We start from the raw sequence: 251,038 nt of genomic DNA on the forward strand, positions 1-251,038 counted from the left end.
AGGAAATGGCACAGTATCTGTCTTATATATCCTTGGACAGCTGAATGATGCCGTAAGGGAGGGGATAAAGGAGGGATGAAAGAAGGCGTCGTAGTGGAGGGCTCCAGAATAATTTCGAACACCTGGGGATCTTTAACGTGCACTGACATTGCACAGCACACGGGCGCCTCAGCGTTTTGTCTCCATAAAAGTGCAGCCGCCGCGGACGGGTTCGAACCCGAGAACTTCGGATAACTAGCTGAGCGCCCTAACCACTGTGCCACACCGGCGGGTTAAGCACGGAATGGTGAGCTACTTTTGCATTGAGTAGAGCTACCAATATAGAAAAGAAAATCACTTTGAAGAGACGCGGACTCGTATGACTCAGCCTTGTGTCCCGCATTCGCATAACACACAAATAAAAAATAAACAAAGCATTGTACTGAGGTAATTGCATTTCTGCGATATCTGGCGAAGATTTGAAGACATGGTGTGCTTATGTAAACGCAACCGCGTTACTCACGGCAGCTCTCGCAAGTACGGCACACTTCTTAAACCCTGCAAGATACAGTTTCACTGCTCTCATTACAGGGGTCTGTATTTTGTTTTTCTTTCAACTAGATTTTTAATGTAGTGGACAGAAATTAAATTACCGCGCAGTCCGTATATACACTGACGTCCGAACTCTTTGGAGCCACATGACTGTCAGTTGAATCTCGATGACAGAGTTCTTCTGAATGAAATCTAATTACACCACTACCATTACTCACGTTCTGCCACTTCCGACCGATTACGATAACATCAGTTACATATAGGCTGGCGATGCAGGCGGTGAAAATAAAAATGCAGTCATGGGTATAAAGTAATAGAATACTCGGAGAACATCAGAACGGGTTCAGAAGTGGTAGGCGCTTAGATGATTGCCTGTTCGTGCTTACCCAGTGCATAGAAATAGCTAAGGCGGAAAACAGACCTCTGTATTTAGCCTTCTTGGACATAAGCGGTGCATACAACAACGTGAACTGGGAACTTCTGTGGAACATATTAAAAGGTGAAGGTGTCAGTCATGAGGTAATTAATTTTCTACAGGAAATATATTGAGAGAATGAAGTTGAAATAACATGGGAAGGAATTAAGAGTACAACAACTGTCCCGATACACAAAGGATTAAGGCAAGGTTGTCCTCTATCACCGCTGCTGTTCATGCTTTATATGACAAGTATGGAAAAAAGGCTACAAGGAAGCAATCTAGGTTATGATCTGTCATACACATTTAGCGGAAAAGTTGTTGAGCAACGTCTACCGGGTTTAATGTATGCGGACGATATTGTACTGTTAGCAGATAGCCAGGAAGATTTACAAACTTTGGTGAATTGCTGTGGAGACGAAGGAGACAATCTATGTTTCAGGTTTAGCGCAACTAAGTCAGGTGTGATGGTCTTCAACAGCACTACTGATCAGGAGCTTACAATACAAGGCCATCAAATACCCCGAGTGGCCGAATACAAATATCTCGGGGTATGGGTAAACAACGGGCATATGTAGACGGAAAAGCACGAACAATCTCTCATAGCAAAAGGGCGAAGAGATGTCGGGATAATGAAACATAGGGCATTGTGGGGGTAGAACAGGTATGAAGTCCTCAGAGGTATTTGGAAAGGAATAATGGTGCCGGGGCTTACTTTCGGGAATGCGGTTCTGTGTTAAAGAGCAGTAGTTCAGTCGAGATTAGAAGTAAATCAGAGAGCTGTTGGAAGACTAGCACTAGGTTCGCACGGGAAAACCACAAACGAGGCAGTATAGGAGGATATGGGCTGGGCAACGTTCGAAGCACGGGAAGCTCAGAGTAAAGTACTATACGAAGAACACCTGAGGAAATTGGATGATAACAGGCGGGCAGCTACGGTATATAAATACCTGTACAGAAAGAGCTTTGACACACAGTGGCGGAAATGAACTGGAAAGCTGGCCAGTAAGTTTGCAAGAGATGAGGAAGGAGAAAGAAAGAGCATTAAACGAGAGGTTAAAAACGTCGAAGGTAAAAATTGGATAGATTCAATGGAAAAGATGCATAGTGTAGAACTATATCGATGCTGGAAAAGGCAGATCAGGAAGGAAACGTTTTATGATAACTCAAGAGGCAGTGCCCTCCTCTTTGAAGCTAGGTCAGGGTGTCTTAGAACGCGCAGCTACAGAAAAAAATTTAACGAAGATGATGACACATGTGCTGTGTGTGGTAAATCTGAAGAAAAAATAAAACACCTCATCCTAAAATGCGATGGTATCCATCCCGATGTCGATGCAGGCACAGACACTCTTCCTGAGGCCTTACGGTTTAGAAATAACAATAGCCATGTAAATAAATCTGCAGTGATAATTAGCAAAAAGAGATTAGAGGATTGGTGGCACAAAAGCAGAGAGGTGACATAAGTTTTAAAGTGTAGGAACACTTTTTTTTAAAGAAAACGGCGAATTGTATTAACAACTTACAGCAGAGTAAACAAAAATAAAGGAAAAAACTGAGCATAGTGGCAATAACCACTGCCCCGTTTCAAAGGGGACGCTCCTACCTTCTTTCCATCCATCCAGTGACTCAAGCTGGCGTCGACTCTTATTGGCTTGTTCTCACCGGCGTCATTTTTTTGCGTTTGCGATTAGGTTGACGCTTTGTCCTAGAAGTTATGACTTGTGGTTCGCGTACTGATTGACCGGCGAGTTGGAGTGCGTGATTTCGACTGACCAGTACGATCAACGCTCACGTTTGACACATCAAATGATTTTAAGTGTGTGTTTGGTGCTCTTCATAGCGTCTTTAAACCTAGTATTCGACTGTAACGCGTGGGGTGACATTTCCTTTCTACTTTCGGTAAAAAAACTCAAGTTACATTCGAGTAAATACGGTATTTGAAGCAGATAAGTGCGCAATGTGCACATGTACACACAAATACACAACTATTGCTGGTGCAGCCATTTCAAGTTTTTCAAAAATTTCTGGAGCAGAAAAATATCCATTTTGGAGCACCTTTGTATCCGAACTATAGACCTGAATCAACCTGGGAGCAGCGCGACGGAATAAAGGAGTAAAAAAGAGAGTTTGTTCCTAACGAGGTAAGGTTCAGCCATGTGTAGCTAGGAAGAAAAGAAACAAGAAAGTAGTTCATAGAAAACAGTGACAAATCATTTTATTAATGCCGACACTGTCTCTCACACAAGGTCTGCCAAACGTGCTTGACTAAATGTCCGAAGAACACGTTCACTGAAACTTTTTTGATGTTTGCTTTAGTATCCCAACGGTTCTTAGAATTTTTTACAAATTCATCAAGCTGGCGAAGTGTATCAGCAACGACGAAACTCCCATCTTCCAATAAAGCATGACCTCGTTGGACCTGCTCCAAGGTTTTATCCTTCAACTCAGAAGATACTTCTTCAGCCCTCTTCAGGGTTGAAAGACATGATGCAACCTTTTTATGCAACCAACATGATGCGGGAACATAGAGGAAGGAAGACTGCGGAGAGGCCCTCGCTATCAGAGCTTTACGCCATAAAGTGTGCTGTAAGTCACGCGCTTTTGCAACAACTATTGGCGCATCCAATAGTTTTTATAGGCGCAGCAACGTTGTCTGCTACAATGCCTGCTGCAAGCGCGATGAGATGGCGGCCAAGTAGGAAGGGAGCAGGGGGAGCTCGCTTCAAAAAAATGTGATGTACAGTCTCTCCTGAGTTCTTTCCCATACCTTCCAACCTCAAGGCTTTTAATTCGTAAAACCTTCGCCATGAGGTGGGGGAGTTGCAGCGAAGCCAGCACACAATTTTTTTCTTGTTGCGGCCAGTACAAGACGCGATAGCGCTGAATCTTTTTCACATATGGCGTCGCACGTGAAGACACGCAGAAATAGCGAACAGCATTTGTCGAGCGCGGAATTTCGGTGCGCTGAAAGAACTCAAGTATCACGCAGACTGAATCAAGGGCAGCGCGCATTTGTTTTAGAGCCTTGCCGCAGTGACAATTAAGACGTTTTCGATAAATAAACAAACAAAAAAATGGCCGTGACAACGCAATCATTGTTCTACACAGCGAGTAGCTTGACCGGCTGACTGATAAACGCAGTCGATAGCCGCCGCCGCTTCAGGCTGGCGACGAAGCTCCGAAAACGAAACTATGCAGCGAGACTATCGGCCTACCGCTGGAGGCCTGCTGATATTCAAAACACCTGCAGCTGCATGCATGTCGAAGGGGCACTGATAAGCAATGTGAGATGCAGTTCAGGCTTGGGGACAAATATCTGGGCATCGGTTAGTTCAGCATGCCATAGCTTGATGCGGCACCACTTTGGGAGCCGTTCGAATTGACTGATGCCAGTTCCTGGGCATCCGAATAAACGAGCTCCCGACGCCATAGTCTTAGACATTTGGCGGGACTGTGGCGGCAGTAAAGGTTATCTGAATTAACCCGGGTTGAGGAGCCGGAATAAACATTTATTTAGTTGGGTTGAATTAACGATTGTTTGCTGTGAAATGTTCCAGCTGCTGCTCCTAATTTCACAGAGAGTATACATCTCCCTCACTCTTGACGGTGCAAGGTTACCACCGGCATCGGTGTTTTTTTGCAGAATTTTAAACCGCAAATAAAATTTATTTTCCGAAATATTTTAAGCTTGATTCGTAAACTAGTAAGGCGGGTAAAAATTTATACATTTTACGGAAAAATCGGAAGAGTTGGCTCGCATGCTTTCCTTCTTCCATATGCGCAAATAAACTGGCTGCTATATTCCACCACGAGTTAGCCCACCAGCGCCCTAGGTTGTCAACTGCAGAAACGTTTAGTAGGTTGCCAACTGAATGCCTGAATGGTTCCAAAAATAATTGTTTTCCTGCACCTGGGGATCTTTAACGTGCACTGACATCGCACAGCAAACGGGCATCTTTGCGTTTCGCCTCCATCGAAATGCTGCCATCGCTTCGATGGAGGCAAAACGCAAAGGTGCCCCTGTGCTGTGCGATGCGAGTGCACGTTAAAGATCCCCAGGTGGCAGAAATTATTCCAGAGCCCTCCACTACGGCACCTCATTCTTCTTTCCCTCTCTCAGTCCCTCCTTTATCCCTTCTCTTACAGCGTGGTTCAGGTGTCCTCCGAGATGTGAGACAGATACTGCGTCATTTCTTCTCCCCAACAACCAATTTTCAATTTTCCAATTTTTCCGTCACTGCGTCTTCTTTTTGGCGGAGCTAAGGTGCAATAATGACCAATCTGCCACTTTTGGAGCTGACTGGCACATCAAAATGTAAATATATCAGAATGGCACAAATGGCGCAGCTGGAGCACCACTGCACAACATAACAGTGATCGTTACAGGGGCTATATACTTAAAAAACTAATTCGGCACTGATAAATTGCCTTTCTAGGGTAATAGAACAAAATCAAAACTGCCTTAACCCTTCGTTGGTTTTTACATTCATATACCGTGACCAATTTCTGTGCCCCAGCATTTTGCCATATGGGAACGGTTCCGACCTTGTGATTGAACTTTCATGCCCTAATGAATATACAAGCTTACTGGAGTGAACAAGTTCTCTCTCTACCTTAGTGGAGAACGAACAGATTTCGATCTTTCATGAGTCGAGTGGTTTGCGCTGATGCACTGTCGTGGTTTATATTTCTTCAAGTGGTAGTAACGAAGGCAGGCGAAAGATGATTTTTATCTTCATGGCATTTTCTTACAGAGGCTGGCGAAAGCTGGCTTCAATCTTTATTGGCGCTGCCTTTTATTTATTACTGACGCTCGTGGGGTATCATTCCTCTGCTGATTTAGAGAGTGTCCGAACCTCTGCTGAAGGCAGCCGCATGTGGCAAAGGTGCGTGTGCGCCAACAATCCTGTGCCCAAAGTGGACAGCAGACATGCGCTTTATGCGTGCGAACTGCAACAAGGCACTGTACGTAGATACATATTTCATGGAGTGCCATACTCTTAAATACAACTAAACATTTTGCAAGATCTCCAGCTCAGTCGAGGTGACTTTCTGAGCCTCATCAAGAAATAATGCTCAGAGCACAAAACAAAAGTTTCAGTTTGGAGTAATTAACTTAAGTGAGGCCTGAATCACTCAAAACACAAGCCTTGAAAAAGTCATTGTACCTCACGTGCCATTCAACTCTCATCTTTGTTATGCTGTCCAGTATCATAACGATAAGGCCAACCCGAAGCAGAAAATGGCAACATTATCACGAAATGTACCGTATATACTTACATAGGGGCCAATGTTTTCTTCGTTGTTTTGACATGGGACCTTACATGGGACCAGCATTTTTTCAAAAAAAGTTTTCGACTACAGTTGGGCCCCCCAATACGCGACCCATTTTATGCTGAGAAACACTTTTGGCGCATTAGCACAGCTCCAGCGAATGCTTCAAATACGCAATGCACTGAAGTATGGATGACAGGACGCATGCCTGACGGCCAGCACGAATTAACCGCCCGGAGTAAAACCGGTTGTTAGATCAGTTTACTAGGAAGCATCTTGTCAATATTAGTTCTTAACATCCTCGTAAAGACACGGTGCTTGAATGTCAGTAATGATGCCCTGGCCAACGGTTCGAGCGGAACTCCATGCGTGAAACACGCGGCAATCGGTGTAAGGTGACTTGCGCCTGGCCTGCTTTTCTGCACGCTTCACAGTCGAAGGCCTTGTGGAAATCAATTATATGTTCATTTTGATGCGAGATTATTGCAGCAAACTGGTAACAAGGTTAGGTCTTTTATCATAAACTTTGGCAAGATTCAGAGTACTTTCATTGTGGTTTCGAGGTGAAGCATGCTAGGCCTAGCGAAACCAACCAAACTGCGTAAAAAATGAAAATTGGTTTTAAGGAAAGGAAATGGTGCAGTGACTGTCTTGCATATCTCGTACACGGGAACCAAACAGCTGTAAAGGAAGGGATCAAGAATGGAATGAAAGAAGAAAGGAAGAAAGAGGTGCCGTAGTGAAGGTCTCCACAACAATTTCGATCACCTGGGGATCGTTAATGTGCACACACATTGCGCAGCACACGGGCGCCTTTTCTGTTTTGCATCCAGCAAATGCGGCCACCACGGTCGGGTTCAAACCCAGCTACTCCGGCTTGGTAGACAAGCGCCTGAACGACTGAGCCACCGTGGTTTGTAAACAAAGTGCGTGCTATTATGGCACGTATTCCGCCAGTGCCCGAGCCTCGCGGGTGGCGCATCGCCACTAGGAGATGCGGTGCTAGCGTGCGTGCACCCAATTCTGGCTTTTCCAGAGCATAATTCAACACCACAATCTGCATGATTTCGGCACTGAACACTGAGGAGGTGCACAGTTTTCTTTAGCTTCTCTTGAAGTAGACCCACACGACATAAGCATTTTTTAATGAACGGAGTCGTGCAGAGAGTGCCGTGCTGCACCGCTGAAACGAATGGCAAAGTGCAGCGGCTCGAGAGCAAGTACACGTAGTGCAAGTGAATCAAATGAAACTTGTATTCGAGATGGGGTTATGCTTATGTTATGTCCAATGTGCAGGTGTGACCGCACACCGCATGCTACCGAGACCATTTGCGCGGGCGGCCCACAGGTCATACCACGAACCATGTCACGAACGAATTCTGTGCTACTGTGCTGTAGCGCACGCTCCTTGCCACCTGGCTGTACATTCTCTGCAATGCTAGATTTCGGCATCCCCTCTCTCTTCCGCGAGTCGTGGACAGAGTTCAGAAGTGTTACTTTTTGTGCTAGTCGGTACTGTAGTTTTGACATATACGTAGACAACAGCACAAGGGCTTTAGGTCGAAGAAAATACACGGAAGGAAGGGTGGAAAGGACGAACGTAGCGCTGTGTTAGTACTTTCAGCCTTTCCTTCTGTGTATCTTTGTCCTAAAGCCGTTGCACTGTTGTCTGCGAATATGTCCAAACTACAGAGTTCATACCCAGGGCCACGGCGGCCTGGCCATGTTCACAGGACCAAGAGTAAACAAGCAGAAAGCTGACGGCTACAACAACCCTTCACCCCATTTCTCAACTCCTCGTTCTATATTGGTAGTGGCTTCCGAGCTGTAATGAATGTTCCCACAGTTGCGTTGTTGGCTCGACAGAGCACTATCTTTGTAGGCTGTATTGCTTGCGCTGCTGCTAGAAATACACAGGAATTAAAACAAAAGACTGCGTGTACCGCTGCCTCAAGTCGCAGCAATGAGGCACAGAAATTGCCATTTTACCTAAGCCATTGCACTGGCACATAGAATCCAGAATGGCACATTCTTTGTTGGAAAAGAGCTGGCTCGACAGTGGCAGCAGTGCTCGCTCGCGGCTTACTTATTTCGAATAATCGAAATTTGGGTTCTACAAGGTCCAAAATAAAGTACGGAATACCACTCAGGTTCGAACAGACAACATGCAAAACTACATGGTGGTCTGTCAACAACACGTCCACAGCTTCTGTTTTCCATTTGGATTCAGTCGGGTTCGTCGAGCTGGCGCAGCGTTTGCTATGCGTACTTTATTGATACCGGTGCAGCTGTCATGATTCTCAGAGTGCAATTCAAAGAGCCAAACTTTACCAGCTGCGCTGCTTGCACTGCTCATCTTTTATCAAATGTAGGGACTTTCAGGCAGCGCCAGCATACGCCTACTATGCCCTCAGCTTCGCTTAAGTTTGGTGCTGATGATGGCAAGAATCGGCAATGAAAATTAAGTTGGAAAGTCAATCCACTCTGTGCCATTGTTTTAATGCACGCATTTAAGCACCGGCTCAAGGGTCGTGCATTAACATCGCTATTTTCTTTTAAAGTGGTTGCAAACTCGTTTGGTAGGGTAGCGAGCAGTTATTTGCCGCTAAGTGCACAGATTTGTTGACCGGCGCAATAGGGATCAAACCCCACACTCTCCGCTTCACATGCGGGAGGTATGGGGTTCGATCCCCAGTGCCGCTGGGAAGCCACCAGTGATAGTATAATGGGTACAAGCCTTCCTCTTGCCTGGTGCTCGACTCATCTGGGGTAAAATGCTTGGAAACGGGTCTTTGACACCCCCCCCCCCTGAGTAGAAGAAACCTTATGCCATGGCGTTCTTTGGCCACGGATGCCGTTGTGCCATAAAAATCCATCATCATCACAGATGTGTTGACCAGCTTCGGTAGCAGTGTGAACCAAAAGTGGCAGTGTGCGTGCCGACGCTAGCAGATACGTCCGTTGCAATATACCGCATAACGCATGTAAAGGCCGCAACAGTGTATTGGCTGCACCCCGTTTTCTGACAAGAAATATTGAAGAAATAATATCCATGTAAAGGCCGCACCCAAACTTTTCAAGACCCACGCGAGGATAGCGTTCGAAATGCATGCGCTGTGGGCGCCGCGACCAACTCCGGCTAGCAGTCAACGTTAAAAAGAAGAAAATAGGCATATTTCCACACTGCTGACATTCTGCCGGCGCCACCTGGTAGCTGAACCTGTCTCTTAGTGCGTGGCAGAACGTCTTCTTTGTCTTTAATGAGCACGGTTGTTCGGAAAGCCTTGCTCCAGTAAACTGCTGTGCTTCCCGCGTCCCGCTACTTTTGTTGGTGACATTTGGTGGAGGCGCTGGGTGCCATCCCATGTACGCTGACCCCAACGATTTCCTTGACACTTGTCCACGACGCGCGGACGCCACACCTGTCCACAAAGCGAGCCATCGCCTGCGAGGCCTGCAATCCGAGTTTGAGCCACTGACAAGGCCTGTGCAAGATATGACCTCCACCACTGGCAGCCAGACAGGTCGGTACTCCGGCAGTGCCCCGCCGTACGGCGTTCTCACACCGCGGTCGCTACCATACTTCCATGGCGTCCGGTTCGAGGTTGTTGAAGATTGGTTGGCCTGTTTTGACCGTGCTGCTGCATTCAACCATTGGGATCACGAGCGGAAGCTGATTAATGTCTATTTCGCACTGCTAGACATGGCGAAAACGTGGTTCGAGAACCACCACGAGGCATCTTTTTCCAACTGGGCCGCTTTTCGCTGTGAGTTGCTCGCCATATTCAGCCCGAGCGAGCGAAAGGAAAATGCTGGAATTACCCTCCGCTGCAGGTCACAGCAGTCCAACAAGAGCGTGGCCATGTTTATTGAGGACATCACCCGCCTCTTCAATCGGGCCTGCCCGGCCATGCCAGAAGCTACAAAGGTGCGGTACCTTATGCGTGGGGGTAAAGGACCAGCCGTTTGCTGGCGTCATGCACGACCCTCTGAGAACCGTCGCTGCCTTCGCCAAGGAAGTTACGAGCATGGAACGCTCGGTTCAAGAACGGAGTCCCCAATACGGCCGTCAGGCAAATGTAGCGGCCGCTCACTACTGCACTTCCTTGCCAGCCCCCAGGGACGAGGTGTTGCGGGAGCTTGTGCGGAGCATTGTAAGCGAAGAACTGCGACACGTCCACTTGGATGCTCCGTCGGCAAGCATACCTTCTACAGGCAATGTGCTCTATGCTACTCACCTGAGTACCTGGCCACTCAGGTGCTGCCCCTGACCTCGCAGCGGCGCCAATCGCAATTGCCGTCCCCGAGGCGCTTTGCTTCGCCCAGTCGGCCCTCATCCTCTGGTCAGTTCAGAGGCACGTCCGCTCACTAGGAAAACTGAAAACGGCATCCTCTGGGGGTAGGACTGCCGCCACTGCACAGAGTAAACAGCCTGCACCCGACGATTCGACACAACGGCCCGAGCGGCGACGACCCGGTGTGACGACCTCACTGACGTGCTGCGAACGATCGGTTTCTGCTGAAATTTTAGTACAGTAGCTGACGTGTAATTCGGACTCCAATAATTTGGGCTGGTAGGATATTTCGGACCTCGATGAGAAACCGTCAGTTATCCCATTGAAGCACGTACACATTCGCGACGGATATTTGGGACTTCCAAAGTCCGAAAGTTCGATTTTTCGGACTAATTTCAGTCGCCTGCAAGCCAAAATCGGCCATCTTATCGGCTTTTCGCCGGCGCAAAAAGCGCCATCTTGGATTGAAGTGGATTTACGCTGCGCCGTTGTATGGCTTGACATGCTTTCTGTACCTCATTGTTCCCAGTAGAGGTCCCTGCGATCTCTGACATTTCGAGGTCACAGCCAGATTGTCATCGCCGTCAACTTGCTTTTGTCACCGACGTTGTCGCGGGCAGTTATCGCTTGTCGCATCCATTGAGAATTGGTTGTCGGGGGCAGGAAATTGTGCAGATGCTATCTTACATCTCGGTGGGAAGGGATAAAGGAGGGACTCAGAGAAGAAAGGAAGAAAGAGGTGCCGTAATGGAGGGCTCCGGAATATTTTCGACCACCTGCACAGCACACGGGCGCCTTTGTGTTCCGCCTAAATCGAAACGCGGCCACTGCGGCCGGGTTCCAACCCGGGTACTCCGGATCAGTAGCCGAGCGCCCTAACCACTGAGCCACAGCGGCGGGTCCCATACGTTCGCCATTCGCCGTTTCGTCACTTGGGTTTTTCTTACCGCGTCGACCGTGTGGCGCTCAGTCTTCACGAAGTTACATCCGTTCACTGTTTTGTGATTGTGACCGGCGGTTCCGCCGCTTTGAGCGAAAAGTTCCTTATCTTTGCGTGTGTTTGACGAGCGATGTGGTGCACACTCGGGTTGTGGACAACATGGCCCCGCTAGGTCCGTCAAAGAAGCCTGGGAAGTATTCCAACTAAATTCGGTGACCTGGCTGTCTAGCATGTACACTGAAAGCACAACTTTGGCGCAAATTGTCGCCAGCAAGAGAAACTTCCCGCGAAGTAAAATCAGTGACATTTTTAAGCCGATTTCATCTCAGTAAAGTGATTTTTTGTACTTCAAAGATTTTTGGGACTGTTCGATTACTCGGACCATTTTTCGGGTCCCTTCGATCCAAAAAATCGGTCGGCGACTAATTGCCGACTGTCATGAAGTGAACACACTCGTCGCTACCGGCGCTGATTTTTCTGTGATGAGCAGGCAGCTCGCCACAACTCTCTGTAAGGTACTGGCGCTTTGGTGTAGATCCGTGATCCGCACCGCCGGTGGCCTTGTAGTGCGGCGTCTGCACCTGTCGTAACCAGATCCGCGGTCTTACTTTCACTGGTTCTTTTACCGTATTACGTCACTGTTCAAAAGATCTCATTCTGGGCATGGATTTCCTTGAAGAGTATGGTGCAGCCATCCACCTTCGCGAGCTCATGGTATCTTTTTCCGCCCAGTGAGCCGTTGACACCAACACCGAGCCCAGCAGAGTAACGTTACGCGTATGTGACGACCACATAGCAATCCCTCCCTGAGCAAGCAAGTTCGTCACAGTCGAGTGTAATGACAGCACCGGCACTCCTGGCATCGCCGAAGCGGACATGTCGCCCCTCCTCGCTCGGCAAGTTTGTGTAGCTCGAGGCCTAGTAGAACTTGCCAACGGTTGAACCGTCATCTTAGTCACCAACTTTACCCGTGTGCCGCAGCATTTAACGAAGACAGAGGTCGTCGGTAATTTTGACGAGCTTTTAGAGTGTACCAAGCAGTGCTCTTTGTCCACCTCGTCAGACCTAGACGATGCAACGGCTACAGCCATTCCGACCGATGCAAACCCGCACCTCTTGGCCAGTCAGAAACGCTATGTAGAAAACCTCATCTATTCCTTCAGCGACTGTTTTGCATCAAATTCCAAGGTGCGACAGACGCCACTTACAAAGCACGGAATTATCGTTGCTGACGACCAAAGACCACAAACTATGTCAGCGCCCTTATCGGGTGTCTTCAAAATAACGTGACGCTATCCGCCGCCAAGTTACACAAATGCTCCAGGACGACGTCTTACAATCGTTCCCGAGTCCCTGGGCATCGCCTATTGTCCTTGTCACGAAGAAAGATGGCACTCTCTGGTTCTGCGTGGATGACAGACGCCTTAATAACGTCACGAAAAAGGATGTGCACCCACTGTCACGCATTGATGACTCCCTAGACCGCCTGCGCCATACCACCTAGTTATCGTCCCTTGACCTCCGCAGTGGGTATTGGCAAATAGAGGTCGACGAACGCGACTTAGAGAAGACCGCCTTTATTACTCCTGACAGTTTGTACGAGTTTAAGGTGCTCCCTTTTGGATTGTGCTTGGCGCATGCCACATTCCAACGAATGATGGACACCGCGCTGTCTGGCCTGAAGTGGCAGTCGTGCCTCGTATATCTCGACGATGTCATGATCTTCTCTGACACACACTGCCGGGCTGGGGTTGTCTATCAGATACCCCAAACGTGCGGTAGTGTGTGCATAGGCCAAACGGGAAGATGCTTTAATGTCAGGGCCAGGTAGCACTTCCTCAACGTAGAGGGTCTGGAGGTAATCTAGCATACCACTGCAACCAGCCTCGCCACAAATTTAAACCTATATTAGAGGATACATGCATATTAGAGGATACATGAATACATGGATTTTGCATGTTCGCCTGCCACTTCTCGTTTGCTCATCAAGTTTTCTTATGTCAGCCGGAGCGCATTCTTCTCCTCAGGCTTTTGGCGCGGCTCAATCGTGCACGGTAATCGTTCAAATTGTTTTTTACATGTAGTTTTTACCTCTTACCTTCTTGGTGTTGACAAGTTTTTTGCTCAATTTTAGGGTGTATTCGTTTGTTTTTAGTTTCTTGTGTCATCCGTAGGGTTGCATGACGTTTTATCTGATTTTAGATTTCTGACTCTGCTTTTGCTTCGCTTGCTGGGCCCTTTTAGGCTCGGTCGTTGTTGCTGTTAATGTGTTCTTGACACCGCCCTTTGGCCACGATGTTGCTTTGCACGTGTGTTTTCTTTGGTTTTGCTGGCTCAAGTGGTTTTTGATCGTTTCACTTCATAAAGTTTCACGCCCTTTTTCAATTTTTGGTGGTTTTCTTTCCTTCTGGTTCATACATGTGTTGGCCGCCCATTGATGACTGTGTATTAGGTTGTAATCTTTGGCCCCCTGATTGTCACGTGGTTTTTGGCATACATTATGCTGGGCTTTTCAAGAAATAAAGAGTTGTTAGCGCCCGTCCTGTCGTCAGTGTTTTTTTCTTCTCGTATCCCCGTCTGTTTCCGCGCCGGTCATTTCGAATAAATTATTACCCTGGAACCAAACTCCAAGAGCATCCAAATATCCCTGCAGAATCTGGTAAAGGGAATTGATATCCCTGGACGAGGCGAAAAAAGCTATGTGATCCGCATACACAAAAACTGCTATATCAGTATGAATGGGGATGCCACTGAGCAAAATATTAAAAGCAGCGGGGATAGCACCGATCCTTGCGGCGCACCTCTTCATTGATAATATGTTTTAGAACATAGGGTTTCCTCAGTGCAATAAAAGTATCTGTCCTTGAGAAATTCAAATATCCACGCATAAATGTAGGTTGGAGGATTTTACATAGCAAGTCTGTAAAGCAAAAAAGTATGTTCTACACTGTCATAGACCGTTGCTACATCAAGAGTGATCAAAGCTGAAACTTCCCTTCTGCGTAGCGAAAGCCGAATTCTGCTCTCTAGATCCACATGCGCGGACCATATAGAGCATCCGCGGCGAAGGTCAATTTGGGCTGAGCTGAGACCGTTGACGTCATGAACATGTTTTGTGAAGCGACTGTCTACAGTTATTTCTAATAATTTGACTACATTTGAAGTCAGCTCAATTGGCCCAATTTTATCTGAGACGTATCCTTATCCTGCATGTTTCATCAATAAAATAATTTTCACTGTCTTCCAAATGCTTGGAATCCAGCGCCTGTCTCGTGTCTTACTTTCCTGTGTGCTGTGTTTTTGTGCGCTTCATCTACTCAAGCTATGAACCAACTTGCCCAGGAATGTGTTCTACTGGAATCCATGCATTTTCCAACGAAGCATTGACCATATATAAGAGGTCGCTTGTAAAATATTGGGCTAAAATTCTAATAGTACCAACAGTGACACCATCAGGTCCAGGAGCTGCAGGATGCAACATTACCACGACTGAGAGGAGCTCTGATGCATCAACCTCGGTTTAATTCAAAGAGGGTGAGATTGAGCACAAAGGGACATTTTTCTGCGCCTGCAAGCGTAACGCCAATCTCTAAGCAATACGCTCCTTGGTTCCCTGAGCCTTTTTTGGTGATAAGACTGTCGAACTTGTGAGGAGAGAGACTGCAGGACTCTTATGTGCCATGAATCTATACAGGGTCTTTCGATTGCGAGGATTTCGAAGATATGTGTTTAAATTTTGGTTATACTCCTCGTTGGCTTTTGCAGTTGTTCTTTTGAAAGATGCCGAGAAGAATTTGTAATTTAACCAGTTCGCTGCACTCTGGTTGCAGGGTAGCCTCTTCCAGGCCGCTTTTCTGCGACGATAGGCCTTCTCAAATTCTTCTGTCCACTAAGAAGACGGCGTTTATTAGAGGCTGCTGCGGGTACAGAGAATATGGAGGGTTCTACTGCATTTTGCAAAAACGAAACCGTCTGCTGAGCTCTGTCTTTCCGGCTTGTACTAATTATGGAGGCAAATGAGGCGGACATCAAGTTTTTATAAATATTATGGTTGACAAATTTGTGCGTTACACAACTAGCTTTGAGCGGAGATAACCGGATAATGATTGTTATAGGAAGGTGATCACTAGATGTACCCGAATCTTCTGTCGACCAGTCAGTCACCTCTAGCCTACCTGCTGATACTGTTAAGTCAATGGCTGAGCGATCAACCCCTCGCATAAAGGTTATTTTTCTATAATTGCAGCAGCGTACAGAATTTACAGACAGCCACGACCAGAGAAGCTTGCCACAGGAATCAGTACAACTTCCCTGTCACTATGGTGAGAAACTCTGCGATGACTGCACTGCTTGTGCCAGTCACCAAGCTGTCTAAAGAGTCTGTCCTGTGTGCACCTAAAGGAAAATAGACGTTAGCAATTACAATATCGGCACAATGCGGAAATGAAATTTTGATCGCTAAAAGCTCACAGTCAGGGAGAAGAATTTTCTTCGAGATAGATGTCTGATGACAAAAATGTTTAGATAGCAAGGCTACCAATCCGTCTCCTCTGCCAACATTTCGATCTGACCTGAAAACTCGAAAGTTTCGCATTAAAATGATTTACAAGGTGATAACCAAATTTCTTGTAAAAGCACAATATCAGGTTTATGTTTGTGAATAAGTATTTCTAGATCTGGAAGATAAGACAATACGGATCGCCAATTCTATTGTAACACTTTGATACCTGCCATGCAAACTGACCAAATGAAGAGGCAGATACCGCCTCTTTAACGATATCAACGTGGGGAAGAAGTTTGGGTGGTCGTTTTTTAGCTTTCATCTGTGGAGAATTAGAAATAGATGGTGACGAGAAAACACGGCGCTTGTGCGTAGGGCACGGTATTTCAACATCCGTGGGCAGATGTTAATGCGACATGCACTGCTAGGAACAGAGATGTTAGGTGGGACCTGGGGAGCATCAGGAGTTGATGATGAGCAGCCAGCACTAGCTGCACAAGCTGAAACAGATGCAGACGTTGCTGGAAGGACGGATGTTGATGACGACGCAGATTGAACTGCAACACACTGAGCCAACGCCTCACAAAAAGTGTTTAGCATTCGCGCAACCATTTTATTAAGGGCCTTTTCCACTGTGGTCTTATTTGACGCATCAAGTTGGACTCAATGTCCCCAACAGAAGCGCGCACATGACTAGCGTATGAGACTTTTTCCTGTTAACAGCAGCGTAAGCATCGGCTCTTGAGCACCGCTTCTCTTTGATAATGTCCAGCAAGCTACGCTCTTCGCAACGTTTTGCACAGTCTACATCATTAGCTGAGTGAATTTTGCTGCAGAGGCAACAATGAGGGGTCTCTGAAGTGCAGTTATCAGCACAATGATCTTCTCCACATAAACGTTAGGTGGTCTCCGACTTGCATGCTTCGCCGCTATGCCGGAACCGACAGCAGTTGGTGCACTGAAGAGTGTGGAATTCTAGAGGGTCCACAAAGTAAACAATCGGCCAAATCTTTAGCTCAGCAGGGCAGGAAGAGTCAGCAAAAGTTGTAATTAGAGACTCAGCAGCAACACGCGATCCATTTACCTCTCTACTACAGCGATCGGTTGAAAGGACCCCAAGTCCTGAATCCTCAAATTCTTCAAGAATTTCTTGCGGGGATCGTGCTGGGTCAACCCCACGTACGATACCCTTGACGCATGCAAGCTGTTCGGGAATGAATGTTTTCAACGGAAATGAGCTGAAAATTTTGCACTGAAGCAAGTCAGCAACACAAGCGATGCCTTAGGACTTTCACACCATTCCTCAACGGCCAAATGGACGCATTTCCGAGATCTTCAGATATTGCGCTGTCAATGATCTTAGCTGTTGTTTAATTAGTTTTGGGGTTTTCAGTTTGTTTGCACCTTCACCGATTGGGACGAGAGCAACGGTAATTGCATCAATGCCATTTTTTTGGGAGGACTCAAGCGGCAGACTTTGGGCCGGCAAGCTGGCAAACAAAACTGTCAACCCTTCACCTGGGGATGTCAGCGACATCTCTCAGCAAAACGCACCATCAAGTTCACATGAACTGCGCCTTAACCTACGCCTTGGCCAAAACCCCCCAACGTAGTACGGGCTCACCAATGAACAATCCGGAACCACCAGGAGAACCAGAGAACAGCAGCTGCAAGCAAAACACGTCAGAAAAGCAAACTTCTTCCTCCTCCCCGTTTCCACGCACAACTCACAGTTCAGTGGTAGTACTTCAACCTTTTCCGTTGCTCCAGGTACGCTAAGAAGATTCGGGCAGTGCTGAAGTCGTACCGCCCGTAGGCTCTCTCCGGAGCTGTGTCCAAGCTCAACAGATATATGAGGGCGAACGACCCTAAGGACATAGCCATTGTGATCGAGAGCCAGGTCGAGCATGTGGTGCGCCGAACGCGCGAGGAGTTATTCTCTGAGCAGCTCGAGGAGGCTCACGAGAACCTTAAGGCCTCCGCCTGGTACCACGTGAGGCGTACAGCGCTTTCAATCTGGTATTCAGCTGTGCTGTCGTCAGTGCATATTGAGGGAAGCTGGGCGTTCGAACAAATGAGCAGAAAACAGATATGGCTCTTGAACGCAACGATAAAGGCTGCCGCTTTATTATCTTGGTAAACGTGTTGTAGTCGTGTCACTTTCCTTGTCCTTCGCATTGTTATTTAGCCGTATGTAGAACTTAATGGCCGAAATAACATATCAGGGAGGGATACTAGCTTCCGCAGATTTAACGCGGATGGTGAAGCGCGTGGCTTGGAGGACTGACCCCAGTGCCACGGAGCGTTGGACGTTACGTCCGAGACCATGTTGCACGGTGTGTTTGCGGTGGCTGACGATAACGGGTGGCCATAGGATGGCCTGCTGTCACTATCGTCATTAATTGTGCTGATGTCACTCGAAGCGACACGCTCGATAAATCGTGTTAAGCTTGCGGGCGGCGTCACAATTCAAGATAAGAGGCGATAGATCTCTATTACAAGTTAACTTTCATTTGCGGTTGAGTGTGCGTGTCTGCGTTTGCAAAAGGAGCGGCTGTCACGTCACGCCCTTAGAGGTGGAGGTTCAGTGTCCCCGCAAAATTTTCTGCGTTTTCTGAAGATATTTCACTGCGATGTATGTTTTGGAAAGGTCTATGGTCTCGCTTCGGCGTGTTTCGCTCGACGCGACTGCACACTCAACACCTTACGGCGACAATTTCAAGGCTAACACCTTGTGGAAGACAAACTGTAAAAAGTATTATGCGGGGTCGAGGAGCAGGGGACGTACGAGCTTCAGTCCTCCGAAGGTGGCAGCCCAAGCTTCCCCTGGGTGGTGTCCGATGTGCTCATGCGCATCGTGGTCAACTCGTCCTCTTGCCTCCTCGTGCCGGCATCGCGCAACACCTTCAGCCAACGACTCGGGCCACTGCTGCTTGGCGTGCCGCACTATGGTGGCGGCGACCAGGACGGCGCACAGCACGGCGACACGCAGGTGCTGACTAACCTGCTCAGGCTCATGTACGACTGGATCGACTACAGTCGCGAGTTACTCTTCGTCAAGGACACAGAGGAGTTATGCGCGAGGCCTGCGTCAAAGTGCGTGGCGTCAGCAAAAGAGCTACGTTGCGTGGATTTCCTGGGCTACGAGACCAAAGAGTAGACCTACAAGCTAGAGGGCTTGGCTCCTTTATGTGCTTCGTGCATAAGGCTCTTCTCTGCATCGCCGTTTGCTGGCTTGAGTTCACCATCCAACGGCCGTAAGAAGCGGGATAGAGGCAGCAATGTGGTTCGGCTGCTCGAACAAAACTCAGTCTGTTTTTTAAACAGACACGTAGCATACAGCTACATGTGGCAGCTTTGAAAGGAGGCGCCATGCGCTGTTTTATGGGAAGCTTGCGAAGTGCTGGCGTTTTGTCTCGTGTTTTGACCTCACAGCTGCGTCGTCGGTCTACCAGGATGATGATAACCTTGTAACTCGGCATAACCACCAATTTGTGTTGGTATGAATAGAAAGTTTTAACATAGCACCTACGTACTGCGCATGTACCGGATAAGCTGCCGGATAAGATACGAACCTGCATTAGACAACAGGTTGGTACGATCGCGACTGGGATAGTATGTCTCCGCTGTCATAACTGAGTAATAACAGTCATCCTACACTGACGATCTCTCCTGCCTTATGTTCGGCTTTTTATCAAACAAAGGGGACATGCACACGATCGGGCACTTAACCGAGATTGAGGTTTATTTTGTGAAATCCCGAAAGCTTAAGTAGGTTGAGCGTGCGAAATGTCTTGAAGGACATTTCGCACGCTCCCATTGCGAAGTGAAGGTGACTCTATGTGGTAACACAGTAAGGGAATATCATCGCTCTACCCAGAAAAACGTATTCATAGATAAATGCACTTAAACATTGTGTGCCATCCTCGGCGTGGGGGAGTTAGCGGCGGAGGCTCACTATTCACCTTCCTTAGCAGGTGTCCCGCTCCCTTTTGAGGGACATGCTGCCACACAGGCTGGTGATCCTGTGCCTGCGCTTTGCGTGCGCAGGGTGCCTCAAGATCTTCCAGGGCGGAAGGGATGGGGAGGTCATCTCCAAGGAGTGCCGGCGCCCCTACCGGCTGGGACACCTAACCCTGATCACGCTCAACCGGCTTTACATGTCCGGCAACCTGGCCTACCTGCGCAGGGCACCCGAGGGGCGCCCCTCCACAGAGCTGATCTGGTATATTTCACACCTTTCTTCGAAACTGGAGTGACGTCGCTTGAACAACTTAATGAATCCGGTAACGTCAAGGTACATTTGCCCCTAACGCTGTGACGTTACCGAACTCACCTGCGAAAACCTGTGACAACCAGTGTCTGGTGCTTGTCGGCGTTGCCGACATCATCAGGAGTGCATACGTCGGGGATGGCTGGGCAGTCCTGGCATCGAGGTGCACTTAAGCCTCAGACGGAGACCGAAACTGCCTGTACAAAATCGTTTGCAAATAATTATTGACCCTGCGCCCCGGTGTCTCAAGCTCGTTGTCAGGATTACTAGGCCTGCGGACCTCTTTCAAGGCAAAGAAACTGACACAGCATTTTTTCTGTTACCCTTTAAAGGTCAAAACACTCAAAATACGCAGCAGACAGCTTCTAAAGATTTCCAGGCAGCAAAGGAGGCATCGATGCCTGTTTTGAGCAAGGGTACCGCTGGGAATTCTGTACCAGTAATGCTCCTCTCTCCTATTGAGTCAAACCCGGAAATGATAATTAAACATTCGCGTCTCCTTTGTTTCGGGCTTCCGTTGTGCTCATGTTCTGCGTAACATTAACGTAGAACATCAATCACACAGGAAAGACGTCCGTGAGTCTGTGAACATTTTTCCGTGCGCACCGCTGCATGCTTCTGCAGTTCACAAGGAGTCTAAGGAGAGCAAAGGTGTAGGCCAATTGGTGAGGCCTAGTTGCGTGGGATTACACCGTACAGTCATCAGATATTGCATGAATCGGCGACAATCGTCACATATACATTACCCTCCTCAATGCCTTGCTTTCAGGCTTTCCTTGAGGTGTTTTCTAACGAAATGCTAACGAAGCGTGCCATGAACCACAATTGGCAGGTTGTTCCACTGCCATTTCTTACGTGTGTACGTTATCTGCATGCTCGGAGAAGTGCTATAAAATCAGCATACGCCGTCTTAGTGCCATGTTTTGAGGAAGTTATCAAAAACAGCCACTGCATGTTTCGCAAATCCAAGATGCGAATTTACAGCTTTTATAAAGCACCCTTACTCGCAGTGCATCGATACTTGTATGCACCGCAGTATCCTGAAATACGTTAGTTGTATTCCGCCAACCTGTTGGCTGTCCCCCAGGATTTACATCAACCGGGAAGACGAAGAATTCTTCCAAATCCTGCGCCGACACGAGAAAATCCTCACGGAGATTATGAAGGATTGGTCCGGCGTTCAGGACATCCAGTGCGACCTCAAGACGGACCGCATGAATGAGTGGTTTCTCCAGCTAATGGTCACCGGGAGCCGTTGGGCGCTGGAGCGCCCCAATGAGATCGTTGTCTACCCGTCTTCCCGTGAGGTGCTCTTGCTCGCGTTCGAGCAGGAGAAGAACGTCATCACCGGAACACTACAGTGATTACTTTGATGTTTTTACTTTAATTAATGCTTTTACTTTAAGCCGAGGCTTTGTACACGCAACAGAATTTTTCTGGAAGGTGTCTAGGTTGGCAGCCCCCTAGCTAGGGGGCTAGGAGAGGCTGTGGCCTGTTCGGGATGCTTCTGGAGGGCAGCTGACTTTCCCACTGTCTCTTTAGATTTGATTTTACTGTTGCATTTCTTTCTCTGCTGCTGCATGGGCTTCTGGTGTGTGGAGGCAGGCGGGTTGCTGATGGATGCATGGCTCTTGTGGAGGGTGAAGTAGGGAGGTCTTTGGAACTTCTCGAGGCTTCACATAGAGAAAATTTCTTCTCATCACACCGATAACGCTGCCCTTAGTACTATTGTAGCAAATTTTTTTTTTACTTGCCAATGCCAGCTTCCTGGAAACGTCAATAAATGGCTACAGCGACATGGCGTGTGTTCTTTCCACAGGCTCTTTGATAAATCAGAGCATAGCGACGGATTCATCGCGCGATTCAGTATCTTGCATCACCCACCGGTCACCCAAGATGCAATGAACGTGTTAAAGCATCACTTTGGGTGTTTTCTCAAATTCTCTTGCCAATATAATGGCACATAGAATTTATTTATTTCAATACCTCTCTCATATATATATATATATATATATATATATATATATATATATATATATATATATATATATAATCATAAGACAAGAATTGTAGCAATTTAGCGGGCGGTAATACAGGAATTGCGGTAAAACAGTGCCTATTTCATTTTAAGGTTATTTTATAGGTTGCAGTGACAAATATAATGTTTCTTGTGGTGCAGAATGAACTCCTTTTCTTTTTAGCGAAGATCCATCGCCGTCGGTGCTTTTTTTTCCAACACCTCCAGCAGCCTTGGGAAAGTGTGCAGCCGTCTTTGGAGTCAGTGCAGGGTTCTTGGCGATTTGTAGAGAAGTCTTGGGAATCTGGAACGACTCCAAAAACAAGCTCTGCTAGTTGCACTCTTTTTGGTTTCATCCAAAAAAGCTAAAAAGTGCAGCCTTTTCAATGTATGGCATTAGTGGGCTGCTGATGTGCCTTCCAAAGGAGAATGCCGAAGCATATTGCAATGAAATTGAGCAGCAGGAGGGATACCCAGCGTGGATCTTTGGGGATGTGGTTGAAGGAGAGCGGGTAGCAAGACTGACGGACTCTCCACGCATGCTCGAAGTGCCTTCAGCCGACAAGGAGTCCGAGCTGTGGTAACGGAAGCTTGGGACTAAGGGAACGGAAAAGAATTGGTTGTGAGGAAGGTTTCCAGCCTTGCAAAGAGTTTTTAAAGAGTGAGCTATGAAGCTTTTACTGATGCGATACCTTATGGCTGTCATATGCAACTACGAATGCCACATACACTTATGGCGACTGCTTTGCTCTTATGCTGCATGCCACTGAAATGAACGTGACCTAAATGGGCTCCAAACAAACATTTTCTGTTGTTTTTGTGATATTTTATGCACTTTATGAGCACACCGATGTTTTTGTCACTCAAAAATCAGTCTTCTGCATACGTTCGTTATGTAAAATATTTGCACCTTATTTCATATAGTGGTGTTGATGGTTTGTTCAGTTAAGAGTCTGGCTGTTCCCTGAAGAGAGCGTTATGAATCTGCGCTGAACAAGGATAACGGCGGTGTGGAGGATGGTTTGTCCCACGTGGGAATTTCCCACAGTCTGTCATTGCTTAAGCCTGTTCAGCCATTCGCCCTGCTTTGGGAATAAAATATTTTGCAAAAGTTCTAGCTCTTGTCTGTGCTGAGTAAGTGGATGGGCACACTTAAGCTTTATCAATGAGTATAATCATAAGGAGCAGAGGTAATTTAGCACCTTTAGGGACAAGCTGCCACATTCGCCTCTGTTATGTTGTAAAACGACTTAAAGTTGCACTGAAGAGGAATCTGAACTCATTTTTACCACGGTAACTATCTACACGTTCCGGGCATTCCTAGAAACTTCGATTTGTTGTCCTGTGCTGGCCATTACTCTAATTAAATCAGATTAAACGTACCAGCTCCCGCCTTTTTTTAACTCAACGCGGTAGGGAGGAGGGGTCAACCAACGCGTCAGCGAGTCCCGCGGCGGCTTGCCTCGCTGCCATCGGCGGAGTGCCAAAGACAATGTCAACAGATTTTCAAGAAGGCACCTTAGAACTCTACTGGTCTCTTTAGAGAAGTATGTCACAAAAATAGGGCAAAGCTGCGTATCCCTATTGTTACTTGCGTCCACAGCAATCAAAAATACCTGCTTTTTTAGGGCATCCAGCAAAGGAGTCTCTGCGTTCGAGGCCATTTCACGAAGAATAGCAGTCGTCTTCGTTCGACCACAGGCATAGCGTTTGGCTTCTTCGCCACAGGGGAACATTTTCCGGAAACGTTGTCCATCGTGATCACTGACACTTAGCGGCATGTTGAGTTCAACTAAAAACGCCGTAAAATGGCATTCTGCACGAATCATGCCGAGGTCGCTGTCACTGAGTACAAAACTTGTCAGGCTTGGCTGACTGTCCGCGGCTCACACGTATCCTTGGTGCATTTTCGAAGCTATGAGGACCTTGATGTCAAACTTGCCACCATGTGAAATGCTAAGATCACAGGCACACATGGCGATAAACCCGAACTTCTCTCCTTTATTAGACGGCACAAAGCTTGGAAATTCTGAAGTGCACGAGTTCAAAAATACTTGGAAGTACTGCCGCGGCTTTGAGCCCGTCATTGCACCGCTAACCACTAATGCTAAAGCACCAGAGTCGCACTGCGTCGGATTCGGCCGCAGGTCACACAAAAACAGCGGCCAACACCCAAGTCGTCCAAACATGTGAACACGAAAGAAGTTACGTTTGCAGCTGCTGATGATGTTATCACGAATATAAATCGCCCTCTCGTGGCGGCGAAGGGTGCCATAATAGTGTTAATAGCTGTACGCACCTTTTTTAAATAATATTTTCCATAAAATTTCATGCAAGATTTTTAAAATCATAAGACTGGTCAAAATTCGTACATTTTACGGAAAATTGGGAAGAGTTGGCAGGCATGCAGGTTGTGACTCTGAATATAAGGCTACAGAGTGGGCAGTTGCGCGGGCGAGTGTGCTTGTGCCAGGCCGTCTACCTTTAAACCATGCATTCACCATCCGCCGTCCTCCCGTCTTCATCAGCTTGCCGTCATGTAACAATATTGTGCAGAAATGAAGTTTGAAGTATACAGCAAAGTCCCGTTGATACGTTCTCGGTTGATAAGATTTTCCGGTTCGTCGGAAAATCGCGGACATTGAAATGTCCTCGAGTTACGCTCTATATTTCCCGGTTTATAAGTTTCCGGATAACATGATTTCCCGGATACTACCTTTAAAATTTGAACAAATTGTGGTCATATAACACATTTATTGACCAACCACTCATGTGCAACCATACAAGTGGGCTGAACTTGAAAGCACGCAACATGAAAAGCTGGAAAGTGGCAGCGGTGACCCGCCGTGATGGCTTCTCTGTAGTGGTTAGATGCAAGGATGCGATGCATTCCCCTACCACCGAGGGTCACTGGATAATGTAAATTATCAAGTGATTCTACCACCACCACCGCCGCCATCCACAACAACAAAAACTGCAAGCTAGCATTCAAGAGAGCCGTTTTTGCGGGGACACGATATGAACAGGAAAAATTCAGAGGTTTCTTCATGGTGCATAACGGCAAGTGGGTAAAGAATTCATGAACTGCAACATGCTTACGAACGGGCCTAGTGCAGAAACGCTGCATCAGACGCCGTGGTGGCTTCTCTTCAGTACTTAACTGCCGATGGCCGAAGCCCTTTAAAACCACGAGGCAGCGATTTTGGTCACTTTTGTCAATGTCATCGATAGACTGGATGAGTTATGAAATTACTTCACGCGCTTAAGAATGTGCAGACACGGATTGAATTCTGCCAGCACTAGAAAAGGAGCTGTTTAGATCTTGTGCCAAGGAATGCTAATCATTTTTATGAAGCAAACTTGTCGATGTCTTTGTAGCTCTCAAACAGCTACTTTTCTCAATAATAGGCGGTTTGGATCACACGTTTCCATGAATAATACATTTTCTGCAATTTTGTAAAAAAACGCATCAACGAGGTTTTACTATTTAGTACAACAAACATTTTCTGAGCTTAACGTTCACCTGTACATTCAGTTCATGAAAGATCTCAGGAGCAAATGACCCTCCCCCGACAGCCATTGTCACGCTGCTCCCGTTTTGCAAACCCTGCAATAAAATTGCTATTCACAACGCAAAAGCAGTTGAAATGTTTTTGTTTTCGCAAATTAAAATCAGTATAAAAACAAATTGCACCTATTCTGTTAAAAAAATGTAAAGATTTTAGTAAGAGAAGATTGGCAGGCTAGTTGATTAGAGACAAAGAATGAAACATTGAAAGAGACACACGGGCGCTCACTATCAACCAAATTCTTATTCCGAAGTACAGATAATATATAGCGTAGGAAAAAGGGAGCGGTATGTAGATAAGAGTGTTGATAAGTCACCGGAATTCAGAGAACAGTCACATCTGAGTAAAACTTGTATTTGTGAAAGACGTGGTGGTGAAAGGTGATAAATGGGGAAGGGAGAGTAGAGCAGAGGGCCCTCGCGCGAACAACGGTTAAACACTAATAGAAGGTGAAGTAAGAAGATTTGAAAAGCGGCTAAAGTCTATAAAAGTGCAAACCTGCAAGGCCCTCTACACCTCGTAGCTTTTTTAGGTTTTAGCCTCTATTTAACACCCGTCACTTCACTTTCTTTTAGTGTTTATCTCTTATTTGCACGGCAGGACACTACCCCCCTCTTCATTGCCTTTCAGCTCCAATTCTTTCACAAATACATGTTTTACTCAAGGCGTGACTATTCTCCAATTCCGGTGACCGAGCAACCCTATTATCGACATACCACATTTTCTCTTGGCTACATCTTCACTGTACTTCGAAATAAATATCCAAATACTCAGCACCCGCGTGCCTTTCAATGTTTCTTTCCTTGTGCCTTGTCCCTTGCACTGTTCCCATACCAGCCGGAAATATAAAAATAGGCTACTTTCACTCAAAATAGCCTACAAATAAAAAAGTACATATTTATTAAAGATTCACCAAAACAGAAAATTATGAAAACACAAAATAATTACATATTCATCTGGCTATATACAAGTGTGATGCAAGCTAGATGGATTCCCGCATCTCATCGATGATGGCTCGGAGCGCAACAACTTCATCGAAAACATCCTGCAGCATGGTCTGGATTTCCCCCTGCAAAAAGCATGAACAACAGAAAGATAACATGATTACTGAAGGTACTGCGCAGTATCAAACTCTTTCAAAGGGCGATATTTCAGCATTAATGCACACATGACGACTGAATTAAAGCTCCTCAGATGATTGTTTAGAGCAAGGCAAGTGCATAAGGCCTAAACAAGCGGCACCATTTTCCAGAAGAGCAAGGCCATTAGCTCAAGCAGTGCTGCTGCCACGGCTTGATGTAACTGCATTAACATATATGTGCGAATACCCCTGTAGCCAGAGGTGGGCATTCTCATGAGGGCGAGCCATTATGAAGGCGTCCTCACCCTCAGCTCATGAGGATCTGACTTGGTGAGATGAGGGAGGTTCGGCGCACGGAAATTCGTGAGGGTGAGGAAGGCAAGACGAAGTGAGGGCGATTGAGGGAAGACATGATGAGGTGAGGGCGAAGGAGGGCATGATGCATGGACTGAGTACGAGGGTGGGGCCCCAAACAGTACTCCCGGCTAACATTTCCTGCATCTGCAGGCCGTTATGGATTCCCGTTTAGAGTGCTAGTTTTTAAGGCGAAGGTTCCCGTCAGGAGGTACACGAGGCGAACACGAAAGGCGGGGAGCCGCACACCTTTTCTTCGTAGCGCTCGTGTTGTAAATAAAAAAACAAAGGAATCACGCACGAACAGCCACAGCTAGGTTTTGAAGGTCAAGGTAAAACGGCGAAGAAGCGGGAACAATAGTATTAAATAGTCGGCACACTTGGTGAATGAAGGCTTAAGGGGGGATGCGGGGCTAAAATTTTGATTTTCGGAAAAAATATGCGGTTTTTAAGTTTGTGTTGTTTTAGAGTGTTTAATGAAAAATATTCTCACGAATTTTCGTTATCTCAGTAGAAGGCGGTGGCAGGCTGTTGAAGGTGTCTATGAATGCTCTTCTCAAGACGCGGCCGCAGTGCGGGCAAAAAAACAAACGAGAAGTTAATGCCCACGTTAAAACGTTTGCTTTTCGTGATTTTTATTCACGGATGACTTTCCATCAAGAATGATTAAGGCTGCTAACGAAAAACTAAAAAAAGAAAGGCATGTGGCATATTTCTGGCCGCAGAAAGTGCAGAGTGGCTGGAAAACCGAAATAGGACCTCAGATTGCCGGAAATATACCACGCAACCATCCAGCGTTGTTTTTGCGCCATTCGAAATCGCCCCCGCTCTGGTCGTGTTCGACACGTCGTGTTCGACACTTGCAATCTGTTACCTGTTCTTCCATCTGTGAGTTTAATGCGAACAGCAGGTGGCCGGTGGTGTGACCGGATGATGCTCGCACCGAAGGCTTCAACACGGAGAAACTTTGGGAAGCGAGAACGCATCACTAAACATAGAAGCCTACACACTACTGGGCAACCACCAGCAAGTGGGCATATGCTTGTGCATTCGCCAGGCTTAAGCCTGCCAAGGGCGACTGAAGCGAACCTTTTAACCTCCGCTGTTGGTTCATCAGCTGAAGAACGCATTCGCATCACTAAGAACCGTGGAGATTACAGCAGCCGTCGCTGTACTAGAATCTAATGAGGATGCACATGGCATCAAGACGAGCGTTTGAAAAGCTTGAACTAGAAAATGGAGTCTAGACTATGAAGCACATCCAGTGAGCAACCCGTCAAAGTATTTCACGAGCAGAAAACATGGCTTGAAGCATTTCCCACAGAGCAGTGTCATGTTGAAGAGGAGGGCCCGACCTATGGAGGAGGGCACTTTAACATTTTTATATACTAAAAAAATAGCACGGTCTTCAATCTTTGAACTCATTTTTCACAGTTTGCACTTTTTCGAAAAACAGAACTGTTAGGAAATCTATCATTTCCAAACTGCATGTCCAAAAGCTGCTTTGAAGTAGTTTCTTGACTGAAACTTTCTTGACTGACACGTGGTTCTTGGTTTCGTGACTGAAACGCGTGAGTGGCCTTATCCTGCACTATAAACCGTCTAGAAGAAATAAGATCACAAACTATTAGTATATCTCACTTATTTTACAAATGATAGTTTTCCGAAGTTGACACACCTGAGCCGCCATTTTTGTTTTGATGTCCCGCACTGTTACTGCGGCAGCCGCCTGATGGGTGACCTGCAGTCATCCCGCAGCAAACGCATTCCGACAAATTCCCATGATTCTTGAGAAAAACAAGTGTTCGCCATTTGCAAGTCAGCGGTGTGCGTTGTGGTCTTGTGGGAGTATCAGTGCCATTTCACCAAGGGGAGATTACAAGTTTCATGGCCGTGTCCAAGGTCAAGGCTGTTGATGATGCGCTGGAGCATGGCAACTGTGCTGCGGCAGGCATTTCGGCGTTGACGAAATTCGAATATACTATTGGAAAATCATCGTGAGAAGCTAATGGCTACTAACAAGACTCGCTGGGCTTTCCGCAGACCCAAAACGGGCAAGTCTGTCACGTTGAGGAGGCGGTCATTTAATACACGAGGGCACTACGCAAAGATGGTTGTGCAGTATTCTTAGAAATGATACAAACAAAGGTAAACACAACTGCCAGGAAGCTGGGAATCAACACAACTGCCAGGAAGCTGGGAATCGCCGCAAAAGACTTCCGCGCTAGCTACATTTGGACGACCAGCTTCATGCGTCGAAACAGAATTTCACTGAAGCGGCGAACGTCACTGTGCCAGCAGCTCCCATCCGCATACGAAAACAAGGACATCGATTTTCATCGTTTCGTCACCAAGATCCGCGAAAAGAGCGGCTACCTCTTCTCACTAATATGGAACGCTGATCAAGCTCCGTTTACCTGCGACATGTCCTGAAACAACGGTCAATGTGAAGTGCGCTTGGAGTGTTCTCGTGACGACATCTGGTGCAGAAAACCAGTGATGCACTGTCATGCTTGCTGTGATGGCCGTTGGGCAGAAGCTGCCACCATATGCTACCGTATAAACCCGTGTAAGGGCTGCACCCAACCTTTGCACGACCCATGGGGGAATAGCCTTCGAAATGTACCCGCACGTGCACAGGAGCTTCCAGCTGCCACGAAAAAATTACGCGCGAGGCCTAGGCTCATCAACATCGTCAACTTTTTCCTCCGCCGCGAGCTCCCGCTATCCATATCGGCATTAGTATCGCCAGCTCCAGCTTTTCGCAGCCGTCAAAGGCACAGGGGTTGTGGTAGCGCGTTAGTTCACCGTAGTTGGATAGGTAGTTGTGGCTTTCGCATGCCGCCACCGAGCATAACTGTTTTAGCACGATGGGCAAGCACTTTAATAGTTACACCACAGGGAATTTGCTGTCGAACACAGCTACGTGTGGCGGTCAGGATGTTCGACGTGGCCGAGAAGTGCATCCGACGATGGTGCTACCAAAAGGATGCATTCAGGAACACAAGCTCCAAAAAACGCGCTTTCCGAGGCAAGCCGCGCAAGTTTTCCAAAATGGAAGAAAACACGGGAAGCATAGCGCGGGAGGGACGAAGATAAGACGGGTTAGTGCTTGTCCCGTCTCGTCTTCGTTCTTCCCACACTATGCTTCCAGTGTTGCAATGAATTACCAACCTCAAGGAAGAAGAGCTGTTCTGCTATGTGACGCAAGCGTGGAACAACGGCTAAACATCAACCGACATGCTGCTTGACTTCTTGTGGGATTAGCATGCACCAGAGCACAGCACCAGCTCGGAGTCTCCGCGAGTGATGACTGAACGTAGAATTAATGCCGCTCATCCCCCGATATGTGTGTTTTTGCTATAAATATTTTTTTTTCGAACATCACATGAATATTGCCGCCCCCCGAAAATTGGCCCTAGAATATGAAAAAACTACGGCCCTTACGCGCGTTTATATGGTATATTTAAATGGAAGACTGTTCCGAAGGGAAACGGTCTCCACAGAGCCCATATCCGCACTTATAAGAAAGGGTGGATGACTGCAGAACTGCTGGTCGACTGGATAACGACTGTTTGGGGAGGAACACCAGCAACGCTTCTGCTTTCCTCGCTTCTTGTTTTGGACAGCTTCAGAGGCCATCTTGTTAATAGCGTACGTGCTAAGCTTTAAGAGCTATGCACGAACATTGCAGTGATCTCGGGAGGTCTGAGTCGCTGCTACAGCCTATCGACGTGTCGCTGAACAAACTGTTCAAGGACAATATTTGAAGACTCTATAAGCAGAGTGGATGGCGGTGCGCCAACATGATTTGACGTCAAGCAGCAAAATGAGAAGACCGTCCGTGGAGGTGCCTTGCTCATGGACTGTCAAAGCATGGAGTGGTATCCCTGCGCAGGTAGTGGCCAGGAGCTTTAAGAAGACCGGCATATCCAACATGCTCGATGGAACAGAAGATGACTTTCTGTGGGACTGCGAAGATGCCCAGCGACGACTCTGCCATTTCCAACAATGAATCATGCAGCAGTGACAGTGACGATTCAGACTCTGAATAGAGTAATTATTGAATGAGAAAAATAAAAGGGCAACGCGCAGTTCACGTGATGCCTATGTAATGTGTGCGATTATTATAGGTAAGCCTTACTGAACTTATTTTTGGTTAGGATCGTGATAACTATTGTAAGAAGTCTGTAAATCGCATAGAACTTTTAGTTTATTGTGTGCCAACCTGAATGCAACGGTAGCGCAGGCAGCAGTGGTGCTATCTGATGTTAAAATGTGAAAATATTTGGCACATTTTTAGTAATTAGCCAAGGTTGTCCAAGTTGTGTCACGTAGATAGCCAGTTACATGGCCAGTTAAGTCGAGCCAGGGCCCAATTTCTTTTAGGTAACTTGACCAAGCAAATTTCTTGATAACGTGATGTTGAGTTCTTTCGGGCCCCTCTGCCTTCTGCCGAAACAACTACATTTGACATGGCTACGTTGGAGTAAAAATCCAGGTCAATTCAATCCACAGTCGGGAGTGTCTTGTTAGGGTTAAGAACTACGGAATCGTTACATATACGAAAATTGGGCAAGTTTATCCCGCATTCGTTATGCTCTCGAAGCGGGTGACATGGGTGCCGCCATCTTGACAACGCCATTTTTCCTAGCATAAGGAAGAGCACGCACGCTAAATTCGAAAAAAGCGTACGTAGCGCACACATACGTTAAACCTCGATTTGGAATAGAGTTTTGCGCATGCGCAGTACAGAGGACGCTATTTTTATAGCATTCGCTTTGCCTTTGCGTATGTCTGCGTACGGTTTTCTAAAAGTGTCTATTATGTGAGTAAATACGGTAATGCAAGCGTATTATAAGTAACCTCAACGACCCTTTTCAGGGACGCTTTAAAGGGGCCATGACATCCTATTTTCAAGCATACCCAGCCTATCGTCTTTAATCCCAACCGGTTAAATTACAATTCCCCGAATTTTCAGTTGATTCTGTGCGGTAAGTATCTTTAAAACGAATTTTTTTCGTTTCTTCTGCGAACTGCTTGCTGGTCTGGCAACTTCTCATCGCTGACGTCACGAGCGCATACACGCCAGGCATCGTCTGCTGCGAGCTGTTGAGGTGCTTGCATGCACACCGTAGATAGCGGTTGCTAGAAAAGTTTTTTTTTTTTAGCCTAGCGAAATAAAATTTATTTCCCGTGTTCTCTATTGGGAAGCATTCAACTTAGCACGCGAGCTGAGTGATCCTTGGGAAAGCGGACTTTCCCGTGGCGCCCGTTTTCCGATTGTTGAGGAAACAAATTGATGGACCCCTGCTTTATTATTTACGCTTAGAAGCATGCTGTTCGTATGTTATGAGTATGGTCTCTTTTGAGCAGTGAAGTGCTCCCGTATGTGAAAAGCGGCACGTGCCGTGCATGCCTTCGCCGATATGCGCCGTGAAAGCCGCGGCGTTTTGTTTATCTACTTGTCCGCTATTAATCGGCTCGATAATTAAACTCAAATTATGAAAAGGTTGCACTACAGTAACCTTGAGGCATGAAAGGAGCCGAGAAAAGTGCCGAGTGCGACTACTAACTCACTGCATGTACGCGTTAGTAAGTCGAACATACATTTCCTTCGAGAAATGTATCATCCCATTTGCAGGAACCAAAGCCGCTTGCAAAACCGTACGCGACTCAAATGCTTTCACTGCTCACACCGATGTATAGTCGCCGCCGTCTAAATGAGTGCTTCAAAATAATCGTACAGCATTTAGCATTTTGCTGTGCGTGCGCATTGTGCCCCAGGAGTGCGATGATTACAAGTGCAGTCCCGCGCTGAGGTAGTTTACATGGCTGTGCGCAAACAGTACTCCTCGTTCGCGTGGCATAAAACACCAGGTGGGCTATCGTTATCTTAAATATTGCGTACTCTTGCTCACAAATTGCACTTTTACTCATTCGCACACTATAATAACACTGCAATAAGCGTCGATGATGCTATATCACCTGCTTGGGAAACGCTTCGGGTAGGATGCCGGAGCTACCCGCTAATTGTATCTGCTTTCTCTTACGTCACCAAAATTTAATTTTAGATCGCTTTGGCTTGGAATACGTTCAGACATTACTTGAATTACTGAAAACAACCAGACTTGTTGTCCACAGTCGACGCCGACAGCTGCTGCCGGCTGCCTTCTGCACATGCTATGCAGACCGGGCGACATATTATATCGGCACTTCCCCCTTATTGTACTCGCGATCTGAGATGTATGCAGTCGTCGCATTGAGGGCACTGTAGCCAAAACTACTCTGGACAGCTATTTGCAGGCGCTAAAATTTGCGAATTCGCTCTCCGAAATCGCCGAAATCGCACATACAAATCCTGCGTACTCGCCAGTCCTCGTCACGAAAGAGCCGGCGGTCCACTGTTGACTGTAATTCAAGAATATGGCATGTTCCTCTGATTAGTAAGAAAGTGTGAATATGTGATATACAGCCGCTCGTTTCGATTTTTTCGATGCGGATATGGTACACAAGCGCAGTTGTTCCGGCCGTCGCCTAACCAGGCGTGAAGCTTTCGCTCGGCCGCACAAGCCCAGGCGACAGCGACGAGCGGTACCGTTGTGCGGCGTTTGCTGCCCGTGTCGCTTGCCTCGCCGATCGGTTCTATGCGCAGGCACCGATTGAAAGCACATCTTCGCTGGCCCAGGCACATCGCGTTTGTCGCCGTGGCTAGCATGAGGTCCACTAAGTTTTAAAATTCTTACGTTGATACAATCTAATACCAACTTGTACTCTACCACACTCTTCTGGTTCCCACTAAGCTAATTCTTACCTTTACTACGATACGCGCTTCTTGATCGTGCTGGCGTCGTCGTCGGTCTAGCGTGACAGACCAGTGCGTCAGTTAAGGCATTTGCATACCGAACAGCCCACCGACCTCGATCACCGTCGCATCGGCCTATAGTGTGACTGGACCCTACCTATACCGAAGAAAAACTGCGTTACTGTTATTGTCGCTTTTGCGGCACCAGTCAGTCATATATGGGGTACGACTGCTACTTCTATCGCCTGCGAAAGTACAGGGGGGAATGAGACCTCGCTGCGCATATTGCAGCAACGAGAGCAGACGACGTTGCTCCGTGCATGTGCTAGTGACGTCACAACAGCGTTCAATATGGCGGTCGCTGCCAGACCAGGGCAGCCAAATTTCGGAAACTGAATCATAAGGTCTGGTATTAATTACTGAAGAATAAAACTGCAATATTAAGAACAACCATGTCATGGCCCCTTTAAGTCCACCTTCTTGTGAAAGTGTCAACAGAATTCTACTCATGCTATCAAGGTTATCTCCTCGTCTACTGCTTTGTCTCTCATCATCTTCCGCACACATCTGGGCCCAGAGTCCGTTCAGATGTATGTACCTCTGCTCTGGGCTCAACGTGGGCACATAGAAGTAACTGCTGGCAACCCCTGCAGCCCGAGCATGGAGAGAAACAGACCCCTCCACATTCAATCTTGCAGGCACGGCCAGGGTTGAAGAGGCAGGGGGCACCCACCATGAACGTGCATTGTATGAGGCTCAGCTGAATGTGCACGTGTCGTAGGTGGGCGTCCAGGTGGCGAATCCGTTCATTGATCGTGTCCTCCAGCCGACGCACCAGGGCTTCCTGTACGGATCCACAAAAGCAGTCACAGGGTGCACAGCACTTTCCCCGCAGTGCTGCACCACTCTTCCTAGATTGCCACCTCAGCCACAAGGAAACAGTCTATTCTTGAAGTTTCCTTGTTACACAAGTAAAAAGCTCATCACAAGACGAAATCTGTGCTAGAGTTTTCATGCCTGTGACATGTATAAAAGCGTGAGGCATTAAAATGCTGTTTTTATTTACAGATAATGAGGTTGGTTACCCGAGTAATACAGGAACACCGTGGAGCATGGTGCACTGTTGAAACTATTTTTTTCTCTCTGTGATATCCTACAATTGAACCTTTATTATAGCGAACATTGTTTTATGGTATTTAATGTCCCAGAGCGACTCAGGCTATGAGAGATGCCATTGTCAACGGCTCCGCACAATTCCGACCACCTACGGTTGCTTAATGTGCACCGACATCAACAGTATACGGGCCTCTAGCATTCTCGCCTCCATTGAAATGCATCTGCAACGGCCGGGATCGAACCTGCTTCATTCGAGTCAACAGCCCAGCATGATAACCACTGAGCCACCAAGGCGGCCATTATAGCGAACGAGTGCTTTGCAAGCGCTTTGTGGCCTCTCACCGGCAGGTAGGCTCAGCAGCTCTCGCCAGGCGTCCATCAGACAGGCTTCGATTCTTAGTGGCCTTCTCGGGAGTCATAGGTGCAGAGCTGCTCGAAGCGGATTCCACCCTGACTGAGTGATGGCTCTGCGATGCTTCACTGCCGTTGACCACAAGAGGTGCCTCCAATGCAATGTCTGCCCGAGGGAGGAATGGGAGCACAGCATCAAGTCTAAGAGAAAATGCAGCATGCCCTCCTCACTGAGGGAAGAACTTTATAAACAAACTAATAAAACCGGGCTATGGACACAGGAGAGAATAACACATAGGACATTGTGTGTCCTTTTCTTCGCTGTCCTGTGCCCCTGTATAAACACCTGTAAAGGCCGCACCCGTGTATGGGCAGCACCTTGTTTTCCAGGAGGAAGTATTAAAAATGTCCATGTGAGGGCCGCACTCAGCTTTTCACAACCTACGTGGGAATAGCCTTCGAAATGCATGCGCTGTGGCCTCCGCAATCAGCTTCGGCTGCGAGCAACGGTTCGCTTTATCGCGGAGGCGATGCATACGCACAGGAGCTTCCAGGTGCCGCCCACGGATAGCACCTGAGGCCGCGTCATCATCAACTTTTTCCGCCGAAGCAAGCTCCCGCTATCCATATCGGCATCAGTATCACCAGCTCCAGCCTTTTGTGGCTGTCAAAGGATCGGAACTTATGGCAGCGTGTTAGTTAACCATAGTTATGGATTCGCATGCCACCACCGAGCATAACTGTTTAGCACGATGGGCAAGCACTAGTAACTACACCGCAGGGAATTTTCTGTCGAACACGGCAAGCGTGCGGCATGCAGGAATTCGACATGGCCGAGGAGTGCGCCCGACTATGCTGCAACCAAAAAGATGCATTGAGAAACAAAAGCTGCAAAAAGCGCGCTTTCCGAGGCAAGCCTTGCAAGTTTCCCGAACTGGAAGAAGAGCTGCTCTGCTAAGTGATGGAAGCGCGGAACAACGCCAGCGCGTTGACAGCAGACATGCTGAGAGACTTCTAGTGGGATGAGCATGCACAAGAGCACATCACTAGCTCGGAGTCCTAAGACTCTGCGAGTGACGACTCAATGTAGAATGAATGCCGTTCATCCCCCGCTTGGTGCCTTTTCAATTAAAACAAATTTTTCTTATGCGCAATGCCTGTATAGGACACACCCCGAAAATTGGCACTCAAATTCGAAAAAGAAAGTGAGGACATTACACATGTTTATATGGCAACAATGCAAACCTAACTCGCCCAATCTGCCGTTATTTATAAAAGAGTACCACTCAACCATCACAGGCAAACTGACTACAGTAAACGCTCATTAATTCTAACTCTATTAATTCGAACCGACGCCCGGGCCCCGGCACAGCCCTCTGTATTTCAATGGGGGAAAACTCCCGATAATTCGAACAAGGCGGCATTGCTTCGATTAATTCGTACTACAAGCCCCTGGCTGACACTGCTCCTTGTAGGAAGAAGTTGACCCATAGCAAGTACAACGCGCTGCAAATTTACTAGAGACCTAAAACAATGGAAAAAAAAAGCCGAGCGCACGAAGCTGGTGGAGCCCGTGCTCTGGCACATGCTGAAGCAGGTTTTCGCTGCCACACTCGCTTGCACCACCAATGCTTCGGCGCAAGCCGTTCCAGGTTTCATTGTGCTGCGATCGCTGGTCATGTGGTGTACACAACACAGTACGGCTATAGACAAGAGTCGCGGGCGTAGGCAAAAATGCAGATGCCTACACTGTGTCAAGCGACGCTGCCTTCGAAACCAACTTGCGTATGCTAATATTTCAAACCGTGCGCATCGCTTGTGGTTAGGAACATTTTTGTTGATGCTCAGAGAGTAGTTGTGTACTTTGTCAACCTGTTCTACAGATGGATTTAGACGGTGGAGCTCTGCATCGGGTGCTAATCCGCTCCTATTTAGAAAAAAGGGACGGCAGGCGAAAGTTCGAGTTATGGGGAGAAACTAATCGTCCGAATTCTCAACCTCTGCGCCGATACAGCACACCCAATTGCTAGTGGAAGATATGGGACGACATGATGCACGACGCGAAGGAGCATTTTTTACATAACGAACATTGTGATGTGCTTCCTATTTTCGCCGTGCCGCTTCACACCGGAGGCCGCGGCAAATGCAATCAGATAGCTGCACAAGTGAATGCACAGCCGTTTACCTCCACTTTTAAACAGAATTTACACTCGCTCTGCTAAGCTATAAACAATTTTGCTTCTCATTTTAGAATTTACACTCATATGTGCGCATTCCGCTTGATCATAGTTGCTTTCGGTGCAGTATTTGTTGTGTTTGCCAGGTTCTGATCGACCTACAGTGGAAAAATTCAAATAATTTGGGAAATAACATTTCACGAATTTACCGGGATCTTAGCTTCGTTGGACAAGTGTTGAAAAAACGCACTTGTTGAAGGTCGTGAAAATGAAAACAGCAAAACTGCACGTCGTGCCTGCTACAGGCCTGAGTCCGGTGCTGCTTCAAACGCTGTGAACGCTGCAGGCGACTGGCAGCAGCTTTTTACCTTCTTTTGCGCATCAGAATATAGCCCCTGCATCTGAAAATAGCCCCTTTCAGCATCTGAAAATAGCCCCTTGCGTTCAACTTACGGTTACAAGCACACGGAATATTGTGCCCAAACTTATGCTGAGAGCCCAATAGAATGAGGAAGAGTTGCAGGCGTTACTTGATCCATGCGCTGTTTGCAATCCAACGGAGAAGCAACAATGTGGACTGAGAGACACGAACCAAATGATTAGATTCCAACGTAGAAACGCGATGGTAGCCGCAAAGGCGATCAGTCGCCGAACTTACACTGCTCCTTGGCCCCTGCCCGTCGCTTTCGCGCCTATCTGACTGCAGTAACTTGTAGAAACGTATTCTGCTTCCTTTCTTGTGCATTACTGCTCAACGAACAGAGACACCATTTATCGGCACGCTGTGAATTTTGCCCAAAAACATGCAAGCGCGGCAAACCTAATGCGGCGGGCCAGCCCCGCCTTTTGCCTACACAACAAAAGTCACTGCTTACGCCAGTGCCTCCGCAGCTCCTTGATGTCACGTCCTGACGCTTGTCTATAGTTAATTGTAGTACGGCGGTTCGGGTGCCACCTTCGTGCTTTTTGTTGGTACCTCGAGCTTCGTGGACAGCAGTGCGGAGACATTGGAGCCCTTGAGTGATGCCGGTATAATTGAGGCTGCATGCTGTCAGCAGATGCCACAGGGCTCACGTGCGGTGAGCACAGCCGATAGTGATGAGTCCGACTGCGGCGACAAGCCACGCTTTCGCTGTGTGTAGCTTTTTTGTTTGGTTAGGCGCTCTACATGCGCCTCGCACCGCTGCTGCGACCAGAAATGTCGCAGGGCCTCATTGGGTGCTGCCACAGGGGAAGCACATGTGGCTTGTACAGATCAAACAAGTGAATAAACATCAATACAGACGTGAATGAATGAACCCCTTATAAGGCCCAAGTTAGATGCATGTCTCACATGCATACAAATGTTAAATTTGTACTCAGAATGACTTGAAATCGAAAATCAGTTTTAAGCAATTTTGACAAACGGTTTTGCAGAAAAAAAGGGGTACACATTTGTACCAATGACTTTGTAGAAATACCTGAAATGTCGTATATATTCATACCTCAGTCTTATCAACGGATAAGAAAGCTTGAAATAGAATCAAGAAGTATTATGAGGCAGATGACACATGGAAAAGGCTCAAAAGCTAAATAACTTCCAATTTTATTTTTCCTGCCAGTATGGGCCGCAGTACCATATACTGCCGATTATAAGTCTACCCCAACTTGTGACTCCCCCTGGGCAAAAAATGATTGCAGTTTAGCTCAGCTAAGCAGGGTTTAATGAAATCGTCCCGACAACGTAGACTGCTCCAGCTGACTCACTAAGTGCATAGCGAGAACTGCAATGCGAAAGGTGCGAGAGCGACGCCGGCTTTTCTTTCCAGCAAACGTCGAGTCAAGTGCGTTAGTCATGTTGCCACAGCTGCCAAGGCGGCGGTCAGCGAAGGCACGGCGCGCGCTTGGAGCTGCGGCGAGTGATGTGGCAAGTCACGTGGCTGCCGCACTTCCACCGCTCCTCTATTTGAAGGACGAAATGTGGCGCCAATGGCGTTGGCTTGACTAAGCCAGTAAAGCTTTCGCTTTTCAAAAAAGTGACTCCGAATATAGGTGTACACTGCCTCACCCTACAACCCTAGCTCGACAATAACTTTATTCAGAACACAAGGTCACGCAAGGAAACGTTTATATGCCCACGAGACATCTCTTACGACTTGTCACTGCTGGTGAGGACACAGTCGTGGCCATCGCCTTCCTGCGAGCGATTGGTGCTGGCTGTCAGAAGCGGCACAGAGATGCCGCATATTAAAAACGCTGCACAGACCATGTCGACTGACAGTCCGCAGCAAGCGCAGTTGACCCACTGTGCCGCTTCGCTCAAAAGAACACGCTTCAGCCGCCCTGTCGGTGTCTTAGGGTTTTCCTGTTGGACGCACCGATGCGGTCAGAGAATGATGACCAGGTCACATTCAGCGTCCGCTACCGCTTTTTTCAAACGTTTGATGGGTGATTAGCATTGCAACCGGATGCCTGCACCACACAAGGCGAAACCATTCGAGGAAAGTTTCGTCATTTAAAAAAAACATCAAACAGCATGATAACTTTAGGTGTAACTTTCGTTGGCCGGCATCATTTTCCTCTTGAACAGAAGAAAGGGCAGTAGCTTGTGCCTGTAAAGCCGCGCTTCACCGACGCATACTTTTTTATTCCTTTAACTTGCGGTCACTGCGGACCTCCGGCCTACGGGCAGAGCCCTCAGTGAAGCTCCGAGCGCCCCCCACTCGCGTGTCCCCCGCAAGCAGTGGCAAAGACGCAGGAGCCACTGTCTGCTTGACAGCACAGCTGTGATGGCCGAAGGCTCCTGGCTTTGTTAAGCGCACCAAGAAAGCATGCGAGACGCACACAATGAGCACGTGGCACTGCTTGGTATTAGGCAGCATTCCTACGGCAGCAGATCCCAATGCTGCGCGTCTGCGCAAACATTCGAACCGCCTCACGTTCCGCGATGGGATCTTTTTTTCTGCTGGCATTCTCTATGGCGCCGATGCGTTGCGGGCCTCCGCCATCTGACATTCCTGCGACGAGCCAGTGGGTTAGCAGTCCCGCCAATTAGCTGAAAAAAAAAATCTTTTCATCCTTCGAGAGGCGACACGCGGGTGCGGCAGCCAGTGATAAGGGCGAGAACTCCCATAGGGAGAGGGTTTTCAGAATGTTTTTGTTATGCGCTTATTTTTCTATTTAGCCAAGCCCTGGACTTGAAGTTCGGCCCAACCTTCAGGGGCGGTGGCTACCTTCATTGGTTACAGAAGCTTAGGGCGGGCCTCGAAATATGACCGCCCTAATTTCTTTGTGAAAGCTTTAAAACTGCATGTAAAATCATTGGAGAGCAGTCCTGTCTAGTTGAGCTAGAAGCTCCGTGGAGTGGCACGAAATTCTACAGGCCTAGACTTAAATCTCGTGTCGATGAGTAAGGTCTTGTCGAGTTTCTCTGTGTGAGATCTTTTAAGTTACAGTTAGTTTGTGTGACTGTGTGACTCAACTTGTAACGCAGTTTGCCCTTGTGCATCCTGTAGATATATTTTCTCTGTCTCCATCATCTGGCATCAATCATCGCGTGCTCCTTCAACATCATCGAATTCACCTTTGGAGGGGTCCTGTGCCCCTCCGAAGAAACGCAAATAACCATCTTGAATTTACTGTGCCCCTCTGCAGTGCAGCACAACATGACCACAAAACAGTTGTGCATGTTACCTGTGATCAGTAGGCGAACATGGAGCCCCCCTTCCCCGGGCACTGTCCTCTTACTGGGCATGCAACTAGCCCAGCTTTCCGCCTTTATGCAAATCAGACCAGGGTCTGGTCGACATTCCCGATTTCACGAAGGAGGAACAAATGTTTTGCCCTCACGTCACTCACGTAGCACAGAAACGTGTGTCGTTACCTTTCGTATGCTTCAAGCAACTTTCGGCATACGGTGAGCCTCAGGCTCAGGCCATTTCGTTCCATGAAACCTGTCACCCATTTCATGACACCTTAAACTCGAAACGTGGGATGCACATTTCCTCCGTGGCAGTGTGTGAATTCACTTCAATGTGGTCGCAGTAAACACTAACACTCCGTCGTGAACTCACTTTTGAACCACATCCTCAATAGCAGGGTATCATCCGAAATTCAATCCACTTAAAGAACGACGTGTAGCAGCACATGCAAAGATCTTGCTTCTTTGTTTTCTTCCCTCATGCACTTTCCTGACACATCAAACTTCTACCCTGCAGAGGCGTTGCTTTCCCACTCGGCATAGAGGATTGCTTGTCGCTGTAGCAATACAAAGCCACGCTATTATGTTGCAGAGGTTGAGGTGGCATCTTGGTGTCCGCCGGGCAGAGATGAGCCACGCACGACACAGCTAGTGACTGTCACCTCGGCGAAGTAAAGTGTACAAATGGCACAAAGGCATACAAACACGCAAGAAAACGCCTCCGCGTGCATGTGACTTGTCACATGGGTTACAGTATTTACTCACGTAATTTGCGCACCCCTAATTTATTTCCCGTGTTTATTAAAAAAGTACTCTTACGCGCACATTTTGCACTCCCGGCTGCGCCATACCACCAGCATGCATTTAGGTGTGCGCAAGGCAGGATTGGGAATACTGACACGGCCGCATCGCCGTGTACTTCAGGAAACCTCCAATGACAACAATCGAAACTACCGAACTACTGGTTGTTCTGTTTGCCACTAGTCAACCGGCCCTATACTAATGTGCCATTTTATTGCCTATTATCTCCATCTGACTCCGACTGCTGACTTTGCGCATTTGTTATTGCGAAATCATTAGATAGCTCACTTTTAAGGTCACGTCAGCAAAAAAGCGTCTGCAAGAAATGGCGCCATGCGACGTCACGAGCCGACGAGTCAACTGATGAAGATGATGACATCACATAATTAATGCTAATTACACACACCTAAATAATGTTAATGTATTTAGGTAGCACCAAAACTAATTAGTCATATAGTAATGACATATGAGTGTGACATCATAGCAAGTCACGTATGTGGCGATGTAAATCTGATGTAACACGAAGCCCCCACCCACCCCCAATACATGAAAACGTAGATGAAATCTCAGCGATGGCATCACTGCCTGACATAAATATGGTCACAGTTTTGCCGACTACATTCGCATCAAAATTTTTAGCAACTGTTTGTCGTACCATAAGGCGTCAGAACATTTTCCTTTGCCTATAGCTTACACCTTTTAATCAACTTGGAGGCTAGCTTGCAACACGGGTTCGAACCAATGACATATGCAGCTTCAGTTGTATGCTTTAAGCTACGCTTGAGGTGTCCACTGACATGTAGAGATCTGAGAACTACTGCACCCTTTCCTTTCCTCAAAAGCCTTTCCTTTCCACAGAACACATGCTTTCGCATTCCTCCACGTAAGCCGACTTAAGTGCCCTCAGAATTTTTGCTTTGAACTACGAATTTCTGCTCAAATTCCTGTTTTTTGAGCAAACTCAATTTCGCATCGCCTCTGAAACTTATTACGTAATTATGCAAGCACCGGGCAAGACAACCACGGCTCGATCAGCACTACATTTGACCTCGCACATGTGTCAATGCGTCAGCGTACAGGCAGACTCCAATTATAAATCTGCCCCCTACCTTAGGAGGGTCACTGTTCGAAAAAGTGTCGGCTTATATAATCGGCCATATACGGTAAAGCCTCGGACTTCCATGGAGTGAAAAATATCGTTCAAATTATCAGAATGTCAAATCGCATCCAAATGTCGTTCGCATGAAAATAAAATTTAGCTGGTGAAAACCACGGCAATGGTCATCTTTTAATACGACAACTGCTTGACAGCTGCAATTATTCGCGTTTCAGTCCAATGCTTTACTTCATGCATGCTATAGGGAGTGCCGGAACCAGAACTGCTTCATAATGGGAAGGCTATCCGCGGCTTCTTTCAGGGTGCGATGCGGTAGCGCTGGAGCTCCTTTGCATGTGGCACCACATAAGAGGGGGCTCCACTGCACCAACTGCAAACCGCACGTGTCAAGCGCGGAGTTTCGGTCCACTGGAAGAACGAAAACACCTCGCGACGAGTGGCCGCAAGGGAAGCGCCACTGGCACCGGAGTGGAAAGAAGTCTTCGAAAAACAAACAAAAGAAAAAGATCACCAACACTGCTGTCATTCTAAACGGTGAGCTTGACTGGCTAATTAGTACGCGCGACTGATAGTCATCTTCCCCGCATGCTGGCAGCAAAGATACAGAACTGAAACTGCGCCACCGGCCTCTCTTTCGGCCTATCGATGGGAGGCATGGAGATCGTCAACAAGCCCACCATCATGCACATATCAGAGGGGCACGGGTAACAATGTCTTATGCAGTGCAGGCCCGCAAACGAATATTTTGACGGTCGCTTGTCCAGCAGATCATTCCTAGAGCCCACAGAATTAGAATTAGAGCCTCGCCGATCGTACACTTTGGGAGCCCGTCTGTATTAACCGATACCAGCCTCAAGGCATCAAAATTAACGAGCCTCTGACACCATAGGCTTACATGGGCGTTTGACGCGAATCCGGCCGCAGTCAGATTCAACCGAATTTCCTAATTAAGACTGGTCCAACTAGCAGGGCCTTACTGGAAAAAATAACACTAAGGAGGCCTATCCGCGGGGAAGAAAAACACGCTGAATGGTTTGTCCGATTGTTTGGTAATACAGCATGCAAAAGTATCGCACTCATGGTGCACCTTTGTCAGTGGGCCAGCCCTTGAAGCAGGTGGGACAACAAAGGTCTCACTGTCCTACAAAGGACAGAAATTAAAAAGCAACCGATGGTGAATGCTGAGCGGGCACAGTGACAAGCAACGTACCTGCTTCTGCAGTTGCTGCTGAAGCTGCTGCTGCCCGAATGTCCTCCTCGCATGGTGACGCCATCGGCGACTTCCGAAAGTAGGGCCCCGTTGACAGGGGCAAGGAATAGTTTGCCAGCACCGGCATGAAGTCACTCAGCCCTATTGAACAGGGGGAAAAAAGAAAAGTAAGCCTCCATACTTCTGGCCCTGTGTATCTGATTTTTTACACCTGCGTGCACAAACAAATGCAGAAAAAAGACTCATTTTAAGAGCTCGCAGTTTTTTAAACGTTTTTAAAACCCGGCCGCTCTGAGCGGCTGAAATTTTGGCATGAAGGCAACTGGCAAGTGAACGCCGCTGTTGAGAGGGCTTCACTATCCATCAAACAATTCAACTGATACACCAATATATAAAAAAATACTGCAATGATCAGGTCGTTGCCAGAGAGTCGTTGTCAGAGCAAAGGTGGAATGTATTAAACCTCAATGCAACCAAGCATGCATTCTAGTTTTCGTAACTCCTGATTCATAGAACACCATGTATTTTTAGCGTCAATATAAAATATGGCATAAAATCTAGTACCTGACTTGAAACTAACGAGACGAAAATTTGTCTGTGGCCTCAGTTGGCTCAGCCGAGTGTAAACGTGAAAGTCGGCGCCGGCCAGCTAGAGGCTGTAGAGCACGTAAGCAGATTGAAATGTGACGATCATACTGGCAAGCACACCACCTGCCGCACTATATGGGGCAGTACGAGCAAAGCTTGCATGAGCATCAATACAGCCAGTAAAGGCAGCCTGAAGCTCTCGTTATCTAGCCCATAACTGGCACAGATTTTGGCCAAAATCTTGTCCAAAATTAGTGCTCCGTAATTATCACATTTAAAGACTCCCAAAGCTCGATAAAAGGACTGAAAGGGTCGGAGCCATCGGCACAACCATCATCTGTGAAGCCTGGCTCTCACTTCACATCCAACAACCTTGCTTCCCACTCTGACAACGCGTGCAAACACGCAATGACACACTCTCACTTACGGTGGAAAAGCTAGGCACAGGGCAGACTTAATTATATTTCATTGCTTGTTCATTGAAGGATACCAGATACCACGGCAGCAGGGGCCGTGGGAACACTGCTTGATCACGTCTACAGTATCGTTACAGCCACGTGTACTATCGAGGGAATCTACTCTCACCGATAGCCCAGTGCTAAGGGGTCATCAGAACGCCTCCACACCGAGAGGCTGCCGACGCATGCTCCGTTTTGGATGCAAGTCGCCGATCGCCACCGCAGGGGACCCAGAGCCGATTGTGACGAATGCTGCTCTTCCGTCGCTGGATATAAACCCCAGCGCAAGGCCGAAGACGACATTTTGGCGGAAGCAGTGCCGTGGGCGGAACACTGCTTGATCACGTCTACTGTACCGTTACAGGTTGGCGACAAATTCTTTCTCTTTAACCCGCTGTAAATTCCACGTTGCTACTGTTGCCCCTGCTGCTGCCAAGTGCCTTACCATGACTCCCACTGTTGAGTGTAGTGAATGTGAACTGCTCATAGCCGATCCCAATGTGTCTCTTGTATTATGTGTGAACCTGAGTACCATACAGGTAAATGTGCTCCCGTATCCGAATCAACTCTGAAATCGAAAGGCGAATCATATAGAAAAAATTGGAAGTGTACAAAGTGCAATTTTCTCAGTTCGGTTCAGCAACTGTGTCATTTGATGCGACATGTATTGAACCGAAATTTCAATTCCGTCAAATTTTTCTTTGTGTGGCATCAGAACATCGAGCTTCTCATTCATTGCTAGAAGCATCGCCCAGACAATTCGAAGGTTAGGCTCATTTTCAGGCTTATCAAGTTGTTGGGAACGAGATTTCACCCCTTTGGAGGGCACATCAGCAGTAAACTCGAGAAAGGGAAAACACAACTCACTATAATGCCATATATTTCAACAGTATAAGCTGTCACTTCAACCTATGAAATAAACTTGAAATGAAATAGCCCCTGTTTTCCCGTAATTCCTGTATGGCCGCTAAATTGCTGCAATTCCTGTGTTATGATTATATATATATATATATATATATATATATATATATATATATATATATATATATATATATATATATATATATTTGAATCCGCTTACCCTAGTCGCTTTGTCCACAATATTCAGAAGCGGATCTTGCAGCCGGAAACACAAAGCAACAAGACATTCCAGGCGCGTGCTGCCATTCCTTACGTGCAGAGAATCAGCGAAGCACTATCCCGCGTGTTTTCAAAATATGACATGCGCATTGCCCACATCCCGACCAGCAAGCTCCGTAACCAGCTCGTGAACGTGAAAGATAAACTGCCGATTGAAGCATTTCCAGGTGTCATCTACCAGATCCCATGTGCTGATTGCCCCCAGGTTTACGTTGGCGAAACAGGAAAGTTCTCCAGAAGGCTTAACGACCACAAACGTGACGTCAGAAATAATAATCACACGACGAACGCCATTGCCGAGCATGTGCAAGAGCATACTCATACGATTGACAGGGACCACGCCACTGTCATCGCGAAGGAAAGGATCGTGTCATCTCGGCGGCTGATGGTATCTCTAATCATACAATCGACACCAGCTACCATGAACCGGGTGCAAGGAACCATGCCACCCATCTACGCACGCTCCTTGCGCCACGTGTTACGTATATATGTCGCGACAATTTCTTGTACCGCTCAGTGATCAAGGAACCCGTACGAGGATCCGAAACGTCTTTGAATTTCTTGACATGGTCAGTGACCGCATTCCTTTTTTTTTGTTATAATGGAGTAATCGCTCATAGACATCCACCCGAGTGCAGCCATAGGGCTACAAAGGAAAGCTAAACAGCTTTCTCAGAAACTTCGTAGTTAAAGAAAAATTCGTCTTGGTACGGTCTACTCCACCTTGGGGGATTCCCCTATAACATTTGGTCGACACAGTTCCCCCTTCGAGTTATTGATAAATTCGCTCTCGCCCTACCATACGTTTGCCGTCCCGGTTAGCTCAATTGGTAGAGCGACTGCTCGGCTGAAGTGGTGGTCCCGGGTTCGAACCCCGGACCAGGACGAATTTTTCTTTAACTACGAAGTCCCTGAGAAAGCTGTTTAGCTTTCCTTTGTATCCTTATGGCGGCGATCGAGTGAATGTCAATTGGTGAGTACTCCCTTCTGCAAATCTGCTCCACCTTGGAGGATTCCCCTAAAACATTTGACACACTTTCATGTGTTTCCTCGGATATAACGAACTTTCCTGTGTCAACCTCGGATATGGTGAACGTTTGGCTGCAAACGCGTTCAAATTATCCGCTGAGTATCGCCTAAAAGTTTCTCTTGTTAGGCATTAGTAGGAGCTGTAACTGTCTCCATTTGCCATGGTTGACAATAGCACACTTTCCACTGACGTGCCGTCATCTATTTCGTCTCATCATACCGCACACACTTGCCTGCAGCACGCGGACGGAGCACCGTCCTGTGCGCTATATAATTTACGAGTGGCCTATGGATCGCAAAAGTATCCTATCATGCCTTCGCTTTAGTACGGCCTACTGTTCATGCCTCCAATGATTTGTCTAGACCGCTCGCTGACGATAAAACGTCCCAGTTTCCCACCGGAGTGCTGTTTGAGCGCTTCGTAAAGTGTGTGGAGCAGTGCGCACATTGAACTGAGAGCGCAAGCTTCAATCAGCTTTGTTCTCGACGCCATGTCGGCACTCTCAGTCACGGATGCCGACACAGGACCGCCGGAAAGTGCTGAGAGCGCATTTCGCGTATTCTAGTGTACTACACACCTGGCAATGCTATGCCGAAAAAACTGTTCTTCTAAATCGGAAAGCCTATTTTTAAAAATTGTGTAAAATCGTAGCTGAGGCACCCTGTACGTCGGCGCTATGCAACCTTGTCTCAGAATATGCTCAAGACGCTGCTCGCGCGTTGCGAGTGTAATGTTGACCGTTATATCGGACGCCTTTAGCACACCGTGTACCGTTTTACCGTTGCCGTTCTCACACTCTAAACATCAAATGAGAAAAAACGGACTAAAGTGTGCCCTAGCTCACTCCCATTACGGGGCAGGGTATGCTGTCCAAGCCGTGGGGTAGATTTATGTCACTAAATATAGGAAACATTTACGGTTGGAAACGGAAACATATTTCCTCTTCCAAACATGTGCGAAGTTCTAGCAGTTAGAAAGATTTTAACCTAGGTTTTAACCTCACGTATTCGCTACTTAGAAGACCCCCGGTTCCGCGTTTAAAAGGCTGCTCCTGTTGCTGCGTCAAGTTACTACGCTTTGCAGTGGGAATATGGGGAACCTGCGCTGTCAAGGTGGCACTGCAATTGTTCCATTCGGCGACTCAAAATTGCTTTTCTCAGCCGCTTGGGCCTCTGCAAACGCGAGAACACATTCTGCGCTCATATATATCGTCGGACACCTGAACCGCGCCGTAAGGGAAGGGATAAAGGAGGAAGTGAAAGAAGAAAGGAATAAAGGGGTACCTCCACTACGGCACCCCTTTCTTCCTTTCTTCTTTAACTCCCTTCTTTATCCCTTCCCTTACGGCGCGGTTCAGGTGTCCAACGATATATATGAGACAGATACTGCGCCATTTCCTTTCCCCAAAAAACCAATTACAATTATAATTATAATAATAATAAGATACCCGCGTTTGGCTGACAGCATTTATTGCCTAGCTTCTCTCGGCGTAGACCAGATAGCTGACGCACGGCACGTGCGCCTTCGACAGAGCGCGGAGGCTCACGATAATAAGCGCCTGAAGGTGGCACGGAAAAGTACTAATAGTACTATCCAAAACTGTTTGCTCTTCTCGCTAGGCAGTGTGTTATGGTGATGCAATCGGCACCGCAAACTTCAGCGCATGTTCCCCTTACCTCCATTGCCAGCAGTAAACATGCCGTGTAATTAGTGATCGAAACCTGCTCCCGAAGTTGGGCAGCATGCCCTGCCCCTAAAAAGGGGTGCACTAGGGGACAGCTTGCTCCCGTTTTACTGCCATATAGGCGTATTCGTGTTTAGAGTGCGCAGTATCGGGAGCCCGCCTACCGCCAGTGCGCATGCGCTTGTCGCCTTGAGCACACTGCAGGTACCCGCCAGCTGCGCCCACTCCTGCCGCATCGGAGCCAATCAGCGCCTGCGCATTCGCGGTGGGCGGGCTCCTGGTGCTCCGGTAATGGTAACGGTAATACGGTACATGGTACGCACGTCCTTCCGCATGCGATGCCCCGTCGCAAAGTGTAAAAAGCATAGCTGGTCTTATGCTTTGTCATGGAGCTCTACCGTGCTGGCGGACAGGAAACATGCCGGCGGCCACGTCTTGCATTGCCAGCCAGAATCAAGTGCACATTTGAACATTTCAAACCGAACTTCAGGACGCATTGTTTCGCCATTCTGATTTGTGCTTGCAATTAAAGGCGCGTGCGAAGTCACGTTCATCAAGCGGTAATGCGCCAATGCCGTAATAAACACACGCGTAATATCGGCTGAATGGTGCTCCTATTTGAATTAATTCGGCCCGGTAGTACCCCTCTTCTAGACCGAAAGAAAGGCCTGTTCTTGCTCTGGTACTGGCCTTAGGAATATTTTTGAGGTCATGCACGTATAAAATCACAGCATATATAAAATCACAAAGTGAAAAAGGGAGGGAAAACCTCAGCATACTTTGCCAACGTTTCGACACGAGGACTTGCCTTCCTCTGGGCAAAGCGTTCATCACTGGCGGGTTTTAAATAGAATCATCCCTCCGAGGAGGAAGGCCCGGTGAGGGAGAGGAGGTTGTGAAGTGAGAAGGATGTTAGGATGGGGAGGGTGAATCTTAAACAGGCATGATGGCTGTTAAACATTATTGACCGGTTGACCTGCAAAGCTGAAAAAAAAGGCCAGCTCAGAAGAAAATCTATCTGCTGAGCTCTCCACGCTCCACACCCCCGGATTCCTTTCTGGTGAGCTGGCCTTTTTTTTCAGAGATTTGCAGGTCAACCGGTTAACCACCTTTAGTAGCCATCACGCCTGTACACTCCCCCTCCTAACACCTTTCCCACTTCACACCCTCCTCTCCCCCTAACCGGGCCTTCCTCCTCGGTGGAATGACCCTACTTAAGCCCCGCCAATGATGAACGCTTTGCCCAGAGGAAGGCAAGCCCCTTTGTCCAAGCGTTGGCAAGCACCCAGAGGTTTTCCCCTCCCTTGTTCACTCTGTGATGATCAAAAACCAACTGACCAACCTCTCTCTACCATGGACTGCATGTATAAAATATATTTTTCTCAGCTTTTTCCTCACTTTCCGCCTACCGATAATTCTGGAGCTCAACATTTACAAAGCCTCGTAAATTTATTCCGGCATCGCCTTGAGGTAGCCTTCGTCGATAAACATTCCGATACGTGACGCTGTTATGTGCAGGTAGAAGCATGCATGAAAGGAAAGACGCGAGGCCATGGCGATGAGGGCTAATCGCGCATGTTTGCGGCTGTTCCAACATCTGAAGGCACACCCGGTCGCAAGCGCGATGACACATGCCTCAAATTTTAGCGCAAAGAAAATATGAGCTAGGCTTTCAGTTCTGAAATCCGCATACGCAAAAAAAAAACGAGTACTCTGGCGTGCATAACTGTCACACTGATTTCTAAAGCAGTCGTTGAGCACGGACCCCAGGGCGGCCTCGATTATTTATAACAGCCACAGGCCACAAATCAACACGTATTGCCATAGAAAAGCGTGTTCCCTGTCATATTGCTTGTACCTGCACTATAAGCAAAAAAAACTAGTGGCGTCTTGTGGGGTCGACATCATGAAGCCACCATTCCACATCCTTCAAATCGGCAAAATCTAAGGGCAGACAGCTTTTGCTTGTTCGCGTTCTTTACTTCCGGCGTTCTTGAAGTGATGCTCTGAATCAAGGTAACTTTTTGAGCATCGTCAAGGGGCTGTTTCGAGAATTCTGAGCCAAGTTATGGATGGGCGCTCCTTGTGGCGCGAAGCTGGCGTCACTGAAAGGTGCAGTCTTTTTTTGCGTTATGTATTCCTGCTGCACAAAGGTGGTGGAACCCAAGAACTCACGCGAAGAGAAGCATTCCGTTACAATGGGCACGAGACATGGTACACAACTAGCAAGCGACACTGCTGACAAGTTGCCCTAGCTGGCCTGAAAGTGTCTCCAGAAACAGGGAGAAGTAGCTTCAACAGCATAGTATATCAAGGCGACGGGGCAAAACAGCCTTGTACATCCCAGGAGCCGTCTTTGCGTGTGAAAAAAAGGCAAACTTTTATGAAAGTGTGCTGAGATTTCGGCGAAAGGTAAAAAACAAGGAGTGGCCGAAACAAATCAGAAACCCGGAGCCTCAAAGCGCAACGGCATTCGTATGGCACCCGGTCCACCAAGGTGGATCAGTGGGCACTGCGCTGCTGCTGAGAACAAGGTAGCGGTTCCGCTCCTGGCCGCAGCGGCCGGCCACATTTCGATGAAGGCTAAATAAAAATTTACGCGCGCTGAGATTTCAGTCCACGCGACATAACCTCGGAGAATCAGGATTCGGGGCCGTCCACTGCAGCGTAACATCTTTCTCCTAGGATCTGCCTTGGCACGAAAAATTCACTGTTTTTTTTTTAAAAGGCTTATTCTAAATTGCGTTTGACCACGAATGCTCGTGAATAGGCGACGACGCCACCTGCAGAAGGCGTTTAAAGGCGACATACCCTACGAACAAACGCCAATGTCTCGGATTCGGCATCCGCGTGTTAGACACACAAATGCCTAGTAACGAAACGAAATTGGCGCCCGGCAAACACGCCTTCCCCATTTCCGCGTGAGGCAATGACCACTGACGCGGTGCCCAAAGTGACTGGGGCTCTCAGTCGGGCTTGCGCCCAAATTCGTCGCAGCGGGCTCACAAATTCTAACAAACAAATTTAGAGCTAAGGAGCCTCTGTGCCGAATAGGCGGTCGTCGTGGCACAAGAGCAATAGCAGACGCGAAGGCCTGGGGAAAATTCCACGGCCGCCCGCTGGTCATCGAAGAGGCGCGCGCCACGTAGGCCTAACCGTGGGCGGGCGGTGCCCGGCAAACCCATCTCTCGGGAAACGAATCCGACGCCAACCGTGACGTATGCGGCCTGCGTGAGTAGGGAAAGGCGGGAGGCCCTACCTGAGGACAGCTGACGAGAGGGAGCCAGCAGGGGCAGCCAGGCGAGCCGTGTGGACCGAGGGAGCGGAGGCAGCCCAGGAGCGTGCGGGATGACAGCGAAGCTCGGTCTGCCGATGATCGCGTCCTTTTCTTTCCTTTACGCCTCGGGTGCTGCGCTCGTGCTCCCCTTGCCACGCGAGCAGGTCCAACTGAATGTTAATTTAACGCCGCAAACTACAATAAACCTGCGGATTCTTTCTTGCCAATTACAGAGATGAGAAAATAACACTATTTCGTACCTTTTCTCGCTTCCAGTGGCAAAGGCAACGCGGAGTATATAGCTGAGACACTTAAAGCGCAATTTCTCGTGCAGTACTGATGTATGCAGTACTGCAGTACCGCTATTCCTCACGCAAAGCACTGCTCTCAGTCCGTTGTGCTGCTTACTTTTCGCCCTACTTACAAACAACTACTCAAGAACGCCCTGAATTTGCTCGGTAAGTTAGGCAGCGAGGAAAAAGAAGAAATCAGAATTTGGCAGCCAGGGCCAACTTTGTTTTCTTCTTCCCCAAAGCGATTTTTAGTGTTTTTTGTGTTCAGACGTGTGTTAATGGCGCGCTGACTCCTACTTTGCGTACATTCAAATGTACTGAGGAATATCCGCTGTTTTTCATTCTTCTCGATTAAACTTTTATCATAACTTATAGGAGCTTTGTGGACGAAAGCCGAAGCGGGCAAGCGAATGGACTTTCACCGCTTTGTATGTACTGCACTCAACAAATGAATTGTGAACAAGGAAACTGAAGTTTCAACACAAAAACACGGATGTGTTAGCTATAGGAAAGGAAACAGAAGCGACGTCGATTAGCACTTTTAAAGGAGAAAGGGAGACAAAAAAACTTTTATGAGCAAAGCTAAGGAAGGAGGCGCTTTTAAAGGAGCATATTCATGCCTACGAAGTGAAATCGACCTGCGCTAGTATGAGAGCAATAGTCGGCCTAACGCCCTGTTCGCTAAAAATGCCGAAGCATATTGCACAGAAATTGAGCAGCAGGTGGGAAATCCAGCGTGGATCATTGGGGATGTGGTTGAAGGAGAGCGGGTAGCAAGACTGACGGACTCTCCACGCATGCTCCACGCAAGTGCCTTCAGCCGACAAGGAGTCCGAGCTGTGGTAACGGAAGCTTGGGACTAAGGGGACGGAAAAGAATTGGTTGTGAGGAAGGTTTCCAGCCTTGCAAGGAGTTTTTAAAGAGTGAGCTATGAAGCTTTTACTGATGCGATACCTTATGGCTGTCATTTGCAACTACGAATACCACATACACTTATGGCGACCGCTTTGCTCTTATGCTGCATGCCACTGAAATGAACGTGACCTAAATGGGCTCCAAACAAACATTTTCTGTTGTGTTTGTGATATTTTATGCACTTTATGAGCACACCGATAATTTTGTTAGTCATGAAACATAGTCCTCTACATACGTTTCTTATGTAAAATATTTGCCCCTTATTTTATATAGTGGTGTTGATGGTTTGTTCAGTTAAGAGTGTGGCTGTTCCCTGAAGAGACCGTTATGAATCTGCACTGAACAAAGATAACGGTGGTGTGGAGGATGGTTTGTCCCACGTGGGCATCTCCCACAGTCTGTCATTGCTTGAGACTGTTCAGTCATTCGCCATTTATTGGGAATAAAAATATTTTGCAAACGTTCTGACTCTTGTCTGTGCTGAGAAATTATGTGGACACATTCAAGCTTTTTTTCATGAGTATCATCATAAAGAGCATAGATTACCTAGCACCTTTAGGGACAAGTTGCCCCATTCGCCTCTGTTACGTTGTAAAACGACTTAAAAGTTGCACTGAAGAGGAATCTGAACTCATCCTTTTACCGCGAGAACTCTATCTACACGTTCCGGACATTCTTAGAAACTTCGATATATTGTCCTGTGCTGCAGATTGCCCTACTTAAATCGGATAAAACATATCGGCTCCCGCCTTTTTTTTTTAACTCAACGCGGTAGGGAGGAGTCAACCAACGCGTCAGCGAGTCCCGCGGTGGCTTGCCTGGATGCCATCGGCGGAGTGATACGTAAATCAGAGTCGAAGCGTATTTTTATTTCCGTGGCCCTAATTTGCGGCTATATTGTGTGTGGCTAAAACTGTTTATTCACAGAAACATAAAAACTAGATAAAAGCAAAAGCGAGCTGCTACTGGACTCACTCAAAGGCACTCCACACATTGGTTGACTGCGCATACCTAGCGCGCTCACTTCAAAAAAAGAGGGGAGCCGGGACGCTAATCCCGATCTAAGTTTCTAAGAAGGCCCGGGATGTGTTGATAGAGTTCCCGCGGTAAAAAGACGAGTTCAGATCCCTCTATAGTGCACCTTTAATTTCTGTGAAGGCCTAATTTTCTCGTTTTGTCGCGAATCACATAAACTGCACATTGCAAAAAATTGCTTCCGTGAATAATAAGGTAAAAAGGAGCACTAAAGGGCTTGTCACTTATCCTTTCCAAAATTTAGCACTCGCGAAATATTCCGGTATTGCGACTTTACCTGAATTCGTGAAATAAGCTTGAAAATAATGATTTGTTTACAGTATCTCATTTTCGAACACGAACATGGTGCTTAGTCTAGTGTCTACTTCGGGCACTGCGCATGTCAACAGTGCATATAGCGCTCCTGCACATTCCTGTGTGGTGGACGTAAATACTAAGCGATGCAACATGCTGTAACAAGGCTGATGCAAACCAACCTGCACATGATACTGCCGTCAGAGTATCAATGGCAACTTCTGTTGCAAGTAGAGTAAATACTGTTAGAGGTTCCCATGTATGATCATGGGTTTTTGTTGCTATAGTATCTGACCACTGCGGCACAGTTTGAGAGTTATATCCCAGCTGCAATAACCAAATTTCCAATGACGCAAAAATAAATTTTAAAACTGGGGGGAGGGTACTCAAGCCTCGCCTGAAGGGTATAATGCGCAAGGTAACGGGTCAATGCCCCATATTTACGGAACTTGGCGTCCTGTACTTAGCATTCATAGAAGCCTGGGAGTTCTCATACCACTCCTGGCGCAGTGGTGCAGCGGTTACGCAATGCGCCACTAACCTGCGAGGGCCGATGCTGCCACTGGTGAGACATTAATATAACTGCCACGGTGGGCAGTTTGCGCACAGTCCTGTGGGCACGTTATGATGCCGCCACAAGGTGGCATGACTTAGCTGGCCCACCCACCTTCTAGGTTACTTCTCTGGGGATTTTTCGCTTCCTGTGGCCGATGCCGATGTCGGATGTTCAGCCACATGAACTTCCTAAAGCTATCGCGTTAAAAGCACCTGTGTTCCTATATTTCCGTGCACACTGCAAAACCCCACACGGTCAAAAACAGTCTCGAGTACACCAATACAGCTGCCTCACAACCGACTGTCTATTTTGGGCGCATAAAAGGCAGTGGCCGGTAGCCTTCCTCCATCTGCTAGCAGACCCTTCTCGTCTGCCGTCAGTGCAGAAAAGTCCTCTTTATTATAATGTGCGGGGTGTAAAATCTCTTTGCTCATCTGCTCAGACAGCTTTCGCTGTATGAATCGTCTCTTGATACATTCAAACACGCCAGCATACTACAAAGACCAACATGCATCTTGGCTTCAATGAAAAACGTATATTTTACATCCACGTTGCATTCATTCAATCTGGAACCACGAAGTGAATCCCTGCGCAGAGTTTCGCGGTCGCTGAACCAAGCGATTGTCATGTGCCCTCTAGGCCTAGCCGGAATCATCTAGGTGCTCGCCGTAGCAACAGTCTTGCGGGACGCGGTGGTCGTTGACGACGACGCTGACTCAGGCAGGCTGTGGTTCGCCGATAGCCTCTTGATGGGCCTTTCCAGTTCGTTGAGCGCGTTGTGCAGCTGTCCCAGCAGCACATTGCGCTGGCCGCAGTCGCCGTTGAAGTCGTCGACGTCAACGGTCACCACGGCGATACCGCACAAACGCAATCGCTTGGCGAAAAGCACCTGCGCGGTATTCGTCGACCATTAACTGCCTAGCAGGCGTAAACACCACAAACCCGGAAGGCGTACCCGTCCGACGGCTCACTCAGTTTGGCCTCGGCTGCTGAACCCAAGGTTGTGATCTTGAATCCCGGCCGCATCGACCGCATTTAAATGAAGTTGTGAAACGCTAAACTAACTTTGTGGCAGCTGTTAGCCGCGTTTCGCGCATGTGGTGCTTCCGCGCAGTTTTACTGATCATGTGCAAAGTTTAGCTTCCGCTCCTTTTAGCGTTTTTATGGATAGCATAAGAGTCCCATGTCCCCGCGCTCACCAGTTGTATCACATCTTGCGACCAGCAAGGTAAAATGTTGCGCCTTAGCATATGCTAGAGCCACCAGCCAAGAACATGGAAGGGACAGGTGCGACCTGCCACCGTTAGCCGACGGCAGTGCAGAAATGAGCATCATCCTCGCCTCTCCTCTTCCAGGGGAGAGGAGAGAAAGTAAGCAAGGTGGCCGCTGTGGGAAGAACCTTGTCATATGCCGCGGCTGGGAGGTGCAAAGTAGTGAATAGCACCTCACAGTGAGTTTCTTAAGTTCTCGCATTGTTACAGCATATAATGATTAGGTATCAAAATTTTCGCACCTCATCAAAAACGGCATTTTTTTAAATGGTATATGCAATTAGTACAAGTTAGCGTGTGCATGAATTCTTCATTTGTCATGAAGTGTTTTTTACACCCCCACAGCTGCTTTCAATGCGCTGTCGATAGAACCGTGCGGTCACCTCGTGTTACATTAAAACCCGTTCGTCCGCTACGAACAGCACACCCCTGCAGTCGCTGTAATGATTGCTAATGTGTCGTGCCTGTTGCACTCCCATGTAGTGGCGACAGAGCTCTCCTTCTCGCTCCTATCTTCTGAAGTGCTTGTTCTTAACGCGCCGTTTCTCCTCTCCCGCAAACTTTCAAAGCGCGTCTCGCCAGCCGCGTCGAGCGCGGAAAGTGGTGTGCCTCTTTCTTCCGCAGTGCTGAACGGTGTGGACGGCGCACGACGCCATTTTTTTTGGTGGTCTTTTTAAGGACAGCTCTCGCTGGAAACCGTGTGCTGTGCGACTTGGGGCCGAGTTAAAGAACCCCAGCGTGCCTAAATTTATGGAGCACTCCACTGCAGTGTCCCTCGTAACAAAAAATGAGACGCAAACAAGACAGCTGAGCCACAAACAGTACTGTAGGAAGCTGTTAGTCATGTGAAGCTCAATACTGGCTCCTGTTATTAATTTCGAAGGTGCAAAGACTTTTTGTTGAAATCTTAATCAACCTCTATTGTATTTCCTCTCCAGGAGGTAATATGTTGGCTTTATTTGTGTTGCCACCTCAGTTTTCTTCTTATCGTTGCTGATAGTACAGATTTGGGACATTAAAGCTCATTTAACTCAGAAACGTACCTTCAAGCCGTGAACCCTGCACAGTCACTTGCGCTTTCAGTTATGTGATGTGGCATCAGCGTGTCAGCAATGCATTCGACATGTGGGAGACGACATGGCAATCTAACTCTGTCTGTATCCAGCTTAAGCCTATCGGATAAATGCGTGAGTGTAATTCTACTCCTGAACAGCTGCTCGAGCATACGTCCGCGAAAGATTTATGGCCCTAATTCTGCGTTGCGGAACTTCGGATGCTACAATAACAAGACACAGGTAAAGAGCACGGGGTATAGCTCACATAATGCAGGTGACGATAAGGGAAGAAGTGTGTAGGTTTTCGCTGCACACGTGGTCTCAAGCACGGCGGCCTCTACCTGTGACGTGAGTGCACACCACCACGCCGGAATGTGCTGATGCATGGGCCGCCCTGATTTTCGAGGCGTGCTTCACGGATATGTTTCACAGGCAAGCAGTAGATTAACTGAGTGCGACCCTTCGCAAATCAGAAACATTGCGAGCTAGGATACGCGCACCGACGTTGTTGAGAATGGTGGCCTTGTTGTCGTAGCCAATCCACTGTCCTTTGTCCCAGTTGACAGCGACCATGCAGTCGGCCTCCTAGTCGTACAGCGGCACCTACAGCCCGAAGCTGAATTCAAGGCAGATCTGCGCACGCTTGCACCGCATGCACGTGGTCAGTGGGCATCTTGTGTGCCTAGACATTGTGCAAAAGCGCCGTGAGTGTGTGTAACGGTAGCGCGTTTATTACGGTTTCTTCTGGTAATAGTGTTTAGCACCGCGCGCTTACGGTAAGCATGCTAACTACGGTAATTCCAAACGTACGGAAAATATGACTAAGCAAGCATGGCTGCGTTAGCAACGACAATGCTTTAACATATTCACCTCTCCTACGCTCTCTACAGAGGGAAGTGTCTTTGCCATAAGGCAGGCTAGATCAGTCCTAGAATTGTCAGTGCAAGGAAAACTACCGTTGGGCACGGATCTTAGCGGAATTATACACTGGACAAAACGAAACCCTCCCGGACAAAGATCCTCTACGGCCATTTAAGAAAGTGACAGTCGAACCTTGTTATGACGAAACGGTTTATAACGAAAAATTGAGCATAATTAAGCACTGGCGATTCTACTTGAAAGCTCGGTCAATATGAGCTATAAAGAACCACTTCGTTATAACGAGGTTCAGTTGTACATCTATCGATGATAAGTGCCGTTGGCGGCGGTATTGTGAAATGTGCGAAGAAGCGATTAGTGGCCATGGCGATGACCAGGATCGGTGGCTGCGTAGAAAAGACGCGACATAAGCACCCCGTAATATACGAGCAGCCCGCGCTCGTCGGTGAACGGACCCGGAGGCGCGGGTCCACGGACGCTGGCTCGCAGCTCGTTGCACCCACTGTTGCCTAGCCTATAGGCGTAGCCGAACAGCGAAAGGGCTACGCGCTGCAGGGAGCGTAGCTCGCCGAGGAACGCCTCGCACGCCTCCACCTGCGCGTCATGCATGCTACGGGGGATCAGTGCGTGGGTAATAATAATTGGTCTTTGGGGAAAGGAAATGACGCGGTATCTGTCTCATATATCTTTGGACACCTGAACCGCGCCTTAAGGGAAGGGATAAAGAAGGGAGTGAAAGAAGAAAGGAAGAGGTGCCGCAGTAGAGGGCTCTGGAATAATTAAGACCACCTGAGTATCTTTAACGTGCACCGAAATCGCACAGCACACGGGCGCCATTGCGTCTCACCTCCATCGGAACGCGGCCGCCGCGGACTGGTTCGAACCCGGGAAATCCGGCTCATTAGCCGGGCGCTCTATTCACTGAACCACCGGGGCTGGAAGTGCGTAGTTGCAAACCTGAAAACCTGCAATTGCGCATAATTTCTGTGCTAAGCGATGTGGCGGGTTGGCCACCTGCCACTTGCTATACAGACAGACATCGGTCGCCATTTTCGCTTGCAGTAACGCACTAATAACCCGTGTGAAAACGGAAATCAGGCATCAAGAGCTGAAACAAAATTTGTTCCTCGACTAATCGGTTCGTGTCGCTTGGAAGGTATGCAACGCGAACAAAAAACAGTTGACACCTATCCTGTCTTTCGCCTGTGGTGATTCTGGCACTGCAGTATGGATGGGCCACATTGGACTCCCAAAGATGCCTCTGACGCTGACTGTATTGTACAGTGGCTGCTTCGATTTCTTGCCGGCTGCTCGAGCGCACTATTGTAGCAGTGCTAGTGCCCCAGTTAAAACCTGTCGACAGACCCGAGCTCTTTCTTTCCTTCATATGATCTGAACAGGCTTTATGTGCAGACGAGCACTGCGCGCTGAATTTTTCTTCGAGACTGAAGTATGTCTCGACCAATAATTCCGCGAAAGGTGCTCTTCTTCCTATAGCTGCCTATACCGGCTGCTAGTCGATTGGCTCCAACTGGGCCACTATCCCTGCCACACCCTAAACACGAATAAACTTATATGGAAGTAAAAATTTACCTGGGTTTGAACCCGATCCCAGCGGATGCGTTTAGAAGGAAGCGAAACGCTCGAAAAATGAATTTGTTTTTTGGAGAAAGACCCGCCGCGGTGGCTCAGTGGTTAGAGAGCTCGGCTACTGATCCGCAGTTCTCGGGTTCGAACCCTACCGCGGCGGCTGCTTTTTTATGGAGGGAAAATGCTAAGGCGACCGTGTGCTGCGCGATGTCAGTGCACGTTAAAGATGCCCAGGTGGTCAAAATTATTCCGGAGCCCTCCACTGCGGCATCTCCTTCTTCCTTTCTTCTTTCACTCCCTCCTTTATCCGCGGTTCAGTTGTCCGCCGATATATGAGTCAGATACTGCGCCATTTACTTTCCCCAAAAACCGATTGGGAAAAAGAAATGGTGCAGTACTTGTCTCACATATGGGCGGACACCTCAACCGCACTGTAAGGGAAGGAATAAAGGAGGGAGTGAAAGAAGAAAGGAAGAGGTGCCGTAGTGGAGGGCTCTGAAATAATTTTGACCACCTGGGGATCTTTAACGTGCACTGAAATCGCACAGCACACGGGCGCCTTTGCGTCTCGCCTCCATCGAAACGCGGCCGTCGCGGTCGGAATCGGACCTGAGAACTGCGGATCAGTATCCAAGCGCTCTAACCACTGAAACATAGCGGCGGGGCAAGCGCGATGTCAGTGCGCGTTAAAAATCCCAGGTGGTCGAAAATATTCCGGAGCAATCCACTACGACACCTTTTCCTTCTTTTCCTCGGTTAGCCCCTCCTTTCACGTTGAAAATTCCCAGGTGGTCGTAATTATTCCGGAGCCCTCCACTACGGCACCTCTCTCTTCCTTTCTTCTGTCAGTCCCTCCTTTATCGCTTTTCTTGCGGCGAGGTTCAGGCAAGGTAACTGCCGGTCCTTAAGGATAACAGTGTGGATTCGACGAGAAAGTAAACGTAGCAGCAGGCGAAAGAAGGTTAGATGGGCGGACGAGTTTAAAAATTTTGCAGGCAAAGCGTGGATGCAGCTGGCAAAGGGCAGGGTTAATTGGAGATTCATGGGAGATGCCTTTGCCCTGCAGTGAGTGTAGTCAGGCTGATGATGATGATGAATAAATTGTTCCGCCTTTGCCTTCTGTAGGCTCCTGTCTGTCTGTCTGTCTGTCTGTCTGTCTGTCTGTCTGTCTGTCTGTCTGTCTGTCTGTCTGTTGTTGCCAAGAAGGAAGAAAAGGAAAGTGCACAGGCCTGCTCACTGGCTCTAGCCGAGCCACAATCGCTACCACTTGCAGATAGTAGGAGAGTTGAAAGATGGAATAGAAAGGCAGGATAGTAAAGACGCGCTAAAGACAAGGCCGATCCCGGAGGTAGTGCAATACCGGGCCCACCGATGGCGGGAGTGAAGCATCCTTCAAACTCTGCCACATTTCCAAAAATAAGTCCAATTGGACCAGTAACAGATACTCTACTGTAGGCTCCTTGCTGTCAGCTTGATGACATTTAGTCTGGCGCTCATTGATTGCCCGGTTTACCCGATATATTGTTTCGAAGAAGAGGAGCATCGAAACATGTCAATAACCTTAGACGGTGCGCAGTTAAAGCTTGCCTTTATATCGAACCTGAAGTCGCCTGTCGCACCTCTAACTGCATTGCCGCTTTTTCAATGATTTCATATGCCTTGCTATGAGGACACTTCAATATGCCACGAAACGAGAAAATTGGCACTAAAAGCTATTGCTGCCAAATAGCATTCTGAGCCCCTTTGCACAAGCACTCATCTATCAATACAAGTCATCGTGATCCACCAGTACTGTTATCTTCATGATATTTATTGACAATAATAACCATTGTAATCATCCACATCATCGCTTTGTCTGCTTCCCGGAAAAGCTGCTCCCGGTAGCTCGCGGCGTGTGGCAAAGGCGGGACACTTGTTTCTCTTGTCCTCTCCGTGTCTCCTCCCTTGGCTGTGTTCGGCATGAGCTTATAACGAATGTTACGGACAAACACCACGCATTAAGTATGTAAGAGACTACACTTGGTTCCTACAGGGGGGGGCTAGGGCAGCGGGGCTCTAGCCGAATAAGGCGAACGCCAGGTTTGAAATGTACTCCATCTAAACGGCGAATGGCAGCAGAAACCGGCGCGGGCGCGTGCAAGCGGCGGAGGGGTATTGGTGGCGATGTGGCGCCGATGCCGGTACAGCCTTTGTTCAAATTTTAGAGCACATGGGGTACAGGAGCTTTTGTAGCGTCTGTGTAAGTCCGAATTTTAAGAAGAGGTCTAGAATTCATATTCTCTCCACGAGGCCTACTGATTTATAACAATACACACTTCGTGCGTCAAAAGAGAGCTTCCTTAGCTGTAAACAGCGCACCGAGGGTATATTTTATCTCTGAAATTTACATCGTTGCAGCTAGATCCAATTGACGCCATTTACGCTCCACATTTTTGTGTCTCGACCGCAGCCACTTGAAAGATGACTGGTGCAAACGTTACCATTACTTATGTCTTAAGGTGTGCATGGTTTTTGAGTTTCCCAGATATTGTGGCGCTCCAATTTTCAATACTTTTTTTCCGTCAAACGATCACAGGGTAGACACAGGTGCCCGCGATTTAAACGGCTTGCCTCCGTTCGTAACCTCCTCTCCTCAGGAAAACCCTTACCCTGGTGCTGTCGTCTTCGTTGCGGGAACTGTAATGTGCGCTCGTGTCCTTTAAAGCATTGCGTCGTGCATGGCAATATATGCGCACAGGCATGTTCCTTGCGAGCAATGCTGCATTTGCTTTGATATTCAATAGAGACTCCCGCTCGCAGTCAACCCTGCTTCACTGCAGCAGCGTCGCTTCACTGTTGACTGAGAAGCTGTAGCTGCCAGGAAGCATTGGCACGGCTTGTTATTAGGGCCGCATTCGGCTAATTTTTATTTGTAACGTTAGAAAATACTTAATCTCTTGTGCAACATTTATCAATGCCCTTCCTTTTCTATTGCTTTTGTTGGCAGAAATGACCACCGAAGAATGCTATCGCTGGAAGCCTGCATACTTCTCGGACGAAACATGGCGTAAACTCCCGGATGACATCAAGAAGTGCTACAGGAACGTCGACAAAGATGGATCAATAAAGTAAAAGAAAGGTAAGGTTGTACTCGTTTTAAAAGTTAAAACATGTTTATTATAATTTCGCATCGCTGCTAGAACCTTAGTTGTGTTAGCGTGCGACTGATTTGTCAAGAGCTGTATTAGCATTGTAAGATTTGTAAAATCAGGCGTGCAGTGCAAGCATCATTTTTATTGTGGGGTAGCTGAATAGCATAGAATTTCTAGCACGCCAAACAAACTAGAGAACAGTTGGCTGCGTTTATACTTCTCGAAATGACTGCTTTTTGGTTTTGTATACTTTTGCCGAAAGGAAGCCTATGTTGTGGCGCTCGGCTTGGAGATGGTCTGTGACCAGGCATTGTATGCTCCGAAAACTTCTTATGCCATAAAAGAGTGCAATGAGATCTGGCGACTTGAGTTGCAGACGCTGGCTGTGGCTCGGTGGCTCGGCATCTAGTCTGCTAAGGTTGCAAAGAGGAGGAAACGTTTCTCCGTTATCACTTCTGCCAGCCAGGAGTAGCGGTGCAGTAGGAAGAACTGGGTTGTTGTTGAAACATTTATTGAAAAAAATAAAAGACAACCATGAAAGGTTGCAGAACGGGTGGTGTCCTCATTTCAGGACCCCAGTGGCTGTCGCTGCCACCCGGGCTTGCTTGATCAGCTTTTGCTGAATGGCAAGGTCCGAGCTGAGCAGAGTGGCCTCCCACTGCTCCTTCGTTCTAGGGAATTTTAGTTGTAGTGGTTTTGGTCCGACGCATCCACTTGTAATGTGGCATGTTGTGGGACGTTCTTCGCACCACGGCCAGGAGCCTTTGTAACGGCCCGGGAAAATAATGTGGTACTTATAAGAGTTAGGAAAGGTGTCGGTCTTGAGTTGTTCATTAGCGCGCCTCCTGAGCATTTAGCCTTTAATGCGGGTGGGGGGGGGGGGTATTGCTGGCGAAGCATCCTAAAGTATTGGAGCCGGGCACTGTATGCAGTGGGGATTTAGGGTGTGGTGTGCGGGTCGGGGGTGTCTGTCGCTCAGTTGGGGTGCCCTCGAGCTGACAGGTCCGCGACCTCGTTTCCCTCGAGCCCCGAGTGCCCCGGAGCCCACGTGATTTCGTGTTGGAGTTCGTAATTGTGTACAGGGGAGGTTGTTGCAAATCTGGATAACTTTTTAAGGATTGTTCCTGCGAGAAGCCGAAATGCCGCCTGGGAGTCCGACACAATCTGTACTTCTTTGTCGTGGGTATCTCTGCACTGGACGGCGAGCACTATCGCAGCCGTTTCAGCTTCGGTGTCCGTGCAATGCCTGAGGTAAACGCTGGCCACTTCTTGGAATGTCGAGTCCACCACCACTGCCGTGGCGCGCGTTGCGTCTCTGTGTATGGCGGCGTCTACATATAGAGTCTTGGAGCTGCGGGCGGCTGTGCGCTTTAGGTAGTCGTTCCGAGCGTTGCGTCGGCCCTCGTTGTGCGAGCGTGACATGTTCTTGGGCAGTGGATTGACATGAACCCTATTGCGGCATTTAGGTGAAATATTTTCCACCGACACGATGAGTTGGAGATCGGCCGGGAAGCCGATTCTACTCATTATCTGCCGGCCGGTTCTCGTGCGGAGGAGTCGCTCTCGTTGTGCGAGGAGGAGAGAGTCTCTGATTTCGTCGAAGGTGTTGTGAAGTCCCAGTGCTTTGAGTTTGGCGTTGGTCGCATACAGGGGAAGTCCGAAGGCTTGTTTGTATGCCGTACGGATCAACGCGCCCGCTTTCTTGAAGTCTTGTCTGAGAAGTGTGTGATACGAAAGACCGTAAAAGATGCGACTGAGGACACGCGCCTGCCCCAATCTTATTGCGTCTTCTTCTCGCATGCCCTTTCTGTTCCTGGCCACCCCGCGTATCACTCGGGCGATTTTCTGGGTGGCGTGGGACAGGAGCTTGAAGGTGTGTGTGGGTTTGCGGTCGCTTTTTATCCAGAGACCTAGTATGCGGACTAGAGGGTTTTCCTTGACCTGGGTGCCGTCAAGTAGGACGTTGATCAGGGTGTCTTGGGATTTGCAAGCAAATCCCTTGACTCTGAATATTTTTGATTTCTCAAGGGTGGTGGTGGTGGTGTAAACTTTATTACATACAGGGGAGTTTAGGACGCACAGGTCTTTGGGCCCCCGCACGCCCACTGCACTCAAACGTTCATGTCCCGGAGGCTCTTGACGCTGGCAGCCCGGCCTGTGGCGATGGCTTGCTTGGCCGGGTACTCGAAGCGCAGTAGGGTCTCCCAAACCTCCCAAGTGGTAAGGTGCTCCAGGCCCCGCGGGGGAGGATCCGCCAGGCAGAGGAAAAGGATATGATCGAGACTGGCTTTGGGATGGTGGCAGAGGGTACAGGAGGGGTTTGTGTGGACTTCGTGATAGCGCGACCGTATATAAGGGGAAGGTGGTGCGTGTTTGGAGCCGCCTCCAAAGTGCTGATGATAATTGCCGAGGGAGGGATGGGGTGGGGGGTAAAGCCGACGCTCCGCTTTGCAGGCCTGCGTCAGTTCCCTGAAGGAGTGCATGCGCTCCCGTGAGAACCCCAGATCGGTGGCCGCCGCTTCCCGGTTGAGAGAACCTCGGGTTAAAGCGTTGGCAGCCTCGTTTCCGAGATTCCCGGAGTGGGCAGGCACCCATATGAGCTCCATGTGGCGGGGCGGGTGTGCGGCGAGGGAGTTCAATATGCGAAATACAGGGTTGTGAACTCTCCCGCGGGCGAAATTTAGTATGGCAGTTTTAGAGTCCGATAGTATATACCGGGCCTCCGTGCGCGTGGTGGCTAGAGCAATAGCAGCCTCTTCAGCCTCCACCGAAGTGGCAATGGGGGATATGTGAAGGGTAGCAATCGGTTGTAGGGAGGGGTTCTTGATGGCTACAACCGCGTCCTCGCCTGTGCATGCGGCATCCACCCAAACGGCATCCGGTTCCATGCCATAGTTTTTGTGGAGCGCCCGTGCGCGACCTTTGCGGCGGGGTTCGTGGTTGGTGGGGTGCATGTTTTTAGGGAGAGGTTTAATAAGTACTTCGCGGTTAATGTGGTGGGGGACCGGGAGCTGTGTGGGATCCGTGGCTGGTTTCCTGAAGCCGATGGTGTGTAGGATGTGTTTGCCGGTGGTGGTTCTCGCGAGACGTATGTATTGTGTCTGTCGGTGGGCCTCGATAAGCTCACCCTAACGTGTTGTGTAGGCCTAGCTGGAGAAGTTTTTCGGTTGAGGTATTTAGGGGTAGGTGTAGTGCTCTCTTAAGTGCTGTTCCGATCATGGCATCAATGGTGGAGATTGCTGTGGCCTGTAGTTTCAGGTAGGGGAGCGTGAAGAGAAAGCGGCTGACGACATATGTCATGCTCCTTCATGCCCCGGTGGTGTCCAGAAACTCGGCGGATTAGGTGGGATATCGACACCGCCGTCTACTTGAGTTTCTGGATGTGGAGTGTTTTCCCGTTGTTCTAGATGTGGAGAGCGTGTACCTCCGGGATGTACCGGTTTTCCAGTTTCACGGTTATGGGGGCTGTGGGGCAGTTTCGGGTTGTGGGGCTGAGTATGAGGAGCTCCGACTTCTCCGGAGAGCATGAGAGTCCGATACTCCGCGCATGTTTCGGTGAGGGTAGCTGCCGACTGCAGAGTATTCTCTATATCTCTATCACTGCCATGAGTGGTCGTCCATAGGGTGATATCATCAGCATAGAGTGTATGCCGAAGGTGAGGAATAGTTTGTAGTTTGCGGGCAAGGAGGATGAGTGTGACATTGAAGACGAAAGGGGAGAGGAGAGATCCCTGGGGGGGTGCCAACCCCACTAAGGGTGTATGGATGGGATGTGTGGGGACCGAAGTGAATTTCGGCAGTGCGGTTAGTAAGGAATGCTTGAATATAGGTGTACATACGTTCACCTATGTTCAAGGGGGAGAGCGCCGCCTTGATCGCTTTATGGTCTAGGCGATCAAAGGCCTTGGAGAGATCCAAGGCGAGGACCGCTTTTGTGTGGCCCGGTATGAGGAGTCAAAAATATCCTGTGTGAGCTGGAGCATGGCGTCCTGGGCCGACAGGTGGGGACGGAAGCCCGCCATGCTGTGCGGATAGAGGTCTCGCTCCGTCATGTGTTGGGTGAGTCGGGCGAGTGCGACATGCTCCAAAAGCTTGCCCAGACATGATGTTAGCGGGATGGGACGAAGATTTGCAGGTGTAAGGGGTTTGTGGGGCTTCGGTATGAATAAGATTTTGGCGTGACGCCAGGATTGCGGAAGGGTGCCCTCCTGCCAGCATGTGTTAAAGTACCCCGTGAGCTGGGCAATCGACTGATCGTCCAAAATTCGGAGCATGCTATATGAAATACGGCCAACTCTTGGAGTGGAGTTAGAGCGGAGAGTCACGAGGGGCGCTCTGACATCTGCTTCCGTAATCTCCGCGTCGAGATTGGCATTCGGGGTGCTGGCATAGGGGAGCAGGGGGTTTGAGGTACCGGGAGATGTATGTGTGTTCCTAAGTATGTCGATGAGTGCGTCGGGAGAAAGGTCGGTCCTGTGTATAAGGCGTGTGACGTGGTGTTGTGTGGCTGTTTTGGATTGCGTGGGGTCAATTAAGTGACGGAGGAGTTGCCAACTGCGTTTGGAGGACATATTGCCAGCCATACTTTCGCAAATCTGTCCCCAGTTGGATCGGCAGAGCTCCTCAGAGTGCTGAGTAATTTGTGTTTGCAGTGCGGCTAGCCGCTATTTAAGGGTCCGATTGAGCTTTTGACCTTTCCAGCGCTCTAGGATGCTATGGTGGACCTCCCATAGGTGGGCCATGCGAGTGTCGAGGGTGGGCGTATCTGGTGTGGTGTCAAGCGTTCGAGTATGTGCGGAGACATCGTTCATGAGTGATGCCACCCACAGGTCGATGTCTGTAATGGGGGCGTCAGGAAGGGCCGCACGGGCGGCGAGGAGCGCATCCCAGTTGGTGAGTTTGTGTGTTAGGTGAAGGGTCGTTCTTAGCTTGTATGGTACTGTAACGGAGAGGATATAATGATCGCTTTCTAATGTGTGATGTGTTGTGTTCCAAGTAATACCCGCAAGGTTGCGGCTCAGTGTCAAGTCCGGGCTGGTGACCGCGCTGACACTGTTGCCAATTTTCGTGGGAGTTAAACTTTTTGTGTATTGTGAGGCGGAGTTTTTGTACCAAGGACCAGAGTCGCCTTCCTCGTTCCGTGGTAAACATCGCAGGCCGCGGCATATCACTTCTCTTTCGACGCATGTCGCCGCCACTTGTAGCGCTTTTTCCTTGGCCGCCGAAGGGCCTTTGGTGGTCCAGATGGTGATATCGTCTGCATACAGAGGGAATCTGATGTCGGGGACTTCTTGCAGGGCCTTTGCCACTCCAATTATGGCGATTCTAAATAGGAGCGGAGAGATTATGTATCCCTGTGGCGAGCCCCTGTTGGGCATGCTCTTGACGTCTGAGCGTGTTTCGCCTATGCCAATCGTGGCCTTGTGGTTCGAGAGGAAATTCTTCACGTATTTGAATACCCGTTCACCGCAGTGGAGGTTATTCAGTTCGCTCAGGATGGCGTCATGCGAGGCGTTGTCGAAAGCTTCCTTGAGATCGAGAGCCATGATGACGTGCTCGCATTATCTCGGGGTGGTGAGGATGGCGCAAGGACAGCTTGGTCATGGGTAACGAGTGCTTGCTCTGCCCAAGATGGGATCAAAATAACATTTTCTCAAACATTTCACCGCAGAGAAGCCGTGTACCAGGCCGAGCTGTCGACGACGGCCGGCGTATTTTATTGATCAGGTGTTGCTCCGATACGTTATAACGTCCTTCCAGACATCTCTGAATGTTGGTCAGTAAAGATCGAGGGCGCAAAGCAGAGAAAGTAAAACTTTCTGGGCGCTGCCTCGCGCCTTCAACGGCCGCTGTAAAGTCAATGGTCCTCATGTAAGCTATGAAAATGCTTGTGTTGGTGTTTATCGTCCACATTTTACTTCAGATGGGGGCCGCGTGAACCACAGGGTAAAACCACAGTAGACTTTGAAGCATCCACATAAAACTCGGCACAGTTGAACTACAACTGCGTGAACATGAAGTGCTGTCGATAGCCTCGAGGGGCACCATCTCGCCTATTTAAGAAAGGATAACTTCATGAAAGCACTCCAAAGCACAGGATACCTGAGCTGCTCTTCGAAACATCGTATATAACAAGTGACACTTCAGACCACAGATACGTAGAAAACTTAAGTTTCAATTACCGGATGTGTAGAATAAGCTACAGATAATTAACTGCATACTACCAAACAGCATATAGCTAGAAACACAATCGAAAAGAAACGTTTCAAGTGTGAGGTCTGCTTGTCTGTGCTTCCCGCCCCGCTGAAGTGTCCTGCATTAGAAAACACCAGAAAGCGATGTTTCCCTGTATTGAACACAAACCGGATTCCAGCGCCCCCACATTCTTATGTGATCGTCCTGTGCTTAGCTTAATCGCGTTTTAACCTTCTTTAGCTGAGTCTGCGGCTGTGGCTAGTGGTTATGGTGTTGGGCTGCTGGCCCGAAAGACGCGGGTTAGATCCCGGCCGCGGTGGTCGAATTTCGATGGAGGCGAAATTCTAGAGGCCCGCGTACTGTGCGATGTCAGTGCACGTTAAAGAACTCCAAGTAGTTGAAATTTGCGAAGCCCTTCACTACGGCGTCCCTCTTAACTTTATTTGCTTTGGGACGTTAAACCCATATAAACCATATAAACCAAACCTTTCCAGCTGAGGCAAAGTTTTAAAATAGTACCGTTACCAGCAGTGACCATTTTTATTCACATATAACACACATATCTTACCATACAATAACATAAGTGTGTCCCTCAGTGGTGGGGGCATTATTGAGCCCAGGTGGCTACTGAGCCTTCTTGCGAAAATAAGGGGTATGCAGAGAAGCCTCCCGGAAAAGTGTCACGAACCGTTTTCACCGCTTTTTGCACCAGTCTTCGCTAATTACCCGTATTTATGACCATTGTTACCCTCATCACCCTGTGAATAGTCTTGCAGGAAACATAGTCACTGTGTTCAGAATGAATCCTAGACGCGCGATTTTCAGCACACTTTGGCCTCACCTTCGTTTTGCATTTTCAGAGACATGAGCTCACCATTTAACCTCGCTCTTTGGCCTGAGTTACTCTTGTGCCACTAAAATCGAACGTCATCATTAGCTTCATGTCCTCATGGTCAGAGCAAACTTGAGAGGCACGAGTGGCGGGTGCCTTCGAGCCTTGTGCGTGATGAGCGAAAGGCAAGGCCGGTGTTCCAACTTAACCGTTTCGCGCTTCTAGAGTTTGGTCATTAAAACGACCGAATAATATATGAAGGGGAAGGTAGCGAGCGCGTCTGCGGCAGAGGCCACGAATAAAGGCGTGGCTGCTTCTCGCGTAACTTCATCAAGCCTAGCCCCACCACATGCGATGAACGTTTCCAATAAGTTCTCCCTGGTCACTGGGTGAAGGCAGATCGGCATATGTGAACCCTTGCCACTGACATGCCCAGACAACCAATGTGCTGGATTGAAGTGTGAGTTGCCAGCATTAGTTGTTGCCAGTGCATGGTTTGCAGAAATGTGAGAAGTTTGTAGGTTTACTGATGAATATATTAACACCGTGAAACCGACGCTAGTCAGTAAGGCTAGTTTCGAGAAGGATAGATAAGAACAATAAATAGAAGTGATAAAATGTTCGCATATATTTGGATATATACAACAACAGCAGTAAAATTGCTCATGTAGTAGTTCGACCGTTGAAATTTAATTTTTCGCCACAAGAGTTAGCTTTGAGTGACCTTACACGCAGAATGCCTGGAAGCTCAGTTTGAACCCTGGAAGCTCAGTTTGATTCTGTTTTGAGAAATGTGGTTGGCAGTGTCTAATTCAATACTACGTTTCAAGCAGGAACGAAAACACGATATTATGCGGCTATTGGAGAAGTATCAAAGCGCCTTTACGACATGAGAAATGTGCCATGAATGATAACGGTCAATACCTGACATTCATCTAGAGTGCCGCTCCAGCGGAATACTTTCCGGCAGTGTAATATTAGGCTAATCCCTCCAGTAGCCCGCAGAAGCCCAACCCTTCCCTCTAACAAAGTTCAGCGGCTCGCGAAAGAGCCCCGAGGAGATGAACGGAAGCAAGAGCACGGAGTACCGTCGGACGAGGCTCGGAATTATTCTCGTGGTATTTTACACAATTTCACTGTTGCATGATTTGGGATAATGTGTTCAATATACGACGGGGTTTCAAGATTATTAAGCAGTAATGTGGCTGTTAATCGAGGAGCTCTCACCATCCCCCGGAATGTTTCAGCTACGAGCCAGAGCTGTTCCCGGGCCTGGTGTACCGGATGGTGCAGCCCAGTATCTTACTGCTTGTCTTCGTCTCTGGAAAGGTGGTGCTCACCGGTGAGGACTCTGCAGCCCGCAGGGGGCACCCCACGTATGCCCATAGCGCTCGAGAGCATGTGATGGCTCTGTGATGATGTTTCACGGGTCCGCACTGATGAATTGCAGTGGATGGTTGCCTTCGTAAAGCACCTGTTGTTATTGCAATGAACGGGTCTGCAATGATGATTCTCGAGACGTTAAAACCGTTTGTCACCGGCATTTTTTTTTTGCTACAGGAACTCGGCAGATGAGCACGAAGTGCACTATGAAATGAAAGAAAATGAAAGAAGCGTTAGAGTGCACGTGTGCCCATGATGAGAACGCAGTGCAGAGAGGCAACAGAGAAAGGGAAGAAAACGACGGCACAATAGCTTGCACCGCGTCGTTGTCATCTCATAATATGTTGTCCCTTGGCACTGTGCTTTCACCACCTGCCTGAGCCAATTCTCGCCCTGCTATCCGCTGCGCTTTGTTACTAGGAGCTGCCAAAAAAAAAGAAGTTTGCTCAAATGCTGAGCTCAAGACAACATGTCATCATCATCAGCCACAGAGCTACGTCCACTGGGAGGCCTCTCCCATATCCCCCCAGCTATATCTGTCCTGCGCCACAACATGCAAATGAAATTAAACGGATTAGAAATATTTTATGAGGTGCAAAGAAGTCTCAACAGCAGCTATAAGCGAGGGCGCATCCAGGCCACATGTTCGCGTCACTCGATCGCGTGACCACAGACGGCAGTCAGACACGTTGGTCATATCCGCTGCTCAACAGGACCGCGTGATTCCGAAATGGTGAGATTTTCTGTGGCATGCATACACTGCCACTACCATTATGAGGAAGACATACCCTGATCCAGCGGTCACTATAAAAAAATTGATACGTGGAAACTCGGGCTACAAAGCTGCACGTAACAACTACAGTTGAACGGCAAATAATTACGCGCAAGTTCACAAATTTAAATAGAAACGTTATTACCTTATAGGCTGCTCTCTTGCCCTCGTGGATCACTTTGTGACCCAAGAAATTTTTGCAAAGGAAGACAATCAGTAAGATTCACTGTGGTCAACAGGGCAGCCCTTTGCGACAGTCCTCATTAGCCGAGCCAACTACCCGGTGCTGGTTGGTTGCATCCTGAAGCAGCCCCTTGATTCAGGAGCATTCCCGACTTAATATTTTGGAAACCAACATTTTAACAAGCCTCACGTTGTTGTAAAACTGCGCTGACTGCAGAGATACATTCGTTTTAAGCAGAATTTCGCAAACTAGACAATTATTCACTAGCGACGCTTGCTGTTCTAATTGGTGCATAGCTCCTGAAAAAGACTAGCGCTATATAATACGAAAGACAATGTGAGAGACGCGAACAGCACTAGAGCTAGCGAAAGTAATTTTATTTATTTATTTATTTAATCATGCGGAGGCGCTTGACTCCAACTGTATCGCACACCGCTTCATTTGCAACAGATACAAACGAACAGATAGTGTAACAACTATGTTCAATTCTATTGGCCTAGAATCTCTCCAGACAAGGCGCACTGAAGGTATGTTGAAATTTCTGTGCCTGATATATAATAATCTGATTAAAATAAACACTCATGGTTAAATTACACATGTTTCGCGAGCAATTACGCGTTATAACCATAGAAAAATGCGACACGAATTTCGTGCATATTTTAATACAGCTAAACACTCATTTTTTGTCAAATCGATTACGGAGTGCAATGAATTGCCGAAGTGTGTAGAGAAAAGCCCGAATGCAGAAATTTTTCTTGATAATTTGAGAGCCTTTTGTTTATGTGAAACCCTTGTTTTTTGTTTCTTTTTTTCGCATCATCTGTTTGCTTTTGTATGACGTTCGTCTATATCTAGTCTATTTTTACTGGTATCTGTGCTCAGCCCTACGATCATGAGCTGATTCCCGCGTTTAGGAGGTTTTTGCTGACAATTTCTCACTCATTGCCTTCAATGGTTTGACACTCCCGCAGGAGCCAAGGGCCGGGAGCACATCTACCAGGCTTTCGACAACATCTACCCCATATTGCAAAACTACCGGTCGGTGTGAAACGACCTGCGCAGCCAAGCTTTCTCGCAATAAAGGCCCATGGAGAGAGTGGAGTGTCGCTGTATCCTCTGACATGTCAAAGAATTTTAGCCATCAACATTATACGTGGCACAAACTCGAGGATTCCGATACGGGATGGGTCCATCACAATGGTCACTGGTGCGCCATCCGCCTGAAGGATTCGACTCTGGCACAAGAGATGGTGGCGCGCTGCACACACCGCACACCTCTCTCCATGGTACTGAACGCGTTAATGCTCAGCCCGAGAGATCGCCGACCGATATTAGAGAAATAGCAGGAGATACTCCCCCTCCCTCACTCTCCTCCTTGACCTCTTCCCTCATACCGAGAAGCGAGGAGGGTGACGGATCGGGCTAATTGGTGCATATGTCATATTAAGAAGCGCTGCCAAACACGGACACAGAGAGAGACAGATTCAAGTGAGTTAATTGTAGAAAAACCGCATGTGCTTTACGCGCTTCCTGAAGCACTGGAATGACAGCAGCAGCAATCATATTGCTACGGTTGTGCTTGTGCTTGGAACGCTCGCGCTTGGTGCGCTCGCGCTTGGAACGCGAAGAGGACGAAGTGCGTTTCTGCGGCTGGGCTTCGCGTGCCCGGTTGTTCGGCTGCGTGGCTGTAAGCTGTTTCCCTGTAAATATATTTTTCCCTTTTGGTGTGCACATCTTCACGTTACATTATTGGTGTGAGGTGCGGGGTACAGCCACAGCAAGCACGGAACTCCGCAGCGGTCGTCAGCTCGCCGGCTCTTCAACCATGACCAGCGAAGGGGCCGCTCCGTCGGCGTCCGCCAACCCGGCGTTCATCATTGCCCATCCGAGAGATCCTGGGACCTTCAACGGAACGGACGGCGTCGACGTGGAGGACTGGCTCGCAATGTACGAGCGCGTGAGCACACACAACAGGTGGGACCCGACCCTAAAGTTGGCCAACGTCATCTTCTACCTGACGGGCACTGCCAGGGTATGGTTCGAGACCCACGAGGATGAACTCACCAGCTGGGATCTCTGCAAGCGCAAGCTTTGTGACCTGTTTGGTAAGCCATTCGGGCGTCAGCTCGCTGCGAAGAAGGAGCTCGCATGCCGTGCACAAACGTCCACAGAGTCCTATGTATCATACATTCAGGACATATTAGCTCTCTGCATGAAAGTCGACGCCACTATGTCAGAGTGCGACAAAGTAGGTCACGTGCTCAAAGGCATCGCAGATGACGCCTTTAACCTTCTTGTATACAAGGACTGCGGAACGGTTGACGCAATCATCAAGGAATGCCGCCGGTTCGAACAAGCGAAGAGCCGCCGAATTTCTCCGCAGTTCACGCGGTTGCCGAATACGACTGCGACGTCGTCCTGTGTAGACTCGACTCCACCGAGCCGTCTGCCGACATCTGAGAGCCTGACACGACTTGTGCGCCAAGAAGTAGAGGCAATGTCCCCCGTTGCGTTTCATCCACCCGCAACAGACAGTACTCCAGCAGTATCCCTTATACAGGCTGTCGTTCGCAAAGAATTTGCCAATCTTGGGATTCAACCTGTTTGCTCAGTTAATGCCCCATATGCTCGCCGCATGTCCCCGGAGCTCGGTTCTGAACGTGCATACCACCCTCGACGCAGCCGCAATCCAGATGAATGGAGAACACCTGATGACAGGCCCATCTGCTTTAACTGCTCCCGAGTTGGCCACATATCTCGACACTGCCGAAGCCGTCCGTCCTCGACCTACAGCCGCTACCCGCCGGGTTCTGCATATTCCCGCCGCTCTCCTTCGCCCTCGGAAACGACCTCTTCTGGCCACCACGCTCAGACCCCGCTTACCAACCGTTCGTCGTCACCTCAGCGCCGTCGATCTCCATCGCCCCGACCTCGCCGCCCTTCGTCGCCGGCCCCATATGCCCGCTCCCGGTCGGAAAACTGATGGCTGCAGCGTCTGGGGGTGATGCTGCTCTGACGACCCGACCAGAAAACCCTCCTTTAACTCTTCATGCTCATCGGAACATCCTTAACGTCGACGTGGACGGGGTCCCTGTTACCGCTCTGATCGACACTGGAGCGCACGTCTCAGTCATGAATGCTCGTCTTCGCCGTCGCCTAAGGAAAGTGCTCACTCCTGCCCCCTCAACTGTGGTCCGTGTTGCAGATGGCGGTATGTCTATTGTCGTCGGAATGTGTACTGCTCGTGTTTCAATAGCCGGCCGCCATACTTCTGTGCTCTTCACTGTCCTCGAACACTGCCCTCATGACATCATTCTCGGCCTTGACTTTCTCACCGACCATTCCGCCCTTATAGATTGCGCCACAAGCATCGTTCAACTCGCTCTACCTGTTCCTTCAGAGCCACCGGATCCAATTGTTCACCGACTGTGCACCGCCGACTTTGTCCGCCTGGACCCCGATGCCGCCACTTATGTCCGTTTCTCCTCTGTCCCGCCAGTTCCCGATGGTGACTACATCATTACTCCGGTTCCTGATGTGCCCTTTACACGCAGTGTTGCCCTTGCGCATACAGTTGTCACCATGTCGGCAAATCAAGCGTCCCTTCCGGTTCTCAACTTTGCCTCTTACGTTCAGCCGCTCCCACAAGGTATGTCGCTCGCCACGCTGTGCCCTGCTGCCGAATGCGTCGTATCGGCGGTGAGAAGCGTCCCACCCTCGTCGAACTGCCGCGACTCTGACGTCCCACCACCTGATGAATATGCAAAAATGATTGCTGCTGACCTCTTACCAGGGCAAGCTCACGACCTTCGGTATCTTCTGTCGTCTTTTCGCGACATCTTTGACTTCGATGACCGCCCTTTGGCTCGAACATCTGTGGTCACGCATCGCATCAACACCGGTGACGCAGCTCCTATTCACAGACGACCCTACAGAGTGTCCAGTACAGAACGCACCATCATACAGCAAGAGGTGGACAAGATGCTCAGTAAAGACATCATAGAGCCCTCGTCGAGCCCTTGGGCCTCACCAGTTGTGCTGGTTAAAAAGAAGGACGGCAGCTGGCGCTTTTGTGTTGATTACCGGCACCTAAACAACATAACAAAAAAAGACGTCTATCCACTCCCAAGAATAGACGATGCTTTGGACTGCCTTCACGGAGCCAAATTTTTCTCTTCAATTGACCTTCGGTCCGGGTATTGGCAAATCTCTGTTGATGACAATGACCGCGAAAAGACGGCATTCGTCACACCGGACGGCTTATATCAGTTTAAAGTTATGCCATTCGGTCTCTGTAATGCGCCAGCTACCTTCGAAAGAATGATGGACTCCTTGCTTCGCGGCTTTAAATGGTCCACATGTCTATGTTACCTCGACGATGTTGTGGTTTTTTCGCCCACGTTTACCACGCACCTCGAAAGACTGGCGAGCATTCTTTCTGTCTTCCGTAGAGCCGGGCTACAGCTCAATTCGTCGAAATGTCAATTCGGTCGCCGCCAACTCACCATTCTCGGACATCTAGTCGACGCTTCTGGTGTCCGCCCGGATCCTGTTAAAGTTAAAGCCGTCAAGGACTTCCCTATTCCCCAGTCGTCTACGGATGTGCGCAGCTTCGTCGGCCTCTGCTCGTACTTCCGCCGTTTCATCAAAAATTTTGCCGGCACCGCTCGCCCCCTGACCGACCTTCTAAAGAAAGACACCCCTTTTACCTGGGGCCCTGCCCAAGAGGAGGCCTTTTCTTCGCTAGTCGACTTACTCACCTCCCCACCTATTCTGGCCCATTTTGATCCGTCGGCTCCGACTGAAGTTCGCACAGACGCCTGCGGTTATGGGATTGGCGCCGTGCTAGCCCAACGTCACCAAGGGCAAGAACGCGTTATTGCATATGCCAGCCGCCTCCTTTCTACAGCTGAGCAAAATTACTCAATTACAGAGCGCGAGTGTCTAGCTCTTGTTTGGGCTGTAGCTAAGTTCCGACCGTACCTGTTTGGCCGTCCATTCTCCGTAGTGACCGATCACCACGCCCTTTGTTGGCTGTCTTCACTGAAAGACCCCACAGGCCGGCTCGGACGTTGGACGTTGCGCCTCCAAGAGTATTCTTACACTGTTCATTACAAGTCAGGGCGTCTCCATCAAGACGCCGACTGCCTGTCTCGGCACCCTGTAGAGCCGCCTGATCCTGGAGACAACGACCTCGGCCCGTGCCTCTTCGCTATCTCCGATCTGGTTAACATCGCGGACGAGCAGCGACAAGACTCTTCCTTGCGTATTCTCATTGATCGCCTCAACTGTGCCAGCCGAGATCCTTCATTGCAACTGTTCGTCATTCAGGATGGCGTCCTATACCGCCGCAACCTTCGTCCTGACGGACCTCCGCTCCTGCTAGTCGTTCCCCACCGTCTCCGTTCATCTGTCCTAGCGGAACTACACGACCTACCGACCGCAGGCCACCTCGGCGTCTCCCGCACATACGATCGGGTCCGACGCCGCTTCTTTTGGCCTGGTCTGTACCGCTCTGTTCGGCGTTACGTTGCCTCCTGCGATCTCTGTCAACGCAGGAAGAGACCATCAACGTTGCCTGCTGGCCTTCTACAGCCTTTTGACGTACCTCTCGAACCATTCTACCGTGTTGGACTCGACCTTCTCGGACCTTTCCGACGTCCTGCTCCGGCAACCGTTGGATTGCTGTCGCGACCGACTATGCGACCCGGTACGCTATCACGCGTGCGTTACCAACAAGTTGCGCAACCGATGTCGCCGACTTCCTATTGCAGAACGTAATCCTTCACCACGGCGCTCCACACCAATTGCTGACGGACCACGGCCGCTACTTTTTGTCCCGAGTAGTTGACGATATCCTCCGGTCCTGTGGCACGCAGCATAAGCTCACTACAGCTTACCATCCCCAGACGAACGGGCTTACCGAGCGCCTCAACAGGACTCTGACCGATATGCTATCCATGTATGTCTCGCCCGACCACCGCGATTGGGACGTTGCCTTGCCTTATGTAACATTTGCTTATAATTCGTCGTGGCATGATACCACCGGCTATTCTCCTTTCTACCTTCTGTTTGGTCGGCATCCTGCGCTGCCATTGGATACATTACTACCGAGGTCTACTGCCTCGACCTCAGAGTATGCACGTGACGCCATCTCCCGAGCAACTATGGCCCGTGAAATCGCCCGAGACCGGCTCACCGCATCTCAGACCTACCAGAAGTCAGTTTACGACCGCCGGCATCGCCCAGTACACTATCCGCCGGGCTCACTCGTCCTCCTTTGGTCTCCTTCTCGCCGTGTAGGTCTCTCTGAGAAACTTCTACGTCAGTACAGTGGCACTTATCGAGTTCTCCGTCAGGTGACCGACGTGACCTACGAGATTACACCTCTTCATGCTCCGACGTCGTCCACTAGCCCTTTGACTGACGTCGTTCATGTAGTCCGTCTCAAACCGTACCACACGCCTGCTACATCATCCCCTTAGCACCGGGACGGTGCTTTTTCCGCCGGGAGTTATGCTACGGTTGTGCTTGTGCTTGGAACGCTCGTGCTTGGTGCGCTCGCGCTTGGAACGCGAAGAGGACGAAGTGCGTTTCTGCGGCTGGGCTTCGCGTGCCCGGTTGTTCGGCTGCGTGGCTGTAAGCTGTTTCCCTGTAAATATATTTTTCCCTTTTGGTGTGCACATCTTCACGTTACAATATGTGTAAATTATTTCAAAGAAAGGCAATCTCTTATCTTTGTAATGAAAATGACTGTGAACTGACTCAGGTACTCCGAAGTGAAGCTATTTCTTTTGTGTGATGCGGTGATATCTCGAGTTAGACGACGTCGACTTCTTCGAATGATGCGGCACTGATTTATGAACAGAACATAGTCGCGGCACTTTCTGCAGCGAATGCCCGAGAATCCACCGGACGAATTTCTTATATTATTGTTGAGCTCGCGCCGCCGGTCGTTGAGACAGCGCCCAGACTGTCCCACATTCTTCTTGCCACAAGGCAGCGGGAAGCAGTAACTCAATCTTCGCACTCAAAGTATGCTGTGTGATGTTTTATACCACATTGGTGTTTGAAGGAAGCGTAGGGCTTCTTGAGCTTGCAGAGTTTAAGCTTGTGGGGAACAGTGAACAGGATTTTCACGTCACCTTTTGTCACAATTTTCTTTAGGTTGTCTGAAACGCTAAGAACATAAGAAAGCACAACCACTCCTTTCTTTCCACTGCTCGTCTGAGAGCTTTTCCTTAATGAGCGCGAAGGCTCGTCAGAATGCGTTCTGCTACCGAAACTAGTAGTTAAAAAAATTGGCGATGGTTTAGCTCCGATTAAAGCTGGTGTGACGCAATAGCTGCACCTGGCCAAGAGGAATTTGCTCAGTTGAATTGCAAAGTCAGTCTTTCGCCGCTTTGTTTCGCTGGGCGTTCCATCTTCATCTTCGTCCCACTTGACACGGCGCATGCGCAGAGCCGTGGCAGCTCGGTTTCGCCGGCACGCCGCGCCGCCTGCAGCAGCAACTGCTCCACACCACGTGGCTTATCACGTGACCAGCCAGATTATGAACCATGTGATCAGCCACGGCTCCGCGCCGCAGGCATAGGAATATGGTTTGGTTTATGGGGGTTTAACGTCCCAAAGCGACTCAGGCTATCAGGTACGCCGTAGTGAAGGGCTTAGGAAATTTCGACCACCTGGGGTTCTTTAACGTGCACTGACATCGCACAGTACACGGGCCTCTAGAATTTCGCCTCCATCGAAATTCGACCGCCGCGGCCGGGATCGAACCCGCGTCTTTCGGACTAGCAGCCGAGTGCCATAACCAGCACAAAACTTTTGGCATAGGAACATCGAAATAAATAAAAAAGGACACAGGGTACATAACACAAAAAATAAAATTAAAAAGCACATGGCGCGTTTACTGGTGTCAACAAAATTTGGAAAACAGATATACAAACAAAAAGAGGGAAAAAGTAATCGAAATGCTTAACAGGAAACGTAAAAGAGATTGCATCAACATGTTAAGATGGCTTCAGTGAAATGTGCTTCACAAGGATCATAACACCAGTAAACATGGTTTTTAGAGAAAAATGCATGTCTAGAAACCGGAACTTCTACGCTACAAGCGAAACTTTAAAACTTCCACAATTTAATCGGGAAAACACCTTTATAACCTGAAATGACAAGTCCTTACTACGAAAGAAAGTGATGTACTTTGGTTTGCTTTTTAGCGCCTGTTCTTAGTGGCCTTTTTTTAAGCCACCTAGAGAACCCTTCTGCGTCACTTAGCATGGTTCAAAGAATTTATCATTTTATATTCGTTCATTTTTAATGGGAAACATTATATTGCTTATCGGGAACGAAACCCAGCTTCGGCGTTGACCAACCGCAGTGGTTCTGAAAGTCCCAGATTATGTCAGCGTGGTATCAAAGGAAAATAAAGTTACTTGCGAAGGTGTGAGGAATTGAACCGAGGACTTTCCAGGCGAGCACTGAGTCTATAGGCCCATGAACCCATGAACTCAGGCGAGCACTGAACCCATAGGCCACAAGAAGTTTTTCTTTATTACCTGCTCAGGGTAAAAAAATAGACATCAGCAGCAGAGCAAAATAACAATACAATAATATTCAATGAGGCAGCCGCAAAAGAACCTGCCAAACCGCTTTGGTTCTTGGCAAAGAAAGGTGAACTTAGTATATGCGTTGTCTTACGACTGTGTGCCAAAGAGGTGTGTTATTAGAAAGGACGGTGAGAAAAATAAAATTAAAAATAAAAGAAAAAATTGCTTTCGCATTAAAAGTGCGTAAGTAGTCAAGTGCTTTCCGGTATTCATAGCCTCTGGCCCGAACTCTCTTCAACACGAAGCTAGCATGATTTTAGCTGCCTTTCACTATCACCTCTGTGCATTAATACTAACCATGCAGAGTCGTAACCAACGGGTCACAAGTAACTGATTACTTGTAATAAAATACATTACCTTGTAATTTTGCAATTAAACGATTTTTTTCACATAGTAACGTTCCAGTTAATTCAATTACTTTTTCTATGCTTTATTACTGATAATCGGTAACTCCTTTCCAGAAAAATGTTGTTATAGACTGTACAGCTTTGAGAACCTGAAATGACGGCCAGCACTTATGCCATAGCGATGACGTTTCCTTCGTGAAAGAGCGACAACGGACCGGCTACGGACAAGCATCGCTCGATTCTGTCCGGACCACAGTCAGGTCACCGCCGTCTTCTATGGCAGTTTTCGTCCATGACCTCCCCCCCCCCCCCCAACCTGTCAGATGGCGCCGCAACTTACCTGCCACTACCCCAACTCGGGGACTTCCACACAAACGGACACACCTTTTTAGAGCAAATATTCTTCCAAAAATTTCTGACGCTTAAAAAGTACACTTCAGGAGCCTCCCTTTGGCATTGTGAAAAAGAAACGTTAAATTGGTGCCGTCTTGTATTGAGGGCTCGCGCCTTATGTTCGTGCCACCAGAAACTTGTCCGAACTCTCACCCTTCTATCACATACAAAGGAAACCAACAGTCATCGAAACAAAGAAGTATAGGGGAGTGTTTGTATCTTTTTTAATTTGTGGTATTGATAAATCGGAAATGAGTGTAAATATTCTATCACTGTAAGATAATGGATTAGAAAGTAGTAGAAAGACAAACCGACCACATGCCACCGGTGCGATTCGAACCACGACCTCTGTGGGTTCCGAACCCAGCTGATCCATTAATTTGCTGCCTTCAACGAGAAAGTTGTTTGCGCACGCAGAGTGCCACCTCTCATCGTGTCCTGGCGCTCCACTTACGGTTTCTGGAAAGAAAAAAATAGAGGGGACACTGAAGCTCCGCTTTGAGGGTATAACGCGATAACTTTAATGGGTTAATGTTCATATATCGAGAATTGGTCATTCTCTCTTAGCCTTTATATATCGCTGCGAGTCCTTATACCACTCCTGGCGTAGCGGCACAGCGGTTAAGCAATGCGCCACTGCCTTGAGATGGCAGGTAAAGTTGCTGCCACCGGTGGGGCTTGTGCGACTCAAGTTGCTCTTCCCGAGCAACCTCTCGTGACCAGTCGTTAATTTCACTGCCACCTGCCACGGTGTCCAGTTTGCTCACAATCAGGTGGGCAGGTTGTGATGAAGCCACAAGTGTTACGTGAGCTATGAAGGCCACCTGCCTCGTAAGTTGCTTCTCTGGGTGTTTTTCGTGGATTTTTCGCTCACGGTTGACGACGCCGGATTTTATGCGACACGAGCTCCTTGACGCCATCATGTTAAAAATTGACCGCCGATTACACTTATCGGTAATGCGAAATCTGATGAGCACAACTGACGCGTTACTTGAACCGCAGGCCACTCCATACGGAACACGCAGTTTCGAGCGGAGGCGGCTCTGCCGTTCGGCTTGGGCAGCGCGCACAGCAATCTGCCGCCGCTGAGCCTCAAGCCCGTTTCACATGCAAGCGAACCGCTCGCGAACTCCGCCGCCGCGGCGCATACACCCTCTCTCAAGCGGCGGAGGAAACACCAGCGGCTGGAGCGGCAAGGTTCGGGCAAGTTGGAAATTTTCGCGGCGGCGACGCGGCAGCACCGCATCTCAGCCAATGGCGGCCCGGCGTTGCCACGCGAGTTTGTACGCCGCACGCACAAACTTTTGTTTGGGAAAGAAATTGTATAAAGTGCTGTTTAATGCTTAATACGCAATATTTATATTGATTTATATAAACTGTAAAAATAAATGACAAAATAATGCTTATATGGCACGCTTTCATTTTGTTTGCAGGCCACCAAAACCGGTTGAAGCCGCACATCTTTTGCAGCAACATTGGTTTTCGCAACATTGGTTTTCGCACGAAAGCTCGCGAACCGCTTCACAGCGCAGCGCCGCTGTTCGCTCTGTTCGCCAGTTCGCTTGCATGTGAACCACCTTTCACGGATGGTGGTCCGCGCAACTTGGCGCCGCGGGTCGCCGCCGAGGAACCTGTTTTACAGTCTAGCTCACATATAACGGCCGCAGTTATATTGAACGCTTGCTTATTACGAAAGAGGTCGGCGCTAACATCAAAAAGTGTATTGGGGCACTGACATCATCATCATCATCATCATCAGCTTGACAACGCCCACTACAGGACAAAGGCCTCTCCTGTATCTGTGCAGTTAAAGAGTCAATGGCACTGCCTTTCAGATACAAGAAACAACTGTGGCCCCGCGACTAGGGTAAACTCGTCCCCAATGTTGAAAGCCCCGTCTTGTTGCGGGTGCGCTGTCCGACGTGCGTTTCCCAGACCCGCAAGACCAGCGACAGCTGCTCTAGTGGGCCTGCAGGATCGCGGAGCCCTGCACTGAGGACTCCACTCAGGAAGACAAACAAGCACACTATACTTAAATGTGTTTCTTTCTCCTCCTCCGTGACACCGCCTTCCCCCTTTCATACGGAAAGAACACGGCGACCCAGGAAAGCAATAGAAAATAAGAGAGGGATGAAATCCCGACGAAACTTTGTATCATATGCGGCCGTCCAAAACGCATGCCTTGAAAGGCGACGCTTAGCTTTGGTGAAAGGTGCAGTAAGCTTCACTTTACCATGCTTTTGCGCTCGAGCATGGATGTCAGTGGCCGCAAACTGCCATTTTGTCATTGGCAAGACTCGCAGCGCACAGTGCTGCTACAGTTTCTTACGCACAGGCACGGCAAAAAGGTCTGGATGATGAGCAACATTTTTCCTTCAAATGCGACGATTGTGCCTCTAGTCATAAGTTTAAAGGGTGTTTGGGGATAACATTAACCGACTTGTTCGCTAAGTGGCCTGTTGATGCCGACCATAACATGGCGAAAAGAAAAAAAGCAAGGTCCCGCTCGCGCTCGACAACCGCGCGGCGCACCATGTGCTGCCTGCCCTGAATGCGCTGCTGACCATGCTCCTCTGCCACCGAACACGACGAGCAAGACCAGCCACTTGATCATTGGCTTAATTCGCGCACAAAGTGTCCTATCCGTGTCTCGCGACCATTGTCGGCGTCTTGTGATTGCGCAAATAAAGCTGGGGATTGCGTTGGTCAACCATCCAAACCGATGGGTGATGGTTGGATCGCGAGCGCTCCTCGCTTCCACTCCTGTGTGAACAAGTTGCGAGAAGTCCCTTCCCTTCTCTTTAAGGTTTATGCATTGTGCAGTATTATCGCTTTCTTTGTGAGTTTTGTGTATGTCACAGGTTCAACGCACGCTTGGCTGCGCACGGTTCCTTTGATAAGTGAGACTATATATGAAACATGCTGTCCCCAAGGGCGCGCTGCGATTGTTCCACTTAATGTCGCCTGCTGTAGTTCCTTCAGACTTTTACTGCCGATTGAATTTAACGACTTCGACATTTATTTCTGGAGCTTCTTGCTCGCATCGTGCTGCGGGACTAGACTGTATCAGATTTGTACTTAAATCCTCAAAAAGTCGGTTAACCTCGAGAATAGACTGATTGCCCCGGTGCGTCGTCACTATACACAGCGGAGATTCAGTTTGTTCCGTGCTCCATGTCGCCGCTTCCACGGCCTGCTCTTTCGCCACGGCTCTGTGGAACTCCAACAAAGCTTCTTTCAGCAGCGAGGTACAATCAAGAAGCAAGAAGACGTTAAGCAATGGCACTGAACCGCCAATAACTATACCAATAACTACTGTCGGACATTAAAATGCCAGAAGCGAATGAATACAATTTGGTGGTTGGATTCTTTATGTTTTAAAATTATGTAAACGCGCGCAAAGAAGACAAGGACGAACGAGGAACACAAATGACGTGTACAGAGCGCAGCTTCCAACCGTTTTATTTCTCAGAAAGCAGCCAAAATTTGTAACAGCGAGAGCGATCAGAGAAGGCCGAAAAGACGATATGAAAACAAAACAGAGCAAAAAGGAAAACAATACACGCTCGGGATTCAAATCATCAACACCGCCGCCAAGCATGATGGGCAGCCAAGATTCACCAATAAAGCAAAACAGCAGCAGTGTTCCTATAAATACAAAGAGTAAGCGTAGTAATAAGTGCGTGACAACGGATGGCGATAACGTCTGGTCGTAGCAAAAGCATTGTAAAGAAGTCAGAATCGAAACAATAGAAAAACATTTTAACAAACGGCCGGTCAACAGGATAAAAGGCGTCTTAGCAAAGCAGAGTCAAAGATCAAAACTACACGAGGCGAACGCAGCGTCAGTAATGTACGCTGAGGTAATCCAAGCTAGTTGTACAACGAAATCGCACTTGTCTGTTTGAGAAGGCTAATTCTTAGTTCACAAGAAAAACTGAAGAAGTGTTAACACATTTGCCACCGGACTCTGTGACATGAAACGCCTTGATTATTTCTCTCTGAGCCTTTGTTTTGGCACGTGCCAGAATTGTAGCCCCTCTATACGAAGACTTTCTTTTACGACTTGCAGCGTGCTCTGGAAGGCGGCCTCTTCCACTGTCGGTCGCTGACGTCTTGTGTTCGCGAAGTCTGTCAATTACGCACCTCCCCGTTTGTCCAATGTGTAGGCGAACGCATGTAAGAGGCAGGTGTACGTAGACAACGTTGACATAGCTGTCGCTGCTTGGACGGGACTTCTCCTATGCTAGACAGCCTTCTACGTGCTGCGAAACGCGCATTCGCATGATATTTTCCTGCGCCGTAATACTAAGCGGTTTCCTTCAGCAGTTGAAACGGTATTGTAAACAACATATATTAGGTCCATACTTGATTACTCCTGTAACGAAACACATGGCTCAAAAATAACATTCAATGAATAGAACGAGTGCAAAATTTAGCGCTTCGATAGATTCTCGGAAATTACACGAGGCATTTCAGTGTAGCATGTGCTAAGGAGAGCCTTGGCTGGATTTCATTTCAGAAACGCAAGAAGATACCAAGGCTGAAATTTCTTCATAACCTTTTTATTCTCGGACAGCCACACGGTGTGTTAAGTTACTTCCTCCCGATTATATGTCGTTACGACGAGACACAAAATTAGAGAACTATAAGGTGTAAAACTGTAGTGTTTAACATGTATTTTTTTTCCCTGCACAATCTCGGACTGGTATCAGACCGTGATGCGACCATCGCTACTGGAAACAGCTTTTTTCATTGATGCTGTAGTGTTTTTTTTTTCTGTGGAATGTAGTTAGGCAAAAAATGATTTTTTTTTTTGGGGGGGGGACGGAATGCAAGGAATGTTCTTCTATAATTGCTAGACCCATGATGTCTTTTTATGGTACAATTATTGCTCTGTATTCTTATGGTTCTTAGTTCCTAGCGTCCTTTAAATGTTATCACAGATTATTTGTTCACATGACATATCACATCTGTTTTCATGCGTAAGCATTACTAGTCCCATTACGAGAAATGCCGGCGGCGTGTTAGTGTGTGCATTCGCAGATGGTACAGAGAATCCCAGCGACGGCAACAAAAGTAGGGTGACGTTATCAAGCGGCCGTAGGATGCAGGGAGCAAGCCGAGCACCGCAATTTCAGACAGTCATATACATGTCGTTCTGTATATACCCACCAATGGCTGAGCTAAAAGTGTCGCCAGTTTTCTCGACTACATTCGTACCAAAATTGTGACGCAACCGTTCGTTTTTCATACAGTGTTCCTGGTGGTGTCATACTATTTCTCTTGGAATACAGCTTACATGTGCTGGTCAATTTAGAGGTTAGCTTGCGAAAAGGATTCGCACCGACGACATATGCACCTTTAGTTGTGTGCCTACCCAGACTTGGGCTCTTCACTCTGAAGGCGCGGTAGTGGTATCCATCGAGATGTGAGACAGTTACTAAGTCATTTCCTTTCCTCAAAAACCAATTTTCGAATCAAAATTCTGACTCAACCGTTCGTCGTACACCGTTGCGGGTGGTGTCATACGATTTCCAATTGCACACGTCTCTTAGCAAGGTTGGAGGCTAGCTGACGACAGGTATTCAAACCGAGTGTTCGACTGTTTCGGAATTTCCCATTGCGCAACCTGCGTCAAGGTCGAACGCTCATGTTGACACACTAATGCTTTAGCCTTCACAGCACGTAGGCGGTCTTAAGTGCACTCTGAATGTTAAGGCGAAAGCCTTTATAGACTCATGACTCGCCAGCGGGGATGTTCGCAGAAAAGTGTCACACTATAGCTGTCGACCAAGCGTGGTTAAGGTGTCCACTGAGATTTCGAGATATGAGAGCTAGAGCGACCTTTCCTCGAAAACCTTTCCTTTCCTCAAAACACATGCTTTCGCATTCGTCCATTTAAGCAGTCAAGTGCCCTCACAGTAAAATATTAATCAGTATTCAATGAAACAGCAACAAGTAAGAAGTTAATTAACAAGCAGTAAGAAGTTAATTAGTAATTAGTTGATTTGTGAGTGTTTAATTTACGCTTTGTTAACTTGTAAATCAGTAATTAGCTAATTAGTAATACTAGGGTTGGTGTAGTATGATGTAAAAGGGAACTCAGTATACTATAAGGCACTGCGCATGCCCAAGGCGCCAGCAGATAATGCACCTGCGCTTCAGCCTACTGCGCATGCGTGTGACGTCACTCACCGGCGCCACCATCGTTCGAGAGGAGCGCTCACTGATCTCCACTAGCGGGCTGGATGCCGCCTCGGGCGACCGAAAGCGAAGCCACCGGAATTTGGGTGGCATGTCCCGGAATCGAGCCTTTGGAAGTGCATGAAATCGGACCTCGGCACGGTTTTTAATAATAATAATTGGTTTTGGGTGGAAAGGAAATGGCGCAGTATCTGTCTCATATATCGTTGGACACCTGAACCGCGCCGTAAGGGAATGGATAGAGGAGGGAGTGAAAGAAGAGAGAAATAGGTGCCGTAGTGGAGGGCTCCGGAATAATTTCGACCACCTGGGGAGTTTTAGTTTTCGTTTTACACTTAGCATTTTGTCTTCTCGACGTTCTCGTCTTTTTTTCATGACAATGCCTACCTGTTGCGCCGTCAGCTGCATGAGGAGAGCAGCAGTGTGCTCGGGAAAGGCGTTTGAAAAATAAGGGTCCATTGCAACGTAATTGGACGACACTAGCAGACGACTAGGACGTCGCTACACACAGCATGTAAGGAGCTTCGTCTGCTCAGCTCTGTGTCGTCCCGTTGCGCTAGCGTCGCCAGCTCTGCTCTTTGTTGTGATGCACATTGTCGCGCTTTAAGCCTAAGTTATACCATCAATGGGGGATAAACTTAAGAAAGAATAGGTGGTAACCTTCACCAGACAGCCGACTTCGCAGTGACCGTCTTACCGAGTTATGTTTAGACCAAAATCTGGTGAGGTGCCGACGGTGTTCTGCTGGTTCATATTGGCGCCTTCAAAAGGTATGTCACTGCTTTTTCTACGGAGTGTATCATGTACTGTTTCCTAATGCATCAAATTATGCCTGAATGGGCTTTTATTCGTGATGCTTGGTGCAGTTGACTTCTATAACAGCGCTTGTCACGTGCACTGCAGCACTCGTCTTTCTTGTCAGTCGTTTGTCTTTGTCTCGTGCTGTGCAGCTGAAACGTGGCTGTGCTATGGAGTTAGATTAGAAGCATGTACGGAAGGTAAATGACACTCTAAAGCGACAAACATCACCTCATCGATACATGAGAAGAGACATCGTCCGCCACCAACTAACCAAGCTGTATAACGAGTGGCTCTTCGAGCGTCAGGATTTCCGCGCCAACGTTCGCCTGTTCTTGCTACACGAAAATTCGGTTTTGAGATGGCCTAGCCTCATCGTCATTCCACTACTTGTCCTAATTACGCTCTGAAGACAAGAACCAGATCACAAAATAGTGTTTAATGCGCGTGCCCCTTTTCCGCGGCATGGCGAGATCTGCATGCCTGTTTTCTTCGATTTCTCTGAAATTACAGGGTTCCCCATGCAATGCACATATTTCTAGCGTTGAGCTTGCTTATTCCTTTGGTATTACAGTAGACGTTACACGAAAACAACTCGAAAAACTGAGGACGGAAAGGCGAAAGGCGCGACTTTTTGCATTGAAACACACAGGAGACACCGAACTTTCGGGACATGCCTCCGAACTTCCGGTGGCTTCACTTGCGCCCACTTTGGAAAGCGGGAATGCGGCATCCAGCCACCCAGAGGAGATCAATGGGAGCGCTCCCTAGGCAATCTTGTCAGACGCCTCTTGAACGCCGATCTGGAAGGATGCCGCCTAAACGCTCTCGTGTGTCTCCAGCAAGCAAGCGTGCGCGCGCTAATGAACAACAGCGAAAGTGTCGTGAAGCGAACAGTTGTGTAGTCTTTAATCAACATCTTCACCGCACATTAGCGACACAAGCAGCAACACGGCGCTAAAGGCTTTCGCCTCACCGCACTTTAGGTCAACAATTAGGTACGTATCTTAATTCCACTTTTGTAATGTGCGGCGATGACCTGTTTTTGAAGATACAAGGAATATGTAGAGGGTCTAGCGTTGCTCCTTTGTTAAATGACCTATTTTTAGCTGAATGGGACAGAAGGCTTTTTGCTTGCCTTGAAGATGTAGGGGTGTTAATAGTTTTTCGTTTTGTGGATGATTTTTTAATCTTTTTAGACACCACTGCAATCGCCCTCGATGAAGTGGTAGGAAGCGTTTTAGATCATTTTAAGCATAGCTTATCTCCACTTGTCGTCACGCATGAACTTCCTGAGAACGGTAGCATACGCTTTCTCGACATCAAGTTAACTTTTTTAAAAGACAACACTTGCTGGATTTATCATCCCCGGGATGGAAAAATGCCCTTACCTTTCAATTCCGCGCATTCAAAGCTCATAAAAAGAAACATAGCTCGTTTAGGGTTTGTCAACTGCATAAAAAAAGTCATGCGAACATGCAATTGAAGAAAGCCTTTTCCTGCAGTCCAACAAGTTGCAGGAAGTGGGTTATCCGTTGCACGTGCTGGTTTCTGTGGTGGAAGGACTTATCGAAAAGGAAAAATGGGAAGCCAAGTCTCAGGAAGAGCCGGAAAAGACAAAAGTCGATAAGAAATTTGCAGTCATTCCTTATAAACATAAGCTTTCGCACAGTCTTAGAAAAATTGTCAACAGGGTAAACGTTGGCGTGTTGTTCTCTGCCCTAAATGAGCTGAGTTCACTATGCAAGCTTAGCACATCGAAAAGCCCAGGAAAAACTGGTTGCAGATCAGGCATCAAAAGCCGCTCGCGAGATGTACGAAACGTGTTGTCTACAAAGTGCCATTATCCTGTGGTAAATATTATATAGGAAAAAACGGGAAGATGCATAAATGAGCGATTGGGTGAGCACGACTATGATGTGAACAATAAAAAAGGGGGGCACATGAGCATTCATTGCCTAAAATGCAAAAGCAAAAGAAAAGAAGGAAAAGAGGGTTGTCGTCCTCTTTATCACAAGTGCAATATCCTTTACGGGAACAAATGTCAAATTACGCGCGAAATTGTTGAGGCGTTGGAGATAGCGCGAGCTGGGGATGACTGTGTAAGTGCTCCGTCAATTCTGCTCTCACAAAAAGAGATGTCCTATCTTTTATCATTCAAGTGTGACGCTCGATGACTGTCTTCTATCTTTCACCACTCGATGGTAATGTCTTGCAGGCATTATCGAGAGTATAAAAATCTGTTTCTTGGATGTAATAAAGATCAGTTGGAAGTGAGCGCTCGTGTTGTGTGTCTTATTCTACGTCCTTGTTTTTTGCGCTTTTACGTTCAGCGTTATATAAGCGTAGGCTTTGCCTACGCTTAGGTATCGGTTAGTCATAAGCGTCCGGGTGGTGTCACATGCGGACGCGCGCGTGTTTGTGTGTGTGTGTGTGGGGGGGGGTGTCAAAGCACTAAGAGACAGTAATGCTGTTGCATTCCCACACGTAAGCAGTCCTAAGTGTATCTGCCGGATTTTTTTCCAGGTCACAATGCATCTTGGATACAGATTATATATCATAAGGGCGTGAACATAGGCTAAAAATAAGGGCAATGAGTGGGAGACCTGACGTATTTAAACATTTTTTGCAAGGAAAATTGTCGATTAGAATGCACTTCCCAGTACACTGTCTGAAACATAGAACGCAGCGCATCACGATAAACTGCTTGACTTCAGGTTTGCTTGCGTATCCGCCTGTTATTTCAAGCACCTTGTGCTTGTTCTTTTCGCCACTCTCTGCTTTTGACGGTGTATATTGTCACGGCTTGACGTAGAGGCACGCGGCGAGAACAGGTGAAAGAAGGAGACGAGATCGGGCACATCCGCCAACAGCAACGTCGCTGTCGGCACGCAGCGAACGTTCTTCGCCTTTGTCTCTTTCAGTCGCCACACTGCCTACCTTTTCAAAGAAGCATCGTCCCGATGCTTAACTGATAGCAAAAAGAAAACAACACACGGCGCAAAGCAAACTCGGCCCGGCACGTCCTGCTGACCGATAGAAAAGGCAGTAGGAAATGAAGGGCTAATGCGATCATCGCGCGTAATACGCCTTAAGCCGGACTGCGTGCACAGGTTCAGTGCGGGCTGAATGGCGGGATGACTGCCGCGTTCCGTCGAGCAGTACCTCGTTGATAAGTTCACCGACGCGAATAATCATGTATGGGCTGAAGTATCGCTTCTTGAGTTTTTTCCAGAGGCCTCGCACCCAGACCATGGCCGCAGGTTGAAAATGGATGTCACACCGATGAAGATTGTACAGATGAGCGTCGGTACGGTATTGTATGCGGGGTCTAGCTAGTTTCCTAGTTTCCTCAACGCGCAGACTAGGCATCATAGCGGCAAGCATCGTGGTGACCTGTCTGCCATGCACCACCTGGTAGGGGGATATACTTTTTTTTCATTTATTTGCCCTAAAGGCCATGTGGTCATTACATAGGGGAGAAGAGGGGGACATCACACAAGAAATACGAACACACTACAATAGTAATAAAACAACACTTAAAGACCATGCAGGAATACACCATAAAAAGGTTTAAGCAGTCAACAATAAGAAATACAATATGCCTGAATTAAAATAAGCAAGCATAGAATACAAATTACTCAAAAAGTTGAAGAAAGGAAAACAAAACACAAAAGCGTCAAAAATGCAAAACAAACCGGTCGAAAGATAAATCTTACACACCTACTATGTCCCACTATTTTTAGTACTGAAAGAAATTAGTCGCGATCAATAGTGTTAACTACAGATTGGGGTAGGGCAATCCATTCTCTTATCGCCAGGAGAAGAAACGAAAATCTGACTGCATCTGTTCGCGCAAACGGAGGCTAGATTTTTTTATTCTGTACAAGTCGATGAAATGTGCGCATGGCAGGCCTAATTAGCGCTACGGAGTAGGGTGTGGGGTCAAAATATAATTTATGAAAAAAGGCAAGGCGTGATGTCTTACGTCTGCTTTCCAACATGGGGAGGTTAAGGTTCTCTTTCATTACGGTGACGCTTGAGGAACGCGAGTACTGACGCGCGTTGAATCAACTGGCCCTGTTTTGCAGTTTCTCTAATTTGTTAATAAGGTATTGTTGATGAGGACACCAAATGAATGACGCCTATTCAAACTTCGGTCTGACCAACATGGTATAAGCGATTAGTCGTGTATCTCTGTTAGCTTTACAAATTGGCCAACGAATAAAACCTAAAACTTTATATGTGTCAGTCAGAACGTGATTGATATGAGCGCTCCAGGACAGATTAGGAGTTAAGTACACTCCTAAATATTTGAAATATTTAACAGATTCTATTTCAGTATTACTGATGGTGTAGGTGTTTGCCAAAACGTGACAGCGGGTACTAAAACGCCTTAAGTTTATTTTTTGTTAATGGTGATTTGTCATTCAGAGCACCATCTATCTAATTTAGACAAGTCGTTCTGTAACATAACACAGTGAGATTACAGATTGAACGGTAAATTACACAAGCATCGGTGAACAATCTGATTGATGATGTACTGCTGGATGCAATATCATTTATGTATACTAAAAATAATGTTGGTCCAAGCAAAGATCCTTGGGGGACACCAGGTTTTACAGACATAAGGAGAGGATTTCACATCGTTAGTAATGACTGATTGAAATCTGTCGTTGAGGTACTCTTCTATCCATTTCATAACTTTATTATTTATCTTAATACTGTTCATTTCATATATCTGGCGATCATGGGGCACACGATCATATGCCTATGCAGAATCGATGAAAATGGCATCAGTGTGTTCTAAATTGCAGTGAAGGTCTGCAGCCAGTTCAAACAGTTGGGATTCACAAGAACGCCCGCGCTGAAATCCATGTTGGTTAGGAAAAAGGATATGATTCTCAGTGATATATTTCATTATGTGTGATGATATAACATGTTCTAATAATTTACAAACAACTGATGTCAAAGATATTGGCCTATAGTTACTCAGGTTACATTCCTTCCCTCCTTTAAATATGGGTAACACATGAGCAAGCTTCCAATCATCAGGAATCTCGGCCATATCAAGTGATTGCTTAAAGATGTGTACCAGGATACGTGATGTGTATGTTTTTGTAACTTTTAAAACTTTTGTGCTGATTTCATCGGGGCCTGAGCTCGAAACAGTAGGCAAACGTTCAATAGCCCTCTCTACGCCCTCGGAATGTATTTTTATACAGGGCGTTGTGCATTCAGTGCTAGATACATGTCCTACATTGGACAAAGGCTTTTCTTGTTAAAAATGCAGCAGAAAAATGAGTTAAAATGATCGCACATGTCAGCTTTGTCTATTGAGGTACCGTCTGCAGAAACAAAGTGCGGGAGTTCCTTTTTTGTAGCAGGAGAAATCACTGTCAAAAACTTTTTGGGGCTTTTCTTCAAGAAGTTCGGCATGTCATAATTAAAGAATTTATCTTTCGTTTCTTCAATTTTTTGCTTGAATGTCTTTGCAAAGCACAGGTACGCGATCGAGTCTACGAGAGCTTCAGTGCGCACAGATTTCGCATACGGGCGTTTCTTTTTTTTTAGACATCGTTTGATATCTCTCGTGAACCATTCAATTTTCCCTGGCGTTAAAAGCCACCTTTTATGAACGTATTTCTCCTGCAAATTTTTCAACATATCACGCAAGAGTACCCAGTTTTGAGAAATATTTTCATTAGAATATGTAGACTAGAAGGAATAACAGTAGGTATCAAGGTCATTATTAATGCGGTTCAAGTCTGCTTTAGCAAAATCATAAATAGTTTTTTTAGATACAGATACTTTCGGAATGGCTGACTGGAACACACAGTGAACAACACGGTGGCCACTGATACATTCAAGTACAGTTACAGAGCCACGTTCGGGGTTAGTTTTAAAGACTAAAGCAAGTATGGCGTCAGCCCTTGTCGTTGAAGAAACACGCCGCGTCAGTTGAAAAAAACGCAACAAACCGAGAAAATCAGCAGACCCACGGGCTTGACTAGAATCAGCATTTGAAACACATGACCAACTGATGCATGGGAAGTTAAGGTCTCCGGCCAGGATAATAGGCGAGTTCATGTACTTGTTCTGAACAGGCGTTAAAACATCGTTTAAATCTGCAGCAAAGTCAGTGGAATAATCCGGCGGCCTGTAACATGCGCCGATTTCTACCGTAAAGTACGGCAAAGAGCGAGACCCACAAAATTTCAAGTGCACTATCTACAGTGATAAGTGTTGTATGTATGTCTTTTCGCACAGCTATCATGACACCACCGCCTCTTTTATCTGCACTGTCTTTACGAAAGATAGGAAACGAGTTCGAAATCTGAAGTTCTGAGCTATCAATTTCAGGAATTAACCACGTTTCTGTTCCAACAATGGCGTCAGCAGCGCAAGTATAGATGAAGGAGGAAAGCTGGTATTGGTTATTTATAATGCTTCTAAAATTTGCTACAATGAAAGAAAATGGGGCTGTTTTAGTAGCCTGCGTGTTGCCGCGCCGTAGCTTGTCATGGTTGGCTGCTTTGGTTGACGACGGTTGGTGATATTGCGGTGCGCATAAACAGACCTTGTCGCTCACGGCGTCATATTGGTACTGCTTCTGCGAGAGAATAAGTTTGTCAAAAGAATATCTGGCTTTTTCGTTTGGTTCACAGTTTACGCGGGCGAAATCTCGAAGTTTTTTCCGGGAAAGTTGGATTCGAGGTGAAAATTCTTCTTCAATATAAACCTTGGGGCCAGTAACGTCTTTGAGCTGAGATGCATTATCAAGAATCATGCGTTTAGTTTTGTATTTGAGGAATTTAACAATTATGGGGCGAGTGTGATCTTCCACTTCGAGCACCCATGCGATAGGTGTGCTCAATGTCATTATTCTGTACATCAAGATGCTTACTGCAAAAGTCTCCTGGACAGCAGTATTATAGAATTATAGAATAACGTAACATAGGGCTGCAGCCCTTCGCAGTTTCTATGGGCTACATGTACTTGCGTACATCATTATCATTCCGGCCATCGATCGTCTTATTCAGCCTCTCCTTAAGACCATTGCTTTCCGTATGGTACGCAGTAACTTGGCAGTGGCTGGTGCAGCTTATAAACGGAGGATCTCCTGTGTGAGCTGTGCCAGAAATGCAGCACCACGGTCAGTGATCAAAATAGCAGATGCACAGGGATTCAATACAAAAGATCGCTGGTGGTTTAGCACTGCTAGGCAAGAAATTATGGCGAATGTATGGTAGGCTACCCAAATTTTGGGGGGTGGGCCAAACCCATTCTGGCAGTGTCCCAGGTCGGTGCAGAAAGTGGGTCAACTCAACATTCAAATTTCTTGGACTGGACCAACCCCTCTTTCGGAGGTGGGCCAATTCTATTTTGACACTAGATCAAGTCTGTCTTCCATCCGAGAACACCCAGATTCACCCGCATTGAAATTCGACCCAGGTCATTCCAAGGGTAAATTTCGGGCGGTCCATGCCACATTTGGGCATGGGTCACATTGGGACCGCGCGATACCGCCTCTCAAGAGCCCACCATTCAATTTTCGTCGATTTCGTCCAGGTTACTTCGAGGTCAAATTTCGGGAGGTCATGCCATATTTGGGCATGGACCGCAGCGTATGCCATAATCACATCCCCAACCTTCAGGAGCAGTGCCAAATCAATTCGCAGCTGTTATTATAGCCGATGCAAATTGAGTCCCTTGACCCGCCAGGAGGCTTCACTCCTCCCACGTGTTTGGCGCACAGTGAAGCTATAAGTGCTTTCGCCCTAAAATATGGCTGCTTTAGCAGCCGTCGCCGAATGAAGTGCGCGAGACTCCGCGTATCGCATGAGGTAGTCGTTGCTATGGTGATGTATCTGTTGGCCTATACTTCGACGTTGGAAATGTGCCGAGAAAATCATTCCGAACGGAGCAGTCGGTGGTTCAACTGGCTGGAGAAAACCATCCTGTCATGTGGGGCAGTGGGTTTCGCCTTTGGCACTCTCGAAGAGTTCTTCTGTAGTAACGGACGTACTTAGCAAGTTTCGGCCACTAGTGTCGTGCTCGAATACGTAAAATTGTTCGGCTGCGACCAAGATGACCACCTTTAGTATCGCCGTGACAAGCTTCGGCGACCTCGCTGCACAAGGCTTCTGGCATAACTAGGTGCCACTTGTGGCTGCTGTCCAAGTTCTGCTTGTACATTACGCCGTGCCTAATCCTGAACGTAGGCAGAATACGCAGGAAAACGCGGGGTACCGCATCTTTGTGGATTTATTAGGTGTGCCATCAGCTCACCAATCTGCGTATCATGGCATTGCCGAGCAGCCATATCCGCCGTGACCAGTGCCCCAAGGAAGCCGACCTCGTCGTCAGTGTCGCCTCCTGGCGCCGGCTCCACGGGGGCTCGAGACAAGCAGTCAGCATCATGATGTTTGCTGCCGGACTAGTGTATGATGGGGACATTGTACTCCTGGAACCGAAGCCTCCTCCGAACAAGGCGGCCTGAGGAAAACTTGAGATTGGCGAGCCAGCACAGCTAATAATGGTCCGTCACTGCACGAAAAGGGCGATCGTACAAATAGGACCGGAAGTTTCTGATGACCCAGAGGACGACAAGGTACTATTTTTCAATGGTTGAGTAACTGTCCTCCGCCTTCCAATGAGTTCAGCTAGCGTACTTAGTAACCCTCTCAGTGCCGTCCTGGAATCGCGCAAGCGCTGCCTTCAGTGCTTTGTTGCTGGCGTCCGTGTGGAGTTCAGTTTCGGCATCCTGAACAAATGGCCTAGTATAGGTAGTGCTTCATAATCTTGTTTTAGTAGGCGGAATGCTATTGTTGCTCCTCAGCCCTCTCAAAGGCAACGCTATCCTTCGCAAGGCGTGTTATGACGGGACATCAACCTCAAGCCTCAGTGGATTAGCGCGCGTGCTCTTCCGGGGCTAATGATGAGTAAGGAAAGGCATCGTCGCGCGTTCGACTCCCGGCGTAGCCATTTTGGGCGGCGACAGCAGAAAACATCCTTTCTCCTTGCTGCGGGAAAAAAGGGGACATGCCCCACCTCGACGGCAAGCGAATTGCGGTGGCACGCCCACAATGGTTCGGGGCTGTGCCAACTGGACGGTGCCTTGGAAGACAAATGCCCTATCTTTTCTGGACGGATAACGGCGACGGCGGGCCCAGCACACCGTCTTTTTCATCGCTACCTGCACTTCGAGGCGCACAAGATGGTCGGCGAATGTGCTTGAGAAGGTTACAACACTATCCAGATACACGAGGTATACATCGGCCACTTTAGCCCGTCGAGCCCAGTGTCCATGAGTCGTTGAAATGTCGCGGGCGTTGTACATAGGCCAACCGGCATCATCCTAATTAAGGTTATAGCGGTTATTCGATGTTATAATTGCGGTCTTGTCTCTGTCTCATGCGTCCACTTCGATCTGCCAGTATCCAAACCTGAAATCGACAGACGAAAAATAGCGGGCGTGACAGAGCCGGTCGAGGGTGTCGTCGGTTTGAGGTAGTGGATATATGCCCTCATTTGCCACCTTAATGAGTCGCATGTAGTCTACGCAGTCTACGCATCTGTGGTACCTGAACGGTACCATAGGTGCGGCGTACGGACTCTTGTATGGCTAAATGACGTCGTCGTTAATCATTTCGCGCACTTGTTTCTGTATTATTTCTGTAGCCTTCGAGGAAACTTGGAACGGTGGTTGGCGAAGCGGGTCCGTTGCGTCATCGACAATAATTCTGCGCTTGGCGAATGGCGTCTGGCGAACCCTCGATGCCTTCGCAACACAGTCGTGTTACCGATGTGAAAAAGCAGGCAGTTCGCGCGTTTGGGGCGACTTAAAGTTTAGATCGATGTCCAGTGGCAAGGTCGTAGCGTGTCGTGACGCGGGTGGGTGTTCTTCTCAGGAAACGCAACAGCCTCGCGAATGTCGCTATTTTCTTCCATATGGGCTATAGCTGCCCCTTTCGTCAGGTGCTGCGGCTCATTCCTTAAACTGGTCACGAAGGTGTTGGCACGCCCTCGTTGAACATTTGATATCCCTCTCGTAAGTAGCATCTGAACACTTCTTTCTAGAACCCCTTCGCCCCATCCAGCTGTTTCGCCTCTGACCGGCAGAAAAACTTTGGACAACGGGGGCAAATGCACCTCTTCGGCATCAACCTTCCGCGCAGCGCGCATCACCCGGGGAAATCGTGGCGATTAAGAACGTGCTCGGGGAGTCAACTTGCTCCGCCCTACGCCAATTACTGCGATATATTTAGAAAAAAGTATATTCCAAGAATAACATCCCTGGAGCAATTCTCTAATATCACATATTTGACGGGGCGCGTCTCTCCGTGAATCCCTATGCGGGCCAACAGGGTTTACGAGGTAGCCTCCAGCGGTCCGTATTGGCCGGCTCTCCTATTGGGTGGTGGTAACCTTTCTAAGGCGGCGAGAGAATTTCCCACTGAAGACTGAGTAATTGGCGCCGATGTCGACGTGCGCCGTAACGTCGCGACTGTCGATTACAGCATTTACATTGCTTACATTTATAGGGGCCAAACTTCACCTGATGCAACTTTTTCTTCCTCCTGATCGTTTTATTCGGCTAGCCAAGGCCGGTTTCCCTTGTGAAAGAGTGACGGCAGTGGCGGAATGCCTGATGAAAGTTATCAGGCCAGGCGGGCGCTCTGCCATGGGAGCCATAAAAGGCTGCAAAAGGTTGAGGCAAACAGCCATGCCGTACGTCCACCAGCTATCGCAGCGGCTGAAAAAAGTTGGAGGGAAGTGCGCTGTAAACGATTTGATCACAGCCCCCGAGAGAGAGAGAGAGAGAGAGAAACTCTATTTGGGTGCTTTCAACGGCTTGGCGTCTCGAGGCCTCCTTCGTCTTCACTGCGCTGGCGACTTGAGGCCTCTTCTTAAGCAATGTTGGGCCCATATTCCAGGGCTCCACTGAGCCTAACTACCTCACTTGCGTGCTGCACTAAAGCCCTTTGGGCCGTGAGCTCGCAGCCGGTGAGCCGACTCTCCCATTGCTCCGCACTCGGGTTATTGTGCTGGTGGAACGCTTGATTGCGTTTACATTCCCATGTGATGTGGTAGAGTGTGGGTGTGGCCCCGCACCAGGGGCAGGTATTTCTGTACTGCGTCGGGTACATTTTGTTTAGGGTGTATAAATTTGGGAAAGAGTTTGTTTGCAGTCTGCGCCAAAACGTTGCTTCCTCTTTCGTCAGGGCTTTATGCGGTGGGGGGGGGGGGGGGGGGGTATTTAGCTCTCGTCCCCCTGTGTAAGATTAGTATGTCTGTATATCCTCCCTCACACGCGTGTACGTGGGCGATACTCCGGGGCATGCGACTGCCCCGCTCGGAACGTGGTTTCTCGAGCTAGGCTGTCTGCCCTTTCGTTGCCCTCTATGACTGCATGGGCCGGAATTCAGATTAACTTGTGTGTAATCTCTCTTAGCGAGCTTGAGCCCGCCGAGGATTTTTAAGGCGGTTCTGCTTATCCTGCCCCTTGTGTAATTCCAGCACGCCTCCTTTGAGTCTGTCAGGTTGTTTAGAGGCCTGCCTGTTCTGTAACCTTCTGCTGCCGCCAGCGCCACGGCAATTTCCTCGGCCTCTGCAGTACTGGCGATTTTCGCCGTCGCGCATGTGATTAGGTTTCCTGTGCAATCTACCACCACCGCTGTGGCCGCGCGGTCCTCTCCTCGCGGGTATGTGGCGGCATCCGTGTATACCGTATTGCTTAGTCGCGCTAGTGTGTTTTCCACATGCTCAGCCCGCGCCTGTCTCCTGCGCTCGTGGAGGTTAGGGTCCGTGTTCTTGGGTAGCGGCCTGACGTTTATTGTTTTTTTTAGGTTGTCGGGTACGTCTGCGTATCTGTCTGCGTATCCGCTCGTATCCCTTCCCAACCTAGTGAGGAGCGCTCTCCCTGCAGCAGTGCTTCTGAGTCTTATCTTCTGCGTTTCGAGCAAGGCTTCCGCCAGTTCGCGTGAAGGTGTTGCTGATGCTCAGTTGGAGCAACTTCTCGTTCGACGTGTTTTTTGGCAGATGAGGGGCCGTCTTGTAGGCTTTCCTGAGTATCGTATCCGCCTGTTCCCTCTCTCCCTTGGTCATCGGGTGGTATGGTAGTGAGTAGATGACGGCTGACGATCAGGCTGCCGACGAGTTTGAGTGTATCTTCTTCTTTCATGCCGTATCATTTTTGGGAAACCCTGTTGATCATCCGGTCCACTTGCTCCGTCGCTTTGCTCAGCAGGCTGATGGTGTGGCTGCACTTCCTGCTGCCTTGTAGCCACATGCCCAGGATTCTGATCATGTTCTTTTCGGGAATGTTTTGACCTTCGAGTTTAACCCCCAGTGTTGCTTGGGTGGGGTGTCTTCCGACTCTCAGGAGTTCGGATTTCTCCGTAGAACAAATTAGTCCCCTTTATCTAGTGTATTTTTCGACGCAGCTCGCCGCCTCTTGGAGCCTCTCTTGCTTTTCTCCTAAAGATCCTCGGGTGGCCCATACCGTGACGTCGTCCGCGTATATCGCGTGTTCGATGCCCTGGATATCACCGAGTTTTTTGTCAGGCCGATCATCGCCACAATAAACAGAAGGGGGTATATTACGGAGCCTTTGGGTGTGCCTTTGCACTGGGTGGTGAAGCTGTCGCTTCTCAGCTCCCCCAGCCCTACCGTAGCCGTTCTATTGGTTACGAAGTCCTTGACGTAATCGTGTACTTTCCTTCAACAGTTGGTGTCGTTGAGGCCTTCCATTATGACATAAAGGCGCCTTCGACAACGTCAGCCATGCAGCCCCGAGAAGCTGGTGCGCATGTGCAAAGCCGTGAAAGACGGAAGGAAGCCAGCTTACACAACAAACCACGAATGCAAGTTTGCAAAATGCAAAACTGGCATCGTATGCCACATACCACTGTCCTGCGGGAAGTGCTATATCGGGCAGTCGGGGCACTGCCGAAACGACCGGCTACGAGAGCGGTTGATTCATTAGCGGGGTGCGGCTTTTTTGCCCAGCACTGCAAGCGTATTCATGGTTAACGAGCGCAAAAAGACGAAGATGGCAGAGAAGAAGACAGCACAACACAAGCGCTCACTTGCAACCACCAACTAGCCCAATCACGTGAACGCATTGCAAGCGTTGCGGGTGCGTGCCAGCATTTGATGTCCCGTGTGTGTTTGGTAGGGTTGGAATCATGGTTGCATCGGGAGATATGCCAGGCCTATCACATTAGCAGGGAAGGCGATGACTTTGTAAGCACGCCTTCTCATGGCTTGTCACAAAAAGAAAGGATGTACCTGAGAAACAGTTCGCCACGTGTGGAACCGTGATTCTTTACTTTGTTTTAATCCTGCGCGCCCATGTCCTACGGAACTGCGCTTATGTACCTTCTGCCGAAGTAAATGTTCAGTTGGTGTTTATCGCTCGTCCTGTCTGTTTCTACCCCTTGGTCTCAGTCTGTTGCGCTGGTATTTTTCATCAATCTAAGAGACAGGACGAAAGAGAAGTATGCAAAGGAAAGCGCCTGTGTCTGTGCTCCTCTCTTCCGTCCGCTCTGTTTGCGCTGCTCATTCGCTTCTGTCAACGGATGCACTCTTCTCACTCATTAGTTTTCGTTCACGTTTTTACTTTAACTAGCATCTCACTAATAAACACCACTCTAGTGCACTACAGTTAATATTTAGCACACCACTAAACTGCAGTTTCAAGGACACAGACTGTACGCGCGAATCCACTTTATTTGATTTAGTTTTTCTAATTAGTATTTGACTAATTAACACGTTTGCAGTCCACTCCAATCATGAGCATATCAGTGTAAGCTTCAATTAAGCAAACACCACTCACACATCACCCTTCTTGTGCCTACGTGGCCTGGTCGGTAGCGGAGTTTCACGACAGAACGCCGTCCGCGCCTCACAGCGTACACAGAGGGGTCAACGCCGTGTTTTCCGTTGAACGGGAGCCTAAAAGCTATATGGCGTAAACATGGCGACCGGCTCATCTGAGGGAAACGCCGGAGAGCGTCGTCCACTGAGCTCAAAAGGTCAAAATGTATAGAATGGTCCGTCGTTTCTGAAGCCGTGGGGGAGAAAGCCTTCGCCCTTGCGAGTTTGTATGAGCAGCTTATGTGTACGCTGTCGCCACCGGGTTGGCTGAGGCTGTCGTGGGCGCCAAAGAATCAGTGATCCTCTTTGAGTCCACGACGCAGCTGTTAGCAGGAGCTCGGAAAAAGATGGGAGACGCTAAGTAGGCGGCAATGTATTTGACCATTTTGTGCTCGCTAGCTCGCACTTCTGTCAGTATGCACGCACGAATGCGTCTGCTGCGGGGGAGTGCTTATCCGTTGGTATATATGCGAGACGGTAGTGCACGTGTCCATGGCATTTGCCCCTTCCCCTCCCACTCCGAGCCCTCCTCCATTTTCGTCCACGATGGTTTTGAACAACAAAGAAATGACGGTCGATTTTCGCAGTTTGGCCAAATGCGAATTAGCTGAGCTAGAGCTTCGGTTTTCACTTCGGTTCCGGTGTTCGGATCCATTGTTCACGAATGGAAGGTGTTCTGATAGCGATAACGGGTTAATGCCCATACATGCGAAATTGGTTATTTTGTACTTTACGTTCATAGATCCCTGGGAGTCCTCACACCCCTTCTCGTGCAGTGTTATAGCGGTTAAGCGAAAAATTACTGCCCTGCGATGGCAGGTAAAGGTGCTGCCACCAATGGGGCTTGCGAGACCCATGCAGGTTGCTTTTCCCGAGCAACCTCTCAACACCAGTGGGCAGTTTGGCAGCCTGCCACAATGCAACCTTCAGGCAGACAGACAACGGCTCAGTGCGGGGAATGCTCACTAAAAAACGATGGCTCGTCTAGAAATGACTTGGCTCCTTCCTCCTTCATCTGTTGTGCTGCTGCGGTGTCAGGTCATGTCGCTCCGCAGAATTGCAACCGGAAAGAGCGCCCTCTCTACTCCTTCATCTTTCTTCTTCGCGGTCTTGGAGTTGGCTCAATAAAAAACAAACGGATTTCATGGGAATAGGGCGCTGGCTGCATCATTTCGATCGAACCTGAGGAGAAGCTTGAAACGACTGCTCGTTTGAAAAAAAGCTCTTTACACGTAGGACAAAGCGAAACTTAGCCGTATTAGTCGTGTTTGCGTCATCAAATACCTTGCTCAAAGAAAAGAGGAATGTTAAAAACGAGAAGGGTGTAGTTTTTGTAGACTGAGCATGAACTACACGACTCAGATGCAAAGCCATCACGGTTATTTGAGGAAGTACGTAAAATCAAGCTTCTTTTCGAAGCGTCAAGTGCGACGAAAAAATAAAAGTTGGCCATTTGGAGGAGGTTTGAGGCAGCGAGTTTGATGGAACGTTACGGAACGATGCGCACATGTCGCTCAGGACATGCTATGGCATCCAAAGTATCTTAGACAAAAAAAAAAATCACGACATGATTGCGATACTCGGTAATGCGTATTGCAGCGCAGCTGTTGCGGGTGATATCTGAGATTTAATAGAGAAACTTTGTTACTAAGTAACATTTATGCTAATTTAAGCATTAAAATGTCGTAAACCGATGAGTCTTGTAGCAGGTGGCGTGTTTACGATCATGAAGTTGAAGTTAATAATAATAATAATTGGTTTTGGGGGGAAAGGAAATGGCGCAGTATCTGTCTCGTATATCGTTGGACACCTGAACCGCGCCGTAAGGGAAGGAATAAAGGAGGGAGTGAAAGCAGAAAGGAAGGAAGAGGTGCCGTAGTGGAGGGCTCCGGAATAATTTAGACCACCTGGGGATCTTTAACATCGCACAGCACACGGGCGCCTTAGCGTTTTTCCTCCATAAAAACGCAACCGCCGCGACCAGGTTCGAACCCGGGAACTCCGGATCAGTAGTCGAACGCCCTAACCACTGAGCCACCGCGGCGGGGGCGAAGTTGAAGTTGAAGTTTATTCTTTTCTTACAAAGGAGGAGCCGGGACTAAAAGCTGTGGCGACAGCTTGACAATGGTCCCGGCTCCTTTACATACCCGGCAGTACAGGAGGAAAAGCGACGGCTATACATACAACAAACATACATACATACAAAGCAAAAGTAAATAAATCAACACTTCGCAGGCCACTTATGCACATCATGCAAAAATGACAAAAGAAAATGCGATGCGATGAAAAGGTCATAGATAATCATACAAAGAATAGTGCATAATAATCAGAAAGATTGCATCTGAAATTCTCAAGGAAAAGAATTCTCCTGGCAGTATTCCCGAATTTCGTGTTTTGATTTTCGGGTTCTGTCAAAATTTTCTTCGTTTAATCTGTTCAGCAGAATTGGAAGGCTATAACATAAGGATTGATTCACATAATAGGCTCTTGGTGTTGGGGTAAACCAAATTTCTCTGTGTCTTGTGTCACGGCAGCTGGCGTTTTCTCTGAGTTGTGCAAGCAAAATGATTACCAAACAAAATGCTTACCGAGTACTGTGATCGGCATGCGAGTTCTTTTGCTTTTACTGTTACGGTGCAAAAAAACGCGTTACAAATAGTACCCTAACCATGCTAGCTTCACAGACTCCCAAATCCCTTGCTCCACGCTACTGTCTGCAGGTGTCCACCGACGCCCACAATGCGTCCTACGACCGCAATGCGTGAGGCTCGGCCTCCGTGTACCAGTGTTGCCGCATTCGCCAGCTGGTTTTTCCCAGTTGTCGGCTGAAAATTTCCCATTTTTTTCCCACAAATATTTTTGTTCAAACTAGAGTAATTTTAGAGTGGATAAAGCCAAGGTATAAATAAAGAATGAGTAAAGTAAAAAATACAAAGCCCATAAATAATGAACAACAGGGCTGGATTGTTCCTGATCGCGTCATCGACATTCATCACTTCGTTTTTATTAGTTTTTGCGTTTGGATTTTTGTATTAAACAGTATATTTTGCAATTGAAACAAGCAGTTTTGACGGGTACCCTGACTGAGTGAGCCTGCATATCTGGTTTGTGAAGCTTTCCTGCAATTTGTGGTCGCATGGCTTGTTCAAGGCTTTAATAAAGGCAGACTGAATGATACTTCGGTTCACCAGCTTCGAGTGAGCGGAGTAGGAAGGCAGGATGGCCTTTTTGCCCCTTGGTTCAAATGCCCAGCACACGTGATTGGGCGTAAAGGAAATCCTTAGCTCCAGGAAGCGCATGGAATCATTGTCCGGCAATTCTTGTGTTAGTTCGAGTGGAGCTAGGGTACCTAAAAAGACCAATACTTTGAGGCACTCCCTGAATAAAGGCTTCGTTGTCGCAGTCTAAAAGAACTAAGAAATCGTCCACGAAGTAGAAAATTTTTTTAACGCTTGACTGTTCGAAACGGTTCCTGAGAGCTCTGTCATAAATGGCAAGAAAAAGATCGCTGAGCACGGGGGCAATGCATGATCCTATGCAGACTCCTTGCTTTTGAATGAAGCGTGAACCATTCCATTCTGCAACTGTTGATTTTAGGTATACAGAGAGGAATTCCAAGAAACCATCCACCGAAACTCCACACTCATTCTGGAAGTATATGGCTCCGTGATTGTCCATAGCTTCGCGAACGCATTTCATGAGGTCATTTAGAGGGATAGAATAAAATAAGCCCTTAACGTCTATAGAAAATACGCGAAGGACTACCTCTATTCTGCCGCCGCGGTCGCTGAGTGGTTATGGCGCTCGGCTGCTGGCGGGAAAGACGCGGGTTCGCTCATAGCCGTGGCGGTCGAATTTCGGTGGAGGCGAAATTCTAGAGGTCCGTGTACTGTGCGATGTCAGTGCACGATAAAGAACCTCCGGTGGTCGAAATTTTCGGAGACCTTCAGTACGGCGTCTCTCATAGCCTGAGTTGCTTTGGGACGTTAAACCCACATAAACCAAACCAAACCAAACTTTACCTCTATACTCATTCAAAAACCTGCCGTGTGCTGGGCACGTGCTGGGAACGTGTGCTGGGCATTTGGACCAAGGGGCAAACGCCATCCTACCTTACGACTCCGCTCACTCGAAGCTGGTGAAAAGAGGAATCATTCATTCTGCGTTTAGTAATGCCTTTAACAAGTCATGCGAGCACAAATTGCAGGAAAGCTTCACAAACCAGATATGCAGGCTCACGCAGTCAGGGTACTCGTCACAACTGCTAATCTCTGCTGCAGAAAAAGCGATAAAAAGTATCAAACGCGAAAAAAGTGGGCAAAAGGTATACGCTTCTCCATGCTGGAAAAAGCTCTCGCGGTATGGTCACATGACGGTCGTACTGCCTGGACCAAGCACTAGTGTGCCAAGGCTTCTCCTTAATGCGACGCAGTCATGCGGCGCAGCATCTTGGCTTGTAAGGGGCATCAGGCGCTCATGGCGCCCGCTTCTCTCCAGTATAACAGGACCCGTACCACAATTGTTTACTGTTTACCACATGGGCAGTAAATGTGGGCATATGTAGCAGAACGATTAGGCGATCGAACGCAGCCATATTAACAAGCAACCAAGGTGGAGAGGATGATAGTATATAAGGGCACATTTATACGCAAAACGCACAATACAGAAAATGATGTGTTAATAAAGGGGCAGGAGGCCATGCTCTGGGATGTCCATACGTCGCTCGTTTAATTGTTACTTTTAGAAGTGAATTAGGGAGAGTTGTATATTATCGCAGCGCTGTGCTCGACCTCGAGGTAAGTACTCCTTATGGGACGGGGTCCAGCTCGGCTGCTTCCATTTCATTTCTAGCCTCTCCTGTATAGACCGTCGAGAGTTTTAGGAATTCCTTTACAGCAATTAGCATGCGTACATAGGGGATTGTGTGACAAGAGACCTTGGAGTGGTTTGGAGCAATTAATGGAAGGGTCACTGCCACTATAGCTGGAAGAAATCCAAGGACGCAGCACTCGAAGCCTGAATGAACCTGAATGGGCCACGACTCTGCATCCAAGGCTAGGCAGCAAATTAAAGAGAAACATCAAGACAAATTTCTTAATCTAGCGGCTCTAGTCAGGCCGTCAAGATAATAGCATTTTCCCTTCATCTCTGCACATTTTCCCGAGAAGACACATTTAGAACACCTTTAGCGAGGTCTTTAGCGAAACCAAATTTCCCGCATTTTCAATGGGTTATTAAAAAAAATTCCTCTTTCCCTCAGTGCGTGATTTTCCCCCGATATGGAAAATTTCCCACGATTCGGCACACTGCCGTGTACGGTGTGGTCACCCGACTGAGGGAAGAGCCACCCGTGACGGCGATGGAGCGAGCCACCCTCCCGAAGACGAAGCGCGTGCCGGCGGTGTCCACGTGATCTGTTACACCACCACCACCACCGAATTGGAAAACATGCATAAACCACTGCGCTGTGTTAGGTTACTGCTGCGCTGGCGCTCTTCTAATAGAGACAACAAATGGCTTCGTTTGAGTTTTGCCAAACGGACAGGCAACGGCGGCAGCGTTGAAGAAGTGTTTCCGCCAAATTTCCTGAGGCCGTGACAAGTCCAGGATCCATGGGCATGAATTTTAATTGTTAGGCAACTGTGGAATAGTGGAAGGAAGACACCGTTTGCAAATATTTTGAAGGCAATGGTCAATTCTTCCGATGCGTAGCAAAATCTTTCATTTAAAGTTTGGCTATCGCTTGCATCGATTAGTTAAGACTTCCACGAGGAAAGTTTTTGGTGATACCAAAAACATTATTAGCGATTAAATGCCAGTCTCCGTAGGGCAGATCTGCGGGTATATTGAGCGTTATAGTGTAATCTTGAGATATACGAAAATATTGCGTTTAATAACAACTCCCCGTTTAAAAATGCGCTTGTACTTTATTTCTGGGTATGAACGCGCGAGAAAACATGGTTCTTTGTATATCCTTTGCATTTTTTATTTTAAAAATACTGTTTTCCAGAGGATTTTACGCGATTACGCTTGTGCAACAGGCTGCCGTTGAAGTATATATATGCAATCAACTTGACCGACCAGACCTGGTTTATTCTTCAATTCTGGGTTACAGTTGTGTGATGACCGCCCATAATGCGCAGGTCCACACTGGACGGAGAGGAAAAGAGACACCATATGGCTCAGTTTAAACAAACAGATATATTCTATAATTACACATGATTAAGATTATACATCAGAGGCTGGGGCGTCCGAGCTTACGTGCCGACGACTTCATGGGGACGATGGAGGGGCTCCGGAGTTGAGCTCGAACGGTTGCTGGCAGAAGCTGCACGTCGTCGGGCTTCGGCGCTGAAGGCCCCCTTGGCGAACGATGTCGTCCTGAGCGTCCTCTTCGGTACTCCTTGTCGATTTTTATATCCTCTTATCCCCACACTCCCTAGGGTGAGGACGCCCACGCCGGAGTGGGGGGGGGGGGCTATGGCTTTCACTTGGGCGCACAAACACACCACCGCACTTATGGTCTCGCCCCCCTCACGTGTTGAGTCCGAGGGAAAGAAGGTCGTCGTCGAGGTAGCGCATAGCGTCGGCTGTGGTAAGGCGCGCTCTGGCCCGCTGACGGTTCCCGCGGGTCACCGGCCTCCGTTCTCCATCAAATGACACTCGCCCCTCAAGGCCGGAACGCGAGGTCACTAAAAGGCCGGGAAAGTGGTCCCTGGTCCTGGGACGTGCTCGGGAGGGTTGATTGATGATGCCCGCCGTCTTCTGGGTCGTCTCCGTGCGGTCCACGGCGGCAGGCCCAAAAGCAATCTCACTCAAGTTGCTTGCAGCCATATACAGTAGAAACATGAAAGGGGGTCCGGTTGTGCTTTCGCCGCCACTGGGGGCTCCGTCTACGCAGCGCCGTCGAACGCGGACCCTAGTAGCACACACAAGGAACGTCACACTCGCTCACCCTCCAGAAGAATGTTCTCCGAACATTTGAGTCCATGCAGCTCCCCTTGTCTTTCTGAATCGCCTCGCAAAGTGCGTCTGACAAAACACTTTTCGCTGCACTCAACACCACTGCACAACACCATATGCCTCCGCTGTCATAACTGGCGTCTCCAGGGGCAGCACTGATCTTCTTTTACAGATAAACATGAAACTCAGCACCCAAGCCTCTCCTTTCTAGTGCAAACTGGACGAAATAAATTTACCACAGTTACAAAGGAGCTCCCACTTCTAGCACGATCACGGCACAGACAAAAATATAGATAACGAAAGGAAGTAGGGCAGGCTCTGCATGAGCTCCGCATGCTCTCCTGTGAAGGTGTTACTTAATGACAGAAAGGTTTAACTACCAACTCCGATAACTTAACACATAAGCACATAGCAATTTTATGAGCTGCGGCATTACACAATTCTAACCAGTTCACAACTCCGCTCTGTTTACGCCATTAGTCCGACTTTGCTTTCCGATTTCGCAGCGGATATCGGCCTTCATGAGTCATACTAAGTAAGTCTGTGACCGTTTGTCTGCTTTGGGACTCGCGAGGGCTCGTGGCAGGAGCCTCTCCTGGCGTTATCTGCGCGGCAACCTCGCGCGCTTCTTCTTCTAGCAATGCATGAAGTAAATCCGGTGGCATTCCGGCCGTCACCTCTGGCGCCTGCCGAACAAATGCAGGAGAGGGCGTTTCTTGCGAACTATCTGCGCGCTCCGCTTCACTTCTGTCCCCATCAAAATCCGCGCTTTCCCTTTCCTCATTTCGTGAATACTGAACCGGTGCCGACTTGAGGCGATTTGCGTGTATCCTTATCAAGCGCCGGTTCACGTCTCGGACTCTGAAGTTTACCGGAGAAAGCTTCTCGACAACCTCGCACGGTCCTCTCCACTTCGTCTGGAACTTACGAGCTAGCCCAGTCTGCCTTTGGCAGTTTTCAATGTACACGATGTCCCCCACATCAAACGGCGCGTCTCTAGCACTGCGATCGTGCACCTCCTTCCTGCGCTTCGCCGCTTTCTTTAAGGCCTCCTTTGCGATGTCCCTCGCCACTTGCAAGCGCGATTCTAGCTCAACCTTATAGTCGTCCAGTGAAGCGTATGGGACACGACGGGGGCCCTCTGGCACTTCACTAGGCTGGTCCGGGTCTCGGCCGTAGAGAAGAAAAAATGGCGATTCGTGTGCTGCGGAATTGTAGGCAAACATTGCATAAGGGAGCCACAAGTCCCAGTCCCGCTGGTCGCGCGAAACAAAATGCGACAGGAACCCGGCCACGGTTTGGTTCAGTCGCTCCACCGCGCCGTTGCAAGCCGGATGGTACGGTGTTGTCTGCTTCTTAGCGATCTTAAGCAGCTCGCAAACTCTCCTCATTAGCTGCGACACGAAGTTCGTTCCCCGATCTGTCAAGAGTTGCCTCGGGGGTCCATGTCGGAGCACGATCTGTTCGACAAATGCTCTTGCAACCGTGTCTGCCTTCTGATCTGGGAGTGCTACCGCTTCCGCGTATTTTGAAAGGTGATCGACAAATACTAAAATGTACTTGCTTCCGGAAGTGGTCGTGGGCAATGGGCCCATTATGTCCATACCTGTCCGCTCGAAGGGAGCCGAAACATCAGGGAACGGCTGAATTGGAGCTGGTCTTCGTCCCTTGGGTGTTTTTCTTTCGAGACAGGAATGACACTTCGCACAGTAGTCTCTAACGTCCTGTCGCATGCCACTCCAAAAGTACAAACGCTCCACACGCCTGCGTGTCTTCGCTACGCCAAAATGACCGGCGCATGGCGCATCGTGAAACGCGCGAAGAACCCTTTCTGTCCACGACCGAGGTATGACGACTCTCTCCCAAGCGGTTTTCTCTGGTCTCCCTTTCCTGGTTGGCCTAGTGCGCCGACACAGGGTGCCGTCTTTGCCAATGAAATAACCTAGCTGTTCGGGGTGAGACGGTGCGCCCTCTAAGCTTTCGATTATTCGCTTCAGGTCAGGATCTTTGCACTGCTCTGTGCGTAATTCGGCGGGGTCGACTACGGGGACAAACTCATCTATAGCTGCCACGGCAGCTGTGCGGCTGAGTGCATCAGCATTCAGATGTGTCTTTCCTGACTTGTGCTCAACTTCAAAGCAGTATTCCTGCAGGTGTAGATTCCATCTAGCGAGTCGCGAGCTAGGGTCCCTGACACTCATACCCATTTCAGAGGATGGCAGTCTGTGACTAGCTTGAATTTGCGGCCGTAAAGGTAGCATCTGAAGTGCTTTACTGCCCAGACAACGGCGAGGCACTCCCTTTCCGTAGCTCCGTACTTTTGCTCTGTGGGGCTCAGCTGTCGGCTAGCAAAAGCAACGGGATGTTCTTTGCCCTCGATAACCTGAGATAGCACGGCACCAACTGCGAACTTTGACGCATCTGTGGCCATAACGAAGGGCAAATTAAAATCCGGGTGGCGCAACAGCGGTGCACTCATTAGCTTCCTTTTCAGGGCTCCAAAAGCATCCTCCGCGTTTTCGTCCCAGCGAAAGGCGACATTTTTGGCTGTTAAGGCGGTGAGCGGCTTAGCGAGCTTGGCGAACTCCTCTATGTGCCTTCGGTAGTAACCGATCAGGCCGAGAAACTGCCGGACCTGGCGGACGCTAGTCGGGGATGGAAAATCCGAGACACACCTTAGTTTCTCAGGATCCGGTCGCACGCCGTCAGCTGAAACAACGTGCCCGAGGTATTTCACCTCGTTTTTGAGGAATTGGCACTTAGAGGGCTTCAGCTTGAGACCCGCTCCTCTTAGTCGCACCAAAACCTGCTCAATATCGCGCAAATGGTTCTCAAAACTGTCACTGTATATGATTATGTCATCAATATACACGAAGCACAGCCTCCCCAGAAGACCTGCCAGGATAACATCAGCGGTTCTCTGCCAGACAGCAGGGCTGTTGGCCAGACCCATCGGCATTCTTTTCCATTCATAGTGCCCTGAGGGCGCGTTGAATGCCGTTTTCTCAGCATCTGCCGGATCCATTGCTATCTGCCAGAATCCCGCCGCCATGTCCACTACCGTGAAGTACCTGGCAGAGCCCAGCTGAGAAAGCGTCTCCTGTATATTGGGGGTGGGGTATGGATCGATGCGAGTTACGGCATTTAGTTTGCGGTAGTCCACTACCAATCGATACGAGCCATCTGGCTTTTCCACCAATAGTGCTGGTGCTCCCCAGGGTGACTTTGAGTGTTCGACAATGCCGCGATCAATCAGGTCCTGCACCTGCCGCTCCATCTCCTCACGTTGGGAGTAAGGAATCCTGTACGCACGCTGGTAAACGGGCGATGAATTTCCGGTTTCTATCCTGTGCTTTATAACGCCACAGCAGCCCAAATCCAGGTTGGACATGGCGAATACCTCCGAGTAGTCGATCAGCAAACCAGCCAGAGCCTCCCTCTCCCTGGATTTTACGTGAGAAAGATCGAACGACACCTTTGGAGCAGCCGAAGGACTAGCATGCTCTACAGTTGCGAGTACCGTATCGGTGGGCTCACGTTTCTCTATCGCAGAGGTGAAGAAAGCCAATGTTTTGTTCTTGGGAAGGCTCAGTGGCTGCTGGCTACAGTTAACCACCCGTAGGGGCACTCTGTGGGCGTCATTAACTGTCACGAGGCACGCGGCTGCCTTCAGGCCATTGCTGAGAGAGTCGACCGGCTCAAGCACTCCCACGGCGCCGCTCTCTACATCTGAAGGCACAAACGCGTACAAAATGTTCTCCGACCAAGGAAGGACGACCGCCTCATCGACCAGCCTGACGGCAACCCGCGAATATACCTTCTCCAATGATCCCACTGTTTGGCGGGTGTCAATATCGGTAATGCGAATCTCAGCCCCTCTCCTGTTCAAAAACGGATCTTTTGAGCCGCCCGCATTAACCTCTTCCTCAGAGAATGAGACTACTACCTTCCCTTTTCTCAAAAAATCCTGCCCTATTATACCTGACACTCCGTTTGGCAGAGACACCGTGTCAGGGCATACGTAGCAGGGGTGCTCCAATGCAATTCCGCCGAGAGAGAAGTGTAACCGGTAGAGTCCACTGATGCCAAGAGGATCCCCCGTTATGCCTACAAATTTGGTTGCCATACCCCCAGACGCTTCCAACACCTCGCGGTCCCCCTTCCTTTGAAGCGTGTTAAAACTGCTCTCCTTAAGCAATGTCACCTTTGACCCCGTATCTATCAACAATTCCATGCAACAACCATTTAACTTGCAACGCACAACAGGGCATGCCTCGTCGGCCACACAAACTGCCACCACCTCATCATCCACTGCTCCCTCCCCACGCTCCTCAGGATGGGGAGGACTATCTAGTTTTTTGTCTCGGTATCTGGAGCCCCGCTGTAGGCTTGCTTAGGGCGTGTCTCGCCTGCTTCTCTTTGTGGCTCCCCACGGCGCACCTTTTGGCAGAACCTGGCGATGTGTCCGCGACCCTGGCAAGCGAAGCATACGATTTCTTCAAAATCTCGCATACCGCGCCTGTAGCTTTGTGGCGGTCTCCGGTTTCCAGCGAATGGGCGCTGTTGAGCGCGCGCTTCAACCTGGCGTTCCACCTGCTGAGATAGCAGCTGTTCTAAGCGATCTAACCGCTCTGTCAAGAGAGCAACCTCAGGGTTGAGCACCGCTCTCTCTATGACGCGTACTCTCGCTGCGGCTGTCGTTAACGCCTCATTTCGTTCCTCATCCAATGCGGCCGCCACGGCTTGGTCGAAATTGCTCGGCTTGCGCGAGAGCACGAACCGGCGCACGGGGTCTTGCAGACCAGCCACGAACAAAGCGCTCATTTCCTCTTTAAATAGATCCTCCGCGTATTTCTTCCTTAGCTGGTCTCCTTCCTCCTCCCTGCTTAACGTATCGCGTGCTAGGCGCTGAAGCCGCGACGCAAACGTTCGCACGTCCTCCCCTACCATCTGTCCGGCGTCACGGAACCTCTGTACCCGCACGTGACGTGGTTCAGTGTCGAAATGCTCAAACGCGAGCTTCTTAAATTCCGCAAATGATTTTGTGGTTTTTACTTTTTCGTCTCGCCATGCAAAATCATGAGCAGCTCCTGCCATCTTACACCTCGCCATTCCCAGCATTTGAGCATCGAACCATCCCCCCATTTTCCCAATCTCTTCTAGCATGGAAAAGAAATCGCAGATTGGAACCCCTGTCTTATCTCCTGTAAACGTCGGAATGACGCTTCCTAATGCCAGCATGCTTGCTCCGAGCGACGGCTGTGGAGTGGGAGCTCCCTCAGATACAGACATTTTTTTTTCAAGCCCTCCGGTACCTCAAGCCTCTCAAATGGGGGTAAAAGTCCCACAATCAGTCCCGTGATTCCCTTTTGATTACAATTTTGAAGTCATGAATGTCGCAGCAATCAGAGGACATTTGCTTTTGAGACCCCACTTCTGACACCAGTGTGATGACCGCCCATAATGCGCAGGTCCACACGGGACGGAGAGGCAAAGAGACACCGTATGGCTCAGTTTAAACAAACAGATATATTCAATAATTACACATGATTAAGATTATACATCAAAGGCTGGGGCGTCCGAGCTTACGTGCCGACGACTTCATGGGGACGATGGAGGGGCTCCGGAGTTGAGCTCGAACGGTTGCTGGCAGAAGCTGCACGCCGTCGGGCTTCGGCGCTGAAGGCCCCCTTGGCGAACGATGTCGTCCTGAGCGTCCTCTTCGGTACTCCTTGTCGATTTTTATATCCTCTTATCCCCACACTCCCTAGGGTGAGGACGCCCACGCCGGATTGGGGGGGGGGCCTAGGGCTTTCACTTGGGCGCACAAAAACACCACCGCACTTATGGTCTCGCGCCCCTCACGTGTTGAGTCCGAGGGAAAGAAGGTTGTCGTCGAGGTAGCGCATAGCGTCGGCTGTGGTAAGGCGCGCTCTGGCCCGCAGACGGTTCCCGCGGGTCACCGGCCTCCGTTCTCCATCAAATGACACTCGCCCCTCAAGGCCGGAACGCGAGGTCACTAAAAGGCCGGGAAAGTGGTCCCTTGTCCTGGGACGTGCTCGGGAGGGTTGATTGATGATGCCCGCCGTCTTCTGGGTCGTCTCTGTGCGGTCCACGGCGGCAGGCCCAAAAGCAATCTCACTCAAGTTGCTTGCAGCCATATACAGTAGAAACATGAAAGGGGTTCCGGTTGTGCTTTCGCCGCCACTGGGGGCTCCGTCTACGCCGCGCCGTCGAACGCGGACCCTCGTAGCACACACAAGGAACGTCACAGTTGTGTGAGGATCCATATACCGACCGACGTTTGGGCCGCGTGTTCCTCGGTAGCTTTCATTTCGGCTGCTGCTAGATCACACCACTATCGCCAGAAATCACGGAGTCTGCGTTTACGTCACGTTCACGTCACTCCGGCCTCTGACATCGTAAGAGTTGCCGTGACGTCATAAGAGGGCGCCGAGTTTGAATTAAAGGCGGGAAAAACTAGTTCAACTTCGAATCCAAATTTCTCTGAAATAAATGCATCTTTCACTCCCGGACAAGCAGCAACAAAGCCATGAATTGCCGAACTATCAGATTTTCGTAACAAAAAAAAAATTGATAGAGTTCTCCTCACTGTCACTTTAAGAGGGCCTTCGGTAAGGACGGCCCAAGGCGAAATGTAAGAAAAGGCTAAAGTCCGCTTCAAAAACCAACCTTACGCGATTTTAAGGGCACCTTACGAAAAGGGCTCCTTTTCGTGATATGGGAGCGAGGCTACGCACGTTTTTATGTTTGAATCATCTTGATACGCACGTATAATTAATTTCTACGACAAAAAATGAATAAAAACGTACACTAACACTCTTACAAGTAAGTATAGGAGAAGTTAGGCAAACCTTTATTTCTAATTTATCATTTTTTTCTCTTCCGGTCAGCCACCATGCTGTGTAGCCGTCACAATAACGTGCTTGTTGACTTCATGTCGTCCACCTCTTTTGCGAGTGTTTGGTTTCGGCGTCGGTTCACACTTTTTTTCTTGTTAGGACTTTTACGATTTATTTTCACGTTTTGTTTTTTACGTTTGTTGCAGACAGAGTAAGGTGGTGTTTATGGGACCAGAAACAACGGAAGACGCCATCGAACACCCGCGTTACCACAAGAATGTGGATTTTCTGGTAACGCGTCGTTGGTGCAAATCTGGCAGGACTTGTTTCAGAGCCACGCATTGATTTAGCCTGAAGTACGAGCACTTCGTGACTGCCAGAAATTTCTTAAAGTTCTTAAAGTACCCTACACTGAGTGCAAGGTTGTGAACTATCAGTGTGTGCCCTGTGAACCCTGCAAGTAATGGCCAAAGGACATGTGGGAATGTGTTCATCTCCCTTATCTTTCTCCCCTTTCTATCTGTCCCTCCGTTCCCCTTCCCCCGTGTAGGATAGCATACCGGGCGTAGCCTAGTTAACCTCCCCGCCTTTCCGTTCGTCTTTCTCTCTCTCTGGCCAAGAGATTGACGGAGAAGGCCGATCTACGCCTGGTCGACGTCAGTGCTTTAGATGCGATTTAGTTATATCGCAACCCTAAAGCAGCTCATCGGCAGCAGGCTTCCGTCGGGCGCACATGACCACGCTGAAGAGCTAGGAAAGCAACTTTGAAGCTGTTATGAATAAGCATACGCACAATCCTCAGTTATTGAAGAAATAAACGCCGATTCTGTGTACCTTTGCATTTTTGGCTGCAATATGAGAAGTCCTCTTACTACGAACTTGGGATACAACGAACTCAATTCCCACGAACGTCAGTTTCGGTATAAGTGGGCTCGACTTATGTGTGTATGTATTTCTCCCAGAGTTTTTTCTCCTCCTAAAGTGCTCAAGCACAAAGGCGCTCGCAGTTCCTGGGCACTAAAAACTAACTGTGTGTGACTGATTGATAATATTATATAAATTATACGAATAACCGTTATAGATTGTCTTCTTGGGGCTCCGACAGCAATGGCACATGCTTTCAACATGCACTTTGTAAGAGCATCCCAAAATGCTCTCTCACCGCCCGCAAACATCAATCGTTAATGCAGACACCGCTACTACCATCAGACCCGCCGCGGTGGCTCTGTGGTTAGAGCTCTCGGCTACTGACCCGGAGTTCCCGGGTTCGAAACCGACCGCGGCGGCCGCGTTTCGATGAAGGCGAAGCGCCAAGGCGCCCGTGTGCTGTGCGAAGTCAGCGCACCTTAAAGATCCCCAGGTGGTCGAAGTTATTCCAAAGCCCTCCATTACGGCGCCTCTTTCTTCCTTCCTTCTCTCACTCCCTCTTTTATCCCTTCCCTTACGGCGCGGTGCAGGTGTCCAACGATATATGAGACAGATGCTGAGCCATTTCCTTTCCCCAAAAATCATTTATTATTATAGCAACCGAACGACGCAGTATACAACGACGTGGTCGTTGCCTAGCGCGTGGCACGCGTTCCTGACCGACACTGCCCTCGCCTCGCAGCTTTGGCTATGCTACGGTGCGGAGGACAGCGCACGCATTCTTTTGCAACGTTGCACAGAGCTCCCAAAAGTTGGCTTTAAAATCCCACGCGCCCGATGAATTGCCGTGACATTATGTGCAAGAAGCAAGGTTATTGCGAAGATATAGCGAACAGTACGAACTAGCTTTAAAGCATACCTGGTGCATCGATGCACGTCGGAGGCCATAGCATACCAGTAACAGCTACTGACACGACTGAACTCCTTATACCTTAGTCCGTCTGTCCGAATGTTGTGGCAATGTAACATCATTGAATAACGAAGGAAAAAGGCTGTTTAGCACGCACTAATTTAGGACTGCCGCTCATTGCATATCCCGAAGCAAGGCAATGGCCGCCGCATTTGTTCACACTGAAAGCGTTTACTGATTTGTGGACACTTTGTTGCCCACTCAGTGGTATAGCCCAGTTCCCGTTTTATTTACGTTTTCATGCATTTTGATCAAGTGCCTGACTCTGTTTTCAGTTGCGGGCATTCTGCTTTATGAGCGGCGACGCAACCACCTTGGTAAGAAGCGAGCCGGTGAGTATATGGACGCCGGCTGCTTGGCTATCGTTGGGAAAGAGTGGCCGGCGAATATATTCGCTGCGCTGTTGAGTGCGTCGGTGGTATGGCTCCCAGTATGCGTAAATAAATGAAATAAACAAAAAGTCTTCTGCATAGAATGCCTATGCCTCCCGCAGCTGTAATGCATATGCTTCCTGCACTGCACTGTGTAGAGAACATGAGCAGAAGAGGCTCCCGCTTGGGCGTTGCTCGCATTACTTTTGGCATAAACAGGCGGTTAGTTGTACGCTATCACTCGGGCATAACATGACCGCATTGCCTGTTACAAGCAGCGCGCAAGTTTAAGCGCTGTGAATACTTAGGCATGGAACTCAGCATGGCCACTGCCATTGCAGCTGCCGCGTAAGGAGAATATTTAGCTGCGCTTATTATGGGTGTCATATAATGTAATTCTCGGACGATAGTCTGCAGCCTGTGTATAGTCCGTGGAACTCAAATCGTGTAGATAATTTTTCTTCACTACATTGTCCGCACCCGGTATGGAGTTCGCAGGCGCCGCTATTATAAAAAATACCGGTATAAAGAATGCAATCCGTTACGGCTCCCTTTGTGCAGAAAATCTGGCGTCGTCGGCGGAGTTTTAAGCGGGAAAGCAGGTGCCTCACCTGCCACCTAGGTCATGTAACCTTGTGACGTCATCACAACCTACCCGCCGAGGCAGGTGGCAAACGCCTGTTCCTGCGTAGTAACCATATTCTCGGGTTTAACCAGATGCAAATTAAATTACATACGCCATTTTCTTTCTATATATATATATATATATATATATATATATATATATATATATATATATATATATATATATATATATATATATTGTCACGGAGTTCTCACGGAGAGACGCTTCAACAGCTGGAGTCGGCAAGAGGAGACGGTAATGGCGGCCGATCCGCGATAGCACGATCGCAACCTCATCGTCTTCGCGGACAGCTTGCGCCACCTGGCAACACTAGGTGGCATTATTCCCCCCTCCGAAAAAGAAGGGCATCGCAGTGGTGCCGCCAGCAGCGTAGGCGCGCTAAGGTTCAGAAGGGAAACAGAGAAGAACGCGAGGAAAACGGAGCACACACAGAGTCACAACGGAGGGCCGCTAAGCCGTTATCGGGCATAGTACGGCTTAAGCCGCACAACGTGCACAATGTCAGAGCTGTTGGGCTGTCGACGTCTCGGTTGCGCGGCACCGTCGGGAACCACTTCATAGGTAACATCACTGATACGCCGTAGCACTTTATAGGGGCCAAAGTACCGGCAGAGTAGTTTCTCGGACAAGCCCTGGCGGCGGACAGGTGTCCACACCCAAACTTGTTCACCGGGATTGTAGTCGACCTGTCGGTGTCGAAGGTTGTAACGGCGCGCATCAGTGCCCTGCTGCTGGCCGATGTGTACGCGGGCAAGCTGACGGGCTTCTTCAGCGCGTTGGGCAATTTCATGAACATCGGGTGCGAGTTGGTCGTCATCGAGGCATGGTAGCATCGCGTCAAGCATGCTCTGGACTTCACGTCCATATACAAGACGAAAGGGAGTAAAGCGTGTAGTCTCCTGGAGGGCCGTGTTGTACGCAAATGTGACGTACGGTAGCACCTCATCCCAAGTTTTGTGCTGAACGTCTACGTACATTGACAGCATGTCCGCAATGGTCTTGTTTAAGCGTTCGGTTAGCCCATTGCTCTGCGGATGATAAGCTGTGGTCTTGCGATGGCTAGTGCAGCTCAACGTAAATATATGGTCGATTAGCTGCGCTGTAAACGCTGTGCCTCTGTCGGTAATAACGCACGAAGGGGCTCCGTGCCGCAAGACGATGTTTTGCATGAAAAAGTCGGCGACCTCTGAAGCTGTGGCACAGGGTATCGCCTTGGTCTCGGCGTAGCGAGTCAAATAGTCAGTAGCGACTATGATCCACTTGTTTCCTGAGAGTGACAACGGAAAAGGACCGAGAAGGTCCATTCCTATTTGATCGAACGGAGAGCGGGGTGTAGTAACGGGCTTGAGAAAACCCGCCGGCTTAAGCGGTGGCGTCTTCCGGCGCTGGCATTCACGGCAGCTTTTTACGTACCTTTGGACATCGTCCGAGAGTCCGGGCCAGCAGTACATGTTGCGTATCCTGGCGAGCGTCCGGGAAAAACCCAGATGGCCTGAAGTGGGCTCGTCGTGGCATGCCAATAAAATGTCGGCGCGAAGATCGGCCGGAAGTACCAGAAGGTAAGCTCTTTCTTGGCCTCTCGAGTTCTTCTTGTATAAGATACCTTCGCGCAAACAGAAAGAGCCGAGACGTCGAGCGAAGTGTCGTGGTAGAGGCATGGCGTGACCTTCAAGGTTGTCAATCAGCGGTCGGAGGTCCGTGTCAGCCCGCTGCCGGGCTATTATGTCCGATGCATTAAGTATACCGAGGAAACCGCTGTCGTCGTCGATTTCGGGACCGGAAGAGTCGAGTGGTGCACGCGACAGCGTGTCGGCGTCTTCGTGTTTACGGCCCGACTTATATACGATGGTAATGTCGAATTCTTGGAGCCGTAAACTCCAGCGGGCCAATCGTCCAGACGGGTCTCGCAAATTAGCCAGCCAGCATAGGCAGTGGTGGTCGGTTACGACTTTGAATGCGCGGCCGTAAAGGTAAGGGCGAAATTTCATGGTGGCCCATACGACAGCAAGGCATTCCTTCTCTGACGTAGAGTAATTGCGTTCGGCGCGGGAGAGAGTACGGCTAGCATAGGCTATAACTCTCTCAATGCCCTCTTGGTGTTGGACAAGGACAGCTCCAAGACCGATATTGCTGGCGTCGGTGTGGATCTCGGTGTCGGCCTCTTCGTCGAAGTGTGCAAGAACGGGAGATGTCTGAAGGCGTTGGCGGAGCGAAGAGAAAGCCGTCTCTTGGTCTATTGTCCAAACGAAGGAGGTGTTGCTCCTGATGAGGCGCGTCAACGGCTCTGCAATCTTTGCGAAGTCCGCAATAAACCGTCGGTAATATGCACAGAGACCCAGAAAACGCTGGACAGCTTTCTTGTCAGTCGGAGTAGGAAAATTGGCGACGGCGGCTGTCTTGTCGGGGTCGGGTCGAACTCCGTCGGCGCTCACAACGTGACCGAGGAACCTGAGCTCTGTGTAACCGAAGTGGCACTTCTGGGGCTTCAGCGTAAGGTCAGCGGAATGGAGGGCTCTGAGGACAGTTCGCAGGCGCACGAGATGCTGTTCAAAAGTTTCTGAAAAAACGACAACGTCGTCCAGGTATACAAGACAACTTTGCCACTTGAGGCCGGTGAGGACAGTGTCCATCATCCGTTGAAACGTCGCTGGCGCAGAGCACAAGCCAAAAGGCAGCACTTTGAATTCATAGAGGCCATCTGGTGTAACGAAGGCAGTTTTTTCGCGGTCCCGTTCGTCCACTTCAATTTGCCAATAACCGCTCTTCAGGTCAATGGATGAAAAGTACTTAGCACGCCGTAATCTGTCCAGGGAGTCATCAATGCGGGGCAACGGGTAGACGTCCTTTTTAGTCACATTGTTTAATTTACGGTAGTCCACGCAGAATCGAAGTGTTCCATCCTTCTTTTTAACAAGGACAACAGGCGAAGACCACCGGCTTTGGGAAGGTTGAACTACACCGTCGTCAATCATCTCCTGAACTTGCTTTTGGATTACTTCCCGTTCTTTGGCGGAAACACGATAAGGCTGCTGGCGGATAGGGCGAGCGTCGTCATACGTAATGATCCGGTGTTGCGTTAGGGGCGTTTGACGAACTTTCGACGAAGAAGCGAAACACTGTTTATACTCCAATAGCAAGTGCTCTAAGGCCAGGCGCTTTCCTTCGGGGAGGTTGCAGTTGATGTCGACATTCGGAACAGATTGGTCGTCAGTGGCGCGCGATGATTGGTCGTCAGGGGCCGCTGCCGCGAACGCAAAGCAGACCGGAACATCCACAACCGCTTCAGCGGTAGCGATCGCAGTTCCAGAGAAAAGGTGCCGGTGCTCTGGAGAAAAATTTGTAACAAGGATCGCAGACCGGCCAGCGCGAATTGTTAGTAAGCTTCGAGCGGCGCAGATGCCTTGAGTCAGGAGGAGCGAATGATTAGCCTCGGCGACTGCTTCAGCGTCGTGCAACTCAGCACAGGCGACTTCAATCAAAACACTGCTACGGGGCGGAAGTGTGACGCTGTCGGCGAAAACGCGAAGTGCGGCACTGCGTTGGCAGGAGTTGTCGAGTTCGGCGGCTTGCTCTGTGAAAAACATGACGATTCGGTTGCGCAGATCGATAATTGCTCCATACTCCCGCAGAAAGTCGATGCCGAGGATTAGGTCCCGAGAACACTCGCCCAGGACGATGCAGCTGACGACGAACGTGGACTTGCTGATCTGAACGCGAGCAGTGCACATACCCTTGGGCGTAACCAGATGACCGCCGGCAGTTCGAAGGTGCGCGCCAGGCCAAGGGGTAATCACTTTTTTCAGAATGGTCGCCAGTTGTCCACTTAAGATCGAATAATCGGCCCCGGTATCAACTAATGCGCTTACTCTGCGACCATCGATAAGAACGGGTATTTCTAAAGAAACGCGGTTTTTTAACTCTGGTGATGGCGTCGGCGGGTTTTTGTCGGATTGTAGCGGCGACGACGGGAGGTCTTCAGCACAGCGCCCCCCAGCGACCTCGCCCCCGAAGGTCGCGGGTTTCAGTTTTCCCGACGAGGACTTAGCGATCGGCCCGGTGCCGCTCGCGAGAAGCCGGGAGGTGTCGGGGAAGAGCGCCTCGGTGAGGGTGAGCGCGACTGCCGCTGTGCTCGGGATGGATTGCGCTGGTCCGCAAGGAATTCTTCAATTTCAAGGGGTCGTTCACCTTGACGGGGTCTCGGTGAGACGGTGCGGAAGCCTTGGATGCCGATGCGTCGGTAATAACAATTTCGATAAAGATGACCTGGCTCTCCGCAGTGAAAACAGAGCGGTCGTCGGTTAGGTGTACGCCAAACGTCGGCCTTTCGGAGGGGTGCTCGACGATCCTCGAAGTACTGCACCGGTTGCACAGAGGGCCGCGGGGCTTGAGGCGTGGCGTGAATTGGTGGCGGCGAAGCGGGAGCCGGACGCCTTGCAACTTCGGCGTACGTCGGACGGTGGTAGTCCCCAGGCAGAGGTGGTACGTCGACCACAGGAACAGGGCCCCGGAACGCCTGTTGCACCTCCTCTCGTACAAGAGCGGAGATGGAACCGAGCGCAGGCTGCGACGGGCTACAAAATTTGTGAAGCTCCTCACGCACGATTGTGCGAATAAGTTCCCGCAAATCATCAGGATGCTGTCCGATGGTGGCAAACGATGATGTGACTGCAGCAGCATGCACGGGCCGGTCGTAACTGGCGCAACGCTGTTGCAGGACCTTCTCCATCGTTGTGGCTTCCGAAAGAAATGCAGCAACTGTAGATGGTGGGCTGCGCACGAGGCCTGCGAACAGCTGCTCTTTGACGCCTCTCATTAAGTGCCGAAGTTTCTTCTCTTCAGGCATGGCAGGATCAGCTCTCCTGAAGAGCCGCGTCATGTCCTCGACGTACATTTGTACGCTTTCGTTCGGTAGCTGGACGCGGGACTGGATTGCCCGCTCCGCTCTTTCGCGGCGATCCGCGCTGGTGTAGGCCTCCAGCAGGCGACGGCGAAACTCTCGCCAGGAAGTTAGAACTTCCTCACGGTTCTCAAACCACGTGCGGGCGCCATCCTCTAGGCTAAAGTAGACGTTTCTTAGTTTCGCGGCGTCGTCCCACTGGTTATAAGCAGCCACACGCTCGAAGTGAAGGAACCAGTCCTCCACGTCTTCGAAAAGGTCCCCGTGGAAGGCCTTGGGAACCCGCGGGGTCTGCAAGGTATAGTGGGCAGGTGTAGCACCGGCAGCTTGCGTGAGAATACCGGTGGCTGGTATCATGACTGTCGCGAGTGGTCCAAGCTCCGGTGAAAGTCCCTGCAGCCTCCGGCTGAAGCGGTGTACCGGGGTGTCAATCGGCGCAGGGCTGGCGGCACGGCTCCCTGGAGGGGTTTCTTGCATGGGATACTCGTACCCAGCACCCCCACCAAATTGTCACGGAGTTCTCACGGAGAGACGCTTCAACAGCTGGAGTCGGCAAGAGGAGACGGTAATGGCGGCCGATCCGCGATAGCACGATCACAACCTCATCGTCTTCGCGGACAGCTTGCGCCACCTGGCAACACTAGGTGGCAATATATATATATATATATATATATATATATATATATATATATATATATATATATATAACTTATAAGAAGAGGGCACAGGCGAAAAGCACTTTATTACTAACGTTTCGGCCGGGGTCCGGCCTATATACATATATATATATATATACATACATGCAACCTCATTTACTTTACCTTGTCTGCTAATAGCTTAACGAGGGTCTCGGTTCTGGCTGTCATGATGCCACAGGTTGCTTAAGAGGGCTCTCGCACAGTTTGCCGCCTCGCCATTAGATGACGTTCCACGTCACGCTCGCGGTATTACAGGACGTGCTACGTCCGCCGCTATGGTCGAGGGTGGCGCTGGTGAACACTCTCAAGATTCGCGTACACCAAATAATAAACATAAATACCCAAGAGAGCAGCAGATTGGACAGCCGTCACCGTAGCTCAGTTGGTAAGAGCACCGGACGCGATATTCGGAGGTCGTGGGTTCGGACCCCACCGGCGGCATGGTTGTTTTTTCTGCTGCTTTATAAGTAATTTTCTTTAAGCGATTTATTAATCTGAGTAATATTATCCCACTGATAAGCACAACACATTAAAAAAAATTATAAGTTTGTCAAACGGGCCCCTTATTTACTTTACCTTATCTGCTAATAGCTTAACGAGGGTCTCGGTTCTGGCTGTCTTGATGCCACAGGTTGCTTAAGAGGGCTCTCGCACAGTTTCCGGCCTCGCCGTTAGATGACGTTCCACGTCACGCTCGCGGTATTACAGGACGTGCTAAGTCAGCCGCTACGGACGAGGGTGGCGCTGGTGAACACTCTCATGATTCGCGTACCCCAAATAATAAACATAAATACCCAAGAGAGCAGCAGACTGGGCAGCCGTCGCCGTAGCTCAGCTGGTAAGAGCACCGGACGCGATATTCGGAGGTCGTGGGTTCGGATCCCACCGGCGGCATGGTTGTTTTTTCTGCTGCTTTATAAGTAATTTTCTTTAAGCGATAGATTACTATAAATATTATGATCCGACTGATCAGGACTACACATCATTAAAAAAAATTAAACATTCCCCTATGCACCTTGGTTTCGGTGACAGTTAGCTCTCTCTCTCTCTCTATCTATCTATATATATATATATATATATATATATATATATATATATATATATATATATATATATATATATATATATATATATATATATATATATATATAGCAGGCTTCAGACAGAGGCGAAATCGTTGATTGGGGAACTTACCGCCGTATTCACAAATACTCCTTTCCTTGACGCTTGAAAGGGACACTAAGGAGAAATGGAAGTTGGTTTCTATCGTTAGAATACCAGCTCCCGGTAAAAAAAACGCCACTCTTACTGAAAACAAAGCTCCTGTAAGGTAGAAAATAGCAAGAACCAAAATACAGGTATCGCCGCCACATGCCAATCTCGCAAGTACAAGCGTGATGACGTCATAGAATAAGAGATGAAACCTTGGAGGAAATTTCCTTAATCCATTGAGCTGTGAATCTCCGAGGCTGACAAATGAAGGTTGCGCGGTTCGATATTGGAGTAAGCTTTGTTTTGAAACCAATAGTGCACTTTTATCACACAAGAAAGGCATACTAAAGAGAACCTGAATGTTGGAAGCAAAGAAAATCGATGCTTGGTGGCGCCACAGACGGCCAGGAGAGTTTCGGTTTGTTATGGCGATTTACGTCTATGAGTTTTGCGTGCCCCGTGGTTTTGTTTTTGACGCGCCCCGATTTACAAGCGCCGAACAGCAGAGGAACTCCAAGTACCACTTGAAGTGCTAGTTAACCTTTGAAGGAGCGTGTTAAGGCTGGTCAGTCAACTTCGAACTACTTAACGAAAATCGTTTATTATGGATTGGAGACAAGATACAAGGCAGTTAAGAAAAAAATTGCTTATGGCCTAGCTCTGTTAGGCCAGGATATCCGTAGCGAAAGCGTGGACACTTCTGCTTCGGAAGAATGCGTTCCCTAGATGCGATTTTATTCACGCTTAATTGTTTAGCCGTAGTGGCGGTGTGGAAGCGTCCCCACCTCAAACGCCAAAGGTCCTGGTTCAATTCCGAGCCTCGCCACAGGCTTCTTTTTTTTCATTCAGTGAGTGCAGTGGCTCCCATAGATGCCGAAATCGAATACGTTGGTTAGCGGCTAAGCGCAGGCTCTGGTAAAGCGCGTGTTTATGCTCGGCGTAACGCTCGCGCGCGCGCTGCACGGCGACGTCACGCCGGCCAAAGCGAGACCCTCTATACTCCAACTGCGCTTGACCGCCGACGCGTTCGGCAACTTCGGCGCACTCTGACCGCATTGGCGGGGGCTTGGAGGATGTCTATTTCGCGCCGAGTGCTCCAGATGCCACCGTCCTGGCCAGACCGGTTCGGCTCCACGGCGAAGCGCGCGATGTGACGTAATGTGTCTCCTCGGAGCACCGCCACGGCGAAATGGCAAGTTCGCGCACAGTAAAGCTTTCGCTATAAAAGACATTTGGAACCTGCAAAGAGCGTGATTCCGCACTCCTCCAACTCGTTTGTTTGCGGCTCCATTCAATAGCTTCGGCAGTTAGGCAAAGCTGTTCTATTAAAGCTGTCGCCTAATTTAATCCATTCACAGTACACATCTGAAGGTACATGCAAGTGGGCTGGAGAACCCGATCCAGTGGACCGCGTACCTCTGCACACGTGCGGAACCTGTTGAAGCGTCGTGCGCCGATTTCACGTTAAAGCCGCCAATTTTAAACGCGAGCGCCCTTGAGCACCCACCCGTTTTCCGTGGCAAAAAAAAATTAATACCCTGGCCCTTGCAACCGTGAGAAACCTCCTCGACGCCGCCTGCTGGACCGTGAAACAGCGCCTTTCAAGGGTTCACAATCCATTGGCCCCAAAGCCTCGGCCAGCCTTCGATGGGCGCGACGTGCCGACCTTGTACTCACCCCTCGCGACACCCCGCACTGGGGTAAACATATTTAATTAGCAATGGCTGCTCACTGAGGAAGGGGGAAACGACCCGCCGGCGCCTAACCTAACCGTGCTCCCTCAAAAGCATCGCACGCTCTGTGGGGCTGAGGTCGCTGAAATGCAGGCGGGAGTTTTTGTGAGAACTTCGTTAGCGGGTTCGGGCACGGGATCCATCGTAACGCTGGCAAGACGCCGGTGCAAACGAAAACGAAGCGACCCCCGATAGATGCCTTCAATGTACGGCGGCGGTAGCTTTCATTTCAGCTGCTGCTAGACCACACGGCTATCGCCACATTTCAGGGAGTCTGCGCTTACGTAACATTTCACGTCACTTCGTCCTGTGACGTCATAAGAGTTGCCGTGACGTCATAAGAGTGTGCCGAGTTTGAATCAGAGGGCGGGAAAAACTTTTTCAACTTTTAATAAAAATTCCTTTGATATAAATGCATCTTTCTCTCCCGGACAACCGGCAACAAAGCCATGAATTGCCGAACTATCAGATTCTGGTGACGAAAAAAATTCATAGAGTTCTCCTCACGGTCCTTTTAACCTCGACTATGCTGACGCCTCCCTGCTTCCTCCTTGCCAAATGTTGGACTCAAATAGCTAAGGCTGCTTCTTATTTTCTAACCTGTAGTAGAGAGACCTGGCAGGTAGGTACTACTGAAATATCACGGGTGAGGAGAAAGCCAATCCTAAAGTTAAAAAAAACGTCTTTGTGCCGAAAGTCAATTTACTAAAAAAAAGGCTGAAGAGGCAGGGTGACGAGGAGTAAAAGGAAATGTAAGAACAGGATCTACCACCAGCAGCAGCCTCAGCAAAGGGCTAAAGGGGTGCATAGACTGTACTCCGAAGTTTTCCGATGCACGTGTCAATAGTAAGCATAAAGAAAAAGACACCAGAAAAATAGTTGAAGCCTTCCTAATCAAAAGAGCAGGGGAGGCATGTATGAGATCCCCCTCTGTATCTTTGACAAAATCAGAGCTTGTGTATAAGCCGAAAGTGTAAATTGATATCGACACCGTCATGTGTGTATTTCTCTTGGTTGCTTTTTCCTTGTACGTTGCTATAAAAGGCGAGCCAGTGCAATAAACTACGGTGGCGGTAAGCGCCTTGTCCGCGTTTGTTCTTCCTGTCTACTTTTGCGCCTTGTATCCTCGGAACTGGCTGGTCCTTTTACTGAAATCTTTTTCTTTTCTTCTTCTCTTCATCTCCTTCTTTTCATCTTGTTTCGTTCGGGAGTTTGAAAATGAAGATGCTTGAGTGGTTTCCTGGCTGCGGTATAGACCATTTTACTCAAGACAAGCTTCGGGGGAGGAAGTTAACCTCCAACCCCATGCACAGTGATGCATTGCTCGTCAAGAGCCAGTTCCGTGTCCGCTGGTCGGTCCATTGGTGCCAGTATTGAGTGAGCTCTGCAGTGGCGCGATTTATGCAAGGCGGATGTGCCTTTTTTTAAATATTTGTGTCACTTTATGAATGCCGGTTTCGCTGGGTAGGTCGTCGGAATAGCACCGTTTGATCGTGGACTGCACAAATAATCAAAGAAATCAGATGTTCGCCGAGAGCGCGTGCGGGAAGCATCCAAATGCTGTCCCAATACCGTTGCGACATGTTTTTGCTCCACCGCTTTCCCACTGACCTGGAATTAATTTGCCAGTAGACGTCATGCGCAAAGGAAAAAGTACCAATTAAGAACTCTTGTATATGTTCAATGCATTTCGTGGATGGTCGCACGAAAGAAAATCTGGTAGTTGATGCTGAACATAGGATACAAGCGCAGGACAGGTGATATTTTTACTTTTACGCGTCGCGCATTATTTAACAAGTTGTTTTGCGTTACCACGAAATTACTGAGGCCGTGTTGTAAGAGCGATGGTAAATTTATCCCCGTTTTATGTTAAATTTGACCTGGTTATCGTGGCATGATCGCGGTGCCCCACCAAGACTTAATGCATTGTGGCAGGTCTGCAAAAGCAAACTCGGTTTGTAAGTTACAATAGAAACATGGGCACAATCTGGGCATTGCAAATTTCTGGCCACTCCTTGAAGTTATCCACCAATTCGATGTCTACCAGCACGTGTGTATGATGAGCCAAGTGGAAAGAAGAAATTGTAAATAAGGAGGATCGTGGAGTGAATTCAGCAATAACTTTATAGACTGATATAACGAACGCAACATCTCGGCAATACAGTGATCGTTCCCACGGTACACTCAGACGTTCGTCAGCTGATTTCGGTACCCAATTCCAAAGCTCGTTTCTCACCAACGTACTTTAAATGGGTGGGAGACTTTCTGCGGCTGCCACTAAACGCGATGTACAGTTTTGATCTGGACGAGATGCAAAAATGCCCGTCAGCCCAGATCGAATACTCTGTAATGGACGAGTCAAAACAGCAGCTTAACGCTACGGCATAGCCCAGGAGGTAAAAGGCCCGACGTGTGATTTTACGTCCACCTGAATGGAAATGCACACCTCATAAACACCGGTAAACAATACGCATGTGACGTTACCTGCTTAACTTCAACTTTTTTTAATTCGATATGAAAATAGAACACTTTTAAGTGGTGACAGGCACCATCGGGAGATATATACATGAAGCAGGGCGCACTGCGGGGCGATTAGTGCCAGGTGAAGATGTGCTGCGGTGAGCCGTATAGTGCACCTGCATCGCGCAATAGGGAGCGACGCATGCGGTTCCTCCATTGTACGGTTGTGTACGCAGTTGCAATTAAAATTAGAGTTACAATTCATAGCTTGAAAAACTTGTTCCACAAAAGATAAAACAGAAGTCTTGGTAGCGAGCGGACCGCCGCCCTTCGCCATCGCGCTGGTCGCTGCTGACGCTATACTGCTGCTTGCAGCCACTTCCTCCATGCAGCACTGACGACACCTTATACTCGGATGATGCGGTTTGTTACCTCACACACAAACAGCCCTATATAATCTCAGCTTGGGAACACCATGAAACACCACGCTGCCGGACAGCGTTTGCAAGCGAAGAGCAGCAGCCGCTGCACGAAAGGCGTACCCACAGCCCAAGACGGCGCGGGCGTTTAGGTTTCGTTAATACGGGGCGCCACCAGCAAAGTAAGATGGCGGCGACCAGGCATCGAAACTAAAATAGTGTATAAAAGGACTATTTTCTTCTTAGGTCTTACCGGTAGCCGAGAATAGCATAGTGAAGTTAATGCGCTTGTCTTGACCAAAAAGTAGGTTGTTCTGTGTATTGGCTGATTTGGCCGAAAAATGGAGCAGTAACAAGAGCACCAGGCTGATAGTTAAACATTCCAATTACACACCTGTTCTCTGTCGGAAAGCAAATATTTCGCCTCGGTAAATCGGCCTGTATTTCTGAAGTGGTACGCTTTTTTAATGCGTTAGCACTAATCCGATGGGTATACCAGTCCTGAGCAAAATCGTCCGTTGTCTGTCCGCGTTGTCTGTTCGCCTAGCCTTCAATACGCCGGTGGTGCGCTCGGGTATAAATCCGAGACATTGCGAGGTTTTTTCTTCAGAACGGGCGATAAAGTTATTTTCTCTTTGACTGTCGAAAATCGTTCAATGATCGAAAGTAGTAGTCATCGCCTACTACGTTGGACGGCCTGTACGCGTCAAGGCTGGTTCATGTATGCACACGAGTGAACGTAGTGAGCGACTGAGCGGCGCGTCGCAGTGAGTGTTTTCCAAGTTGTTGGAACCTCGTCGCTCTGGCCGCTCGAGCCGCCGCGACGGCTCAAAGCAGGTTTTTGCGCCGCGGCGGCAGGAGTCTCTAGCGTTTTCGCTTGTATGTGAAGCAGGATTCAGTATATCTCATCGAAACCAGCCGGATCGCTTGCCTTGCGAAGTCTTTCTCGGTCGCGTCTTTCTGTCTGCATGACCCTTTTAGCGCGACAGCGTTAAGGAGCTCGCGTCACAGAAAATCCACCGTCACTGTCGGCGTTGTTGACCATGAGCGAAAAAATACACAAACATCCCCAGAGAAGCAACCTATAGGCGACCGGTGGTCCACTTAGGACGCGTAACCTTGAGGCGTCATCACAACCTGCCCACCGGGAGAAAACGGTGCACCGCGGCATAAGGCAGTTAAGATAATGATTAATTGCTAGAGGTTGCTCGGCAAAAGCAACCTGGGTCGCACAAACCCCATCGGTGGCAGCGCCTACAATGCAGGGCGGTGGCGCATCGCTTAACCACTGTGCCACTGCGACAGGAGGGGTATGAGGGCTCCCAGCGATCTATGAATGTAAACTAGAGAAAGACCAGTTCTGGGTACATGGGCATGAACCCATTAGGCTAACGCGTCATACCCTTCAGGCGGAGCTTAAATGTACCCTCCAATTTTTAAAACGTTGCCCCGAAAGCAATAGCTCTATGTCCTTCTCCCTTCGGAGGACATGCCTTCTTTGATTTGATTTGATTTATGGAGGCTTAACGTCCCAAAGCGACTCAGGCTATGAGGGACGCCGTAGTTAAGGGCTCCGGAGATTTCGACCACCTGGGGTTCTTTAACGTGCACTGACATCGCACAGCACACTGGCCTCTGGAATTTCGCCTCCACCGAAATTCGACCGCCGCGGCCGGGGTCGAACCCGCGTCTTTCGGGCCAGCAGCCAAGCGCCATAACAACTCAGCCACCACGGCGGCCCACATGCCTTCATTGGTAAATGATATACCGCGCAGCGACGTATCGAGACATAAAAATCTGCTTTCTTTGTAACAGTCTTATATTAAGAAGATTACGGGGATGACAGTTTTTTATCACTTTCGCTTCGCTGTGCACTAGTCGTTAGAATGGAGACCGAAAAGCGGATCTGTTTGTGAGGGCGCTCTTCTGCTTAGAGGACCACAGCCACTTTAGATGTAAAAAAAAACATTTTGCACCATCTACTGTTTCTTCCTACGCTGCGTGCACGTGATCTGTAATGATATGGGAACCTTCACCTCAGCAGTGCTTTATATCTTGCTTTTAAGCATTGAAGTCATAACACGTTTTTCTCATTTTATTTGTTTTTTTTCTGATCTATAATGCCGGCCCGTGCCCACCCGAAACAACCTTCAAGTTAACGGAGCGAAATGACGAGAGAAAGCAACACGAGGACCGAGTTGTGAGGGCAGAAGCGTGGCAGCGATAGATACATGTCTAGCATAAGGTGCGCGCAAACCCATACGTGGGAACAGAGGGCAGATGCGATAACAGAAAACACTTGAGACGTTTAGCACGGCAAATATCTCGGCGCTGGCAGGAAGCTGTGGATGGCTGGACAAATACCCTCGCGTTAGAGCCCCTGATCGGATGGCCCAAGAGAAAGACGAAAGGGCCAGGACAAACATTAGGAAAGTGGCGCCGAAAGGAGCCTCTGTCAGGCGCAGGAAATTCCACGTCAGGGCGAAAGGAAGCGACCTGTTGCATTCTGGTGGCCGAAGCAGGGCTGGCTAGGCATAAAGCAAGCTACAGGGCAAGTTTCTTGCGACTTTGGATCATTTCAGGTGAATTAAGTATTCTGGCCTTCCAGAAGCAGAGAAGTTGCAGAGGATTGGAAAAGTGCATTGTAGTTGGCTACTAGATGGCTGAAGAAAAAAAAAACGAAGCACGCTTACGATACTCGGTAATGCGGTTTTATGGCACCGCCTATTTTTGCGATTGAATAAAGAAGGCTTGTTAGAGATAGTTTACGCCATATGAAGCAACAAGCCTGCTTTCACAGCTGGATTTTGTCCACGTCATCGCTGCGCATCTGCTTCGGCAGCTTACACCCTTGGACATGCGCTGGCGGCGCCGGGCGACGCGTTTAAGATTACCTTCACCGAGTATCAAGATCGTCCCGTGAGTTTAAAACAGCTGCCCTGCATTTACGCATTAATACTGAGCATAGCAACCATACCCCTTCTTCCATCCTTCGCGATATTTTCCGGGTGTCCACCTGCTTTATGGCTGCTACCGCGCCTTGCGTTGGAGCTGTTTATATCTCTTGCACAGACGCGCACACAGCGTCCGAGAGGCGGCTCGAAGCGCTTGGCGGCGTGGTCACCTGATCGCGGGAAAGAGCTATCATACGCGTGGTCACAGAGGTCACGTGATCTGCTACAGCTGTATCGACGCCACTGAACCGGGGAAAGGGGTGGTAGCTGCGCTGTGAAAAAAAGCTGCTTCCGGAAGGTGCGCAAGTATCGCATTAGGAACTGCTTTGGGCGACATTGATGTATGCACACGACTCTGCAACTTGGTTCACTAAGGAACTCTCCTGTCGCGAGAGCGGCTGAAACTTACGTTAGCCAAGGAAGGGGAAGGCATACATGGAGGAAAAGGCTCACAGATTAGCCATCGATAACTAGACGAAATAAGCAAGGCGAAAAACGCCGGTCAGAGCACTGGTGCGCCCATAACAGCTTGTTCTTGCCTCGGCGGCACATTTGTAACAGACACAACATGCGCTGAGAATAGCTGCACTGGCACCACATACAAACACCTTAGGTGGGCGCCCACACCTATTCTCGTGTCCACACAGCGTGCGTTCTTAACAGCTGCACGGCACTGGATGCTGGAGTTTTCGGTTACGATATACCATACCGTCCATCCTTGCGCATTCAGTTGTAAAACTCGGAGACCGGAGCCCTGCACGTGTTTTTGCCAGCAGTCCAGGGTGAAATAAGAAAGCAGATGCAAATTGGGAGCATGCATTTCCCTGTCTTACGCGCGAAGCCACACGCCTTAGAGCGAAGAAAGTATTTAAAAGCATGCAGGAAGAGCAGCTAATGAAAGAGAGAGAGAGAGAGAAATGCTTTCGTAATTAAAGACAATAAATTAGGCCGGCTTTGAAACCACGCTGGCATGCTACTCTGCGGTGGGGAGTGGTTTCAAGATAGAAGTGCGGAAAGAGGAGGGTGCGGAAAGAGAAGGGTGCGGAAAGTACTAAATTAAAAAATAAAAAAGATTAAAGGCGGTTAATATACTTCTAAAATGAATGCAGAAAAGTTAACGCTCAAGCCCAATGTCCTGCAGATGCGGAATAAAAATATTCAGTGCACGTCGGTGACTTATCAATGGAGATACACGAAGGTTTAAACTTTGACAAAAAAAATGCTTGCTAAGGAATAAGTGCACACTTGGCCTCATTTGAACAGGAAGTTCAAACGAAGATACGAGGAGGTTTCTCTCTGGCGAAGGAGGCCAAAAATAAGCACTATTAAGCCACTTGGAAGAACAGCCATAGGCAGCGAGGGTTCCCAAATGCATGTTCTGGTGCGGCGTTAATTTTGCGTGCAGTTGTAAGCAGCTTACAATCAATGTTATGAGGCAATTCAAGGGGACACTTTCCGACATCGAGGCCAGATAATGAGAGGCTAATGGCGACACTCACGAATAACTCAGAGACACGCACAACGCAGCGCGCCTAGCAAGCTCAGCCCGAAGCTCGCGAGTATTTAGTGGGTCTGTAAAAAAAGAAAAAAAAAAACTAGTCGGCGTGCTTTAAATAGCTCTCCTCCTTCATGAAATGCGGAACCTGATGAAAAGATAGGCGGAACTTTGCCGCGGCCAACGGCGCTTTCTCGATGGCTTGTCACTGCCATGCGTCTTAAGTTGCGCTCATGCTCAGATGTCCGCCTCGTTCAGCCCTCTCACATGCAGTGAGGACGCTACTTTTCACGCACAGCCCCTGTTTGTCATCACAAACGGGGCATAATTTCAACCAACTCCACGAGTCAATAATTTTTACCTGCGGAAACAAAAACTTGATCTCCGTGCTGCATGTTTCTGCTGGAAGATTGGACACTGGCATGAAAGCAAGCTTTACCGTTCCGAAAACAGCCAGGTTTCGTACGGCAGCCGCTACCAGCTTGCTGAACGCAAGAAACACCCCGAGATTGTTTTAATCAACTCTAAAGATAGATCTCCATTTCCGCAGAGAGGCAGGTGTAACAAAGTAAGCTTTTGGTTTTAGCAAACATGACAGTTTTTATCTGCAGCATAGGAGCAGAAAGAGCCAGTAGATCGGTCGATCAATCAATCAATCAATCAATCAATCAATCAATAAAAAATAACAATTTATTGGACGTGCCGCCGCGGTGGCTCAGTGGTTATGGCGCACGGCTGCTCACCCGAAAGACGCGGGTGCGATACCGGCCACAGCAGTCGAATTTCGATGGAGGTGAAATTCTGAGGCCCGTGTGCTGTGCGATGTCACTGCACGTTAAAGAACCCCAGGTGGTCGAATTTTCCGGAGCCCTTCACTACAACCTCGCTAATAGCCTTAGTCACTTTGGGACGTTAAACCCCCATAAAAACCGAACAAATTTATTCTATGCTCAGTGAGAACCAGGTTTACAGAAATAAGTTATAAGTCACACTGCATTAAAACCTCCTGTAATAGTGACTACGAATGAATTTTTTTTTCTTTTTTGACATTTTTCGTTTTCATAGAAGACATGGAATGCAAAAACCGTTTCTTGGACCCATCGCCAAAGGCTAGTTGCAGGTCCAGTAAAATCATAGGTTCATTATGCTACATGCGTAACAATATAAATCAATGAAATACCTAACAAAGTAAACACATTTTGCAGTACAGGACACAACTAAGATTGCGGAGCATATTTTAAAGGAACGAATACACACCCGAATTCATAGTAAAATATATAATGGCACTACACGTGAGAGGACAGAATAGCAACAAACTACACAACACGGAAGACAAGAGGCGTTCGGTAAATATTATACATAAAACTCTTCAGTGCAGCAGTAAACTTGCTAAGTTTCTTGACATCTTTAGCAATTCGTTCCATATAATTGTTCTGCTAAATTGTAGTAACCTTTTGCCAAATAAGTTGTGGCATGCAGACAAGTTAAAGTTCTGATTTTGCGCTACCTGTTTCGTTCTGGTAATGTAAGCGTGTTTAACGAAAATGGTTCATTGGTTTATATAATGCTGTGAGTTAGTTGAGAAACCTTGAAGTTATATAAAGTTTCAATCGGTGGTGGAGTGCGAACTAACCAGAATAAGAAAGCGGTGGGCTGTGTACGAGTCGAGCTCGTCAAAGTCCGCAATGCGCGCTTCTGTAGCCGCATAAGGTGCCCAAACGTAAGTTGGATATGCATGCGCCAAGCCTCTGTGCAATAGTGCTGTGTTCTATTGGCTGTGCACTATTGGGATAATAGTGCTGTGCACTATTGGGAATATGGCTGTGCACGAACGAAAGATAACGAAAGATAAAGTATGCGTGAAGCCGCCACGGTGGCTCAGTGGTTATGGTGTTCGGCTGCTGCCCCAAAGGATGAGGGCTCGATTCCGACCGCGGCGGTCGCATTTCGATGGAGGTGAAATGCTAGAGGCCCGTGTACTGTGCGATGTCAGTGCGCGTAAAAGAACCCGAGATGGTCGAAACTATCCAGAGCCCTCCACTACGGCGTCCATCATAGTCTAAGTCGCTTTGGGACGTTAAACCCATAAAAACGATAAAAATCTCGGAGTGGAAAAAATCACGTGCTCTATATAAGTCATAGCATTCTCGTCCCAGTTTTAAGCACATTTGTGTAGTTCGAGTTTTCGAGTGCATATCAGGATAAAAATAAACTCCCAAGCATTTATAACATTGAACCTGTTCCATACTTGTGCAACTTAGTGAAATATGCAATTCATCCAGATTTAATACTTTTATTCTCATGTGAAAGACGGTATACTTTGTTTTGCTAAGATTCAAAGTTAATGGTTAGTAATGAACCATGTAGTAATACTGGCTAGTTCATGATTTTTGTAAACTTGCTTTATTTATAGATCATCTGAGAAAGACTAGGACGGTGTCGTCAGCATACATTAAAGCTGTAGAGTGCTTGAGTGCAGGAGGAAAATCATTCATACAGATGGAGAATAATATGGGCCCGAGGAGTGAGCCCTGCGGTACACCTGTTAAGGCTGTTAGGGGACTAGTTAGGAAGTCATTTAGAGTCACCAATTGCTTGCTACCAGACAGGTAACTTGTGAGCAGCTTAAATATTTTACCACTGAAACCGTATCTGTAGAGCTTGTTAAGAAGCAAAGTTTGGTTAACGATATCAAAAACCTTTTTGATACCCAAGTACAGCACTACGGCAACATTATTTTCAATAACAGCAGAACTGAGCACTTGTATTAGGCTGAGCACAGTGGACGATGTTGATTTGTTAGTAAACCATGTTGATTAGGGCACAGAATATTATTCTTTGCAATATGTAGCACGACAATGTGGAGGATAATACAGGGTACGAAGGAAGTAACTTAATTATCGGAAAAGGACGACATGAAGATTGCTAAGTTTGGTAAGACGTCGTTGAGAACTGGCAAGCTGTTCAAATGCCAGACTGAGGGTACTTACGAAAATGCGGATTTTCTTTGAATTCAAAGTGAACTGCCTAAACGCGTTACGAAGTAACTGCCTTCGAACTTAGTGCGAATTAACATTTGGCCCCTGTCCGTGAATTTAATCTAAATTTCCTTTCTTAGAACTTCTTCCCAGTGTTCTGTGAACCGAAAATTAGCCACTGCTCGCGAATTTAACCTCGGTGTCCTCTCTTTGAACTTCCGTTCAATTACCTCCCAATACCTTCGCAAAATAATCGGGTTAAAGAAATCACAACCGGAAAAAAAAAGCGGCAGTTATATCGGTTAATAAACAGCAAAAAAAGGAAAAAGCAGACGCCACCGCCCAAGATTCAAAGCAGTTTTCGTCGGACCCCTGGCCCGTCACGCTATTCTCTCCACCACGACACTTCTTTCTTATCTACCAGACTTCCAAAATACTTGTTGCAAAAGAATACAATGAAAATATTACTCGAGTGATCTGACGTGCACACACGCTTCTGTCGCAGTGATACAGCTTGACCTAGAGAACGCGGTTGAGTGTGCCCCAAATGTTCTTTTGTTCACGTTCCTCCATCATATCTATGTTGGTTTGGTCCTCAGAGAAGACATGGCCATGAAGTACCAGAACCGCTCCACGCAGCTGATTATCAAGTCATAGGGGGCCCCCTCATAGTGCAGCGTTCGGTGCGCCAGGACCGCCCCTACCCTACTTTTGTTTCGCATTTATATTGAAACAGTGTGTCTTTCCATCATAAAAAAAAAGACTTTTTTCACGAGCTTTAGGCGTATGCGAAAGCAGTGAAGTTTCTAGCTTATGCCGATGAAGATCAGGTGGGATGCATTCACCACGAAAGTATCACAGCAACTGTTTAAATGGTTAAACGTTTCAAGGACCTCACTGGAAGTTTAGTTAACTGAAGAAACCGCCTTGGGCTCTGGCACGGTGAGTGATCATCAAACCCAGGTAGTTTTTTTAATATGACTTGGGCGGCAGCCCCCACGAAGTATTTAGGTGTCCCCTTGGAATGTTACAAAAAAACTGATGATTTCAAGCTGCATTAGGTGCAAGAAACACGCGAAAAAGCTGAGAAGTGGAAGGGTGTCTGTCTTTCGCTCTATGCCTGAGCTACCGTGTATAATCTTTTTTTGTCAGTAATCTGCGGTATCTGATGCAAGTACTGCACGGTTCGCGGCTAAATGTGCAAAGGCTGCACAGGCTGCTTGCCGCTTTATTACGGGCACGCACTGGTGTGCGAGTTGGTTCGACATTGCTACGAAAAGGCGCCAAAGATAAACGCGAACGGTTATTTTTGGTGTCCTCTCGAGATAATAGGAAGGGCATCGCAGCGGGAAAGGTGCAGTCGAAAGAACTTATTCAGGCATGTGAAGGATGGGGGTCTGGGGCTTCGGCACCTTTTTTCACGGCAACTAGTATATCGGTTTCTGTTTTTCCACCGCGCAAGCGATCCATTTTTTCGCACAACGTTCCAGGTGAGGCTAAGCCGTGCGTTACCTGGTTATGTTTTGGTACAGAAGTTGTACCAGGGACTATTTTCAGTTTTCTTAGGGAGGTTGTTGCTAGCGAGCGTTTTTTTTCGGTTAGTTTCTCGTACATTGGCCCGTGAAAAGGAGCACACTATATACTCTGATGTGTGTGACGGCATTTTACCACTCCCTTTGCGCTCAGCCCTGCACGGTGGAGGCTGGAGCAAGGATGACCTGAAACGAAAGAAGGGACTTCACTTTCACTTCACTTTATTCACCTTAAAGACCCCCTTCAGGGGGTATTACATAAGGGGTGGGTTAATATGTTGATCAACAAGTACAAGTCATTTCTTTGAAATAATTGCTTAGCGTATCTGAAAATGCAGACAGGTGTGTGATGGCAGCGATATCGGTGGGGAGGCCATTCCAGTCCACAACAGTTCGGAGAAAAAATGAACCTGAAAAAGTTGCAGTACGCGACACAGGGCGGGCGATCTGAAACGGATGGGCAGTGCGGTGAGATATGCGGTTCGGATGAGTAATGTAGGGTGGTTGATTTAGAGAACTATGAAAAAACTTGTGGAGCAAATAGAGGCTGGCAATGCGGCGGCGATCTGCGAGGCTTTCAAGAGCGGAATTCTTCTTCAGAGCTGAAACGCTGGTGCTATATGAATATGCAGAGTGAATGAAACGAATGGCGCGGTTCTGAACTGATTCGAGTGCATTTGTTAGGTATGCATGGTGTGGGCTCCAGATGGGGCTGGCGTACTCAAGTTTGGGTCTGATGAGGGTTTTATAAGCGAGAAGCTTCACGTGTTGCGGCGCATGACGAAGATGACGTTTCATGAATCCTAGAGATCTGTTAGCAGATGATATGATTGTGGTAATGTGTGTTCGCCAAGAACGATCGCTGCAGAGGGTGACACCAAGATACCTAAACGATTGGACGCTTTCTATAAACGAGTTAGCAACTGCATAGGAAAAAATAAGAGGGTTGTGTTGTCGATGAAAGGAAATGAGTTTGCATTCCTTTTCTTTAAGCTACAAATGCCGTCACTCAAAACAATCTTAGAGCAACAGGAATTTTACATGCTATGGATGACCCATTACCTACATGTAAGCAACCAGAAGTTACAGATAACGTTTTCTTTAATTGCTGGGAGTGGGTGTATGTTTGGCATGTTCTCCAGAGAGCAATCAAAGATTTTCCGTCGGATCCATACAGTAATCGTTACTTGCTAATAGGAAATGACAACGAGCTTCCGTTTCTCCTCATTATGCTGACCGACCTGGACTGTTTACGGTAGTCTCTCATGGCCGGTTTTCATTGTGATGAGGAAGTGAGGCCCGCGATGCTGTATTTCCGAGAGTGTATCTTGTTTTGTTGAACAGCAGAAAAAACCAGTGTGCATTGCCTCAATGGCTGTCTAAGGTGAAACGCTTGAACTACATCAAAGAGTTTTAAATTGACAATGTGGGTCCAATAATGCGCAATGGTGGAACCAGCGACACAGACACAGGACAAGAACAAGCCCAGCAATTTACTCAACCGGGCCCATAAGAGCTATCAATGTACAGTACAGCACGGCACCTCTCGGCAGACTATCACTTGAAGGGCATGAGAACTGTTCCTCGGGTTCTCTGCTTTTGGGCTGTTTTCATCAATTTCGGAATTTCCAGCTCAAGTTGTGTTTGTCGCGAATCAGATATTGCAGCTTCTTTCTGTCTTTTTGAGAATGCCATCGACATTAAGATTTTTTGCAAATAGTGCACTAACCACCTCCTCCTGTGTTTTAGATTGGGGTTGGACTTTTCGGTTTAAACCGAAAAATATTATAAAAGGAAAAACACCAATCAAAGTGCGCCGAATTCATTTTCTGGAATTCTGTTTTAACCGAAAAAGGGCAGCATTTCTGGAATGCATATCGCAACTTCCTGGCTATTCAGCACTAATAACACGAAGTCACGGTAGAAAATTAAGTGCTACCGCAGGGGTGGCCTAGTGGTTTGAACGTCCACCTCACATGCGACAGGTGACGGGTTCGATCCCCAGTGCTTCCGGGTACCCACTAGTGATGCAATAGGCAAACGTTTTCCCCTGGCCTGTTGCTCGACTTTTTTAGGGCAAAATGCTTTGGAAATAAGTATTTAGAACAGGGAACTCAGTGAGGTAACTATCTTTGGAATTCAGTGTCATGCTTGTGAGTTTTAGGTATTCAACCGCGAACTGAGACTCGCCGTTGAAAATGGGGAGGCTCTCGTTCTTAGGTAAGCGCCATCTGCTCAGACTTATCATTGGCTTAGGGTCGACGCTTCGTCAAATAGACTTTTGAAATGTGTTTACAGGAAACTGACAACTTTTGGGCTTGTCATATTCTGGTTTCTGCGCCACCTGTGTGTTGATAACTGCTACTTATATAAGTTCCTTCTTAAAGAAGAAAAATGAGGCCAAGGTGAACTCTACGTCCTTTTTTACTGCACAGGGACAATATCAATTTCATCGAAAAAAAAGCAGAAAATCTTTAAGTAGCAAATAATATTTGCCAGTAAAAACCGAAAGTTGTTTGATATAAACACGAGCAAATGTCAACTGAATTTTCAAATATAAAAACCGAAAAGTACAACCCCTAGTTATAGCTTCTACGGCGCCAGCTGTTGGCCATGCTTTCCCAGCGATCGTAAGGCTTGCTATGCGTTTGGTTCCGCCGTTAAAACTCCTCGCATAATGCTACTAGAAGCTTCGATGATGATCAGTTAACTGCGCAATAATTCAGTAATTCATGCAATCAACTTCTTATCGGACACTTTGGAAATGTAGACATGCATAGCACGATCGACGCCTATACCATGCTGGTTGGTACGGAATGCAAGGAAAGCAAGGAAAAATAAAGGAACGCAGAAAAATTTGTGTGAAATGGGCACAGTTTTTTTTCTTTCTTTCACAAGGGGCCGCCGCGATGGCTCAGGGGTTATGGCACTCGGCTGTTGGCCCGGAAGAGGCGGGTTCGATCCTGGCTGCGGCGGTCGAATTTCGATGGAGGCAAACTTCTTGAGGCCCGTGTGCTGTGCGATGTCAGTGCGCATTATAGAACCCCAGGTGGCCCATATTTCCGGAGCCCGTCAATATAGACGGGGTCCCTCATAGCCTGAGTCACTTTGGAACATTGAACCCCCCCGTAAACTAATTCAAACCTTCCTTTCAGAAGTCGGTTTATTGCTTGTTCGCCACTTTTTTCTTCTCTGTGTATTTGTCGAAAGGAGGCCCACCATGTCGGCGCTAACAGGTTCCAAAGTAGATGAGGGCGCGCGGCAAAAAGCCGGGACAAGAAGAGCTAGACGCACAGTCGGATGCTATGCACCGCGAAGTGCTATAAGTGTGCCTTGTCTGAACGAATAAAAAATGCATGTTCAAAACAATTCGAAACGAATCGAGTACGTTGTGACGTTTTCGGATAACTGGCACAAAGCTCGAAGAGAGTGGACGTCGTAGTTTCCTTCGACGAGTGTTTCAAAAAAAAAAAAAGGCCCACTCGAGCACCGCAAAGAATGCTGCCTCGTTCAAACGACGATTAAGCGCCGCCAGGTGGCCCGTTTGTGTGGCGGCGTTCATGATGCTCACACTTTCAATACTGGGCAACGCAACCTGCAGATTCAGCGAGTTTCAGCAAAAGCTGCCTTGGCGCCCGATATCGGAGGCTATGGCTCGTGTCTATTTTTACTCTCGTAAACTTAGATGTGGAGCTCGTTTGTTCACCGTCGTCCGCCGTCGGCAGTAAAAGGTTATTCGCTTACACGCATGGCATGAAGGTCACACCGTTATAATACTGACTTCGTGTGTCCTGCGTCTCCCGTCTTTCGAAAGTTGTAGCTTTATCTCCATGAGCTGTATACCACCACTCCTAGCGCTTCACTGTACCGATTAATACAAATGTTTAGAAAAGTAGTGACTAATCAAAAGAATATTCGATTCGCATTCGATTCAGTTTCCATAAAGTGCTATTCGCACACCCGTAACACCCTAAAAGAAAGCCCTTACCAAATGGCACAGTTGCATAATGAAGCAGACGCGGGAAAAAAAACATTATGGGAACAAGAAGAGAGGAAATCGAACTTAAAATTCAAAGCAGGATTTTTCCGAAAACGACGCCCCATTAAGCGCGCCACTCACAATGCGCGGGATTTTTGGCGTTGCCTGTACAGCATGTTCACGGCGAGGGGCAACCAGCCAGTTGTCGTCACCCTCATCAGCAACGTCAGCCGAACTGCCTCCGCTGCAGGACAGGCGATGCCCACACCACGCGCCATGATTATGAACTGCATTCGAAATCGGGAAATAACGCTAATGCAAGCTCAATAGGCCGACTTCCTAGGTGACCCCTATCGATCCGCGTCCTTTAAATCCCTATACAGACTCCTCTGACGCTTCAGAACGCATTTGGTTTGGTTTGGTTTATGGGGTTTAACGTCCCAAAGCGACTCAGGCTATGAGAGGCGCCGTAGTGAAGGGCTCCGGGAATTTCGACCACCTGGTGTTCTTTAACGTGCACTGACATCGCACAGTACACGGGCCTCTACAATTTCGCCTCCATCGAAATTCGACCGCCGCGGCCGGGATCGAACCCGCGTCCTTCGGGCCAGCAGCCGAGCGCCATAACCACTCAGCCACTGCGGCGGCTACAACAACGCATTTGCCTTAGGCGTGGCGCCACTCTCATTTTTCTAGTTTATTTGGAATGCCCCATCCATGGGACCTTCTCCCACATACTCGCTCCAGTTCATTAACGCGCTCGTTATTAATTCCTTTCCTAATAACGTGAAAAGCACTCATTTGCAAGAGGCTCGGCCTTCCTCATTGCAAATATCGCAATTAACATGTCCGTTAACTCCGGAACCTCATTACCCGAGTCTTCCCTCGTAATCCCTCTGTGCCTCTCTACAGTAAAATCCACGCGCATATTTAGAGAGGCACCGTACACAATCGATGCAATGGGCAAAGCCGGCGGCGGGACGCCGGTGAATATTGTGAGCCTGCAGCTTTGAAGCAACAGCCCCAACTTATCGGTCTCTGTGGCCGCATTATAAGTGCTGGTATAACTCAAAAGAAAGCTGGAAACTTTCCTCCTTTTGCAACCATCGTTTGATAATGCCGCAAAGGATATTGGATACTATGAAAATAAACATTGGCTCAAGCACCTGGCATTTACCTGTTCTCATTATCTGTTATTACTAAAAAAGCGGTGCGCGAAAGAAATTCGATCCAAAAAGTGCATCCGATCCGATCTTCTCCCAAGGTGGAAAAAAATAAGGACACAGGCGCTATAGACGCAGGGCAAGGCTGCATTCAACTGCGCAGCTTATACGGAGGATGTTGCGTTATCGTTTTCCTAAAACAAGGATTAGCTGGCAAATTTATAACCGTAATAAAGGAGTGATTGCTCCTTAGCACCGACCCAAGGTCAGCCATAGGGCTGCAAGAGAAAACTTGGTTGCATGCTAATGCGTACACTTCCCTATTACAAATTTACTCCACCTGGGGGATTCGCCTAAACGCATAGGACTAAATTTATAACCTCCTGTACACAGCACTACGTAGGTCAGGCGCGAGAGATAATTGAGCAAAATGTCGTGTCTAGGGGTCGGGAAAAGAAAGAAAAGAAAACAATGTTGCAGAGAAAGATGACCGAAAGTTGAAGAGGGCACAGCATGCGATGCAACGACGCAACGTTGAGACAGTGACCCCGAAGGCTTAGGGAACGATCGTCACTTGGGGCAAATTAGGAGAAAGAACTGGCTCGAATAATGAAAGTCTAGATCTAGGCTGTGTTCTTTAAAATCTACCAGCTGCATACATTGCGGGGAAGTGAGCTCTAGCCCAGTGCTTTTGCGAACTGTATACTGTGGCACAATTTTAATGTGACGAAAAGTCACACCGAATTCTTCCATGCAAAATAGAACACAATGCTTTTTCATGCGAAAAACAACAGGAGGTCAGGGCATATGTGCATCAAGCTTAACTACGTTTTTTTTTTTGTTGGCTTTTAGTCGGTTCTCACGCTACGCCCCCTGCAAATTTTTATCTCCATGAACAAGTCCAGCTTTCTCGGAATAAAGTTTTGAAAAATTTTTCTTTTAAGACGCACTTATGAAAATAGTGAAGGTAATTGTCCATTATTCTGATATGTAGCAAAATCTTTCTTTTGAAGTGTTTCCATGGATTTCATCGAACAGTTAAGGCTTCCATAGGAAACCAATGGGGAACGCTTTGGACGATAGCAAGAACGTGAATAGAAAAAAAAAATACAAGACTGCTGTCGGGCGATCTGCGGATATATTGATCGCTACAGTGAAATCTTACATTTTATGAAAAAAAATGCGTTCATAAACGGTTTCCCGCTCAAAAATGCTTTTGTCCAGAAATTCTCGGTATGCGTTTTCCTGATTGCACGTTTTTTTCTAGGGCATTTGATGCAGATAAATTCCCCTGTACGAAACGAATAACTTTTTCACATAGCCACATGCACACATATTATCGGCAGCAAAAATGAACGGGGTGCGTGATCTCGGAAAAAGAAGTGTTGTAACGCTGCCTTGCGACTAAATCGTCGTGTATTGTTAACATCGGTGGAGCATGCATGTCCTCCCGTACATCCGTACAGTTCACGCAAGTCGGCTTACATTACTGCGCCGAGATAATTTTTTTTTCTTGTTCACCCGCATCCCGTCAACTTTTTCTACCAATGCTACCTCCCGCACAGTTAAGTTTTCGAGCATCCGTTCTCAACGAACAAAGCGTTCAGAGCACGCATGAGACGGGGCTGACAGGAAGAAACCCTTCTGGCTGATGCTTGCAATTCGTTCAGTTGCACCACCTTTGAGGTGGTGCAACTGAAATGGCCTACACGCACACACATGCTGTGGCTGTCGATGCATTTCGCATGTTTCTGGAGATAATTTTTCCGCTTCGAATAACTGTTACTTCAGCCAGCAATAATACAGAGTTAGTCGAACTATCTTGAGCCTCGATTAGTGGCGATATCTAGGCGCATTCCATGACTAAAGCGCAGCGAACGAGACATATAAGAAGGACACAGGACACCTTGTCGAACTTCATTCCTCGCACAAGAGGCTCTTTTGCGCAGCGCTGTGTTGTTTCCCTGCCTGTGTCCTTCTTCTATGTCTCGTTCCTTGCGCTGCAGTCTTGGAATGTTGAAACCAACTCGCCCAACAACTTACCTTGTCGATCTGAGGAGCGAAACGCTTTGCAGCTACTTGGCCGCAGATGCGTGTTTTGTGTACCAGGCCTTGCTGCCCCTGCCACCGGCGTATAGCAGAGAGGAGGAGCGGCTGTAGTTAGAGGCTATTTTCCTCCTCTCAGGTGAAGCGGTGTCTATGCCACTTAATCTTCTGTTATAAGAAGGAGAGCTCCACCACTAATTGTCTCCACGGAAATGCAAGGCACGCTTCTCTAGATGATTACTGCCGTTATCGCGTACGCCAATTTATGCAGAAATGCGTTTTCGTGTACTGGTCTATTGAATGCGCATCCACGATCGATGCTAAGTGAATTAACGGAAGCTCCTGGAATACAACCAATTCCAAAAGAATAATGCCAAATCATCGCAGTGTCATTAGGAAATGTAAAAGCAAAGAAAAAATTCACTGACGACTACAATATTCCCTAATGCGAAGGTTGAGCGCAGATCTTCTGGTATTTTATTTTGCGTTGCACTGAGGCAAGGATATCAGGAAGAGAAGGTTGTGTGTGGCGTGGCTGGGGCGGACAATCTCTCTAGTGCCGAACAGTTCACAACAGGCGCTGAAAACGGAGTGCCGCGACTGCCTGGCTAAAGGCCGCTGTACGATCGTTTTTAAGGCGCATGCGGGCGCGCCCTCGCGACTCTGCGCACGGCCGCGTGAGGGCGCGGGGATAGAGTTTGCTGCTTGCGACCGAGCGGGTGACTCCAGCGTTCTTATTTACGCGCCCGTCACTGCCTCCCGTGCGGCGGCAGAGGCATGTGTCGAAGCAAAACATGGATATCCTGCGGTACGAATACCCGCATTGACTGTGTCTCACTCGAGTCATCGAGGAATTTGAGCTATTGATTTGTCGTGGAAGGTAAAACCGCGATTGGCTGCCATAGCCATGGAGCTCGGCGCGGGCCACCCTGACGTCCGCGAACGAAGTCACGACAAACTTTGCAACAGCGCAGGCGAGCTTTATCTGAAACAGCATCGCGGGAAACGATTAATCTCTACGCTGTTTCTATTCCAGAAAGTGAAAAAGGGCATCACACCGCGATCGTGTGCACCTCGTTCGATCGTTACTCGGCTAGTCTCAGCTAAAAGCCGCCCATATATGCAACCGTTCTCACTGCGCTCTTGGATTTTTGCCCCCGATATTCGAACAGTGTTCCCATTAAAAGTTACGCTATCTCCAAACATGCAATAACCATATCAGAATGACGCCGCCATTCGCATCACGAATTATCGGAGCCGAGGACACGGGACTAGAACAAGTTTGGTCAGCAGTACATATTCAGCTGTTTGTAGTTACAACCGGGAAATTCACACTGATTTCTCAAATAGCTAAGATCTGGTACAGGTTAAATGATCAGTTATTCTAACGAGCACACTGCAGTCTTTTGTATCTGTTTCATTAATCCACGCAAAGGATTTGTCAGCTATAACGTTTGCTCTCACTGTAATGTTAGCAGACCTCCTTGCTGTCTCGCCGCTGAACTGTTACTGCAAAAGACATTTATTTATTGACATAAGAAGTTTGTGTGTCTTCTAAGGTTTCTGGCGACAGCCGGTGGTCTGATTCAGCTGCGTATTCGGCCAGGACACCTGCAGCCGGGGTCCCTGCACGGCGATAGGCATCTTGTTTCCCACGCTCGGTCCTCGCGAGGTTTATTGGATTCGAGACGGAGGATTCCACTGCCGTTTGTAAACCTTGTTCGCGGAAGATCGTGCGGCCCGGAGGCAGTTAGCGACCGTCAGAACCGAGCAGGGGGGGACTCACCCCTTCAACTGTGCCTGCTCGCCGGCGTCTCGCCCATTCGGACTTCCCGGAAGACGTGTCCGGCTGGAGCGTGAGAACTGTCGTTCGGAAGCGAAGACACCGCTCTCTCTGGTGGGGGCGATTGCCCAGCGGCACCCTCTTTCTCCGGCGAGGCATGTGACGGGGACGTGTCCCTATGTGAAGTGGTGTGTGTGTACGACAACGCAAGTTAGGCCACGCCCAACCTGGCGAATACTTCCTCGAACCTGGGGAATCCTAGGGACAAATCCTAGGGACCGGACCCTTTTTAAACCGGACGACGAGTGCCGTGAGGGGGAATCCTCGATCATCCTCAGATCTTCTCAGATCCTCCGACCTTCCCCCATCACCCTTCAATGGGTTCCAAAATCTTGTAAATAATGTAAAATAAACCCCCTGTACAGTTTCCTTCATAACCAAGTCCGACAACATCATTCGGAGAAGGGACCTGCGGCGCTGAAAGAGTCAAATCCGAATCCAAATACACGAGAAATTTATGACATTCCCAATAATTTGAAATCTGTAAGATCAGTTGTAACTGCAGCAGTTCGGCATTTCACAAAACAGTGACCACGCAACGATACTGATTTCTTTCTGTCATGTTTTTCAGTCCCTTAGAAAAGCCAATATAGAATTAGCACATTACGGTGACAATCAAAGGGGCCAAGCCATGTATCACTGCTAAAATGCAAGGCTTTGTTTTTGCACAGTGACAGCGGACCACCAGTTTTAATTTAGCAGTCATTCCTGAGCTCATATTGCAATAGCAGCAGTACAAACAAGCCTGGAGAGTTGTGTTGAGAGCCAATCAATGTTGACACATGCAGAAACAAGCTGGCATGTTGTCTGTACAAATCTAAACAGTTCTGAAAGTGTCCATGTGAATAGAAAACAAAGTGGTTTCTCAGTACTGCGTAAACGGCCATACATGCCGCCATCGTTATAAACATAACATGATGTGGAAGTTGGTAAACGGGCTTACAGCTCCTGAACGCCTCCCGCTTGAGGCCGGGAAACAACACTTCGTATATTCAGGGAAACAGGATACATTGACCATGTATAGTGGTTATCTCAAGCAGAATCTGTAGAAGTATATCTACAGAATAAAAGCTATTATGTCGTAAAATACAGTAAAATAAAATAAGCATTTAAGTGTGTGGGGGGCATACATGCATATGTCTTCTCGTATAGCTGTACAGTGATGTTTAGACTTTTTCAGACCAGAAAAAAAAAGAGGGATCGTAACAGTGATTCTGGTTCCCAAAGCAGCAGGTAAAATTGAGCATTCTGTACACAACTTGTTATATATAACATTTTGGAACGTGCTATCTGTTGCTTATAAGCAACAGCTTGAGCAAAATAAAGCTTACTTCATTGCCAGTTTGGTTTTCAAACTGCCAGTATTCGTTAGGCGTACCTTAGGTTAAAATGACTGTGGTTAGCCTAATTTGCTTGAAGATCTTTGCCAAGGCTATGTCGACTTTGCTGCTTCATACAAGGAGTCTATGTGAAATTAAACCGTTCTAGAATGGCTGCATTTAATTAAGCGGACAAATGTCTAGTTTTGTGGCCTCCTCTTAATGATTTGCGCATCAAAATGATAATCTACTTTAGGACCTTACATGAAAAAAACTCATGTTACGAATTTAAGGAAAACAGCAACCCCATGATTAAATTAGTATTTAGTGTCAGGTTTGTGCTTTTCTATGCGTTTCACACCCGTAAATGTAAGAAAATCAGTGCAGCTGCAATTTGACTCCAATCAGGACGACGGAACTGTATGTGCAATATACCCTCATTATAGAGGAGAAGAAAGAACTCTTTTAAAAACGCTGTGAATGCTAGCCCCGTAGCATATATCGGGCTAGCCATTTCAGATGAGGATAAGGATCAAAAGACACATGCTCACAAAAGCTGCATGCGTAAACATACGCACCTAGCATTATATGCACATCACATAATAGAAGTCTCTGCGTTGCTTCAGTTGCCACAGGGAAGGTGGAGACGAGCACAAAGGAAATACTGACACACATGGGCTCGTAATAGATGTCTAGCTATATATGAAGTGCAAGAATTTATCCTTACAGAGACAGCCTGTGCATAACATGCAAGTTAACCAAAACGCAACTGTTGTGTAAATCTGCTTTGATATTGCTTGAAATATATTATCAGGAAAATTCTCAATGGACATGTTATGCAGACAGGATTGTATCAGTTTGCCGTGGTGAGCAAAGGAATACGCACTTTATTAGGCCAATTTAATTTACTATTTATTTATCCTCAACAGCCCTAAATGACAATACTTGAGGGACAAGCTCTGGAATGGTGTACCAGGTAGGAGCTACGCGGTTCATCATTTACTGCGGCATTACTTCTGTCAAAGAAACATCGGCCGGATGCTTAAACAAAAAGTACGGTCAAACGCAGCAAAGACAATGCAAAAGAAACACTATAAAGCCCAAATAATGAGAGCGTAAAAAGCTTTTCACTGAGGTCGCGTCGTCCAATCGCCGTCCACACTCGATCGTACACGGTCACCTGGCTTGTATCGCGAGTGGCTATGGAGGAATACGCGGGATACGGAATAGATGGCCGGAGTGCCGAAGGGGAGGTGTGCCCAAGGTGGGCCAGAAGATGACTCACACTTATCCGTTCTGGCTAGGCAAAACAAGCACTGCTTCTAACTACAGGCTGTATACCCCACCCTACCATTGTAAATGTGTTTTCTTTTTTTTTTGCTGGGCCGGTCCCGGAGATAGTGCAGTGCCGGGTCGACCCGTGGCGGTGGTGGGGCAAGCCCCGAGCGCTCCGCCGCGCTCCAAAAATCAGTTTAACATCTTGGGTCCAATTAGGACCGCATATCAGATATTGCAAATGTATTTTCGCAGAAAATATGCTAGAGAGCTTAGGGGGGGACCCAAACCAGAAAACGTACTTTCCCTTGTGGCAGCTGAGTGGTGGGTTACTAGAGAAAGGTCCATTCTATGACCACCACCTCATGAGGCCGGTTATTCTTTTGTGCTTCCGTCTCCCAGCTTTGACAGGATATACACAGGAAGTTCTCGGCCCTACTTTTTGTTCGCGGAAGAACTAATACTTTCGTGGCACGGTCAAGGAGCTGTCGTGGTAGAATTTACAGACCTGGAGGGGAAATGGAAGTTGCCTCCGTTTTGTGGTACTTAAGTGCTGCCATCTATTGAGAGAAAAAGTTCAAATCTGAGCTGCCTCGTAGCTGGTGAGCCCTCTTAAGCCTAAGGACTCTCAGATTTTGACTCTATTCGGGCTGGTTTTTACTGGATTTCGGAGTGAATGACAAGCTTTTTTTGGCTCTTTGCAGGAACTCTGCTGAGACTTCGGTCCACCTACTTTTATCAGGGCGATCAGGTTATGAAGAATTAGAGGCCATATAGAGTATATGTGTTGTTCCGCTACAGTGCCACCTGCCCACCATGGAGCCCAACAAGGGAACAGGACAGGAAATTGAAAAAAAAAGCCCCGCCCACGCCAGTTGTACACTGCAACTATAGTCAAATATAACGTAACGCAGGGTGGTTAGCCACACAAGATTAGCCCTCGCCACCAGGAAGAAAGGAAAAATTCAAGAAGGGAGAAGGAGAGTTGTGAGAAAAGGACAGAAAAGTGAAAGAGGGGAGGACAGGAAAAAGCGACTCCTGATTTCCCCTGGTCGGGTCAGGCCAGAAGGTGGATAGTGCTCGGCTCGGTGGAGGTAGACGGTGTACGAATCTTGCTTAAATATCTGAGGGGGGTGCAGTAGTACTGCTTTTGCAGTAAAAATTGTCATTAGTACAGGCGGTGAAATCCCCCAAGGAAACTGTCGCAGAGTTGACACGCAGCTTTTTGAGTCATTTGCATGCGTTTGAGGGTTCTCAATTTGGTTGAAACAAAGAAACCGGAGTTGAGTAGAAGAGATTAAAAAATGTTACAAGTTCGCAGTGTACAAAGAAAGTTAGGAGCTTTGAAACAACTTTTTTAATTTTGAATCGCTCACCTAGAATATGATACAAAGAGTTCCCTGTTTTTAATTGGGCTCTTCGTCACAGGCAGTTAGGAAAAAAAATTTATGAATTAAGAATATTTATAGAACTGTATCACCCAAGATGCACTTTGCGCAGTGACGCTGCTTTTAGACTTTCCTCGGGACATATACATTGGGGAAAAAATCCATGAATTGAACGCATAAAATTTGTTGGATGGAAATCTAGGAAAACAATTATAGGTGTAATGTAACAGCCAGTAACAATGGCATCACCGCGCAGCTTTGCTCATCCCGAAGAAATTGATACCAACCTCATTTCAATTGCCACTGGCAAACCAGAGAAAAAGTCCATCGGGCAGAGACTGTATTTGTAAAATCCCGAACAGAAATCGAGAAATGAAGTCCGTACGCACTTTTGAGAATAGTCACATCTGAGAATAGTCACATCTGAGTAAAACATGTATTTGTGAAAGACGTGGTGGTGAAAGGTGATAAATGGAGAAGGGAGTGTAGAGTGGAGGGCTCTCGCGCGAACAACGGTTAAACACTAATGGAAGATGAAGTAAGAAGTGTTCAAAAGCGGCTAAAATCTATAAAAAAGGAAACTTGCAAGGCCCTCTACACCTCGCAGCTTTTCGTTTTTATAGGTTTTAGCCTCTATTTAACACCCGTCACTTCACTTTCTATTAGTGTGTTATTTGCACGGCAGGACACTACCCCCCCACCTCCCGTCCCCCTTCATTGCCTTTCAGCGCCACTTGTTTCACAAAAACATTTTTTACTCAAGACGTGACTATTCTCCAATTCCGGTGACCGAGCAACCATCTTATCGGCATACCGCCACATTTTCCCTTGGCTACATCTTCTCTGTACTTCGAAATAAAAATCCAAACATTCAGCACCCGTGTGTCTTTCAATGTTTCCTTGTGCCTTGTCCCTTGCACTGTTCTCTTACCAGCCGAAAATATAAAAACAGGCAACTTTCACTTAAAATAGCCTACAAATAAATAAGTACATATGTACTAAAGATTCACCAAAACACAAAATTATGAACACACAAAATTATTACAAATTCATCGGGCTATATACAAGTCTGATGCAAGCTAGACGGATTGCCGCATCTCATCGATGATGGCTCGGAGCGCATGAACTTTATCGAAAACATCCTGCAACATGGTCTGGATTTCCCCCTGCAAAAAGCATGAACAACAGAAAGATAATATGATTACTGAAGGTACTGCGCAGTATCAAACTCTTTCAAAGGGCGATATTTCAGCATTAATGCACACATGACAACTGAATTAGAGCTCCTCAGATGATTGTTTAGAGTAAGACAAGTGCATAAGGCCTAAACAAGCGGCACCATTTTCCTGAAGAGCAAGGCCATTAGCTAAAGCAGTGCTGCTGCCACGGTTTGATGTAACTGCATTAACATATTTGTACGAATACCCCTGTAGCCAGAGGTGGGCATTCTCATGACCGCGAGCCATTATGAAGGCGTCCTCACCCTCAGCTCATGAGGATCTGACTTGGTGAGGTGAGGAAGGATTGGCGCATGGAACTTCGTGAGGGTGAGGGAGACAAGACGAAGTGAGGGCGAAGGTGGGAAGACATGAGGTGAGGGCGAGATAGGGAAGACATAATGAGGTGAGGACGAAGGAGGGCAAGGTGCATGGTCTGAGGACGAGGGTGGGGCCCCAAACAGTACTCCCGGCTAACAATTCCATTATCTGCAGCCCGTTATGGATTTCCGTTTTGGAGCGCTAGTTCTTAAGGCCAAGGTTCCCGTGGAAGACTCCGTTTCGGCAGTCAGGAGGTACACGAAAGGCGGGGAGCCGCGCACCTTCTCCTCGTAGTGCTCGTGTTGTAAATACAACAAACAAAGGAAGCACGCACGAACAGCCACAGCTAGGATTTGAAGGTAAAGGTAAAACGGCGAAGAAGCGGGAACGAAAGTCATAAAATAGTCGGCACACTTGGTGAATGAACGCTTAAGGGGGGATGCGGGGCTAAAATATTGATTTTCGGAAAAAAATGCGGTTTTTAAGTTTGAGTTGTTTTAGATTGCTTGTTTAATGAAGAATATTCTCACAAATTTTTGTTGTTATCTGAGCAGAAGAAAATTAATTCTTCATGAGGCGGTGGTAGGCCGTTGAAGGAGTCTATGAATGCTCTTCTCAAGAAGCGGCCGCAGTGCGGGCAAAAAACGGAACGAGAAGTGAATGCCCATGTTGAAAAGATTGTTTTTCGTGCTTTTTAGTCACGGAAGACCTTCCATCAAGAATGAGCAAGGCTGCTAACGAAAAACTAAAAAAAGAAAAGCATATGGCATATTTCTGGCCGCAGCAACTGCAGAGTGGCTGGCAAACCGAAATAGGACCTCATATTGGCGGAAATATACCACGCAACCACCCAACGCTGTTCGAATTCGCTCCTGCTCTGGTCGTGTTCGACGCTTGCTATCTGTCACATTTTCTGCCTTGTGTGACTTTAGTGCGAACAACGGGTGGCCGGTGGTGTGACCGGAAGATGCTCGCACCGAAGGCTTCAACACGGAGAAGCTTCGGGAAGTGAGAACGCATCACGATACAGAGAAGCCTACACACTACTGGGCAACCGCCAGCAAGTGAGCGTGTGCTTGTGCATTCGCCAGGCTTAAGGCTTCTAACGGCGATTGAAGCGAACCCTTCAACCTCCGGTGATGGTTTATCAGCTGAAGACCGAATTCGCATCACTAAGAACCGTGGAGATTACAGCAGCCTTCGCTGTACTAGAATTTAATGAGGGTGCACATGGCATCAAGACGAGCGTTTCACAAGCTGGAACTAGAACATGCGAGTCCAGACGATGAAGCACATCCAGCGAGCAACCCATCAAAGTATTTGACGAGCAGAAAACAAGGCTTGAACCATTTGCCACAGAGCAGTGTCGTCTTGAAGAGGAGGGCCAGACCTATGGAGGAGGGCACTTTGATTAACTTTTTTTATCCCAAAATAAATCGCATGTTCTTCAATCTTTGAACTCATTTTTCACAGTTTGCACTTTTTTGGAAAACAAAACTGTTAGGAAAACTATCATTTCTAAACTACATCTCCAAAAGCTGCTTCGAAGTGGTTTCTTGACTGAAATTTTCTTGACTGACACGTGGTTCTTGGTTTCTTTACTGAAACGCGCGAATTGCCTTATCCTGCACTATAAACCATCTAGAAGATATCTAACCTTAAAATATTAGTATATCTCAATTATTTTTCAAATGATAGTTTTACGAAGTTGACACACCTGATTACTCAATATGACAGTTATAACTTTTTTCATTTTGAGCTAGGAAGCTGACATTTTAAATAGTGCAACGGGAAGCAGATACACCATCCCAGTAAACTTTATCGGGTTTGGTGCAGTAGTCCAAAAGTTGACTCTTCAGACTCGCATTCCCCCTTAAGGAGTCTGGAATAACCCAGCAAGCAGTATGCGCAACATTGAGTGAAGACGCGCGCCGACGCATGGCAGTGATTGCAACATCATAATACAAATTTGAACCAATGCGCTTAAGATTGAAATGAATCATTGTATGGCTGTGTCGACTTTGGCCCATCGCGGCATGGATGAAGCATCTCTCGTGATCATGTTCATGATCTCGTGATCAAGATCATGAAAGATCGTACCCCGAACTTGCCACTGCGATTTGTCGTGTGCCAAGTATAGCTGCTGATCATCATGCTTGCCATCTGTTGAATGCGACATTAGACTTGCTCTGTCAGCCGCCATTTTTGATGTCCCGCAATGTTACAGCGGCAGCCGCCTGTTGGGTGACCTGCAGTCATCCCGCAGCAAACGCATTGCGACGAGTTCCCATGATTCTTGATAAAAACAAGTGTTCGCCATTTGCAAGTCAGCGGTGTGTGTTATGGTCTTGTGGGAGTATCAGTGCCATTTCACCAAGGGGAGATCACGAGTTTCTTGGCCGCGTCCAAGCTCAAGGCTGTTGATTATGCGCTGGACCATGGCAACTGTGCTGCGGCAGGCATTTCGGCTTTGACGAAATCCGAATATGCCATTGGAAAATGCATCGTGAGAAGCTAATGACTACTAACAGGACTCGCTGGGCTTTCCGCAGACCCAAAACGGGCCAGTCTGTCACGTTGTGGAGGCTGTCATTGAATACACGAGAGACCTACGCAAAGATGGTTGTGCAGTATTATTAGAAATGATACAAACAAAGGTAAACACAACTGCCAGGAAGCTGGGTCATGGACTTTCACTGAAGTGGCGAACGTCACTGTGCCAGCAGCTCCCATCCGCATACGAAAACAAGGACATCTACTTTCATCGTTTAGTCACCAAGATCCGGGAAAAGATTGGCTACCTCTTCTCACTAATATGGAACGCCGATCAAGTTCCGTTGACCTGCGACATGTCCTGAAACAACGGTCAATGAGAAGGGCGCTTGGAGTGTTCTCGTGAAGACATCTGGTGCAGAAAACCAGTGATGAACAGTCATGCTTGCTGTGATGGCCGTTGGGCAGAAGCTGCCACCATATGCTACCGTATCAACACGTGTAAGGGATGTACCCAAACTTTGCACGACCCATGAGGGAATAGGCTTCGAAATGTACACGCTGTGGCCTCCACGATCAGCTCCGGCTATGAGCAAGGGTGCACTTGATCGCAGAGGCCACGCACACACCGAGCCAGTCTGGAGAGGAGCGCGCGCACGCCGCCTCCGCCGCTCCTTGAGGCCGACCGTGCACGTGCACAGGAGCTTCCAGCTGCCACCCACAAATGACGCGCGAGGCCGAGGCTCATCAACATCGTCAACTTTTTCCTCCGCCGCGAGCTCCCGCTATCGGCATTAGCATCGCCAGCTCCAGCTTTTCGCAGCCGTCAAAGGCACAGGGGTTGTGGTAGCGTGTTAGTTCACCGTTGTTGGATAGGTAGTTGTGGCTTTAGCATGCCGCCACCGAGCATAACTGTTTTAGCACGATGGGCAAGCACTTTAATAGTTACACCGCAGGGAATTTGCTGTCGAACACAGCAAGCGTGTGGCGGTCAGGAAGTTCGACGTGGCCGAGAAGTGCATCCGGCGATGGTGCAACCAAAAGGATGCATTGAGGAACACAACCGCAAAAAGCGCTCTTTCCGAGGCAAGCCGCGCAAGTCTTCCAAAATAAAAGACACGGGAAGCATAGCGAGGGAGGGACGAAGACAAGACGGGTTAGCGCTTGTACCGTCTCGTCTTCGTTCTTCCCACACTATGCTTCCAGTGCTGCAATGAATTACCAACCTCAAGGAGGAAGAGCTGTTCTGCTATGTGACGGAAGCGTGGAACAACGGCTACACATCGACAACGGACATGCTGTGTGACTTGTAGTGGGATCAGCATGCACCAGAGCAAAGCACCAGCTCGGAGTCTGAAGACTCCGCGAGTGACGACTGAACGTAGAATTAATGCCGCTCATCCCCAAATATGTGTTTTTTTTGCTATAAAAATTTTTTTCGAACATCGCATTAATGTTCCGCACCCCGAAAATTGGCCCTCTAATATGAAAAACTACGGCCCTTACGCGCGTTTATATGGTATATTTAAATGGAAGACTGTTCCGAAGGGAAACGGTCTCCACAGAGCCCATATCCGCACTTATATGAAAGGGTGGATGACTGCAGAACTGCTGGTCGACTGGATAACGACTGTTTGGGAACGAAGACCAGCAACGCTTCTGCTTCCCTCGCTTCTTGTTTTGGACAGCTTCAGAGACCGTCTTGTGGATAGCGTACGTGCTAAGCTTAAAGAGCTATGCACGGACACTGCAGTGAACCCGGGGGGTCTGAAGTCGCTACTACAGCCTCTCGACGTGTCGCTGAACAAACCGTTCAAGGACAATGTTCGAAGACTCTAAGCAGAGTGGATGGCGATGCACCAACATGATTTGACGTCAAGCAGCAAAATCAGAAGACCGTCCGCGGAGTTGCTTTGCTCATGGATTGTCAAATCATGGAGTAGCATCCCTGAGCAGGTAGTGGCCAAGAGCTTTAAGAAGACCGGCATATCCAACATGCTGTATGGAACACAAGATGACTTTCTGTGGGACTGCGAAGATGCCCAGCGACGACACTGCCATTTCCGACAATGAATCATGCAGCAGTGACAGTGACGATTCAGACTCTGAATAGAGTAATTATTGAATGAGAAAAATAAAAGGGCAACGCGCAGTTCACGTGATGCCTATGCAATGTGTGTGTTTATAATAGGTAAGCCTTACTCAACTTTTAATTTCATTTAGGACCGTGATAACTATTGTAAGAAGTCTGGAAATCGCATAGCACTTTTAGTTTATTGTATGCAAACCTGAATGCAACGGCAGCGCAGGCAGCAGTGGCGCCATCTGGTGTTAAAATGTGAAAATATTTTGTGACACATTTCCCGCATTTAGCCAAGGCTGTCCAAGTTGTGTCAGGTAGACAGCCAGTTACATGGCCAGTTAAGTCGAGCCAGGGCCCAAATTCTTTTAGGTAACTGAACCAAGCAATTTTCTTGATAACGTCATGTTGAGTTCTTTCGGGCCCTTTTGCCTACTACCGAAACAACTACATTTGGCAAGGCTACGCTGGAGTAAAAATCCAAATCAACGCAATCCACTGTCGGCAGTGTCTTGTTAAGGTAAAGAACTACGGAATCGATATATATTCGAAAATTGGGCAAGTTTATAACGCATTCGTTATGCTCTCCGAAGCGGGTGACGTGGGCGCCGCCTTCTTGACAACGCCATTTTTCCTAGCATAAGGAAGAGCACGCACGCTAAATTCGAAAAGCAGCGTACGTAACGCAGACATACGTTAAACCTCGATTTGGAATAGCGTTTGGCGCATGCGCAGTACGGAGGACGCAATTTTTATAGCATTCGCTATGCCTTTGCGTATGTCTGCGTACGCTTTACTAAAGGTGTGTATTATGCGAGTAAATACGGTAATGCAAGCATATTATAGGCATCCTCAAAAAACCCTTTTCAGGGACCCTTTAAAGGGGCCATGACAGCCTATTTTCAAGCATGCCCTGCTTATCGCCTTTAATTCCCAACAGGTTAAATTACAATCCCCGAATTTTCAGTTCATTCTGTGTGGTAAATATCTTTAAAACGATTTTTTTTTCGTTTCTTCTGCGAACTGCTTGCTGGTCTGGCAACTTCTGATCGCTGACGTCACGAGCGCGTACACGCCAGGCGTCGTCTGCTACGAGCTGTTGAGGTGCTTGCATGCACACCGTAGACAGCGGTCGCTAGAAAAGTTTTTTTTTATTTTAGCATAGCGAAAGAAAATGCTCAAGAAGTACTTTGGTTTGGGATAGTTGGTGCATAGCTTCTTGACGCCTGTCCTGTTGTGTTCGTGTGCCTCGTTGGTCCTTGTTGTTTTCGCGCCGTCCTGACATCATCAAAAAATAAACTGCATTTTCCGTGTTCTCTTTTGGGAAGCCTTCAACTTAGTACGCGAGCTGAGTGATCCTTGGGAAAGCGGACTTGCTCGTGGCGGCCGTTTTCTGATTGTTGAGAAAACAGAAATCGATGGACCCCTGCTTTATTATTTACGCTTAGAAACATGCTGTTCGTATGTTATGAGTGTGGTCTTTTTTGAGCAGTCAAATGCTCCCGTATGTGAAAAGCGGCACGTGCCGTGCATGCCTTCGCCGATATGCGCCGCGAAAGCCGCCGCGTTTTGTTTAGCTACTTGACCGCTATTAATCGGCTCCATAATTAAACTCAAATTATGAAAACGTGGCACTACAGTAATCTTGAGGCACGAAAGGAGCCGAGAAAAGTACCGAGTGCGACTGCTTCCCCACTGCATGTACGCGTTTGCAAGTCGAACATACATTTCCATCGAGAACCCTTTTGCAGGAACCAAGCCGCTTGCAAAACCCTACGCGACTCGAATGCTTTCACTGCCCACACCTATGAATAGTCGCCACCGTCTAAATGAGTGCTTGAAAATAATCGTACAGCATCAGGCATTATGCTGTGCGTGCGCATTGTGCCTAAGGAGTGCGACGATTACGACAACTGCAGCCCCGCGCTGAGGTAGTTTACACGGCTGTGCGCAAACAGTACTGCTCGTTTGCGTGGCATAAAACGCCAGGTGGGCTATCATTATCTTGAATATTACGTACTCTTGCTCACAAATTGCACTTTTACTCATTTGCACACCATGATAACACTGCAATAAGCGTCCATGATGCTATATCGCCTGCTTGGGAAACGCTTCGTGTAGGATACTGGAGCTTCCCGCTAATTGTATCTGCTTTCTCTTACGTCACCAAAATTTAATTTTAGATCACTTTGGATAAGAGTACGCTCAGACATTACTTGAATTACTGAAAACAACCAGATTTGTTGTCCACAGTCGACGCCGACGGCTGCTGCCGGCTGCCTTCTGCACATGCTATGCAGACCGGGCCACATATATCGGCACTTCCCCGTTATTGTACTCGCGTCCTGCGATGTAGGCAGTCGTCGCTTTGTGGGCACTGTAGCAAAAACTACGCTCGACAGCTATTTGCAGGCGCTAAAATTTGTGAATTCGCTCTCCGCAATCGCCGAAATCGCAAACACAAATCTTGCGTACTCGCTAGTCCTCGTCACGAAAGGCGCTGGCGGTCCACTGTCGACCGAAATTCAAGAATATGGCAAGTTTCTCACTGCTAAGTAAGAAAGTGTGAAGATATGATATGTAGCCGCTCGTTTCGCCCAAGCATGAACCGAGACAGACCCCTCCACATTCAATCTGGCAGGCACGGGCAGGGTTGGAGAGGCAGGGGGCACCCACTATGAACGTGCGTTGCATGAGGGTCAGCTGAATGTGCGCGTGTCGTAGGTGGTCGTCCAGGTGGCGAGTCCGATCATTGATCCTGTCCTCCAGCCGACGCACCAGGGCTTCCTGTGCGGATCCACAAAAGCAGTCAGTGGGTGCACAGCACTTTCTCCGCACCCTGCAGCCACAGTTTTTCCACGTAATGCTGCACCACTCTTCCTAGATTGCCTATTCAGCCACAAGGAAACAGTCTATTCTTGAAGTTTCCTAGTTACACAAGTAAAAAGCTCATCGCAAGACGCAATCTGTGCTAGATGTTTCATGCGTGTGACATATATGAAAGCGTGAGGCATTAAAATGCTGTTTTTAATTACTGATGATGAGGTTGGTTAGCCGAGTAATACAGGAATCCGTGGGGCATGGTGCACTGTTTCAACTATTTTTTCTCTATGTGGTATCCTACTACAATTGAACCTCATTATAGCGAACATGGTTTGATGGTGTTTAATGTCCCAGAGCGACTCAGGCTATGAGAGATGCCATAGTCAACGGCTCCGCACAATTTCGACCACCTAAGGTTCCTTAATGTGCACCGACATCAACAGTACACGGGCCTCTAGCATTTCGCCTCCATTGAAATGCATCCGCAACGGCCGGGATCTAACCTACATCTTTCAAGTCAGCAGGCCGGCACGATAACCACTGAGCCACCACAGAGGCCATTATAGCGAACGAGTGCTTGGCAATTGCTTTGTAGCCTCTCACTGGTACGTCAGGCTCAGCAGCTCTCGCCAGGCGTCCATCAGACAGGCTTCGATCCTTAGTGGCCTTCTCGGGAGTCATAGTTGCCGAGCTGCTCGGAGCGGATTCCACACTGACTGAGTCATCGCTCTGCGATGCTTCACTGCCGTTGGCCACCAGGGTTGCGTCCAATGACTCGTCTGCCCGAGGGAGAAATGGGAACACATTAGGCACAGCAGCAAGTCCAAGAGAAAATGCAGCATGCCCTCCTCACTGAGGGAAGAACTTTATAAACAAACTAATAAAACCGGGCTATGGACACAGGAGAGAATAACACATAGGGCATTGTGTGTCCTTTTCTTCGCTGTCCTGTGCCCCTGTATAAACACCTGTAAAGGCCGCACCCGTGTATGGGCAGCACCTTGTTTTCCAGGAGGAAATATTAAAAAGGTCCATGTGAGGGCCGCACTCAAACTTTCCACAACATACGTGGGAATAGCCTTCGAAATGCATGCGCTGTGGCCTCCGCAATCAGCTCCGGCTGCGAGAAATGGTTCGCTTTATCGCGGAGGCGATGCATACGCGCAGGAGCTTCCAGGTGCCGCCCACGGATAGCACGTGAGGCCGCGTCATCATCAACTTTTTCCGCCGAAGCAAGCTCCCGCTATCCATATCGGCATCAGTATCACGAGATCCGGCCTTTTGTGGCTGTCAAACGAACGGAAGTTGTGGTTGCGTGTTAGTTCACCATAGTTATGGCTTTCGCATGCCGCCACCGAGCAAAACTGTTTTAGCACGATGGGCAAGCACTAATAACTACACCGCAGGGAATTTGCTGTCGAGCGCGACAAGCGTGCGGCCGGCAGGAAATTCGACATGGCCGAGGAGTGCGCCCGACGATGCTGCAACCAAAAAGATTCATTGAGGAACACAAGCTGCAAAAAGCGTGCTCTCCGAGGCCAGCCGTGCAAGTTTCCCGAACTGGAAGAAGAGCTGCTCTGCTAAGTGATAGAAGCGCGGAACAACGGCTGCGCGTTGACAGCAGACATGCTGAGAGACTTCTAGTGGGATGAGCATGCACCAGAGCACACCACTAGCTCTGCGAGTGACGACTGAATAGGACACACCCCGAAAATTCGCCCTCAAATCCAGAAAAAAAAGTGCGCACCTTACACATATTCATATGGCAACTATGCAAAACTAACTCGCTCAATCTGTCGTTATTTATAAACGAGTACCACTCAATCATCACAGGCAAACTGACTACAGTAGAAGCACATTAATTCTAACTCTGTTAATTCGAACTGACGCCCGGGTCCCGGCACAGCCCTGTGTAATTCAATGGGGGAAAACTCCCGATAATTCGAACCGGCATTGCTTCGATTAATTCGTACTAGAAGCCCCTGGCTGACACTGCTCCTTGTAGAAAGAAGTTAACCCATTGCAAGTACAATGCGCTGCAAATTCACTAGAGATTTAAAACAATGGGGAAAAAAAGCCGAGCGCACGAGGCTGGTGCAGCCCATGCTCTGGCCCATGCTGAAGCAGGTTTTCGCTCCAACACTCTCTTGCACCACCAATGCTTCGACGCAATCCGTTCCAGGTTTCATTGTGCTGCGGTCGCTGGTCATGTGGTGTACACAACACAGTACTTCTATAGACAAGCGTCGCGGGTGTAGGCAAAAATGCAGATGCCTACACTGTGCCAAGCGACGCTGCCTTCGAAGCCCACTTGCATATGCTAATATTTCAAACCGTGCGCGTCGCTTGTGTTAGAAACATTTTGTTGATGCTCAGAGAGTAGGTACGCACTATTTCAAGCTATTCGCCAGATGGAATTAGTCGGTGGAGCTCTGCATCGGGTGCTCCTCCGCTCCTATTTAGAGACAAGGGACGGCGGGCGAAAGTTCGACTTATGGGGAGAAACTAATCGTCCACATTCTCAACCTCTGGGCCAATACAGCACATCCAATTGCTAGTGTAAGACATGGGACGACTTGATGCACGACGCGAAGCAGCTTTTTTAGATAACGAACATTGTGATGTGATTGCTATTTTCGCCGTGCCGCTTCACTCCGGAGGCCGCGGCAATCAATGAACACTTAAGTCATATAGCTGCTTTGAATAAGGCAAATGCGATCAGAGAGCTGCACAAGTGAATGCACAGCCATTTACCTCCAGTTCCAAACAGAGTTTACACTCACTCTGCCAAGCTATAAACAAAAAACGTTGCTTCTCATTTTAGAATATACACTCATATGTGCGCATTCCGCTTGATCAGAGTGGATTTTGGTGCAGTATTTGCTGTGTCTGCCAGGTTCTGATCGACCTACAGTGGAAAAATTAAAATAATTTGGGAAATAACAATGCATGAATTTACCGAGATCTTAGCTTCGTAGGACCAGTGTTGAAACGACGCACTTGTTGAAGGTCGTGAAAATGAAAACAGAAAAACCGCACGTCGTGCCTGCTACAGCCATGAGTCCGGTGCTGCTTCAAACGCTGTGAACGCTGAAGGCGACTGGAAGCAGCTTTTTGCCTTATTTTGCGCGTGAAGTGATGCTCAGGACGTTGCCCGAGTGATCAGCATCTGAAAGTAGCCCCTTGCGTTCAACTTACGATTACAAGCACACGGAATATTGTGCATAAACTTATGCTGAGAGCCCAATAGAATGAGAAAGAGTTGCAAGCGTTACTTGATCCATGCGCTGTTTGCAATCCAACGGAGAAGCAACAATATGGACTCAGAGACACGAACCAAATGATTAGATTCCAACGCAGAAATGCAATGGTAGCCGCAAAGCCAATCAGTCGCCGAACTTACCCTGCTCCTTGGCCCCTGCCCGTCGCTTTCGCCCCTATTTGACTGCAGCAACTTGTAGAAACGTATTCCGCTTCCTTTCTTGTGCATTACGGCTCAACGAACAGAGCCACAACTTATCTGCACGCCGTGAATTTTGCCCCAAAACACGCAAGCGCGGCAAACCTAATGCGGACGGCCCCACCTTTTGCCAACACAACAAAAGTCACTGGTGACGCCAGTGCCTCCGCAGCTCCTTGATGTCACGTCCTGACGCTTGTCTACAGTGAATTGCAGTACGGCGGTTCGGGTGCCACCGTCGTGCTTTTTGTTGGTACCTCGAGCTTCGTGGACAACAGTGCGGAGACATTGGAGCCCTTGAGTGATGCCGGTATAATTGAGGCTGCATGCTGTCAGCAGATGCCACAGGGCTCACGTTTGGCGAGCACAGCCGATAGTGATGAGTCCGACTGCGGCGACAAGCCACGCTTTCGCTGTGTGTAGCTTTTTTGTTTGCTTAGGCACTCTACTTGCGCCTCGCACCGCTGCTGCGACCAGAAATGTCGCAGGGCCTCATTGGGTGCTGCCACAGGGGAAGCACATGTGGCTTGTACAGATCAAACAAGTGAATAAACATCAATACAGACGTGAATGAATGAACCCCTTATAAGGCCCAAGTTAGATGCATGTCTCACATGCATACAAATGTTAAATTTGTACCCAGAATGACTTGAAATCGAAAATCAGTTTTAAGCAATTTTGACAAACGGTTTTGCAGAAAAAAAGGGGTACACATTTGTACCAATGACTTTGTAGAAATACCTGAAATGTCGTATATATTCACACCTCAGTCTTATCAATGGATAAGAAAGCTTGAAATAGAATCAAGAAGTATTATGAGGCAGATGACACATGGAAAAGGCTCAAAAGCTAAATAACTTCCAATTTTATTTTTCCTGCCAATATGGGCCGCAGTACCATATACTGCCGATTATAAGTCTACCCCAACTTGTGACTCCCCCTGGGCAAAAAATGATTGCAGTTTAGCTCAGCTAAGCAGGGTTTAACGAAATCGTCCCGACAACGTAGACTGCTCCAGCTGACTCACTCCGTGCATAACGAGAACTGCTATGCGAAAGGCGCGAGAGCGACGCCGGCTTTTCTTTCCAGCAAACGTCGAGTCAAGTGGGTTAGTCATGTTGCCACAGCTGCCAAGGCGGCGGTCAGCGAAGGCACGGCGCGCGCTTGCAGCTGCGGCGAGTGATGTGGCAAGTCACGTGGCTGCCGCACTTCCACCGCTCCTCTATTTTAAGGTGGCTAGATTTGAAAGGTGTGATGAGCGCGGCGCTTTCCATCGGCCGCGCGTGACCCCTGTGCGCACCGATTCCGTCAGGAGGAATGTGGCGCTGCTCCTAGCGGCGCGGTAAGCTCAGCCGCGTCGGCCTTGCGCACCCCGTAGCAGTTCAGTTCGTTTCGTCGCCTGTATTGGAGTGTCTGTAGCAGCGTTTTCTCATCTGAGGGCGATATGCCTTAAACAACAAAAAAGAAGACGGAGCGTTGGTGCTTTGCGCCTGGGTGTGGCACGGGATACAGAAAAACATAAAAAAAACTTTCTGTTCCGTGCCCCTGTCTGCCAGCTGAGAATGTTTGCCAAGTGGTCTCGAGTGATCCCAAGTGCCAAGGCCGTCAGTATCATTTTACAGTCTTGTCACCATCCTTGAAAACGAACTTGCGCATGCGTTCAGCCGAACGCGCTTGCATGTCGAAGCTGCGGAAGAGGTATTCTACAATCAATTAGTGATATGTGCCAAAAATTAGTCGTTTTTAGCATTCTGCTGCGCTGACAGCATCAGTTGTACGCTTTTATTGCCTCACAAGGATTTTTTTTCCCTTAAGGGTATAAATCAGGAGGATAGTGAGATGAAACGGAAAATACTGAAGCTTTGTGTGTTGCAGATCAAATTCTGAAAAAATTTCCCCATGACTTGTAAATAAACGATTTCATGGCCAGATGTGCTGCTTCATTGCTTACATGAGCGTCAAGATGGCATACATGCTACAGGTTCGCAAGCGGCAACAAAAACCGATTTGTGCGTTGGGGCGCCTGGTTTGTGCTTTGGGGCGCCTTCATTCTACCCGCCGCGGTGGCTACTAATGGTTATGGCGCTCGGCTACTGATCCGGAGTACCCGCGGGTTCGAACCCGACCGCGGCGGCCGCGTTTCGATGGAGGCGAAACGCTAAGGCGCCCATGTGCTGCGCGATGTCAGTGCACGTTAAAGGTACCCAGGTGGTCGAAATTATTCCGGAGCCCTCCACTACGCGTCCACTCTTTCTTCCTTTCTTCTCTTATACCCCTGTCACACGGGCACTTGTAAGGCCTTAGAAATTAAGGTCATTTGCCCCAAAGGCGCGTGACGCGCATCTACACGGCAAAGCGTCGAGACCTTTGCGATAAAGTTCCGTAGCAATAAAGGCGGCCGTCAGCGGCCTTAAAGTTGCTTAAAGGAGCAACCCAGACGGCAGCGCCAGCTAGCGAGCTCAAAGAATAAAAAATTGACACAATTTTTAGTTTTGAAACCGTAAAAAAATATCTAATTTATCTTATTCAATGGTTAATTTTGCGTTACAGTGCACTTAACCGTAGAGGAGGCTATGACTAAAGACATCCACACTGCTAAGAAAGGACTTGAACGGTTTTCAGCAGCCGCATCGACACACGTGCTTGCGCATCTCGCTTTGCTGTTTTTTCTTCGTTTACTCTTTGTTGTGTGCGTGTTTTGAGTTTGCTTGTGTGTACAAAGACACAAGCAACAAATCACGCTTCTCGAACACAACGAGGAGCCGAACGGAAAAATGCGCCTACCGTGGCCGGACCGAGAACGATGAAAAAAAAAAGAAACTTTGTTTCAAAATATCTCTTTCTCACCGTCAGAACGCTCGTTTATTATCGTGATAGCTACTTTTTCCAACACAAACGAAAGCACTCTTAGCTGAAGTGCTACCGTCTGCTTTAATTTCATAATGTCACTAGCGCCGCATCACACACAGCGGTGACTTTTGGCATTCAAGGAGGCCGCGTTCTAGCTCCTTTGGATTTGCCGTGTAGCAGCGTCGCTGCTCCTTTTCGGTTTTCCTCCTTTAGTGCAATAAGACAACTTTACGGCAAAGGCCGAGAAGAAGTCCCGTGTGACAGGGGTATAAGTCCCTCCTTCATAATTCCTTCCCTTACGGCGCGGCTCAGGCGTCCATCGATATATGTGAGGCAGATACTGCGATATTTCCTTTCCCTAAAAACGAGTTTTAATTTTCGCCTTCAGCCAATGCGACTGCAGTTTTGAGGTCCTACAGCACGCATTACAACCTGCTCTTCTCACCGTACGTACGTGTAGTGGCAGCGTTTCGGTGGCGGCGCAAAGCAGAGACTCAGTGCACGTTGAAACCCAGGTCATTTAAATTATTCCGCAACCTTCCGCTGCGGCATTAACAGCGTCCCTCACATCCTGGGCAGCGTCTCGAAATGTGCACGCACAAAACGCGCATCAGTTCAGCTATGCAATGCAAACTCGGCTTGTGAAGCAGCATATTTCAAGGGAATAATGATGCGAGCTGACGAAACACTATTTTGTGATAAAGATTCATTCTTTGACACTAGCAGAAAACGCGTGATAAGCAAAGCGGGCTCATTTTCGCTTCAGTGGTTAAATTTAGCCTACGCGATGCGCTCATTCTGGCTGCGCGCCTTACCGCGCCTCTGCCGTCAGCGCCGCCACACGGCATCGGCGCGCTGTGGGGCCATGTTTCCCCGGCCGGTTTTCACACCTTCCCAATCTAGCCACCCTATCTATTTGAAGGACGAATTGTGGCGCCAATGGCGTTGGCTTTTCAAAAAAGTGACTCCGAATATAGGTGTACACTGTCTCACCCTACAACCCTAGCTCGACAATAACTTTATTCAGAACACAGGGTCACGCAAGGAAACGTTTATATGCCCACGAGACATCTCTTACGACTTGTCACTGCTGGTGAGGACACAGTCGTGGCCATCGCCTTTCCTGCGAATGATTGGCGCTGGCTGTCAGAAGCGGTGCAGAGATGCCGCATGTGAAAAACGCTGCGCAGACAATGTCGACTGGCAGTCCACAGCAGGCACAGTTGACCACTGTGCCGCTTCGCTCAAAGGAACACGTTTCAGCCGCCCTGTCGGCGTCTTAGGGTTTTCCTGTTGGACGCAGCGATGCGGTCAGAGAATGATGACCAGGTCACATTGAGCGTCCGCTACCGCTTTTTTCACACGTTTGATGGGTGATTAGCATTGCAACCGGATGCCAGCACCACACGAGGCGAAACCATTCGAGGAAAGTTTCGTCATTTAAAAAAAAAACTCCATCAACCGGCATGAAAACTTTAGGCGGAACTTTCGTTGGCCAGCATCATTTTCCTCTTGAACAGAAGAAAGGGCAGTAGCTTGTGCCTGTAAAGCCGCGCTTCATGGACTCATACTTTTTATTCCTTTAGCTTGCGGCCACTGCGGACCTCCGGCCTACGGGCAGAGCCCTCAGTGAAGCTCCGAGCGCCCCCCACTCGCGTGTCCCCGGCAAGCAGTGGCAAAGAAGCAGGAGCCACTGTCTGCTTGACAGCACTGCTGTGATGGCAGAAGGCTCCTGGCTTTGTTAAGCGCACCAAGAAAGCATGCGAGACGCACCAATGAGCACGTGGCGCCGCTTGGTATTAGGCAGCATTCCTACGGCAGCAGATCCCAATGCTGCGCGTCTGCGCAAATATTGGAACCGCCTCACATTCTGCGATGGGCGTCTTTTTTGCTGGCATTCCCTAGGGCTCCGATGCGTCGCGGGCCTCCGCCAGCTGACATTCCTGCGACGAGCCAGTGGGTTAGCAGTCCCGCCAATTAGGTGAAAAATAAAAATCGTTTCATCCTCCAGGAGGCGACACGCGTGTGCCGCAGCCAGTGATAAGGGCGAGAACTCCCATGGGGAGAGGGTTTTCAGAATGTTTTTGTTATGTGTTTATTTTTCTATTTAGCCAAGCAATGGACGTGAAGTTGGGCCCAACCTTCAGGGGCTGTGGCTACCCTCATTGGTTACAGAAGCTCAGGGTGGGCCTGGAAATATGGCCGCCCTAATTTCTTTGTTTGCGAAAGCTTTCAAAATGCATGTGAAATTATTGGAGAGCAGTCCTGTCTAGTTGAGGTAGAGGCTTCGTGGAGTGGCACGTAATTCTACAGGCCTAGACTTTAACCTCGTGTCGATGAGTAACGTCTTGTCGAGTTTCTCTGTGTGAGATCTTTTAAGTTACAGTTAGTTTGTGTGACTGTGACTCAACTTGTAACGCAGTTTTCCCTTGTGTATCCTCTAGAAATATTTTCTTTGTCTCCATCATCTAGCATCAATCATCGCCTGCTCCTTCAACATAATCGAATTCACCTTTGGAGGGGTCCTGTGCCCCTCCGAAGAAACGCAAATAACCATCTTGAATTTACTGTGCCCCTCTGCAGTGCAGCAGAACATGACCATAAAACAGTTGTGCATGTTACCTGTGATCAGTAGGCGAACATGGAACCCCCTTCCCCGGACACTGTCGTCTTACTGGGCATGCAACTAGCCCAGCTTTCCGGCTTTATGGAAATCAGAACAGGGTCTGGTCGGCATTCCCGATTTCACGAAGGAGGAACAAAGGCTTTGCCTTCACGTCACTCACGTAGCACAGAAACGTGTGCCGTTTCTTTCCGTATGCTTCAAGCAACTTTCGGCATACGGTGGTGCGTCGCCTCAGGCCCAGGCCATTTCGTTCCATGAAACCTTTCACCTATTTCTTGACACCATAAAACTCGGCGCATGGGATGCACATCTCCTCCGTGGCAGCGTGTGAATTCACTTCAATGTCGTCGCACTAAACACTAACACTCCGTCGTGAACTCATTTTCGAACCACATCCTCAACAGCAGGGTATCATCCGAAATTCAATCCGCTTATGGAACGACGTTTAGCAGCACATGCAAAGATCTTGCTTCTTTGTTTTCTCCATGCCCTCACGCAGATTTCTGACACATCAAACTTCTACCCTGCAGAGGCATTGTTTTCCAACTCGGCATAGAGGACTGCTTGTCGCTGTAGCAATACAAAGCCACGCTATAATGTTGCAGAGGTTGAGGTGGCATCTTGGTGTCCGTCGGGTAGAGATAAGCCACGCGACACAGCTAGTGACTGTCACCAAGGCGAAGTAAAATGTACAAATGGCACAAAGGCATGTGACTGGTCACATGGTTTACTGTATTTACTCGCGTAATTAGCGCACCCCTATTTTATTTCCCGGGTTTATCAAAAAAACTCTTTTACGCGCACATTTTGCATTCCCTGCTGCGCCAGACCACCAGCATGCATTCAGGTGTGCGCAAGGCAGGATTGGGAATACTGACACGGCCGCCTCGCCGTGCACTTCAGGAAACCTCCAATGACAACAATCGAAACTACCGAACCACTGGTTGTTCTGCTTGCCACTAGACAACCGGCCCTATATACTAATGTGCCATTTTATTGCCTATTATCTCCATCTGACTCCGACTGCTGACTTTGCGCATTTGTTATTGCGAAATCATTAGATAGCTCACTTTTAAGGTCACGTAAGCAAAAAAGCGTCTGCAAGAAATGGCGCCATGTGACGTCACGAGCCGACGAGTCAACTGATGAAGATGATGACATCACATAATTAATGCTAATTACACACACCTATTACACACACCTAAACAATGTTAATGTATTTAGGTAACACGAAAAGGAATTAGTATTATAGTAATGACATATGAGTGTGACATCATAGCAGGTCACGTATGTGGCGATGTAAATCTAATGTCACACGAAGCCCCCACCCAACCCCAATGCATGAAAACGTAGATGAAAACCCAGCTATGGCATCCCTGGCTGACATAAATATGGTCACAGTTTTGCCGACTACATTAGCATCAAAATTTTGAGCAACTCTTCGTCGTACCAGGTGGCGTCAGAACATTTCCGTTTCCATATAGCTCACACGTTTTAGTCAACTTGGAGGCTAGCTTGCAACAGGGGTTCGGACCAATGACATATGCACCTTCAGTTGCATGCTTTAAGCTACGCTTGAGGTGTCCACTGAGATGTAGAGATGTGAGAGCTACTGCACCCTTTCCTTTCCTCAAAAACCTTTCCTGTCCACAGAACACAAGCTTTCGCATTCCTCCACGTAAGCCGACTTAAGTGCCCTCAGAATTTTTACTTTAAACTACAAATTTTCACAAATTCCTGTTTTTTGAGCAAATTCAATTTCGCATCGCCTCTGAAATTTATTACATAATTATGCAAGCACCGGGCAAGACATCCACGGCTCGGTCGACACTACTTTTGACCTCGCACATGTGTCAACTTAATGCGTCCGCGTAGAGGTAGACTCCAATAATAATTCTGCCCCCTACCTTAGGAGGGTCACTGTTCGAAAAAGTGTCGGCTTATATAATCGGGAATATACCGTAAAGCCTCGGACTTCCATGGAGTGAAAAATATCGTTCAAATTATCAGAATGTCAAATCGCATCCAAATGTCGTTCGCATGAAAATAAAATTTAGCTGGTGAAAACCACGGCAATGGTCATATTTTAATACGACACCTGCTTGACAGCTGCAATTATTCGCCTTTCAGTCCAATGCTTTACTTCATGCATGCTATAGGGAGTGCCGGAACCAGAACTGCTTCATAATGGGAAGGCTATCCGCGGCTTCTTTCAGGGTGCGATGCGGTAGCGCTGGAGCTCCTTTGCACGTGGCACCACATAAGAGGGGGCTCCACTGCACCAACTGCAAACCGCACGTGTCAAGCGCGGAGTTTCGGTCCACTGGAAGGACGAAAACACCTCGCGACGAGTGGCCGCAAGGGAAGCGCCACTGGCACCGGAGTGGAAAGAAGTATTCGAAAAACAAACAAAAGAAAAAGATCCCCAACACTGCTGTCATTCTAAACGGTGAGCTTGACTGGCTAATTAGTATGCGCGACTGATAGCCATCGTCGCCGCATGCTGGCAGCAAAGATGTAGAACTGAAACTGCGCCACCGGACTCTATTTCGGCCTATCGATGGGAGGCATAGAGATCGTCAACACGCCCTCTATCATGCACATATCAGAGGGACACGGGTAACAATGTCTTATGCAGTGCAGGCCCGAAAACGAATATTTTGACGGTTGCTTGTCCAGCAGATCATTCCTAGAGCCCACAGAATTAGAATTAGAGCCCCGCAGATCATGCACTTTGGGAGCCCGTCTGAATTAGCCGATGCCAGCCTCAGGGCATCGAAATTAACGAGCCTCTGACACCATAGGCTTACATGGGCGTTTGGCGCGAATCCGACCACAGTCAGATTCAACCGAATTTCCTAATTAAGAGTGGTCGAACTAGCAAGGCCTAAATGGAAAAAAAATAACACTAAGGAGGCTGTCCACGGGACAGAAAAACACGCTGAATGGTTTGTCCGATTGTTTGGTATTGCGGCATGCAAAAGTGTCGCACACATGGTGCACCTTTGTCAGTTTGCCAGCCCTTGAAGCAGGTGGGACAACAAGGGTCCCACTGTCCTACAAAGGACAAGAATTAAAAAGCAACCGATGGTAAATGCTGAACGGGCACAGTGACAAGCAACGTACCCGCTTCTGCAGCTGCTGCTGAAGCTGCTGCTGCCCGAATGTCCTCCTCGCATGGTGACGCCATCGGCGACTACCGAAAGGAGGGCCCCGTTGACCGGGACAAGGAAGAGTCTTCCAGCACCGGCATGAAGTCACTGAGCCCTATTGAAGAGGGGAAAAAAAGAAAAGTAAGCCTCCATTCTTCTGGCCCTCTGTATATGATTCTTTACACCTGCGTGCACAAACAAATGCAGAAAAAAAAGACTACCATTTTAAGAGCTCGCAGTTTTTTAGACGTTTTTAAAAGCCGGGCGCTCTGAGCGGCTTAAATTTTTGGCATGAAGGCAACTGGCAAGGGAACGCCGCTGCTGAGAGGGCTTCACCATCCATAAAACAGTTCAACTGATAGAGCAATATATAAAAAATACTGCAATGATCAGGTCGTTGCCAGAAGTCAGAGAAAAGGTGGAATGTATTAAACCTCAATGCAACCAAGCATGTATTCTAGTTTTCGTAACTCCAGATTCATAGAAAACCATGTATTTTCAGTGTCAATATAAATTATGGTATAAAATCTTGTACCTTACTTGACACTAACCAGATGAAAATTTGTCTGCGGCCTCAAGTGGCTCAGCAGAACGTAAACGTGAAAGTCGGCGCCGGCCAGCTAGAGACTGCGGAGCACGAAAGCAGATTGAAATGAGGCGATCATACTGGCGAGCACACTACCTGCCGCACCATCTGGGGCAATACGAGCAAAGCTAGCATGAGCATCAATAGAGCCAGTAAGGGCAGCCTGAAGCTCTCGATATCTAGGCCATAAGTGGCACAGGTTTTGGCCAAAATCTCGCCCAAAATTAGTGCTCCGTGATTATCACATTTAAAGACTCCCAAAGCTCGATAAAAGGACTGAAAGGGTCGGAGCCATCGGCACACCCATCAGCTGTGAAGCCTGGCTCTCACTTCACATCCAACAACCTTGCTTCCCACTCTGACAACGCGTGCAAACACGCAATGACACACTCACTTACGGTGGAAAAGCTAGGCACAGGGCAGACTTAATTATATTTCATTGCTTGTTCATTGAAAGATACAAGATACCACGGCAGCAGGGGCTATGAGGACACTGCTTGATCACGTCTACAGTATCGTTACGGCCACGTGTACTATCTACTCTCACCGATAGCCCAGTGTCAAGCGATCACGAGAACGCCTCCACACCGAGAGGCTGCAGACGCATGGTCCGTTTTAGATTCAAGTCGCCGATCGCCACCGCAGGGGACCCAGAGCCGATTGTGACGAATGCTGCTCTTCCTTCGCTGGATATAAACCCCAGCGCAAGGCCGAAGACGACATTTTGGCGGCAGCAGTGCCGTGGGCGGAACACTGCTTGATCACGTCTACTGTACCGTTACAGGTTGGCGACACACTCTTTCTCGTTAACCCGCTGTAATTCCACGCTGATGCTGTTGCCCCTGCTGCTTCCAAGTGCCTTACCATGTCTCCCACTGTTGAGTGTAGTGAATGTGAACTGCTCATAGCCGATCCCAATGTGTCTCTTGTAGTATGTGTGAATCTGAGTACCATAAAGGTAAATGTTCTGCCGTATCCGAATCACCTCTGAAATCGAAAGGCGAATCATGTAGAAAAAATTGGAAGTGTTAAAAGTGCAAAGGGGGAGAAATCTCGTTCCCAACAACTTGATTAGCCTCAAAATGAGCCTAACCTTCAAAATGTGTGGGCGATGCTTCTAGCAATGAATGAGAAGCTCGATGTTCTGATGCCACTCGAAGAAAATGTTGACAGAATTGAGCTGTCTGTTCAATACATGCCGGATCAAATGACAGAGTTGCTGAACCGAACCGAGAAAAATGAACTGGACATTGAGGAACTCAGGGCCAAATCAGAAAAACTTGAACCCGCTGAGAGTAAAACTGAGTCAATCGTGCATGAACTTGACAACCTTGAGTGGCGCAGCTGCGAAGCAAATCTGGAGATTCATGGAGTACCACAAGAAGAAAACGAAAATCTTTTGGATAAGTTGAACGCTTTTGCTGACAAAAGTAGCCGACCACTGCTTACTGATGCTGACGTGACGGCAATCCACCACTTGCCAGCCAGCCGAGATAGAATTCCTGGCTTTATCTGTCGCTTCACGAAAGTACACGTGCTCGAAAATCTGACTAAGCATAGCCGCTCTCTACTTGAAGTAGTGAAAGAATGGGCAAAAACTAAGGGCTACAAGAATGTCTGGCATTCTAATGGCAAAATCCTTACTCGGAAAATCGACGGCGTGCCGGCGATTGTCGTGTCGCGGTCAGCAAGCTTGACGAGCTTTCTTAGGTTTGCAAACGGCAGCTTTGCTTCTCTTGTTTTCCGTGCTTCCTAATAGCTAACTTTACCAATGCATCGATTGTTCATAATTTCAAGCCAGTTTGTAAGCTATCTAGGTGCAGAGTTCCGAAAACCGTTTAAGTGTATACATCTGAATGCCCAATCCGTTAGAAATAAGTATGCAAATTTAAATGCCTTCTTCGATAACACTGGTACGTCATTTGACATCATCATGATCAAAGAAACATGATGTACGAGCGAATTTGATGCTGTCCGCCTTCCAGAGTATCAGACATTCTATCTAAACCGTGATACTGGACGTGGTGGTGGTGTTTGCATGTTGGTCCGGAAAGAACGGCCGCCTGACCTACTACCGCTGTTTACAGAGTGTGCTCTTGACCACGAAGCGTTGTCCGGCCTCCACAGTCAAAAGTTGAAACGTTTTTTTAATTTCTAGGAATGTTTGTTTTCCTTTGCTTGTGATGAATGTCTGACACTTGTACTTGGAGGAGATCTAAATAATAATATGTTAAGTATGGACGCGACTAAGACAAATCTAGAATTGTTAATGAATTCAAATGGTTTTTCTAATTAATCCAACTACCAACGCGTATTACGCCTAGATCAACATCATTTCTTGACCTGTTTGTCACAAACATTGACCGTAATATGGCTAAATGCGGTGTCATTGTACATGACGTAAGTGACCACATGCCTGTATTCTTTTACTTTAGAAAACAATATGTGAAGCGCAACAACATAACATACCTTTTCCAAGCAATAACTGACAATAACTTATCTATGTTTAGGCATAAAATTGAAAACACCGGTTTTAAATCCATCTTTTCACTGAGCGACCCAAACAGAGCTTATGGCGAGTTCCTGCCCATTTTAAAGCCATTATACAAAGCTATTTTCCCTATTAAAACTGCGAAGCGGAATTGCTTTTTTCGCAAGCTTTGGCTAACCCCCGAACTTAATACGAAGATACGCTTCAAAAATAGGCTCTATCATAATTTTGCTAAAACAAGAAAAGCCAGTGACTTCAATACAATTAGGACATACCGGAACCGCCTTAACAAAGAACTCAAAAAGGCAAGAAATGAATATTATGCTACTGCATTTGCTTCAACTTATGGCAGCTCAGATCTCGTGTGGAAATAAATGAATAATTTATTAGCGTGGAACATTATTAAAATGCCATTTCTTCAATTAAAATAAACGATATTGAAATTTCTGAGCAGGATTTAGCAGAAACATTTCGTAAACACTTTGTTAGTGTCCCTAGCGCTGTTCTTGTTGAAAACGACCAAAGGGATGTGAATAGAGTTCCAAATTCTATATTTCTTAAACCTGTTTATGAAGCTGAAGTATTTACACTTTTCCATGTAATAAACTGCTCTACGGCTTGTGACGTCAACGGGATGCAAATGAAGCCTATCCGGTTCATTTTTGACCTTATTTTGCCTTGTGTTACGCATATTATGAATGTATGTATTTCAAATGCTGTATTTCCTAGAGGTATGCAGCGTGCACGTGTTTCTGTCCTCAACAAAAAAGGTGATAGAAATGAAATGAACAACTACAGGCCAATATCAATACTTCCTATATTTTCTAAATTACTTGTAAAAATTATCTATCAGCAATTTATTTCTTTTGAGTCTGATAACCATATATTTACGAGCTCTCAATATGGTTTTAGAAAATACTTATCCACAGAATGTGTTTTACTAGGCCAGAAAGAACACATTTTGAAGGAGCTGGAACAAAAGGGGTTAGTAATTGGAATCTTTATTGATTACACAAAAACTTTTGATCTCATTAATCACAAAGTGCTACTCTGTAAGTTAGAACTATGCGGCTTTTTCGAACACGCAGTCTAATAAAATCATATTAAGAATTTCGCAAACATGCAGTTACATTACAAGGTTTCACATCTGAAATGCAGCCCGCCTGCCCTGGCTTTCCCCAAGGAAGTATACTTGGTCCTTTTCTTTACGCACATTAATGACATTGTTTGTGCTGTGCGGCTCGTAAAATTCGTTGTTTATGTGGATGACACTAGTGTTTTCATATCTGGGGACAACATGAGTTGGTAGATATCTATAGCTGAGTTGAAGATAAAGCAAACCGCGTTTTAGAGCAACTAGATCAATAGGCGCTGAGAGATGCGTTAAAAATTAATATCACAAAGACGAAAGTTGTAATTTTCCGCTCTAAAAACAAACTAGTCCATTTGAGCAAAACTATATCTTTAAGGTCCTGTCCTTTAGAAGTAGTAGCAACGTTCGAAACATTAGGTGCTATATTTAATAGAAACATGTTTTGGGACGCCCACATATTACACATAACCACAAAATTATCTCAAATTCTTGGTTTTCTCTACCGTTATCGTCACGTACTGCCAAAATCTGCGATGCTCTTAATTTATCACTACCTTTTTAATTCTTGCCTTAATTATTGCGGCTTTGTCTGGGGTGCTACAACTCAGAAAAACCTGCAAAAGATACACGCACGGCAAAAAAGTTTTCTGCGCCTCCTTGAAAATGTTCCGTGGTCTTATCACACCGCCGAACTTTTCCCGAAGCATAACATAATTCCTATACCAAATATGTTTCCTTATCGTCTGTGTCGAGCCTTCAAACAAGAATTATCTAATCACACACGTTTCCTTCAAACACTAGCAGAATTAGACAATCACACTCCTGCGTATGACGCAAGAAGCAGGAACCAATTGAAAATAAAAACATATCAAACTAGCTACAGTCTACATACGATACTAAATAGGCTGCCATGAATACTGAACGAACTTCTAGAACAGAACATAAATTTGCGGGATATCTCACACAAACATTTAGAGGAACTATTCCTTTCTCACACCTAACTTTTCTTGCTTTTCTTCATGTTTTTGTTCTTCTTGAAACATATATTTTGTGACAGTGCTATTGGTTTTGCATGTTTACTCACCTCTCTGCAATATGAAAATAGTGTTCATGGTTGAGTGTGCTAATGTTTTGATAGTGTTTTTTTATTTCTTCTGATCGTGCAGTTTTTCACTTTGAAGTGCTATTTCGTGATTGCTTGCGTTGCCTTTCCTTCCATTGTAATGAGTTTTCATACCTACCTTCATTGCTGTTGCCAAAATGTAGGGGGACCAGGGCTCCGCCAAGCTGTCAATCGTCAATGGGCAGCTTTTACTCCGGGCTTCCTGTCATCATGTATCGCATGATGGTCGAATAAAGTATTATTATTATTATTATTATTATTATTATTATTATTATTATTATTATTATTATTATTATTATTATTATTTTATATTATTATTATTATTATTATTATTATTATTATTATTATTATTATTATTATTATTATTATTACACTTGCTGACATGTAGAAAAAGAGGGACAGCCAGCGTGGCCACCGCTAAGATGGCTACCGCCGTCAACCGCCTGCCTTCGTTTCCCTAACTCCTTCACACCTGGCCTCAGAGGCAGTGTGTTCGGGTACGAACAAGAGAATGACGATAACAGCAAACCTAAACTCAAGATGCTAACTTGCTCGAGTGGAGAGGGGAGCAAGCATGTCGAGGCATCAGCTCATTACCAGATTCTACCTTTCGAGAGAATTTGGACGATTATTTTATGCAGGTAAAAATCATTCCCTCATTCCTGCTGATGACCACAAACACACTCTCCCCAAAAAAGAGAATGCAGCTGCTAACACACAATTCAGCAAATCATTCCCTCATTCCTGCTGATGTCCACAAACACACTGTCCCCAAAAAAGAGAATGCGGCTGCTAACACACAATTCTTCAAATCATTCCCTCATTCCTTCTGATGTCCACAAACACACTGTCCCCAAAAAAGAGAATGCGGCTGCTAACACACAATTGTGCAAAAAAAATTTAAAATCTGCGATTTTTCGCGGCATCGCGGGATACACGTGGAGGGCGCCTTAGGTATGGGCAATGTTTGATAAAACAAAAAGAGAACACACGCATTTGAGAGTTAACCCAAGTTCATGGTAACGTAGCTGAAATCACAACCAGGAAATGAACTTGGAAAGAACAAGCAGTGAATGGAACAGAGAAGTGATGCCCCCATGTGTAACAAAGTAGATTCCAAGGGATGAAGAACGTGGCCACGATGGCTCAAAACAGGACTCGTTGGAGGTCAACCAGGGAGTCATTTGCCTTGCGGTATAACTGTTCCAGCTACTGCTGCTGATGATGATAACAATATTACACGGCAAAGAAGCAACTAACACAATAGCAGTAAGACATCCAAACTCGCTGGAGGCACTCACGGAATTGCTTTCGACGCCGAGCATTCCCTTCCGCAGATGCCCAGGAGGCGTTCATCAGGCTTCTGCTATCGCACGGCCCCTGCATGCGCCACACAGGAGAAATGAAATGGGACACTGGCTTTAAGAAAAATGAACTAAGTTGCATCCGCATTCTCGCACACAGAGGCAGCAGAAGCGCCAATGAGCAGTAGTGCACAAAACAATCACTGGACAAAGCAGGCATGCACAGCCCCTGTGCCATGTGTGCCTTCTCAGCCTGTTCAATGACTCACTCACACTGCAATCCATTGTTTTGGAACATTGACATGCCTCAACACTCATCTGCAACAGGAATGCAATAACAGAGCTCTGAAACTAGTGACAACTAAACTAAAAGCCCTGCTACAAATGCAAACAAATCCTGGCAAGTTCAGCTTTCAACACTTCTGTTCAGAGTGCACATGCCAGCCAGATGAGCATACCACTCTACAGGAGACTATGGGCATAGGAACATGTTTATAGTGCCCATCTAGCCACAAAGCAGAAATTCATCCCCGACAAAGGCCCCTTCACAGTGTCCACCCGAGGAACCAGCTCAGAACATTGGTGACAGCACCTAGTTTGTTTCATATCTGGGCCTGTTTTGCCGACTCAGCTTCCGTTTTTAACAAGATATTAACGGTAAAATAGGTGTCTCATTTGCGAGGTTTCCACATCAATTCAGCAAGATTTGGCATCACCTGAACTGCGAAGGACTCATCGACCTGTTTCGCCAAATGGCGTGGCCAACTGTAAGGCCTAAAGTGATTTTCTAGCAGGAAAAACTGTACAGATGTACTGATGCACAGCCAGTCATTCTGTACATTCCAAAGTTTATTTCTTAATACAAAAGTGCCCCGCAAATTGTTTGTCAAATTTCAACTAAAAAGCTTAATTTCGCGAAGTTTTATAAGACAAAACACTTGAACGAAGCTCTAATTATTAAAAATTGTTTTAACTGGCTTCATTATGATGCATTGTGTAAAGTGGGATTTATTTGGAGAAGCTTCGCAATGGTAGTAGGGCCAACAGCACTCAGAGATCAGCCAGTCCAGCCAGGAGCAAGCACTAGGTGATGGCCATGCGGCTCGCGCATGCATCCGTCTTCTTTTTTTACAATGGCCCCCAAGCAGAAGAGGTGCCATCCAGGCGACTTAAGAGGCGGGCAAGACAACGGGGTCATAGCAGGGCTAAAACCGCTGGACATGTACAGTCTCATGGCTGCGGCGTCGGAGATTGGGAGACAACGTTAGTGGCTCAACGATATAGTTCACAGCAGACCGTGTGGACTTCAGTCGGGGCCGCCGGGTCGAAATGGCGCAAGATGGCAGGTGCCGAGAGGAGATGACACAAGTTGTTGTAGGCACCATCACAGGCGGTTGACCAAGCCGAAAAATCGATTTGCTTCCGAGCAGCTGAGTCAAAGCAGCAGCATTTGATGCAACGTTGCGAATGAAACGCCTAAAATAAGAGCAGAGCCCTAGGAAGCTGCAGAGTTCCTTAGTGGTGGACGGTTTGGGAAACGCAGTCACGGCCCGAGGTTTGGTGGGGTGAGGGCGTACGCAGTCTTTCAAAACAACGTGACCTAAATTTGTGAGCTCACTGGCAGCAAAAGTGCATTTTTTAAGTTCAACTGCAGGCTGGCATTTGGGAGGCAAATCAAGACGTGCTTGAGGTGACATAGATGCGTCACAAAGTCGAGCGAAAAGATTACTTATTTGTCCAGGTAGCACAGGCACGTCTTCCACTTGCGGCCACGCAAAACTGCATCCATCATTCGCTTGAAAGTAGCAGGAGCGTTACATAGGCCGAAAGGCACGACTAAACTCTCAGAGGCCGTCAGGGGTCGCAAACGTGGTTTTGGCAGGCTCTGCAGCTGGCATTGGGACCTGCCAATAGCCACAGCGCAAATCAAGTGAAGAGATCCGTGCTTTGGAGACAGTCCAGAGCGTCATCAATGCGAGGCAGAGGGTAGACGTCTTAGCGCGTTATCTTAAGAGTGCGGCAGTAATCGACACAAAATCGAACGGACCCATCCTTCTTCACAAGGACAACCGGGGATGCCCATGACCTGAGAACGCCGAAACCAAAACTGGGTTTCTCCCAAAGTATGACGTCAAGACAGAAGCTTGTCGTCATGCATACTGTCACAGAACCTCCCGACGCGTTGACCGACTAAACTGGAGACTGTAAGCGACAGACCACTATTCGTGTGAAATAACCAAAAACAAAGGTCTCATTTTTTTTTTCTTGACCAAACTACGAGCAAATATCGAGGGGCAGGCAGCTGGCGACGTCAAACGTCCAAGGTCTAAAACAGAAATCGTCTCGATTGGGGCGACAAAATTGGAAAATTTTAATTATTCATGATGAAACAAACCGGCGCCCGGCGGCGAAGCACAGCACAAGGAACTACCGTGGAAATTTCGGCATTCGTGGTGGTTGGAAAGACGCCTCCGCCGCCCATTAACAGCGAAATATGAACATACAGGAATCTTTCTGTGATTTTGGAATGTGCAGACGCGTAATTTATAAGAATCAACAGCTACAGCCCAAGGAAATATTAGTTTGCCAGAGTGGATGGTTAAGCCCGACGGTGCAACATTTCACTTGGAGTAAAAGCGCATTTAACCCGTGAATAAAAAAGACGATACACTACCTGCGGTGGCTCAGTGGTTACGGCGCTCGGCTGCTGACCCGGTGTTCCCAGGTTTCTAAACGACCGCGGCGGATGCGTTTCGATGGAGGCGAAACGCTAAGGTGCCCGTGTGCTGTTCGATGTCAGTGCACGTTAAAGATCCCGAGGTGGTCGAAATTATTCCGCAGCCCTCCACTACGGCACTACTTCCTTTATTCTTTCACTCCCCCCCTCTGTCCCTTCCCTTACGGCGCGGTACGGGTGTCCGCCGATATGTGAGACAGGTACTGTGCCATTTCCTCCCTCCCTCCCCCCCCCAAAATAGTCGGATTAGCCCAATAATAATAATAATAATAATAATAATAATAATAATAATAATAATAATAATAATAATAATAATAATAATAATAATAATAATAATAATTTGTTTTCGGGGAAAGAAATGGCGCAGCATCTGTCTCATATATCGTTGGACACCTGAACCACGCCGTAAAGGAAGGACTAAAGGAGGGAGTGAAAGAAGAAAGGAAGAAAGAGGTGCCATAGTGGAGGGCTCACGAATAATTTCGACCACCTGGTGAACATTAACTTGTACTGGCATCGCACAGCACACGGGCGCCTTAGCGTTTTGAGTCTATAAAAAGGCAGCCGCCGCTGTCGGGTTCGAACCCGGGAACTCCGGATCAGTAGCCGAGCGCGCTAACCACTGAGCCACCGCGGTGGGTTGGATTAGCCGAGCTAATCCAAGATATACAAAGCGAAAGCGAGGTTGAGCTCTCCAGAGACGTACAGAGCCAGTTGTGCGCCTTTAGTTCCGTGAAAATGAGCGGTGTTTGCAAATTTGTCAACGCCAATGAACTCTATGAACGCCGTCGGCTCACTAGTTTTGTTTGGTCTTTGAGGAAAGGAAATGGCACAGTAACCATCTCACATATCTCGATGGACAACCGAACCGCGCCGTGAATGAAGGGATAAAGGAGGGAGAGAAAGAGGAAAGAGAAAACAAAACAGAAAGTTGGCTTTTGAGGAAAGGCGCGGGGCGCGCAGCGGCGGAACACATGTGGCTCGATGCTACTGGTGGCCCATGCGCAGTAGGGAGTAGGGAGCGAGAGAGAGAAATGCGCCGTGTGTCGTCACTGCTCCTCGTACATGCGCAGTACGGCTCTCCAGGAATCACGCGAAACTGCGCAACCTGCGGCCATTAAATCTTTCGCTTTAAAAACATTATTTCGCACGCTGCCAACACAACACTCGGCCGCGGCGTGTAAGTACTGAACCGAAAGCCTAAACCTGACGACGCATCAATTTCTTGAGCCACCCTTTATCCAGGCGACGACTGAAGCCCTGAACCTCACAGAAGAAACTGAAGATTAAAAATTGGTTTTCGGGGAAAGGAAATGGCGCTGTATCTTTCTCACATATTGGCGGACACATGAAACCCACCGTAAGGGAAGGGAAAAGGAGGGAGAGAAAGAAGAAAGGAAGAAAGAGGTGCCGCAGTGGAGGGCTCCGAAATAATTTCGACCACCTGGGAATCTTTAATGTACACTGACATCGCATAGCACACAGGTGCCTTAGCGCTTCGCCTCCATCGAAACACAGCCGCCGCGGTCGGGTTTGAACCACTCATTTAAATACGGTCGTTATGTCACAGACTTCGCTTTTACATTGCACCCACTAGCCTTGTCCTCCTAATTGTTGTCCAAGGAACCCGTAGCGGTTTCGAAACGTTGTTCTTGATCTAGAATTTGTCAGCGGCTAAATCTTACGTTTCACTTCCAGAGCACCCTATACGTCATGCACTACCACGACGCTTGCTACCCACAGCACTTTTCAGTAGCAGAAACTAAGCCCTGCATAGTCGGCTGCAACTCCAGAACGAAGCGACGGATGCCCCACAAAGGACGTCTTGCAGCCAACGGCGTCGGCCGATTCTCCGGACACCGGTGGCAATCTGATTAAACGGTGGTTCATCTCCTTTCATCTGCCAGTCCCTGAGATGTCACACAGGTCCGAGACGATTGACTAACCATGACGTCATGAGAACCAGTCGACGCCATTGGCTGGAAGTCCTCTTTCGAAAGGCACATGCCGCTTCGTTCTTGAGTTGTATTATAGCGGGGTTCGGTTCTCGTACTGCCCGTGTAAGTCGATGTTTAGGAGAGGTGAGATTTCCTCTTGCCTTGAAGCTAACAGTTTAACCTCTTTGTAACGAAGCGGTTTATAACGAAAAAACTGACATAACGAAGAAATTGTTATTGCTCGTGGAAGCTCAGGGGCTATAACGAAGCTACAGCTATAACGAAGTAATCGCCGAAACCTTCAACTTCGTTGTAAAGAGTTTTAACTGTATATGGACCGCTGGCATAAAGAGCTGCACAGCATGGTTTATAACGAAATAATAGATATAACGAAGGAATTACGATTCCCGTCGGAAGCTCGGTCAGTACTACATATAACGAAGTAACAGCCGGTAACGAACTTTCTACTTTGTTGTAACGAGCTTAAACGAGCTACATGGCATGGCTCAAAGTGAAGCCCTTTTCGGCAAACAGTACGCACCTTCACCGTGACATCGTCGCCGGGAGTGGCCTGGTCGCCAGCTTCAGGGGTTGGCTCTGTCACAGCACCGTGCGGCGTGCATGGCAGCGACTGTGGTAGGGCAGCTGCTGCCGGCTGACTGCCACTCACGGCGGCTTCGGCGGATGCAGGCCAGGGGCTGCTGGCAGCTACTTTGGCGGAACCTGCGGCGGCCCCGTAGCTGGGCCGGGAGCCGCTGGGCTGAGCGCTGGGCGCCGCGGTGTACTGAGCGCTGGACTGAGCTCTGGCCGCCGCGGCAGGGGTCGGGCCGCCGTTGACGGCGCGCGGCTGCGGGCTTGCCGCGACGCCCTGCTGCAGTGCTTGCGCGAACGAAACCCGCGACGGCCCGGCTGGCGGCGGAGCAGGAGCGGTGGCTTGGTTGCCACCGCTGGCCGAAGGCACCGCTGCGAGCCGAAAATGCCCATTTAACGTCGGCGCTTTTTTTTTCATATATATCGGGCGTAACGAATGCACCTTTCTTACCGCGGACAACACTTGCTGTCACGGAGAATGTCAGCACGTGCAGGTTGTGGGAAACGTTTCCCAAATTCCTTTCCTTTCCTCAAAATTGATGGAGTCCAGAACATCGTCAACGCCAATGATCACAATGAACGCGACGGTGGCGACTGAGTGACGTCATAGCTGTCACGTGGTTTCTCCTCGGTTCAAGGTCAAACTCGCGTACACGGCAAAGAAGCTACGGAGGGTAGTAGTAAAGCCTTCGCTTCACGGGGAGGGGACGATGAGATGGCTGCCTGGCCCTGCTGAGCTGCGATTTAGGGGCTCTCGAACACGTGGCGAGGGCTCCTTGTCACCGGTGGTACGTGTTGTAAACCGTCGTCGTCGCTTCAGATGACGCGGTTGTTGCAACGCGCGTCCTTCCTTCCAATCTTTTCTCTCATATCTCTTTTAACTCTCCTACTGTCTGCCCGTGGCAGCGATTATCTGCACGTGGCAGCGATTGTGGATCAGCTTGAGCCATTAGGCGGGCCCGTGAACTTTTCATTATTCCCTCAGACGCAACAACAACAACAAAACCCTGCCACTCATCGTTCCACACAGCGGGACGCCAAGCTATTAAGCCGGCTTGATTTCACCCGGCAGCCTCGTAGAGTGCACAGTCTTACATTGAGACAAAAGACACGCAGTCGCGATAAATAGCGACCACAATCCGGGGAAACAGACATTTGCTGAAAACTGAAAATTGGTTTTTGAGTTCCTGGGTTCGAACCCGACCGCGGCGGCTGTGTTTTTATGGAGGGAAAACGCTAAGGCGCCCGTGTGCTGTGCGATGTCAGTGCACGTTAAAGATACCCAGGTGGTCAAAATTATTCCGGAGCCCTCCAATACGGTAGCTCTTCCTTTCTTTTTTCACTCCCTTCTTTATCCCTTCCCTTACAGCACAATTCAGGTGTCCAACGATATATGAGACAAATACTGCGCCATTTCCTTTCCCCAAAAAACAATTGTTATATCTGGGTGGACACCTGAACCACGCCATAAGGGAAGGAATAAAGGAGGGGGTGAAAGAAGAAAGGAAGAAATAGGTGCCGTAGTGGAGGTCTCCGAAATAATTCTGACCACATAGGGATCTTTAACCTGCACTGACATCGCACAGCACACGGGCGCCTTTGCGTTTCGCCTCCACCGAAACGCGGCCGCCCCGATCGGGTTCGAACTCGGGTACTCCGGATCAGTAGCCGAGCGCCCTAATCACAGAGCCACCGTGGCGGGTAATGCGGATAGCTCAAGCCAAAAATGCGGCGGGAACAGTGTAAGGACGCTGAAACACGATGCCCGAAAGACGCGGGTTCGATCCCGGCCGCGGCGGTCGAATTTCGATGGAGGCGAAATTCAAGAGGCCCGTGTTCTGTGCGATGTCAGCGCACGTTAAATAACCCCCAGGTGGTCGAAATTTCCGGAGCCGTTCAATACGGCGTCCCTCATAGCCTAAGTCGCTTTGGGACTTTAAACCCAAATAAACCGTAAAGGAATCGTAAATGCGCTGAAGGGATTGGGGTGCGGAGGGGTTGCTGTGCACCAAGAAGAACGGGCTAAAACGAGACAGCAGTGCTCGAAACGTGCCGTGAATCAAGGCACTGACCAAGCGGAAGAGCGTTCCACAGCACCCGCCCCGTGTCAGGTCAGCAGCATGGCCGGCCGGACCACACAGGCGCACGGGCGACGCGTTCAGAAGCGCGTGCTCGAGGAGCGGCGAGACGCACAGCACGGATGCGCAGGGCGAAAGTTTGGCAAGGCATTCACGGCAGGAATGTGCCGCCGGTCACAAATGCGCGGATTGTCGGACCCCCTTTTATTGGTCCTCACAGAAAAAAAAAGTACATGACGTGAAGCGAAGCGATCCTTTGTATTGCATTATTCGTTTCGGTTAGGTATTTCACGTAACCTGTTAGCGCTGACGTTCGCAGCATCCCTGGAATTCAGTAATTGTGTCCATTTCGCATACATTCAGTCGTATAGCAATACTACCGCTAGATCGTATATTCCCGAGACTGCAGCATCAATGCAAAACGTTGGTGGTACTAACAAAAGAGACACGAATATTAATGATATCGAAAGAGTGCATTGTCCAGAAGCTTGCGCAAGCCGAAAGCTTCGCCATTTCACCAAGCGTGCGCGCTTTGTTCGAACAAGGCAAGGCTTTTTACAGCCCAAAGCAGAGCGCCCATTACCGGCGTTGCATAAGGCGACACTACGAAGCACGAGGACCGGAGACGCGCAAAGGGTCGCGCCAGCCCAAAGCTCGAGCCACGTACGAAGTCCAAAGGCCACTTTACATGCAAGCGAAAACGCTAGCGATTACTGCCGCCGCGGCGCACAAAGCCGTTTCGAGCCGTGGCGGCGGGTCAAGCGGCCAAAGTGAAGAGGTTCCAAAAATTTGCAAATTTTTCGCTGCAACGCGCCGCTCAATCGCTATATTCCCTCAATCGCTTGCACGAGAACCAACCTTAACACTATTTAAAGGCTGTCGAGGTCGCTTCGGCTCAACCAAACCAGGTTTTTTTTTCAAGTCACGGTCACTCACGCTCACATAAAAACGACGGTGCATAATAGAGAAGCAAACCGGCTGCCCAAGCTCATGTATTTATTGCATCCTTCTCGCAAAAATATAATGCTTTAGAACACAATCATCATAGCCTACTAGGTTAGGCCTAAAGCAGCCACCAAGTGATGTCAGATGAACGAAGAGAGCATCCAAACCGGACTGGGCGAAGGCCACACAACTGAAAGGAAATTCGCTACGCACCTGGACGCCTCCCAGCTGAGTCGCATTTTTTCTTGCCTTCTAGAATTCCTTTCTTCATCTAGCACACCTAGCTGGCAATCACATCAACAGACTACACTGCTTGCCGAGCCCCTAGAGAATGGGAGAAAGGCTGCGCTGTTGCTCTTTTATAGTGGCCTTGTCCGTTCTACGATTGGCTCATATGCGACGCGTGGTCAGTCGTCATTGGCTGCGCTTGGAGACGTCATGCGCGTGCCGGCGCTTCAAAGTGCCTACAAGAACGCATAAAAAAAACGTATAGAACCAAATGGAATTGTCGTATGATACCGCGTTACTGCTGCTCCTTATGGGAAAGCAAAGGCCCAACGCGTCTCGAGCACGTGCGCTGTGGAACTCGAATACTACAAGTGGAGCGTAACTCCAGCCAACGCTGACCCTACGGACACTTTGCCTGTTCTTAATAATACACTGGTTACGCGGCCGCAGAAGGAAAAATCGCGGAGGCACAGTTTGCCAGGGCCACGTGGATATTCTCTCGCGCCGACCGCAACACCGTTTCCGCAAGGGATAGCCCCCCCCCCCCCCCCAAATCTACAGCTGAAAACACCCACCACACCTGCGATCAAAAGAAAAACCAAAATGGGACAGCGTGGCATTCGAAGCTAGGGATGATGCGTAGAATTGAATCTGAACAGTGTCGCATCAACTGCGAGGCATTCGAACAAACGCACAGGTGAAAGTGGCTTACTGTAGGTTTCACCAGCCGGGGGACGGGAGACCTCTCGGGAGCGGACGCCCCGGACGAGGCGCCTTGCTCGCACGCGGAGATGACAAACTTTTATCGCGGGCTAAGTTGCACGTATCCCGCCCCTCACCCCGACCTGGACAGGGCGCAAGCCACGGCACTCAGACGCCCACTAACAAAGGCCATTCCTAGCCCCTACCGATTATGTGAACGGTGAATATGACACTGCATGCCCGCACTGCGGTGACGGGACGCATTCCACCCAAGACAATATTTTATGGGAATGCACTAGCAAAGCCTCTCCGGCGACACTCTTGCCAGCTCCCTCAGCGGAGGAATGGAAGAAAAAGCTCTTGGCCAGTTCAAGAAAAAACAAGGCAGCTGGCACTCAACATGCGAGTTCAAGAGGTCGCCTTCGACTGGAAGCCACACTGCCTCGCCCCAGCACCAACTAATCCCTTCCATTTTGTGGCAATAAAATTTGTAACCACCACCTTATTCTACTCGAACCCGACCGCGGCGGCTGCGTTTTTATCGAGGAAAAACGCTAAGACGCCCGTGTGCTGTGCGATGTCAGTGCACGTTAAAGATCCCCAGGTGGTCGAAATTATTCCGGAGCCCCCCACTACGGCACCTCTCTCTTCCTTTCTCCTTTCACTCCCTCCTTTACCCTTCCCTTACGGCGCGGTTAAGGTGTCCAACGATGTATGAGACAGATACTGCGCCATTTCCATTCCCCCCAAAAACCAATTAAAAAATTAAAATTATTCTACTCGGCGCAAATTTCCCTGAATTTGACAGCGAGGAGTAAAGACAGATTGCAGTCACACGTGGCCATCGTATAGGGGGGGGTACTGCAATAACTTCGAACACACAGGGTTCTTTAAAGAACTTCGCGCATACATCAAAACGGGGCCGTCGTCCAGGATTGGGTCCCACGTGCTGTGGCTAAGGCACCGGATGCCTAATTAGTAAGGAACGCGCGGCGCCTGCCTTACTCGAGTGCTGTGGCACGTGCTGTACGTTGCTCGCTTGCGAACGCCGCACCACTCACTATGCAAATAGCGCTCCACCAGAACACTGAAAATTGGTTTTGGGGGAAGGAAATGGCCCCGCCGCGGTGGCTCAGTGGTTAGGGCGCTCGACTACTGATCCGGAGTTCCCGGGTTCGAACCCGACCGCGGCGGCTGCGTTTTTATGGAGGAAAAACGCTAAGGCGCCCGTGTGCTGTGCGATGTCAGTGCACGTTAAAGATCCCAGGTGGTCGAAATTATTCCGGAGCCCTCCACTACGGCACCTCATTCTTCCTTTCTTCTTTCACTCCCTCCCTTATCCCTTCCCTTACGGCGCGGTTCAGGTGTCCAACGATATATGAGACAGATACTGCGCCATTTCCTTTCTCCAAAAACCAATTATCAATTATTATTATTAAGGAAATGGCACAGTATCTGTCTCACGGCCGCGTTTCGACGGAGGTGTGTTTAAAATTTTATAGTGACTCTCACTTCTCTCAAGAGCAATTCAAATATTCTCTCGTATTTCGATAAATTCTTAACCCCGCCCAGCTAGCTCCGGAGCTTTTCACCGCAGGGACATAAGCGAGTGGCGCTTTTATGCAGTGCTATGCTGATCAACACTACAGCCAAGGCTCAAGACAACAGAATTCCCGATCAAACTTTTTTGCAAGAAAAGATGTCTGGACCAGGATATCTTGTGAATATCGCGTACTGACGTTCGGCAGTGGAAAATCGAATGGATGTCGTGAGGATATCCGCAAATGATATTAGATATTATGGTCATTTGTGGACATCGTCTGAATATCAGTGGTTGTCTGGGTGCATGGCGCACAATTGACGGAAGCCGGAGACGTCGCGGTAACCTGCCTGGGGAGTCATTGGCCCGCAGGGGGCACACCCCTCGTATCTAATGTTCTTAGAACCTTGCGAAGCGCGCGTCTGTTACAATCTTCCTGCAGAGCATTGCGAGAGATGTTTCGATCGGGTGAAACAGATCTTTGAAGGCTCAGCCTGCGATGTTTCTGGTCATTTTTTCCGACGAGCTTTCACCGAACGGTACCCCCTTGAATAACGTTGACAAATTTCAAATAAACCCATGCCCCTCTTCTCTACTCTTTCCGCAAGAAACACAACTATATAGGTTCCTGTGTGATGCACACGCGCACAGAGACTTTGGGAGTAACACAGGTGTCCTGACTGGCCGGATTTCTCCAAATGACAAGAACGTGCGTTGACGAAATGACAACTGGAACAAGGGGCCCAGAGTATCAGACATGGCGAGCGACTTGTGAATGTTAAAAGAAAAAAAAATACTGCGCTTGAAGGCACAGACACGTGCGCCCTTACAAAGAAAAATGGCATGTGTCGGTGCGATGAAGGCGGCGGAAATCGTTTCTTACTGTAGTTTCAAGAATTTTCGGGCAAGAGATTTCTTGTTGTACATCTTCGCAACTGCGTTCTTGTCTGAAGGATAGCGGCCACAGGGAAGCATTACTGCATATTATCTGCAAGAAGTTAATTAAAACATTGCTATATGTCAGATGCTTGCAAGGTTTGTTAGCAACGGTTTAATTAACTTCTTGCATTAATATGCAGTAGTGCTTCCCTGTGGCCGCTTTCCCCGTTCTCACACGTCAGGATAGGCACACTCGAGATTTTACTCACACTGTTTGTAGAGCAAGCATGTGTCCAGTGGCCTTTGAAGATGCGTCCGGTCTTTGAGTATGATATCGACGGACTTCTTGAAACCCTGTAACACTCTTCGGAGCATCTGACGTCAAGTAAAAGAGTCCACCCTGACTTGGCGGGCAGTCAAACTGTCTACAGTAGCATTTCCTTGGCTGGAAATGCAAGCTACAAACTGCGGAATAATTTTATGTTGTTCTTGGCTGCCAGTTCTTTCTTCGAATTACCTTGTGCCGTCTTTCCCGGGCTTCTACGTCAGCAGGAATTTCATGGAACGAAACGCAGGGCTTCTGGTTTCGCTGACTGGACATGAAAAACGGAATGCAACAGCAATGCATTTTCGCTCGCCACTCCCTCCAGAAACTGCTGTCATCGACGCGTCACTTGTCAAACGGTAACACTAGACACATTTCACAAACAATATCAGACACAGCGCACCACAAGCCCTAGTTTTTGCTGCAACGGCAGTCACAACAAAATTCTGCGCTGCCTGTGTGTCATCTGCTAGAGGGTCATTTGACAGCGCCGCCATACGGCGGACACGCGCTCTACTGCGGGCAGAAAAACCCCTGACGCTTCAGGCATGTTCTTCAGGCGGCATTGGATAGAGACTGCCGCGATGGTGTGCGCGAGGTCTCGCTACCTAGCTGAAGATAAGCATGCAGTGAAGAACGTTCACTAACGTTCTTATTTTAACAGCACGAATTCACTGAAGAGCAGCGCACACTACATATTGACCACATCGAGCAGACGGCGTACACATGGCGATGATGATATGCTGAAACAATGTATCCAATAACATAGCAAGACAACAAGAGTAAAGTTTTATACAAAAAGTTAGACGACATAAACTACCGATATGATTTCGCGAGCTCCTGTTCTTGCGTGAGGGTCGTGCGTAAGCAAAGCATCTGAAAATTTCATCCAACAGAATCCAACCTCAATCGCCTCAATCCAACAGGGCGACTTCCACGGCAGCCATAGAGATTCTGATTATTGACGGCAGCGTTTGCGGCCTGCAGTGTTTCGGCGATTCCTGGAGGATGGTAATGGTTTGCGTGGATGCTGTTTCTGCACAGAACGCTGCCGAATTCCCGATGCAACACTTTCTTTACAGGTGACCGTAGATAAGTGTGTTTTATTGTCTTGAATTCAGTGCATTGTCTGTGTAGTGCAGCGCCCGTCTTCGGAGCATTTTCACAGGGTGCATACAGCAGTAAACGCATGTAGTTATCTGCGAAGCGGTTCGATAGGCTAATTTATTAGGGACTGAAGGAAGCGTTTGCAACGTACGCGTCATGACTCATGACTAAGTACAGAGGTGAGCATGCGTCTGTACAACGCTAAAGCGGGGTGCCGCGGTACATAACATGCAATCTTGGCGCAGCTGCTCTGTGGAGGGCACTTCGTTTGTGTTTTACAATTCCAGTACCTGTGCTGCTGCGCTTGACCGCAATTATTTCCTCTGGAAACTGCTACTTGCTTTGAAATTTTTCAGCTTTTGCACCGCCTTCCACATCTCGAACAAACTGGACCAGCCTGCTCACGTCTGAAAGTACGACATGAGGAAGGTGCGTTTACGACAAAAGGAGCCAGGATAACGTAGAATGGGCCGCTTTGTACCATTGTTCAACTTGAAGAATTTGAATATGTGTGGAAAGAATATTCCCTGTGACTGCAAGGCGCACCTTTACCATTTGCAGAATATATACACGTCTGAGTCAAAAAGAGCATACAGGCTTTCATGGTTACATGAACGAAAACACAAGAAATATGGTACTAAATCTGCCATTTTTAAATATAGTTGTATTTTTCAAAAATCAACGAAAAAGCATATCCATAATTTTTGTTCAAGTTACTCGAACGGGTCTCCAGGAGATGGAAAATAATGCGTAACATGTCACATTATTGTTGTGAAGTGACATGGAAGCTCACAGCTCTCACTTCTGAAGCATAGGAAATTTCTGCAAAATGAAGTTTTGAAAGCAGTGAATATGCCATCCGTTGCTCAAATGTTTCCTGAGTGTCAAATGACATTTCCTGTAACCTTGGTGGACAGTCCAAATGTGAAATATTTTTCAGAATACAAATCCAGAGTTATGACCGCCAAAAAAATATGACAGAAAACGAAACCGTGCACATAAGACTCCATTAGAAGACACAGACCTTTACATGAGTGATTTGTCCTTTCAAACAACTGGTGTAATAATTGCACCTGATTTGTATGCATGAGCACTTTCGAAATTTTGATTTTCTTCTCTTTTTCATAGCTGACAGTTAACACGTGTTGTGTGACATTAACTAACAAAGATTTGTTGCATTTTCTCTTGCTGCATAGGCAGGTATGCTTGAAAGTAATTTAATATGGTTTCATTTCTTTCAGTGTGGTTGCATACATTTAGGCTAGAGTCAAAACTTTATTGGCATCTGTCATACCTTATGCACGCAGCTACATACTCCATGAGTGCTCCTGTTACCGTTTGCAAGTCTTTCCGTTCTTTTTTTCTCCTGCAAGTTTTGAATATTATTTGCAGGTGTGGGACCACTTCTATGTTTTTTAGCCTTCCTCGAGAGATAGATGCGAAACCATTTCTTGTTTGAAATGTATTTTCTCTTCCCACTCCTGCGTGGGTCTAAATAATTTAAGGCCTGCAGCAATGTGAAACGAGTAAAGTAAATAAAACTTGAGATGCTGAGAATATCTTAGTCGTGATGTCTACACCCAGGTTCTTAAGGGATGCGTGGTGTTTTACAAATCCCTCTGTACTGTTCCAGGAGTTTTTCTCATGTGCTGTAGCAGAGAGCAGCTATGGTGTGCATGCGCAATTCTTGTGCACAGTGCATACAGTTTATAGCTATTCTTCAAATTACTTTTGGTTCCTGCCACTTACACGCGACGTGATTTTGGAGAGGAAGCTCTTGGTTTGGTCATGAATCTTGCCTATGCGAAGGATGCATGTAGTGCATCATGGGTCGTGCTATCTCTGATGACAGCAAAAATTTGCATTGAATTTTTTTGCAGTGAAAACACAGGTGGATATAGATGCCTGCTTTTTGAGCCAGTGAGACGATTGTACCTCATTGTGAATTATTGCAGTCCAGCATTCTGGAAAGCCAAAGGGCAACACGAGGCTTGCTTTTCGCATTGTTTTGCGTCATGCATAGCACAGGCTTCAACCTTGGAGATATATTTGTGGGAAATTGAATAGGTGATCAACCTGCACAGGTCTTGCACAAAGGCAGCCGACTGTGCAACCTTTTTGACAGTCTTCATCTTCTCATACCGCATACATGACCTTAATTTTTTTAGATGCTCCCAAGGTTGTGATGATAAACCGTATTTCTTTGGGCACTAGTTGCAGTCACCCAACCAGAATCTTGCTGGTGGGGAGCTGCATGGACATATTTTAATGCCATCAAGTATGTAGGCATCACCATCATCAGCCTTACTGCACCCATTGCAGGACAAAGGACTCTCCTCTATCTTTCCGATTAACCCTGTCCCTGTGTGCAGGCATCCCCTCTTAAACTATGCAGTGCGGAATCACGCAACATAGCATTGGTGCATTAAAGGCACAAACATGCTTCTTGCTGAGGTGCAAGCAAAACCCACCTCTGACGAAGAGACTCAATCTTCAAAACCCCCTTGGTAATGTCGGGATTATGCTTTGAATGAATGATATGGTTCTCTCACTGAACGCATCAATAAACCTCACTTCTGTGGATGTGCATAACATCTTTTTGTTCAAACTCTGTATACAGCAGCCGTACTCATCCTTGGTATAGTAGCCCAGAGCTGTTTGTAGCTCATCTGGGCTTAATATGGACCTTAATATGGGTTCATGGGCGACCATACATGGTGCTCGTCGCACCAACTTTTGAGATTTATAAATTATATACTTCATCTGATTAGGAAGGACAGCCTGAACTTTTCAAAGCTTGGGTAGCACTGGCAACAGAGTTAAAAGGGAGAGACGTTGCTGAAAGGACTGCGCCAAATTCTAATCCTGATTCATGTTGGCCACTCTGTGCAATCCATACATCTGTGTGCTCGGACACATTGCAAACATCACTGCCAGCAGTGAGAGAATTTAAATTCTTTTTTGTTGTGAATTATTTTCCACCGTCTTAAGCTTTCTGTTCACAGAACATTTCCCACGTCACAGATCTGTCGGCTGTGAAGCATCAGAAGGGTCACCTAACTGATCAAACTCTTCATTCTCAGGGATACTTTCATCGGCTCTTTCACCAGTGGGTGCATCACTAGCTGATAGCATTTGCCTAAACTCTCTAGAACAGTTCCGACACAGATGGTAATGACTACGGACTGGACCTGTACCTGGTTGAAAAATGTCAATATCAATCAGTTCAATATATTGAACTGGATAATCTTTTTGGAACAGAATGCTCTCGTCTATCTTAGCATAGTATGTGCAGACAACTCTATTGCCACTGCACTGCAAAGCAATGGAACCTCTTTGCCAGCTGCAAAAAGCTGAAAAAAGCACTACATTCATGCGTAACGGCTTCAAAGAAAACTTGTAGACAAAGCGGGGCCTGCAGTTCTCACCGCCATCTGTGTCAAGACTGGGTGCATGTGAATGGCTTAGATGATGTTTGAGCATAAAGTTCACATCTGCAATGCGGAGATTTGAGTGTGCAGTCTATGACTGAAAAATGCATAGACGCAACACGTTCACTCTTTGCAGGCAAATTTTGTTAGTTTCATATGCTACTGCAGTTGAAACATGAAAATTAGTTTGCTCAAATAGTGGCTGTGTGCACTCATTTATCACATATATCGTTGCATAGACCAACACTGCACTCACAGACATAAATAGCGCTCCCCAGAGTTGGCCGGCTATGAGCAGTTGTCGCACGCATGCAGTTGTAATTCCGACAGGGCCTGGACACTCCCATGCAAACTTGTTCACTTTTTGTTGTATATTTTTGTAAATGTGTATAGTGTATAAACAAACTCCTCCGTCTCCTTTCTAGCTATTGCTCCCTCTGTACTTCTCCTTGCTATCCTCTCCCTGCACATCTAATTTCCACTGCGGCTTGGGTGCTCAGCATATCACGTAGCAATTACCATGGCTGATATCTTTTCCTGCCTTTTTGTATTTTTTTTTAATAATAAACCACTGCTACTGCTAGGTGGTATGGGGGTATCAGCGATGCCATAGTATGCTATGGTGCACGTTTCATTCATTATCCCAATTACAAACTGCTTTCCATTCCCACTGTAGGCTATGTAGTGTGTACAACTTTATTTGCGAGCAAATAAGAATAATAAAGAATATGGCAGCACACCTGACTCGGTGAGAAGCTCCTCCAATTTGTAGCAGCACCTAGCTGGTTGACCACCTAAGGCATTGTGCGGTTATGTCCGAAATCCTAACGCATGTTTATTGAGCCATCTTAAATTGAATTTGGCATTTTGTATTTTTTTCTAGCTTAAACCAAAAAGTCCAACCCCTATTTTCAAAATAACCGAGGAATTTAAAAAGTGTTAAATATTTAGGCTGTTTGATGTCTCATAGGATTACCTGACCTTATTTAGACCACAGAATGAAATGGTACAGCCAATGGAAAATGTTATAGCATGGAATCTGAGTGGTTGGGCCACGAGACAAAAGCAGAAATTGAAGTTCATCCATAAAAAGCCGAGCAGTGCAAAAATCAAATAAGCAAAAAGAAATACATAAAAAGCAACAGGCTAACCATGGGCGTATACACATTACATGCTTAGGCATGTGGAACGAGTCCTTTCTGTCCAATCGCCTTCGTGCCTGAATCACTTTATTTGGTTGTTATAAATTGATCCTTATTTCCTGCTTTCAACTTGCTGCTGCACTAACTTAAGCAGCTCTGAAAGCAGCAAGTGTTCCTTAAAAACAGCAAAATGTTACCATAGCTGATGTCCAGAAGACAGAGGGCCATACATCACATGGTCTACATCATGACTACCGCGGAAGCCAGGACACTTCTTAATAAGGGTTGATATGGTTGTAAACATTGCCGCTGTTCTTACATGCAATTAAAAACTGTCTCTGGCAAAGTAACAGCCGTTGCAAACTATGCTATATTAGTAGACTAAGCTTGACAAGGATTTGGAGCCTAAGTCTGCACCACGATGTCTACAAGGTCATGGAGTATTGCCCAAAAATGTACAACAGCACTACTTAGTCTGACGATGCCACTGCTCTCCTGGCTGCAGCACTTTGCTGAGTGAAGCTCGTGTGCAGTAGCCAGCAGGCTATGAAGTACACCTCTAAAACGCTGAATTTTCTTGGTTGAACTGAATTTCACAAAATTAGTTTAGTATACTATTATTGCTTCTATTTGCAGTTTAAATTGAGGAGTGCAACCTCTAAATGCTTAGAAGAGCCATACAAGAGCTACCATAAAATGTGGAAGCATCTATCATAAAAAAACCTTTCTGCATGCATTCATTTCATATGCCTTGCGCCTTGCATGGGGCGGCTCTACACAGCAGTACACTACATCATGGCAGTAACCAAAACCCACACTAAACAAGTTGCATGCACGTACCATGACCAAGGGGTCTAATGCGGAAGGAATAAGAGCGTGTTCACAAGAGCAATATCAAAAAAAGGATTCAAGAAATAACCACTTGGCGTGAGACCACCTAGACACTGGGAGCATGAGCTGCATCTGAAATGTGTGCTGGCGCTCTACCTTTCAGCATGCCACAGATGACGAGAGGAAACGGTAAACCACTCATAACTGAAGCTTGTGGCTGCGGTTCTTGCTAATGAAAAGCCTTGAAGCAATTTTTTTTCTGTTCCTCAAGCACATATCTGTATATCATTTTTTTAATGCATCCACAGTGTCCCAGTAGAACAGCTTGCAGTGTTCTAATTGGGTGCAAGTGCCAAGTGGTCGGTTGGGTTGTATTAAGCATCCTTAACTACTGGCTACCCGCAAAAACTTGTCTTTACGTAGCCGCTGTTCCAAACATGGTTACATTGTGCTCCTGGCAGATAGTAAGTACTAACTGTTGGCAATGGCAATGTGTCCCCAACACTTGTATTGAATCTCAGCAAGCCATGTTTGCAACTCATTCTTCGCCCTCTTTTATTCCTGCTTCTTGTTCTCTCTTTATACATCACGTACTAATTCTGCGCATTCTTGAATTTCCACTTCCAAAAATTCACACCAGAATGGATGAGAGGTGCAATTTTATTGCTGAAAATAAAAAGCAGCAACAATTTTATGAATGAGTCTTTCATAGTTTCACGTGTGCAGTGCAGTATCGTTTTTATATGAGGGCATGTGAAGGATGTTGCAGTTCAGTAACATTACTGTTTTCTGAGCAGTAAGATTTTAGTTGGGTTTTTCTCTTCAGTAAGGTTGAAAAAAGGTACAAAATTTTTCAGCGCACACAGAAAAGTAGCTAACAAATAAAAATGTCAGAATACGCATGCCCCATAGCATCCTTGATTTGTGTTATGCACTACTCAGCCGTGCGTCCCAATACAACATTCTGAATACCTCTTCTGATATGCTGTGAATAAGAGCCATTTGTCATCTAACTTGTAGATTTTCGGAATTCAGAAGAACCAAGGACAATCACGGCTAACTTACCTTTATGAAACGAGGGAGTCGGTAGCTGTCTGACACACATGTCAATCATTTTCATGCTGGCCGCTGAACCAAGCGATGCCTTAGTTGCGCCCGCTGCATTGCCTGGCAGCGAAGGTATCTCGCATGTGTATAATGTGAAACGTTTTCTTTACTCAACGCACGTTTTCCTACAGTGCCTACCACTGGCCGTTGAAGGAAAAAGTGGCTAGGTTTCAGCCTCATCATTTTGGTGCGGCCCCTGCGGTTCTGCGCTTTTCCGCCACTATGATGTCGCCCTCCGCTGAAGCGAACGACGCCGTGGTTCCACCTGTTTCATTTTTCTACGGTCTTGCTGTTGGTTTTCTGCCGCTGCACTGTTTGTCCAAGCTGTGTTGTGGCCCTCGCGACTTTTCCGTCTCCCTTCCTTTGCGGGCACTCGCGCCTGCTCGCACGTCAAATCTCCGCCACCTTTCCATCTAACTAGTCACGTGACCAAACTCAACGTATCAGCCTAGGTTTATACATTTATTACATTTTTTTGTGCATGTAAAATGTCTCTGAAGAAAGTTTCTTATAGCAAGCATTTACTTTAATGCTTACTTGCAAATTGCAGCGGAAGTGACGTGTACATTACAGAGAGCCAGTGAGCAGTGGCCTGGCTGGGTTTGCGCTGAAAAAGAAATGCTACCAGGAGCCCACAAGCAGCCAATGCACATGTGAAATCTTCCTGACGGTGCCAGATGGCACCAGGTACCCGGTAGGCTATGCGCGGTCCTGCAGAATCTGGGCCAATCAGCGCATGCTCTCATGCGGTGGGTGGGCTTCTGGTACTTTGGTAACATTAACAGGGTACATGGTACGCTAACGGTGTCTCGATGGCCACAGAAACCGTTCGTGTAACAGCGCTCACTGGCCTTACAGTGGATGGACTGGTCGCTTCGAATGCCTTCGAAATGCCTATGTGACAGAACTGTCAGATTAGAACACAAGATACTGGCCCGTTTCCGGACACTTAAAATTAACGCCACATTTTTTTGTGTCTGTTGTTTCACATGAGTACAGTGGTGAAAAAATTTGGCGTGAGCGTTTAGATGGTTGAACCATTGCGTTGCGCAGGTGCGCCGATGTGGAGAGTTCTTCGTGGTAGACGGCCACCCACAAGAGCACAACCACTGGATGAACAACGTCAACTACTCGCCCAGCAAGCGCCGACAAAACATCGTGGCCTTGCTCTTCAATGGAGACATCTATCACCGAAAGAAGGTAAAGAGAAGCTAATCCTGCACTCCTTAGCTGGTAGATTGTAATCAGTTGATAGCGTGTGCAAGCTACGAACATGCCGGATTCATCATCATCGTCAGCCTGACTACACTCGCTGCAGGGCAGAGGCTTCTGCCATGTTTCTCCAATTAATCCTATCCTTTGCCAGCTGCGCTTACCCTATGCCTGCAAGCTTTTCAACCTCACCCGCCCACATAACCTTCTGCCGTCCACTACTATGCTTGCCTTCTCTTGGAATCAACTCCGTTACCCTTAAGGACCGGCAGTTATCTTGCCTTCGCATTACATGCCCTGCCCAAGCCCATTTCTTCCTCTTGACTTCGACTAGGATGTCATTAATGCGCGTTTGTTCCCTCACCCACTCTGCCCACTTTCGGTCTCTTAACGTTACACTTATCATTTTTCTTTCCATGGCTCGCTGCGTTGTCGTTAACTTAAGCTGAACCGTTTTCGTTAGCCGCCACGTGTCTGTCCCGTAGATGAGTACTGCTTAGATACAGCTGTTGTGCACTTTTCTCTTCAGGGATATTGGTTAACTGCCATTCACAGTATGAGAGAACCTGCCATATGCGCTCCACCCCATTTGTATCCTTCTAGTTATTCCCCTCTCGTGATCCGGATCAGCTGTCACTACCTGTCCTATGTGGACGTATTCTTTTACCACTTCCAGCACCTCGCTGCCAATTGTGAACTGCTGTTCTCCTGCTAGGCTGTTAGGCTTTTGAACATTACTTTGGTTTTCTGCATGTTAATTTTTCGACCCGCCGTTCTGCTCAGCCTGTCAAACTCATTGATCATGATTTGCAGTTCAGCTCCAGAGTGATTGGCTAGGCAAGGTCATCAGCGAATCGCAGATTATTTAGGTATTCTCCATGAACTCTTGTCCCCAACAGTTCATTCATTCATTCATTTTCATTTATTCATAATCTTGCCATACAAATTATCAAAACACTGTCGGAACCCATAGCCAGAGGCTAGTGTGGGGTTCTGAAAAAAATACATAATGGCAATGACACAGCACTTGTGTAAAATGAAAAGCAGAAAATCAATGGCGAATGACCAAAATACCACATACAATGAGAAGAAAACAAAATAATGTGCATTTTACAGCAGAATGAGTAAAGATCTATCAAGAACAACACTGTAGTGGAAATACAAACCGAAAACGACTACCACAGAGGTCAAATAAGGCTCATAAAATATGTTCCTAATGATTTATTTGTTTCATGGGACTGCTTTATTTCTGGGGGTAAAGGATCCAAAACCTTGGCTCCTGAAAACTGCACCAACTTTTTGCTGCAGATGTTATTATTCGGTGGCAGATTAAAGTTACTATGTGTAAGGTATCTTGTCAGTCGAGAAGGAGAGCGATCGCAACAGGGGTTACTATGTGTGAGGTATCTTGTCAGTAGAGAAGGAGAGCGATCGCAACAGGGAGGCATTGAAAGGTTGATTATATTTTACTATGTTGTTTACACACACCGCTGTCTTTAAAGTCCGCAAGAGGTCAAAAGGAAGGATATTGATTAACTGAAAAGTGGTGTACTTGGCTCGGTATACTTGCTTTGTGTTGCAATTCGGATAGCCCGTTTTTGTAATCGCTGGATAGGATCAAGGTAAGTGTTGTATGTCAACCTCCATGATTCTAAACAGTATATTAAATGACTGTTAATAAGGGCAAAATAAAGAGTACGCAGTGTATGTGTATCAAAAACAATCGCGGGCCTGCAATAAGGCATAACAGACAGAAGCCAACTTAGAACAGACGGCGCTAACCTGATTTTTCCAGTGAAGGTGTTCATCTAGAATGACACCAAGATACTTAAGTGAGTGTGTTCGTTCAAGTGAGTGGTCGTTAATGAAAATGTTAATTTGGTTGCTGCCAATGACTTTTGCTCATGAGCTAAATTCTATATATATGGTTTTGCTTGAATTAATTGTTAGCTTGTTATTAAAAACCACCTTGAAACTTTTTTCAGTTCAGCATTTGTTTTTGCTTATAAATCCTCATGGTTGTCAGCTGTAACTATGATCGCAGTGACATCTGCATACATTAAAGTATCAGAGCAACTTAGGGCCTTCGGCAAATCGTACAAGTATAACAAAAACAACATTAGCCCTAAAACGAATCCTTGAGGAACTCCGGTCTGTAAATATTGAAGTGATGTTGTAATGTTATTAATAACTACAGCTTGTTGACGGTTTTCGATGTAACTAGAAAATAAGCTGTAGACTTCACCGCTGAATCCATAATGGTTTAATTTGTGGACCATAATAGTGTGATTCATGGTATCAGATGCTTTCTTTAAATCAACAAATACAATGGCGGCCAGTTTGTTTTCATGTAATGCTGTGTTAATTGAGTCAAGCTTAGGACAGCAGATGCCGTTGAATGATGTTTTCGAAATCCATGTTGCTGTTGACAGAGTAAGTTATGCTTTTCTAAGAATTTGCAAATATTGTTGGCTAGAATGTTTTCGTAAATATTATTAATAGCACTTAGGACAGAAATGGGTCTGTAGCTTGACTGATTGGATCGGTCTCCATCTTTCTATACTGGGACAACTTTGGCAATCTTTAGTGCAGATGGGTACTTTGCACATTTTAATCAATGATTAAAATGTTTGCATAGGATGGGTACCGAGATATCACTATTTTCCTTAAATATACGTGGGTAAATTCCATCCAGTCCAGCAGATTTATTGCCTGTTAAGCTGAGAATAATGGATGTAATTTTTTCGGGTTCTATTTCAAACATTCCAAAAGTATTGAGAGCTGGATTGGATGCAGCATTTTGTTGTTGTGATTCATGGAGTTGAGCAGCTAAAGACGGGCCGATATTGGTGAAAAAGGAATTAAATCTTTCTGTAGTATCTATTCTCTCCTGGAGAGCACGGCGCAAACTGGCTTTGCCAGCGACTTCATTTATTATTTTCCAGACTTTATGCAAATTGCCGGAAGCCTGTTCAACGAGACGCGTATAATATTCTTTTTTCAGGCCCTCATCATTGTCACGGATCTGTTGCACAGGCTCTTAAATTGGTTTAGATAGTAAACATTATCTTTGTGTTGGGGGCTTCCATTTGCGGTACAATGAATGTTTTTCTTTTAAAACGGCGAGGATTGGCTCAGTCATCCAAGGGCATAGTGGTGCTACATAAGAGTGTACACTAATATTTCTGCTGCAGTTAGTAACCATTCACGAAAGCGTGTCTATTAGGTTATTAAACTCTGTATCGACGTCGTCATGCTATATTACACTGGGGTCGACGGCCAGTAAATTTTCACGCAGAAGGGCGTAATCTATTTTAGATAGGTACTTCTTGCTCTCACGCTCTGGTTGTATATCAATGTCAACAGCAACAAAAAGTGGGAGGTGATCGGAGATGGGTTCGCTGTAAAAAACCCCAGCGCATATCCCATTCGGTATATTTGTTAATGCATGATCAATAATAGATGAAGAGTAGGTAGTTACACGCGTGGATATGTTAATCATGTTTCAGAAATTGTACGATGTTAACAGGTTCACGTAATCCTTGTGGCATTCAGTACTTGTATCAATATTGAAATCGCCAACAATATTTATGCGTTTTAAGTGTGTAGCAAGCGTTTCAAAAATTCCTTCAAGTTTATCAAGAAAGGGCGAAAGGCGTGAATTTGGTGGACAATAAGTAACTCCAACAGTGAATGACCAGGGCAGTTTTATGGACAGTGTTTCTATGTCTGTATTACTAAGGGTGACTGGTGCCAAAAACGAGAAAGGCAAAATATTTTTTAGAAAAAAGCCAACACCACCACCACGGTTTTTTGACTCTCTCGGATCAGATAGCATAACATAGCTGGGAAGCATAACGTTCTCATCTTTTCTGCAGCCAGGTTTCTGTAAGTGCTACAATATCAAAAGATTGGGAATATCTCGTCAAATAAGCCACTAGAAGGTTTGGGTTCTTCCTTACACTGCAGATATTAGAGTAAAATATTGATGTATTTTTGTCTCTGCTTAACAGGTCATCTTCTTCTATGGCCAAAGGCATTGTAAGAGCAAACAGGTACAAAAACACAAGGCATTGGTAATAAGACAATTTTTTCCAGGTCATCTTCACAAGTTATGTGCATTACTTTCGAGCTTTCCGTTTTTCTCATCAAGATTTTGCCTTCAGACACCCATGCGAACTTCCAGCCTCTGTCACGCTTTACTCCAATAGCTTTGCCGAGCAAAACCTTTTTTTCCAGACACAAATGTTTGTTGACAAAAACGGGATCGTTCTCTGGGAAGCCAAGCACGGAAGTATTTAGCCTGTTCTTTTTCGCAGCTTGCAAGATTCTGTCATGTGGGGACCTTGACTTAAACTTAACAATTACATTGGAAGGTCCCTTCAACTTCGTTGGAACACGGTGTATCACGTCAATTTTCTCAGGAGAAAGCTCAACCTGTAGGTAGGAAGATACCTGTGTCATCATGCTACCAAGGTTCTCATTATCAGTTTCAGGGATTCCGTTCAATTCGATGTTATTCCTTCTGCTGTATTGCTTCACGTCAACCAATTGTGCCCTTAGCTCTTTCACTTCGTTCGTCAGCTTCTTGTTTACTTGCTGAATTTTCTGATTATTCTTTACTTCTGTGAGTTCAAGCCTAATAGTTTTAACTTCTGTTCTGAAGTCCTCAAAGGCAGTGTTCATGAAACCCATTGGTTCCTTCACTGCTGCTATTTCAGTCTGTACAGCATCGCTAGATGAGCTCAACTTGTTTGCTGTGACCTTGATTTCACTCACGGCCTCCATAAATTTTGAAGTCATCTCCATTAGAAGCTTAGTAACTTCTTTTATGCTTTTAGGAGCCTCATCTGCGAGTGTCTTGGCAAAGTTGTCAAGTTGCGTAGCCTCGTCGTCCCCCATTTTAACCAGTTTTCGACCAACGCGTCACAGACAACAAGAAAGAGGTACCAGAGCAGTGCAGCAACCGCAAAATGCAATGAAATAAACTTTCACACGAACGTGTGTGTGCCCACCCGCATGAGTACAGCAATACGGTTAGCAGTCGCATAGACGGCTGCCAGAACTGCTCTGATGTGTCCGTGGTTGTCGCTGGCTCCTTTTATCGGGTTGCTGGAGGGGCGTCGTAAGCCTTCCGTGCAGGCGCGAAATTCCTGGTTGATTGCTTGCATACAGATCACTCCACAGCCACATTCCTGAATGCAGCGTTGGTGCTGCATTGGGTAAGATAGTCGTGCGCCGTTCGATGGAACTGTGTCAAAATGCCTGCATGACAGTTAGCAGTCGCATAGACGGCTGCCAGAACTGCTCTGATGTGTCCGTGGTTGTCGCTGGCTGCTTTTATCGGGTTGCTGGAGGGGCGTCGTAAGCCTTCAGTGCAGGCGCGAAATTCCTGGTTGATTGCATGCACAGATCACTCTGCAGCTATGTTCTAGAATCCAGCGTTGGTGCTGCGTTGGGTAAGATGGTCCTGTGCCGGTTGATGGAACCATGTCAAAATGCCTGCATGAGTACAGCAATACGGTTAGCAGTCGCACAGACGGTTGCCAGCTCTGCTCTGATGATTCTCAATTCCTGCCTTGGAATACCTCCTGCAAACAGGCGGGGAATACTTTGGCGAGATCATGTCTTCCTTCCTTATTGGCATTTTCTTGCGGTAACATTAGGCAATGCGCAATTAAAGCTTGCCTTTATATCAAAGCTGAAGTCGCCTCTCACACCTCTAACAGTATTGCCGCTTTTTAAATGATTTTATATGTCTTGCTATGAGGACACTTCTACATGCCACGAAACAACGAGAGAATTGGCACTAAAAGCTATAGCTGCGAAATCGCATTCTGAGCCTCTTTGCACAGGTGCTCATCTATCAATACACGTCATGATCCAGCACTGCTGTTATCTTCATGATATTTATTAATATTAATAACAATTGTAATCATCGACATCATCGCTTTGTCTGTTTCCCGGAAAAGCTGCTCCCGGTAGCTCGCGGCGTGTGCCAAAGGCGGGGTACTTGTTTCTCTTCTCCTCTCCGTGTCTCCTCCCTTGGTTGTGTTTGGCACGAGCTTATAAGGAATGTTGCAGACATGCACCACGCACTAGGTATGCAAGAGACTACACTTGGTTCCTTTAGGCGGGGCTAAGACATCGGCGCTCGAGCCGAATAAGGCGAACACTAGGTTTGAACAGTATTTAATCTAAACGGAAAATTGCAGCAGAAACCGGCATGGGCGCGAGAAAGCGGCGGAGAGGTAATGGTGGCGATGTGGTGCCGATACCAGTACAGCCTTTGTCCATAATTTAGAGCACATGGGGTCTGCTTTTAATCTCTGTACAGGGGCTTTTGTAGCGTCCGTGGAAGTCCGAATTTTCAGAAGAGTGAGTTCTAGAATTACTATTCTTTTTACGAGGCCTGTTGATTTATAACAATCCACACTTCATGCATCAAAAGACAGCTTCCTTAGCTGTAAACAGTGCACAGAGGGTATACCTTATGTCTGAAATTTGCATCATTGCAGCTAGATCGAATTGACACCATTTACGCTCCACGTTTTTGTGTGTCGACAGCAGCCGCTTGAGAAGCCGCCGCGGTGGCTTAGTGGTTATGGGGCTCGGCTGCTGGCCCGAAAGACGCAAGTGCAATCCTGGCCGCGGCGGTCGAATTTTGATGCAAGCGAAATTCTAGAGGCCCGTTTACTGTGCAATGTCAGTGCACGTTAAAGAATCCCAGGCGGTCGAAATTTCCGGAGCCCTTCACTACGGCGTCCCTCATAGCCTGAGTCGCTTTGGGACGTTAAACCCCCATAAACCAAACCAGCAGCCACTTGAAAGATGACTGGTGCGAGCGTTACCAGGACATATGCCCTAAGGTGTCCAGGATTTTTGAGGTTCCCAGATATTGTGGCGCTCCAATTTTCAATACTTCTTTTTCCGTCAAATCTTCACAGTGTAGACGCAGGTGCCCGCGATTAAAACGGCTTGCCTCCATTCGTAATCTCCTCTCCTCAGGGAACCCCTTACCGTGCTGCTGTCGACTTCGTTGCGGAAAGTGTAATGTGCGCTCGTGTCCTTTAAAGCATTGTGTCTTGCATGGCAATATATGCACAAAGGTGTGTTCCTTGCGAGCAATGCTGCATTTGCTTCGATATTCAATAGAGGCTCCCGCTCGCAGTCTACCCTGCTTCACTGCAGCAGCGTCGCTTCACTGTTGACTGAGAAGCTGTAGCTGCCAGGAAGCATTGGCACGGCTTATTATTAGGGCCGCATTCGGCGCATTTTTATTTGTAATGTTAGAAAATACTTAATCTCTTGTGTAACATTTATCAATGCCATTCCTTTTCTTTTGATTTTGTTGGCAGAAATGGCCGTCGAAGAATGCTATCGCTGGAAGCCTGCATACTTCTCGGACGAAACATGGTGTAAACTCCCGGATGACATCAAGAAGTGCTACGGGAACGTCCACAAAGATAGATCAATAAAGGAAAGGAAAGGTAAGTTTGTACTCGTTTTAAAAGTTATAAGATGCTAATTATAATTTCGCATCGCTGTAGAGCTGTATCATCATAGTAAGATTTGTAAAATCAGGTGTGCAGTGCAAGCATCATTTTTATTGTGCGGTTGCTGAATAGCGTAGAATTTCTAGCACGCCAAAACAGAAACAGGAGAACAGTTGGCTGCGTTTATACTTCTTGAAATGCGTGCTTTTTGGTTTTGTATGCTTTTGCCGACAGGAAGCCTGGTTGTGGCACTCGGCTTGGAGATGCTCTGTGACCAGGCATTGTATGCTCCGAAAACTTCTTATGCCATAAAAGAGTGCGATGAGATCTGTCGACTTGAGTTGCAGACGCTAGCTGTGGCTCGGTGGCTCGGCATCTTTTCTGCTAAGGTTCTAAAAAGGAGGAAACATTTCTCCGTCATCACTTCTGCCAGCCAGGAGTAGCGGTGCAGTAGGAAGCTCTGGGGAAGGCCCGAAGCGGAGGCAGGAGCAAGAGGGGAACTGGAGTATTCGACTTGCTCGAAACGGGAGTAATAGAGTGACTTCTCCGCTTAAGCTGTGGTCCCGCGTTCGTACCTCGGACCAAGACGAATTTTTCTTTAACAGCGAAGTTTCTGAGGAAGCTGTATAGCTTTCCTTTGTAGTCGTATGGCTACGCATGGGTAAATGCCAGTGAGTAATGTACTCTTATTACAGATATACTCCACCTTGGGGTTTCCCCTAAACATCTGAGCAGGTATATGTGTACATTATTAATCGCTCTATGCTGGAAGTTTCGAATCGGAAGCATGCGTAGCGAACACGTCTATAACTGGCGCCTCCAGCGCTGGTGCGGATTTTGTGGTTTGGAACATCAGTATTTTCGCGACTGCGACATCCAAAGCTATCATTCTGCCTTGGTGCGTCCTTCCTAGTGACACTCACTCGTCACAGAATTCTTAGTAATTAGGAAACTGGCACCGCCGAATGGACCTTGTAGGTGTCACCACTTCGTGCACTTTTGAGTGCGCTCCCAGATACCCTTAGAGCGTGTGGGGGTAGCGGCCTCAGTCGCAGAGGAGATGCCCTCGACTTGGCGTGGCAAACTCAGCAGGAGACCAGCTACCAAGTGACAAGGGGTTAGTCGTTTGGTGCCGAGCTTTCGCCGGTCGCAAGCTAGAGAATGAGTCGGAGCCAAAGGTTCACAAAACAAAAGAAGGTTTATACAGCAAAGAGACGATACAAAGGATTGCACTATCACTCGTACGCGCACATACAAAGTGATTCTCAAATACCATGCAACGCGTGCAAAGTAACACCTGAGAGAGATAACAATTCATCAAAATCTTTGCTCCTAAAGTTCACTAACACATAGAGAGACAAATAGTGAAAACACAATTTGATCACCGGGCACTGCGACAGTCCGACGACTTGAGGAGCACGATGGGGCTGATCCGCAGACTGGCGCACGTTGTCTCGCTGGTCCGGGCTGGGCGAGTGGTGCTCTCCCGGGAGTCGAGCGGGCGCGCTTCTCGGAAGCTTGAACAGCGGCTCGGGCTAGAAAACGGCGGTTGCAGCCCCTCATTTATAGGTGCGGACCGCGTCTGTTTGTTCTTCGCGCCAAGGCAGGCGCGCACATACATGCAGCTTTAACCGCACAAACTCCTTCTCCTTCTTGCGCCGGGCGTGTGACCCCATTGGTCGAGCGTGGAAACCACCTTCTAGAACAATCTAGGTCATTCGCGGCACGCTGAGGCATTGGTGCCGGAGCGAGGGGGGGGGGGGGGGGGGGAGGGGGGGGGTATCCTTTGGTGCGAAAGGTTACCCCCTTTCCGTCGACAACAAGCAAAAACTTCTCCAACATTCGAGAAGAATCGACGCCGCGCGTGTCTATGTTTACTTTGGTGCCCCGACGGCGAGCTGAGTGAAAAGCACCGCGTGCTGCTGGGGGTTCTTCCCCGCTGTTTTTTTGTTTTACTTTACCGCGCATGGGCGTGATTGCTTAGGCGCTGCGCCGGTTTGTTTCGAGCATGCGCCGAAATTTGTGACAGTAGGCAATGTGGTAAAAAATTAGGGGGACACTTAAGCTATGCCTCAAGGGTGTGACGCCAAAGCGTTAATGGTTATATGCTCCAGTATTTCGTAATTAAGTCCTCTTTCTTATCACACATACTCATTAGCATACTTAAAGCAAGCACACCAGAACACGTGAAACACAAGGAGACAGTCGAAGTCTTTCCTTAACCAAGTCGAACGAAAGTGCCTCTTTGGCCTAGGGATAGCGTATCTGACTTGCAACCCATGGGTCATGGCTTTGATTTCCAGTATATTGTAGAAGTTTATTTAAAGCGTAATTAATTTACATTCTTACGTGTTATGATGACATTTCATGCGTGCTAAGACCTCAAAGTCAAATATAAATAGGGTTTTTGGTCGTTTTCATTCCAGAGGTGAACGTGTGACCTTCAGAATTCTGTGGACCAATTCTTAATTAGTGTGAAAACGCATGCGGCTTTTCTTCTGAACGTCTGCTCTGCATTGTCGCGTTATCTCTGATTTCCTTTGTTTCTACATTTGTCTCAGTGCCATTCAAAGTAACTTCGTGGTGTACAAACAGCGAGCCATTTGGCAAGTATAGCATAAAATGATGTGCTTATGAAGAGAAGGATATGAAGGAGAGCTAACAACAGGCAGTCTCTCCGCCTTAAAGACAGAAATGCGTTCATATTCAGTTTAGAAAGAAAGGAGCGTAACTCTCCGTCCAAAGTCGCTTGAAGAGAGAACTCACCTTTTGGGGCTGACTTAGCAACATCATTTTTGACTGGATGGGGTGCGAGAGGCGCTAATCTCAGCTTCGTGGTGTACGGTGATGGAAGGCAGCCTGCGGATTTGTTTACGTTGCCTGGTGTGTTTGCATACTCCAAGGCTCTTGAATATATCGCACCAGTGGGGTTGGCCTTTTAGTTAGCGACTCTCGAATTCTCAAAATCGGCTGGTTGATCCAAGTTGTCGGAATGCTCCACGAGAGCACAGTGAAAGAAATTCTGCATTAGTGCATGTCAGCAGAGGCTTGAATCTCCCGAGGTTTTAAAATTACGTGTGACAAACCTGCATTTCCTGCTCTTGTAACAGGCGCCCCGGCATTTCACTGCTGCCTTTGACATAAGGAACAGTGATGCGGCTTGGTTTGGAGGCCTGTATAGTTTGCTCTCTTTTCAGCATGCAGTTAAGGCGTCAGACACCCGTAGTCATAAGTTCATGTGGTCGTTGCGGCAGAGATCATCCAAGATGCTTTTTTTTCTAGCTTTGGTTCCATTTCTGAGTAGCAATTTTTTCTTAGCTTTCCTCAGCGGGATGAGGCCATGGTTTCTTTGCATGTTGTCGAATATTTTGATCGCAATTTTAGAAATCGCCCTGAATAAGTGGGTTTGCTTTAAACAGGGAATGCCAATTATGGTCCTGTTCACTGCAATTGCCTGTCAACAAAACAATCTGTTGCTTGCCCCATATCGCAGAGTGAACTTTGTGTCTGGTTTGTATAAGTTGTGGAGTTGATTTGGGGAGATGTATACGTTGTCCCCACTCAATCACGGCTGACACGGTTCAAAGCCGCCCGGACCCCACCTCGTGATCGGGTACGCTACCGAGCGCACGCCAACCACGGCGGGCCTTGCTCTGAGGGAACAAAGGAACGACACATTGGCTGACACAAACAGGCATTTATTGCTACAGCAACAATAACACCAGCTAGCAACAAGATATGCTAATGAATTGAGGTCGTCCGACTCACCAGCAAGGTTCCGAGCGAATGTTTGCTCGCGCTAGGGCAAGGGACACTCCGTACCCCTGAATGGGACGAGTACGGGAGCCAGTCTCCCCGCCGCTTCCTCGCCCCACCGGGGAAGAGCGGAGCCGTGAGCAACACGTCCGCTCGTGCCGACGATCCCAGCCGAAGAGCCCCGTGCCCCCTCTCCCGCGCGCGGGCTTCAAGCAGTCTTACGCGCAGTGACGCTGGTGACCTCCTTTGCCAGTTAATGTAACTGACAAGGGAATGTGTTCCTCCTCGAGGTAAGGCTGCTGCTGCACGGTGGCTCACGGGAAAGCAAACACAGGGGGCTGCAGGGCAGGTCCCCACAAAGTATACAAGAAGGTTTTCTCCTGTAGACTTCTTTAGGATGGCAAGACAGTCATACACGGTATAACATGGGTCGATTCATCAAAAACTTGGGGCTGGTTACTAGATCATCTTGTCGCATAGGCAGTGGTTGTTTGTGCCCCAGTCGCACTTAGCCAGTGAGAGAGTAGCTGTTGCGGTCGCTCAGGAGATGCCCTCAATTGGACGTGAGAAGCTCAGTGGAATCTAGCCACCAAATGGCAAAGGGGTTGCCCCTTTGGTGTACAGCCTTCGGCTGTCGGAACCCAGAGAATTGGCCGGAATCAAAGGTTCACAAACAAAACAAAGCTTTGTACAGCCAAGAGATGGTACCGGCGAATTACTCAGTACTCATAGAAAAATGAATGCAATGCATGCAGAGAACTAAACTGATGCTACAGTACAAAGAGAAATGTTTCACGAACAGTGATCCAATGCACTGGAGAGGCAGCAAAAGAAACAGTTTGTTCAGCGGGAACTATATCAGCCTGTCAACCAGAGGATCACGATGCAGCCGTCCAGAAAACTGCTGCGTGCTCCCTCGCCAGTTCGTAGCTGGGCGTCAGTGTTGTTTACCTGGAAGTTGTGCGGGAGCGCTTTGGAGTTAAACTTCTCCATCGGCTGGCCACTGCCGCCAGACGTCCATCAACTACAAGGCGCGCCGCGCCTGTAAATCTTCTGTAAATCTGCTTCCGAGTGATGGGAAGATGTCATCACTTAATACGAGCGAAGCCAGGCATCCATGAGTTTTTCTGCACAGTTATGGGTCCTTCTGCGGCATCAGGAACCCAGTTTTCGTTTGTGCCGCTCCAACTTATGAATGTGTACCGAATTTCCGGTGATACCTCCATCGTCTGCTTCGCAGCGGCCACCTATATCGCCTCTCACATCGCGGCGCGGTTGCAGCGGCTTGCCTGAAAAATTCTTTTTTAACGCAGAAGTTGGTCATCTACGCTGAGTCACTCCCTTTCGGCAAGTCGGTCATCTGCTTTGAGCCCTATCCTTGCTGCGCTCTCTCCTAGAGGTGCTGGAATGGTGCCAAACAGGGCGACAACGTCAAACGAGACCAATGCCTCATCCGAGCTAACTTTGGCTGTACTAATGCTCTGCCTAACATTGCACCAAGACATGACCATTTCCCACCATGGTACAGCCTCCCTGCAGCACGTGACTTCACATTTACACAAAAAAGCAAAAGCCAAAGGAGTACATGCTGCAAGAATTCTTGGCACTGCAAGAAAAATATGAAACCAAACAGAATATTATACTGATGGCTCAAAAACAAGAATGCATTTCGGAAGTGCAGTAGTTCAAGGCAAAAGTAAGCTCTCTACTAGCGCTGTTCATTTTATAAAAGGGGTTGTGGTGAAGGGCAGGTTACTCGCTTTTTAGTCCTTTCTCTTTTATTGTGTACCGTTGATGCAGCATTTCAGTTTATGCACTCTGCCACATCCGTCCTTTTGACCAGGCCGGATTCGTGAGATGCTGTTTAAATGCGTGCCCTGTCGCCCCATTCGAAATCCTTTTTGTTTGTTCCCCCAATTTGCAGGAAGAGATATCCATATTTCATGTTTATGGATAAGAAGGAGTTGACTACTTGGGAGGTGAGCGAATCTCCGAGACTGATTCAAAGATCTTCACTGATATGTGGTGTTCCAATAGGGCAATTAAACTCCCTTGGACTTCCTGGGTACATTTCAGACGTCCTCCAGACGTTCAGTGGAGTTTTAGTGCCCATTGGATTTTCTAGAATTTTTCAGTTGAGAGAGCGGAGAGCTGTCACTCTCCTTGGGAGATAGTACTTGGCGAAAAAAAAAAAAACTTCGGGGTAAGAAAAGGAAAAGTGCACAAACACGGAAATAACAATACCATGAGATATATACCATTAGATTTTAAGTATGACGTGAAGAACAGTGCTTTGTAGATAGCTAAGCGAAAAGCTTAACGCTTGGTTTGTGTACAGGTACGAGCCGTAAGAAATTCGCAGCAAATTCCCACTCGATGATCACAACGTGCGGTACCTCTTGGCACTGAGCTTGAAAAGAATATTAAAGGGACACTGGGAGCCACTCAGCGCATTTTGGGTTCTTAGTGACAATAGTTTATTTGCTTCTTCGTCACTATATTGAAGTTTGTTGGAGCAAACGCAGCGCAAGACGCATTGAGATAAGTGGGTTGGAGCAAATGCAGCACAAGACGCATTGAGATAAGTGGATTAAAGAATGAAACTTTTTTTTTCGCCAATCCATTCGAACTGTTAATGGCAGTGATGAACAAAACTTCACGATCACCTGCTAGATGTGGACGAGTGTGTAGCATACAGTCGAGAGACCTCGAAAACAAAAAGTACTGACGTCGTTTGAAAAATGGCCGATGTCGGCGACATCTGAATTTCACTTTTTATCTTTCTTATCTAACAAAGACTCCTTTTCCAGTTAAAGTAGCCTATTTTTCAATAGAATGGGGTTTTTTATAGATACAAATCGTCTTAGTTTGTTCATTGATTACACGACAAATGAATAGCTGCGTGTCATACTGCTGGTACAGTCGTGAGTAAAAAAGATTAGTACAGTGCGCTGAAAAGGAAAATGGTCGAGCCGGTACTCGAAGCGCTGAACTTGGGTCGTGAGCCGGGCGCGCTACCCTTGGACCAGTAAGAAAAATTCGTCCGACTTGGTTCAAATGGGGCCTTGTGTGTCTTGAGGTAAATCAGGAATTTAAAAAACTTCAATAAGACAAGTAAGGCTACTGCTTCACCATTGCTAAGCCCAAAATATTGCGCAAAAGCAGTTTCGTGGACACCACGACCACGTACCTCAAAGCACAATAGAGGTATCCACTGACCCAGGAAGCCAGTTACACATGCTACTGAAGAGGGTTCACACACGTAGACTGAGGAGACACATCCAGACGATTAAAAAAATGATATAAGGAACAGTGACAGTATTTTCGAAGTGAAATGCAAAAAGGACCCCAGGCCCCGTATGGCAGAGCTGTGTCCCCGAATTTTTTTTTCTTTGGCAGTGGGCTTAGAGTAGCTAATGATGATGGTTGCCCTCTGGATATTATACAAATATCTACACTACCTAGTAGGAAAAGATCAAAACACGTGACCTTATGCTGCTCTTGCAAAAGACTTCCGGAAAAATTGAGCTATCGCGTACCCTTCAAGAGAGCAATGTCGAGCATGACGGCAGGCCTCTCTTGCGGACCATGAGCTCCCTGCTCTGCTCAAACTGTGCAGTCACCTTCCTCTGTTCAGAATGCACAAAGCCGTTTGAAACACGTGGTGATTTGGATTGCTTGTTTGTTTTTTGCGGACTTGACTGTCGTCCCCTTGGCTGTCGTAGTTTCCGCAGAGTCCACAGACGTCACCTAACGCAAAACACTACTGCGCACAGACAGCCTCCGCCTCCTAACGTCCACCCAGAAAGCTACGCAGTTGTTATACAGTATGGTTTGGTTTTATGGTTTATGGGGGTTTAACGTCCCAAAGCGACTCAGGCTATGAGAGACGCCGTAGTGAAGGGCTCTGGAAATTTCGACCACCTGGGGTTCTTTAATGTGCACTGACATCGCACAGCACACTGTTATACAGGATGGTTCGCCTAAGCCATTACACAATATTTTTTCAATATGCTTTTTGAGTCAGAAGAGTATCTCGCCTTAGTAATGTCAGCGTTGTAGTACCCTAGAATACAGCTAAAACGTGCTAACTATTAGCCTGGTTAACTAATACTGTCACGTAGGCTCTTTGCGTAGGTAAACAGCCTTGCAAGTAGATCAAGGACTAAGCCCGAAGAATTAGGCACCACAGCGGTTCGCAAGAGCGGCTGAAAAGAGAGCACGAGCCGCGCACTTCTTCGTTTCCTCAGTAGACATGGCACATACTCACGCGGCGGAGGGATTGGCCAAGGTGTAGTGGCATAAACAAAGAAATTTGCTTAGGAGATTACGACAAAATTTTACCACCAAGCGTGAATTTTGAAAAATTTATCAATAAAAACGACAGAAGAATATTTAAAGTTAAATAACAGACAGAATTCTGGTGAAAACAGAAGAGCTCGAAGAATATTAAAAGAATCTCCGAAATCCTCGTTGTCCCCCTCAGCGCTGGTGGCAATATTGAATATTTACTTGTTTAAGAGTTGCAGTTCGGCTTGTTAATTATTGCGAAGTGTGTAGCCCACCGTAAGTAATATGATTATCAGTTTCTAGAATTATGAAAGCGCTGTTACTCTCGGCGCTGCCTCCCCAACAAATGTTGGCTACATTGCGCGAAATACATGCACTTTCGAGAAGCTTGCAGGCAAAACAACCTGTCTAGTGCACGTAACACTTCAAAAGAGCCAAAATTTCTTAGGCCACAGTGGCGAGGGTAGCCATTTTTTCATTATTCTTAAAACTTCTTAAAATTCTTAAAAGCCTTTATTAAAAATGGTGTAAAATGTTAGGTGAAAATGTGCACAACAAAAGTAAGCAGTAGATGTACATGCAGTTACAACAGTATTGCATCCGTACACGAGAACGTCACCACGTGGACTAATTGATGTACTCTTTCTTGAAGGTATTGGTGAGCGCTACCAAAATACGGAAAGGGACGAACACACAAGACAAGCGCTTTCTAACAACTGTTTATTATCTGAAGGAGCATGCCTATATACACATATTAACGTCAAGTCATACACAGAAGAGGGAAGAGCACACGACGCTGACAAGAGCGATATGAAGGAAAAATATATAATAATAAAATATCAACACGTGCATTTACAACAGCCGAAGATTGCTATTCCTGAGGTAGTTTAATTCGGTTCTCCCTAGCATCACCGAAGGGGAGCTGATGCATTGGTTATCTGGAGCAACGTGCATAGCGAAAGCTTCGATAATTTCGCGTTCCCGTCTGTTTCTGGCCCGACCTATTACCTTGGTGTTGTTTAGCATCGGGGTGCATTTGCAGTGTGCGCAATGTGGTGCCAGGTTTCCTGATTTCGCTACTTGCTCGCATAATCTTTCGTGCTCTCTGAGCCTCTTGTTCAGGCATCTACCCGTTTGCCCTACGTAGGTTCGTTGACAGCTAAGTGGAATGCTGTAAATGACGTTTTCTTCACACTCTCGATAGGTGATGTCGTATTTGACGTTGCACCCAGGTTTCTTTTTGTGGTCTTCATTCTCGTTGACCTTTTTGCACATTCCAATGAGCTTATTGGGAGCTGAAAAAACCACCTCAACTCCGTACTTGTTCGCTGTCTTCCTTATTCTGTGGGAGATGTTGTGAATGTATGGCATCACAACGGGGCGTCCTTCATAGCTCGGTTTTTTATTCTTATCGGACCCAGTAACTTCCCTTAGTAAGCATTCTGCAATGCCGCCAAGTAACTGCTCAGGATAGCCACAAGCCTTCAATCGGGAAACCTGTTCAACAATGCTGTGAATAATCGAGTGGGGGCTTGATTTTTTTATAGCTAGTTTTCCTTTTCCTTCATATCGCTCTTGTCAGCGTCGTGTGCTCTTCCCTCTTCTGTGTATGACTTGACGTTAATATGTGTATATAGGCATGCTCCTTCAGATAATAAACAGTTGTTAGAAAGCGCTTGTCTTGTGTGTTCGTCCCTTTCCGTATTTTGGTAGCGCTCACCAATACCTTCAAGAATGCATTTCCAACTAGCCCCAGTTGTAGCTCTTTTGATATACTCTATTGGCCCGCGTAGCATGGTAGTCTACACCGCTGTATATAAAATTGGGAACTTTGCACTGTAGCGGAGAAGTTTTGTAAATACGCCGCCAGTGGACGCTGACTGTCAATCGTTCCAAGATATAGTGTACAGGCTCCTGTATTTGGGCATTTGTTTTCCCTGCACCGCTCACAACTGTATTGGCTAAGCACGATCACCTGATTGAAAAGCATCCATGTGACAGCCCATTCGTGCAGCTAGTGTTCTGGTGCTTTGCGGCATTTTATTTTGACCGAGTGCTCATGGTCTGTGAAAAGAATTTTTCTTGTCAATAACGCGCAATTCCATCACAAGTGTTCGCTATTTCTTGAAAGAAATTGTGATTGGTGGTGTTTGCAACAGATGGTGCCACCCATCCACTTGGCGAGTATTTTGTTCGTATCTCATCTAGATGGGCCTTGGTACAGCCGACGCAATGCTAGCAAGCTCCATTGTTCAGTGAAACAGTAATCTGTTTAGACTAAAGCAAGTTCGACAGCCAGAATCAAGCGGATAGAAAGTGCACTTGCTCTAACCGCTGTACCAAGTCCGCCTCCTGCCTGAGGGTTTGAGGGTTTCCCTGATGGATTCGATGCTTGGGAAAGAAAATATGTTTGACCTACGTGCAAAGTCTAGGAACCTATACAGTAAAATCTCGTTACTACGAACATCAGATTAACGAAATTTTCAGATTTACGAATTTTTTTTAAATCCCCGCCAAAATGCCTATACTTTCAATGTAAAAAACTTTCAGTACTACGAATTTCAAATTACCGAATATTTCAGAATAACGTATGTAATTTAATCTCGCATTCGTCGCAAGACGCTTCGTTATTACGAAGTTCCGTCGAAGTTCCGTACCAAATCCCTGAAGCTGACGCCTGTCATCATCATCCGAAGCATCAGCTATGCGCTGGGGAACTCGTTGCAACGGATACAGCCCCAGCGGTATCGCCATCACGCGAGTGTCACGTTGAATGAATATAGGCTAGGCGGCGCAAGCTGCCGCCCGATACAAAGGGTAAGGCCATTCATCCATCCAGCGTGTGGTCACATACTGCGCAGTAGTCTTAAGCCTATTCAGCGCAGTGTCACCACGTCGACAGCGAACATTAGGATCTGCAAAGTTATCGGCGCTGTGATTGTGTTGTGCATTAGCTTTGCTGACAATGAGTTCTCCTGGCCCCCGCGTTAAAAAGAAGCGACACCAGTTTTCGCTTAAGGGGGGAGGTGGTGATCGGAGTCAATTTCCTTATTTTTTGTAGTAGAGCAATGAAATTTGGCATGGTTATTGGAAAGTGTGCATAATGACTAAATACAATGTTTCATTGATATATCTTGAGTAGTTTTGATATTACAAATTTTTATTTGCACTCAACTTGCAGAAAGCCTGGCATGACAAAAAAACATGGTAGAAGCCCACAGTTGCTTTTATATTTTAGCAAAATGAATAGTTCATGCAGTGACATTCTCCAAATAATTTTATCACTCCTAATTTTTTTTACATAGGACAACATATCCATGTCTGAAAAATGAGGTCGTTATCAACGTGCTAATTTAGCTAAGCAGTAAAAAAATGAGATAGTTATTAAAAATTATAGGAATGTCACTGCACAGAGAATTTACTAAGAAATACAACGCAATAAACCTCATGCAAATCCGACAAGGCATAGTTGTTCTATGCTTTCTGCAAGCAGGACAGTCGGCTCAAAACTCACTTCTGAGAAAACTGGCTCTAAAGTTGCACAGCCGCCACATGTTCTTCAGAATGCCCCAGGGCTGTAATACTTGGTGTCTTTGCTTGCAGGGGTCTTCTTATGCCTTTGCTCTTTCGTTTTTTCTGCATTGCATGCTTTTCTTTTTCTTTGTTTGTCCTTCTCCTGAGCTCTCTCAAGGGCAAGGCTACCGGGTTTGATGCCCACAGACTTGCATACTTCAGTGTAGGCACGCAAGTTACCAAAGTTGTAGCGTGCAACTGCTTCATGGACTGCAGTCTCCACTGCAAACAATGAAGCATGCTGATCTTTTGAAATCATTGACCAGATGACAGAATGTAAGCTTTCTGCAGCATTCTGCGTCTTGTTGCCCTTGCAACGCTCCAGCAGTTGCGGGTCAGACAGGCGTTGGTAGACAGGTAGCAATGCTTCTGCTACACGTCTTGGTAGCTTGTACTTATGAGGCGGTGGTGGCTCCATTTTGGCCTGTGCTGACCTATGTCTGCACCAACTGTCAGGGCCAGGTGGGCACAGCTCATGATGAGGCTCGTCATCTGTAGATGTCACATGGTACAATGTGGCCATCACGGCCCTTTGCATGTCACTGACTTCGGTGTTTCTGCGCAAGGCTAAACTATAGTAATTGGTCAGTTTTTTAATTAGGTCCTGCGCGAGTCCGCCTTTCCTACCCAATGGCTCCCCTTTCTTTGCTCTTGCAACCAGTGTGCGGAGTGCAGTGCCCATCCTCTTCTGCACATGGTTTATGCAGTCCTCCTTAGTCAGGGGTATGAAGCCGTATACCTCATCTTTGCAGAGTGCAAGATATGTTCGGCTGTCACCATCACATATGACATTCGTGTAGCGAAGGCCATAGCTGCTGAAAGAACGCCTGAAAAGTATTAGTGCAGCTTCCACCTCCATCTGACCTGAGGCAACATCTGTGTTTTTCTGGCACTGATGCTGCTCAATCCAAGTGCCATAGCTAGGGTCACTCTCCGCTGGTTGCTGACAGCACCCTAGGCAGAAATTTGACAGTACGGTGCAATCCAGCACAAGCCCGGTATAAAATTCGATAATACATCCTACACCAATGTGAGAGCTGTGGCCTCATGTAAGCCAAGTGCCATCATACACAACTGTTATGTTACTTGGGCTGGATGGTTGCATCTTGCTGTAGACGTCTTTTACAGCAAGTACAGCATCTGCAAAAATGTTTTGTGCAGCTTCCTCTGCTCCAGGTTTAAACAATTTTTTTAGGTGGCCCTGATAGGTTTTTTGATGCAGCCCACGATGTGAGACGTTCATTGTGGCCCAGAAGTCGTTCAGGGCAGTGGGCCCTTTTCCAATGGTCTTGATGGCTTGCATAGCTCTTATATTGACCTCAAAAGTCCTTCCTTCAGACTTCCTTTTTGATGACCAATGTGAAGCAATAGGGCCGCAAGCACCACAGGAAAGCACCAATTTTACTGCTAGGCCCAGTTTAGTCTCGTGCTTCAATGACAACCTCTTCTTAGAGCACTTTGGGCACAGTAAAGACCCTATTATCGAATTCATTACACTAGCTTGAATTAATGTGAATTCATCTTCATCTGGGGCCGATTCTTCCTCTGTCTGCCGCGCGAACCCGAACTTGCGCTCCGTTGACGACACCGCGCGAAGTGTAGCACGGACGCTGCACGCTTGCTCCTCAGCTGCTTCCAAGGTCACGAAACGTGGTTCCAGGTGCACCTGAACGGTGCGCTTCTGTTTTAGAAAAAGCTCGCTGTCATCCCGTTGAGCTGGCATCGCATCGTCACTCGCCGCCGCAAAAACGGAACTTTGCCCGGGCCGGTGCTGCACTGCGATGTCACGGCTTGTGGACGGCGCCGGGTCCCCAGATTCACTGCCGGTCATTGATTCCGAGGGCAGGTGCACCTGAACGGTGCGCTTCTGCTTAGGGAAAACTTCACCGTCATCCCGTTGAACCGGCACCGCACCGGCACTCCCCGCCGCAAAAACGGAACTGTGCCCGGGTCGGTACTGCACTGCGATGTCACGGCTTGTGGACGGCGCCGGGCCCACAGATTCACTGCCGGTTATTGATTCCGAGGGCAGGTGCACCTGAACGGTGTGCTTCTGCTTAGGCAAAACTTCGCCGTCATCCCGTTGAACCGGCACCGCACCGCCACTCGCCGCCGCAAAAACGGAACTGTGTCCGGGTCGGTACTGCACTGCGATGTCATGGCTAGCGGACAGCGCCAGGCCCCCAGATTCACTGCTGGTCGCTGATTCCAAGGGCAGGCTTGCTTCCGACGACACATCGGCGTGACTGGATATCGGAGCGGACCTCCGTTCGTGCGGTTCAGTTGCTGCTGGCCGCTTCTGTTTTGGAATAGGAGGCTTGCGCTTACGCTTCCCGTAAGCATACTTCGTCCTGTACTTCTGGCCTGTGCGACGCTCCATCGCGGGCTCACGTACGAAACCACACGCAGCAGATGAGTTGACGAAAATGCAGAACGGACAGCACGAGTTGAATCGCAAACTATCGTTTTCGCGAAGCGCGCGCGCAGCAGACAACCGGAGAAGCGGCATGCCTTTCGGCAGCCAATCGCAGGGCGCGCTGAGCACCACGTGACTGGCGCGACCAATCAGTGCCTAGCTGCGACTTCGCGGGTGCCCTCCTATTTTTCACGTCTGTGCATTTATTTTTTATCGTAGACACGTGGTTCCACTGGGAGAAGAACCGCAGTGAAGCAAGCTTTCCAGTGGTATCGCGCTCTGAAATCGGCCGTTTTTGCGCGGATTTTGGCCAGTTTTTTGCGACCCGCGGTCAGAAAAATATTTTTTAGGTACGCTTAGAGACTGTTTTCGGCGGAAATTTTTTTAGCTGTGATAGAAAAGGTAATGCAGAATCCGAATCTGCCGTTTTCCAAAAATCGATTTTTTCCGCGATTTTCGCGATCTGATCCCCGCGTCCCCCCTTAAAGAAAAAGCGGACATTCTGTCGCAGCTGCTGGAAAAAAGCAAGCAGACTTGTGCAGGGAGCTTGACATTACACCGTCAACAATGGCAACGATGCTCAAAGATCGGGACAAGATCATAAAACTACATCGAGAGTCGCAGCTGGCTCCCTCAAGAAAACGTCTGCGGCTGGGCAACTACCGTGGACAGCGACTTTCGAATTATGTGGATAGCGACAGCGCGGCGGCTACATCCGCGGAGCTCACCACCGAAGACATCGTGAATCAAGTGCGTGAGCAAGAAGAATGTAGTAGCGACGAAGACGATGCCGACACTGGATCAGCGCACGAAGAGGAAGAGATTGCTTCCGGCTCGGATGTCCTAGTCTTTCTAGAGAAGACCCGATCATTCCTCGGGCGCTGCAAAGATGTCCCCGATGACGTGCACAGGAAGGTCGAGGATGTGGAGGCGTTCGTCCTGCAGCGCTTGTCGTCTACTCGCCAGAAGAAGATAACAGACTTCTTCAAGCAATAAATTGTAGTTGAACTGTGCCCAGCGTTATCGTTTATTATTTACTTACCAACACGTAAATCTGCTGCAAAGGTACGTAATTTTAGTTCTTGTGATGCATTACTGACATGAAAATAATGGTTTTTCAGTACTACGATATTTCAAAATAACGATTTAAATTCGGCGGTCCCGTGAAGTTCGTTGTAACGAGATTCTACTGTACATTAACTCCACCTGTTCCTACTTGTTCGTGTTCTGCAGGGTTCGGAGTCAAGGCCCAGCAGCAGGCTGTCATCATCCAGCCAGTCTTTGTTGGTGCATACTCCACTGCCATCGTTCATTGGCAGTCCGGGAAGGCAGCTGGGTCACATGGAGCCACAGCTGCATCCTCTGGTGGAATGAGAGCTGAAAACAGAACGCTTCGCCACGCCACCTTCACCTTCAATTTACCTGAATACGGAGCAGGAGAGGAAGCCGAAACCGGTGTAATCATGTAAGTGTCCGTGATGGGAGTTACCCTCCTGAACTTAAGGGGGGACACGGGTCTTTCGGGCCGAAAAATCTCGAAAAAATCAGTTTTTAGAAAATGTTATTTTCGAAATCAGCAGCCATTTATCTACCTCTCTGTTAAATTTCTCGCCTCTAAGGTCAGTATTTTACTCACAATACCAATTTATATAATCCATGTCGCTCGAATTTGAGCTGAAATCGGCGCCGAAACAACAGTATTTCGCAAAGCGTAGCTCCCGTTTCATGCGCGGCACCGCAGCCATCTTGGTCTCATTTGAAAAAGCCGCCTTTCGCCTTCAATTTCCCGCCACTACGACTTCCGTTCGCCCATTGGTTGCCGAGAAAATAGCAAAAAAGAACAAGTAGTATTCAAAATCCTATTGGCTGCCGCGGGTCACGTGACAGCAGGTCGTCATCCGATTGGTGGAGCGGGCTGGCAGCGTCTGCTTGACGCGCCCGAGCCGCGGGGAGACGCGACTCTTTGTGCCGGACCGTGCAGTGCAAGAAACGCGCAGCGATGCCTGGTTCAGCGCGCAAGGTGCACTCAAGGCATAAATTCGGCAAGGAAGAAGTCGCTGGTCGATAACCTCAAGAGACGCCCTGCTGTGCGCCCCGACAATGATGAAACTCCTGCGCTGAACGATCGTGTCGGCGAGGCCGCGCAGTTAGGCCTAACGCGCTCCGCAGCACGGGAAGCTGTAAGCGGCAGCGCCCGCATCCGCCGTGATACAGTGATGCTGGAGCCCTCAGATGTGCTCCAAAATAAGACGAAGACTGAACAAAAACTGCGAGAACTCGCCTCAACTCCAGCAACGGAGCGGAAGTCTCGTTGTTTACGTGACGGCAGCGCGTCGGACTGTCTGCTCGACGAGGCAAGCTTCACGATCGTTTGTTTGGAATCGCTCAACAGTTTGTTGAAACTTGTGAAGTGTAAAACGTGTGGCGGCAATGACTTGAGCTTCGTAAAAGATGAGCGAGAATACGGCCTTGCCGTTAAACTTTCTCTTCAATGTGCGAGCTGTGGAGACGCATCGTCTACATGGAGTTCGCCGCGGGTACGTGGCGATCAGAAGATCAACCCTTTTGTGGTGAATGTGCTCGCTGCTCGTGCAATGCAGAGCACTGGCAACCAGCAGACAGCTCTAAATGACATTTTTTCATCGCTGAACGTTTCGCACCGCGGTCTCCACAATAAAACGTGGCAAGACTATGTGAAAAAAAAGTTGACACCTGCAGCAGCTCGTGCAGCCGAAGAAGTTGCACAAGAGTGTGCGCGGTCGGTTCGAGAACTTTATAATGAATTGGACCTTGGGAACCCCGGCAATATTGCAGTATCATACGACGGCACTTGGATGACACGCGGCCACACATCCCACATTGGTGTGGGAACCGTCATCGAACTGTTTACCGGGCTTGTGCTGGACTATGTTGTATTGTGCAACTTCTGTGCCGGCTGCGAGCGAGGCCCAAAAGGTGACCCATCATACCAGTCCTGGAGGGCTGGGCACCTATGCCAAAAAAACTCAGAAAAAAAGGCTGGAGAGATGGAAGTTGAGGCAGCCCTTATTCTTTTTGAAAGGTCGTTGAAGAAGTGTGGCCTTCGCTATACCACAATGCTTTCGGACGGTGATAGTCGGGCTTTTCTAGCTGTGCAAGAGGCAGATGTGTATGGATACATCAAAGTAAAAAAAGAAGACTGCATAAACCACGTGCAGAAACGTATGGGAACAGCATTGCGGACTTTGTTGTCCAAACACAAAGGTGCCGAAAACCTTGGAGGAAAAGGCAAACTGACAGGCAGCCTCATAACAAAGTTAAGCTCCTATTATGCCTGGGCTTTAAAATCCCATAATGGGGATGTAGAGGCTACGCAGAAGGCTGTGATGGCCACCTACCACCACATTACCTCTACTGATGAGGCATCAAACCATAGCTTCTGCCCATCGGGACTGGACTCTTGGTGCCAGCAAAATGCGGCAGCAGCCCGAGGCGAATCTGCTCCAAAGCATCGGTACAACATTCCACCCCATGTTGCTAAAGCATTGCTCCCTGTCTATGAGCGACTGTCGGATAGGAAGCTCTTAGAGCGGTGCCATAGGGGTAAAACCCAAAACAGTAATGAAAGCCTACACTCTTTGATATGGGCCTTGGCACCCAAAGAGCGCCACGCATCATTGTTTACTGTTGAGGCTGCCGTGGCTGAGGCAGTAATGCGGTTCAACGCAGGCAGCAAGAGAACTTCTGCAGCAATATTACAGGAACTGGGCCTCAATACGAAAGTTATGAGCGCAAAAAGAATGCGAGAGAAGGATGAGCGCCGAGAGCAAAAGTGCGCTCGAAAGCATTCCATTGCGGAAAATATTCAAGAAGTGCTCAAGAAGCGGCACCTGGATACTACTGGCAATCAAAAGGACTACATTCCTGGTGTCTACTAGCCATTTCCTATTGTAAATATATTACTGCACTTGTAAATATTTATTAAACTGTCCCCTGCTTGTTTTTGGGGCTTTTCTCAAAATGCATATGGTTGACTGCTAGCAGTCTTGAGGCCTTGATATCTCAGCAACCAAGTCACATAGAGCTGAAATTTCGGTTGCAATGGAAAGCCTAATGTATGCTGTGTGAAATGTTGGGAGCAGATTTTTTCATTTTACCTTAAAAAAATAATTATTTTCGTTAATTTACCATTACTTGGTACACACATTTTTTATACTGAAATTCAGAAGGTTGTAAAATGAGTAATAATTGACATATCAAAAATCTGCTCTCAACATTTCATAATTCACTATTCTGGCTATCTAACCATGCCTTAAAATTAATTTTTGATGAAATCATTATTTTGCTATTTGGGCCTCAAACAATGGGCATTAATTGTTAATTATCTTGAAAACTAATTGGCCTACACTTAAAATAAATGCATATTTGAAATCAGCATAAAAATTTGAATAAGTCTATGCATTTTTATTAAGATTGGTCAAAAAACAACAAAAATAGCTTTAAGACCAGTGTCCCCCCTTAAAATCTATGCACGATTACGTCTGTATGGGAGTAAAAAAAGAAGTAAGCTGTCCTCTAAGGCTCTCCCTTTACAAAAGAGAGTGCGTTGAGGGCAGCTTATTGTTTTTTTTAATCATTTCGTATTTAGAGTGATAGCCGAAGAAACCCATCACGTTCGTCGAGTGGCTTTGGCATTCCACTGCTCATCCCAAGGTAACAGGAAAGAATCCCTTCCACGACGCGTCCTCATGCCGGTGGAGGTGAGATGCAACAACAATTGAAAGCATCTGATGTGTTGTGCAATTTATGTGCGCCTTAAAGAATCCGAGGTTGTCTAAAAAAATTCGTCGCCATCCACTACGGCATCCCCTCCCTCATAGCCCGTGTGTCTATGAGGCGCGTTAAGCTCTGCATGCTGCTAGCGAATCGGCGCCACAATTATTCCGGCCGGCTCTATACCGGGTGTTCCAAAAATTTTCAAAAATTGGTTTTTGGAGGAAAAATATGCCTTTTGCGGCATAGTAATACCAGTGTTGGCAGCACCAGAAAATCTGGGAGTCGTCTTTAGTAGTAAGGTGGTTAAATAAATTTTATAATGAACTTTTTAACTATCAGAGTTAGGAGCCCAATTGCAATTTGAGATCTGTAACCGGTCGTTAGTTATAGCCATTTCAGTTTTTGGAATTCATACAGTACTATTAGCCTTGGCGCTGTGGCTCGAAAATGGTTTGCTTTTTCGACTAGTTACGTGCACTGGAGAAGGTGCACTGAAAAACGTCTGACGTTTTTCGCATACATCCAATATATGTTTTTTACAAGCAGAGATGTATTAGCGGAGACGTATAACAGTTTACTGAGACCTCCTGCGCAAGCGCAGTGGCACCTCCTGGCCGCATGAAAGTTACTACGCGACAAGCATCCGGCAAACCTGTATACGTCCCCACTAATATGTATACGGCACGCGAAAAACGTCTATTCTCGAGCCGCCCCGCAGGCAGTCAACTTATACAGACGCGCCGATTATGCATACCACGCGCCGCTGCTGCGCCAAAGGTTATAGCTTTGGCTGTGCCATCGGCCGAAGACTTCCAGTAGTTCTTGCAAGAACGATCGCGACTTGTGTGGTACACACTGTGTAATAGCGTGAGTGACGAGGGCCTCTCTCCTATCTATATATACATATAGCGGTCGATCATATTCTGCGGGTTTCTCTATCATCTGATTGATAGTGTGAATATGTTCTACAGTCGAGTATCCTTTACAAAAGCCTGCCTGATCTATAGGCTGGTTGAAGTGTAAGGTTGTCCGGATTCTATTTACGATTACCTTAGTAAATACCTTGCAGGCAACGGAGAGTACGCTGGTAGGTCTGTAATTTTTCAAGTCCTTGGCATCTCCTTTATCACTTAAGATAATGTTATCGCTTTTGCAAACTTCTGGTACGCTCGAGGTCATAAGGAATTGCGTATACAGAGTGACTAGTTTTTCTACCACAATCTTCCCTCCGCTCTTTTGGCCTGTTATAGAGGTGTGCGCTGATCTGCATTACTGAGGTGGCGCGTGTCACGACTTTTGGCGACGGCATAGGTTCGCATATGCGCAGGTTAAGCACAGGCACCCAAGTACAGAGAAGGGCCATTTGACTTTAGTTGAGATCGGTTGCCAAGATGCGAGTACTGCGAACGAACTTTAAACTTTTTTGCCTCCTTGTGGCTTCTTCTGGCTTCTTCTGCCATCAAGCACAAGGAGTGCCATAAGCAACTGGTGCCGTATAAAGGAAAACTGGCTGAAGTAACTCAAGATTACCTCTGTAAAGCGTGAGCTATGGTTCAATGTAAAAACTTGAGATGGGACTTAAGACTACTGCAGTGCTTTGAATGTGTAAACATTTGTCTATAATTATGGGTTGCTATAGTTGACTTTTGTTTCCTATTTAGTAACGAGTACAAATACCTCAAATACCTTTATGTTGAAGATTTCTACGGTAAATCTCTTTAGGTTGAAAGACTTTAGAGTGAAACCCTTTGGATCAAAAGCATTTAAGCTAAAAGCCTTTGTCCTACTGGCCTTCACCGTATTGCCCATTGGTCCCTATGTATACAATGGATCCTCTGTTGACTCTATATTGGTTGCTATGCAGGTGTGCTGATGTCGTCATTGAGGTTCTTGGGGCCATTTCGTATGGGCAACAACTCCGGGTTTCATTGCCGATGAGTAGTATAATGCTCTCGCATTAATATTTCGGTTCATTCTGTTCTAAAGGTAATTTTGGGAAAAACAGGTTGCGGAGGCGCACCTCATCAGGCGACGAACTCCATTTGTTGTCACGTTTTTTTTTTTTTTTCAGTTTTTACCGCTACCGCTCCAACCGCTGCTTACGACGCAGCAGAGCGGGAGGCTTTGTTCTCGTCAATGCGTTCTCATGCAAATTTTTAACAGCTATTTCAGTTAATTGTGTTTGATCTACACCGCTCAATTTACCGCCTCTCCCTTGGTGTGATGCATCCCAGGGTCCAGAGGCTGTTACTACCTTTACGGACATCAGAGCCAGGGCTACTCGGAGGAGGTCAGCACGGCCGCGGACACAAAGCTGTTGAACGAACCGCTGCCATCGCTGCCTTATCTTTGCTCGCCGCGACTTACGCACGACACGCCGGTGGAACCGACCAGCAGGAGCTACGGCCATCCTTCGCCACACCAGGAGCCGCAGCTGCCTCTTACACTGGAACAGCATTCTCGACCGGAACTCTCTTTTGCTCGTCAGCAAATTCAGCCAGAGCAAGAGGCAATGATGGCTCAGCAGCAGTTCCTTCCGCGACCGGAACTCTTTAAATTCGCGAGAGGGAACCCTGCCGCATCCGGAGCTGCCTCTGCCCCCGCAGTTCCCGTGTCTACCGCAAGGGCCCTGACTGCCACGAGGGCCCACTTTGCCCCCTCGACAAGAAGAGACCAGGCCATGGGGTACGGGACCGGGATTCTGGCCGCGATCTGGGCGGCTACAATTACCGGGGTGGCCATACGCAGGCGAGCCTGTGTTTGCGGCGATCGCCAACCCGAGGAGGGTGGTTATGATGGACGACGGGACGTGGTACATCCTGGTGTATCCGGCATTCTCTGAGAACGACAAATGCACAGCCCGGGCCGTATGGCATTGGGAGGAAGGAATTACCGCGGGCGGCAATGCTCTATGACCAAGCCTGCGGCACCTGCGGTTAGCAGCCAGCACCGGGGCGACAGGATGGCGCTTTCCCTACTCGGCTTCTTCCTCCATAGGATTGTGTTTAGAGGATGGCTTTCATGGAGTAACTGCAACCAGGGCAGTCATCTTAAGAGTCGGCATTTGTTATTAGAGAGATTTAGCATAGCGGAGACGTCTTAGCATAGACGTATACTGGCTTACCGGACACCTCCTGCTCGCCAGCATTGGCACGGTGGAGCCAGGCAGGGCCACTGCGCGTGCGCAGGCGGAGTCTTGTAAGCTGGTATACACCTGCGCTAGTAAGTCTCCGCTAAGCTAAATCTCTCTATTAGCTTTCTAGACCACGCAAAAGAGAATGCGGGTGGTTTTTAAATTTTTTTTCTTTCCTAGCACTGGCGGAGACCAGTATTGTGTCCTCGTAGTACAAGGTAGAGCGGCGCGTAAAAGGAGTGGCTTTTCAGGTTGCGTGTTTTTAGGATGTTCCTTAACACTTGGTCTCATAATCAGGGTACCAATCTTGCGGTCAGTCCGTGAGTGTCCGCGAAATTCAGGCGAACTATAACGTTTTAGACTCTGAACCCTTGGCGAATTGATGCGCCGTTCAAGAAACTGTGTAGTCGTTTAGGGCATTTTATAGCATCCCGGGGCGAAGCAAAATTTCGATGGTTGCGTCCCATTGCTGCTATGCAATGGCAGCTTTTACATGTCTTAATTGTTCCTAGTATTTTTTGATGCTGCTGCTGTGTGTTTAATTTTTCTTGCCAAGCATCAGGTGAATAATTTCTCTATCTGACCCTTAATGTCATGTGCCTTATAACTCACTCTGCAGACAGCACCCGGTCGATATATGGCACATTTCTAAAGGTAGAGCTGGCAGTAATCCACTCCGACTGCTAGCTAGGTGCGAGTTCAAAAGTGGTCATCGTTTGCAGTCGGGTGCTGAAATCTGCAATTTTTGGATTCCGCACTCGCTCTATTATTTTGTTCTATGTTGGGTTGTAGCTTAATGACCCCAGCTGATTTTTTTTTTCAATTTTCATGGATGTTAATATTGTTCGCTGCCGTCTTTAATGCAACAGGTGTTTCAGAGAAGGTGATAACTATTTTTTAAAATAAGGTTTTTGAGGTAACAAGAAGAAATTTGCGGCATAGTAATATGAGCGTTGGCGGAGGTAAAAAAACAGGCGAATCATCTTAACTAGCTAAGTGATCAACTTAATTAGAATACTTAACTTTTTAAATATTACCAATAGACACCTCATTGCAATTAGATATATGTTGCTGGCCATTAGTAATAGCCATATCAGTCTTTAGAATATCGAAAATACCATTACTCTCGCCACTCTGACACAACAAAATTCGGCAATTTTTACTAGTTGCAACCACTGGAGGGGTTGCTTTGCCTGCATACTTTTCAAAAGTGCACATATTTTAGCACGATGTAGCCAAATTTTGTTGTGCCACAGCGGTGGGAGTAATGGCATTTTTGAAATTCTAAAAACTGATATGGCTATCTTAACGGCTGGCTACAAATCTCTATTTGCAATCAGGTGCCCATTGCTAAAGGTTAGAAAGTTAACGATTTGAATTTAGTTGATCACTTAGCCAATTTAATGATTTCCCTGTTTTTTGACGTCCTCCAACGCTGGCATTACTATGCCGGAAAAGCTTCTGTTTACCTCAAAAACGCTGTTTTTACTCACTAGTGATCACCTTCCCTGAAACACCTGGTATGTTACTGGCCACATTTAGACCACCGAATTGTCTTGTTTCCTTTGTTCATTTGCTGTTGAGTGCTAGCCTTTTTGTTCATAATGGACCAGGCATGATCTCAATTTTTTAATTTTCTGCAGTTTTTTACTGTACAGTTATTTGTGTGTAGTTTTGTGTCTTTTATGCTTGGTTCATATCTGCTAAGCAAGGCCGGCGGAGCTCGTTTTCTGAATAAAATTTTAGAAGTAAAGAAAAGTCAGGTTTTGATTTGTGAGCGACACATTGTGCGCGCACTTTAGGTGGTCTCAGCCGTTGTGCCACTTGAAAGGTCACTGTGTGACTTGTTCTTAACTTTTTGAACTGATAATTGCATTACGACCTTCAGACCTCTCCCTCTATGCTACGAGGAGTTGCGTATATTGGTGCAGAAATGGATTTTATGCAACTGACAGATGTTTCGCCCATTTCTGCGTACGCACCACGATGTTCACTTAGATAACAATTAAGGTTATTTCTTATGTATAGCAGTAGAGTCCACACTTGTGTTGAAAAGCGGCCATTGTATACATGCATGACATGACATAACGTGCGCCATAATGGTGATTCACGCATAGCTTGGCCGTGCAGGCCAGAAGCACTTCTTTGCAGTGCTCCTGGTTCACAAAATGATGGCTGCTGTGATGTCGGTGCAAGCTTTATTACCGCACTGCCTACGGTCCGTAGGACCGTAGGCAGTGCGGCTAGATTACACTTGCAGCATTGAAGAGAGAAAGGAGTGAGAGCAGAGAGAGAGAGACAAAAGGGTAGGTACAGCGTTTCTAAGAAGTCTACAAGCAGTCGTGCCTGTTCCTGAGCCACGTAGTGTGGTTCGTTTTTGCATAGCCAACGTTCGCACCTCAAATTTGAGCGGGACTCAAGCGTCCTCGCTACTCTGGCAAATATGAGGACTATGTGGGTGCAAAAGCGTACAAAGGCTTAACTTCATTTATTGATTGATTGAAAACTTTATTTGAACAATGGAAATTGCTGGAGCCCTGGGTGGTCTGCCTATTCCGGCAGCCCATTGGTCTGCGCCGCAGCGTGGTCCCTGCGAACCAGTCCTCTTTGCTGGTCGGTGTTCTCGCTGTGCAGAATGGCCTCCCTCTGCTCCAGATTTTAATTCAGCAGTGTGTCTGTAGCAGGATTGAGTTGGCTTGCCCACACCGTGTGAAAAGCTGTCGCTATTTCTCCACAGTGTGTACACTCTGGTTTGTAGCGTGAGGAGTACCATTGGTGGAGTTACTTGAGTGTCTATTTGTAGTCTGCGAAAGGTATGTTATTCTTCTTTGTCTAGAGTTTTGTGAGGTGTGGGGTATGTCAGTCTGGCCTGTCTGCAGGCCTGTAGGTGTTCGGCGAAGCTGATTATGGGCTGTGTAATGTGTTCCTCTGGCTCTTCGACTAAGGAGGAATCCCGGTACAAGAGAGCTGGGTCTTGCCGGTGGGCGGCATCATTCCCTCCCGTGTGGTCTGTGTGGCCTGGAAACCATATGATTGATGCTTGATTACGAGGATGTTTGGCTAAGAGTGTGAGAACTGGGGCTATATTACACAACTTTCAAATAGCAAAGCTTTAAAAACTTGTCAAAAATGCGTCAGCCTCGCTCCTCTTAGTCGGATGTGTGACCATATTGCTTTTTTCCTCATGGGTGGCTGCAGATTACGTCACCTATGTGGCAGAAGTGGTGACGTTGCACACGTAATTATGCAAGCGCAAATTGAGTTTTTTGACATCCTCGAGGCGGTCAGTTTGACCGTTGTCTTTGTGACAGAAAATGGCGGCTGTGTACGCGGCGATACGAGTGAGGCGGCTGCGCCGGCGCGAGCAACGGCGAAAGAAAGCGCACGAAGGCGTGTTTGACTTGCCGGGCAAGCTGTTTCGACGCCTTTTTCGACTGGAGAAGGAGACTGGAGTGGCTGTGCGACGAGTTCACCCGCGATGAACTGGGAGGCGTGCTTGCGAGCGCGTTGTCCGTGCGGCCGCAGGTGCTGTGTGCACTGCGGTTATTTGCCACGGGCGGATTTCGAACTGCCGTTGGTAACGAGGCGCACGTCGGCATCCGAGAACGGATGGTAAGCAAATCCATGCGGCAGGTGTTGGAGGCAATCTGCAAAGTTAGCGTGCAGATAGGGTAGGCTCCCGCGGTCATCTCTGTGCCACAGCTACATATAAGTAAAACACGCTTATGGTGGCAAAGCACTTTAGTTTTCCCAGCAAATCGCACTTCGTGGTCGTCTTGTTTCTTAAGGGAAAAGAAACAAACACACATCACATATTGCAGCACCATACGTTTTAGCATTTTTGTCATCGATCGAAAGAGCCGAGTAATACAGAGCTCAACAAGTTGTCTTCTTCAATTTCGTTCCGTGCTGTCCTTGCAAGTTTGCTCGGCAGGCACGTAGCCTTCACTACATTTGTTCAAACTTTTCTGCGCACTTAAATCAACTGCACAGTACCTTGATTTCAGACGACGCGTAAAAAACAATAACACGGCGTGGAATCGGCTGCTTTCGTGCAAACATGAAGGAAAAAAAATTGGCTGTGGTTTAGCTCTGGTTCAACCTGGTCGAATTGCGAAACCTTGCTTAGATTTCGCCTTCGAATTTAAATGTTCCGAAGCAGTAGAGCAACTAGATTCAGATATAGACTGTTCGTCGGTAACTTCCATGGCGAGACTGATCAACCAAAGCGTAGCGGACCGCTATATATCCCAGTGAAGCCGCCAGAGAGCGAGCGCTAGGCGAGGAGATCGTCATATCAACGGAGAGACCACCTGCTAGGCGCGGCGCCGGCTCGGGGGCCACGGCACACGCGACGAGCGGGTCCCTTCTAGCTGCGGCGGTGAGCAAGCTGACGTCACGCGTCGTCATAGCAACGGAGAGAGCCGACGTCACAGTACATGCCAAGCGCAGCGCGGCTCTGGGGGGAGCACGGCATACGCGACGGGCGTTTAGACCTGGCGTAGTATTGCTTTCGCAATAAACTATCCTCTATGCGTGCGAAGCGGCTTGGCGTTTTACCGCCATCAGCGCTTCCCCGCGGGAGCAAAAGTTACTAGCAAATTTAATTGCACAGCCTCGAGATCTTTGTTAATATTTTTCAACATTAATCACGCTGTTTGGCAAACTAAAATATTAGTTATTTTGATCACTGCATATTTCTTAATACTCTTTGCAAAAATTTAGCAGACGGTCCCTCACCATGCAATTAAATTATGGAGGGAAATAAATGGTTTCGGGGCGCCACCCTGCTGTACTTGGCTGATTCCTCGTTGCGTCAAGCAGTGACGTCTCATCGGTTCGTCATTTTGACATCCCTGTCAATAACTTGACAGAATTTTTGACAGTTACGTAATACGGCCCCTGGTTGATGGATTAGTCCATTGTATATATTTTTGCACGAATTTAGGGAATCTGTACAGTGGCGTTCGTGTTAGTAACTAGCGCAATGGCTGGCTCCTCTGCGTGAGCGGGGTTGGACGTGCGCACTGACGCGCAGCTGATTAGCTTGCCCTCGGCGTTCGTTATGGCAATGGTCATCCGCCCTTCTATTGGACAGGCTGCATCCACGTAGAGCGTGTCCCTGTGGCTATCCCTTTCTTGCGCAGGCTCGGCTCTGGCGTTTCTTCGCTCCGCGTTAAATGTTGGAAGCATATTTCTGGCTATTTGATGGACATATATAGATCTTGCGGATGAATAGAAGTTCCCTCCTTTGGTCGACCATGTACACAGTACTGTGAGGTGTATCTTTCTCAGAAGTGTCTGACCTGTTCGAGTGAAGGCCAGGCGATGGAGCTGTGACAGTCTTTGCGCCTCCCAGATTACTTGGAGAGTGTTGTGGATGCCGAGAGGCATGATGCGCGATGCTGATGCTGTCTTTGGCAGACTGTGGGAAGCCTGCTAGATTCCCGCCGTGGCGTCTGCGCGGCATCCCGCGTCGCTCTCTTTCCCTTTCTCCCGCCTCGGGCGGCGGAGAGACGGCTGGTGGCTAATCGCTGTCATTCGGCCGCAGCTCCGCCCCCGGCTTCCCAAGGGCCTTTGCCATTGGTGACTTTTGGCGGGAATTCGGGACCCGTTTTGGGTGATCGCGCGGCGCGCGACCGTCCGAGCGGGGCCCAGAGAGAGAGACCCCTCCGAGACAGCGTAAGGTGCGTGCGTTGCTGTTCGTCCGGGCCGGCCTCTGCCGTTCGGATCAGTTCATACTCGAGCTCGCCAGCGTAGGTCCTCGATCCGCCGCGGCTCGAGCCTGTCCAGGGGTCCAACGACCTCTGACAGGCGCACCTTGCGTTGACGGCCCACTCTATCTCGCAAACGGCCCAACGGCCGGCACGAGAGAGATCACAGCACTGCCGCGGGGACAATCTCCTGCAGCGGCGTGCTAGCGGCGCGCATTTCTCTTGTTGCCCCGAGCGCGCACCGTAGCCTTGCTCTGAGCGCGCCCCGGGACGGGGTGACTGTTGAGTGTGTGTGTGTACCGCTCGAGGACAGCGTCAATAAACGTCTCCTTTGTGAACTTGGAGGCCTGTTTCTTGCGGCGAGCCGCTCTCCTCTCTGCAGAGGTTGAACGCCGCCGCAGTGCTGCGTACAGGAGGTTATAAATTTTGTCCTATGCGTTTAGGCGAATCCCCCAGGTGGAGTAAATTTGTAATAGGGAAGTGTACGCATTAGCATGCAACCAAGTTTTCTCTTGCAGCCCTATGGCTGACCTTGGGTCGGTGCTAATGAGCAATCACTCCTTTATTACGGTTATAAATTTGCCAGCTAAACCGTGTTTCAGGAAAACGATAACGCAGCGTCCTCCGTATAAGCTGCGCAGTTGAATGCAGCCTTGCCCTGCGTCTGTAGCGCCTGTGTCCATTTTTTTCCACCTTGGGAGAAGATCGGAACGGATGCACTTTTTGGATCGAATTTCTTTCGCGCACCGCTTATTTAGTAATAACAGATAATGAGAACAGGTAAATGATAGGTGCTTGAGCCAATGTTTATTTTCATAGTATCCAATCTCCTTTGCGGCATTATCAAACGACGGTTGCAAAAGGAGGAAAGTTTCCAGCTTTCTTTTGAGTAATACCAGCACTTATAATGCGGCCACAGAGACGATAAGTTGGGGCTGTTGCTTCAAAGCTGCAGGCTCACAATATTCACCGGCGTCCCGCCGCCGGCTTTGCCCATTGCATCGATTGTGTACGGTGCCTCTCTAAATCTGCGCGTGGATTTTACTGTAGAGAGGCACAGAGGGATTACGAGGGAAGACTCTGGTAATGAGGTTCCGGAGTTAACGGACATCTTACTTGCGATATTTGCAATGAGGAAGGCCGAGCCCCTTGCAAATGAGTGTTTTTTACGTTATTAGGAAAGGAATTATTAACGAGCGCGTTAATGAACTGGAGCGAGTATGTGGGAGAAGGTCCCATGGATGGGCCATTCCAAATAAACTAGAAAAATGAGAGTGGCGCCACGCCTAAGGCAAATACGTTGTTGTAGCCGCCGCAGTGGCTGAGTGGTTATGGCGCTCGGCTGCTGGCCCGAAGGACGCGGGTTCGATCCCGGCCGCGGCGGTCGAATTTCGATGGAGGCGAAATTGTAGAGGCCCGTGTACTGTGCGACGTCAGTGCACGTTAAAGAACACCAGGTGGTCGAAATTCCCGGAGCCCTTCACTACGGCGCCTCTCATAGCCTGAGTCGCTTTGGGACGTTAAACCCCATAAACCAAACCAAACCAAATGCGTTGTGATGCGTCAGAGGAGTCTGTATAGGGATTTAAAGGTCGCGTATCGATAGGGGTCACCTAGGAAGTCGGCCTATTGAGCTTGCATTAGCGTTATTTCCCGATTTCGAATGCAGTTCATAATCATGGCGCGTGGTGTGGGCATCGCCTGTCCTGCAGCGGAGGCAGTTCGGCTGACGTTGCTGATGAGGGTGACGACAACTGGCTGGTTGCCCCTCGCAGTGAACATGCTGTACAGGCAACGCCAAAAATCCCGCGCATTGTGATTGGCGCGCTTAATGGGGCGTCGTTTTCGCAAAAATCGTGCTTTGAATTTTTGAGTTCGATTTTCTCTCTTCTTGTTCCCATAATGTTTTTTTTTTTTCCGCGTGCCCCGCCGCGGTGGCTCAGTGGTTAGGGCGCTCGACTACTGATCCGGAGTTCCCGGGTTCGAACCCGACCGCGGCGGCTGCGTTTTTATGGAGGAAAAAAGCTTCGGCGCCCGTGTGCTGTGCGATGTCAGTGCACGTTAAAGATCCCCAGGTGGTCGAAATTATTCCGGAGCCCTCCACTACGGCACCTATTCTTCCTTTCTTCTTTCACTCCCTCCTTTACCCCTTCCCTTACGGCGCGGTTCAGGTGTCCAACGATATATGAGACAAATACTGCGCCATTTCCTTTCCCCAAAAAAACAATTATTATTATTATTTTTTTTTCCGCGTCTGCTTCATTATGCAACTGTGGCATTTGGTAGGGGGCTTTCTTTAAGGGTGTTACGGGTGTGCAAATAGCACTTTAAAAAAAAACTCAATCGAATGCGAATCGAATATTCTTTTGATTAGTCACTACTTTTCTAAACATTTGTATTAATCGGTACAGTGAAGCGCTAGGAGTGGTGGTATACAGCTCATGGAGATAAAGCTACAACTTTCGAAAGACGGGAGACGCAGGACACACGAAGTCAGTATTATAACGGTGTGACCTTCATGCCATGCGTGTAAGCGAATAACCTTTTACTGCCGACGGCGGACGACGGTGAACAAACGAGCTCCACATCTAAGTTTACGAGAGTAAAAATAGACACGAGCCATAGCCTCCGATATCGGGCGCCAAGGCAGCTTTTGCTGAAACTCGCTGAATCTGCAGGTTGCGTTGCCCAGTATTGAAAGTGTGAGCATCATGAACGCCGCCACACAAACGGGCCACCTGGCGGCGCTTAATCGTCGTTTGAACGAGGCAGCATTCTTTGCGGTGCTCGAGTGGGCCTTTTTTTTTTTTTGAAACACTCGTCGAAGGAAACTACGACGTCCACTCTCTTCGAGCTTTGTGCCAGTTATCCGAAAACGTCACAACGTACTCGATTCGTTTCGAATTGTTTTGAACATGCATTTTTTATTCGTTCAGACAAGGCACACTTATAGCACTTCGCGGTGCATAGCATCCGACTGTGCGTCTAGCTCTTCTTGTCCCGGCTTTTTGCCGCGCGCCCTCATCTACTTTGGAACCTGTTAGCGCCGACATGGTGGGCCTCCTTTCGACAAATACACAGAGAAGAAAAAAGTGGCGAACAAGCAATAAACCGACTTCTGAAAGGAAGGTTTGAATTAGTTTACGGGGGGGTTCAATGTTCCAAAGTGACTCAGGCTATGAGGGACCCCGTCTATATTGACGGGCTCCGGAAATATGGGCCACCTGGGGTTCTATAATGCGCACTGACATCGCACAGCACACGGGCCTCAAGAAGTTTGCCTCCATCGAAATTCGACCGCCGCAGCCAGGATCGAACCCGCCTCTTCCGGGCCAACAGCCGAGTGCCATAACCCCTGAGCCATCGCGGCGGCCCCTTGTGAAAGAAAGAAAAAAAACAAAAACGACTGCGCCCGTTTCACACAAATTTTTCTGCGTTCCTTTACTTTTCCTTGCATTCCGTACCAACCAGCATGGTATAGGCGTCGATCGTGCTATGCATGTCTACATTTCCAAAGTGTCCGATAAGAAGTTGATTGCGTGAATTACTGAATTATTGCGCAGTTAACTGATCATCATCGAAGCTTCTAGTAGCATTATGCGAGGAGTTTTAACGGCGGAACCAAACGCATAGCAAGCCTTACGATCGCTGGGAAAGCATGGCCAACAGCTGGCGCCGTAGAAGCTATAACTAGGGGTTGTACTTTTCGGTTTTTATATTTGAAAATTCAGTTGACATTTGCTCGTGTTTATATCAAACAACTTTCGGTTTTTACTGGCAAATATTATTTGCTACTTCAAGATTTTCTGCTTTTTTTTCGATGAAATTGATATTGTCCCTGTGCAGTAAAAAAGGACGTAGAGTTCACCTTGGCCTCATTTTTCTTCTTTAAGAAGGAACTTATATAAGTAGCAGTTATCAACACACAGGTGGCGCAGAAACCAGAAAATGGCAAGCCCAAAAGTTGTCAGTTTTCTGTACACGCATTTCAAAAGTCTATTTGACGAAGCGTCGACCCTAAGCCAATGATAAGTCTGAGCAGATGGCGCTCACCTAAGAACGAGAGCCTCCCCATCTTCAACGGTGAGTCTCAGTTCGCGGTTGAATGCCTAAAAACTCACAAGCATGACACTGAATTCCAAAGATACAGTTACCTCACTGAGTTCCCTGTTCTAAAAACTTATTTCCAAAGCATTTTGCCCTAAAAGAGCCGAGTACCAGGCCAGGGGAAAGCGTTTGCCTATTGCATCACTAGTGGTTACCCGGAAGCACTGGGGATCGAACCCGTCACCTGTCGCATGTGATGTGGACGTTCAAACCACTAGGCCACCCCTGCGGTAGCACTTAATTTTCTCCCGTGACTTCGTGTTACTAGTACTGAATAGCCAGGAAGTTGCGATATGCATTCCAGAAATGCTGCCCTTTTTCGGTTAACACAGAATTCCAGAAAATGATTTCGGCGCACTTTGATTGGTGTTTTTCCTTTTATGGTATTTTTCGGTTTAAACCGAAAAGTCCAACCCCAATCTAAAACACAGGAGGAGGTGGTTAGTGCACTATTTGCAAAAAATCTTAATGTCGATGGCATTCTCAAAAAGACAGAAAGAAGCTGCAATATCTGATTCGCGACAAACACAACTTGAGCTGGAAATTCCGAAATTGATGAAAACAGCCCAAAAGCAGAGAACCCGAGGAACAGTTCTCATGCCCTTCAAGTGATAGTCTGCCGAGAGGTGCCGTGCTGTACTGTACATTGATAGCTCTTATGGGCCCGGTTGAGTAAATTGCTGGGCTTGTTCTTGTCCTGTGTCTGTGTCGCTGGTTCCACCATTGCGCATTATTGGACCCACATTGTCAATTTAAAACTCTTTGATGTAGTTCAAGCGTTTCACCTTAGACAGCCATTGAGGCAATGCACACTGGTTTTTTCTGCTGTTCAACAAAAGAAGATACACTCTCGGAAATACAGCATCGCGGGCCTCACTTCCTCATCACAATGAAAACCGGCCATGAGAGACTACCGTAAACAGTCCAGGTCGGTCAGCATAATGAGGAGAAACGGAAGCTCGTTGTCATTTCCTATTAGCAAGTAACGATTACTGTATGGATCCGACGGAAAATCTTTGATTGCTCTCTGGAGAACATGCCAAACATACACCCACTCCCAGCAATTAAAGAAAACGTTATCTGTAATTTCTGGTTGCTTACATGTAGGTAATGGGTCATCCATAGCATGTAAAATTCCTGTTGCTCTAAGATTGTTTTGAGTGACGGCATTTGTAGCTTAAAGAAAAGGAATGCAAACTCATTTCCTTTCATCGACAACACAACCCTCTTATTTTTTCCTATGCAGTTGCTAACTCGTTTATAGAAAGCGTCCAATCGTTTATGTATCTTGGTGTCACCCTCTGCAGCGATCGTTCTTGGCGAACACACATTACCACAATCATATCATCTGCTAACAGATCTCTAGGATTCATGAAACGTCATCTTCGTCATGCGCCGCAACACGTGAAGCTTCTCGCTTATAAAACCCTCATCAGACCCAAACTTGAGTACGCCAGCCCCATCTGGAGCCCACACCATGCATACCTAACAAATGCACTCGAATCAGTTCAGAACCGCGCCATTCATTTCATTCACTCTGCATATTCATATAGCACCAGCGTTTCAGCTCTGAAGAAGAATTCCGCTCTTGAAAGCCTCGCAGACTGCCGCCGCATTGCCAGCCTCTATTTGCTCCACAAGTTTTTCCATAGTTCTCTAAATCAACCACCCTACATTACTCATCCGAACCGCATATCTCACCGCACTGCCCATCCGTTTCAGATCGCCCGCCCTGTGTCGCGTACTGCAACTTTTTCAGGTTCATTTTTTCTCCGAACTGTTGTGGACTGGAATGGCCTCCCCACCGATATCGCTGCCATCACACACCTGTCTGCATTTTCAGATACGCTAAGCAATTATTTCAAAGAAATGACTTGTACTTGTTGATCAACATATTAACCCACCCCTTATGTAATACCCCCTGAAGGGGGTCTTTAAGGTGAATAAAGTGAAGTGAAAGTGAAGTCCCTTCTTTCGTTTCAGGTCATCCTTGCTCCAGCCTCCACCGTGCAGGGCTGAGCGCAAAGGGAGTGGTAAAATGCCGTCACACACATCAGAGTATATAGTGTGCTCCTTTTCACGGGCCAATGTACGAGAAACTAACCGACAAAAAACGCTCGCTAGCAACAACCTCCCTAAGAAAACTGAAAATAGTCCCTGGTACAACTTCTGTACCAAAACATAACCAGGTAACGCACGGCTTAGCCTCACCTGGAACGTTGTGCGAAAAAATGGATCGCTTGCGCGGTGGAAAAACAGAAACCGATATACTAGTTGCCGTGAAAAAAGGTGCCGAAGCCCCAGACCCCCATCCTTCACTTGCCTGAATAAGTTCTTTCGACTGCACCTTTCCCGCTGCGATGCCCTTCCTATTATCTCGAGAAGACACCAAAAATAACCGTTCGCGTTTATCTTTGGCGCCTTTTCGTAGCAATGTCGAACCAACTCGCACACCAGTGCGTGCCCGTAATAAAGCGGCAAGCAGCCTGTGCAGCCTTTGCACATTTAGCCGCGAACCGTGCAGTACTTGCATCAGATACCGCAGATTACTGACAAAAAAAGATTATACACGGTAGCTCAGGCATAGAGCGAAAGACAGACACCCTTCCACTTCTCAGCTTTTTCGCGTGTTTCTTGCACCTAATGCAGCTAGAAATCATCAGTTTTTTTTGTAACATTCCAAGGGGACACCTAAATACTTCGTGGGGGCTGCCGCCCAAGTCATATTAAAAAAACTACCTGGGTTTGATGATCACTCACCGTGCCAGAGCCCAAGGCGGTTTCTTCAGTTAACTAAACTTCCAGTGAGGTCCTTGAAACGTTTAACCATTTAAACAGTTGCTGTGATACTTTCGTGGTGAATGCATCCCACCTGATCTTCATCGGCATAAGCTAGAAACTTCACTGCTTTCGCATACGCCTAAAGCTCGTGAAAAAAGTCTTTTTTTTTTTATGATGGAAAGACACACTGTTTCAATATAAATGCGAAACAAAAGTAGGGTAGGGGCGGTCCTGGCGCACCGAACGCTGCACTATGAGGGGGCCCCCTATGACTTGATAATCAGCTGCGTGGAGCGGTTCTGGTACTTCATGGCCATGTCTTCTCTGAGGACCAAACCAACATAGATATGATGGAGGAACGTGAACAAAAGAACATTTGGGGCACACTCAACCGCGTTCTCTAGGTCAAGCTGTATCACTGCGACAGAAGCGTGTGTGCACGTCAGATCACTCGAGTAATATTTTCATTGTATTCTTTTGCAACAAGTATTTTGGAAGTCTGGTAGATAAGAAAGAAGTGTCGTGGTGGAGAGAATAGCGTGACGGGCCAGGGGTCCGACGAAAACTGCTTTGAATCTTGGGCGGTGGCGTCTGCTTTTTCCTTTTTTTGCTGTTTATTAACCGATATAACTGCCGCTTTTTTTTTCCGGTTGTGATTTCTTTAACCCGATTATTTTGCGAAGGTATTGGGAGGTAATTGAACGGAAGTTCAAAGAGAGGACACCGAGGTTAAATTCGCGAGCAGTGGCTAATTTTCGGTTCACAGAACACTGGGAAGAAGTTCTAAGAAAGGAAATTTAGATTAAATTCACGGACAGGGGCCAAATGTTAATTCGCACTAAGTTCGAAGGCAGTTACTTCGTAACGCGTTTAGGCAGTTCACTTTGAATTCAAAGAAAATCCGCATTTTCGTAAGTACCCTCAGTCTGGCATTTGAACAGCTTGCCAGTTCTCAACGACGTCTTACCAAACTTAGCAATCTTCATGTCGTCCTTTTCCGATAATTAAGTTACTTCCTTCGTACCCTGTATTATCCTCCACATTGTCGTGCTACATATTGCGAAGAATAATATTCTGTGCCCTAATCAACATGGTTTACTAACAAATCAACATCGTCCACTGTGCTCAGCCGAACACAAGTGCTCAGTTCTGCTGTTATTGAAAATAATGTTGCCATAGTGCTGTACTTGGGTATCAAAAAGGTTTTTGATATCGTTAACCAAACTTTGCTTCTTAACAAGCTCTACAGATACGGTTTCAGTGGTAAAATATTAAAGCTGCTCACAAGTTACCTGTCTGGTAGCAAGCAATTGATGACTCTAAATGACTTCCTAACTAGTCCCCTAACAGCCTTAACAGGTGTACCGCAGGGCTCACTCCTCAGGCCGATATTATTCTCCATCTGTATGAATGATTTTCCTCCTGCACCCAGCACTCTACAGCTTTAATGTATGCTGACGACACAGTCCTAGTCTTTCTCAGATAATCTATAAATAAAGCAAGTGTTACACAAATCATGAACTAGCCAGTATTACTACATGGTTCATTACTAACCATGTAACTTTGAATCTTAGCAAAACAAAGTATACCGTCTTTCACATGAGAATAAAGGTATTAAATCTGGATGAATTGCATATTTCACTAAGTTGCACAAGTATGGAACAGGTTCAATGTTATAAATACTTGGGAGTTTATTTTTATCCTGATATGCACTCGAAAACTCGAACTACACAAATGTGCTTAAAACTGGCACGAGAATGCTATGACTTATATAGAGCACGTGATTTTTTTCACTTCGAGATTTTTATCGTTTTTATGTGTTTAACGTCCCAAAGCGACTTAGACTATGATAGACGCCGTATTGGAGGGCTCTGGATAGTTTCAACCATCTCGGGTTCTTTTACGCGCACTGACATCGCACAGTACACGGGCCTCTAGCATTTCGCCTCCATCGAATTGCGACCGCTGCGGTCGGAATCGAGCCCGCATCCTTGGGGCAGCAGCCGAACACCATAACCACTGAGCCACCGTGGCGGCTTCACGCATTCTTTATCTTTCGTTATCTTTCGTTCGCGCACAGCCTTATTACCAATAGTGCACAGCACTATTATCCCAATAGTGCACAGCCAATAGAACACAGCACTATTACACAGAGGCTTGGCGTATGCATATCAAACTTATGTTTGAGCACCTTATGCGGCTACAGAAGCGCGCATTGCGGACTTTGACGAGCTCGACTCGTACACAGCCCACCGCTTTCTTATTCTCGTTAGTTCGCACTCCACCGATTGAAACTTTATATAACTTCAAGGTTTCTCAACTAACTCACAGCATTATATAAACCAATGAACCATTTTCGTTAAACACGCTTACATTACCAGACCGAAATGGGTAGCGCAAAATCAGAACAACCTACTTTTTGGTCAAGACAAGCGCATTAACTTCACTATGCTATTCTCGTCTACCGGTAAGACTTAAGAAGAAAATAGTCCTCTTATACACTATTTTAGTTTCGATGCCTGGTCGCCGCCATCTTACTTTGCTGGTGGCTCCCCGTATTAACGAAACCTAAACGCCCGCGCCGTTTTGGGCTGTGGGTACGGCTTTCGTGCAGCGGCTGCTGCTCTTCGCTTGCAAACGCTGTCCGGCAGCGTGGTGTTTCATGGTGTTCCCAAGCTGAGATTATATAGGGCTGTTTGTGTGTGAGGTAACAAACCGCATCATCCGAGTATAAGGTGTCGTCAGTGCTGCATGGAGGAAGTGGCTGCAAGCAGCAGTATAGCGTCAGCAGCGACCAGCGCGATGCCGAAGGGCGGCGGTCCGCTCGCTACCAAGACGTCTGTTTTACCTTTTGTGGAAAAAGTTTTTCAAGCTATGAATTGTAACTCTAATTTTAATTGCAACTGCGTACACAACCGCACAGTGGAGGAACCGCATGCGTCGCTCCCTATTGCGCGATGCAGGTGCACTATACGGCTCCCCGCAGCACATCTTCACCGCGCACTAATCACCGCGCAGTGCGCCCTGCTTCATGTATATATCTCCCGATGGTGCCTGTCACCACTTAAAAGTGTTCTATCTTCATATCGCATTAAAAAAAGTTGAAGTTAAGCAGGTAACGTCACATGCATATTGTTTACCGGTGTTTATGAGGTTTGCATTTCCATTCAGGTGGACGTAAAATCACACGTCGGGCCTTTTACCTCCTGGGCTGTGACGTAGCGTTAAGCTGCTGTTTTGACTCGTCCATTACAGAGTATTCTATCTGGGCTGACGGGCATTTTTGCATCTCGTCCAGATCAAAACTATACATCGCGTTTAGTGGCAGCCGCAGAAAGTCTCCCACCCATTTAAAGTACGTTGGTGAGAAACGAGCTTTGGAATTGGGTACCGAAATCAGCTGACGAACGTCTGAGTGTACCGTGGGAACGATCACTATATTGCCGGGATGTTGCGTTCGTTATATCAGTCTATAAAGTTATTGCTGAATTCACTCCACGATCCTCCTTATTTACAATTTCTTCTTTCCACTTGGCTCATCATACACATGTGCTGGTAGACATCGAATTGGTGGATAACTTCAAGGAGTGGCCAGAAATTTTCAATGCCCTGATTGTGCCCATGTTTCTATTGTAACTTACAAACCGAGTTTGCTTTTGCAGACCTGCCACAATGCATTAAGTCTTGGTGGGGCACCGCGATCATGCCACGATAACCAGGTCAAATTTAACATAAAACGGGGATAAATTTACCATCGCTCTTACAACACGGTCTCAGTAATTTCGTGGTAACGCAAAACAACTTGTTAAATACCGCGCGACGCGTAAAAGTAGAAATATCACCTGTCCTGCGCTTGTATCCTAGGTTCTCAGCATCAACTACCAGATTTTCTTTCGTGCGACCATCCACGATATGCATTGAACATATACGAGAGTTCGTAATTGGTACTTTTTTCATTGCGCATGACGTCTACTGGCAAATTAATTCCAGGTCAGTGGGAAAGCGGTGGAGCAAAAACATGTCGCAACGGTATTGGGACAGCCTTTGGATGCTTCCCGCACGCGCTCTCGGCGAACATCTGATTTCTTTGATTATTTGGGCAGTCCACGATCAAACGGTCCTATTCCGACGACCTACCCAGCGAAACCGGCATTCATAAAGTGACACAAATATTTAAAAAAAGGCACATCCGCCGTGCATAAATGCGCCACTGCAGAGCCCACTCAATACTGGCAACAATGGACCGACCAGCGGACACGGAACTGGCTCTTGACGAGCAATGCATCACAGTGCATGGGGTTGGAGATTAACTTCCTCCCCGGAAGCTTGCCTTGAGTAAAATGGTCTATACCGCAGTCAGGAAACCACTCAAGCATCTTCATTTTCAAACTCCCGAACGAAACAAGATGAAAAGAAGGAGATGAAGAGAAGAAGAAAAGAAAAAGATTTCAGTAAAAGGACCAGCCAGTTCCGAGGATACAAGGCGCAAAAGTAGACAGGAAGAACAAACGCGGACAAGGCGCTTACCGCCACCGTAGTTTATTGCACTGGCTCGCCATTTATAGCAACGTACAAGGAAAAAGCAACCAAGAGAAATACACACATGACGGTGTCGATATCAATTCACACTTTCGGCTAATGCACAAGCTCTGATTTTGTCAAAGATACAGAGGGGGTGCTCATACATGCCTCCCCTGCTCTTGTGATTAGGAAGATTTCAACTATTGTTCTGGTGTCTTTTTCTTTATGCTTACTAACGACACGGGCATCGGAAAACTTCGGAGTACAGTCTATGCACCCCTTTAGCCCTTTGCTGAGGCTGCTGCTGGTGGTAGATCCTGTTCTTACATTTCCTTTTACTCCTCGTCACCCTGCCTCTTCAGCCTTTTTTTAGTAAATTGACTTTCGGCATAAAGACGTTTTTTTAAACTTTAGGATTGGCTTTCTCCTCATCCGTGATATTTCAGTAGTACCTACCTGCCAGGTCTCTCTACTACAGGTTAGAAAATAAGAAGCAGCCTTAGTTATTTGAGTCCAACATTTGGCAAGGAGGAAGCAGGGAGGCGTCAGCATAGTCGAGGTTAAAAAGACCGTGAGGAGTATCAATTTTTTCCGTCACCAAAATCTGATAGTTCGGCAATTCATGGCCTTGTTGCCGCTTGTCCGGGAGAGAAAGATGCATTTATATCACAGAAATTTGTATTAAAAGTTGAAAAAGTTTTTCCCGCCCTCTGATTCAAACTCGGCACACTCTTATGACGTCACGGCAACTATTAAGACGTCACAGGACGAAGTGACGTGAAATGTGACGTAAGCGCAGACTCCCTGAAATCTGGCGATAGCCGTGTGGTCTAGCAGCAGCCGAAATGAAAGCTACCGCCGCCGTACATTGAAGGCATCTATCGGGGGTCGCTTCGTTTTCGTTTGCACCGGCGTCTTGTCAGCGTTACGATGGATCCCGTGCCCGAACCCGCCAACGAAGTTCTCACAAAAACTCCCGCCTGCATTTCAGCGACCTCAGCCCCACAGAGCGTGCGATGCTTTTGAGGGAGCACGGATAGGTTAGGCGCCGGCTGGTCGTTTCCCCCTTCCTCAGTGAGCAGCCATTGCTAATTAAATATGTTTACCCCAGTGCGGGGTGTCGCGAGTGGTGAGTACAAGGTCGGCACGTCGCGCCCATCGAAGGCTGGCCGAGGCTTTGGGGCCAATGGATTGTGAACCCTTGAAAGGCGCTGTTTCACGGTCCAGCAGGCGGCGTCGAGAAGGTTTCTCACGGTTGCAAGGGCCAGGGTATTTATTTTTTTCTGCCACGAAAAACGAGTGGGTGCTCAAGGGCGCTCGCGTTTAAAATTGGCGGCTTGAACGTAAAATCGGCGCACGACGCTTCAACAGGTTCCGCGCGTGTGCAGAGGTACGCGGTCCACTGGATCGGGTTCTCCAGCCCACTGGATTAAATTAGGCGACAGCTTGAATAGAACAGCTTTGCCTAACTGCCGAAGCTATTGAATGGAGCCGCGAACAAACGAGTTGGAGGAGAGCTGAATCACGCTCTTTGCAGGTTCCAAATCTCTTTTATAGCGAAAGCTTTACGGGGCGCGAAATTGCCATTTCGCCGTGGCGGTGCTCCGAGGAGGCACATTACGTCACAACGCGCGCCTCGCCGTGGAGCCGAACCGGTCCGGCCAGGACGGTGGCATCTGGAGCACTCGGCGCGAAATAGAGACATCCTCCAAGCCCCCGCCAATGCGGTCAGAGTGCGCCGAAGTCGCCGAACGCGTCGGTGTTCAAGCGCAATTGGAGTATAGAGGGTCTCGCTTTGGCCGGCGTGACGTCGCCGTGCAGCGCGCGCGCGAGCGTTACGCCGAGCATAAAAACGCGCTTTACCAGAGCCTGCGCTTAGCCGCTAACCAACGTATTCGGTTTCGGCATCTATGGGAGCCACTGCACTCACTGAATGAAAAAAAAAACAAGCCTGTGGCGAGGCTCGGAATTGAACCAGGACCTTTGGTGTTTGAGGCGGAGACTCTTCCACAATGCCACTACGGCTCAACATTTAAGCATGAATAAAATCGCATCTAGGGAACGCATTCTTCCGATGCATAAGTCTCCACGCTTTCGCTACGGATATCCTGGCCTAGCAGAGCTAGGCCATAAGCAATTTTTTCTTAACTGCCTTGTATCTTGTCTCCAATCCCTAATAAACGATTTCCGTTAAGTAGTTCGAAGTTGACTGACCAGCCTTAACATGCTCCTTCAAAGGTTAACTTGCACTTGAAGCGGCACTTGGAGTTCCTCTGCTGTTCGGCGCTTGTAAATCGGGGCGCGTCAAAAACAAAACCACGGGGCACTCAAAGCTTATAGACGTAAATCGCCATAACATACCGAAACTCTCCTGGCCGTCTGTGGCGCCACCAAGCATCGATTTTCTTTGCTTCCAACATTCAGGTTTTCTTTCGTCTGCCTTTCTTGTGCGATAAAAGTGCACTATTGGTTTCAAAACAAAACTTACTCCAATATCGAACCGCGCAACCTTCATTTGTCAGCCTCGGAGATTCAAAGCTCAATGGATTAAGGAAATTTCCTCCAAGGTTTCATCTATTATTCTATGACGTCATCACGCTTGTATTTGCGAGATTGGCATGTGGCGGCGATACCAGTATTTTGGTTCTTGCTATTTTCTACCTTACAGGAGCTTTGTTTTCAGTAAGAGTGGCTTTTTTTACCGG

At 47.8% G+C, this 251,038-nt stretch overlaps 4 protein-coding genes and 1 pseudogene across 20 annotated transcripts; 1 reads left to right on the top strand and 4 right to left on the bottom strand.

The window, feature by feature from the left end:
* Nucleotides 1–26,635: 26,635 nt before the first annotated feature.
* LOC144098486 (uncharacterized) lies at nucleotides 26,636–52,840 on the bottom strand. Its single transcript, XM_077631176.1, has 5 exons — nucleotides 52,666–52,840; nucleotides 44,507–44,647; nucleotides 35,514–35,688; nucleotides 34,789–34,899; nucleotides 26,636–26,884 (listed from the first exon to the last, which is right to left on the bottom strand). The coding sequence occupies exons 2-4, from the start codon at nucleotides 44,631–44,633 to the stop codon at nucleotides 34,812–34,814; spliced, it is 390 nt and encodes a 129-aa protein (XP_077487302.1). The 5' UTR covers nucleotides 44,634–44,647; nucleotides 52,666–52,840; the 3' UTR covers nucleotides 26,636–26,884; nucleotides 34,789–34,811.
* A 29,901-nt stretch (nucleotides 52,841–82,741) lies between these two features.
* LOC144115341 (uncharacterized) lies at nucleotides 82,742–193,505 on the bottom strand. 9 transcript variants are annotated; one of them, XM_077649684.1, is made up of 6 exons: nucleotides 192,906–193,505; nucleotides 180,997–181,075; nucleotides 174,377–174,517; nucleotides 162,822–163,093; nucleotides 162,041–162,278; nucleotides 154,146–154,546 (listed from the first exon to the last, which is right to left on the bottom strand). In XM_077649684.1, the coding sequence occupies exons 3-6, from the start codon at nucleotides 174,438–174,440 to the stop codon at nucleotides 154,509–154,511; spliced, it is 612 nt and encodes a 203-aa protein (XP_077505810.1). In that variant the 5' UTR covers nucleotides 174,441–174,517; nucleotides 180,997–181,075; nucleotides 192,906–193,505; the 3' UTR covers nucleotides 154,146–154,508. The 9 variants fall into 9 exon arrangements, 6 of the variants coding, with proteins under 6 accessions (XP_077505810.1, XP_077505812.1, XP_077505813.1 ...); XM_077649686.1 differs by having other exon boundaries at nucleotides 154,158–154,546; nucleotides 162,168–162,278; nucleotides 192,906–193,492; XM_077649687.1 differs by having other exon boundaries at nucleotides 154,165–154,546; nucleotides 162,168–162,278; nucleotides 162,918–163,093; nucleotides 192,906–193,482.
* LOC144116629 (U2 spliceosomal RNA) lies at nucleotides 152,093–152,267 on the bottom strand (annotated as a pseudogene).
* Nucleotides 193,506–193,867: 362 nt separating the features above from the next.
* LOC144115343 (uncharacterized) lies at nucleotides 193,868–232,968 on the top strand. Of its 9 annotated transcripts, none has more exons than XM_077649694.1 (6): nucleotides 193,868–194,247; nucleotides 194,425–194,497; nucleotides 201,153–201,779; nucleotides 209,150–209,281; nucleotides 224,556–224,787; nucleotides 230,312–232,968. In XM_077649694.1, the coding sequence occupies exons 3-6, from the start codon at nucleotides 201,608–201,610 to the stop codon at nucleotides 230,631–230,633; spliced, it is 858 nt and encodes a 285-aa protein (XP_077505820.1). In that variant the 5' UTR covers nucleotides 193,868–194,247; nucleotides 194,425–194,497; nucleotides 201,153–201,607; the 3' UTR covers nucleotides 230,634–232,968. The 9 variants fall into 9 exon arrangements, with proteins under 9 accessions (XP_077505820.1, XP_077505819.1, XP_077505823.1 ...); XM_077649693.1 differs by having other exon boundaries at nucleotides 193,868–194,043; XM_077649697.1 differs by having other exon boundaries at nucleotides 193,868–194,043; nucleotides 201,633–201,779.
* Nucleotides 221,518–223,812, bottom strand: LOC144115342 (uncharacterized). Its single transcript, XM_077649688.1, has one exon. The coding sequence runs from the start codon at nucleotides 223,413–223,415 to the stop codon at nucleotides 221,952–221,954; it is 1,464 nt and encodes a 487-aa protein (XP_077505814.1). The 5' UTR covers nucleotides 223,416–223,812; the 3' UTR covers nucleotides 221,518–221,951.
* Nucleotides 232,969–251,038: the final 18,070 nt, after the last annotated feature.

The sequence above is a fragment of the Amblyomma americanum genome, chromosome 1 (genome assembly GCF_052857255.1).
Source record: "Amblyomma americanum isolate KBUSLIRL-KWMA chromosome 1, ASM5285725v1, whole genome shotgun sequence".
Classification (NCBI taxonomy): domain Eukaryota; kingdom Metazoa; phylum Arthropoda; class Arachnida; order Ixodida; family Ixodidae; genus Amblyomma; species Amblyomma americanum.

Excerpts from the sequence above, each read along its gene's own strand:
- LOC144098486 (XM_077631176.1), bottom strand. The coding sequence starts at position 44,633 with ATGCCGGTGCTGGCAAACTATTCCTTGCCCCTGTCAACGGGGCCCTAC. Across the intron at positions 35,689-44,506 it reads AGCAGCAACTGCAGAAGCAG|ACATTGCATTGGAGGCACCT; the intron begins GTACGTTGCTTG and ends TCCCTCGGGCAG. Across the intron at positions 34,900-35,513 it reads GCTGCTGAGCCTACCTGCCG|GAAGCCCTGGTGCGTCGGCT; the intron begins GTGAGAGGCCAC and ends GGATCCGTACAG.
- LOC144115341 (XM_077649682.1), bottom strand. The coding sequence starts at position 174,440 with ATGGCGTCACCATGCGAGGAGGACATTCGGGCAGCAGCAGCTTCAGCA. Across the intron at positions 163,094-174,376 it reads AGCAGCAGCTGCAGAAGCGG|ACGAGTCATTGGACGCAACC; the intron begins GTACGTTGCTTG and ends TCCCTCGGGCAG. Across the intron at positions 162,279-162,821 it reads GGCCTGCTGACTTGAAAGAT|GAAGCCCTGGTGCGTCGGCT; the intron begins GTAGGTTAGATC and ends GGATCCGCACAG.
- LOC144115343 (XM_077649689.1), top strand. The coding sequence starts at position 193,989 with ATGCTGTTTCTGCACAGAACGCTGCCGAATTCCCGATGCAACACTTTC. Across the intron at positions 201,780-209,149 it reads ACATCTATCACCGAAAGAAG|AAATGGCCGTCGAAGAATGC; the intron begins GTAAAGAGAAGC and ends TTTTGTTGGCAG. Across the intron at positions 224,788-230,311 it reads GCCGAAACCGGTGTAATCAT|GGTCCAGAGGCTGTTACTAC; the intron begins GTAAGTGTCCGT and ends GATGCATCCCAG.
- LOC144115342 (XM_077649688.1), bottom strand. The coding sequence starts at position 223,415 with ATGCCGCTTCTCCGGTTGTCTGCTGCGCGCGCGCTTCGCGAAAACGAT.